Below are 257083 nucleotides of genomic sequence, written 5' to 3'. Positions count from 1 at the left end.
GACAATGGTTCATCTTGCCTCACTATAAACACACTGGCATAGAGCCCTTTGCACTTCCTTCTCCTCCCTTAAACCAGTGCAAAAACACAATGTGTACTATTCAAAGAGGTGGTTTGGCCATTCCCTCCAAAAGAAACAATAATTCATATGAATCTTAACAAAAAGATATTTACAAAATGTTTTCTTACTACTTCTACTTTTAACATACATCAGGCACTTCAGAACATCTAGAAAGACTAGATATTTTAAGTACTTAACACTGTCAACTATATACACAGTAATGAGGAATAAAATGCATACACACAACAATGGTTATAACATGAAAACGTCTTCTAAATATGACCGGTCTGGCACAAAACCTTTTCGTCCTCCTCAAGGTCATTCACTCCATGTCCTCTAACCCACTGAACAAACGTGGACGTGTGTCGCTCCTGACGTCGGTCTAACAATTCCATTTCAAAAAGTCATTTCCAGAAGACATTTCTTTTCTACGACTTTTTGAACAACAAACGGGCATTTACAAGACGTGTGATTTTCTAACTCTACTTTATCATACGTCGGCAACCTCTTTACATCTAGGGCGCCTAGATGTGGCACAAGTTTTCTTTTCAAGGGTCGAGGGGAACGTTGAGAGCAGCTTTTTCATATTATATACACAGGCCTTCCGTAAACGACCAGTAAATCTTCCCAAACGGTGGTGGTCACTTCTTATCGGCCAAACGTGGTCTGTTTTTCTACCATTTCTATCTCCCGAGGTCCAGGTCCGATAGAACGAAGGCCACCCGCCCGACGGCCCGCTAACCGCTCCACCCGTTATCGACCGGGGCTCCGCGCACCTTCAGGGCCCGTGAAGGCCTTTGTCCGTCGTTGTCCGGACGAGGGGAAATCTCGTCCAACTGGGACAGAGCGGTCGCCCCACGTCCCGGATCTGCGCGGCTCCGAGGCCTAAGTCTGCGTCCACGCAGAGCCGCCTTCTCGGGCCCCGAGGGCCCTAACGGCCCTCCTCGGCGTTCGAGCGGCCGCCATTCTTCTCGCCCCGCCACGCCCGACGCCCAGCAGCACCGCGTCCTCGGCGGCTTGGCGCGGGCTTCGCCGAAGCCCCGCAAGGTTGGGCCAGGAGACCGGGCGGTCGGCAGAGTCCGGGGTCGGAGAGGCCGCCGCCATTAGGTCGCCGAGGTGGGGGTGGGGCGAGTGGGTCGCTGCCGCTTCAAGGTCGGGGCCCGGCCGGCGGGCAGCCGCGGCGAAGCCTCTGAGTCTCTGCAGGACAGAACCCGCGGCCTGTCCCCGGGCCCCCCAGCTCACCCACCGGCCCGAGGCCGGAGGGCCTGGAGGGCCCCGGGGGAGAAGCCCGCGCTCCGCTTCTGACCGCGCTCTCTGCCGGAACTGACTTGGCAATTCTCTTCGCTGGCGAGAGAGGAGGGGCACCGGAAGTGCCCTCGCACCGAGACCCGTGAGCCAAGGTTCCGGGACTGAAACGTTCCGGCGGGGCGGGAGGGGAGGGGAGGGGAGGGAGCCGTCACGTGGGATCAGGACGCCCTCCTGGCTTGCCCTTCGCAAGGGTAGTTGTTACCGGCCTCAAAATTTCCCGGGCATGCGTATTTCTCTCTTCCCTCACTTCCCGGCTGTTGGACAAGGAGGCTCTTCCCAATCTTTCATTCATTCACTCTTTCACCATTGAGCACCTACAGCGTGCCGCGTAAGCAGTGGCGAATGCAGCAGAGAAGAAAAAAAAAACCGCACGAATATTTCTGCCTTCTTGAAATTTACATTCCAGTAGGGAAATCAGACAATCTTTAAAACACACAAAAAGGCATAGAGCGGAAGTGCTATGGAAAAATAAAAAGTAGGGAAGGGGAATATGAAGTGTGAGTGTGGAATGTTTTAGAAGGTGGGCACGTGACTTTTGAGCAGCCGTCTGAAGGAGGCGAGGGAATGAGCCATAGGTGGGGATGTCAGGGAGAAGAACCTTCCCGGCAGAGGGGAGCAGCCCGCGCACAGGCCCTAAAGCTGAAGCATACGCCTGGCTTGTTCCAGGAACAGCGAAGAGGCTGGAGCAGAGTGGGCAGGCGCGAGTGTAGAGGTTAGACCAAGTCATGGAGTGTGAAGGAAGGAAAAAGGAATTTGGTGTTTTGTTTCTGAAAGAAATGGAAGCCACTGGAGGGCTTTGACCTGCAGCGTGGAGAAGAGCTGAAGTGGGGTGGGGCCAGAGGCAAGAGCAGGGAGACCTGCTAGTAGGCTCTTGCAGTCCACCGGGCGAAATGGGATAGTGGCTTGTACCAGGATGATGGCAGCAAAGTTGGCAAAAAGTGGTTGAATTCAGGATAAATATAAGATGGAGGCTGCAGGATTTGCTGATAGACCAGATGTGAAGTGTGGAAGAGAGGAATCGAGGATGACTCCAAGGCTTTTGGCCTGAACAAATGAAGGAGGAAATTGCTATTAACTGAGACTGGAGAGACTATGGGAGGAGCAAGTTTTGGGGGAATATCAGGAGTTCAGTTTTGGATATGGAGGTTTGCGATACCTGTTTGACATTCGTGTGGCGATGTCAAGTAGATGGTTGGATTATGAGTGTGGCATTCGGGGGAGAGTCTGAGCTGGGTATATACATTTAGGAGTCATTAGAATATAGATGTCTTTGAAGCTATGAGGCTGCATGAGAAAACAAGAGAGAACAAAGAGAGAGAGATCTGAGGCCTTAGCCCTGAGGCACTGTCATCCTGAGAAGGAACCAGCAAAAGAGACTGAGGAGTGACCAGAGTGCTAGGAGAATAGCCGCAAGAGTATAGTGTCCTGGAAGTAAATGAAGAAAGTGTTTCAAGGGAGTGTTATCAGCAAGGTCAAACATTGCTAATAGAATTATGCTTCTAATTTTTATAATTAATGTTGTGATGAACATTCTTGTGACTTTTCAAACTTTGTGGAGGCTTCAGATTCCCTTTGGATACAATTCTAGAAATGTAAAGAAAGATCAAGAGATTGGCCCAGGCTTAAGACTCTTGATGCAGACCCAGACAGGATTCCCAGGAGAAAAATTCCGCAATCAGAAAGACCCCTCTGCTGGAAGGTGGAAAGAAGTGGTGAGAAGGCCAGGGGCTCTGGGCACTGGGACTGAGACGACAAAGGCCTGAGCCATCGAGTGGCTACAGGAGTAGGAAACAGGTGAGGTGAGGGTTTCTAGCTTTGCAAACGAAGAAGCCACTGGGCTCAATACCTGGAGAGAAGAGAGAGGAGGGGAAGGAGGAGCCACAGATCACACAAGGGTTTCAAACACTAGGGCTTGCTGGCTAGGTGGGTTGTTGGCACATTAACCAAGACAAGGAGAAGGAAAGTCTCAGTTCCTGGTGCCCTTTCTGAGATCCCCACCTCCTAAGCAGCCAACGGGCTGGTACTCCTGGAACCTAAAGATGACGATGATAACAAACATGTATACATTCTGCTTTCTACTTGATATCTCTACTTTAATGTTCCAACAGTATCTTAAACTCCTCTTGTGCAAAAAAAAACTCTTGATATCTCCCCAGAGCCTGTTTTTCCCCCAAATCAGTAAATGGTAGTATCATCTGCCCAGTTCCCAAATAAAAAGCTAGGCATCTTCCTTGATTCCACTCTTTCTCTCACTCCCCATTCTCCAACCATCACAAGTCCTGTCTTCCTCCTAAATATATTTAAAATACAGCCAATTTTCTGTGCTGTCCAATAAAGTAGCCACCAGCTACATGAGGCTATTTACATTTTAATTAAACTGACATAAAATTAAAAATTCAGTTCCTCAGCTGCACTAGCCACACTCCAAGTGTTCAAGAGCCATAGGTGGCTAGTAGCTACTGTATGAGCACAGATATGGAACATTTCCACCATCTCAGAAAGTCATAGGACAGTGCTCTTCTATAACCTCATCTAAACCAGCAACATCTCTGATCTGGATGACTCTAATAGCCTCTTAATTATTGTTCTGACTGTTTCTACTACTCTTCTCTTCTAATCCATTCTCTCTACAGAAGCCAGAATTAACTTTTAATCAGAAATAAGATCTTGTTACTCTCTTGTTTAAGCCTTCAATGGCTTTTCATCATACTTTGAACAAAATCCAAACTTCTTACCATGGCCTACCGCCTTCTCTCATTAAATCCCAGCCACACTGGCCTCCTTGCTATACCCTCCACTCTCCAAGCTCTTCTTAACTTCAGTACCTTTACACATGCTGTTCCCTCTGCCTGGAAGGCGCTTCACCTGGCTCTTGGCAAGGCTAAGTTTGTCCGCATCTTATAGGTCTCAGTTCCAATGTTATGTCTTTAGACAGCCTTTCCTGACCTCCCTGTCTCAAGGAGGTTTCTTCCAATTATCATCACATCACCCTACTTATTTCCTTCATTCATTCATCACAATATCTCATTATTTTATTAATAATAGTGAACATTTCTGTGTCTTTATGTGCAAAGGACTTAGCTTTATATACGTCACCTTACTTATGAATTTACTAGTTGATTTTCTTTTCCTCTTGTTTTCCCCTATGTCCTCAGCATCTGGTACAGTGGCTGGCATACAGTAGACATTAATAATTGTTAAATGAACAAATTTATTGAGCACTTACTATGGGCCAGGCACTGTGCTAAGCACTTTGCATATATTGTCTGATTTAATTTTCACAGTGATTCTGTGAAGTAGGTACTATTACTATCTTCCTTTTATAGATGAAAGGCTCTGTAACTTGTCTAGTTCTCAGGAAGAACTAGGATCCTAACCCAGGTCATCTGACTCCAGAGCTCCCTGGGAAGACACTATAGAGAGATTAGAGGCCTGAGCACACACCAGCCTGCAGCCACTCACAGCTCAGACTAGAAGCAAGAAAATGAAAAGACTTCATTTTTTTTTTTTTTGTGAGGAAGATCAGCTCTGAGCTAACATTAGCATCCATGCCAATCCTCCTCTTTTTTTGCCGAGGAAGACCAGCCCTGGGCTAACATCCGTGCCCATCTTCCTCCACTTTATATGGGACACTGCCACAGCATGGCCTGACAAGAGGTGCTTGGGTGCGCGCCCTGGATCTGAACCCACGGAGCACACACACTTAACCGCTACGCCATGGGACTGGCTCCAAAGACTTCTTTCTTGAAGTGCTTTCTATTTCAGATCAGGCCAGAGATTCTGGGGTGTCACTGCTCAGCCGGGAGGAAGATTCAGGGCCTGGGTCAGGGCTCAGGATTGTGCAGAGTAGGGCTAGCTAAATGCTCTAATTCAATTCTGAACATCTTCAGTGCGGCTGGGGAGCTGGTCCAGAGACCCGAGACAAGACTCTGAGCCCGATGTGCACCCAGTCTGACTGCTGACTCTGCCGTGTCTTTCTGCCTGCTTCCGATCAAGGATGAGACAAGGGAAAAAAAATAAAAATGGCAAGCCTCCCTAGCACTTCTTGGGAAACATCACATGTCAGGCCTGTGACACAGATCGTATTTGTTAGGCCAAAGGCTCAAAGCTCATTAGCAGAAATGGTGCTGAGCTGCAAGCCACCTACGCAGCTGGTTGAGAAACAAACACAGTGTAACATCCATCCCTCCGGGGCCTGGGCACGCACAGTTCCACCGTTATCAACATCAGCATGCATCTGCACTGAAGCAGGACTGGTTGGCCCTGGAAATGGATTGTGTGTAGGTGTGTCCCAGAGAGGCTGCTCATAATCCTTATCATCATTGCTTGAATATGGGACTTTGTTTTGCCCAAGTAGAGTTTCTCAAATTTGAATCATTCCCTAATCAGCTTAATGACTTCCTCCATACCTATGTACCAGCAATAGCAGTTTTCACTTAATACCTCTCTGTGAATTGACTCACTTAGCACAACCATCACTACATTAGCCTTGTCCTCAGCAGTATTTGTGAAATCACCAATTTGACCTGCTAGTTTGTTTTCCTAACATCTATTAAATATACAACTCTTAAACAAATGTTCATCTGGGGGCTGGCCCAGTGGCGTAGTGGTTAAGTTAGGTGCGTTCTGCTTCAGCAGCCTGGGTTTATGGGTTCGGATCCAGGCATGGACCCACACCACTCATCAAGCTATGCTGTGGCAGCGACCCGCATACAAAATAGAGGAAGATTGGCACAGATGTTAGCTCAGGGCCCATCTTCCTCAAGCCAAAAGAGGAAGACTGGCAACAGATGTTAGCTCAGGGCCAATCTTCCTCACCAAAAACAATGTTCATCTGAGTTCCACTTGAAATCATCTTGGTGCAACCAAGATGCAAAACAATTGGTGTCAAAGGGACACAAGAGACAACCTGAAAGAGCTCCCAATGACCAAAGTAAGAACAATTTGAGCAACAAAAGAAATAACATAGTACTGGATTCTAGCCCAAAGTGTAAACTAAATATCCGTGAGTCCATACTGGTATAAGTAAATGATTAAATAAATAAATAAACCAACGGAAGAGGAGAAAAATCTTCCTTGTAGAAAAATTCTGAATAATTTATCCCCTCTAGGATATGGAGCTTAATTCCCCCTTTGAGTGTGGGGTGCATTTAGTGACTTACCTCCAAAGAGCAGAAAGAGAGGAAAAACCAGTAACTTCACAGGGGAGAAATTTAGTAAACACGACCTTGGCCAGCTACTCAAGGTGATCAAGTCATGTTGATAACATGTACCTTTGACATTATGTCACCAGAGGGGCACTTTACCTTTGTGGTATCCTTCACCAAAACCCATAACCCCAGTCTAACCATGAAAAAAACATCAGAGAAACCCAAATTGAGGGACATTTTATAAAATATCTGACCAGTACTCCTCAAAACTGTCAAGGCCGTGACAAACAAGGAAAGTCTGAGAAACTGTCCCAGGCCAGAGGAGATGAAGAAGACATGATGACTAAATGTAATGCAATATCTAGATGGGACCCTGGAACAGAAAATGGATGTTAGTGGAAAAGCTAATGAAATCCAAATAAAGTGAAGAGTTTAGTTAATAGGAAGTTATGAAGGTTGGTTTCCTAGTTGTGACAAATGCACGATAGTCATGTAAGATGTTAACACTATGGGAAACTGGGGGAGGGGTATACGGGAATTCTTTGTCATGGGAAATCTTTGTATTCTGTAAAGGAAAGATTTACATTTATTTTCTGTAAATATAAAATTATTTAAAAATAAGTTTATTTTAAAAAACGAGGGGGGTGCCGGCCCGGTGGCGTAGCGGTTAACTGCGCGAACTCCACTTTGGTGGCCCGGGGTTCGCAGGTTCAGATCCTGGGTGCGCACCCATGCACCGCTTGTCAAGTCATGCTGTGGCAGTGTCCCATATAAAGTAGAGGAAGATGGGCACGGAAGTTAGCCCAGGGCCAATCTTCCTCCGCAAAAAAAAGAGGATTGGCATCGGATGTTAGCTCAGGGCTGATCTTCCTCACAGAAAAAAAAAAAGAGGGGGGGGTTATGTGTACTAGTGGTTCGGAGCATGAATTTTGAAGTCATGTAATCCTGTGTATTTGTTTCCTGTGGCTGCTGTCACAAATTACCTCAAAACTGGTAGCTTAAAACAACAGAAATTTATTCTCTCATGGTTCTAGAGGCCAGAAGTTCAACATTAGTTTTACTTGCTGAAATCAAGGTGTTGGGAGGGCCATGCTCCCTCCAGAGACTCTAAGGAAGAATCCCTCTGTGCCTCTTACAACTTCTGGTGGCTGCTGGCATTCCTTGGCTTGTGGCCACATCACTCCAATCTCTGCCTCCTCCTGCTCTCTGTGTGTCTGTCTAATCTTCCTCTGCCTCTCGTAAGAATATTTGTGATGACATTTAGTGCCCACTCGGATAATGTTGGATGATCTCCTCCTCTCAACATCCTTAACTTAATCACATCTGCAAAGATCCTTTGCCCAGATAAGGCAACATCTACAGGTTCCAGGCATTAGGTCTCTGTATCTTTAGGTGGCAATTATTCAGCCTACTACAGCCTGGCTGTGTGAAATTTAGGACTCTGTAGTATCAATAAGCCTCCTCTAAAATGGAAAATAACAAAAACTATATAACTATTTAAAAAATGTTCATCTGGGTTCCACCTGAAATTATCTTTGTGAGACTAGTGGGACCCAAGCCACACTTTGCAAAACAATTGGTGCAAAAGAGTGATCTTAAAAGTCAGACAGACCTAAATTCTAAATCTGGCTCCATCACACACAAGCTTGTAATCTTGGGTAAGTCAGCACACTCCTTGAAGGGCATTCTCATCTTCTGTACCAGAGGGACATTACACCCCTCAGACAGAGGAATGCTGTTGGAACTTGTACACTGTGTAGCAGATGTACACCAATGTTCAGTCAACCTCCTCTTTGCTCTCCCTCCACTTTACAGAGTATGTTACAGCTCACAAAATATTTTCTACATACGAAAACACGTTTGATCTCCGTAAAATTCCTCCCTGTGAGATAAAGCCAAATTTTCCTTCCCATTATGTGGATGGAGCAACTGAGACTCGATGTTAACTGACTTAGCCGACGTCACCCAACTAGAAGACTAGAGGTGTCTGAGAACACAACGGGCAGGAGCTGAGAGGCAGTGCCCCCTTTAGATGGGGCGAGTTTGCCAATCTGGTCACTTGACTTGTTTTCATGACTTTCGTTACCTTTCTGGCCCCCGTGGGCATTTGAGTTTATGACCCATGATGTGTTTCTAACTCCTGGCTCACATTGCTGGAATTTGATCAAAGATCTTTGGACTTGAAGTGGTGAAGCCATGCTCTTGGGGTTCCCTAGCAACAGCTTTCAGTGGCCTCTTGGCCCTGGCTTCTCTGATCTCACAGGCTTCCCCTTCTCAGAACTCTGTGAGACAGACCCATAGTTTGTCCACCACTTTGGCCATGTTCCTGGTTTTGATAGCTCCTTATTCTGAGTCCTTGAAGCAGAGACTCAGACAGGACCCTCATGCTGCAGGACCCTCATCATAGGGCTGGATGTCCTGAAGCAGACCAGGGAGGCCCTGAAGGGGATTCATGCTGGAGGTCACAAGGCGAGGGCCAGAGGGTGTGTTGAGGGCCCAGGAGCCAGTGTCAGGAGTTAGACTGCCTGGCTTCCAATCCTGGTTCCCCAACTTCACAGCCCCCTGACCCTGGTCAGGTCACCAAACACTTCTGTGCTCCGGTTTCCTCATATGTAAAAAGGAAATCATCAGAGAACTTCAAAGGAAAATTGTGAGGCTCAAGTGAATTACTGTACGTGAAGCTGTTGTTACAGTGCTTGGTATAAGGTGTGTTCACCCTAGTCGTTATTAAGCTCAGAGAATCCTAAACACATCACTGCATGGGCTGTTCTCTCTTCTTGATACGCCGCCTCTGCCTAGAGAAATTTGATTCTCCCTGGGGAGCAGTGCAGGGTTGTGGCGAGGAGCACGGGATCCGGAGGTTCTGGGTCTCTGTCACTGTGTAGCTGTGTAGCCTGACGTGAGTCATTCCCAGTCTCTCAATCACTCCCATCTGTACAACTGGATGACAAAAGCGCCGAGCCCCCAGCGGGGACTCTGCTGCTGTGCGGAGCTCGGCGCGCGGAACCCTCTGGCCGCTCCACTACAGAGCTGGGACCTCACTCCGCAGGCGCGGGGAGCCGCGGGGCAGGGAAGGAGCGACCGGGGTCAGATCCTCAGCAGCCGTGGCAACGCCCAGAGGCTGCCGGGAGGGGAGAGGCGGGGCTGGCCGCGGGCCCAGGCCAAGATCCAGGCCCCGCCCAGAAGTATGGCCCGCCCCCGGCACGAGCCTCCGGCCTAGGCCGAGGCCCCGCCCCCAATCAAGGCTCCGCCCAGAACGGGGTCCCGGGCCTCAGTCCCGGGTTTTCGCGGCAACTGTGGCGCTGTGACTTGATTCCTCCAGTGCCTGACAGGCTGCATCTGACCAACCGACTGTGTCTGACTGATCACAGGCGCCATCGTTGCCTGATAATCCGAGTCTGTCTGGCTGTGTCTGACTGAACACAGATTTCATGGGTGTCTGACGGACCAAGACCGCGTGATCTGCCTGCCTGACCACAGTTGACTGACTGACGGTAGCTGGCCGATGGCATCTGGGCCTGACAGGACGTATCTGACTGAGTCGATCTAACTGCATCTGACTGGCCAGACTCCATCTGTGCTCAACGAGCTGTATCTGACTGACCAACTGTGTCTGACTGACCGGTTTACTGACTGATTCCTCTGTGCCAACCACTGGACCACATCTCTGCTGAATGGGCTAAGCTCACTGAGACTGACCGGCTGATTCTGACTACGCCTGGGCCTGAGCACATCTGCCTGAGTCCCCTGACTGCTTGGCTGACAGAATCCGGCTGGCTTCTGGAGACTTGCTGACTAGCCTGGCTGAGCTGGCCTCACTACAGCCTCTGTGCCTGGTAGGGTCCACCTGCCTGGGCATCTGAAAGGATGGAAGGGCCAGCCTGATGTGTGTCTTGACTACATCTGCCAGACTCTATGGCTGAGTTGGCGTGGCTGGCTGGTTCTGGGTGACCATCTGAGTCTAACTATCTCAGGGACTGGGTTTCTGAATGACTGAGTCTGCCTGACCATCCCTGCTTGACCACCTGTCTGACTCAGCTTGACCGATAGCGCCTGTGTCTGACTACACCTGCCACTGCCTGACCGCCGTGATGGTGATCTCCTCTGCATTCAGTAACTGTTGGTTGCATCAGATTGTCTGCCTGAAGTGCAGCTGACCAACTGAATCTGGCTGACTTGGCCCTGAAATTCTCTCCCCGACTAATGGCCTCTTTCACTCCAGCTGCCCAACAGATGGCTTCTAAGGTTTTGCTTGTCCAGGGGCCTGGACTTGGACATCTTCAGCTACAAGTCTGGGCCTTGGGGGGTCCAAAGCAAGGACACCAACAGGGAAAAGAGCCCAGGACAGGGGCCTGTGGGTGAGGTAGGCAGCAGGACAAGGACTCGAGGTCAGGTGGGGAGCAGCCAGAAGAGCCTGCGAGGGTCCTCAAGGCCCCTGAGCTCAGGGATCTAATTCTGTAACAAAGTCAGCACCTTGAGGAGTTGGGCGGGTATGTAGGTGCCTCAGGACAACAATGCATGACCCTGAAAACTATGTCACTCCATGTTTGTGGGATATCTCCATCAGTGCCTTGCTGCTCTGCAGAAGGGGCATCCCACACACCTCAGATCTCCTCCTGAATTTAAATCTCTCCCATAGTTTATGAGTGTGTGTGTGTGTGTGTGTGTGTGTGTGTGTGTGTATACCAGCTACATTAACGGCATGAAATGGAAAGAGAGACTATGTACCAGAATGAGAGGAAAGGAAATACAGGGAATTAGATTAGAGGGAATTAAAAAAAAGGTAGGCATGTCAATTGCATGGGTGTGCTGTGAATTATAGCTATTGCTATTAGTAATTATAAATGAGAGCATTGGACTAGCTTATCTCAGTCGAGCTCTAGCATTCTGAGATGCTGTCTTTCCATTAATAACAGAGGCCTGGCTGCCTCATTGATTTCATTATAAGCCAAGGGCGGAATGGGAGGAAATAAACAGCTCTGTTCCCAAGGGCTCTGTCTTAGTCAGCTTGGGCTGCTATAACCAAATACCATAGACTGGGAGGCTTAAACAACAGACATTTATTTCTCATAGTTTTGGAGGTTAGAAAGTCCAAGATCAAGGTGCAGGATGATTTGGTTCTTGGTAAGCCCCTTTCCTGGCCTGCAGACAGCCGCCTTCTTGCTGTGTCCTCACATGGTGGAGAAAGACAGAGCTCTAGTCTCTTCCTCTTCTTGTAAGGCCACCAATCCCATCATAGGGGCTCTACCCTCAGAACCTCCTCTAAACCTAATTACATCCCAAAGGCTCCACCTCCGAATACCATCACATTGGGGGTTAGGTGTTCAACATATGAATTTTGGGAGGACACAAACATTCAGTCCATAGCAGTCTCTCACAACATGAAGTTGGATCTCAGTCACTGAGGGCAATGGGGCCTCCCTAGGGCAGGGGCTCCCGGGGGCTGCGAAAAGAGGCAGCAGCAAGTTGCAGAGAGCACTTGTACCTCATTTATTTATTCATTCATTCAAGAAGTATGTATTGAGTACCGTGTGCCAGCCACTGTGCTGAGTTCTCACCTTGCCCTCCTGAAGCTTAGATTTATGGGCTCCAGGAAGCCTTTCCTGTGCCTCTCAACTCTGGTCCTGTCAGGGCCAGGTGATGAGTACCAACTGCTTTGTTTTTGGACAGCCTGCTCAGCTGAAGTTGGGAGAGCTAGTAGGGTGCAGTGGTTCTCAAAGCGTAATCACCTGGGAACTTCTTAGAAATGCAAATTCTTGGGCCCTACCATAGATGAACTGAATCAGAAACTCTTATGGTAGGGCACAGGAATCTATGTTTTAACAACATCACCTCTAGGTGATGTTGTTATGTGCTAAAGTTTGAGAACCACCACTGGCATGATTGAGTGTGTTGGCTCTGGTGTCATATTGGAATCTCAACTCTACTACTTAAGAGCTGTATGACTTTGAGCAAGTCAATGAATGTTTCTGTGCCTCGATTTTCTTATTTGCATAATCAGTATCATTACGATCGGTTTGAAGTATTGTTGTATTATATCATATAAAGAGCTTAGCACATAATCACAGTTCTAGGAATGTATGCTGTGGACTTAGTCCAGCAGATGCTGAATGATATATGTTCAGGATATATGAACAAATGCTCATTGGAGCATTGTTTATAGTAGAAAAGAAATACCCTAAATATCTATCCGTAGAGGACTGGTTTAATAAATCATGGTCCTGCCATACAAAGAATGAGGCAGCTCTTTTTATACTCATATGAAAAGATCTCGAGAATTTCCAAGTTAAAAAACAAGGAGCAGAACAGTGTGTCTAGTATGCTTCTATTTGTGTAAAGAAAAAGAATGTAGAATCTTTATATATGCGTAGGTTATCTCTGAAAGGATACTCAGGAAACTGGCTAACTGGTGGGAAAAGAAATTAGTGGCAGGAAATAGGAGAAGGAGGGAAACTTATTTTTACCATAAATGTATATTTTTATGACTTAAAATTTGCAGTATGTGTATGCATTTCCGATTCACAAAAATGAAATTTAAAAAAAGGGGGGAATACTTAGCATAGTGCCTGGCAGCAGCCATGGTGATGGTGATGGTCATTCCACAGCTCTAAGCAGATGAGTCATTGCAGAAAGGCAGCCCAGAGATATCCGTGTGGCCACAGCCTCTCCTCTCCTCCCTACGTTCTATATGGTCCATGTTGCCCTATCAGTGAATCCTTGCATTTTTGAGATAGAAAGGGGCTTCAAGATTCTCTGGTGTAACACTTCTATTCTAAAGGTGAAGAAACCAAGCCCCAGAGAGAGCATATAACCAGCCCAAGGTTATCCAGATGATTGGGGCTCAATCTAGGGTCTCTTTCATAACATCATAAGACTAAGTTTTCTAAAATCCTACTTTTACACTATCACTGCTCTGCTCAGAAACTGTAATGACTCCTCAACCTGGCTGTTAAGACTAGTTGTGGTTTAAATCCCCACCAAACTTTCCAGCCTTATTTTCCACCTTCTCTTATGTGAATTCTCTACCCTAGCAAGATAGGTCTCTTCTTTGACCCCAAATCCTCCTGCTTTCCAGATGCCACAACTTGTCAGTGCTGTGCTCTCTGTCTGAAATGCCTGTCTCCTTCCTGGTCATTTATGGAGTTTGCCTACTCATGGAGGCAGAATCACACCTAAATCACACATCCTCAAGGAAGTCTTTCCTGATTACTCAAGCTCACAGAGCTCTCTCCTTCCTCTGAATGAATTAAAACATTTCTTGTTGGGGCCAGACCGGTGGTGTAGTGGTTAAGTTCATACGCTCCGCTTTGGTGGCCCGGAGTTCGCGGGTTCGGGTCCCGGGTGCGGACCTAGCACTGCTTGTCCAGCCATGCTGTGGCGGCATCCTGCATACAAAAAATAGAGGATTGGTACAGATGTTAGCTCAAGGCGAATCTTCCTCACCAAAAAAAAAAAATTTCTTGTCAAACTGTATTGTAAACTTGTAAAATTTCTGTAAACTTCTGCCTCTTAAGAGAATAGGATGGTTCTCTGCTCCTTGAGCGATGGAAAGTGGGCTAGGATAGAGCCAGTTCCTCATCCTGACTCTCCATTTCTGGAGAAAATTGGGCAAATGAACTTGGCTCTCTTTATTGTCTTGGGGAAGTCCTGGGTGAGGATGCCATTGAGCCTGCCTAGAGCCAGGAGCCTGTCTGCAGGAACTGCTGGGCCTATTCCTACCCTGATGTTTACTTGGCCTGGAGGCCCAGCGTGCTGAAACCTGGCTCTGTTGCTGAGCACCTTGGGAGGCCTCCCTCCAGGGTCCCTCTGTGCTCAGACAGTAGCCCTTTGTGGAGCAGAGGAGCAGGACTGAAAGTGGAGCCACTGGAAACCCTTCCCTCCTCCCGCCTCCGGAGCTTCCACCGGTAGTGGTGGACCATCCTGAGCCTGGGTGGCCTCTGTTTTAAGTCCAGGACTGGCGGGCAGCTCATGGAGTGAGGTAGGACCTCCAGGCAGCCAGCTAGGGAGGGTGAGGAGGGGTCCTGCCAGGATGTCCTGCTGAAAGAGTGTCCTTTAACTCAATAGAGGCTGCTTATAATGAAGCTCTCCAAAGAGGAGACTGGTCCCCCTACAGGCCAGTTTGACACTTTCAACAACCTTGCCACCACCAAATACACCCCTAGGATTTAGGGCTGGACCTGCTGATGTGGTTTGTCCCTTCTGCCCCTATTTCATGGACCCTACACTCACTTGGAGGGAGGGGGGAGATTGGAAATCCTTAGATGTAATACCAAGCCTGGTTGGGTAGGAATCAGGGGGTGGGACTAGTGACCAAAGGAAGGAAGGTAGTGAGGTGTAGGTGAAAGGGCGCTCACTGATCTGAGGGGGAGGAAGCCTAGGACTCCAGTTCCTCTTGAGCCACTAACTTGCTGGATGTCATTAGCTAGTTGCTTCCCTTTTCTGTGCCTGTGTTTCCCTAGCTGTGTCTCACTTTCCCAGCTGCAAAATTACAGAGGCAGAGTAGATGAATGAGAAGGATTTTTGCAGTTCTGATTTTTCATAATTCTGCAATCACAGGGAGGAAAGGGAAGAGCTGGGGGTGGGTTGGAGGTAGATAACTGACGCAATGCTCTCCGTTGCTTCACCAGCGGTCGCTAGGCAGCCCCTTCTCTGCCTCCAGCATCCCCTCCCCCCTCCGTTTCTCCCCCTCTCCTTTCCATCCCACTTTGAGGACTTCCTGTGATGAGATCTAGAAGCTGTTTGATTTAGGTTTGTCTTTTCCCACATTTTGCTCTCAGTGGGAAGGGACTGCTCACAGAGCAGGAAGGAGCTCAGGAAATAAAAGAGAGAGGAAAATTAAGAGGTAAGGGTGGGATGGAGGGAAGTGTCAAAAGAAAGACAGCTTAGGGAGAGCTAAGAGGAAGGAAAAGGGAAAGGGAGATGGCGAAAGAGAGTAGAAGGGAGAGGAGGAAAAAGTGATGGTAAAATGAGATGGGGAAGGAGGAAAGTATGAATGAAAGAGAAAAACAGGAAGAGAGACTGTGGGAGAAGGCCACAGCCTGGACAAACACACAGTTGGGGACATCTCAGGGTATTCTAGGACAGCAAACAGTTCAGTTTGGCTGGAGGTAAGAGTGTGTGTAGGGGAGACAAAATTAGAACCCGGTTGTAGAAGGTCTTAAATGCCAGGCTAACAAATTTGGACTTTATGTCTACTATTTTCTGCTGCTCAAATCCCCTGTGATAAGCCGGGTGAGGCCTAGAGGAGCATTTTCATTCATCCATCCATTCAACAAGGGACTTATCCCACTCCACATCCCCAGAGCATAACAGAATGTCTGCACGTAACAGGCAGTCAGGAAATGCCTGGCAAAATTGAGCACTTGGAAAAAAAGCAGAACACTTGGAGAAAGCAGGGGCCGACACAGTCTCACAGAGAATATAAGAATAACCATAGTACAAGCAGAGGTCCAGATAACAGTTATGGGAGATCAGAGGAAAGAGAGACAGCCCTCCCTGCTACCTAGAGTAGGAAAGTCCCAGAGAAGATTGTAATGGGGTCAGCTTAGGTCACATACCCAACTTTGAGTTAATCTATGTGGCCAGGAAGATAGATCCCATGGGAGGATACAGGGTTCTGTGTACAGATGAAGAGCAAAGAATTCTCCAAAGAAAAGGGGGGGGGTTATTATCAGAGAAGGGAAATTAGAAACAAATGTGGCTGTCACAGTCCACTATAGTGGAAAAAGGTGAGGCACATACAGGGAGCAGTGGGTAGGGTAGAGATCTGTGTAAGATTGGTAGGAGTTGGAAATAGAAATAGAGAGGCACCACAGAGGGCCTCAAATACCACGCTAAGGAGTTTGGATTTGTCTCTTGAGCTGTAGAGGGCCTTTGTTGGAGCGGTGCTTTGGGAGAATTAATCAGGCCACTGAGGTATAGAGTGGACTGGAGGCCAGAAGACCAGGCACTGATGGAAAATTACTCCAGCATGTTCTTGTAAAGTGTTCAATCTTTGAAGATTGGTGGGAGTTTCTAGCCAAACTTCTGGATAGTGGCAGTCTCAGCCTCCCCCAGACATAACCACGGGAAAAGCAGCTCCAAGGGATCTTAAGAGGTGGCTTCAGGCTCCTGCTTTTGAGCAGGGTGTGGCTCAGGCCTGTAGCCCAGAGTAAGCTCTCTCTTTGCCCCAAATATCTCAACAAAGGAAGACTCCATAGCATGGCCTAGTAGGGAGCATACGACTCTGGAGTCAGACATCCCTGGCCTTGGTTCTCAGCTGTGCTACCTCCTAGCTCTGGGACTTTGAATAAGTTATGTAAGTTATCTGAGCCCTTATTTCTTTGTCTGAAAATAGGGGTCGTAATACCAACCACATACAGTTGTTGTGAAGGTTGAATAAGCTAATGCTAAAAAGCACTTGGAGCAGGACCACACAGGCCACGGGCACTGGGCAAATGTGAATTCCTATTCATTTTTTAGTAACAGAGCTATGTACTCTTAGAGCTGGAGGGGTCTTAGAAATTACTAATTCAATCCTCTCATTCTACAGTGGTGAGAGGATTCCTGATATCTAATCTAAGTCTCTCCTGCTGCAATATCTGCTGATTCTGTCCATATTAGAAGCAGAGAACTAATGTCCCTCCTCTGCTCTAAGCCACATAAATCCTATATGAGTTCTAAACCTGTCTATAAAAGGATATTTTGACTTCTCCATTTTTTCCCTAAGAACATTTGTCCATCATTTGCTCTTTGTTCTGCCAAAGATGTGAACAGTTAGTGTACCATGCTCAACGTGATCAGGAATATGTGGGAGGATTGTAGGCGAATCCTAAACAAATTCAGTAATCCTGGAATATCTGAAGGAAATTGGTCATAATTGTTCTTGGCTAAGCTAAGAAAGAAATACAATTATCCATTTCTTTTACTCTGCTTAGTTTTTTTTAGGAATATAAATTGTTATTTTGATCGTGGCAAAATATCCATAACAAAATTTACACCATTTTTAGGTGTACAATTCAGTGGCATTAAGTACGTTCACAACGTTGTGTAACCAGCACTACTATTTCCAGAACTTTTTCATCATCCCAAACAGAAATTCTGTACCCATTAAACAGTAACCACCTCCCTCCCAGTCCCTGGTAACCTCTGGTCTACTTTTTGTCTCTATTAATTTGCCTATTCTAGAGACCTTATATAAGTGGAATCATACAATGTTTATCCTTTTGTATCTGTTTTTGTCACTTAGCGCAACATTTTCAAGATTCATCATATTGTAGCCTGTATCAGAATTTCATTCCTTCTTAGGGCTGAATGATATTCCATTGTATGGATATACCACATGTTGTTTACCCATTCCTCTATTGATGGACACTCAGGTTGTTTCCACCTTTCGCCTATTGTGAGTAATGCTGCTAAGGACATTAGAGTACAAATAACTATCAGTATTTTATCCAATCTATAGTGCCTTCCCCTCTCCCCAAGATATCAGGTCCTAATTTCTGGAATCTGTTAATTTTTGCAGATGTGATTAAATTAAGGATTTTGAGATGCAGACATTATCCTGGATTATGAGGGTGGGCCCTAAATGCAATCCTTATAAAAGGGAGACAGAAAGAGATTTGACTATCACAAAAGAGGAGAAGGGTATGGAATGGAGGCAGAGATCAGAGTGATGCAGTCACAAGCCAAGGCTGGCCAACAGCTGCCAGAAGCTAGAAGAGGCAAGGGACAGATTGTCCCCCACAGCCTCTGGGGAAGCACGGCCCAATGATGCTGATTTAGGATTTCAGGCCCACAGAAATGCAAGAGAACAAATGTGTGTAGTTTTAAGCCACCAAGTTTGTGGTAATTTGTTACTACAGCCACAGGTCTCTCTAAAAGGTATGCCAAGTTACAGTTCCACAGTCAGGGAATGAGGGAGTCCAGTTTCCTACATCTTCACCAATACTTGGTATTGTAAGACATTTTCTTTGCCAAACTGAACTGCAATTTTAATTTGTGTTTCCCTAATTACTAGTGAGGTGGAGCATTTTCGTATGTTTATTGGCCATTCATATTTCTTCTGTGAATTTCTTGTTCATATTCTTTGTCCATTTTTCCAATATAGGTTGTTGTGAATTCTGTGTATATTTTGAATTCTCATACTTTGTCAGCCAAAAGCATTGCAGAGAATCTTCTCTCAGTGAGTGTCTTGTCTTTTCCCTGTCTTCATGGCATTTTTTGATGCACAGAAGTTCTACATTTAATGTAATTGACTATATCAGTTCTTTTCATTTTTTAATTTGTGTAATGGTTAATTTTATGCATCAGTCTGACTGGGCCGTGGAGTGCCCAGATATTTGTTTAAACATTATTCTAGGTGTGTTTGTGAGAGTGTTTCTGGATTAGATTAACATTTGAATTGGTAGATTGAGTAAAGCAAATTGCCCTCCCCAATGCGAGCGGGCCTCATTCAGTCCATTGGAGGCCTGAATGGAACAAAAAAAACAGAGTAAAGGAGAATTTGCTCTCTCTGCCTGACTGTCTTCCAGCTGGGACATCACATTGGTCTTCTCCCACCTGCAGACTCAGACTTGGACTGGCACTTAACACCTTCGGCTCTCCTGGGTCTCCAGCTTGCCAACTGCAGATCTTGGAACTTCTCAGCTTCCATAGCTACGTGAGCCAATTCCTTATAATAAATCTATCTATTGATTTATTGATATAGATATAGATATTGACGTGGATCCAGATATGATCTTATTGGTTCAGTTTCTCTGGAGAACCCAGACTAGTACAATTTGTGATTTTTGTGTCTTGTTAGAGGAATCCTTCCATACCCTAAGGGCCTAAAGATGATCTTCTTTAGTTACTTCTAAAGATTTTAGAGTTTGGCTTTTTGAATTTAGGTCCTTAATCCAACTGCAAGTTATTTTTGTGTATGCTATGAGGTATTCATTTCCAAATGAGTAACCAATTGTTCAGTATCATTTTTAAAGTAATCCATCTGTATTAATTTCCTAGGGCTGTCATAACAAATCACCACAAACCAGGTGGCTTAAAACAACAGAAGTTTATTCTTGCACAGTTCAGGAGGCCAGAAGTCCAAAATCAAGATGTTGGCAGAATAGGTTCCTTCTGGAGACTCAGAGAGAAAACATCCCATGCCTCTCTCCTGGCTTCTGTGGTCGTCAGCAATCCTTGGTGTTCTCGGTTTGTAGACACATCAGTCTAGTCTCTGCCTCCATCTTCACATCACCTTCTTCTCTGTGTCTCTGTGTCTCTTCTCCTTTTCTTACAGGGACACCAGTCATCGGATGTAGGGTCCACTCTAAGTCCAGGATGAGTTCATCTTGAGATCCTTCACTAATTACATCTGCAAAGACCCCATGTCCAAATAAGGTCATGTTCTATGGTTCTAGGTAGACACGAATTTTTTGGGGGGGACACTATTCAACCTACTACATTTTTTTTTGCCATTGTCATTTCTGTCATATATCAAATTTCCACATATGTGTGGGCAGAGTGATCATTTTATAATGCAAATCCCTGATGAAGGTCATACGTTTTTCATGAGACAATCTTATTTAATCCCACAACAGTTCTATGAAGTAGGTATTACTGAAATGACTAAATTATGCTAAGTTATGATGTGATAACAAACAATCCCCAAATCTCAGTGGCTTATAACAACAAAGTGCTCTCCCTCATGTTACACATCAATAGCTGTGGGACAGCTGTGGGTTGGCTGCAGCTCTGCTCTATGCGTCTTTTCACTCCAGGATCCAGGCTGAAGGCACAGCCCCTAACCATGACACACCATTCCAGTGGCAGAGATAAAAGAGTATGATGTTAGACTGAAACATACAATGGCTCTTCAAGTTTCTGCTAAGAACTGGCATATATCTCTCCGGCTCAAATTTCATTGGCCAAAGTAAGTCATGTGGTCAGGCCTGACACTAGGCTGCGGAAGTGTCACTCCTTCCTCTGGAGGGTCATCAAGTCACATGGCAACTAGCTAGAATGTATAATCTTACTGGGAAGAGGGAGAGCAAATAATAGAGAATAATAATATCTCTACCACAGAGGTTAAGTAACTTGCCCAAGGTCAAATAGCTGAGAAGGGACAGAGCCAGGATTCAAACTCAGTCAGTCTTTCTCCAAAGCCATAGTACATGGCTCCCTATTGCCTGCCAGATGGAGTGCAAATATACTTAAGCTTTAGGGTTTCTGGGTGTGCATTCCTGCAGCCTAGGGTGCCCCTCTATTGCTTCTGCATGTTCAACTGACTCTTTAAGACTCCACTCCCATCTCAACTCCTTCGTGAACTTCTCTCCTCGGATTTAATCACCACGTGTCCCCATCACTCTTTATAAGTATATATTACTTTGTACTCACTGTCTTATCCCCTCTAAAGGGTGGGGACACACTCTTATTTGTCATGTGTCCCCTCTGCCCCCAAAACCTTGCACAGTATTCCCTAAATGTTTGTGGTATTTTGAGATGAGATGAGTAGGGGGGCATGAGTTGCAGTTGGGCCCTGCTCCTGGGGATGAGAACACTTGGCCTACTTTTCCACCCCTCTAAACTAAGCTTAGCACCCTGTGCTCGGGTGACTGGCAGGTCAGCTCTGCATGACTGCCTCACTCTGTAAGCCCTTAGCACCTCAAGGCCCTGGGCTGGGGTGTGGGTGCGGGAGGTGGTAGGGGAGGAGGTGGGAATTAACTTTTGCCTTTCAGAATCCTTCCCTTCCCCCGCCCCAGGCAAAGGACAAGTAAAAGTCTTGCTCGTGAGTGGGCTGGGCATCAGACCTCGGAGGACTGGGGAGGCCCTGGAAGCTGCAGGCAAAGGAGGAAAGCACTGCTGGGTCACAGGAGAAGAACAGAGAACCGGAAAGAGCACTGAACTGCACTTTACTAACTTGTCCAAGTGATTTAATTTAACCTCTCTGAGCTTCAGTTTCCCCAGCTGTCAACTGGAGACAATACTCATCTTCTCCTCCTCCCTAAGTTGTTGCACGAACACATGGTAAAATGCTGGAAGCCTGGGGAATGCAGCCTTGAAAGCACACAGACTTGTATTGGAATCCCCCTCAAAAGGTATGTGACTGTGGGAAAATTGCATCTCATCATAAGCCATGATGTCCTCGTCTATAAAATGGGGATAATAATAATAGCTACCTCCCAGGGTGAGACAATTATGTAAGTAAAGTACATAGCACATAGTGCTCAGCAATATTCGCTGTTTCTGTATGCAGTGATGATACTTATTATTTAAGGAAAGGATCACACCAGGTGTCATTTGTGAATATTAAAAGGGGGGGGGGGAATTTTTCCTAGATCTGGTTGCTTCCTTTAGCCAAGTATGAGGTGTGGCTCAAAGGAATGAGGAAGCAGTTCATGAGGTGACAGCACACAGAACACTGTTTGTCTTCACGGATCTTGGAGGAGGGGTAGAGGGGTTAGCTGACCCTCCAAAAAGATCAGAGGCCCTTGTCCCCTACTCCCACCCCTACAGATGCAGTCCATTGCTTCCTTGTCCCTTTCTACCAATCTAGTAACCAAGTCCTGAGGAAGCTGCCTTTGTAATAATAATGACAATAGTAATGAGACCAATAATAGTGTTACTTTGAAGCTTATAAAGGCTATCTAATACATTATCCCAGTTATCCTTCATAATCTCTCTCCCATAAACAGAATCCAGATTTAGAAGGGACTTGGAGATTACTCTGCATTTCACAGATGGGGAAACTGAAATCCAGAGAAGAGAAGGGATTTATCCGAGACCACAAATAAGTTAACGGCAGAAGCAGGACTAGAACCTGTAGCTCCTGACTCCCAGCCCAGTGCCAGTGCTCCTGTCACGACATACCTGTCCTTCGCTTTTTCATTCCCACTGCCACCCAGCCTATTCTCTTATCTGCTTGACCACTGCAGTGGTTCCTAACTGCTCCTCCCTGCCTCTGGTCCCTCCACAGCAATTTGTTCTATACATTCAGCCAGATAATTGTCTGGAAGCACGGCCTTGATCCTATCTTTCCTCTCCTAATGAAACATGCCCATTTTTCAACTTGAAGGACCGTCTAGTTCCTGGTTCAGCATCCAGATGAAGACCCAGTCTTTCTTTGAATACATTTATTGGTGGGAAGCTCATCCCTCCAAGGTGGTTCATTCCATTCTGGATAGCTTGGACTGTTAGAGAGTCGTTTATAGGAAGCTGAAATTGTGCTCCTGGATGTCCACCCACTGGAGCTGAGTGGAATTCTTTCACATCCATTCGTCAGCAAATGTGTAGTCAATGTTTAATATGGGCCAGGTCCCGGGCGGACTAGATGCTGAGGGGGACTGAAAGAGGAATTAGACATGGATCCCTCCCTCAGAGTGTGGCTTAGGAGTGCAGAGTTTTTTGTTTTGTTTATTAGACCTAAACAATAAGAAACAAATTTTCTGTATGACAGCCCTTCAGATGTTTGGAGACAGCCACTATATCCCCCTTGTGCTTTCCCTTCTCCAGGCTGTTTAAATCATTCCCCACGCAACATGGCATCCAGGTCCTCAGTGTTCTGGTCTTCTCCTCTAGACTTGCTCCAGTGAGGCAGTGTCCCCCTCAGAATGGGGGGCCCAGAGCTGAGCCCTGTGGTCCAGCTGTGATCTGCCCAGGGCAGCACACAGCCTCTAACAGAGGCTTACCAGAGTGGTTCTGATAGTGGTTAGAACACAGAGTTCTAACCTCTGGTTTTTCTTGATACAGTATATAATGTTTCACTTTTTCCTCTCTTCCTCCCTTTTTTCCTTTCCTCCTTCCCTCCCTTCCTTCCTTCCTTTCTTTTTTGCAGCCACGTTGCATTGCTGAGCTCGAGGTCAACTCAAACCTTTAAGTCATTTTCACCGAAACTGCTCTTAACCTAGATTATTTCTATCCCATATTTTGGGCACTTGGTCCTTTGGAACTGCAGTGTCCAACATGGCAGCCACTAGCCCCATGTGGCAATTTACATTCAAAGTACTTAAAATAAAATGAAATGAAAATTCAACTTCTCAGTTGTACCACATTTCAAGTGCTCAACAGCCTTAGTGGCTAGTGGCTACTGTATCAGAAAATGCAGGTTCAGGACACTTCCATCATCACAGCAAGGTCTATGGGACTGCTCTGGTTTGGACCGAAGGGCAAGAGTTTCCATTTATTCGGTGTGGCACCTCATCTTGTTAGTTCCAGCTCAGCCCCAAGGCTGCTGAGATCTTTTGGAAACTAATTTGGTTTCCAGAGTGTTTGCTGTCCCTCCCAACTTCATGACAGCTGTAGATTTGATTAGCATTTCATGCCTTCCTCTGCTTCATCTAAACCCACTGATAAAAATGCCCAGCAGAGCAGAGAGGGCTGCAACCGAGCCCTGCATGTGGCCCTCGGTGCTGCAGCCTCATGCAGCAGTCACGCAGTAGTTTAACAAATTAGGCCTATATACGAGGCCCTGTGTGCTGGGCACCAGCTACACACAGGGAGACAGAAGACAGCAAGTAAAGAGTCCTGCTGTAGTGGGTGCTCCAGTAGTTCAAATGCCTTTGCCCCGCATTCAGGACTGCTTCTGTCTGGCCTGTGGGAGTTAAAGTACAGGCTTGGGAATCAGCTTCCTGGGTTTGGATCCCGGCTCTGACACTTTACAAGCTGTGTAAAGTCTTTACGTTTCAATTTCCTAATATATAAAGTGGGGATAAGAATAACCTCTTTCCCACAGTGTTATTGCGAGATTAAATGAGTTAGTGCAAATAAAGCTCTTAGAACAGTGTCTAGAATATAGTTCGTGCTCTAAACACATTAGTTCTCATTATTAATTATCATTTTTCCCCCTGGACAAGCCATGCTCAGTCCTGCTTTGAGGACTCAGCACCCTCAGTTCTGCCCTCTATTCGTTTATGGAAGTCCTTCCAGGCCCAGACTAGGCCTTCCCTCCTTGATTTCCTGTGTTCTCAGCTGCTCATTTGGCACTTAGTGTCTTATACTGTAGGGAGGACCCCAGCGAAGAACTTGAAAAATGGGTGGGCTTTATCTTGGCTCTGTGCCACCTGGCGGAGAGACCTAGGACAAGCTTCTCATCTGCAAAATGGGGATAATCACAGCTCCACATAGGACCCTGTTAAGGGGGAAGTGAGACACAGTAGGTGAAAACTCTCGCATTTAGAGGCCTTTGCATATGTCTTGCCTTCTGGCTTCTTCCCCCACGTCTCTGGGCTTTATTTAGTGTCTAAGAAAGGAGGCCAGGCTCATTATTCCCTGCACTTCTGGAGCGCCTGTCCCTGTCCCAGGAACCCTGGGGCAGGAATTCCCTCAGTTTCTTCATCTGTGGAATGGGGACACCTAATCGGTGCCCCACCGTCTCCCCGCTGCGATCCTGGGCTTGCTGAACTTGGGTTCCTTCCTCCCTCCCCGAGTCTCAGTCTATCCTCAAAGTAGGATCCGAAGGAGCACCTATAAGGGCTGTAGTGGTTATAACCCTAATTTAGAAAAGCTTTTTACTTTGAGCGCGCCCGCGCCTGTGGAAGGTGGGCGTCGGGGTCCCAGAGCCAGGGGACAGCCCTAGGACAGCCCCCAGGGGGCCCAGAGGTATTGCTACCTGAGAGGGGGCTGCAACGCCCGGCGCGATCTTCCGCGAGCTCTGGCCGCGGGAACAATGGGAGGGCTGCGGGGAGGCGGGTGGGCGTCGGCCAGGTCCGGACTGAGGTAGAGGAGGCCGGCGAGCTGGGCGCCGGGCCGCGGGGTTAGCCCGGGGCACCGGGCCGAGAGCCGAGGCGTCTGAGCCAGGGAAAACCGAGGTCGGCGCTGGCGGGGACCCGAGAGGAGGCGGGGGCGAGGCCCGAGCCCACCGGGCTGGGACCGGGAGGGCGAGGAGGCCCGGGGTGGGGTCTCCTCCCCCTCGCCCCGCACTCGCTCCCGGCCTTTGAGCTCCGGGGCGGCTCAGGTAGGCGCCGGGCGCGGGGCCCGAGCGCCAGGCTGGCTCGCGGGGCTCAGCCCCCCGCTCCCCGCCCCTTCCCTCCCCCGAGGCCGGCGCGTCTCCTCCCGACGCGCGGCCCCGGCTCCGGCGGCTCCCGCGGCGGCAGCGCTCTCCCGGCTGTTCGCGGCTCGCCGCCGCTGCTCGCTCGCTCGCCAGTGGCTGCCGGGGCGGCCGGGATCGCCGCCGCCTCCTCGGGGGGAGCCGGCCGGGGCGGGGCGGAGGGGGGAGACCGGGCGTGGGGGGCGGGCGGGGAGGGGGCTTGCGCGCTGCGGGAGGGAGAGAGGCAGCGAGCGAGCGAGCGAGCGGGGCATTTCTGCGCAGCTCGAGCGCGCCTCGGAGCCCGCCCGGGCGGCCGGACGCACCGACCGAGGACAGACACTGCCCGGAAGCCGCGCCGCCGCCGCCAGGTTAGCCGCCCGCCTCCGGGCCCCAGGGACCCTGCCGCGTCTGAGCTCATATGTGTGTGTGTGTGTGTGTAAAATCACCGAGGACTCCGGGCTCGGTCCCCCATCCTCGAGCACTGACAGGCCGATGGGCAGGCTCCGGGGCGGGGGGGGGGGACACCACCGGGCGGGGGCCGAGCCAGGAGCCCCGGGCCTTGGTCCGTGCGTTTCAGTACTGGGTATGTGTGTCGGGGTCCACGTCTCCGAGTGTGTGTTGGGTGTGAGCGCGCGTGTGCCCGTGGGCCTGTGCAAGTGGATGCTCGGTGTGTGCGCGCGTGCGTGTGCGCCGGGTGTGCATCTGTGTGTGTGTATGAGGGTGTGTGCTATTTCTTCGCGTGTCTGGACTGGGTGGTGTGCGTGTCTGGGTGAGGGTGTGTGTGTCTGCGTGTGTCTATCCGTGAATGTGTCTATAAGAGGGTGTGTCCGAACGTGTAGCTGAGTGTGTGTACATCTGGACGAAGGTATGTGCCAGGGGCTTCGCTTGTGGCTGGAGCCTGTGGCGGTGTGTGCGTGTGTGTTTGTCGCTGTGTGAGCGCCAGTGTGACTCCCCGTGTGTGCGCGTGAGGCGGGTGTGTACCCGCGTAGCCCCGTGTAGCCCCCGTGTGAGTGTGCGCGGCTTTGTTTCCGCACTGCCGGGAGGAAGGGGTGGGGGCGGCGGCCGAGGCGCTAACATCGCCGGGAGCGGGGCACCTGGCCGGGGCAGTGGGTGGCCGCGGTGGCGGGAGCGTCCCTGGGCGGAGACTCCCTGCTGGCAGGTGGGCGGCCACACCCTGGGGGCCAGAGGGAGCAGGGCTGACAGCGGAGCCCGTCCTGGGCCGAGCTGGAGCGGAGGGCGTGTCCTGCCTGAAGCTCTGGGGTGTGGGTGTGGGTGTGGGTATGAGTGTGGGTGTAGCGTGGTGGCGGTGGCGACAGTGACCCAGTCGATTCAGAGATCCATTTCCTGTCTCGGCGCGGGGACCGTCTCCCAGAGCCAGACCCGGCCTGGCCAGGTCAGCCGCACTCTCACCCTCACCCCTGCCAGCCCCGGGTGGGTCGGGTCGGTAGAGCCGCACCTTAGGTGCACTGAAAGGAGGAGGGAGAGCCACTCTCTTAAAGGGCCAGCTCCTCAACCCCCCCCCCCAGGAATCCCCCCTCAGGAGATCTCTACTTTGAGAGCTGTCTCTGGGTGTGTCTGTACCCCTTTCCCCACGTATTGGTGCAGTGCATGCATTTCTAGATCTGTAGTCTGTGTGCATATGTGTGATCTCTGTGTATTGTGCATTTGGGTGCATAGGTATGTTTTATCAATGAACAGTGTATAATGTATCTCTTGATGTATGTGGTTTTATAAGTTCTGGTTTATTTATTTTTATGTATATATAGCTGTTTGTATATTAGTGAATCTGTGCATGTGGGTTTGCAAGAGACATGTCATTTTGCTGCCAACTGGAATAGGATAGAAAAATTCTGTCCAGTGCCACTCCGTTTTAGAAAAACTAGGTGAAAAGGTGGTTTGGAAATTTAGCCCCTGACTTTGTGGGTTTCAGATGCTATTGAAATAGAGATAGATTGGAGTTAGACTGGATACAAGGATAAAGAAAAACTGAGACTCTTATAGGAGGAAGGAATCGTTCTGGAAGAAGGATATCCAAGTGCAAGAATTCTTCCTCCACTTCCAGTTCTTCCCTTTGACTTCACCTCCCCCTCTGCTGCTGGGCTTGCCAGGATAAAGTGCACAAGATTTGGAGTGTAAAGAGAGGAAGCTGGGAGCGTGAAAGAAAGGAGAGAGGATGGGTGATAGGCTTGGGGGCCAACAGCAGATTTCAGCAATTCTTAAAATGTTTCCCTGCTGAAGGCAGCAGAAGCTGGGGGAAGCTGAGGTTGCTGTCCCCTTCCCCAAATCCCTTTCCCGGGACAGGAAAGGCTCTCATCTGGAGCTCAGGAGCCCTGGAGTCTGGTCCAGGGTCTCCTTTTGACTTTGGTCAAATCCTTTTATGTATTTACCTGTTCCCTCAACACATTTTTCTTGAGCCTCTCTTGTGGGAGAGTCTAAACTCCCTAAGCCTCAGTTTCCCTGGTCAAGTAGCTAGTGGGCTGGATTCTGGGACTTTGAGGCCCCTTCCTTTGCTCAGTGTTACCCAGATTTAGAAATCCATCCTTCTAGCCCCCAAGGATCCTAGCTAGCTGTGGTCCCCACTCATCACTCCACCTAGCCGCCATATACTCTAGTCTAGAGCAGTGGCTCTCAAAGTATGGCCACCCCACCAGCAGCAGCAGGGTCACCTGGGATGTTGTTAGAAATGCAAATTCTTGGGGCTTCAGCTAGACCTACTGAATCAATGACTCTGGGAGTGGGGCCCAGCAGTCTATGTTTTAACAAACACACATGCTTCTGATGCATTCTAGAGCTCAAGAGAGGTGTAGACAGGGAGCGGGAACCTCCTATAGGTTGAAACATCTGGAAAGCATCCCCTGCCCCCTCCCACACACATACCTGAAGTAGCCTGCAGCCCTAGCCTGGCAGGTAGAGGTTCTGGTTTCAAGTTGCAGGTCTTCCTTGTGATCTTGGATAAGTCACTCCTTCACTGAATAGTACAATGACTCATTTACGGTGTCTGCTCTGGGTCAGGTTCTGAGCAAGGGGTTTCCCTGCTCTGCTTAGTTTCTCCACTCCTTATCGTGACCTATAAGACCTGCAGGACTGAGTCCCTGCCCGGCTCTGGAAACCAGCCACTCTGGCTTGCTTTCGGTTCATCCAGGCACCATGAGTGCTTTTGCCTCTGGGATTTTGCACATACCGTTCCCTCTGTCTAGCACACTCTTCCCCTGCTTCTTATCGTGGTTAACTCCCGTTCTTCAGATTTCAGCTCAAGAGTCACTTTCTCAGGGGAGGCCTTTGCCAACTCCCTAGGATAAATCAGTTTTTCCTGTTATGTGTTTCTACAGCTCCCTGTGTTTCATAGCGCTTCTGCGAGTTTGTAATTATACATGAACTTGTTAGTTGTTTGTCTGTCTCCCCTCACTGGATTGCAAATACCATCTGGGTAGGAACTTGCTTATCAGTCTTCCTAGTGCCCCCACATAGTGCCTGGCTTATGATTGGTGTTCAGTAAATTCGTTGAATGGATGACTTTATAAAATGGAAGATGGCACTAACTGATACCAGAGTGTCCTCTCAGGCCCTGACATTATAATATCTAAGCAGACCTCAGATTTTTTTGAAGTACTACAGTCACGAGTTGCTTAATAATGAGGACATCTTCTGAGAAATACACTGTTAGGTGATTTTGTCGTTGTGTAAACATCACGGAGTGTACTTACACAAACCTAGGTGATATAGCCTACTACACACCTAGGCTGTATGGTACTAATCTTATGGGACCACCGTAGCATATGAAGTCCGTCATTGACCAAAACGAGCAGGACTGTAGATTTCCTGCTACTGGCCATAGATTTGACCCCGCACTGTGTGCCTGGGCTCTGCTCTGGGGGAGGCAGGAGAACCCTTCAGGAGACACAGCCTAGCTTGTTTTCTGTGTCCTCTTGGATCAGAATCCTGCAAGAATGAGAAGAGGAAGGGCATTGAATAAGGAATCTAAAGATCTGGGTCCATGCCTTGTTACATGACTGTAGACAAGTCACTTTTCCTTTTTTGCTTGTTTCTTCTTCTGAAAATGAGGCTATTGGGATGGATAGTGTACCTAATCTTGGTTACTAGCACTGGCTCTAGGGTCGTTCGGACTTTACCACATAATAGTTGGGTGGATTTCGGCAAGAGACTTTATCTGTTCATTTCCTTGCCTGTAAAACAGGATTGATAATAGTCTGTCTCATAGGTTTTTTTAAATTGAGGTCACATTGGTTTATAACATTATGTAAATTTCAGATGTACATCATTATATTTCGGCTTCTGTATAGACTACATCGTGTTCACCACCAACAGTCTAGTTTCTATCCGTCACCATACATATGTGCCCCTTTACCCCTTTGGCCCTCACCCCGCCCCCTCCCCTCTGGTGACCACCAATCTGTTCTCATAGGGTTGTTTTGAGAATAAAATGAGGTAACATACATGTTATGCTTTGCACAGTGCTGAGCACATAGTAAACATTTGGTAAATGTTGGCAATTATTACTATTATGGCTACTCCATATTATGGCTACTCCACGATTCAATTCAACATTCTTGAATGCCTTTGTGCCAGGCCCTAAGCCTACAGAAACAGAAATGAATACAACAGTGTTCACAGGCTGGGTGTGGGAGCAGATATGCAAAGATGTACAGTGTACAAGGTGCCAGGGTGTGGCTGTTCACGGAGGAAAAGGCTTCAGGGAGGAGAATGATAGCATTCGGGCTGGATTTTATCTTTCAGGTAGTTGAAGCAGCATGTGCAAAGGCATCGTGGCTTGTTAGGGGAACTCCAAATAGTTCTATGTGGTTGGAGCAGAAGGTGGCCAGTGGTGGTGACAGGTGGGGCAAGTGGCTGGAGATAAGCCTGAGAGGCTGGGGCCAGATCTGGCACAGGCTGAAGATCTTGACCAAGTCCTACAGGTGGTAGGGAGCTATGGAAGAGGATTAAGCCAACCAGGAAGGATCAGATTTGCATTTCAAAAATACAGCTCTCCAGATGGTGGTAGGGGATGGTCTGAGCAGAGGGGGAGGATTGAGACTGGGCTCAGAGGGTGCTTGTTTGCATGATGGAAGGGCCCAGTGGGGCAGATAGAGACCTAGAACATGGAAGAAACACAGTTGATGGACTTCAGGCCAGCCTGGGCTGCTGAGGTGAAGGAGAGATGAGAATGAATTCTCGTGGGCCCCTAGGCCCTCTTTAACCTCCAAGGCTGCCTAATGAGTGGAAATCTGAAAATTGGAATTAAGAGTCTCGGGTTTGCTACTCAATGGACGCACAATATATTAATTTCCTAGGGCTGCTTAACGAAGTACCACAATCTGGGTGGCTTAAAAAAGCAGAAATTAATTCTCTCACATTTCTGGAGCTAGAAGTCAGAAATCAAGGTGTTGGCAAGGTTGGTTCCCTCTGGAGGCTCTGAGGGGGAAGGCTGTTCCATGCCTCTCTCCTAGCTTCTGGTCGTTGCCAGCAATCCCTGGTGTTCCTTGGCGTGCAGCTGCATCTTCCTCTGTCATCACCTGGCTTTCTCCCCTTTCTCCCTGTGTGTCTCCACGTCCTCTCCTCTTCTTATAAGGACACCAGTCATATTGGATTTAGGACCCACCCTAATCCAGTATGACCTCATTTTATTTTAACTAATTACATCTGCAAAGACTCTATTTCCAAATAAGGTCACATTCTGAGGTTCTGGGTAGATAAGAATTTGGGGGGACACTATTCAACTCAGTACATACAGGAAGATGGAAAAGAGTGCAGGGCTTAGAGTCCCACAAGCCCAGGTCCAAATGCAGGCTTTGCAATGGAACGGTGATGAGCCTTAGGGTAGTTACTTTTTCTCAGCCTCAGTTTCCTCTTCTGTGAAATGGGGGCAGTAGCACCCACAATGCTGTTTTGTGGTGGTGAGACTTGGTTAAGATAATAGATATGAGCAAGCCTAGTTAGATGGCACAGCAGGCACCCAGTGATTATTATTTCCTCTTTGGCTCCTCCTTCTTAGCACTTAGGAGCTGGGAAAAGTCACTTTTATCTTGTTTCACTTTCCTCATCTGCCAAATGTGAATAATCATCATCAGCTCTACCCACCTCACTAGATTGTGAATCCCAGGGGATAATGAGAGAGCTCTTTGTAAATTGCTTAAGAGTTTGTTGCTGTGATTTTTAATTATAATCGTCATCTTCATAATAACCCTTGGCCATTGCCACATCCACTGCATTCTCAGCAGAGCCCAGCCTAGCCCACTCTTCTCCTGAGGCATGTCCTTTTTGCCCCTTTGTGCTCAGAAGTATCCTAGGAAGCGTAGCTGCTGTCAGAATTGGGAGAGCCTTAGAGATGGTCCTTGCCCTCTATTGCCCTCATTAGCCAGAGGAGGGAAACATGCTCTGAGAGAAGTGATAACCTGAAGGTTGCACAGCTGGTCAGTGGCAATTGGAACACCTTGTTTGTGTCTCCTGTTTACAGTCTGAATGGTGCTTTTTTCCTAGTTGCAACTTTAGCCCCAGAAGCAGGAGCCTGGGGCAGATAGAAGCCTGGAGAGGGCTCTGCACAGGGCCCGGAGGTGGGGACCCCGCAGAGAAGAGTCTTGCTGAGTCAAGATCAGAATCCCAAGCAAGGGGGTGGGTCCCTGAGACCTGAGTGAGTGGGCAGTGCCTCCGCAGGCTAAATGGGCAGGTTGTTTTGTTCTCAGCCTGGCTCTGGCCATCTCTGCCTGCTCCAGTGGGAGGAAGCCACCATGGGCAGGCAGCAGCAGTGTGGGGAGCCAGAACCTGGAGGTAACCCAAGGCTTCCGTGTCTCTATTGACAGCCAGGGCGGTGCTTCTCAGCAGGCTGTGTCCCTCTAAGTCTTGCCTTGGTGGGCCTAGGAAAGGCTCTGGAAAAGAGAGAAGGCGTATCCTGTCTTGGCAGTTTCCCTGAAGTCATCTTCCTTCCCCCAAGCTAGGGGAGTCAGGCCCCTTCTCACCCCTTGATTGCTATCCTCCTTCCTTTTCTCAGTTTTCTCCCCTCCCTTCTCCTGCCTTTCCCTCCTCCCTCTCCCCATCTTCTCTCCAGATTAAAGGTCTTAAAGATAAAGCTTCCAGACCCAGTTCAGTGGGTGGTTTGGGGTTGCTTGGGGCCACCTAAGAATTAGAAAGCCTGGAGTCTTCCTCATCAGAGCTCCCTGCAGTGACTGATAACTGTGTACCTTATTGGCTCACCATGTGCCAGGCCCCGTGCTAAGCGCCTTATACGCCTATGTCTTTTAATTCTTGCAACTACCCTGCTAGGCAGAGATTACAATCCCCATTTTATTAAAGGAGGCCAAATAACTTGCCCAAGGCCCACCCCATCCTCAGCCAGCAAGTGACACAGCTGGGATTTAAGTTTAGATCTATCCAAAGCCCAGGGGTTCTCTTCAGTCTTTTCTATACTGCTCTGGATGGGCCTTTGAGAACATTTAGGGGTCCACAGAGGGTCACACACTTGCTCAAATTCGGAGAACAAATTCTTGGCTCAGAGAGCAGGGTCTCTAATCCAGGTCTCCTGCCTCCCAGGCCTGGGCTGTCACTCTCTCAGAGACTGACCTTCCTACAGTGTTAGCCCCGAGCTGGCCAAGGCTCTGAGCTGATCTGGTTCTAGGCACTGCCCACTTGTGGGAGAGACCTGCATCAGGGACGAGTGACAGGGCAGGTCTGAAGGCATGTGGCTTTTTTCTTAGATATTGTTTTGTCACTGGCCACCTTAGTTTTCCATTGATTATCTTGAGTCTTCCAGTTAAATAAACTTATCATCCGCAAAGAGTGATAGTTTCATCTTCTTAGATGGGTGCTTGGGGGCTTGGAGATCCTCTGCCAGGCTCAGTGATGGGTGGAGGGGAGGGAGGCAGAGGCTGGAGCCAGGAGACCTGGGTTCAGGAGTACGCTTGTACAAGAAAGGAAAAGGAAGGAAGCCAGAGCTGGTCAAGGGCCAGAGTGCGACAGTCTGGAGAGAGGAATGGAGCCTTTAGGCTGGAGTTGATAGGAAACCTCCTCTTACCCCAAGTTCAGCCCAAGAGTCCAGACTCCTTCCCAGGCAGGGCTGCTGATCTCGAGTGTCACTTCAGAATCCGAGCAGCTGCAGTCGGCTTGCTGGGCCTCCACCCACCCACCCTGTGACCATGGTCAGCTTGAGCAGGTGGCTCAACCAGAAGGGACCTTGATTAATGAGCAGTGGGTTACAACTTCTAGCCACAGTGCCCTCTCTTCATAGGCAAGGAAGCGGAAATTTAATATGTGAAACAGCTAAAAGGAGAGCAGCTTAGCACCCCATCCCTCCCCCACCTCTAAGGGTTCCCTAAGACAGAGCTTCTCAAACTTTGCTCCCCCAAGAGCAGGAAAGGGAAGCTTGCTAAAAGACTCTCTCTTCCAGGGCTCACCCCAGAGATTCAAGCTCAGATGCTCCATGAGAGCGTGGGATCTGTGGTGGTGCCCTGGAATCAGCCTGTTTTAACAGGCTCCCTGTTGAGGTGACTGGGACACAGAGGGTTCTCAGATTGCCTTTGGAGAATGCTGGTCTCAGATGTTCATGAACCTTTGAAACAGCATGCACAATTTTGAGATTACCTTGTCCTCGGGAGAGGATCCATAGGCACCATCTGAGTCTTCGAGTCACGATCCATCAAAGTTTAGAACCGCTGTCTTCAGGGATGTTTTGTAGGGTGGGAGCCTGGGGACTGGAGAAGGGGCACCAGGGAGCTGATGACAGAGTCAGGCATCCAAGGCAGATCTCTCCCACCTCTCAGCACATTGCTGGTTTTGAGTGAAGATGCTGAGAGACTGTGGACCAGTCCCTCCCCCTGTCTGGGACTCAGTTTTTCCAGCTGTGAAATGGAGGTTGGATAGGATAAGCCCAAGGTCCTGTGTAGCTCTGATCTGTGATTCTGGAGGCCAGAACCCAGTTCACATTCTTTTCCCTTTTCCTTGCTGCCTCCTCAGCTTTACTCCCCTCTGGTGACCACTCCCTCCCTTCAGCGATTGCCTACAGAGCCTGGATTCTAGCCTCTCACCCTCCTAGGTGCTCAGTCCTTTCTTTCTTTCCATGCCCACTCATCATAAATGAACCAGGTGCCTGTGAGTCTGGGGACGCTCAAGGTGGCCTCTCTTCAGGGCCGGACACCTAGGGGCAATGCCAAGGAGAGGGGCTTGGAGAATATGTTTCCTGGGGCTCCTGGGACTCGTCCACTGCTTACCTATGCCTTTGCCCCAGCTCCCTGAGTTCCTTCCTGCCAGGAATGCCACGCCCCCTTCCCCAGTCACTATTGAAATCCTGTCTGCCTTTTCAAGGCTCAGCTCAGATGCCAACCTCTGTCCCACAAAGCCTTGTGAGTGCTCCTATCCCCAGCCCCACGATGAGAATTTGTCTCCCCTCCTCTGCATTCCCTTAGCACCTTATCTGTTCCCCTCTAGGGACAAGTTCTGCTTGGTCTTAGCTTTATCTTGGAACATGGCTTGTCTCCATCGCTGGATTGTGAGCACTAGGATGTCTCAGGTATCAGTCTTTGCTCCCCAGCACCTAGCATAGGGTTTTTCACAGAGCAGGTGCTTAATAGAAGGTTATTAAGTTTCATTTTCAGAATTTGCCTTTGGGGCCCCGTGGCTTAGCGGTTAAGTGCGTGCGCTCCGCTGCTGGCGACCCGGGTTCGGATCCCGGGCGCGCACTGACGCACTGCTTCTTTGGCCATGCTGAGGCCACGTCCCACATACAGCAACTAGAAGGATGTGCAGCTGTGACATACAACTATCTACTGGGGCTGTGGGGGAAAAAAATAAATAAATAAAATTTAAAAAAAAAATTAAAAAAAAAAAAGAATTTGCCTTTGGCCCTGGACTAGGCTGGTTTCTCTGGAGCCCCCATGACCCCATCACTGGCAGGCCACAACTTCTCACATATCCCTTCCTTTGTTTGTGGATTGGAGGGAGGCCAAGTAGGGCAGTGGGTAAGAACTTAAATTCCAGTCTTGACTTTGCCATTTCCCAGCTGTGTGACCTTGGGCAAGTCACTTCACCTCTCTGAGCCTCAGTTTCCCCAGCTTAAAACAAAGGGATAGGGATGAGAGTCTATTAGAGGCTTGGGAGATTAACTGAAATGATATATGTAAAAAGCTGAGATCAGAGCATTGTAAAGAATAAATGGTCAATAAACAATCATAATTCATTCTTTTTCAGTTAATGGTTATTATCGTTGTTTCAGCAGACACCTACTGTGTTCTGAGCACTGTGCTGGGGGGCGAGTGTCAGAGACAGAGAAAAATCATTGCAGGAGTTCCATGGTCTGCAGGGTCTTAAGGTCAAGTAGGGGCAGAAAGTCTCTACTATGAGGAGCAGTGTCTGGCAAAGACGTCCCTGAGTGAGCTGAGCAGTGAGTGATCGGTGTACACTCCACGCGGGGGGTAACATTTGAGCTGGATGGGCATGAAGCAGGAGAGGGCAATGGGAGGCAGGGAGACAGATGCTCCTTGTGAAGGTAAAGGAGAGGAGCTCCAGGCTGGAGATGGGTAAGTGGGGCACATACTTGGAGAGTTGCAGGAAGGATGCAGGAAAGAGCAGAGTGAAAGCAGAGCCAGCTCCAGAATCTCCATGTAGGAGGGGCTTAGGGTCAGCACCGCAGATGGAGGGGGAGCTTCAAGCTTTGTTTTGCCAAGAAGAATTTGGGGGAGTGGTGTCTCGTGATGCCACTACTGAGAACAGGAGAGAGAAGACTGGAAGGGTGGGGCAGAAAAGTTAGGACTTGATGGTAGAGGTAGTAGGAACCAGTGAGCACGGAGGGCCTTTGTCCCTCTGCCCAGGCTTGAGCTGAGAATGGTCAGGGGTGGGCTGCAGTCCCAGGCCTCTGCAGGCTCACGTTGGAGTCTGTCCCATAACAGGGCCACCTGTTTACCTGGCCAAGGTCAAAATCTGAACTCTGGTCTGTCTGAAGTTAAAGCGCAAATTGATCCCAGGAATGTCAGAATCTCTAAATATTAGAGCTGGCCAGCAGGAGAAGCTCTCTCTTGGTCCACCCCCCTGACCCCCACATTACACAGATATGAAGCAGAGGCCCAGAGAAGGAGCCTCCATCCAAGAACACTGAGTGAACTGGCCACAGTGAGTTCAGTGCCAGCCCTTGTGGGCTGTGGACCTTGGCCTGTATTAGGGGTTGGGGGAAGAGGGCGAGGAGGGGGCCAGAGAACCCGAGGAGGGGTGTAACTGACAAGCACATGTCAGATTGGGAGCAATCTGTTGCCAAGGTGTGTGTGTGATCCCAGGTGAGTGGGATATGAGTGGGCTGGAGCCGTCATCATTCCAGGCTTTCCTTCCCGGAAAGGAAAAAGGGCCACATAGGTGGGAGCTAGGGGAATATCGGGATGTGGGGGAATTCAGGGGGTGGCCTGAGAAGAGGAGGCTGTTGCCAAGCAGCAAGAGATGGGACTGTATTACAAGAGCACAGAGCATCCCTGCATCTACGGGCCTGGCCCTGTATAGCCCTGTGCATGATACCTTAGTGGTATCACCCCCATTTTATGGGGGGAGAAATGAGGGCACCAAAGGTCACAGCTAGGAAGAGCAGAGCCAGGGGTGGGGGACTTCAAAGCCACGTTCCTTGCATGTCCTGGGTGGCTGCTGTCCCAGTGCTTAGCCCAGCTTGGTCTCAGTGAGGTCAGGGGGATGCCCAGCCCAGGGCAAGCCCCTTTTTGCCTTCCTGCGCATCTCCTCCATCAGTCTGCCCGTCTATCTGGCCTTTTCACCTCATCCCCTTGTTCATTAATTAAAAATATTTATTGGGCACCTACTGTGTGCCAGGTCACAGCCCCTGACCTTTGGGCTTAGCATGAGCTGTCCCACAATGGTGGATGGGATGGGAAGGTGGAGGTGAGGGGGTCCACTAAACACCCTTTCTGCTTTCACGCAGACCTCTTCCCCTTCTATCCCCTTCCAAGTCCCCCTACCTGAGATGAGACTTGGCTGGAACTGCCTCCTGCTGAAGTGGAAACCAATCAGAGTTAATTGTTAAACCAAATAGCTGGTGAGAGTTTCACCCTGCTGGACTGGTGGGAGTGGGCTGAGTGCCAGCTGTGCTCCCCAGCAGAGCGGGCAGAGCCACCCAGGTTTTTCTGGCCTGTACCTGCCACCTTTTCCCTACTCTGGAATCTGCCTCCAGGGCCTGCTCCTCCCCTCCTTCCAGGGGGCGGGCTGCTCCTTGGACTCTTTCCCTTGACTCCAGCTGAGGTGACCCTGGGAGGTGAGTACTGGCTCTGGCCTGAGTCCAAGGCCTCTGGGGGAGTGCTCTTGGGGGAGGTGCGGAGGAGGGCATGGTGCCCAGCCCCAGGGACCCACCCAGAGGGCAGACAGCCAGTGGAACTTGCTGGGTTTGCCTCTTGCTTGGTAGGGTGGGGGTGTGGGGATGGTGCCACAGTGGCCTAAGCTGTGTCCACAGGACCCCCACCCAGTGCAGGTCATGCCATGCCTTTCTCCTGCTCTCCTTGCCTTTTACACTTTTCATTGTGTCCTGTTCTGGGACATTTTCTGCCAGTAGGCTGAGGGAGGAGGGGTCCTTGAGAATAGTGGCAAAGACTTATTTCTTCCTCTAGAAGGCCAAGCCCCAGACTGGGCACCTGTCACACTTTAGGGACAGAGCTCAGGCTTCCAAGTCAGATAGGCCCCGGGGTCAAAGCTGGGTAACCTTGGGCAAGTGGCCCACCTCTCTGAGCCACAGTGTTGTCCTCTGAACAGTGGGTACTCTGATCCCTTTGTCACCATCACTGTGAATATAATAGGCACCAGAGGTAGATATTAATATTAGAATCAGTAGGGGTTTGTTGAACGAATGGATACCATTCTGTTCACATTCAACTTTACCATGGGAGGGCCCTGGAGGTCACCAGCCCTGCCATCTAGGACTTGACTGTCGCTAGCCACCTGTGGCTGTTGAGCTCTTGAAATGTGGCTAATGTCACTGAGGAGCTGAACTTTTAATTTTATTTGATTTGAATTCATTTAAAATTTAGAAAGAATAGTCCATTCAGTTCTTAAAAAATTTCTACGATATGTTTGGGAACTTAAATTCGTGAATTTACTTTTTCAATTATAAAGGCTAAGAGAATCTAAACATCTGATAAAAATTTAGCATCAGAATTGAGATGTGCTCTAAACGTAAGACACACACCGGATTTAGAAGACTTAGTACAAAAAAAAAGAATGTAAAATACCTCAATAATATTTTTTTATATCAATTACATGTTGAAATGGATATATTGGGTTAAATAAGTATATTATTAAAATTAGTTTCACCTATTCCTTTGTACTTTTAAAGTGTGGCTATGGGAAATTTTAAATTAAATGCATTTATTTAAAAATAAATGCAAGCCACATTTAAATTTAATTTAAATGTGGCTTGCATTATATTTCTGGCTAGGACAGCACTGTTCTAGCCAGAGAATTGAGTTGGATATATTTGAATAATAATACAAGACTATAAAGACTGGTTATTTGGGGAGGCTTGGGGGGGATGAAGATCAGATGTTCCCCACTCATTGCCCCCCTGGATCTGGGCCACGCCCCGTGGTGGAATGTGACCCTGGATAACCCTATAGCCTCAAGGATAAGATTAAGACTTCTGAGGTCAAATGAGGAGCCTGCATCTGGGTGGCCATGCCACTCACTTGCTGTGTGTGTGACCTTGGGCAAGTCCCTTCACTTTACTGAACCTTAGTCTATCATTGGTAAATCCAGACTAATGGTGGGATTTACCTCGTTGATTGAGGGGATTACCTGAGATAGAATCCAACTGCGGCACTGAGCACAGTGCCCGGCACTTGTGTTGTCAGGTGTTAGCTGTGGGGGTGGTTGCTACTACTATTAGTCCTGAGGACTGTTGCTACCACTGTTGCATCCGTCTGCTTGGATTCTCTTGTTCCATTTGTCCCAAGGGGACATGGGCCAGAGGGAAAGGAAGAGAAGTTAAAAGAGCTTGAGGGTGGATTTGGGATGGGGCCTGGGGGATACTTTGTTCGTGACCTCAGGAGATTTCTTGCCTTTGAGGTAGCTCCTTGGATCTTCCCATTCTGTAGGTGATGAGACAAAGATATGTGCCCATTTTATAGATGAGGAAGCCGAGGCCTGTTGAGGAGACTTGACCTGGCTATACAGCCAGAACCTGAATGCAGGACTTCCCAGCCCTACTGTGGTAATATTGGAGCCAGTGTTAAGAGCCCACCTTTTGGGGTTGTAGCAGCAGGGCCCGACCAGGAGTCCAGAGCTTGTGAGGAGTGGTTATTATTAGCGTCCTAAAACTGGAAGGGATCTCGACACCATTCAGTACATCCGTCTCATTCTTTTTTTGTGTGTGTGAGGAAGATCGGCCCTGAGCTAACATCCATGCCAATCATCCTCTTTTTGGTGAGGAAGACTGGCCCTGGGCTAACATCCATGCCCGTCTTCCTCCACTTTATATGGAACGCCGCCACAGCATGGCTCGCCAAGCAGTGCATTGGTGCTCGCCCGGGATCCGAACCGGTGAACCCCGGGCCGCCGCAGCGGAGCATGGGCGCTTAACCACTTGCGACGGCCAGCACCCGTCTCATTCTTGAGTCAAAGAAACAGAGAACTGAGTGTGTGTATGTGTATGTGTGAGTGTGAGTGGTCTAGGATCACTCATCAAGTTGGTGGCCAAGCTGGAACTGTTTCTGTTTGTTTAGATCCAGCCCTCAGCTCGGCCCTGGCAGGACGGATGGCCCTGCTTGTCAGCCCCCTCCTCTCCTGCCCAGTCCCGAGAGGGGCTTCTGAGAAAGAGGCTTTTGTTTCACCAGCTCCTTCTGGTTTCCTTTCAAGGTAGCCTTACCGCCCCCCACCCCCCCACCCCCCATCTGCCCAGATTTGCGTTTGTCCCTGTTCCAGGTTTAAAGGGCCCTGAAATCTGAAGCTTCTCCACACACGTCTGCTTTCTGGCTGCCCATGGGGGAGACCATGGGCTTTTTCATCAAGGAGCCCTGGGTCCAAATCCCTCTTCCACCGTTAATTCTCTTTGTGTCCTTGGTCAAGTCACTTGTAATTTTTTAATCCCAACTTCCTCATTTGAGAAGCAGGAGCCAAAATGGTGTGTATGCAACCTGGTGGTTAAGAACCTGGGCTCTGGGTCTCACCCCTGCACTGATTGGCTGTAGTGGTCTTCAGTGCATCATTTCACCTTTCTGGGTCTCAGTTACCATAGCTGTAAATGGAGGCTGCTACCTCTTGGATCGTTGTGATAAGGCGCTTACTGAGCTTTCCACACGTGTCATCTCACTTAATCCTCCAGTTAGCCCTGGAAGCAGACACCATTACAGTACTCCTATTTTCCAAATGAGGAAACCAAGGCTCGGAGAAGTGAAGAGACTTGCCCCAGGCCACAAAGCTAGGGAGTGGTGGAGCCAGAATTCAAACCAGGTCTGTGTAACTACGGAGCCCAGGCTTATAACCACTGTACTGCACTGCCTCCCGGGGTTGGCCTGGGTGCTAGGAAACAGTGGATGGGGAAGTGGATTGCAAGCTGCTGGGTGACTGATGTTACAGCTGCAGTAGCAGTGTGCTGAGGCTCATGCCGGCCTCCAGACCTGGCGCAGAGAGAAGGCGCTTGGGAATACAGCTTTTGCTCCTGCTGGTCCAACCCAGTGACCTTCCTATTGGCCTGATTCTTGTGTTCTATGTGAAGTATCCCCTGCTACTGTTCTGAGTGTGTGAGTCCGGGGGACGTGAGGCTTCTCCTTCCAACAATCCTGCCCCATTGTGTACTAGGCCAGGCCTGCAGTTGGGGCCTAAAGGTGATTGAAAAGGGGCTTAAATACTCTGAGTGAATTAGACCAGAACAGAATATTAATGCTAAAAGGACTTTAGGGACCACTGAGTCCAACCACACTTATTTTACAGGTAGGGAGACTGAGGCAAGGATAGGCCAGGTTGAGAGAGCAATGGGCATGTTTTTTTCTGGGTGCTGGAGACCACGGACCCGACATGGAAGGAAGTGCCTGAGGGATAGGCAGGCCTCTGCTCTCCATCCTTCTGCATTCAGTCTACCACCGCTTAAATAGTATCTCCTGGGGGCCGGCCCGGTGGTGCAGCAGTTAAGTGCACGTGCTCCGCTGTGGTGGCCCGGGATTCGCAGGTTCAGATCCCAGGCGAGCACCGACGCACTGCTTATTAAGCCATGCTGTGGTGGCGTCCCATATAAAGTAGAGGAAGATGGGCATGGATGTTAGCCCAGGGCCAATCTTCCTCAAGAAAAAAGGGGAGGATGGGCATTGGATGTTACCTCAGGGCTAGTCCTCACACACACACACACACACACACAACAGTATCTCTTGAATCCATCCACCTCTTTCAAGCTGTACTGCGACCGCCCCAGTCTGGGCCCTTGTCCTGTGCCCCCTGGACAACCATGACAACCTCTTAACTTGTACACCTAAAGCTACTCTTGCCCCTTTCCAGTCCATCCTCTACCCTACAAATCAATGATTTCCCATTGCTCTTAGAATCAAGACTGAACTCTTTACCTTGGCCTCCAAGGCCCTTCGTGGCCTGGCCCCTGCTGGCTGCCTCAGCTTTGTATTTGTTACTTTCCCTTTTGCTCTCTGCATAGTCACAGGGACCTTTCTTTTTTTTTTTTTTTGGTGAGGAAGATCAGCCCTGAGCCAACATCTATTGCTAATCCTCCTCCTTTTTTTCCCCCCTTTTTCTCCCCAAAGCCTCAGTAGATAGTTGTATGTCATAGTTGCACATCATTCTAGTTGCTGTACGTAGGACGCCGCCTCAGCATGGCCTGACAAGCAGTGCGTCAGTGCGCACCCAGGATCCGAACCTGGGTCGCCTGTAGCAGAGCACGCGCACTTAACCGCTAAGCCATGGGGCCAGCCCCACAGGGGCCTTTCTGTTTAACAGGTTCAGCAACTTCCCTAAGGTTCCTCAGAGAGTCAAATGCCAGCCTCTCATTTCTGGCTCCATGCTGGGCCCATGATCTCAGTTCAGAGGAGCTAACGCTGTTTCCTCCTTCTAGGTGCCTGACTGACGTCTCCCCGCCCCCCCCGCCCCCCCCCCCCCGCCGGGGAGCTGGTGTGAACGGAAGAGGGGTGAGTGTTACAAAGGCACAGCCTAATTCTCCTTCTGCTCAGGTTGGACAAATTGGTCTTCCAGGCCCTCAAGCCCTCTATTTTAATATATTTTACTGCAGGGGAGGGTACGGGTTTTTCTAGGACACAAATTTCTGGTGGGTTTGAAAGGACGGGGGCCAGTGCTGAGGGTCCTCTCTGGTTTTGGCTTATTTTGGGGTAGGGACTGAAATGCACATTAGCACCTCTGAGTCAGACAACGTGCTTTGCCTGTATTGATTATTCATGCCACCATGGCTCGTGACGGGTGACCTTGGACCTGGAAGTTGGATCCACCGACCCTGCAGCCCTTGTTTTGTCTTGTTTAACCACTCCTAGGTTGTAGACTACATTCAGGAGAGGGCCTTTTCATTCTGGTTCTGCCACTGACTACTGAGTGGCCTTGGGCAGCTACCTTCCTTTCTTTTGGCCTCAGGGTCATGTATACATTGTCAGGGCAGCCGGTGAGGGAAGGTGGGGTCAGAGTAAACGAGTTGTTTTCAAACTTTCCAGCAGGAATATTCCCTTTTCAAAAGAACACAAAAGAATCTCAGTGTACAAAACAGCTCAAGAGGTGGTAGCTGTGCTGAAGTTAGAGTAAGCCTGTGGGACTCGAATTGGCTGATTCCTCAGCCCCCAGCAACCCCTAGACAATGACACGGAACCCTTCCTAGGCTCCATGCAAAACACTTTGCAAACCACTGGCCTGGGGCATGTCAAAGCCCCCTTCCAACTTGGAGGTTCTGTGACTCTGGCAGGGTGAGGGCATGGAGAGGGAACCGAGCCAATGAGGTTATACTGACTGGGAAATTGCAAGTAACATGCAAGTGTCATTGTGGGGTTATTAATAAGGCACAACTGCCAGGGCTGTGATGTTGTCATTCTAGAATCCTCTGGTTTTTATTTTTTATTAGATGTGAGGCACCTCTGTACCCCTAGGGGAACTTTCCTGTGTGTGTGTGTGTGTGTGTGTGTGTGTGTCTAGGGAGCAGGGGCTATGGGGGATGGAGTGGGGCTGGGCCAGCCTGGGGCAGGTAGAATAAATGCCCAACAGAACTGGAGTGTGTTGCTCCTGGGGGTGGAGGGGCTAGGGGGTAGCTTTAGTTTCAGTTAAAAGGAGCAATTTGGTTCTTTCCTGCCAGCACATGGGCCCCACGGAGATCTCTGGGCAGGAAGCACTGGGAACAAGGAATCCTCTGTCCACAGCCACAGCACAGCCAGGACAGAGGAGGTGGATTAGGAGTTCCCGGGAGGGGGCCTGCCAGTCTTTCCCTGACATTTGGGCAAACTAAGTTTATGTGTGCATGGAGGGGGTTGTGGTAAGGGGAGATAGAGGTTGGTTCATATACTTATTCCACAAGCTCCTTGAGCTTCCATAAGCCCTCCAAGGAGCCAGGCTCAGAAGCAGTCAACTCTGTAGGGATGAGAACTGAGAAAGATGAGACTTGAGGTATTAATCACCATCAGTTTACTGGAGGAGACAGGAAATGTGAGAGATGATAGAGTTTCACAGGCAGCCTGGTGCAGTGGAAGTCATTTGCCCTGCAAGTCTGGAGCCCTGCATTCAAGTCCTTGCTCTGACACTGACTGACTTTGTGGCCTTGGCCTCATCACTTCCCCTTTCTGGGCCTCAGTTTCTTCTTCTGTGGAATGAGAATGGACAGATCAGCCCTGGCTACTAGTTAATGCCCTTCTGCGTCTCAGTTAGAACAGGGTATTTCAAATCTTTTGGGGCAGCGGAATCCCAATATATAGCATTTGTTAACAGCACAACTGTGATTGAATTCACAGCAGTTTACCCAGAATCTTGCTGTCTTCCTTACTGCTCTTTGTTCCATGGATGTTTTTGGAGGTGTCTCTGCAGAGTCCCAGGATTCCATGAAGCAATGTCTGAAGACCACTGAGTCCGGACGATTCTTGAGAACATGCTTTGTAGACTGTCCCTTGCAGCCCAGGTGATAGGGATTGTGTCGGAAAGCACAGGAGCAGTTATAAAGCTGGCTTCTGCCTGCTTATGGCCAGCACAGACCTTATCTTGGGTAGGGCCTGTATGATTGGGCATGGCTTTTTAGAAACAAGTCACAAAATCTCAACTCAAGGTGGCTTAAACCAGAACAGGACTTCAATGGATCCTGGGGCAGTTCATGGGATTAAAGGATCAGTATTCAAGTGGACTCTCCATTTTCTCTCCCATCACTGCTTGTTTCTCCTCTTTGCCCTTATTAGGAACTGGCTATCTACTGCCCCAGCCTAGCAACCCAATCAGAAAGAGGGAACTATTTTTCTGCTAGGATCTATATATCAGTCGAAGGGAAGGACTCCGATTGGTTCAATCATTGTTGCTGGGGGATAGGGACATTCTCAGTGGCCAGGCCTCGGTCATGTGCCTACATGTAGCTAATAGAGGGGCGGGGCTGTCACCAGAAGAAGGGAGAGTGGAGGGCTGCTGAGCAGACAGAACCCCAAGAGCACACTAGGATGTTAGTGGAATCCTGGGTTATAGGAGAATGAACAGCTCGTGGGCCTACAAATACCAACAGTGATAATAATAGGTAGTGTTTACTGAATTACACTCCCTGTGCTGAACATGTTTGTTGCTTTACATGTATTATTTCGTTTAATCCTCGTGACGATTACTATCCCCATTTTATAGATGGGGAAGCCGAGACACAGCTAGTGAAGGTCACACGTTGAATAAGTGGAGAGGCTGGGATTCAAGGCCAAGGGGTCTGGCTTCAGAGCTCATGCTCTGATCACTACGTCTACTGCCTCTGGTTGGTAGTTCAAGTGGCTGTCCTACATTTGCTGGCATGCTGCTCCATGACATGGAGCTCACAACCTGCAGAGACAGCCCAGGTCCAGGTTACACAGCTCTGCCTGTTGGAAAGGGCTTCCTTATGTTGCACGCGGGTCTGCCTCAATATAAATCCATCCATCCAGTGTGCGGCTTTGTGGTAGGTGTTTTAGGAGATGTAAAGAAAAATCATCCTGAACCTGCCTGAAAGATCACCATAACAGTTAAGTCACATTATGAGCTCTCACTTTGTGCCAGGCTCTGTGCCGAAAACTTAATGTGCATTAATCTCTTTTAATTGCAACAACAACTCTGGAGTAGGTACTATGATTGCCTCCATTTTCCAGAGGAAATGGAGGCTCAGAGAGGATAAGTGTTTACTCATGGGCGGATGGTTAATAAACGGCAAAGCTGGTGTTTGAGTTCAGTTCTGCCTATCTCCAGAGCCTGTGCTAGAAACCACTACAATCACCTGTGTCCACCAGAGGGGAAATAACTGTGTGCAGGCGTGGCTGTGACACAGTCAACAGTGCAAATAGTCATTGGAGAGGGACAGGAAAAGTGAAGCTGACACTCAGAGGAGAGAGCTCAGGGAAAGGGAGGAGCATGGGGCACAGCAGTCAAAATGTGCTTCCTGGAGGAGGGAGCTGCCTGAGAAAAGCCATGGAAGGGAGAAGCAAGAATAGTTCAATTTGGCCAGAACTAAAGAGCTGGAGTAGGGTGAGGGGAGGGTGGCCAGCTATCTTTCAGGCTTCATAGAAGAAGCCCCCTTCTTCCATACTATTCTCTTCAGAGATGTAAAGCTCCCCACATGTGCCCAGTTCCTGTACCTTTTCTCCCAGAGCTGAGGAGGGCAGGCCCCAGATGGTTGGTGGACACAGGGTACCCAGGCACCAACAGGTGTCAGTCCCTCCTTCACCTCCTCCTGGTGGTCCATTGCCCAGGGGTCAGTCCTTCCTCCAGAGGGCACAAAGCTCAACGAGCCAGGGTGGTTTCTAGCAGCCTTGGAGAGGGGTAGGATTCCCCATCTTCTCCCCAGGCAGCAGGCTGAAGCACGTACCTCTAATCCGTGGAACGACCCCCCTCCCATTCCCTACCTCCCCCTGCACACGCAGCTAATCTCATCCACCTCGTCAGAAGATGGGTAATGCCCTCAGAGCCTGGACTGTGTCCTGAAAGTGACTTTGGATTTTTTTTTCAAACAACTCAGATGAAAATTGGGTTAAGAGTATGATGTTAGTGCTGGGAGGCTCCTTGGTTTCAAAAGATGGAAGAATGGCAGTCATATGTATTGAACTGGGCTTACAGTGTGTCAGAGGCTTTATTGCCTCCATTTCACAGATTCTTCAGAGGAGGAAAATGACACAGGTGAAGTTGTCACGTGAAAGGTGGCTGCGTCATTGTCTCTTGCAGGAGGGATGGATGTAAGTGTGAGAGACTCCACAGGGAGACCTGCCCCTCCCCTCTCCTGCTGTTGCCCACCAACTCCTCTTCCTTAGCAGTGGCTCTAAAATGCTGACTCTGGCTACCCTGACTCTCTCCTGCTTGGATACAGATCATTTACCCTGGCTTGCTGCCTACCTGAGAGCCAGAGGGGCTGTCTCTGAGGGGCCTAGGCTTCATGAATGTCATCCAGACAAGGCCCAGATGTCCAGCATTCCTTCTGTGACCACTGTTGTCTCTGGGATCCCTGGATTTCTCTGACCCTTCTCGGAGGGATTCTAGTATTTTTGTAGGAGGAAAAGAGATGGAGAGAGGCAGGGGAATTCTTTCATTGGGGGGTTCTTCATCCCCATGGCCCTTATTACCTTGTCACACCTGGACTGGAATCTAAGTCCCTTATGTTTTTCCTACAAAAGGCTTTTCTATTCATCATCTCATCATATTTCCCCCATAATCCTGAGAGGTAAGGCAGGGAGGATGTAATCATCCTCATCTTGTGGGTGGGTTAACTGAAGCTCAGAGAAGGTAAGTGACTTATCCAAAGTCACACAGCTAATGAGTAGCAGAGCAGAGCTATAAGACAGAAGCCAGTGTCCAGGAATCCTGATCTTTCTTCCCATTGCCCAGTGCTGATGGCTATTAGGACAGCCTCTGGCCCTCCTTCTTTGGTCCAGCCCAGTATGTGGGGGTCATGTCCCTGGTTCAGACCTTTCCAGCCTTCCTAAGGCTTGTAGAATAAAGCTTCACTCACCAGTGAGGGTTCCTCAATCCAGCCCCAACTTACTGCTCCTGCCAATCTTGGCTGACGTAATAAGCTGGGCTTTTTCTTTTGACAAGGTGGATGAGATTAGCCATTTTTTGGGAGGATCCCTCTGTGGGATGTTGGAGGCATGTGTTTCAGCCTGCTGCCCAGGGAGCAGAGGGGGAAACTGAGGCCAGGGTCAGCACAATTGTTGCATTCAGGGCAGCTGGAGAGGCAAGGCTGGGAAAAGGCTTGGGCTCAGGCTGGACTGATATGGCGGGCCCCTTTCCCAGAAAATCCACAACTTTGTTTCACTAAGCGGAACACAGTGTCCACTGAGTGTTTTCATTTTGCTCTACTTCTGCCCCAGAGAAATTCTTCCTATGGGCACCCTGGGCTTTCCCAGAAAAGTGGCATCTGGGCCAAACCAGTGTGATGGTTTGGCCCAGATGCCAACATGGTTGCCAAGTTTTCCTGGGGGCTCAGTTGCCTCATTTGTCAAACAGGGACAACAAAATTAGCCATTGCTACCCACCTAGAGGGTTACTACTGCAAGGGTCAGTGAAGTGACCGTGTCACTTCAGGGCCACATCAGGCTTTGGCAAATGGGGAGTCATTTTGACAAGGTGACATCCTCCCACCCTGGCAGTGGAATGAAGCTGAAAAGAGCTGAGCTCCAGACTCAGACAGACTTGGGTGCAGACCCCTGTTCTATCACCTACTATGTGAATTTGAATGAGATACTTCATTTCTCTATGGCTTAGTTTTACCATCTGTAAAATGGAGATGTAATAGTTCTCACTTCAGAGGTTGTGGACCCCAAATGAGAGCATTCAGGCAATGTGTAGCAGTGTGCCTGGCACACAGTCAAGTGCTTAATAACTGGTAGATGTTACTGTGTTGTTGGTAACCATGATGATGATGATAATCGACATTTAGAGATTGGGATTCTGTGAGGGCCAGTTGGCTAGTGATGGCAATGTTATTGGTATTAATAATCTCTTACATCTGTTTGGCACTTTACAGTTTATGAAGCATGTTCACATCCGTCACTGTATGTGGCCTTCACAGCACTCCAAGCACTCCTTAAGGGAGGCAGGAAGGTGTCACCATCTCCATTTTACAAGGCGTTGAGAGTCTTAAGGGAGGAGAAGTGGCTTGCCCATGATTTCAGCTCTGGTCTTCCAGCTTTGGGAACTCAACTCCTGGCGGAAGGTGCTGTGGGGATCAGCCTCTGGGTGTGGCAGCACTGACAGGAAAGTGGGGGATGATTGTTACCCTGATTTTCACTCCATAAGTTTTGGAGAGTGTGTGAGCAAGTGACTGAATAAATGACAGAGTGACTGGCTTGGTGGCCTTGCCAAGTCACAGAAACACACACACAAGCCTTGAAGTCTGCACCTTCAGGGTGATTAGGGGAAACCTGTCTCTCACTTTTGGGCCCAGGATTTCTGAAGCTTTGGGCCAACAGTGTCCCTGCATGTTCAATATAGCCTGGCAGGGTCCTGGCTCCCCCATCCCAGTGCTTAGAAGTGGATTCTGCCTCCAGTCATTCCTCCATTGAGTCTTGATTTAATCAACCGGTTTTCTCTGAGTTCTTGCCATACACCAGGCACTGTCCCATGTGCTAGGACACGGAGGCACACACAGCAGGTACACACATGATGGGTATTGAGCAGCAGAACTTCATACCAGTCTCTGGCAGCTCCCAAGGGGTGGAGAAGAAGGTGTCTCTTAGTTCCTCTGTGGGGTGCATGATTTTGCATTTGGAAAAACATCTCTGGGGCCGGCGCTGTGGTGTAGTGGTTAAGCTCTCGCGCTCCACTTTGGCGGCTCAGGGTTCGCAGGTTCGAATCCTGGGCATGGACCTATGCACCACTCATCAAGCCATGCTGTGGCAGGCGTCCCACATATAAAACAGAGGAAGATTGGCACAGATGTTAGCTCAGGGCCAATCTTCCTCTCCAAAAAAAAAAAAAAAGCATCTCTGCTGTGGGAGGTTCCAAGTGCTGAAAGCCCTGGGCTGAGAGTTAGGCCTGGGCGGTGGTTTCACCTCTGCCACAGCCTGGCTGTGTGACCTTGGGCTGGTCCCTGCCTCTTTCTGGGCCTCCTCCTCCCTGTCTACCAAAGGAGGGGAGTGGTTGAGATATGAGAATAGTCCCTGACGTTTGTGGGGCACCTGTCTGGCCCACGTGTCCCGTGCTCAGAGGAGCCCAGGCTGATGCCAAGGTCCCTTCCTGCCTACTTGGCTCCTAGATGTTGCAGGCCTTGGGAGTGGATTCTGAACTGGGCTCTGAGCACCAGGAAAAAGTCAGCAGGATCATCAGCTCCCCCATAATCTGGCCTGAGAAGCCTCCTGCTGGCCTGTGTGCCCGGCTTCCCCTGCTGGCACTAGTGCTGACGGAACAGGTTCCAGCAAGGCAGCCCCTGACCCAGGAGCCCGTCCTGTCTAGCCGGGGCCCTGCACACTGGTGGGTGTAACCTCTTATGTTTTCCTTGGGGCAGGAGGTGGTGAGGGATGGGTTGGAGTTCAGGGTACTTCAGGGTACCCTGAAACTGTGGAGTTGACCTAGCCCCTCCACAGGAAGGGCAGTGGAACTGAAGACCTAGAAGGGCAGGTTTTCCCAAGTCTGCACCAAGTGTCACCGAGCTATGTGGGAACACAGGTGTTCTGACCCCCTCTCCCATAATCGCATGTTGTACTCAGCTATTTCCTGGCCCTTGGTCACTGAGGTGGGAGGGGGGCAAGGGGTAGAGCATGTGTGTATCTGACAAGGCAGAGGGTGGCGAACTTCATCCTGGTGGCTGTGGTTGGGAGGGGAGAAGTGTCTGTGTGTCATTTTTGTCACGTTTCCCTGCCTCCTGTCATGTTTCCCAGGTAAGTTCCTGGGTCTCTTGCCTTAGTGGCACTGACAGCTGACATGCTGAGTGTCCAGAGGAGGAGAGGAAGCAGAGGACAGGCCCTTGTGACGGATGGGGATAGGAGGCCTGATGAGTCCTGGCTGTGCCTGATTCTGGGTAATGGAGCGGTTCAGCTGTGAGCGCCTATCCTGGCCCTGGGGCTGTGCCTGTGTGGCCAGGCTGAGGAGGAACCTCTCTGTGTCCTCCTTGGCCCCCAGCTCTTGGTGTCTAGCCTACCCACACCCCTATAGCTCTGGGCCCTGCCACCTACACCCCTGCAGCTCTGGGCTCTGCCACTTGGCCCTGGCATGGGGACTGGTTTGGCAGGTTTTGCCACACCCAGGAGCAGCTAGGAGCTGGGGCAGGGCAGGCCTGAGGAACTGCCCTGTCCTTGCCTCTCTCACCCCCAATCCAGCCTCGCCTCTTCCTCCTTTCCCACCTTTCTCAAGGGAGGCTGCTTGGGGAGTTGGAAAGCAGAGGTCACTCCTAGTCCTGGCTCCACTGCTTCCTCAGCGTGTGACCGTGGTCACGTCCCTTTCCCTTCTTGGGCCTCAGTGTCTTCAGCTATACAATGGAGCTTGGGGCTCAGTAATCCTCAAACAGCCCCGTATAATGATTCCAGTTAGAGCTCTGCCATTTTCTCTCCATCCCTGGGCAAGTCATAGCACATTGAGTGCCTCGCATTCTGAATGGGTAAAATGAGGGCCATGACCCTTGCTTGCTTCCTGGGGATGGTGATAGGATCAGCTAACATCCTAGCAAGTATCCAGTCTCCTTTAGAAGTGTTTTCTTTCTATAGTCTGGCCTGCTGTTATCTGACTCAAGCAGAAGGAGAGCATATACCTAGAGGTGGGGCTTACTCTAGATTCTCCCCTCCCCCCCATCCTGAGCCCATAATTGCCTGAGAACCAGGCTTTCTGAGCATCTCCATGAAGAGGTGGGAGGAGAATGAGGACCCAAGGGGAAGGTCTCAGCACTCACTGCCTCCTCTTCCTCCTGACTTTGAGATCAACCCAGGGTCCAGTTCAGGGGAAAGAGGGGAGGTAGGAAAGTTCCACCACTGCTGCAGCCCCACTGTGTGACTCTGGGCAAGTTGCACCCTCTTTCTGGACACATCTAATAGTAAAGAGTACAAATAATAGGTCCTCAGAGAATTCAAATTCTGGCATGTGTAAATCAGAAGAAGGAATAGCCTGGGGTCGGGGTAGAGAGAGAAGGAGAAGGGAATTAACGTTTATTGAACCAGTGCTATGCTAGTTTCTTCACATGTATTACGTTATGTATGTTATCTATATTCTCAGGTCTGCTTTCCAAGTGGCAGCCAGGGTGATATTTGTAAAACACAAATCAGACCATGTCACTCAGTGTCTTTCCTCTGCTCTTGGAATAAAGTCTAAACTCCTTAGCATGGCCTGCTGGGCCCTGATGGGCTGGTCCCTGCCTCCACCTCTCCAGTCATGTATCTCCCCATTATTCATTTACTTCAGCTATAGGAGTCTTCTCTCTGTTTATTTAACAAATTCTTCCCACCTCAGGACCTTTACATGTGCTTTTCTTTCTGCTTTGAATTCTCTTTCCCTGGCTCTTTGCAGCCTTGGGTCCTTATCCTTATGACTCAGCTTAATTAGACACCGCCCTCTGCTGTCCCCTACACTGGTAATGCTTATCTTAATTTTTAACAATTTGTCTTTTATTTTATTTTTTTTGTGAGGAAAATTAGCTCTGAGCTAACATCCGATGCCAATCCTCCTCCTTTTTTCTGAGGAAGATTGGCCCTGGGCTAACATCCGTGCCCATCTTCCTCTACCCTATGTGGGATGCGGCCACAGCATGGCTTGACAAGCAGGGCATCAGTGCACGCCTGGAATCCAACCCTGTGAACCCCGGGCCGCCGAAGCAGAGGGCACGCACTTAACCACCAGAGGGCCACCACGCTGGCCCCTTGTCTTTTATTTATTTATTTATTTTTTATCTTTTTTTGTGTGTGAGGAAGATCAGCCCTGAGCTAACATCCATGCTAACCCTCCTCTTTTTGCTGAGGAAGACCGGCTCTGAGCTAACATCTGTTGCCAATCCTCCTCCTTTTTTTACCCCAAAGCCCCAGTAGATAGTTGTATGTCATAGTTGCACATCCTTCTAGTTGCTGTATGTGGGACGTGGCCCCAGCATGGCCAGAGAAGCGGTGCATTGGTGTGCGCCCGGGATCTGAACCCGGGCCGCCAGTAGCGGAGTGCAGGCACTTAACCGCTAAGCCACGGGGCCGGCCCCCTTGTCTTTTATTTTTAATGTCATGTTCACCCTTGACTCCACATTGCATGGCACATAGTAGGTAATTCAATAGGTATTTGTTAGATGAATGAAGGAATGAATGAATTGTAGGGAAACGAGAGTGCTAGTTGAGTGCCTGGCTTAGCATGTAGTTCTTAGTAGGTGCTCAGTAAATGGCAGCTTTAGTGAGAACCAACATGGCAGGATGGTAAATACCCGCCAATTGCAGCTAGAACATGCATGTGTTGGGGCAGAGGATGCAGTGAGCAATTTAGGTTGAGAAGATGAGCCAGTACCAGATCCTGGTGGTCCCTGATGCTCGGCCAAAGAGTTTAGACTTCCTGAAAGTGGCTGGAAGTCATTGCTGGGCCACTAATGTAACTATAGAGCTCTGCTTCTGAGGTGTGGGCTCAGACACTTTGTGTACTTGGAGATGCTGTGCTATGTGGTTGGGAAGAGTGCATGGTGGGGGGCAAACTCAGCGAGGAACAGGCTGGGCCCTTTCCAGAGGCGCTCTCTGAGGCATGCGGTTCTGGAAGGCCCGGAAGGAAGGGGTGCTGTTGGGAGCATGCTGTATTTTCTGATTCCACATTACCACTACGCTGTCCTGGGGGGCAAAGGATTGAGGCTACCTGAGAGTCAGATGCTTGGATTTCTATTCTAGCTTCTCCCCTTATCAACCATGTGACTTCTGCCGGGTTCATTCATGTCTCTGATTCCATTTCTTCGTCTGTAAATAGGCTGCGTTTAGTACCTGCCTCAAAGGGTCTCGGTGAAGATAAATGAAGTAGTGCGTGCAAAGGGCTTAGCAGAGAGCCTGGCACATACTGAGCCCTCAGTAAATGTGAGCCGCTATCTTCATTCCACAGTAGGGGGTTCAGAAAGGGCATTCCAGGCAGAGGGAACCACCAATGCAAAGAGAAAAGTGCAGAGGCATGACAAGAGGGTATTTTGGAGTGATGGAGTTTGCTGTGTGTGTTGGAGATGGCAAGAAAAGACAGTGGAGCAGCAAGCAGGCCCAGATCCTGCAGCACGTGTATATTGGGCCAGGACCTGGAACTTTATCAGTGGGGCAATGAGGGCCACTGCAGGGTATTAGGTTGGGAACGATGTGGTCCCATTTCTGGCAGTGGGAGGATGGGTTGGGCGGGCCAGGCTGGAGGCCCAGAGACTGATGGGCAAGCTGTCGGTGTGGCCCAGGTGAGAAGTGATGGGCCTAAACTCTGGTATGTGAAAGTGGAGAAGAGAGAGCAGATCAGAGAGTGGGTGAAGAGGGCAAGTGGACAGAGCGTGGCCTGGTGGGTGCTGGGGATGGAGGGAGAGGGGAAGCAGCTGCATCCTGGATGTCTGCCGGGTTTCTCCGTAGATTGACGGCGGGATTACAGAGCTGAAAGCATGGCGAATGCATGTGGGTTTTGATGTCAATAGTGTGACTTTTCTGGGAATTGAGAAGCTTCCTGAGAAACCTGTCTTTTTGTTCTGACTCCCAGTGTGGAAAATCTTTCTAAAATCTCTGAGTGATTGACTCCTCGCCTAGTGACAAGAGAGCCTGCCGTGGGGACACTGTACACACCTCCTCCCTGCCTGGCTAGCGACTGGATGAGGGAGGGGGTGGTGGCTTGGCCTAACGGTGGCCAAAGCTGGGGATTTTATTTGGGAGCTGTTTTTCAGAGTCCACCAGTTTTCTTGTGATTTTCTTCCTTCTCCTCAAAGTGTGTAGAAAGAGGCAATTCCAGTTAGTGGAATAGGTTGTGTATTCCAAGGCTCTGGCCCAGGGCTAGGCTACCTTTCAAAAGTGGTATAAGGTAAGCTCCTGCTTGTCACCTCTCCTTATTATTGTTTTTGGTGAGTGTGGACTGGGAGCTGTTGTTCCAGAGAACCCTAGGTCTTAGACTTTATGCTTTATAGATGGGGGAAATGAGGCCCCAAGAGAAAGCAGATGAAACTTGCTCAGGTCCAATTATGAATTAATGTCAGAGCTGGGCCTGGGCCAGGCGCCTCCGTTCCAGCTCCAGGCTCTTCTGTGGTTCTGTAGCCGGCACTGCCTCTTGGAGGGGTGTGGGTGTGATGAACTGACGTACATCCACAGAGGCCCCCGTCCCAACTCGAGGCACCTGGTGACAACAGACCCCCACAGACTGGGTAGGACTCAACTATTGTCCTAAGCCCCCAACTCAGAAGCCCATCCATACCCCTCCTTCCCATCTGAGATGGGCCCAGAGGTATGGCTGGAGGTTAGTGGCTAAAACCAGAAGGATTGAGTTGGTTCCCTCCTTATGAGAAAAGGAGAGGAGAACCCCATCTGGGTGAGATGAATACATTCCACATCCCTCTTCCAGCTGATGGCTGTGCTCAGGAGAGGCCTTTGTCTGTGTTGCCAGGGGAACCACAGTTTCTGCCTCCTTCTAGGGCCATGATTGGCTCCTGGTGGAGCTTGAGCTTTGGTGAATAGAGGGACCTCCCTCCTGCCTACATCTTCCAGGGGTTGAGAGACTAGATCGAGGCTGGGGTCCCCATGGAAGCACCGCATTGTTTCTGTGCTTCACCCCCTCAGCTCTAGAGGTGATGAGTCCCCTTGTTCGTTCACTCATTCGTTTATCCCAGGCAGCATCTTCTCCAGGCCCTTTGTTCTTCTAGGTCCAGCAGAGCTAACCTAAGAGTCAGAAGACCATCATTTGAATCCTGGCACAGCCACAGACTCACTCTTTGCCTTGGGTGTGTCTCTTCCCCTCTCTGGGCCTCAGTTTCCCTACCTATAAAAACAAAGGCATTGGGTTAAACTCTCTGGTCCTTCCAGCTTTGACTTCTCTGACCACACAGCCCACATCTTCTCCTTTTTGACCTCCCATCTGGCCTCTTATTGGGCTCTGACCCTGTAATATGCAGGGCAGAATAGGGAGTTGCAACCAGCTCTTAGCATTGTTTCGTTTTGTTTTTTCCTAGGGAAGTTGTGTTCTCTGAAGCCTCTCCTAGAAACCCTAAATCCTGCAGCCCCTCTTGTCTCATCCTTTCCGCCTGGACCCAGACTCAGGGTAATAAGCCAAGGATAGCAAATGATGGATGCCCCATCTCCACTGAGGGCAGGGCTGGGCAGTGTGCAGAGCAGAGCATGGTGGGCTGAGTGGGGCAGTTGGAAGAGCCCAGGAGTACAGCAGTCCTGGGTTCCAGGCCTAACTTAGCCACATCCTGGCTGGGTGACCTTGACAGGACTGCTCAGCTTCAGTTTCTGCATCTATGACACAGGAAGCATAATGCAACCTCATGGGGTTGTTGCCAAGGTTGAAGAAGATGACATGCCTGCCATACAGGAGGCACCAAGTCCCCTTCCCTGGTCTCTCCTCTAAAAAAGTCAGAGAGCTGGGGAAAGTCCAGATTGGGGAGGGCTTGAGGTGGCGAGACCTGTGGTGCCACGTGGCAGACCGTAGATGCTGCTCATTCCTGGCAGTGCCAAAAAGCAGGGAGAAAAGTGTTGCCTTGGGCGGGTGATGTCTGAGTGGAGGAGGCTATGTGTCAGAGCTAATGTTTGAATAATACTTTTAAGATCCTCCAGGGACCTCAAATGAGGATTTTTCAGATGAGCTGAAAATGGAGCAAAGTAATGAGGCTGAGCTCACTGGCGGAAAGAGGGCGGCCTAATTGGTACTGGCCTTGTGTTGGCTTAGCCACACTCATTACCACAGGCTGACCGGGAGGATGGCCCCTACGTTTGGGCTGTGGGCTGAAGGAAGGGATGTCAGTTTTCTTGGAATGGGGGTGTAATAGGAGACAGCTGGTAGTGACTGGGCCCTGCTTCTTGTTGACTCACTAGATGGAGGGTCAGAGGTGGCTTCTTAGGTCATTGGCCTTCACAGCTGGTGTAGCTTCTAGCTCTGTGACCCAGCCTCCCTCCACCTCTGGGCTGTAGAAGCAGCAGCCCAGACTTGGCCACTGCTGGTCATGGGTGTGGTGGAGGCAGGGATGCAACAGTGAAGTTGGACATGAATTGCTGGGGGACCTTCCCTCCTGTGCTCAGGTTTGTCTGGGGTCTGGATGAGGTGGGTGGAGAGAGGGAGGAAGGGGGTTTTTAGGAGAAGAAAGCAGGCTGGCAGTGTGTGTGTGGGGGTGGCATACATGTGAACGAGATGTGACTCTGGGCGTGCTTGTGTGTCTGCTTACATCAAGGAGGCACAGAATCTAAGGGATATGCCTCAAAGAGGCTGAGGAAGAGCCCAAGAAGTGAATGTGTATGTGTGTGTGTGTGTGTGTGCATGTGTGTGTATGCATGTGTGGAATGTGGGTCCATGTAGGAATACAGGTGGTAGAATTGGTGAGTGGTTATGGACCGGGAGAGCCTTGTCCTGAAGATACGAGCAAATCCTGACCAGGCTGTTCTATGTGAGGCGTCCTCTGTTTCCCTTGGGCTGGGATGGGAGTGCATGGCCATGGATGTGGTGCATCACTGTTTCTCCTGGGTGCCTGGTTTGCACTGGAAATGCTCTTCCTGGGGACACTGGTCATGGTGGGGGCACTCTGAGACTCCTCGGTGGGAATGTGTCGGGGTTGATGATTAGAGCCTTCTTAGCGTCTGGGTTGCCTTGTGAATGCAGTTGGAGGCATAGGGGTAAGTGTCAGGTCACCAGCGCCTCCCAGGGATCCCCACTTCCTTCTCTTTCCTTGGTCTCCACAACTCCACACCCTTCTTTCCAGCTCTCCCACCACCTCTCTGGCCTGCTCTCATTCGCCTGTTCCCCCTTCTCTCCTTGTCTGCTCTGTGTGTGGGTTCCTGAGGGCTCCATTGCAGTTATTGTTGTTTTTTAAATAATACTATATATATATATATTTAATTATGAAAGTAATAACACAGTACAGAGGTTTTGGAAAACAGGAAGAAGAAAAAAATGCTGGGTATTGTTGGGATTTTGGCGTGTTGCCTTCCAACTTTTTCCCTCTGCTTTCCCCTTATGTAGCCATAATCCTCCCTAGAGCATCTTCAGTGCTGTCCTGCCTTTTTCACTGGATGGTGTATGCAAAGCCGCCTTTTGTGTTGTTACAGAGGAGTCCATTAAATCATGATCAGTTCACCCCTTTTCCTGTTGATGGACATTCGGGTCGTTTCCAGGTTTTGCTATTAGGAATAACACTGCAATAAACGTGGCATAAAGTGCTTTTTCTGTATTTCAGATGATATCTCTTAGGGTGGGGTCCCAGGAGGGGAGTTCTGGGTCAAAGGCTGTGGATGCCTTTCAGGCACTTAGTAAATCTTGCCCAACTGCTGTGCCACTTTAAAGCCCCAGTGTCCAGGGTGAAGGGGCAGGAACTGTTTTTGGTTCCTCTCAGGTCTGAAGAGCCTGTTCCCTGTGTGTAGGGGCTGCGCCAGACCATCCTTTGTCAAGCCTGTCATTCACTCTAAGCAACCCAAATTCATTACCTTATAGTTCCAAGGCCAGAAGTCTGAAAGTGGGCCTTATGGGGCTAAAATCAAGGTGCTGACAGGGCTGCATTTCTTCTAGAGGCTCCTGGGGACAATTGTACCTTGCCCTTTCCACTTCTAGAGGCTGCCTACGTTCTTGGCTTGTGGCCCTCTTCTAGCAATGATATCACTCCAATCTCTGCTTCTGTTGTCACATCTCTTTCTCTGACTCTCACTCTCTTGCCTCCCTGTCTCACTTATAAGGACATTGTGATTACATTGGGCCCACTTGGATAATCCAGAATAATCTCCCTATCTCAAAATTCTTAGCCTAATCACACTTGCAAAGTCCCTTCTACCATGTGAGGTAACGTATTCACAGATTCTAGGGATTAGGACATGGACATCATTGGAGGGCCATTATTCTACCACAGTGGCCAATACCAGGGGTCTCTCTGAATTAGTGGACCACCAGGTACTGCTGGAATTGTACCACCAACCTCCACGACGGAGGAAGGGCCAGGGGAACCCAGATCTAATTATGCTGTGGTTGGGGAGGCGCATAAGAGATGCATTACCAGATTCTCTGTGATGGAGGGCCCTGAGGGGAAGCAGTATACCCTGTGACACTGTGACAAAGGTGTTCCATGAGGCAAACATCAGAGAAAGTAGCTCCTGGTCTTTTGGGTTAAGTTGGTATGGGCCCCACTGTGAGTCATTGCCACAGGAAGCCAAGCAGGCCTGTCTGTCCACCACCATCACTGCCATGTGTATATGTGTTTGTGTGTGTATTCACTCATCTGCATCTCTGCAGCAACACTCTTGGGAGGGGCCAAGGAACAACTCTTTAGAAAGGCCCTTTCTGTTCTTGTTCTAAGCAAAATAATTACACAAGTGACTAATTTTATCCCTAATCCCGTAATTACTTTATTATGTAGCTGATGAGAGGGCCCCGAGCTGCGCCTATGGTGCCACTTTGGCTGCTGGCCCAGCTGGCCTGGTCTGCCAGCACAGAGCCCCGCCCTGCTTCTGGCCTGGGCCTTCCATGATGGCAAGGTTGCTCTAGTTCTGTTCTGGCTGAAGCCAACTACACTTTGGTATTTGGGGTCTGAAAGTCCATCCTCCTTTCCCCCCATATCCAAGCAAGAACATAGCTGCCTGGAGAGTAAGAGCTTGTGCTTGTGGAATTAAGTCAGTAGGAGTCAAGAGATCTGGGTTCTAGTTCAGCTCTCTCATTAACTTGCTCCACGACCTTGAGCAAATCATTTCCCTCTGGGTCTCTATTCTGTTGTCTGTAAAATGGGGCCCTTGGCAGCTGTAGCACTCCATGATTCCATGAGGGGAGCTGAGAGAGCAAGAGCTCTGAGACTGAGGTAACTTCTTGCTACCTGCTGGCAACGTGCTCCAATCACAGCATTAAAGATAATAGTACTAACAATAGACATTATTTATTGAGTGCTTACTCCATAGCAAGCATTGTACCAGATTCTTTATTTATATTTTTCTCATTCTATACTGAAATGACTATGTGAGGCAGGCTTTACATAAGAGGAAACTGAAGCAGTGATTGGTAAAGTGACTCGCCCGCCAGGAAGTGGCAGAGCTAGGACCGTAACCTATGCTGTTAGCTGCTGCCCTCCATTGTCTTCTTCTAATATATAAATAAGTGAAGGGCCATTCAGTTAGGAACTGGTGGAGCTGAGATTTGAACCCAGGGCTGTCTGTCCTCAAAGTTCTCTTCCATAAGGCCATCCTCCCAGAATTAGGCTTGTAGGAGTGACTAAACCTCTTGAAATTTGAATATGTAAACTTAAATTTGATACAACAAAAAACAGAGATGGCAAAAGCAATCGGAAACTCCAGTAGACCACAGAGTTGGGTGGCCCAGGCTGTGTTCTAGCTTTGCCACTGCTCACAGTGTGACCTTAAGCAGGTCCCCACTTATCTCCAGGCCTCAGTGTTCCCATCTGTATGACGAGGGGTGAATTAGATGGTCTCCTGGTGTTGATACTCTGCGATTGTAGGTGACCTGGTCCTGGAAGGTGCTGTGGAGCGGGAGTCAGCCGGTGGTGGAGGCCAGTGGGTAGGTGAATTGGCAGCCCTGGTGTTTGCATTTTGTTCACCGTGTGAGAACGGAGACTGCTTAGACTGCTTCCTGCTGAGCGTCTGCATAACAACTTTCCCAGGTCATGGAATAGAGAACAGAGAGCGGAGGAGGTCATTTCCAGGATGTTCCTGCTGCTCCTGCAAGGTTATTGCCCAGCCTGGGCTCCTAGTTCTCTCAGGGGTCTGGGTCTGGCCTCTTGCTCCAGAGACTGCACTGGACTCAGCCAGGGACAAGCAATGGCTGCAGCTCTGTCTCTGGGGGGGTGTGTGGGGTGCCTAGAGGCCTAAGCACGATGAATAATAAAAACCACTTAATGTTTCTTAGCATTACTGCATGCAATGCACTTTTCTTGCAATATTACATTTAATTCTCTTAAAACCATAGGACGTAGGTGCTATGGTCATTCCCACTTAACAGATGAGGGAACTGACACTCAGAAGGTTAAGTGATTTTCTCCAGATCACACAGCTAGTGAGGGATAGAGTGAGATTTGAGATTCTTGACTCCAGAGCCCATGTCCTTGGCCGTACGTACTGATATCCCATGGGCTGAGTCAGCTGGTTTTTGAATCCCTACTCGCTGTTTACCATCTGTTTCCTTTGACAAATCACTTTATCTGAATTTTCATTTCTTTCTCCATAAAATGGGTATCTTAATACCTGCCTGTTAGGAATACTTTAAAGATTGCTGAGATCATGATGTGGGACAGTGTCCAGTATATGGTAGGTGGTCAATAAAGGCCTTTCACCATTTGCCCCACTCTCTCTTTCCCACTTCCCTCTACATACCCGAGGCTTCTGCCAACCTGGAGTGTTCCCCGCACAGTGTTCCCCACACCCCCCTCAGGGCCTTTGCACATGCTGCTCTGCCACCTGGAAGTTGCCATCTCTACCTGTTGTTCCTTCCTGCACCGCCTTCTGGAATTTGATCCTTCCCTGTTTCCCTGAGGATTCTGGGAAGGGAAGAGGAGTGAGGCCAGATTCTCCCACAGGCCTGCGCTTCAGAAATTATCAGAACAGCTCCTCAGTGGGGGCAGAACTGAGGGTAGAGAGCAGGCCCTGAGTGCCCTGGAAATGCAAATCCCTGCTGAAAATTTCCTCCATTTGCGCTCGATGCCTTTGAAAGGGTGTGCGTGCGCAGTGTGTGTCTCCCCTTTGGATCCTTCCATTTCCGTCTTACTATGGCCTCCCTTTTCCAGTTCTTCCTATTCTCTAGCTTCATCTCTTAGTCTTTTACTCTCTTTTTTGGTTTTCTGTCAGACACTTTTTTTTTTTAATTGATGTTTTAATAGTTTATAACATTGTGAAATTTTGGGTTGTACATTTTTGTTTGTCCATCACCATATACATGTCTCCCTTCACCCCTCGTGCCCACCCCCCACCCCCATTGCCCCTGGTAACCACAATACAGTTTTCTCTGTCCATGTGTTGGTTTATCTTCCACATATGAGTGAAATCATGCAGTGTTTGTCTTTCTCTTTCTGGCTTATTTCACTTAACATAATACCCTCCAGGCCCATCCATGTTGTTGCAAATGGGACAATTTTGTCTTTTTTATGGCTGAGTAGTATTCCATTGTATATATATATACCACATCTTCTTGATCCAATCATCAGTCAAGGGACATTTAGGTTGCTTCCACTTCTTGGCTATAGTGAATAATGCTGCAATGAACATAGGGGAGCATAAGCCTTTTTGGATCATTAATTTCAGGTTCATTGGATAGATTCCCAGTAGTGGGATAGCTGGATCCTAGGGTATTTCTATTTTTAATTCTTTGAGAACTCTCCATGCCATTTTCCATAGAGGCTGCACCAGTTTGCATTCCCACTAGCTATGTATGAGGGTTCCTGTTTCTCCACATCCTCTCCAACATTTGTTGTTTTTTGTCTTGGTGATTATAGCCATTCTGACGGGCGTGAGGTGATATCTTAGTGTTGTTTTGATTTGCATTTCCCTGATGATTAGTGATGTTGAACATCTTTTCATGTGCCTATTGGCCATCTATATATCTTCTTTGGAGAAGTGTCTGTTCATTTCCTCTGCCCGTTTTTTGATGGGGTTGTTTGTTTTTTTGTTGTTCAGTTGTGTGAGTTCTTTATATATTATGGAGATTAACCCCTTGTCAGATATCTGTTTTGCAGATATTTTCTCCCAGCTGATGGGTTGTCTGTTCATCTTGATTCTGGTTTCGTTTGTCTTGTAGAGAAGCTCTTTAATCTGATAAAGTCCCACTTGCTTATTTTTTCTTTAGTTTCCTTAATCTGGGTGGGCATGTCATCCAAAAAGATTCCTTTATGACCAATGTGTCTGACACTTTTTTTTAATTAAAAAAAATTTTATAATGGTAAAGTATACAAAACATGAAATTTACCATCCTAACTTTTGTGTGTGTATGTGAGGAAGATTGTCCCTGAGCTAACACCTGTTACCAGTTTTCCTCTATTTTGTATGTGGGACGCCACCTCAGCATGGCTTGATGAGCGGTGTGTAGGTCCTCGCCCAGGATCCAAACCTGCGAACCCCGGGCTGCTGAAGCAGAGCATGCGAACTTAACCCCTACACCCCCAGCCGGTCCACCCATCCTAACTATTTTTAAGTTCAGTAGCGTGAAGTGGATTCACATTATTGTGCAACCATCACCACATCCATCTCCAGAGATTTTTTGTCTTGTAAAACTGAAATTCTATACCCATTAAACAATAACTTTCCATTCCCCTCTCCTCCCAGCCCCTGGTAACCACGGTTCTACTTTCTGTCTCTATGAATTTGACTACTCTAGATAACTCATATAAGTGGAATCATACAGTATTTGTCCTTTTGTGACAGGCTTATTTCACTTATGTCCTCAAGATTCATCTATGTTGTAGCGTGTGTCAGAATTTTCTTCCTTTTTAAGATTGAATACTATTTCATTGTATGTATATACCACATTTTGTTTATCTGTTCATCCGTCGTTGGACGCTTGTATTGCTTCTACCTCTTGGCTGTTGTGAATAATGCTATGAACATGGATGTACAAATATCTCTTTAAGACCCTGCTTTCACTTCTTTTGGGTATATACCCAGACGTGGAATTGGATCATATGGTTAACACTTTTTTTTAAGCCACTATTTATTGTGTGCTTACTGTGTGCCAGGCACTGGGTTAAGCACTTGACATATACTGCCTCATTCAATCCCTACATCCACTCTATATCGTAGGAGAATTACCCCCAGTTTGCAGCTGAGAAAATAAAGGCTCAGATAGGTGAAGTTATTTGCTCCAAGTCTCCCATCTAGAAAACGTTAGAGCAGAGATTAGAGCTCTGACCTGCTGCCCAAGTCCTTGACCGTTATGCTGTACTGCCCCCCAGTGGCCTCTCTTTCTCCACTTGTCTATCAAATTTTCTGCCTCTGTTGGATTGTTTTTCTCTCCTTCATGCTCTCATTGTCATTCTCTCTCCCGCCTTGTGTGTGTTCGCCCTCTCTGGAAACCGTGTTCACCCTCTCTGGAAACTTGGAGCAACTTTGAGCAAAGGCCCTCTGACTGCTAGGAAGTTTTCGTGAGTTGGAAACCTACAGAGAGAGAGGCTGTAATTTGCTTTCTAATCATAGTTCTCTGAATTTATAGCTGCCTCTCTCCCAGCGGCTGAGGGGATCTCATTCTGCGTCCTGTGGCTTGTGGATCCACAGAGAGGTTGCCTGATATGGTCAGCTCCCTGGGGGCGGGGGCAGTGTACCCCTCAGCGTGGTAGTGTGGGAAGGGAGAGGGCCCAGCCAGCCAGACTGGGAGTCTCCTGGCTCGCCGGTTTCCTAGCAACAACACAAGCAGAAAATTTTATAGAAAGATGGAGAAAGAAAGACTGCTAAGTGGGTTCCAGTACACTTGCCTTTTCCTGACCTTCCAAACTGTCAGAGCAAAATATCTCTAAGTGTGAGTGATGTTACTGATTTTGTAAGTTCAAGCCAGACTTAAAATTTACATGCTCATCAACTGTCTTTCTGTCATCCTTTTTTCTTTATTCTAACTTTTTTTTTATGGAAAATTTCAAACATGCAGAAAAGTAGAGAGAATAGTATAGTGAACTTCCATGAACTCACTGCTCAGTTTTGCCAGTTATCAATATATGGTCACAGCCCATCTATCCAACAATATTCAGGTTTAAACTTTTTTATCATTCACAGCTCAGTGCATTGCCCCATAGTAGTTGCTCAGTAAATAGATAAATGCTGGCTGATTACAAATCCTTTCCCGTCTCTGGGTCTGAGCTTCCGCATCTATGTGGTAAGGGGGTAGGACCAGATGATTTTGAAGAGATGCAGTGTGGTGCAGTGGTCAGAGCATACACTTTGGTGTCAGACACACTCGTTCAAATCCTTGTGCTGCCATTCGTTCGCCAGGTGTCTTTAGGTAAGTTATGTCTCAGTTTCCTCATCTGTAAGATGGAGACACTAGGTCCTGCTTCTCAGGTGAGCACTGAATAAAGATAAAGTGGCTGTTTTGTTGCTAGTGCTTTTATTATTGCTATTTTTTAATATTAATATTCTGGTGGGAAGATTCCATATATTTCAAAAATGCAAAAGTAAATTGGAATTGACTAGAATTCAAGCCCTAAGATTCAGCTTCTTTTTTTGTCCCAGTCAGCAGATAGAAGCTCAAGAAAAGGATAGCGCAGCCAAAGCCAGTGCCCCAAATGTGGAGCTGGGAGCAGGCCCAGAGTGGGGGCCATGCAGGCCGATTTCCTCTCCTCCCCTCCCTCCCACCACCACATGTGGGTGCTATAACCCCATGAGAGGAGCCTGCTGGCTGCCCCCCCCCCCCCCCCCCCGCCCTCCGTGAGACAGGCCTGAGCTGGAAGAACTGAGAGGTGGAGAAAGTAGTGCTGCAGGATGTCTCGTTGCTAGGAGACCCAAGGAGGCAGCAAGGACCCGTTGCCAGAGCTGGGAGGGAATGATGGGCCGGTGCGGAGATGCAGGACATGCGGCCCCAGGTGGGCTTTTGTGGGGTTCTGGGCAGGGGATGGTGGTGTAGCAACTGTGAGCTCAGCTAGGAGGAGGGGCTCTGTAGAAGATGGCTCTTTAGAACACGGGGTCAGGATAACCTGTTCAGTTCTTCCACTTAACTACTTATCTGTCCAAGTCAGACCTGCATTTGAATCCTGACTCACTGAGTGACCTTTGGCAAGTGTTGTGTTGCTGTACTTGCCAGGCCTCAGCTCAGTTTCCTCATCTGTACGATAAGTATAATAATGCCTGCCTCATTGTGAGGGTTAAGTGAAATGTGTATAATAAAGTGCTCTATAAACAGGAAGACAAAGTATCAATGTGGGTGTTCATTACCACTCTTCTCTTTATTATAGTAATTATTATTTCCCTTACTGTAAAATGAGGGGATTGGACTCTCAGTCTGGATGAGATTCCTGGACAGGAGGCCCTGGAGAAGGGGGCTTTTACTGTGAAGGCCTGTGTCAGGGGACTGTGGGGAATGGCTGCATGGGCCCCCAATTAATGAAACTCCAGGTGGCATCTGAGGAGGGCAGCAAATTTCAAAGCCAGAGGGAGACTCAATAAGAGTGGTGGCTGAAATCTCTGATGAGATTCCAAGAAGGGCTTTGAATGGTTCAGGCCAGAAACTGTGAGCGAGGGGAGGGTAACAGGCCTTTCTTGTTGCTTTTCTTATATAAATAATATACATCCACGCCCATATACACACCAGAAAATAAGCAACGAAACCAAACGAAACCCAAACAAGCACAAAAGAAATAGTTCCACTGTCATAGAACAATCTCTGGGAACACTATTTTTTGTGTATTTCCTACCAGTTTTCTTTTTTCTGTGTGTGCACACACACACATATTTTATAGAAGTTGGATCATATGTTACCTATACTATTTTGCACCTGCTTTTTAAAATTCTGTATTAGGTTATGAGTTTTATTATATAGAATCACATAGATCCACGACATTATGTTTTAACAACAGCATAATACTTCAAGATATGTATGCATCACTATTTATATAATGTAGCCACTATTTTTGGACACTTATATTAATTCCAATTTTCCACTTCACTCTGGCATACAAGACAAGACTCTTGTATACAACAGACAAATGTTCTTATAGCTACATCTTTGTGCCTATCCATTGTTCCCACAGGATAAATTTGTAAAAGAGGAATTTCTGGGTTAAAAGGTGTGCACACTTTTAAGGCTTATTATGCACTTTTCCAGAGTGCCCTCCAGAAAGATGAAACCAGTTGATGGCTACATTGATACTGTCCAAACTACCTGATTTATGGGATGCTCATTGCCTTAATAACCAGACTACAGTGGTATGGGAGGTAGGAGGCTTACTCAGATGGACTGAGGAGGGTGAGAGGCATCAATGGCCACTCTAAAAGGATTTTTGCAGAGAGAGGCCCCTGGGTGGCCTGGTGGTCTGGCGCAGGCTGGTCTGGTCTGGTCTGGGCTGTACTGGTCAGAGGAGGCTGTGCTGGGCGGTGCTGGACTATTGGTCTAGGTCGGCTGCACTGACTCAGACCAAGCGGTCTTGCCCCTGGTGTGATCCTGGGCTCAGCCTGGTGTGATCAATGTGGTCACCAATCCAAGACATTCGTTCTAGAAGCCGGTGCAGCCTCTCTGGCCGTGCTAACAGACGTGTACGTTCACATAGTGGGTTGTGATTCATCAGAGCCGGTGGCGGCAGCAGTAGCTCTGACAGAGTGGAACTGCTCTCACCGTCCTGTCACTTGGCCTCTAAAATAACTCTTGCCTGTTCCAAGTGACCGCACCACCAAGTGTCTGGAGGTGCAGTCCCTTGGCTGTGGCTATGCAAGGGAAGGCATGCGTGTGGGTATTTTGTGTGTGTGTGTGTGTGTGTGTGTGTGTTGGGGGTGGGGGGTGGCATCTGGGAGCCTCTTTAGTGGTTGGCATTTGAGCCAGATATTTGGGATGGTGGAATGAGAGGCAGGCCAAGCTCCTCCTCTTCTACTCTCTCGTGTCTCGGGACAATCTGTCTATTCTTTGGGAAGTGGCAGAGACAGCAGGTGAGGGCAGGTGTGTCTTTCAGGACCATGTGCTCACTCCCTGCTGAATGAGGGGGAGCAAGAAGGGGAGGGAGACTGCAGAGGCAATATGACAGGGTAGAGGGCAGGCTCTGGGAGGGAGGCATAGCATTTAGCCCATCAACAATTGAATCCTACGAAAGCCCATTTCAAATCTCATCTTTTTGGTGAAATTTTTAACATAGAGTGCCTTTAAATTCGATACAAACACAGCTGACTTCTTATAATGGATGATTAAAGACCATCTAACCATGGTTTCTTAACCAAGTGTCCATAGACCCAGGGGGTGACCTATGCATGGGCTTCATGAGGTCTTTTGATCCCTGAAATTATAATAAGGTGTGTATGTGTCTGGACGTCTGCCCATGTGCATTTTTCTGGGGGGAAGCTCTGCAGTTTTCATCATATTTTCAAAGGAAACCATGACCTATCAAAGGTTAAGAACCAAACTAGTCCAACCCCTCACTTTATAGTGAGGCAATTGAATCCAGAGAAGAAAATGACTGTCCAAGATCTCACAGCCAAGATCAAAATCCAGATTTCTTTTTCTTTTTGCTGGGCAAGATTTGCCCTGAGCTAACATCTGCTGTCAATCTTCCTCTTTTTTTCTTTTTTCCTCCCCAAAGCCCCAGTACATAGTTGTATATTCCAGCTGTAAGTCTTTCTAGTTCTTCTGCGTGAGCCACCGCCACAGCATGGTCCATTGCATATGGGAGGAATTCAACTTTGTACCATAGGAGTTTGGATGAAGTGGTACACAAGGATTAACAATGATAATTAGCATTCATTGAGTACTTACCATATGCCAAGCACTCTTCTAAGAAAAGTACATGTATTAACTCCTTTAGTCCTTATAATAACCACATAAGGTTAATCCTTATAGTAACTTCATAGGGTTATTATAAGGAAACTGAGGCACAAAGAGATTAAGCACAGCTAGTAAAGGGCTGAGCCAGGATATGAAGCCATGTCATCTGACTCCAGAGTGTAGAGTCGTTTTTGAACCAGCGTGGGGCTCCTAGCCTCTGTGCTGGCGAATCTCACACGTGAGCATGCCATTTTATCAGAATCATGAGAGGGCTGATAAAAGCACAGGTTGCTGCTCTGAACCCCCCAGTTTCTGATTCATTAGGTCTGGGGTGGGGCCTGAGGATTTGCACACTGAGGAGTTCCCAGATGATGATGCTGTAGGACCACACTTTGAGAACCATTGCTCTCTGCTTCCCTGCTTACTGATAGGAAGAGATGAACAGAAGGAAGAGAAGTTGTCAGTGATCTTGCCTGGATTGTTGCAATGCCTTACCCTGCTTCCAGACCTCTCCTACCTTTTTGTCACCTATTCTTTACCAGGGACAAATTACTCTTCCTAAAGCTCAGCTTGGGTCATGTCATGCCTCTGCTTAGTTTTCTGGATTCTCTGCTATGTGTGCCAGTGCTGTCCAGTAGAACTCTCTGCAGTGATGGAAATGTTCTACATCTGCACTGTCCAATATGGTATCTAACCACACATGGCTATGAATTTCACATTTTTTTCAATTTTAATTAATTTAAATTTAAATAGTCACATGCAGCTAGCTGCTAAGCAGTGCGGGAAACCACTTGGTATGCCATTTGAGGTTCCATTGACAGCATATGCCTTTCCAGCCCTAACCTCAGCCCTCAGCATCCTAGGCTCTGGACCATTCGAGGCCAGGTTCCTGAGTCTGCTCTGTACTTCCCAACCTCATGCCTTGTTTTATGCTATATCCTCTGTCTAGACTGTCTTGCTCTGCCTTTAATGCTCAACCCAAGTGCTACCTCTGCCTAAAAACCTTCTTCGACAGCTGCTCCCCTCTAATCTCTTTCTCCTCTGAACTCCCAAAATACTTCATCCTTTTCTTACAATCTTTAATACTTTTTGCCTTCTATTGCAGTTGGCTTGTGCCAGTGTTGTCTTTCTTTTCCCAAACTCTGAGCTTTCAGAGAGCACGATTGCTTTCTACCAAGCCCTCGCTCCCTAGCACAGGTCCCTCCAGGCACACAGAGGAGTTTGCTAAATCCCACAAACATTTGCCCTGGTGCATTGGGGAAGCAGAGATGGATAATGTGCCCTTCCTGTCCTCAAGCTGCTCACAGGCTCTCACGAGATTCTGATTTATGCCCAGAGAACCATCAAAGCCAATGGTTATTTTGGGCAGGAAGATAAAAGCCACAGAGGGCCCCGTTGGTGAGGGGAGTCCGGCAAGACCCACCTAAGCAGAAGGCTGTGTTTATACACACAGGTGGCTTCCCTGCCCAGCCTGGCCTGCTGCAAGGAGACGGGAACATCCAGACATCACTGCCTGGCCGCCCCGTGAAGTTAGGGATTAACCAGTGATGCAGTGGCTGGTCTGTCCGTCTGGTCCCTGCAGATGGGTGGATGAGGAGAGGGTTACAAAAACTGCAGAGCAGTACCAACTTCTGGAGGCAGAGCGTTGGCTGGGTGGCACCTGGGCTGGGAATGTGAATACAAGAAAATGTTTGTGGTCTGAGCAATGGACAGCAGGTGAAATTCTGCTGGGCCTGGGTGGAGGGTTTACGAGGTCTTCAGAATAGTCCCAGCTGAAATGGAAAGACAGTTGACATGGAAAAAAAAAGAAAAACAGCTTTTTAGCTTCAGACTCTAATACTAGGAGTATTTCACATCTCGAAACTCTCTAGCATATATTCATCTCTAGGACAAAAACATTTTTTAAAAATAAAACTTTATTGAAGTTATAGTCTAAAATGCAGAAAAGTACATAGATCATAAGTTTAACGATACTTGTGTAACTACCCCCAGACAAGAACTAAAACATGGCCAGCATCTGCACAGTAAATTCCTGTTAAACCAAATGTATGCAGGATTAATGATGGAAAAACACAGGCTCTGGAGCCAGGCATTTCTGGGATTGAATCCTGGCCTCCCTACCCACTAGCAATGTGACCTTGGACTAGTGACTTAACTGCTCTGAGCTTGTTTCCTCCTCTGTAAAATCAAGGTGGAATATATAATCTCTGTCTCACAGAGTAGTAAGAAATTAAAAACTGAAAATGTATGCAAATTGCTAGGCACAGCGCCAGCACGTAGTGGGGTCTCAGATGCTCTCTGTGATGATGGTGCCGATTGATGCTGTTGCTGCAGCGTCTGCTGGCACACGGGACCACAGACATACACCTGCAGCTTTTCTCCCGTAGCCTCTCACTGCTCCCGGCCTCTGAATGATACTCTCCAAGGTCTCTTCTGACTGCAAGGAATTCGTGATGCTACGATGATGCAAACCTCAGCTGACACTTCAGGCACCTGATGGGAGGCTGGGTGGACATCTGTATTCAGTGGGAAAGTGGCCAGATCTTCCGTGTTCAGGCCCCAGGAGTGTGGCTCCCAGACCTCCTAAGGGAGGGCTGATTCCCCAGGGGCAGCCGATGCATAGGGAACCATTAAGAAATGTAGCTGAGGTGGAGTTAGGGTCAGCAGAACTCAGCTTCAGGAGTGTGCTGGCATCCTGGGTGGACTCCTAACCCCAGCTTGCTCCCTGGCCTCTGGCTCTGGGAGTGCAGATGTATCCCAAGGGACAAACATTATGCACATATTTTGAACTGGGCACTGAGCTGGGCAATTCACACACCCCAGGGCTGGAGGGCAGAGAGCAGGAGGGAGGGGAGAGGCCAAGAGGTTCCTTCTAGCTAGGAGGGGTTATTGCAAAGAGGAGGGGATCAGGAAAGACTTCCTGGAGGATGGCTGGAAGAGTGACCATGGCACAAGGAAAGAGGGTCTTCCAGGCAGAGGAAAGAACATGTGCAAAAGCAGAGAGGCAGGGCCGTGCTGTGCAGCTGTGCCCTGGGGGCCGGGAATCATCCAGTTTGACAGAGCTCCCCACATGGAGCCTGAGGATGAGGCTCACCAGCCGGGTGAGACCAGGCGAGACCAGGCTGTGGACAATCTGAAGTGTCAGGCTGAGGTGTTTGACTTGCTTTATCAGAGAATGGGGGGTCCACTGAAGGTTCCTCCACTGAGGAAGCAGACTGGGACCAGCTTCTCGAGATTTGCTAAGCGGAGACCAGTATGAGCACAGTCATCCAGACCCACATTGTTTTTGGCCAAAGATGGTGGCCAAATATCCAAGCAACTGGAGTGGGCTGTGAGAGCCTCTGAGATGCCTGGACCTGGGCAGGAAGTGGAGTTGGGGCTCCTGGTTGTGGGTACAGAAGGGGAGGGGGAGGAGGAGAGGTGGAGAGGGGAAGGCAAGGTTCCTATCTTTGAGAAACCGCCATCTTGTTGGAGAAGCCAGAGAGCCTCATGACAACTGAGCCCCATATTCAGAAGTGGAGACAAGAGATGTATGGTCCAGCAGGCCAGAGGAGGGACAGGCTGGGTGGAACATGTGTGGAGGAGGCAGGGAGGGTGAACTGCCTGGAGGGGAGGCAACCTTTGGAGGCTTTGGAGAGACTGAGGGAACCGCAAGGCACGCTAAGCCCTTTGTGGGTATTCTCTCATGTCATCCTCCTCAGAGCTCTAAGAGGTGGTGCTGATATTATCCCCATTCTACAGAGGTGGGAACTGAGGCTCAGAGAGGTAAAGGCCTTGCCCAAGATCACGCAGCTTCTGTACTAATTAATGACTGTCCCCCATCCCTGCCTCTAGCCCCTCCCCAGAGGTAACTGTTACCCTCAGGCTCTTCAACACCACCACCATAGATATGGAAAAGCACTTAGTACTGTGTGACCCGCTGTGCAGCTTTGTCACCATTCCACACTAGAATATGACCTAATGCAGGAGTGTGTGATTCTCACGGTCTGAGCTGGAAGGTCCCTGGGGACTGCAGTGCTTCAGGAGGCTTCCTGGAGGAGACTGAAGGAGAGGGGGTGGGGGCAGCTGGAGGGGAGAGGTCTCTGCCAGGTGGGTGTTGCCTCCTGTCCACCCTGCCTGCTCCCTACACCCGGACACAGCTGCCCTGCAGTGCCTTCCAGAGAGCGCCAAGGATCAGTGAGAACAGCTTGGTCAGGCAAAACTTCCCAGGCCTGTGGGTCACGCTGCTCTGGAAAGTTTGGCTCTGGTAGCTTCCTCCAGAGGCTGGCCCAGCTCTCAGCTGCCTGGGGCTGCAGCTCAGATCACCCAGGGGCCACCCTCTGCGGCTAGAACCAGATGCTCTGTGGCTCTCTTGCCCTGGAATACCCTCCTCCCATGACCTTGCCTTTATCCTAGTTCAGTTTAGGTGTCCCCTCGTCCAGGAAGCATTTTCTGAGCCCCATGGGTTGGGTTAGGACCTCAGAATATCTAAACCTATGCTGACCAAAAGAAATACAGTGTGAGCCACACACATGAGCCACATATGTAATTTTAGATTTTCTAGTAGCCACATGAAAAAAAAAGAAACATGAAATTATTCTAACGATATATTTTATTTAACTCCGTACATCCAAAATATTGTTTAAATTCAAAAATTATTAATGAGATATATTACATTCTTTTTTATTGTCTTAAAACTTCAAAATCTAGTGTGACCTTTATACTTATAGCAGATCTCAATTTGCATGAGCCACATTTCCAGTACTCAGTAGTCACATGTGGCTAGTGGCTACCATAGTGGTCAGCACAGTTCTAGAAGCAGGGAGAAGCGCACAGGGGTTGAAGCTCAGGGACTGGCATGAGACAGACCCGGCAGTCACAGCCTGGCCCTGCTACTTATTTGCTGGGCAACCTTTGGGAAGTTGTTAACACCTCTGAGCCTCAATTACTTCAGCTGCTAAAGAATTTAATAATTTTAATGCCAGAGAATTGCTATAAGGATTAAACCAATGAATGTGTGTCTAGTGCCAGGCACAGAGAAAGTGCTCAGAAAATGGTGGTGATTCATCTCACAGTACCCTCTGACATGCTGGTTTATGTGCCATTCTCCTCCACTGGACTGATTGTGAATTCAAGGACAGAGACTACCCGCTTCCTCTCGCCTTCCCCAGTGCCCAGGGCCTGGCTCAGTGTGAACATCACTGCTTGCCCTGGGCTAGGAGTGCTTGCCACCCCACTCTGCCCACCCAGGAATCAAGGGGCCCCTGGTGGCTGGGAGTCATCAGACCACTGACTACCTGGAGTGACCTTGGCAGAGACCACTGACTATCTGGGGTGACCTTGGCAGGTCGCTGCTTTGCTCAGGTCCTTGGTTTTCTCCTTCAAAAGATAAAAGGGGGCTGGGAGGGGCCCTGCCTGAAGTGTTTGGTTTAGTCTCTGCCCCACCAGTGGCCTTGTGGGACTGTGGCTGACACCCTGCACTTTGCCTTCCCAGCCAATAGAGCGAATCACCTCCGTCCTTCTGGCTTTCCTGTATCCTGGCACTTTTACACCATCAAGTTCTCTCCAGTTAAAATTTAAGAGAAAAGAATTTCTCCTACCTCCTAGGCAGACCAGAAAGGGGATGAGGGGTACTGTCCCTTCTTTTCTGCCAGCGTTTGCTGACCTCCCATCACAGCAACCCAGTAACAGTAGGGTAGGAAGAATTTCTCCCATTTGGTAGGTGAGAAAATGGAGGCTCAGAGAGGTCAAATAATCTGCCTAAGTAACACAGGAAGAAGCGGTGGAGCCAGGGCTGGAAGCAGAATTCAGAACGAAGGGAACTGAAGAGGCTCTCTTCATTGCGTGAAGAGCATTTCATGCTGGCCTCCTAGCATTTCTCCAAGGGGCTTTCATGAGATATGGCCCTGGGTTGAGTCCTGTCCCTGTGCCTCAGTTTCCCTGCCTAGGGAATGAAGGTTTCCAAGTAATTGGAGAAGTAATTTCAACTGATGCCTATAAGGCGCTGTGTGTTCTTCAGAGTGCCCCTAACCAGATTTCTCTGGAAAAGGTTATCACAGGGTAAAGTGCAAAGTGTCTGGTCCAGAGAGCCAGTGTTACTGTGGGAGTGAAACCATGGACAAGTTATCACCACTCTGGCCTCAGTCTGCCTATTTATAAAATGGGGGATGACATTATCTCACAAGATGCTGTGAAGATCGCACACGAAAGTACTTTGCAAACCAGAAAGTGCTAATAGAAATGTTATTCAATAATAATAATAATAATAGAAACAGAAATAATGATAATAGTAGAAGAAGCCCAATTTTCTATGTGGTCCCACTGACCTGAAGGGAATTGAGCCCTCTGGGTATAAATCCAGAATGATGTCTGGGAATGTCCTGCCTTGGTCTTTGGAATGTAGCCTGGATTTTTCTGGGAAAGTGAAAGTCTCCATCTAGCTGAGGATGGTGGGAAAGTGGCCCTGCCCCAGGGAAGGAAAGGGGAGGGCTGCTGCCTGGGGAGGAGGGTCCAGGGAAGGAGAGTTGAATTAGGAGGAACAGAGGGCTTTGCCATGCAGCTCTGTTCTGCCCACAGGAGCCCAGGGTTGGGAAGGCTCATGAGCAGAAGAGGCTGAGTCAATTTGGAATAAAAATACTGGAAGGCAAGAATCTCTTAGCAGACGTGCATGAGAAACAATCAGTTCATCTGGTGTAACTCCTAAGTTTTGCTGATCCTTTTACTCATTCATTTGAATAAATGTGTAGTGAACTGAACTCAAACTGAGCATTTGGAGTGGCAAAGTGACTTGCCCAAGGCCATGCCCCTCAGGGCCTGGGGAGTTCCTGAGAGGAGCTGAATTTGGAAGGCTGGGGAATGAAAAATCCAAAAGCAAAGGAAGAAATCTGTAAGGAAATCTGCCCAGCAGGACTCTGGTCCTTCTGCGAATAGGCTCTGAGCTGATTTGTCCATCTTCCTGTCTCCTGTCTGGAGGGAGGACGTGTTCTCTGGGACTAGGAGGAGTGGCTTCCTTCTGCTCTCTGCTGTCTGACCACTCCTGAGCCTAGTGGGTAGCAGGGAGAGTGAAGGGACCGGAAGCTGTGTCTTGGGAACATCTGGTGAAGGAGTCCCTCGTGTTTAAGTTGGAGAAGAGAAGGCTTTGTTTGGGAGTGGGGAGAAGGGACACTGGCTATCTTGGGTTCTCTGAGGGATGCTGGGGAGAGGGTATCACCTCGTTCCGTGGAGGCCCTAGGGTTGGTACTAGGACCTAGGGTGGAAGGTCACCGTGATGGAGCAGCCACCTTGGGAGGGAGGAGTGGAGGGAGGGAGTGGCCTGTCCCTGGAGTGTGGGAGTAGAGATAGATACTGGGAGTAGAGATGGATACTGGTGAGGGTGATACTGAGGGAACTGCAGCATGGGGTGACGGATGGCTCAGCTCACATCTGTGCTGCTTCCCAGCTTTGGGCCTCTGTGGTTTCCAGTGTGGTGGATTCCGTGGTGCCTAAAATAGTGGCTGGCACATAGTTTGTCCTCACGAATTATTTGAAGAATGAACGAATAGATGTGTATGCCTGAGGGGAGTTAGGGAATAGGGGTCATGTGGACTGCAAACGTGGAGCAGAAATCTTTAGGCAGAAATCTCTGGAGATCATATTGTGGGTTACCCACCATCTTCTCCAGGCCTTCTCCACAAACCGAGACCCCTAGAAATAGGATGTCCAACCCTTTCTTTCACTGTTCCCAAACTGAGGCCCAGAGCAGGAGAGCAACTCTCCCAAATGTACTGGCCGACCCCTGGCAGAGCTGGACTGGAGCCCAGGCCCTCTGCCTCCCAGAGTCCTCTGCCGTTGGAGGTTCTTGCTTGCTGATCAAGTGAGGTGGAGGTGCGATGGTCGGGACCAACCTTTTGAGTTAGTGCTGGAGGGGAGGAAGAGTGCTTGGCTTAGTTTTGAGCAATGACCTCGGTGCCACAGGCCCCTTGCTCCCCACCCCCCACCCCCCACCCCCCACCCTCCACCTCCCACCTCCCACCTTCCACCTTCCTGGAGCCTGGTTGCACACCCAGCATGTGCTCATACACTTCCAGAAGAGAAACACATCTGTACATGGGCCCAGTCCTCACTGTTACACTTATGGTCGTTGTCACTAAAGCACATATGGACAAGTGTACAAATACATACACTCAGAGACACACAGGATCCCAGGAGACATCTGCACATACCTCCTCCCTAATGGGGAAGGAGCCCTGAGTCCCAGGGAGATTCTGCCCTGCGGTGCTGTTGGGGAGGTGAGGGTATGAGCTCGGTGGGCTGGTAGTGGGAGGCCCACTGAGGCTGAGTCACCCCTTCTGAGTCAGAGATCCTCCCCGCTTCTTTTCCCCTCCCCCTCCCTCTCTCCCTGGTGAGCACCCAAGAGGGGGTGGCCCAGGAGGAGGGCCTTGGCTGGCCCGGGCTGGGGTTGGGGCAGACGAGGCGCGAGAGTCTCCTGATGCACAGTCCCGCAGTGGTCCGGGAACTGCCGCTGTGGCAGTGCCTGGGAGGAGGTGGCCTGGGAGCTTGAGAGAGGGAGAGAGGGAGAGGGAGAGGGAGACAGGCAGAGAGGAGGCGGAGGCAGGGGCAGGGCTGCCGCGAGGGAGCAGGCAGGCGCGCGGCGGCCGCCCCTGGGCTGGGCGCGGAGGCCGGACGGGGGCGGGGGCTGGCCGCGCGTCGGGCGCCAGGCCCGGGGCTGTGGGCACGGTGCCCAGCCCCCGGCGCACGCCGAGCCGCCGCCGCCGCCGCCGCCGCTGCTGCAGTCGGCATCCATCAGCGGGCGGGGGTGTCGTGGAACAGGCTGCTCCGCAGAGCCCGCGGCGGCCCCGCGCGCCCGCCCCGCCCCGCGGCCTGCTGGCCGCAGGAGCCGAGGGGGCGCCCCCCGCCAAGCCTGCCCGAGATGGGGACCCTCAGGCCCAGGTAGGCATGTGGGGGTGATCAGATGGCGCGGCGGGCTGGGGGCTTGGTACATATAGACCCATCCCCCAGCTCTAGGGGAGGACTGGGGTGGAGACCGGGAGGTACTGAGTTTGCAGGCTGTTGGCCCCCTGGCCAGTGTGGAGGAGGTCCTTGGTGTTCCTCCCTACCCCCCAGGTCTGCAGCCTCCCCAAGGCCTGGAGAGAGAGGTGGTCAGGCGATGGGCTGGTGCTTGCCTTAGGGATGAAGGGTTGCTGGGTGCTGGGCTCCCTGGGCTGGTCCACTCTGTTCTCTGAGACCACTCCTGCTGCCTCCAAGGAGGCTGGGGGCTCTCTGGATCTCTCTGTCCAGGCTTCAGATGCTGCAGGACAGTCTCTTGGCTGGAAGCTGGGATGCTGCGGGGCTCCTGCCCTCACCCTCACCCTCTGGTTACAGACCTTTTCCCACTCTGGGCTCACTTGGTATCCCACCTCCCTTCCAAGTCTCTCAAAGCTGGGGCAATGGACCTTAGCCCTAGGACCTCTTTGGTTCTGGCCTGGTGTTGTCCTGGCCAGAGGCTGCCCCCACTGATTAGAGGGAGAGGACTTGCAGGTCCCAGTTGTGTCTGGCACCTTCACACTTGGAGATGTCCAAGAGCTCAAGAGGACAGGCATAGGGGGTCAAGTGACTACCAGGGTACTTACCGGGTGCTGAGGCCACTGCCTGGTAGAGCTATGGCCCGGGGTGGTGTGTGGGGATCTTGAGGGGCTGGACAAAGACTAGGAGGGAATTCTTAGGATACCAGTGTCCTTCTTAGCTGCCAGCCATGGCCCTTGCTTTTCCCCCCAGAGCTCTGAGGATGCATTGGTGGGAGAGAGACACTACCACGTGTTCCCACCTTCACTTCTGGATCTGCATATCACCTCCTCTGCACCCAAAGGTGGGAGTGTAAGAAGGCTGGATTTAGGACCTTTCTGGGGCCGTGTGGGGTCCAGCTGCTCCATTTCTCCCCCACTTCCCAGCATTTAGAGTCTTCCAGAATCAGCAGCAGTTGGGCCAGGTTGAGAGCTGGGGTTGGGAATGGTGCCCTCAGAAGCTCCTGGAAGGCTTGATGCTGCCTGTCCTGGGCAAGGGTGTGGAGAATAGAGGCTGCTGTGTGGCCCGCCTGCCCACCCATTCCTCCAGATGGAGCTTGCAGCAGAGGCAGCCTGTGCCAGCCTCCTCTCTCAGCCACTGTGGCCCAGGAAGGCTCTGCCAGTTCGGTGCGGGGATGAAGCTAGCTTCTGCTGGCCAGCCTGAGGTCATGCCTGACCAGCGACCCCATGCACAGTATTTGTGGTGTGCAGAGCATGGTCCCTTGTGGGGCACCTCAAGGCAGTCCTGGAGAAGATAAGTGCAGGGGGCATTATTCCTATTAAAACCCCTCCTGGGCCACGTGGCGGTTCTCTGTGCCCAGCTCTGTGAGCTTCATGGAGGGTTGCTTCCACAGAACCTGCATGAGAACAGTGCTTGATCCTGTCGTCCTCACTCAGTAAGTATTGAAAGGCTAAATGAGGCCTAGAGAGGAAGAATGACTTGTCCAAGGTCACATAGCAGCTGAGTTGTAGAGCCAGCACTCATGTAGGTTTCTGTCTCTTGGTATGGGATTCTTGCAGCCCAAATGCCTGCTTCCCTGTTGCTGTGGATGTTCCATACACAGGACTCTGACAGGGGCTGAGCATTATAGCCTGGAGCCTGAGGCTACCCCTCAGGAGGGGCCTTACATTGGCCTCCCAGCCCTTGCCCCCAAAAGGTGAGGAGGAAAGGCCAGGCAGCCTCACAGATAATGGGCCAGGGCTGAGGCAGCGGGCAGCTGGTAGCTGTGGACCCTCTTGGGAGTATACAGAGCCAAGAGGATGCTGGATGCCCGGGATGTTCTGGGCCTGAGCCTCTGGGGGCAGTGGAGAGGGTCTCCTGACTAGACCTGCCGAGATGGGAAGTGCCTCTGTGTTAGCTCCAGCGTGGATTTTGCTGTGGGCCTCTCTGGGCTTCTGTGTCCTCATTTATTAAAAGGGGATAATAATCTCTACCTGGAGTAATACCAATGATTACACAATCAGAGTGATGGCATTGATTGAGCACTTACTGTATGCCATGCACTGGGGTGATAAGTGCTTTGCATTATCTCACAGCGACCCTGTCAGGCAGGTGCTATTATTATCCACTTTTTACAGATGAGAAGCTGAGGCTCCGAGAGGTTGTAGCACCTGCCTGAGGTTACACAACTGGGAAGTGTGGGGCTCTCTGAGTCCACATCCCCTCTCTCTACCGTGACATTATACCTGGGGCAGTGATGGGAGTACCAGGTTGGTGTCCAGCAGAACCAGATGACTGGGCTGGTCCAGGTAGAGAGGTCTGTGTTTTGGGTCTGGTGAGGCAAGGGTGGTTCTTTGGCCCGAGTGCTCCTGTTGTCCTGAGGGGTAGGGGCAGAGCGGTACTGGCTGGGAGCCCTGAGAGAGGGGTCGGCCTTGGCCTTCTGCTTCCTGGCAGGATTCCCTAGAAGTGGGAATGCTCTGGACTCCCTGCCAGCATTGGCTAGCAGGGAAGACTGGTTGGCTCTAAGACTAGATGGCCCTGATACTCGACCCCTGCCACATTTGATGGGACCCTAATGACAGAAAGCAGAAGAGTGGGAATGCAGGGGCTCCAGCTGGGACTATGAAGAGGAGGCCCTGTAGGGAGGGGACCTGAGCCTGGGCTGATGAGTGGGGGTGGGAGCAGGTTGGCACTGCTTCCTTTGTGGGCGGGAGGCTTGTGGATAAGAATAGTAACAACTGACATTTATTGAGCACTTATTATATACCAGGTGCTGTTTTAAGGGCTTACCTGTACAACTCATACAATCGTCACAAAACCCTGTGAGGTGGGAATTCTTCTTCTTCCCGTGTTACAGATTGAGGGAACTGAGGCTTAGAGAGAGAAAGACAGTTGCTCAAGGTCACAAAGCTAGGTCGTGGGGAGCCAGGATTCAAATCCAGGCAGCGTGGGTCAGAGCCACGTTCCTGATGGCCATGCCAGGCAGCCTACAGTTCCTTTTCAGAGTCATACTCAGTTTTGTTCAATTTGAAAAATATTCCCGGAGTACCTCCTGCCTGCCAGGCCCTGTGTGACCTCTGAGGAAACATACCCCTCAAGGACCGGCAGTCCAGCTGGGAGGCACGAAGGCAACACAGGGAAGGTAGAGGGTTAGCTGTTGGCATCTGCTAAGCGTGGATTCCTATTTGGGTGATCAGGGGATTGGGGCCTTTGCGCTGGGCATCAAAGGCCAAGAGGAATTTTGATAGTTGGGGGGCAGGGGTACCCACTCCCCTGGGGCAGAGAGGAAGGAAATAGGGATGCTTTTGAAGAAGAGCAGGTGGTCTGGTGTGCATGGAGCAGATGGTGCAGGGGGCTGGGGGCACTGGGAGGTGACTCAGAAAGTCAGCTCGTGTTTGGGTTTTTGGCAAAGCTCTGGAATCCAGCAGACCTAAACTCTAATCACAGCTCTGCTGTGTACTAGCCACATGCCCTGGTCTGAGCCTCAGTTTCCTTATCTGTAAAATGAGATAAACACAACACACCTATCTCACAGAGACCAAGTTATGGTGGTTGTTATGTAAAGGACCTAGCGCAGTGCTGGCACGTCACAGGAACTCAGTAAACATTACCTCTCTCCTCCTTCCGTCTCTCTTAAATGTCAGCCTCAGGTGTTTCCACTTGACAGGAGCCTGGAGGCTCTGGTAAGTTTTGCAGGTGTTTGGTCTGCATGGGGCGTGTACTGGGGCATGACAGAACTGTGTTTGGGAAGGTCCCTTTGGCGACTGTAAGAACCACAAGGAGGGGGTGGACTGCAGCCTTGCAGGAGAAACATCAGCCCTGTGGTCTTGGAGGGCTGGGGCAAGGAAGGTTGAAGTTGCACTAAGATGTCCCCTGGGGTGGTGGGTTGCTCAGCTGGTTGGGGGAGGAGCAGCTTGGAGTGGGGAAGGCTACAGGGGTCACAAATCTGGTTTGAGGCCTCAAGAGTTTAAGACGAAAGACTCGTCTCCCTTCAGTCATTCCAAAGGTTGCACAGCATCTTTGTGCATCTGGCTTTTTTTTTCTTTTGAATAATTTCCTTTGGATGAATCCCCATCAGAGCTTCTTCTATAATAGCAGCAAATTGGGACTAAGTGCCTGACAATAGGAAGATGATTGAGAACGTTTTGGAACATCCAGTGGATAAAATAATACACAGCCGTGAACAGCCACAGAAATACTTATCCTTGCAGCGTATGGAGCTGTGCACTTGCAAAGCTCTTTTGCATCTTTTATTCATTTCATTTCATTTCATTTCATTTCATGTCCCTGTGACAGAGGTGGGACAGGGGTTAGATCCTTCCTGTGTATGAGGAGATTCAGGCTGAGTTCTAATCTCCTGGAGGGAGATTCAGAGTTCACGTTTTATTCATTGTTCTATCCTCAACATGTAGCTCCATGATTTGCAAACGCTTGTCTGGTGAGAGAATTGGTTGAGTGAGGGGAAGATCAGAGGGGAAGTGACTTGTCCAAGGTCATGCAAGTAGTAAGACCCAGGATCTGGTCTCCTCATCCGTGCTTATCATGTTCTTACTACTACTCAGTTATCTGGGAGGGGAGCAGGGCAGAGAGGTTCCCAGCGAGGACTTGGGAGGCACACGGACCAAGGCTTAAGTCTACTTTCTGTCCTTCCTAGCTGCCAGGCCTTGGAAATTAATCTTTTTAAGCCTCAGTTTCCCCAGCTGCAATGTGGATAGTCCAGGTACCTGCTTTTAGGGTTGTCGTCAAGACTAAATGATTTAAGGTGTGTAAAACTCTTAGCATAGTAGCTAGCACGTAGTAAAACACCTGTGAATTTTAGCTGTGATGATGATGATATAGTAATGTGGAAATATTTCCGATACAATTAATGTTATATGAAAAAAAACCCATAAACTTATGAACACTCAGATTAAAGTGGTGTAAAATTAGGTATGAGCGTAGATACAGATTGGAAGAGAACAAGCGGAGATGGAGTTACAGCAGGTGCTATGGGAAACAAGTACGACTGACCACAACACATCTTTTTTTAATATTATATTTATTTTTTCTTTAGCTTTAATTACAAAAGAAATATGTGAAAAATCCTAATAATTCAGAAGTGTATTCTCTTCTTGGCTCCCCAACCAAAATTCTTCTCTGTAGAAGTAGCCAATGGTAATAGTGTGGTGCGTGTCCTTCCAGGATATTTTGGATATTTTCTATGCCTACATAAGCATACAAACCAGAATGGGACCATAAATTGCATTATTGTTTTACAACTTGCATTTTTTCATTTAACTATATATTGACATCTTTCCATGGCAGTATTTATAAAATCCATCTCAAAAATTTTCACAATAGGTATGTAATACTTTTGTAATTCATCTTTTAATGGATAAATCCTGGTTAATTTGGCCAGCCCCCTACTGATGGACATTTAAAGTCGTTTCTAATTTTACTCTATTTTAAATAATGCTGACGATGAATTCTAATAGTGTTTAAACAGTTAAAGAAAATCAAGTGCGAGAAAGAGTAAGAAGCTGTGAGACCATGCGAGTTGCCCAGGAAGGTCTGCTGCTTCTCCCTTCTTTCTCCTCGTCTCCTCCCTTCTCAGCGAAGCCTCAGGGGGCAAGGACACCGAGGGCTGGCCTGCTGGGAGGAGCCCCTGTCTTTGTCACCCTCAAAGGGTGGGGATGTCCTAGGGAAACCCCTTCTTTCACTCACCCAGTATGGAGCTCACCTGTGAAATTTTCAAATTCTCTTTGGATGCTGTAAGCTGCTGCCTGGGCCAGGCTGCTGTTTACCCCCTGCATGTTCTTGGGCAGTTCTTTACCTTCTCTGGACCTCAGTTTGTCCATCTGTGTGGTTGTGACAGCCTTAGTGATGCCGTTGCTACTACTTACTGAGTGTCTACTATATGGCAAATATGGTGCCAGAGTGAGCTTCACGTGCATTCTCTCATTTAATTCTCACTAAATGCCTTTGAGGAGTCGGGGGTGTTCTTGTCATTTTACTTCCTCAAACTGGCTCTCAGAGAGGTTAAATAACTTGCCCAAGGTCCCCAGGCCAGTGGAGCTAGGATTCAACCTCTGGTCCAAAGGCCGTATTCATAACTGCTGTTCCACACTCCCTCTCACCAACCACTGATCAGTGAGCTCCAAGCAAAGTGATGATTATGAAAGGATCCTTTAAATTGTAAAGCGCCCTGCTCGTGGGAGGGGTTGATACTGCTGTTATTATTTCTACATCCAGAGCAACAGTAGCTTTGGTTACATGGTGACAGCAAGTTGGAGGTCGTGGGATGTAGCAGGATTGAGGGGGAAGAGCACGGCACCATGAGCCAGCAGACCTGGGTCCTAGTCTTAGCTCTACTCAGCTGACTAGCTGTGTGACCTTGGCCAGCCAAGCCTGCCTGGGGTAAGCCCACCTGCTCCGTGTGGCCCTTGTGTAGCTCAAATTAGACAAAGCCCAGAAGACAGCCAGCTTATTGCCCAGCTCTCAGAGGATGCCCCGCTACAGGGAGATCTCCATCTGCCTCTGCAGTCATCAATGTGGTCCAAGCGGAAGGCATTTCTCCTTTCTGATGCCGTTACTCTGCAGGTCTGGGCATGTCATGTGGTCCCCAGCCCACAACTGCACATCAGTCTGTGGCTCTGTGGTGGCACGTGAAACCCTTGGGCAATAAGCCATTGCTGATGGTGGCAGCCTCTTCACGTTGCTTGGTTTTATTTAATGCGGAGCCCATGGGTACTACAAGCCTCTGACAAATTGCCGTCTCCCGCTGCCGTGTACGGACCTGAGCAGCAATAAGGACGACTGTGGGCCCAGCTCCCGTTTCACCCCCTCTGCCTCCATCAGGGGCTCTCTGCCTGACTGGGAGGGTGGCCCGGGTCCCCAGAGGCAGCTCTCTCAGCCTGCACCCCTCCTCTCTCATCGCAAGCAGGCATTTCATTCGCGTCCACCCAGAGATTGTCACTCGAGGAAGTGAACGTTTTGTTCTTGGGAAATCCCAGTGGGAAGTAACATCATCTCCAGAGGGGAAGAATAAATCTTCATAGACTATTTCTCTCCCTGTTTTTCTTTTAATTCTTTTCTTTTTCTTTTGTGATTCAAAAGTAATACATGTTCATAGTAGAAAAATTGTGAAACAGAGAACCACCTATAAAGTCAAAAAAAAAAAAGCCTGTAATTCCTTCTCTAAGAGAATGCTATTGTTAACATTTCAGCCTTTAGACTTAATACTAAAGATGAGAATATCTAATATTTCTTGAGCACTAACTGTGGGTTTTGACGTGTTAAGTGCTTTGTGGGCATGATCTGATTTAATTTTCACAGTAAACCTGTGAAGTGGGCAAGATTATCATGATTTTACAGATGAAGACACTGAGGCACAGAGAGGTTAAGGGACTTGTTCAAGGTCTCCTTGTCTCCCATTTTATCCTTAACCACTAGACCATACTGCCTCTTCCCAACTTCTCCTCCCCTCCCTTTCTGATTCATATATCTATTTAGCGTCAGGAGGTATATCAGTCATGTTCTGGCAGAAAACAGAATTCTCCTCAGATGCTTCAGCTGAAGAGGTGTTATAAAGGGTTAAAGGAACCCACTAGGGGTACCCACAAACTAACAGTGACAGAACCTCCCTTTGGCCTGAATGAGCAGAGGGAGGGAATGGTGTTACTGGAATTTAGTGGTGGCTGGGCCCGTGCAAGGAGCTGTCACAGAGGGGCTCAGCTACTGCCAGAACCACAGGGAGGGAATTTGGGAAGCTATACCCCAACCTCTCTCTCCTTTCACCCTCTCACCTCCTGTCAGCGCCTCCCCTTGGCCAAACCCAACCGGAAGTCAGCAGGCAGGGGAGCTCAAGGGACAGTCCAAGGGGTCACCCTCCCATGTCTTTGAGCAGGGCGTGGATCTGGGGGTGCAGATGAAGACTGACAGCCCAGGGGCATGGTTGTAGGGGGATGGGGGAGATGTGCCCTCTGACTTCCCAAAAAGAGAGGAGTTATCTTGGCAAATGTGATTTTTGAAAACATCTTTCAGAACAGGAGAATCTCACTTTGTGCCTGGCATTCTCTTGGTGTTTTGGTGTCTCCCACACCCTGTCCATTTCTGTCTCTGTCTCCACCCTTCCTACCATTAGTTCCTACCTAGTTCAGATTCCCTGAGAATGCTTGGGCAAAAGTCATCCGTATCCAAGATTTAGAGGAGAGCCTTACTGGCTAGGGAGTAGTTGTTCATGACCATGAACACACGTGGCTGTATGTGCCCTCATGTTGTTCTACTGCTATGCATATGTAAGCAAAGACATGCTTTTGGTATACATGTCATAAACATCTGTAATATACTCTCCTTTGTAGTTAACATGACTTTACCTAGTGTATTTCAAAGTCCTCTTGTTCTCTGTAACATCCTTTATCTGCATGGCCCTGCTCTGAAGTGGGAGGAGAGGGGCTCTCATCCCTGTTTGACAAATAAGGAAACTGATGCTCAGAAAGGGGAAGTGACTTGCCCAAGGCCCAGCAGATAGGAAGTGGCAGAACTGAAATAAGAAACTGGTCGTGGGGGCCGGCCTGGTGGCGCAGCGGTTACGTGTGTGCGCTCCGCTGCGGTGGCCCGAGGTTCACAGGTTCGGATCCTGAGCGGGCACCGACGCACCACTTGTCAAGCCATGCTGTGGTGGCGTCCCACATAAAGTAGAGGAAGATGAGCACAGGTGTTAGCCCAGTGCCAGTCTTCCTCAGCAAAAAGAGGAGGATTGGCGTCGGATGTTGGCTCAGGGCTGATCTTCTTCACACACACAAAAAATAAGAAACCAGTCGTGATTCTGAGTTCAGCTATTGCCAGTGTATTTGCTTTTCAATCTTGGAAAGTTTTTCCTCAGCCATCCTCACCCTTGGGAGAAATTAGTTCAGGATGAACCCCTGGAGGCTGCTGAAATGCTTTGTACTGGAACAGACTTTGGAGTCAGAGAGACTTGGCACAGCTTTATGACCTTGGGCAAATCGGTATGCCTCTTTGGGGCCTGTGTGTCCTCATTAGTAAAATCAGGGTGATAATATCAGGAGTTTGGTTGGAAAGTCAGATGCTTAAGGTCTGGTAAGTCATCGGGAGAGGCTAGCTGGCTGGTAGCCAGAAAAGCTCCCAAGGTAAATGCAGCCCAGGTCTCTGGTCCTCAGTTGAGTAGACTTAAAAATTGTCTCCTTGGTGTTCCACCCACCCATCACCCATATTTTTGTCTGTTTATCCATCTGCCTATCCAGCTGACACCAGACCCCGTGGGTTTGAATTCTGGCACTACCATTTACTAACTGTATGATCTTGGGCAAGTTACTTATCTTCTCAGTGCTTCAGTTTCTTCTTTTGTAAAATGGAGATAATAAGAGTACCTATTATAGGTTATTATGAAGATTAAATGAGTTAATTGATATAAAGTGCTTAGATCAGTACCTGGAAAATAGCAAACTCTATAAATGTTGGCTTTGTTGTTATTTATCAAGAGCTGCGCTAAGCCCTGGGGATAATGGCAAATGAGACAGATAAAGTTCTGTTGTTATGGATTTTATATTCTAGAGGAGGGATAGAAACAAATAAGTAAATCAATAAATAAATGTTTTTCATTTGTGATAGTTACTATGAAAAAAACCCCAAGCCCCAGCATACTTGTTTAGTGGGTAGAGTTTCTGTTTGAGGTGATGAAAAATTTTGGAAATAGATAGTGGTGATTGTGGTATAACATTGTGAATATAATTAATGCTTCTGAATTGTTACACTTAAAAATGGTTAAAATGGTAAAAACGAAGTAACACCAAAAACAAAAAACCAGCATACTGTAACAAAAAAATAATGGGAGGGACCCACCTTAGACAGAGTGGTCAAGGAGCACATAGCTTGAGATCTGAAGGGTGAGAGCTGCCATGCCAAGAGACGGGATGAGCCCACTGTCCACACAGAGGGACCATTAACGGCAAAGCCCCAAGCAGGGGCAAGCCTGGTGTGGTTGAGGAGCAGACAGAAAGCCAGTGTGACAGGCTCACAGCAATGGTGGCAGTAGGGAACGGGCAGTGGTAGGAGCTGATGCAGGGGCCATATGCAGGGACCTGTAGCTTTGATAAGGAGTTTGTGTTTTATTTTGATGGAAAGTCACTGGAGGTTTTAAAGAGGGCATCCAACTGGAGTTTTGAAAAGATCCCTGTGGCTGATCTGTGGAGAATAAACCCTGGGAGGGTCCAAGTGGCCACAGTGAGTCCATAGAGGAGGCTGGGGCAGCCACACAGGCATGAGTTGCGAGTGGCTTGGACCTGGGCAGTGGCTGTGGGGATGGAGAAAAAGAACAAATCCAGGTTACTGGATTCAGAGATGCTGATTCATCCTAACCCTGGTTGAAGGGCCTGATGTATAAACCAGTTGATTCATTTTTAATGAGTGGTACAACTACATGCCAAGTGGATATTGCACTCTCTCCCGGCAGGCCACCCATATGGAAAGCCACAGCGTGTGAAGACTGCTTAGTGCTCCTGTAGGGTGAGCCAGGGGACCCAGCGGTGGTTGCAGTGTTGATGAGCATCAGATGCTGACAGCCTGCTGGGCTAGCCCCGGACCTGGTCAGGCGAGCGTGCTGGGCCTCACAGGGCCCCTCTCCTCCAGATAAGGCTGGCGCGGGCACCGTCAGCGTTTACTTCTCTGGCTGACCTTTCTCTTTTCTAATCCTGTGCATTTGGGTTTTCATATGTTAGTGTCATCAGTCTGGCCTTGCTGGCCTCTGTCTCTTAGAACATCTCTTTCTCCATCCGTTCTGGGCAGCACTTCTGAACTCCTGATTCTCAGACCACTCCCCACTACGGCTTCCTATTCCTGCTTGTAATTGTAGACCCTCTCAGGGTTGTTTTATTGGGTGCATACCATGCTAAATGCTCTGTCTACATTATTTTTCTGAATCTGCATCACTACCCTGAGAGGGAGGGAGGAGAAGATCCGTTTTATAGATGAGGCCACTTGAGGCTCAGGGAAGTGAAGTCATTTGCCCAAGGTCACAGAGCAAGCTAGTGATGAGCCAGGCTTTGAGTCTAAGTCTGCCTGAGCTAGGTCTGCCTCTGGCCCCGCTGCCCTCTGAGGGGTCCGTGAGATGACAGTATGTGAAGTCCCTGACCCTGGGCCTGGCCCCCAGCAGTGCTCACTGACGGGAGTCTTGCCCTTTCCAGCAGAGTGACACTCTGACTCTCACTCTGACTCTGCATCACTCCTGGCTCCTTCACTTCTCCACAGCCCCACCCTGTCCATCCTCACCTTCATAGGCTTCTCGTTCCGGGGTGTCAGGATGTCAAGGCCTCCTGTCTGTCCTCTGCATAGCCCTGCTTGTTCCCATCTCTGGGCGTTTGGCTATGTGCTGACTCAGCCCAAATGCCCTCCCTGCCATCTCCTGTCTAGATTCTCACTTTTCCCAAAACCTACTCCATCTCGTCGTCTGCTCTCTACCCTCTAAGCCTTCTTTGGGCCCTCCAAGCCATGTTCCCAATCGCCGGGTCCCCAGACTCTTCTAGAGGCTGAAATGTACACTGGCAAATCTGAGTCACATGCTGCCCAGTGTTTAACTATTTCCTGTGTGAGCGTCATCCTCCCATGTTGGAGTGAGCTCCACAGGAACCAGCACATGCCCCCCTCAGGTCTCCTACGGTGCCCGGCCAGTCTGGCTGCCCAGCGGGCTTCCTCAGTCCATGCTGACCTGGACCTGGGCAGAACTGTGTCCCTGTGACTGAGTGTGGCAGAAGCCAAGGCCAGTTTCTTGGATCGCTTTTTGTGGCCCAGTGAGAGAACCACACCGTTATCTCTGGACTTGTGAAATAAAGAAGGATCTCATCATGGGTTTAAAAAGTAATGTTATTTTTCTTTTTAATTCATAAAATTTTTTTTAAGTTTAAACAGATTTTATTTATCTCTTTCTCATCCTGTCATAACAAGCCGTGTGCGTTGGAAAAATTTACTTTTTAACTTCTAATTTTTTTTACTCATTCAAGAAATCTCCAAGTATAGTAGAAAAATTGAGAACTACAGTTCAACAAATAGAAGAAAAATAATCTGTACTCCCGCCATCTCAAATCGATCATAGTTAATACTTTGCTGAATTTTCTATATCTGTGTGTCTTCATCAAAATAAGATCAGTCTAGGGCCGGCTCCGTGGCTTGGCGGTTAAGTGCGCGCGCTCTGATGCTGGCGGCCCGGGTTCGGATCCCGGGCGTGCCCCAAGGCACCACTTCTCCGTCCAGCGCGAGGCCGAGTCCCACGTACAGCAACTAGAAGGATGTGAACCTATGACATACAACTATCTGCTGGGGCTTTGGGGGGAAAAAAAATGAATAAATAAAATCTTTAAAAAAAAAAAAATAGGTTCCTTTAAAAAAAAAAAAAAAAAAAAAAATAAGATCAGTCTATACAAACTGTTGTATATCATGCTTTTTCACTCAGATATTTTCCATGATTTTTTATATCATCTTTTTTTACTCTCTAGAGTAGATGAGCCATCATTTATCTAACCAGCCCCTGACCATGGGGTTCACTGGTGACCCATGCCACCTCCTTGGCTTCCAGCCTGGGCCTGAGTGCTTTCTCCTTCTAGGAGATTCTGTGGAGGTTTGCTTGAGGCAGCAAAGTGCAGTGGAAAGAATAATGGCCCCAGAGCTGGGATCTGGGGAGTCAGGAGGCTGGATGGAAAGGAGAATGGGTGGGAGGGACCAGGGAAAACCTGTCTGAGGAAATGACTGTTGCTCAAGTCTCTTTTGCTCCCTGGGTCTCACCTGTGAAAGAAGAGATTGAATCATCTCAGAAGACTTCAGCTCCTCTCATCTGTGGTTCTGCTAGCACCAGGCATTCACCGCCAGCAGGCTCTGCTGGAGACCCTGGCAGCAGAAGACTGTGATATTTATTTAAGATTACTCTCCAGGCTGTTTCCAAGAAGACACAGGCGTGGGGAAGGTTCAGAGATTATGGGCTGAAACCAGACTGAAGCCGAGGGGAGGAGTAGATGCGCCAGAGCCTCTGGGCTTCCTGGGCCTGTGAGGGTCATGTGGATCCTGCTTCTCACAGCAGAAAACATACAGATTAGTCTGTGGATTCTTTTTTTTTTTTGAAGCAAAATTAAGTAGGCATTTATTTTAAGGATTCTTCCCTATAGGCCTTGTCTAGCGTAATGGCTGATATCCTCCAGTGCAGGCTTAGAAGAGATCCAGAGCCAGGCAGACAGGTCTCAGTTTGAGTCCACGAGGCTGTGAGCTCCCCCGGAGCAGCTCTTGTTGCTTTGTGTCCGGGCCTAGAGTCGGCACTTAGTGTCTCTTAAGCGACAGAGAGCCTTTATTTAACTACGGCTTTAAGTTAACCCGTAAAGCCCAGGGTAATGACGTGAGTGGCAAGCATTTCTGAGTGGGGATGAGGCAGTGTGGACCAAGGCCTTCCCTTCCTCCTCGTCTTACTTCTAAACAGCAGCATCAGTAACAGCAAACTCTCTCACTTGTGCTACTGGCTCCAGCTTACAAAGCATTCCACTCATTATCCACTCTGGAGATTGAGGATGCTCATGACCTGTCTGGGGCCCTAGAGCTCTCATGTGGCTGAGTGGGGCATCCCTGACATTCTTTCCAGTGCCCTTTGCTTTGGGCCAGGCTGGTACCCACTGGAATGCAGGGAGGGAAACTGAAGAATAAAAAGGGAGTGTGGGCAGGGGCTTGGAGCATGGGCATAGCCTAGGTGGATCCAGTGTCTGTCTGTCAGTCTGCCCATCAGAGGCCTCCTAAGGTGTATGGGGTCAGGGAGGGACCTGCCAGGTCTAGTCTGGATCTTTCTCATTTAATATGATGGATCTGGAGGAAGGCTCTAGATTCAGGGGTTAGGGTTCCTGCCCATTTTCCTGTTCTCCGGGTTTTAGCTCCAAACCTTTTTTTTTTGAGGATCCACTGATTAAGGTCAGAAATGTCTGCTTTTGCACTCTTAAAAAAACCCAACTTGTAGGTTAAAAAATATATATGTGTATTTAAAATACAAGTAATTCTAAAGTGTATAAAGTAAAAAATGAAGTTCCCCATCTTACCCCGTGGAGCTCTCCTTTTCCTTTATCCACTTCTGAATTATTAACCTCTCTTAACAGTTTGGTGCGTACCCTTTCAGATCTTTTACCATGTGTGCACAAACACAGAGATGTGTTATTGAGGTTATTGTTTTATTTTTTTTAGTATAAAATGGGACCATGCCATTCTCTCTTCTTTTCTCTCTTTGCAGTTTACTTATTTCAGCAGAATAGCTGGGCAATAGGTCCTTGATTCTCTGAAATCTCATTTCCTGCTCCAAGGGGAAAACGATAAGAATAGCCTGTCCCAGACATAATTTCTCTAAGTCTTTCGCTTTTTGGATGAGTCCTAGTGAGATGAAGTGACTGCCCCATATGTGGCAGACCCAGGGCCTGAGCCCAATTCTCCTGACTTTTACGTCATCAGAGCTATGCATTTTTTAAGAGTGCCTTCCTGTCTTTTCCCTCTGGATCCATCCTGACAACATCCCTGTGAAGTCAGCGGGGCAGGAATTATTAAGGCTTGGGACATGAAGAGCCTTGCCCAAAATCAGTGCTGAGAGGGCCTGGAGCCTGGCACTCTTTTGGTTGAGTTCAGTTTATCCAACGTTCATTGAGAGGCTACTGTGTGCCACGTGCTGTGTTGGAGTGACAGCCTGGCCGAGGTCCTGCCTGGAGGTGGTCACTGACTGTCCCTTGTGCTCTTGGCAGAGTGAGCCTCCCTGGGGAGACTCTCATTGTCCCTGAGAAGGGCCTGATTCCAGACCTGGGCCAAGAGATTGGAGTCTCTGAGGAGCTCTATGGACACAAGGGTGGGAGGGGGCCTGTGACCTCGGCTGCTACCACTAACCCCTCACTTCTCATGACTCTCTCCCCATCCCCACTTCCTCTGTCTCTCCCTCCCTCCCTCCTTCCTTTTCTCTGTGGCCCTTTGTCCATGTCTCCATCTGTCTCTCTCCGCATGTGTTTCCTGACCCCCTTGCTTTGTTCTGTCACACCATTGCTGCCCCTCTCCCCTGTCACGTGCGTGCTCTCCTTCATGCCAATGCAGGCGTTCTGGTCACCATGACAACAGAGACAGGCCCTGATTCTGAGGTGAAGAAGGCTCAGGAGGAGGCTCCGCAGCAGCCTGAGGCCGCTGCCACCGCGACCACCCCTGTGACTCCCGCAGGCCACAGCCACCCTGAGGCCAACTCCAATGAGAAGCATCTGCCCCAGCAGGACACTCGGCCTGCTGAACAGGTGTGTGCCTGAGAGCGTGGGCATCCCTCTTCCTGCCCAGCCAGTCCTGCAGGGCCAGTTCTTAGGAGGGAAGAAAGAAGGAAGCTGAGATTTATTACTGACCCGGTACCTGCCGAGCAGTGTGCTGGGGGCATTGTGTTCATTTTTATATTTAATTCTCCCAAATCTGAGAGGATAACTGTTAATTTCACCATTTTACACTTGGAGAAATGGAGGCCCAGCAGGTTGAAGTGAGTTATCCAAAGTCACGTTGCTAGAATGTGACAGAAGTACAAGTCAGATATAGATCTGATTTCGAAAACCCGTGTTCTTTCAACCTTATTTTCCTACTTTCTGAGCCTGTCCATTCTAGCTTAGCAAGCCCAGTGTGACCCCAGAGCAAAATTCATCACTCTAAAGAGACAAGGGATTTGGAGAATCATCTAGCCATTGAATTCACATGTCCCTTAATTCACACAGGTCCACAGAGGGCAGGGACTTGGCCTGGGTCATTGAGGGTGTCAGTGGCAGAGTTAGGACTAGTGGACAGGGGCTGACCTCTCTTCCCTCCATTAGATCAGTCCACAAGTTCCCAGCCTCGTGCTAGATCCAGTGACAGACCGAAAAGGAGGAGACCAGATGGATGCCCTGATAACTCATGCAGTATTCTAGGGAGACAGGACAGCTCTAGCCACCAGGTTTGGTTTTGTGGGATGCTTCCACCTGCAGAGGCTGCCCATGGCAGCAGGAGCCTGTGGGAAAGCAGTGGACCCCTCACATGAACCACCCCATTGCACAGAGAAGCTCTGGCTTTCCTCCTATACACACCCACCGTAGACCCTGGTCACCACGGGGGTCTTGGAGGGCAGTGGCTCTCATTTTGGGGTCCATCTTAGCCCTAACTCCCTCCTTATTGCATCTTATTTGGATGAAAGGCTATGGTGTCAAGCTCACTGACCAAACTCTTCCCTTGGTTGGCCCTACAGAGCCTAGACATGGAGGAGAAGGACTACGGTGAGGCCGATGGCCTGTCAGAGAGGACCACGCCCAGCAAGGCCCAGAAATCGCCCCAGAAGATTGCCAAGAAATACAAGAGTGCTGTCTGCCGAGTTACTCTGCTCGATGCCTCAGAGTATGAGTGTGAGGTGGAGGTAGGGGCACCCAGCAGCGTATACCCCCGTCCTGGCTGGCTGGCCTCAGAGAGGGCAGGCTTCTGTGTGCACTCAACCTGGGCCAAGCTGGAGGGTATCCATTCTTCGTGGAGTCCTGGATTGACCATAGCATCCCAGAGAGATGACCTGGCCAGCCCTCCTTTGTACAGATGGTGGCACTGAGGCCCGGAGAGGGCTGTTGTGTTTGCAAATAGAATTAGACAAGGCACAGGGCTGGTGCCAGGAAAAGGTTTCTCAGGGTGGCTGTACCTTGACAAGGAGCCACCACCTAAGGGCTGATCTGTAGCCCGGTAGGCCTAGGAACTGTGCTCTTTGATCTCACCCAGCAGACACTGATGTTTCAACTAGAATCATTTTTATGTATTTGTTGGGTGGAGAGAGGCATCCTCCCTTGTGAACCCCCCTGTCCAGGGCACCAGGACGAACTGGTCACTTGGTCACCCTTCCATGGTAAGGGTGTCCCCCAGGCATAGGGAGGCAGCCCATTGGAAGGACTCTCTCACCCAGGCCGTGTAGAAACCCTGTGGCATGGTCCTGTTCCACAGTGGGTGGCAGGGCAGACACCTCCTCTCTGGGGTCAGCCCTGCTGGCCCCACATTTAGCGTCTTCCTTTCCTGTATAGGCTAGGACTCCCACCCCAATTCTAAACTCTCACTCGCTCCCTTAGGGGTTCTACCCCAGTCTCGGCACCATTCCTGGCCCTCTCCACATGTATGGAAGAGTCCAGAGGGTGGCCTTACTGTTGATGGTTACAAGAGCCACCTCTGTTTCTTCCCCATGCCCTGGTCTTAAGGGATGTGACTTGCTTCTGAGCCCTGGGAGACTGGGTCCCACTTCTTTAAAGGTTTGGTTTTTTTTTTTAAATGTTTATTTCTATATAAGAAGGGTTTCAGGGTAAACACCTTGCCTACTCCTGGGCAAAAGAGAGGAACATCATCTACCCCTTCTCTCCTACCTACACTGGCCCCAAGATGCTGTTTCAGCCCACCCTAGAAGAGTGTAGAGGGTTTGGCTGAGGCTAGGTCCGCTCTCTCTGAAGGACTCCTCCAGGTTCAGGAATCCTTTGGCTTCCCAAAATTGTTCTCCTCAGTCAGGCCTGGTCCCATTCCTGGTGACCTCGCCAGACCTGCAGGGACCTCACCCTGTGTCTGGAGGCCCCTGCCCCTTTGGGTAATGACTACTTCACACTGCCCCTGCCTTGTGATCCTTTATTGGTGCTCATCTTCACACCTGTGGGTTTGGGGTACCCAGCAGGTTCTGGGCTTTGTCCTTCTGAATCCTCAGGCCCAGATGGTGTTCAGAGAGGTACCGTGGCTTGTTGTATGGGAATGTTGGGAATGGTTGTTGTATGAGAGGGGAAGGTGGCTCGAACAGTACTGCTTCCAGCTGAGGCTGAGTTAGGCCCCGTGAGCCCATAAACCAACTGAGGTTTTAGGCCCCATAAAACCTCAGTTGCTGCACGGGTGGAGTGGGGGCATTCCAGGCTGGCTGCCTGGATTTCACTCAGACTTAGTGTAAGGGGTGGGGCAGGAAGGAAAGTTACTTTGGAACCCTGAGTCCCAGGCCCTCCCCTTCTCCTCTGCCCACTTCTCTCATATTTTAGGTAGCTCTTCTCTTCCTCTCACACCCAAAGATTAGACTTGGTTTTCTGCTGCTTGGGTTCAAGTTAGCCTCCTTCTCTTAATCGCCATAGAGGAAGGAGAAATCAGTCACTCCCCCACCTCCACTCCCTCCAGGGAGGTCTGAGGTCTTGGAGGACCCCACCAGGGCTTGCAAGAAGGCAATTGATGAGTTGGGGGTTAGTGTCACCCCAGGATCCCTTAGGACTCGGAGAGCAGAGCCAGGTGGGTGGCAGGAGTGCTGACATCCTCTCCAGACTCTGGAAGGCCCTTGGGGGTTTTCAAGTTGTCCTGGTGGAGCCTGGGATATCTCCCCGCCCCACCCCAAGGTGTGTCCAGCGTCACAGCAGCTCTGCTCTCCTCTTCAGAAACATGGCCGAGGCCAGGTGCTGTTTGACCTGGTCTGTGAACACCTCAACCTCCTGGAGAAGGACTACTTTGGCCTGACCTTCTGTGATGCCGACAGCCAGAAGGTACCTGGGCTGGGAGGCAGGGCTGGCAGGAAGGCCCGCTGTGGGGGACACCTCTTCCCTTAGGCCCCCATAGTCCTGGCTGCATCCTGCAGCTTCCATCAGTCCTCAGATCTTCATTAGGCACCTTCTGTTTGCATGTCCCCGAGGTTCAGCCAGTGCTATCCGTCCTTGGTTCTCTGTCTCCACCCGCCCCAACCCAGTCCTTTCTTAGGGATCTGCAAGTCACCCCCAGATGGGTATCTGGAGAGCCATGGCATGGCTTCCTGGGGGGACTGAGGCACTCACTCCAGTGCCTCTACCCTACCCTTGGGAGGCTCCTGGCTGAGTCTCCTCCTTCCCACCAGTCTCACCGCAGCTGCATCACCTGCTCTCTGTGCTGCCTCAGGGCAGTGCCAGCCCCAGCGCCTTGGGTCCCAAGCCCTATGGTGAATCCAGGCCTCATTCCCTCACCTCCCAGTCCCGAGGAAAAGGGCCCAGACAGCTCAGCCAGAGAAGGGTGTTCCCTGCCAGGGGCTGTTGAAGGGCATTTCAGGATGCTTCTCTCTCCTAGCCCTATCGGGTCCTCTCCTCCTTCTTCCCTCTAAAGAACTCTATCTTCTCTTGCAGAATTGGCTGGACCCCTCCAAGGAAATCAAGAAGCAGATCCGGAGTGAGTGGCCTGCCGTGATAGGAATGTGATGGAAGGGTGGGCGGGGCCTCCAGGCCACAAGGGCCCCAGTTGTGCTATTTCCAACGACTTTGGGAAGTGCATTCAGACTCATGAGTTCATTTGCCCCACTTGGTAGATCTTGGGGAAGGCAGGGTGGGAATTACTGTTTACCCTTGTATTGTAGATGAGGAGCCTGAGGTTGGCACAAGAGAAATGACTGTCTAGAGTCACACAGCAGGTTAGCAGAGGAATCACAGACGCATTCAGGATGTCAGCCCTCGAAGGGACCTGCAGAGTCATCTATGACAAGGGGACAAACTGATGGCCTGAAAACAGCCACCCTCCTGTCCAGGGCTGGCGTAGGCTTCAGTGATCAGTGACCCTTGGCTCAGCTCAGAATCCTTGCCCACACAGCCCTCCAGAGGCCACTGCCAACTGATAAGAGTTAATGTGTTGGGAAAGCTAGGCCTGTCTCTGATCTTGACCATCTTCTGTGTTTAATGATGGGTGACTGAGGCCCAGGGAGAGGCAGTTATTTACCCAAGGTCACAGAGCAAGGTATTGGCTGAGCCAGGTCTTGAGCCCTGGCCTCCCAACACCATCCTATATTCTCTTCAAGACCTGGGACTAAAACAGATGAGCAGGCCAACAACCTGTCCTTTCTGGCCCAGAGAGAAAAGGCATGTTGGGAGGGGTGGGGCAGCCTTCAAATGGCAGAAGGGGGAGGTAGGTGGCCTTGGCCAGGGGGCATGCAGTAGGCGGAGACCTGGAGCCTAGAGGCAGAGATGCCTCCACTGAGGGCTCCTCCCCCTTGGCTGTGCTTGGGCTCCCTGGTCCCCAGGCTGGAAAGCTGTAGGGAGCCTGTTGCCATGACAGCAGGCAGCTGGGCCCAGGGATGCCAGCTGATTCTGCAGGAGGGGGCTCGAGGAATTCTTCCTGTAGGCTCCTGTCAGTTGGAGGCAAAGAGGCAGGCATACAGACAGAGCATGCTCCTCTGGGGCCAACAGGGTCCTAGGCCTGGGCTTCAGGCTGTCTGTCCCCAGGAGTCCCAGCCCAGCTGGGAGGTCTGCCTCTCATGCCTGAAAGAATTGGAACACATACAAGTGGCTGAGTATGCAGTGTTTGAGAAGGACCAGGAGCTTGGAAAAGAGAAGCGCCCAACAGAATCATTGGTCCTCAGCATCCCTCCCCAGGGCAGGGGGTCGGTCCCCCATCCCCACAGCCCCAGCCAGCACAGCCCAGGTGTGGTGAACAGTCACTCTTTGTGGCCGCCTTACGTCATCAAGGAGCAGTCCTGCCTCCTTCAGTAGAGCTGCAGTCACCATCCCTACGCCTGTAACTCCCACCTGTTCATGCTACTTCTGCCTTCTGGGGTCCCCGTGGTGCAATTTTTTGCCCCCTTTCTTTGTTCGTTACAAGCCCTCAGCATTCTGAAGGTGGCACTACAAGTCCTTGTATCCTAGGCTTCAGAATTGGGTATATTTCCTCCCAAATCTTAGTGCCATCACTGGGGAGCGGGGGCAATTCCTCCACCTCTCTGGGCTTCTGCTTCTCCTTAGCCAGTGGAGTAGTGATTCCTGCCTCACAAGGTGGTGGTGACAGTTAAATGAGGCGTGTATGTACCTGGCATATAGTAGGTGCTTCCCTGAGGCAGTCTGGTGTGATGGTTCTTTTAACCAGACAGACACTGGAGCCAGACTGCCTGGATTTGAATCCTGAATCCATCACTACTTCTTGTGTAATTTAGTTGTTCTGTGCTTGTCTCCTCATCTGTAAAGTGGGGGTAATGATAGTACTTACTGTGGGGTTGTTGTGAGGATTAAATGAGTTATTATGTGGACAACACCTGGAATGGTGCCTGCACACAGCAGCAGCCAGATGTATTAGCCTTTATTATTATTTTTTATTAGCACTTCTGTTATTATTCCTGAGACTGAGGTTGTTTCCCTTTGAGGCTGCTTTTTCCAAGGAGTCACCTGTGGTCAGGAGCCTAGGCTCTGGGTTCAGATGACCAGAGTTTAGATCCCTGTTCCCTACCACTGAGTGCCCCAGGGAAAGTGACTTAACCTCCCAGATTCTTCATCTATAAAAAGGAAAGTCAAGGGGCTGGCCCCGTGGCCTAGTGGTTAAGTTCAGCACACTCCACTTCGGTGGCCTGGGTTCAGTTCCCAGGCATGGACCTATACCACTTGTCAGTGGCCACCACTCATGTGGAGACCCACATACAAAATAGAGGAATATTGGCATAGATGGTAGCTCAGGGTGAATCTTCCTCACCAAAAACAAAAAGGAAAGTCAACCTCAGGATCATTATGAGGATTAAATTCCTATACATGCACATAAAGTTATTAGCAAGCCAAGTGATTGGTGCTTAGTAAGTGTTGGAGACGTGACAGCTATATAGTGAAGATAGTGATGACCACAGGGACAAGGATGGTAGTGATGGCATGGCCTCCAGCCCTTCATGACCATGGCCCTGCCCTGGATGGGCCTCGCTTTCTGACTTTGTCAGAGGCCTTTCTAGAGCATGGAGCCCGAAATGTCCCAGGGGTGGTCTGACCGTTCTTCTGGATTGTAGCCTTTCATCAAGGCCTCCTCTCTCTCTTTTCTGCCTTCCCCCTCCTCCCACCTCTCTCCCTTTCTTAAGTGGGCATCCCTTCTCTTCGTTTGCAGAGCTTATTTCCACCTAAAACCTCAGCCTTTATTTCTCTCTACCTTCCTCTATATGTGTACCACTGATTTTTCATATCCAAATGTGGAGGTTAATATTTATCCCTGTGAAATGTCCTTTGTTACTTTTAGTCCATCATATTTGCCTTTTAGGTCTTGTTTATAATCCAGTTCTGTCATCTGAGATGGAGTCAACATGATATAGGACAGAATTTTCCGAAGTGTGTTCTGAGGATCATTAATCTGGCAGAATGCCCTATGAAAAATGGATACAGCAAGTCAAATAAGTTTTGGAAACACTTGAATGCATGTCTCCTTTAGAGACTTGCAGGTTACATTGGCAGAGTGAGGGCTCTGAGAAGTCCAAAGTTAGGAAACTTGTTCAACATGGTACTTTCTAGACTTGTTTTCTTCCCGTTAACATCCTGTGGCATAGACTTTGGTGTAGAGGAGGGAGCATGGGCTCTGGAGCCAGGTGGCTGGGTCTGAACCCCAGCATTGCCACTTCCTAGCTGGGTGACCTTGGCCTGGCCACTTTACTGCCTGGGCCTCAGTGTCCTCGTTTGCAAAATAGGGATAATCATAGGACTTACTCATAGGGTTGTTGCGAGGTTTAATGAAGCGATGTTTGTAAAGTAATTAACGGTGTGCCTAGCATGCACCATTGGTTTTCTTTCTTTCTACCTTCCCTCCCACTGCTAGTTTATTTATTTATTTATTTATTTTATTTTTTTTTTTTAGAGTAATTTCTTTTTTTTTTTTTTTTTTTTTAATTTTTTGTTTATTGCAGTAACATTGGTTTATAACATTGTAAAAATTTCAGGAGTACATCATTGTACCTCTATTTCTGCATAGATTACATCATGTTCACCACCAAAATACTAAATACAACCCATCAACACACACATGTACCCAATTCTCCCTTTCAACCTCCTCCCTCCCCCTTCGCCTCTGGTAACCACCAATCCAATCTCTGTCCCTATGTGTTTGTTTATTGTTGTTATTATCTACTACTTAATGAAGGAAATCATACGGTATTTGACCTTCTCCCTCTGACTTATTTCACTTTGCATCATGCCCTCAATGTCCATCCATGTTGTCACAAATGGCTGGATTTCATCGTTTCTTATGGCTGAGTAGTATTCCATTGTGTATATATACCACAGCTTTTTTATCCATTCGTCCCTTGATGGGCACTTAGGTTGCTTCCAAGTCTTGGCTATCGTGAATAAGGCTGCAATGAACACAGGGGTGCATGTACCTTTGCAAATTGGTGTTTTCAAGTTCTTTGGATAAATACCCAACAGTGGAATAGCTGGATCATATGGTAGTTCTATCGTTGATTTTTTGAGGAATCTCCATACTGTTTTCCATAGTGGCTGCACCAGTTTGCACTCCCACCAGCAGTGTATGAGAGTTCCCTTCTCTCCACAACCTCTCCAACACATGTTGTTTCCTGTCTTGTTAATTATAGCCATTCTGACGGGCGTGAGGTGATATCCACTGCTAGTTTACAAGTCTCTTAACCTGGGCCTCAGTCTCCTCAGCTGTCAAGTGGGAATAATGTTCCAGACCCCCTGATTGGATTGTCCTGAGATTATAGATATGAAAAGATTTTTAAAAATTGCCCATAGGATGGTGCATCTGGGCCACCCACTCGGGTGATAGGGCCTCTCTGATTTTTCCCCCATCTTCTCCTCTCAGGCAGCCCCTGGAATTTTGCCTTCACAGTCAAGTTCTACCCTCCTGACCCTGCTCAGCTGACCGAAGACATTACAAGGTGAGGGTTGTGGAGAGAGGGGGAAGGCATGCTGGCCATGTGGCTAAGAATGAGGGCACCTGGTCCTGGGAGACACTGGATCATATATGATGACAGTTGCAAAGTCAGATGTCTACTGAGGCCAGGCAGATGGCATCAACAAAGGAAGCTGACTCAGTGCAAGAGAAAGTGATACAAACACAGTGGCCAATGGCAGCTGACCCTTGACTTCAGAGGGGGAAGTGTCACAGGCAGCATTGGGGACCAATGTGAATGCAGAGGACAGACGCCATCTAAAATAGTTACTGTTCAGCTTGGGCAATCACTGCTCTGTGGGAATTGGGCCTGGTTGTTGAAGTGAAGCTAGAGATTTGAGAGTAAAAACCAGTTTTTAAATGTTGGCAACTAATTCAAACTTTTTAGAAACATAGTATGGGCCATCTCTGGGTGGGACAGGCCAAACACATCTAAAAGCTGATGTGCTGGGTGGCCTGCCAGTTTTCCACTTTGGGGATAAGGAAGGAGTGGGGCGCAGATGCCTTTGCACGTGGGAGTCTGGTCCTGCGTGCTGCTCTGTGCACATGTCAGGTATGGGGGCGTCCAGTGAGGCATGTGACCCCCCATGGAGGCAAGCCCGGGCTGCAAGGGTGAACATGGATTGTATGTGCAGTCTCATTGTGCCTCAGGGCCAGTAGATAACGTGCCTTGAAGATTGGATGGGGGTGCAAAGCATCCTTCAAGATCAGAGCTTCTATGGGGCTCATCCTGTCTCTGAAACCAGAACAGGGAGAGGCCTTTGTCTTTATCTATGCCCCTTCCAAAGAAATAGTCTCACTTCCTGATTCTTTCGGCTGTGTCATCCACGTGCTGGGCCCTACAAGCCCACCAACAATAAGATGTGGGCTTGGAGTTATTCCTACAGCAGGAGAGGGGCAACTAAGCCAGCCTCTCTCTCCCACTGGGTCCCTCCTTAATGTTGGCTGCCTGTTTGCCAGGCAACGGGCCAAGGTCAAAATGCCGACTCTGGCCTTGGAGATAAGACAGATGTTCCTGCAATAGATCAGGCCCCAGGCCTTGGCCTCATTAGCCCTGCTCTAAGCCCTGAGGTCGGTTTGGGGCCAAGATTCAGCAGCAGGGTCTGGACTCCATTCCCAAGAGGGCTGAGAGCTTTAGACCAGCTCAGCCCCCTCCCTCTGGTCTTGCCCACTGGTGCCTCTCCTCTTTGTGCCTGTCCCTGGGCATTGGGCTTCCAGGGACACCAGGAGGGAAGTTAGCCCTGCCCAACATGGATGACACCAGGGGATGGGCTGGTAGTAGCAGCTGATTTAGTCAAAAACATTTAGGCCCAAAATACACTGGTCAAAACGACAAATTCATTGAAACGAAATATTGGTCAGAGAGTTTGGCAGTGATTTCTGAATTTTTAGACTTGAACAAAATGCCCACAAGCCCACGCTTGGCGCCCGTGGTGTTTGAGCTGCTGCTGACTCTGAACCTCTGCCTTGGCCCCGAGCACACAGTGAGGCTGCGCGTACTTTTGGCCAGAGCTTCAGTTCAGACTGCAAAATAATGTCATGGAGCAGTAAAAATTACACTAAGTAAAAACCACTTAAGAGGAAAAGAAGTAGGCAATTGAAAAAAATGGTGAAACGTCACACAATGGGCAAGGAGGCATTGCTGGCTGAGAATGAAATGAAACATTTTTTTTAACATGCAATAAATGAAAAAGCAATAAAAAATGGTTTAAAATGGTTCTAAAAATTGTAAAATCATTGAAGTGTGCATAAGAGTTACAAAAAATCATGGCCTAGTGGTTGGAAATGTTTATTTTAAACCAATTTGTTTTTGGACAATTCACTTAGAGCTGGAGGCGAGATAAAAAAGTTTTGATGAAACATTGGCCAACAGGTCCGTCCGGGCTGTGGGATACGGCGCAGAAGTTAAAATGAATGAGGTCGAGTTGCATGGGCTGACCTGGGAAGGGCTCTAAGGCACATAGCTGCGTGTGAAAGAGCAGCCGTAGCATCAGATGTAGCATTTGATAGCACTGGCATGTTCAAAACACCCGTGAATCAGAACCACTTGCATTCCTGCATGTCCATAGAGGAAAAAGGTCTAGAACACCACACGGATAACAGGGGTGACCTCCAGGGGAGAGAATTAGGACCAAGAATGGACATCAAGAGGCAAGTTAGAGTCACCTCTAAAGTTTACATTTTTTCCACAGTAGGAATATATTAACTGTATAATTAAAAATATATGACATCTTCAAAAAATGGCCAGAGCCAGCCCTGATAGCCTAGTGGTTAAAGTTCGGTGTGCGCTGCTTTGGCAGCCTGGGTTTGGTTCCTAGGCACAGAACCACACCACTCATCTGTCTGTAGCCATGCTGTGGCGGCAGCTCACATAGAAGAACTAGAAGGACCTATAGCTAGAATATACAACTATGTACTGGGGCTTTGGGGAGGGAAGAAAAAATGGCCAAACCAGCGAAGCAGTGCTATTTAGCTTGAAAATGCTCCCACAGTAGGAAGAATCTCTCAAACTTAGAAATGAACAAAAATGTTTCAAGTCATGTGAAATGGTGCAGAACCATCTCATAGGACACCCTCAAATTATCAATACGTGAAATGCCAGTGTCTAGGATCATCCCTTTTCTACCGAGCTAAGTGTTGATCAGTTTGGTTCTGGTGGCTCGGTGAGCAGCTGTGCTTGGGGGCATCTGGGGAGGGAGTGGGGCCCCGTACCCATGCCCACTCTCCCCTGTCTCCAGATACTACCTGTGCCTGCAGCTGCGGGCGGACATCATCACAGGCCGGCTGCCCTGCTCCTTCGTCACGCATGCCCTGCTGGGCTCCTACGCCGTGCAGGCTGAGCTGGGCGACTATGATGCCGAAGAGCATGTGGGCAACTATGTCAGCGAGCTCCGCTTCGCCCCCAACCAGACCCGGGAGCTGGAGGAGAGGATCATGGAGCTGCACAAGACGTACAGGTGAGAGGGTCTCCGCCCAGGACCTTCCCTGGCTCCTCAGCCAATTGGCTAGAACCTTCCTCTCTAGGCCTGCACTTGCTGTGCTGTAGTTCCCCACCTGGCTCTGCCCCTAACTTGAGGTGCATCTGAGGGCAAATAATCTCATGAAGTGGGAATGAGAGTAACTAGCTGAGTGACCTGAAATGACCTCTTGGGGACCTCAGGTTCTTAAGCTTCTATATGGATGTGATAATTCCCTGTCCTTGGCCTCTGGGAATCAGTCCGTTATCTGCCAACTGGAGATATTAATAATGATTGTGTGTCCCTGGGTAAGTGTCCTCATGTCTTGATCTTGGCATAAAGTTCACAAGTTTGCACTCTAAAGCCAGACTGTCTGGGTTCACATTCTAGCTCTGCCACTGTCTAACCAGGGGGTCTCAGGCAGGTCATTTCTCTTCCCTGTGCTTTAGTTTCCTCATCTGTTCAATGTGGGTGCTAATAAAAACTGCCTTGTGGGTTGGGAGGACTAAACGCCACGTATTAAAGACACACCCCATGTCAGCTATTATTGTGCTCTCTGTGCTTTGAGGAGTTGACTAGTTGATTGTGCAGTGGAAAGCACCTTGTTCCAGGAGTTATAAGATAACTAACTAGATGTGTGATTGTGGGCTGGCTATTGAACCTGTCAGCCCCATTTTTCACCTGTGCAGTCATGCACCACATAATGACATTTCGGTCAATGACAGACCTAATATGTGATGGTGGTCCCATAAGATTAGGCGTGTAGTAGGCTATACCATCTAGGTTTCTGTAAGTATACTTTATGATGTTCACACAGTGACAATCGCCTAAGGACACATTTCTCAGAACATATCCCTATTTAGGATATGCATGACTATATGACTGTATATGTATGGACTTAGCTTATCAGTGTTTCTCAACTATTGATATTTGGGGTAGGAGAAGTCATCGTGCAGGTTGTTTGGCATCCCTGGGCTCCAGGCAGTAAATGCCCACAACAACCCTTCAGTCACTGTAACAACCAAAATGCACCCCCCCCCCATTTCCAAAATGCCCTCTATGAGGGTGATACCATTCCCTGGGAGGAACCCCTGGAACTAAATGGTCTCTAGAGTCCTTTCAAGCTGGAAGTGCTTTGGGCTCTAAGTCCAGGGTTGTTATGGGAACCTAATGTGATAAATGATGTGAAAGTGCATTATAAACTGTAAAGTGCTGTGCAGATGGGAAGGGGTCTGGTGATATTACCTCATTGCTAACGAGGATGGAGGGAATGAGAAGGGTTGTGTCCTGGGGGCTGCATCTGGGGAGGAGGCCTAGGGCCAGATGTGGAGGGATTGTGTACATGGGGAAGAAAGCTTTCTAGGATGTGATGGAATGCTAGGTCCAGGGTGGCAAAGGTGTCTTTCAGAGACTCTCACACCAACTCTGGTTAGTAATGGCTGCTGTCGTCTTGTCTTGAGTAGGATACAGAAGCCATACAAATGGTTAGCAGTGTCTGCCGGGGCTTAGGAATAGGGAGTGATGGCCTGCCTGCCATCTCTTTGTCATCCCTGTTGTAGGTACCAAGATGTGTTAGCAATGTGCAATAGTCGTAATAATTCAGGGAAAGAAGTTCGGATCATTCTGGGTTGGAGAAATACTAATGGCCATCTCTTTAGCTTTTACATCTTTTTTGACTTAAAGCACATTGACATCTAGTATCCAGGTATCCCACACAGCAGCTCATTGAGGTAGACAAGGCAGAGGAAACTGAGGCCCGGAAGATATGAGACAGATGTAATTGAAGTGGTTGAGAAGGAGCACAAACTCTGGAGCCACATTGTCTGGATTTAAATCCTGACTTGGCTACTTAATAGCTCTGTGACCTTAGGAAAGTTATTCAACCTCTCTGTGCCACAGTTCCCTAATCTACAAAATGGGAATAATGATAATACCCTACCTTATAGAATTGTTATGAGGATTCAGTGAGTTCATACATGTAAAGTGCTTGGAACAGTAACCAGCATGTAGTGCTCAATAAATGTTAGCTGTGATGAAGTGTAAAATGTACAGTTTCCTGGCAGCCAAAGCAAAGAAGGAACTTGATGAATTACGTAACTCTTCTTTGCAGAAAGGAGAGAGTGCACCTGTTCCGCAGGGGAGATTAAGTGGTTTCTGATACAAAATTCTGAGAGAAATATCTTATGTGGGTAATAATTTAGGAGCTCCTGGGTGATTATAATGAACGATGCCTTTCACAATGGTTTCCCAGTCATGGAGAAGCAGAATTTATGGCTCACATTTAACTCAGTGGCAGAATGAGGCAAAAATCCTGACTTCCAGCTCAGCCCTTGAATACTTCCTGGAGGAAACAAGACTGGATCTGAGCTTCAGCAGGAACGGGGGTTCGGTGGACTGAAGTGGGGTCTGGGTGTGCACCATCCTGCACTGAGAGCAGAGGGCAGGGTCTGGGTGAGGCCCAGCCACACGCCCACTCCAGAACGTTTGCCTTCCTAGAATCAGAGGTTCTGACCACGGCCACCTTCAGCCAGCAGGACTCAAGTCTGGGCCTTTCCCATGGCCATGTGTGATTGCTTTCTTTCCCTTAGGGGCATGACCCCAGGAGAAGCAGAAATCCACTTCCTAGAGAATGCCAAGAAGCTTTCCATGTACGGAGTAGACCTGCACCATGCCAAGGTACTGCCAGGTCCCAGGGTCCCCCTAGTGTCTGGGGGAGGCGGGGTGCCCCTGATGCACTAGCAGATCCTTTCAGAGGGTTTAGTGTGCCAGACCCTGTGTTCCCTCCAACCTGAAGCCATTTCTGTTCTCAGTTCTCATTCTTCGAAGTTCCATAACCCTTTATTTTCCCATGATCTTTATCATTTTCTCCTAGTATTATATTTATTTATGAACATGTTTGTGCCACCACTAGATTGGGAGCATCATTAGGGAAAGACATAGGCCTTAATTTATTTCTGTATCCTTAGCACGTAGCACACGGTCTGGCACTGAGCACGTAGCACACGGTCTGGCGCTGAATGTGTACCGCTAAGTGTTTGCTGGGTGAATGAATGATTGAGTGATTGACAGAGAAAATGATCAAACAAGTGACTGGGTGAATAAATGACAGAATGAATGAGTGAATGAGTGAATGATTATGTGCAAGATTGGTCAGGGGACTCCAGCATGGAGGCTCTAACCCTGCTCCTGAGGGCTCATTACAAGCAGAGCTCAGGGAGGGGTGTCTGGGTGGGTGGCAGGCTACCTCCAGGCGAGGACCCCCTGCTTGCCATTCCATGGTCCCTTCTCATGCAGGACTCTGAGGGCATCGACATCATGTTAGGAGTCTGTGCCAATGGCCTACTCATCTACCGAGACCGGCTGAGAATCAACCGCTTCGCCTGGCCCAAGATTCTCAAGATCTCCTACAAGAGGAGTAACTTTTATATCAAGATCCGGCCTGGGGAGGTGAGCCTGCTTTGGGAATGCCTCCTCCTCACTGTAGCTGATTCAAATAGAGAGGACCCTGGCAGCTGGGCCTGGGTCTTTTCCTACCCAGGATACCTGAATGGGGGTGCTGGGGTGCTGGGTAGGGAGAGAGTCATCTTCTGCTAGGGCTCGGTACATAGACTTCACACCTTAGGTATGTGCCTGCATACAGACCCACACACATACACACGAGAGCACACATGTAAAGATAACCACATAGATTCAGGTTACACATATCAATGAATACATGTCCATGTCCATGTATTTGCTTACATGTAGTACTCAAGTATTTACACATACTAAGATACACAGCTCCTTACACACATACAAACATGTGCATGTCCAACCTCCACATCTCATCCATCAAAAAGTCCATTTGTTTCTACTTCTAGAATAAATTGCAAACCCATCTGCTTTGTCCTTCTCCACTTCACCAGCCACCAACAGCCACATCTCTCCCCTACATCTCTACAATGTCCTTTTCACTGGTCTCCCTGCCTCCTTTGTCCCTCCAGGCAATTTTACTCAAAGCTGCTAAAGTGAGCTTAAAAGTCCCTCCCATCAGATCATGTCAAACCCACCCCTCCCTCCTACTCCTCACTTAACGCCTTTCAAGAGTTCCCTTTAGCTCTTGGGCTGAAGTCCAAACTCTGCCTGTGGCCACCTGTCCCACAGATCTCTGCCCCACCGCCCCACATCCATGTGCCCCATTCCCTTTGACCTTCTCTCAGATCCTTGAATAAGCAAGTTCTTTCCTGCCCTCACCCCTTTGCTTTTGATGGTTTCTCTACCTGAAATTCTCTTCTCTGCCTTCTCACATGGCTGGTTCCTTCCCCATCCTCCAGATCTCTCTTCAGAGATCACCTGTTTAGAGGGCATTCCCTCATCACCCTTTCTAAAATAGCACCCGACCTCCGCGCCTGCCCAGTTATTCTGTCACATCACACATCTCTGTCCATTCCCTCTGTATCCTTATCCATATCTGAAATGATCTTGTTCACTTATTTATTATCAGAGTTCCCCCCACCCGAGAATCTTCTTTCTCACTCACTATGGTGTCTCTGTTGCTTTGCACCAGACCTGTCACAGAGTAAGGACTCAATTCACCTTATTATTCACCTTATTGATTAAATGAATGAATAAATGAATGATCAAGCCAGAGTCACACATGCCTAAGAGGTTCAGAAAGGGTGGACTGACAGCAAGAGTGGGCCCAAGCCTTGCTTCTAACCCACCCTTCTTGGTTTTGCAGTATGAGCAGTTTGAGAGCACGATTGGCTTTAAACTCCCAAACCACCGGTCAGCCAAGAGACTGTGGAAGGTGTGCATCGAGCACCACACATTCTTCCGGTGAGCCTGACCCTGGGGTGGGGTAACCAAGGATAAGGCAGAGGCTGTGAGTGTATATGGGCAATGTCTGTGTTTTGTGAGTGAGGAGAACAGGAAGAGGAGCTAGTAGGGACTCTAGGAACCCCCCCCCCCCCGCCCCGCATCTTTTCCTAAGTCTCTCCCCTTCTGGAGCACTTAGAGTTGTCGTAGCTGGTGGGACAATGGGGTGAAAGACCAGCTGTGGTCCAGCCTTGGGCCTGGCGATGGAGATCTAATGCCCTCTCTTCACCTCCATCCCTCCACTGCAGGCTGGTGTCCCCTGAGCCCCCACCGAAAGGCTTCCTGGTGATGGGCTCCAAGTTCCGGTATAGTGGGAGGACCCAGGCACAGACCCGCCAGGCCAGCGCCCTCATCGACCGACCTGCACCCTTCTTTGAGCGTTCCTCCAGCAAACGGTACACCATGTCCCGTAGCCTTGATGGAGGTAAGCCCCAAATTGGAGGTGGGGGAAAGAGTGGTGTTTAGAGGGAAAGAGGGGCATGCCTGGTTCTGCAGAATGAGTGGTGAAGGTGGTAGACACATCACAAGTTGATTTGCACCAGGCATGGTGGCCTGAGAGCACTGCTGTACCTGGGCAACTCTTGCAGCTCTTGGTGGGTTAGCCCAACCTATGGCATCACTCCCACTGGGATGTGACATTGCCACTCTCTGGACTTCCCCCGACTTCTCTGAGTCATGGCCTTTTGGGGTCCCATGTTCAGCCATATGGTTTTCTGGGCCCCTGCCAAAGGTGCTTAGTGATTCACAGGTTGTCATCATACCAGGAGAATGCTGTATTGTGACTGCAGTGTGGAGCTGGTGATGCCTTGCCTGACTAGAAGCTGAGGGGTTGTCCCCGGTCATTCTTCTGGTTCCATTGAACTGATTGACATCTAACCACATGGGACTCTCCACTGCCATTTCTGTTGGGCTGGTAGATGCCCTTAATATCAATGAGAATTGTGTCTACATTGTCCTGTATCAAGCACACCAGGGCTTCTCAAAATGTGGTCTGCAGCCACCTGCATCAGAATCACCTGTAAGCTTGTTAAACATGCAGATTCCCAGGCCCTGGCCCAGAACTACTAAATCATACCCCTTGGGGCCCAGGACTCTCCCCAGGATAGGTACACTAGAGTTTGTAGGAGAGGTTCAGAAGCCACATGGGCACTGGGGAGATTCAGTCGGGCAGTCTGAGTTCAAATCTCAGCCTTGACACTCACCAGCTGCTCTGTGGACACAGGAGGTGGTCCATAAATATCTGAAGGAATGGATGGGAGGCTTTGAGCAGCTTAACTCTCCTGTGCCTATTTCCTCTTCTGCAAAATATATAATACCTTCTTCACTTTGTTATAAGGAGAGCTAAACGAGATAATGCCCCTACAATACCCAAAATAGTTCTGGCACATAGTAGGACCTTAATAAATTATACCCAATAATAAATTAGTGTTTATTGTAGCAATAATAAATTATTATGGCTTTTAGGTTTATAGAGGGCAGCTTAAAGGTAGGAGGTGGGGATTGGGGTGGGGGAACAGTGGATCCTCCCGGAACACATTGGGGCAGGCCTCTAGGCAGGTTAGTTCCACTCAACAAATATTTTTGGAGTGTTAGAATAAGTATGGCCCCTTTCTTTCAGGTGCTCGTAGAATAGTTTGTAAGCATTCAGTGTGATTCAAGCAGTGGGAGAAGTATGTACAGAATACAGAGCAGCCTTGCGGAGAGAGGGATTAACTCTATCTAGGAGGGGCAGAATGGGCTTTGCAGAGAAGGCAACACCTGGGCAGGGTTTTGAAAGATACCTAGAAGTTTTCCAGGTGATTAGGGGAGTCTGATAGTTTTCCTGTAGTATGAGGGTAAGACTTGTCCCAGGACTCCCTGACCATGTTTGGAGGACATGCAGTTTTGCAAGGCTCCTTTTTGGGCTGGAGAAGCTCCTTATTCTCCTTGAGTGGACACAGGGCTGAGAGCTAAGATTTATGCAAAAGGGAAGGAGGGCCTGTACTGTCCCTCTGTCCTCCCCTGCAGCTTCCATTACTGTGCCAGGGCCTAAATGAAGCCCAGATTGTGCAGGAGGCAAAGACTGGCCCAGGCTGGTGAGGCTCATCAAGGGAGGGCCGGAAGCCCGGACTCTAAGTCAGGAGGCCGAGGTCCTTGTCCTGATTCATTGAAAGGTCACTAGTGGGACCTTTCCCCTCAGGGAGTCCCAATTTATCCTCTGTACAATGAGGAGAGTAATTTCCATTCTAGCCATCAGAGTATTTGTGGATCGAATGAAATAATGTGCATAAATTGCAGAGTGAATATATATGAATAGAAGGGATAATTGTTCTCTTTTTAATATAGGCCAATCCCAAGGATAATCTGTGCTCTGGTCATTTTAATTCAGTGTTTTCTAGCCATTTTTTCCACCAGGACACAATCCCAGGGCATAGTCTGGGTTAGGCCCAATGCCTGGTGTCAAGTCTGTAATTCTACCCCTTTCTTTCTTATGCAGAAAAGTACTTTGGAATGCCAGTAAGTGAGAAAGATGTTATTGCAGGGATCCCTTTGAATTTTCCCTAATTTATAAAGAAGCTAAATCATTTGCAAACCTCAGGACTTTAGCTTTCACTAGTAAAAGCTAATCTCACAATATCTGGGTTTTGCTAAATAATGAGGTCAAGTGAGTATTCTGCCACAACCACTACAACAAAACCATCAACATTTGTGGGCCAACATTGATTGAACTGACTCACTCTGTGCCAGCCACTCTTCTAAATACTTACACACATTAGCTTGTTTGTTTCTCTTCTTAGTTGTCTACGGTAGATGCTATTTATAGATGAGGAACTGAGACCCAGAGGGGTTGTGTAACTTAACCAAGGTCACACAGCCAAGAATAGAGAGATTTGAGATTTGAACCAGGCTCTAGTGCCGTAGAAATCAGGAAGGGTCCGGGGGGGCAGCTCTGCCTCTCGCTCACCGTGTAACCTGGGGAGGCTGCTTCACTCCTCTGGATACTGGCTTCTTATCCCCCACATGTTGGGAGTGTGGAACTGTCCACTCCACTTCACTGCAGGCATGATTGGGCAGGTGGCGGGGCTGGCTCCCTGTCCATGCACGTGGGAGATGTCTCACATGGCCGCCTGGCCATCTCTTCTTACTTCAGCAGAGTTCTCCCGCCCAGCCTCGGTCAGTGAGAACCACGACGCAGGACCTGATGGTGACAAGCGGGAGGAGGATGGCGAGTCTGGGGGGCGACGGTCAGAGGCCGAGGAGGGAGAAGTCAGGACCCCCACCAAGATCAAGGAGCTAAAGGTAGGAGCCTGGCTTTCTCGTACCCTCTCACCTGGGATCAGGAGACTGATCCTGGGTCTAGCCTTGGCCTTGGCCTTCAGGTGCCCCCAGCTGTGGGCAGGCACCCTTGCTATGGGGTGCACCATGGACATGGCCTTGCCCTTGGGCCATGCTTAATACCTGGACATCCCTGGGTGGGGAGTATGCTGCCCACCCTGTACCCTTCCCCTCCTTTTGCCCTGCTTTCCTGGAGGGGTGCTCTGTCCCCAAGGGGACTCCGGCCTCCTCTTGCCTGCCCCTAATTTGCCTCTTTGACTATGATCTGGATCTGCACAGCCCCCTTCCTCCCCTGAGAGGTAGGATGCCACTGTGGGCCCTGACAAGGGTGAGGTTGAAGTGCATCCCCTCCTGCTGCCTGCCTGCATCCCACCTGCCTGGGCACCCACTCACAGGTACGCACGGCCTCAGACTTGCACACACTCACTCACAGATGTATACCCCTCACCCACAGGGCTATGCTCAGACTTGCAAACATCATGCATGTGCACAGGCATGTGCACACACGGGTATAGTGTGTTTCCATCATGCAGTCCCATCTTGGGAGCACAGGCCCCTGAACACATGTGCTGACCGCAGGAAGCACGAATACCCAGAACCCTTACCTGCTGAGTGTGACTGCACACTTTGCCTCCCACCCACTTCTTTACCTTCCTCGGGCTGCCTGCTTCGTGCCTTGCATCTTCTCACTACCTCACTACCCCATGGGTGGCCCACCCAGCTTCCCTGGCCTCTGCTGCTGGCGTGAGAGCACTCTGGGCCACTGCTGGACCAGGCCAGTCGCGGTATCTCTAATCTATTTGCTCTACTGACCCTGCTGGTTCCTTTTCCTCCTTCCACGTCCCCCTAGCCGGAGCAGGAAACCACGCCGAGACACAAGCAGGAGGTACTGCATGGGACCTGTCCCTACCTACCCAGACGTTCAAATCCCCAGCTCATTTGTCACCATCCCACAGTCCGTCCCAGGCTCATATCCCAGCACCATCTCTGCTTCAACTTGGCCTCTGCTCCCCGGCCATCCTCCTCCCCCAGCCACCCCCATACCCCCTTGTTAAGCTCATCTCTTCAGCCGTCTGCTCAGATTCCACCCTCTAGCTGTGCTTCCCCCTCCCTCTCTCTACCCAGCTTCACACTCTGCCTCTCCAGGCCACCATATACTTGTCCCTTGCCCCTGCTGACCATCACTCCTGTGTCCCCCAGCTCTTCCACGTCATTCCGTGCTTTCTTTGAGCTCCTCTCCTCCCCCCACCCGAACCCTTAGACTCATCTCCTCCCCACACCACTGTTTGGTCATACCTGCACCTCATCTGTGTCCCCTGTGTCCTCACCTCAAGTCTTTTTTTGTATCTGTTGGCAACCAGATGTGGTGTGGGGGTGGGGTGGGGAGGGAGGAGCTTCGGCACATCTGCCTCTTCTCAGGCTTCAGCCGCAGCTCCCTCCAGTGGGGCCTGCTGCTGCTCCAGCTCGGCCAGGAAAGCCCCCGCTCTTTTTCTCCTCCTCCTTCTCCTCTCCCTCTTCCTGTTGTGGCTTCCCTCAGCTTACTCCTCCTGTGTGAACCACTTCTCCTTTCTTTCACACAGTCTCCAACTTTTCACTTGAACCTAACTGCAAGAGAAGTGGATTTGTTATTGGGCCTGAGGGAAAGGGCCAGAGGCTGGGGCATAAAAAGGGCCTGGCATTGGATTCCCGTGATCTGGGTTTCAGCCCCGATTCTGCCACTGACTCTTTGAGGGTCTTGGGAAAGTCCCGTCAGGCCCCAGGCCCCCATCTGCACGGCAAGACATTTGGACTAGGTTTCTCTAAGGATCTCAGGGTTCCCCTGCACCCTCTAACCTCTGGGAATACTGGATGCCCACAGAGCCAGGGTGATAGGATGGAAGGTCACAGACCACATCTTGGGTCCATTGCAGCCCAGACCCATCCCTCATGCAAACTCTGTCAGGTTTGATCTCCCAGACAGACGTTGTCCTGAAGCAGCTTAGTTCAGGAAGGAATGCCAGAGGCACAGACAGATGTTTGGAGGGAAAGCAGAAGCCTCAGTAGCATCAGTTTTCTTCCTGAGGTGACTTAGGAGTCAATCAATCACAGGAGATCCTCGGATACCAGAGATGAGCCCAGGGGAAGATTCTAGCCTTGTCCAAGGGCAAGCTTACCTTCTAGGTAGTTCCTTCAGAATCACCTGATCTGACTTTGTAATAAGCTGAGATTGTCCGTTTCTTGCCCTGAATTGAGTTCACATGAATCCTCAAATAGCCTTGCAGATAAGGGTCCTTCGGCTGCCAGCCTACATGCTGCCCCCTGAAGGAGACAGACAAGCAGCTTTGGCAGGTCACTGCCGGCTCCTGTGCACAGGCTGGACCTCACTTGACCTAGGGGCACATTACTCTGTTGTGCTGCTCTGGCCCGAGCTCAGACTTGGCAGTTTAATGGGGACACACCCACGACTCCAGCGTGCCCGGCTCAGTTTTGGTGCCCAGCGTTGGGACTCACCTCTCTTCTTCCTGGTCTCTAATTCTCCTAATCCTCCTGAATACCCCACAGCATCCTAGTTTCTCTATCTGACCGTATCTCACCCTGTCTGTTCTTGAGGAGTCAGTACCCGCAGGGTATCTGGAAGGTCCTGGGTAGTTGGGAAAGGTAGTGGCTCAGAGCAGAGAATGCTGAACCCAATCTTTTCTTGGCCCCTGGTCCCGAGTGTAGGAGCAGGGCCTGTTTCTCTGGATGTCCCTGGCCTTAGGAGTCTCTGCACTCCAGGTCCCCACAGGGGCTGAGCAATTGCACATGTTGGGCTAGGAGGGGCCTAGACTGGGGACTCGGCTAAGCACATAGTCCAAGTCTTGGCCACGGGGAGGGACCAGGATCCAGGAGCAGCCCAGTGAAGAGGGTTGGTGAGTTCTTACTGTGCCTTGGTTGTGAGCAGAGGGAAGTCACGTCCATGCCTGACTAAGACCAGGCTCACAGCACCAAAGGGAGCTCACCCAGACCTGTGAGATTTGGGTTGACTTGGGTGTTCCGAGGCTGGGAGCCAGGCAGGGGAGAAGAAAAGGCGGTGGTGACCGGAAGTCTACTCTCATTAATCTTAAGGGCTTTTTGCTCCTCTGTTTAATCCTTAAGTGCTTTGTGCACCTGTTGGGGCTAATTATCCCTGCCCTGCCTGGCTCGTGGGGTGCTGTGAGGGTGCTGTGAGGGTGAGATGGGGTCATGGGTGGGAATAAGCTTGCTGATGAAGGGCAGCAATGGTGACCATTGCCATCTTCAGCGTGCCCTGCATCCCATCTCAGAGCTGTTCCTCTAACGCCCGGCTGCCTCTCCATCCACCCCTAGTTCTTAGACAAGCCAGAGGACGTCTTGCTGAAGCACCAGGCCAGCATCAACGAGCTCAAGAGGACCCTGAAGGAACCCAACAGCAAACTGATCCACCGGGATCGAGATTGGGAGCGGGAGCGTAGGCTGCCCTCCTCGCCTGCCTCCCCCTCTCCCAAGGGCACCCCTGAGAAAGCCAATGAGGTAAGTCTCACCCTGAACTCCTAAATAGGGGCCTTGGGTCAAGAGGGTGGGGAAGGTTGCTATGTACTGACTTACCCTCATCCTCCACACCTGTATACTTCCCCCCAATGGCTGCATAAGGTGATGGTGGGCAGAGGGTGGTGGGTTAGGCTGAGGAAGACAAATACACCAAATCTTGGAATCCTGGACCCCAGGGACCACCTTGAAAAACTCAAAAGACTCACGGTAACTTGGTTTATTCCCCTTCCATCAGCCAGAGTATAATGGGGAAAAGGAGCTTGTTGGAAATACAGGTTCTAGGGCCCCACATCAGACCTACTGAATCAGAATATTTGGAGGTAGAGCCCTGGAATCAGCATTTTAAACAAGTTTCCTAGGCGATTCTCATGCACACTAAACTTTAAGAATCCCGGTAGTTCTATCCAGTAACCAGACCCTTTCATGCATATTGTGAAAACGCAGATAGAGAAGTGTTCCCTCCTGGAAGGCTCCTCAGAGCCCGCTAGAAGGGAGCAGATCCTCCAAGAAAATCAGAGCTGCTCCTGTTGCTTCAGCAAAGGATCCCACATGACCCGCCTTTCAGAGTGGAAAGCATGGGCTGTTTTCTCAATTGAAAAAGAGATAAAGATAGGCTCTTGAGAATTCCTATATTTATAATTCCAAGCTACTATTTTTAGCACCGCAAAGTCTTGGCTATATTTACCCCCATTTATACTTAGGTGTTTTCTCTCTAGTGCTGCTGCTTACTGGGCTCAAACCCAACTGGGGTCTAGACTTACACCATCTGGATTTGAATTCTGGCTTTGCTGCCTGCTAGCTGGATGACTCTGAGCTTGTTGTTAACTTCTCTGAGCTTCCGTTGGGTAGAGATAATAAAAGTACCTACTTCTTGTGAGGATCCAATGAGATAAAGCATGGAGAAGCCAGCAGAGTACCTAGGTGCTCAATATGAGTTGCTTAGTGTTTCATTTTGAGAGTTCTGGGACTTGCACAAAGAAGGTTAACTTCAAATCAGAATCCTTTTTTTTTTTTTTTTTTGAGGAAGATTGGCCCTGAGCTAACATCTGTTGCCAATCTTCCTCTTTTTCTTTTTTTCTCCCCAAAGCCCCAGTACATAGTTGTAGATCATAGTTGTAGAGTTGTAGCTCTTCTACGGGGGATGCCGCCTCAGCATGGCTTAATGAGCAGTGAGTAGGTCCGCGCCTGGGATCCAAACCTGCGAACCCTAGGCCGCCAAAGCGGAACACGCAGACTTCACTGCTACACCACCAGGCTGGCCCCCTAGAATCCTTTTAAAGTTGGAAGGACCCTCAAGACCCACTTGGTTCAAGGTCATCATTTTACAGATGAAGCCCAGAAAGGGGAAAGGGCTTGTTCAGTGTCATCGCTGATAGAAGAGGGGCCAGAATCTGATTTCCGTGTGTCCCAGGCTATGGTATTTGCTATTAAATCACAGCTGCCTGGGAGCAGGACCAAATCACATGAAGACCAGAATAGAGTCAACTGTGTGTCTACTGCCCTCTAATGCTTTGAAAATTGGTGATGCAGCCATGATCTAATAAATGAGCATTTGATTGAATCAGCACTCCCGTGGCCTTGACATGTTGGATAACAGAAGGCCTCATCCAGTGAGGCTGATATGGTAGCTCCCTGACTAGTGATTCACAAAGTTAGGGATGCTTTGGGGGCCTTTAAGGCTGGTGCCATGGAAGGAGGGCTAATCTCTGCATCCACTGAGGGCTTCTGTGGTCACCGTGGTACAATCAAGACCCTGAAGCCCATGGACTGGGCCACGGGGGCTGGTCCAGTGATCCAGTTACATGCCCCCTCCTCCTGCCCTAGAGAGAGATTTGACTGGAGTGGCCTCTATTCAGTCCTGAAGTGGGTGAGGTGAGATGCAGAGGCTTCTGAAAGGGTTATACTCTAGCAGAGAAAGGCAGGATGAGCCCTGGAGAGCAGGACTCTGGTGCATTGGGGTGGCCCAGAGCAGCCTGGCTTGAGGGGGTGCCCCACCTGCTGGTGATAGGTGGAACTGCTACAAGATGGGTCCTCCTTAAAAGGTGGAGTCTGTTCCACTCCCAACTCACCACCGCTGCCCAGAGAAGTGTAGTCCACTGCTGGAAAGGAGTCTGGCCCAGGAGCTCACCTTGGAGCGATGAACCGTTTAACTGGCTTACAGGCCCCACTGAAGATTTGGTTGATGGGGAGGAGCTGTAGTCAAGGACTGGACTGGCTCCTTGGTGAGTGACCTCACCTCTCTGAGCTCACTGCCTAGTCAGTCCATCTAAACAGGGACCAAAATTGCCACTCCATAGGGTTGATGGGAAGGTTGAATGAAATGATGGATGTAAAAGCACTTTATAAACTGGAAAATGCTGAGCAGTCACAGGGCCATCGCTGATCCAAATATGGGCTTGGGGGAGGATATCCTGCAGGGGTGTGTCCTCCAGAGTTCCCAATAGCTTCCTCATACTTTATTGGGCCTCATCTGGGCCAAGGGGAAATCTGTGGGAACCTACACCAAAATAGGGACCCCAAACTACAAAGAAGAGTTCCCATTTGCCAAACCCAGGTTTCCGTTTCAAAGATAACTTTTTAAAAGGGGCTAAGACCCAAACTGCAGGATTGAACCATCACCTAAACCAAAGAGTCCCAGGGAAGACTTGGGATCGAGGCCAAGTGGTATGGCTCCAACAGCTCTTAAATGAGAGCAGGCAGGCGATGAGGAAAGGCCCAAAGCACCGTGCTGGCAACACTGACCCTAGGCCTCCTGCCCCTAAATGGCTCCATGGGCAGTTCCTTTCTGTCTCACCCCACGGCTCCCACAGCGTGGCTCCTTCCTGACCTAATCCACAAACCCTAAGGATGTGGGATTTACAAAGCCAAGCTACTTACGGACTCTGTGTGTGTGTGTGTGTGTGTGTGTGTGTGTGTGTGTCTCCTGCTTTCTCTCTCTCCCTCTCTTCCTGTCTCTTTCTCTCCTTCCCTTCCTCCCTGTTCCCCTTTCCTCCTGCCCTGGGCCTCCCCTGCAGTCCCAGAGGACCCAGGACACCTCTCAGCAGGACTTGGCACCTGAGCCTGGGACGGCCACAGGCTTGGAAGTGTTCACTCAGAAAAGCCTCGCAGCGTCTCCTGAGGTTACTGTCGTCACCTCCCCGCCCACCCAGAACTACCCTAATGGTCTTAAGAAAACCCTTTCTTTGGGGTGAGGGGGGTGGACCAGATTCTCCCATACAATTGGGAGCAGTGGGTAGCCCTTGTTGTCCCCATGCTATGACAAGTGATTGTCCCCATCCCAGGGATCCATAAAGGGCTGGCCCCTCCCTCATCCATTTTTTCTCAGGAAAGACAGGACTGAAACCATTCAGGGAAGACAGAACAACCTGAGTCACCTCTGGCTTCAAAGAGGAGGCTGAAAGGATCTCCTCCTCTTAGGTCCTGCTGAGGCAGGCGACTCCAAAGGCAGGCTCTGACTTCTAAGCTCAGGATCGGGGTTCATGGCACCTAAATACCTTCTGCCCTGAGGTCTTATCTCTGTTCAGAAGCCTGAGTAAGGTCTAGCAGTGGCTAGTTAGGAGGTGGTGTCCTTTCCATCCCCTGCCTCCATCTTCTCTAAACTTCCCTTGCGGTGTGGGTCTGTCGAGGTCTCCAGGCAGGTAAAAGTGGGTGTCTTGCTCCAAGGAGTATCCTTGGGGTTGTAGAGATCTTGCTCAGGCAAGTGTTCTAAATGAGGAGGGCGTTACTTCTGTGCCCAGGATGGCCGCAGGTGGAGGGCTCTTGGAACTTCCTGTGCCCCTGTGTGGCTGCCAAGTGTGGAATCCAGGCCCAGGGAGTGGGGGACTGCATCCTCCCTCTCTGCCAGCACCTCGTAGACTGTCAGGATTGGAAGGTACTGACCGATCATCTGGGCAAAACTTCCTTCTCCCTGATTCTGACCCTCCTCTTTTGGCATATGGTGTGTGAGGGCATATACCTTTCTCAAGTCCTGGAGAAAAATTTGGTAGCTGCTGAAAACATGCTGGAACTGTAAAAGAGACATGAGTCAGCTACCTAAGTGGTAAAACATAAATCATCACAGTTCTGGTCTGAATTTTTCCTCAATGTAAAAATAAAAACAGAACTACCAGCACTCTCTCTTGAGAGAAGTTGGACAGGAGTCAACAGCATCCCAGGGGTAGAGAAATAGTGATGCCCTGGAGCACAGAGATGCTCCTAGAGCAAAGGTGCCCGTAACTGGGGGTGCGGGGGCAACATGCACCCTTCATCAGCATTCCTGAAAATTGTCAGTCCAGCCCTTTCCACAGAGGGGGCTCTTGCTATTCTTAGTGGCAGACCATTTTGTCTTCAGTCATCCATTGGGAAGTTTTCATATTGCATGAAAATCTGCCCTTTTGAATCACTTGCCTGTGGGCCTCGCTCTGCCCCCTGCCGCCCGTAGATCTGCTCTGCATCCTCCTCCAGGATGGCCCTTGAGAGTTGAGAACCTCTTATCCCCCCAATACTCCCACTTTCTTCAACAGTTTCTTCCAGGGCAAGCTTTCTAGAGGGCTCCTCGTCCTGGAATCCTTCCTCTGGGAGTCTCCTGTAAAGAGCAGGGCCCAAAATGTGACCCAGAGCTACAGGTGGGGCCTGAACACCTTGGAATGAGCAGAACTGCCTGGCTGGAGATTTTCTCTTTGTGTGGAAACAGAACTGGCTCTGCTTCTGCTCCCCTTCTGTTTCATGGCCTGTCTTGCTGCAGTGCCTCCAGTTGATAGCAGGGGGCGCTCTGAGCAGGCTCATTGGAAAGAATGGCGGCAGGGCCACCCCGGCTTACCCCATCCTGTAATCAGGTCAGAACACTTTCAGACCAAGCCCTGGGACTGTGCGGCTCCACCAGAGCCTTGGTGCCAGTGAGGTTTTTCTCTTCCTGGTTCAGTCTTTTTTTCTCCTTGGGATTTTCGCTTGTTAGAAGCCAAGCCTCCTCTTCCCTCACTGTTCACTCTGTGATCTGTGCAAGTCACTTCCCCTCTGGGAGCCTCAGTTTCCCCTTCTGAAATAAGAGTAACAATACCTGCTCCTGTGGAGCATTTGGATTAAATTTAATGCCCTAGACAAAAGGCTGACATTGCCTGGCACATAGTAACTAAATATAAGTACATTTCCCTTTTTCTTCCTGCAGAATCTTTCTTTCTACATTGTGCCAACTTCCACCCCACTCAGCCTAATTTCTAGTTTCTAGAAGCTAGTTTTTAGTTAGACTTGGAGCAGGAATGTTCCAGAAGGGGTCTCATTGACCATCTTGGGCCATGATTGACAGGCTGATGATGTCAGTACATCCTGAAATGGGAGCAGCTAAAGGCTCCTGTTTCCGAAGTAGAAGAGAAAAGAGACATGGCTTCTGTAGTCTCTCAAAGCACTTCTCTCAGAGATGGATCAGTGCTATTGTCCTGAAGGCTTAACAACCTGAAGTAGAATGTCAAAAACCTATGCCAGACTTTGTCTGGGCCTTCCCCCTTCCTTTTATCTCTCTTTCCTGTTGGCAAGAGTCCCTTAATACAGTTTGATTCGCTGACAATCATGGGGATTTTGCTAAAATGGAGTGGAAGAAAGAGAGTTTACAATGCTCCCTTGATCCTTCAGAATCCTTCGGGTCTTATGGGATCTGACAGACTCCTCACCAAATTGTAACCTGACATGGAGCCCAAGGTCATATAAACCTTCCCCCTCCAGTTGTTGGGAGCATGTCTTACTGTGGAGGCACTGCACAGAACTTGGAGTCAGAGACCGGGTTCTAGGCCTGCCTTTGCCACTACCTCACTCTCTGACCTTGGGCATGGTGCTGACCTTGTCTAGGCCTCAGTTTCCACATCTGTACCATGAGAAGCTTGATTCAGAGCAGTGATTTCAAAGAGGGGAGGTACCTCAGAGCACTAGGGCAGCCCAGGCCTCCAACTTCAACAGGGCATCCCTGTATTTGTATTACATACTGGACTTTCATGAAGATTTCATGTGGAGCAAGTATTCTGTGGCTGCGAGAAGATTAAAATCCCAATGGCCTTCTTGCTTTTTTAATGGTTCTAGGGGTCCATCATTCCCTCCTTAGCATTGTTCGAAGGATTCTTGAGGGAGGTAGAGGGCTGTTCTGTCAACAGTTCGACAGTGCTACACTGTTTGGTGCTTTTGACCCATGGTGACACTGAGATCTTTAGATCTTTTCCTTCCATGATGTGTTCTGGTCAGTCCTTTTCTACTCTTTCCATGGATTTTGTTAGAATTCTCCAACGATAGGCATGGGTATCTGTTTCTTTGGGAATGAACCCCACAAAGTGCAAGCTGTTTAAGCCATTGTGGTGACTGGCGCTAACGTCTGGACCTGGCCATTTGGTATTTTTCATTCTAATCTCTTTCCTTCCCAGAAGCTCTTGCAGAAAGGTCACATTTCAGGCTGTGGCCTGTGGAACTTAACTCACTTCCCCTCAACTTGACATTAGATTGCAGTTGGGACCCATATTCCACAGGTTGTGAGATAAGTCAGCAAGGAGCTCAGGCATCAAAAATGAGGCAGTCTTTTTCTGACTCTACCATCAGCTAATAGTGACCTTGAGTAAGTCACTGACCTTCTTCCAGGCCTCAGTTTACCCACTTGCACAATGAGGAGATTGGACTGGAGGATGTCTTAGGAGTTCTTTTGGCTCTAATCTTCAAAGATTCCCTGTGACCTAAGCTACTTTGCCCTCTGCCAGTGGTGGTTATATCATTAGAAGAGGAAGAGGAAGAGCCTTGCCCATCTATGGATCTCCATTTCCCCATGGTTAACACGGGGAGGGCATAAGACCCCAATCCATTTCACCAAGTTGGGGTGGTGGTTGAGGGGAGTAAATAATTGCTGGGTGCCTTGATGGGAAAAGTAGCCCTGGTGAGGCTGACTAGCATTGTCATGCCTTCCTCTCCCCAGCCGGTTCTGGGGACATGGTGACCTTTCAGTGGTAGATTGGTCCCTTGAAGAGTGAAAAAGTGACCCATTCTTCAGGTGCCTGATATTTCATGTTAACTCTTCTTGCTCCAATTGAAACACAGGGTTCAGAGCATTGGGTATTTATAGAAAGAAAGTACGCTAGGCCAGAAGAACTCAGTCTCCTAAAAGTGACTACCGCGCAGCAGGACGAAAGGGAGGCAGGCCACACAGATATCCTTGCTGATGGCAGACTCTCCAAGGTGGACGTTCTGGTGGACAAGTTCAAAGTTGAAGTGGCCACAGAAGAAATGGTGGGAGCTGGAAGAGCAGACAGCCAGCCACACGGAAGAATGATCGCGAGCCCTGAAGACTTTGAGTCCATGTGGGAGGAAGGCCCCTGGGTCAGGGAAGGCCCAGGAGGGGCTTCTCTGGCTGCAGGCTGTACACTGGCAGAAAAGCTCCTTGAGAGCTCCCAGTTCCAGGTGGGCACTGGGGCAACCATCAGGAAGCGCCAGGTCTCAGGTGGTCAGCAAGAGGGCCAGGCGGAGCTGAGAAAGGAGCTGGAGGAGTTCCAGGCTGGTGGAAGACCCCCTGCCCCGGGGACCAGGCCAGCAGAGGTGGATGGCCTCTCTCCGAGCTCTGACAAGGGAGGACTGCAGTCGTTTCTGCTGGACCCAGCCCATGTGGAAGCCAGAGCCGACTCGAGTGATGAAACCGATACTTCCTTTGCAGAGAGGAGCTTCTATTTCAACTATGGAGAGAAAGATTCTGAAGACCAAGCCCTCCCTCCACCACTGGAGGAGAGAGAAGAGCATGTGGATGCCTCTCCTCAAGATAAGACCAGGCCAGAGCGCTTGGAGAAGCTCGAAGAGAGCTCTGAGCTAAACTCCTCAGGCCCCCGGGGCTCTGCTACAGTTTCCTGCAGGAACACTGATGAAGAGGGTGAAGTCCACTCAGCTTCCTCAGAGGAAGGGGCGGGTCCTCCCAGGAACCATGGAAGACCGGATGACCTAGAGACCTCTGTTGAGCAGCTCAGTAAGGAAACTTCTCCAGGGCAGATGTTTGCTGAGGCCTGGGAAGAAGCTGGGTGGGGGGTGGAAGGAGAGTTCACTCACCCAGCATCCACGGTAGCCACAGAGGAAGAGGCCCCCAAGAGTGGAGATTTGACAGGAAACGCTGAAAAAAGTCCCCCAGCAGGATGGAAGAACCACTCACCTCACACAGGAGGGGACGTGAGCCCTGACCTCCCAGCCTGTGCCCTGCCATGGGCCATCTCTCCTAACGATGTCAGGAAGCCATCTAAACCAGACAGAGGCAACTTCCTGCGCAAAGACAGGGGACCAGTTCACACCCAAATGGGAGAACCTGCGACGGAGGGCGGCAAGGCCTCAGTGTTTCTTCAGATGGAGGTGATCACCCCCCTCCCAGCCTCCCCTGGTCCCTTTCAGGCTCAGGCAGCTCCAGAGGAAGCTTCTCCAAGCCCAGCCCCTCGTGAGTCAGGAGAGCCTTCACAGCTCGGGGATCCTTTTGGAGAACAGTCCCCTGTGTTTCTCAAACAGGCCCATCCTCCTAGAAGGAGCCCGGAGCCCAAGGACCAAGTAGGGCTATTTGTGACCCTGGACAGAGGTGAGCGCAGGGCGCCTCCCATTGCCAGCAGAAAGCCCAGAGTTGTCCCTGAAGAAGTTGAGGGGGCCATACCCCTGGGATTGGTGTTCCCTTCAGGGAAGCAAAAGGAGATGACCTCTTTCCAGGCTGGGGCGCAAGAGGGCTCCCTGGAAGATATTAGCAAGACCTCAGTGGCCAACAAAATTCGGATCTTTGAGACCCACGGAGCTGAAACTCGCCGAGTGAGTCAAGGTGAAACAAGGGCTTTTCCAAACGAGTTGTCCTCAGAGGCCTCCACAGGTCAGGTGGAGCAGCAGCGGAATAAGCTCTTAGACCTGGGCTTCGTCCAACTCCAGCCCCTGGGGGACTTTGCTGGCCCCAAAGCCACACATTCCTCAGTGATGCAGCTGGCGACCAGACACTTCAGGGAGGGCATTCCTGCCACATCCCCCCAGGAAGGAGGCATGGAACTCCAGCTCGTGTCCCCCGATTCAGGCTGCGAAACTACACTGGAGGAAGTTACTGGGGGAACTGGCCACGTGAGCCCCCACCCCCACTGCTGCCCCCAGCCGGGGGAGCTGACCGCATGCTGCGTAGCTCTTTAGAAGCATGTTTCGGTGGCCCCTCGTCATTATTGCAATCAGAGGCTGCTTGTCCATCCCTATGAGTTCTTTTCCCTAAACGGGCCTGAGTGTAGCCCAGGCGGAATGACAGGTTCATCTGCTTGGCCCATGTTAGCTTAGCCACAAAGACCCTTGGCTTTTGGTGTGACCTGGTGCCCAGAGGGTCACAGCCCAGTGGAGAAGGTGGCACCACTGCCAGCAGACTACACACTTGCTTTGCCTTGCTGCCCCCACCTGCTGGGTTCCTACCTGTTTTGCTTGGCTTGTTCAACGATCTTCTTTCATCCTTTCCCTTCCCTGGTTCTCCTGCCTTGGGAAAGCTGACAGTCCAGAGGTTTCCATCCTTTACTTCTGGTTCCCTCTCGATCCCGGTGCCAAGTTCCTTCTGCCTCCTTAAGACTAACTATCTTCTCTAATCCAGAACAAATCCGGAGATGCGGTCAGGGAAGAGAAGCGCGTCACCGGCTTAGCAGCAAACCCCCCTGGAAAGGGAGGGCGCCTGAGATTCGCCAGCCCCTTGGGCCCTCAGGTCTCTGCAGCCCCTCGGTGCCCTGATGACCCGGTCATCTTCGCCTGGCCAGGGTGCATCGCTGCCTTAGATTCCCACCTGCTCTGGCAGTACCTCCTGTGGCAGCTCAACTCTGGCTTGTCTGGAATGTGTCCTCACACCTCTCAACCTTCCAGAAACGGGCTAAATGGAGGCTCGTTTAGCAAGTGAATCTCTAAGCGCATTGAATCTCAGAAGCCAACTACTTTAAAAATATTTGGTGGGTGTTAGATTGGTCTTAAAAAAGAATGTCATGAAACAGCCAAAAATGTGCGTGTGGTGTTTAATCCCTGACAGGCCAGTTGAGAGGTATGTATGTCGGACAAGAGTTGCTGGCTCCCCTCCAGCATTTCCTTGGCCCGCTGTTGTCAATTACACTGATGGGACCAGAACCTCCACTCTGTGGCCTGCCCGCCGGCCCACTCATGGAGCTCAGGGTTGAACTGATGTAGCACCCAGCTCCCAGGAATTACCCCATATTGTTCCTCCTTCTAGATGATACCAACCCCTCCCACGGATACTCAGTGGAATTGACAAAACCATGTTGGCTTCCTCTTTGTTCCTCAAAGCTCTTGGCTCCAGCCTCTCTGCCTCCCCCTCCTGGGTTTCCCTGATCCCTGGGTCTCCCTCCTTGGTTTCTGTCTCTCGATGTTGGCCTGCACGGATGGGCCTGGGATCCGGGCTCCTATCCCTGCCTTGCGCACAGTGCTGCTTCTGATAAGTTCCCAGATCCAGACCTTGGATGGGGCCTCCTGTCCAGGACCGACTGGCAGGATGTTTGCTTTGTACTTGCTTTTGCCATCAGTAGGAGACCCTGGGAAAGGAGCATCCCCACTCTTGAGAAGTTTTCGTTTTTTTTAAGCTTGTCATGATGTCGAGGAACCTTTCTGGGGTGTCTTTCATTTTCTGACCTGTTCTTCCACTTGGGACGTTGACGTGGCCCCAAGATTTCTTCTGTCATTCACCACCTTGATTTCTCTCTCTTTCTCTCTCTCTCCCCCCGCACCCCGTTCCTTTGATTTTATCTGGCCATAGAGAGCAGGGCTGAGGGAGGGCTCGGAGGAGAAAGTCAAACCGCCACGTCCCAAGGCCCCAGAGAGTGACACAGGAGATGAGGACCAGGACCAGGAGAGGGACGCGGTGTTCCTGAAGGACAACCACCTGGCCATTGAGCGCAAGTGCTCCAGCATCACGGTCAGCTCCACATCCAGCCTGGAGGCTGAGGTCGACTTCACGGTCATTGGCGACTACCATGGCAGCGCCTTCGAAGACTTCTCCCGCAGCCTGCCTGAGCTCGACCGAGACAAAAGCGACTCGGAAACCGAGGGCCTGGTGTTCTCCCGGGATCTCAACAAGGGGGGCCCCAGCCAGGATGACGAGTCTGGGGGCATCGAGGACAGCCCGGATCGAGGGGCCTGCTCCGCCCTGGATATGCCCCAGTTTGAGGTACAGTGGAGCATCGTCAAGACCCGGGCCCACTGGGCACTGCATGTTCAGGGGGCCCTGGGCCGTCTGTGAGAAGACTGAGCCGCCAGCCTGCAGCCCAGAGTCCCTCAGCCTGAAGCTTGGTTTCGTGTTGCATGACTGCCCCTCTGCAGAACAGCATGGTTCTGTGCCCGCATGTTTACCATCTCAGTTTACCCCTAACATGCACTCCTTGGCATTTTAACCCTGTGACCCCAACGCTTGCCTGAGGTCAAGCGATGACCGGCAGTCTGATCTTACTCGACTCCTCCTCTCCCTGCCTGTGTTGCATGGCACCTGCAGAGAGCATGTGCTTATGGACTCGCGGGGGCTCCTGTGGCCTGGTCTGAAAGTCAGATGGTTTTTCCTGATCCTGGCCTAGGCTCCTCTCCCTGGGGCCTGGGCTTCCTGGGGAAGGGGCAGCAGTCTAAATCTGTCTGGCCCTGGGGTCTTGAGGTAGCAGTGGAAACTGCTAGAGAAGAGGAAATGTCGTCACTGAGGGGGACACAGGGATAGACTGTGTCTGGGCCTCTCTGCTTTGTGTCCTCCCATCAGAGGATCTTTGTTCACTTTATCTCTTTGCTCCCTCATCTCTCCCAGCCCCAGCCTCCCTCCTACCACACTCTCCCTTCCCCCATGTTCCAGGCATTGAAATAGGAGCTCATCCACTCTGGGCTTTCTCTCTGTGCTGTACCCTCTGGGTAGAATGTTTTTCCTCCCTTTCTTTCCTTGCAAACTTGTCATGTTCCAGGACTAAGTTCAGATATCACTTCCCTGGCAAACACCTTCCTGACCACCCCAGGTAGAAGTATTGCTCCCTCCATAGTCCCCTTTCTCTGCAACGCTCTGCTCCCAGCATTATCCCAAGCAGTCAGGTTAGTAGCTGACAGGTCTGCTCTCCCACCAGGTGGCAGCTTCTCTAAGCCTGCACATACCAGGCACTAATAGATGATTAATTGAATGAATAGCTAGATCTCAGGGTTACAGCCATCGATAAGAATCCCCCCCCAACCAGATGACAAGCTAGCTTTCATTCATTCATTCAGCTCACATATGTTAATACTCGCTGTGTGTATAGCCATGAACTAGGCTCGATGGAGGACTCAGAAGAAACGGATCATTTAACTGAAGACTTTAGAGGTTGTAAACTGGTAGCCCCAGGCCAGATCTGGCTAGCAGATATGTTTTCTTTGACCTTGATTTAAAAATCAGGGCGTTGAATATAAAACCCAGGGATTTTCTTTATATCATTAAAAAAAGTCAGATGATCCAGTCACTCAGAGGCCATGGCCACGTTGGCCAAACCTGAGTGGAACCCCATGTGCTCTGCAGTTCACCTCAGTCCCCAGCAAGCCCACCTCACTTATTTATATCTTCTGCCCGGCCGCTGTAGGCTGCTAGGTGTATGACTCTTTCTCTAAAGAACAGTCCAAATGGAGCAGCTGGGAGGTGGTGGCATAACCATTGAAGTCATTCAGGATTTAGTGACATTATGTACGTAAGGAAAATACTTAGTGTGGGGCCCGGCACAGAGCATATTAATTGAATAGTAGATGTTTTTTAATGGTATCCTAAAAGACAGCACATAGCCACCATGATGTTCTATGGTTGCAGAGTCATGGGCAGGCCCGTCTGGGTGCTGCGGGTAGTTCTGGCTCCCCCCTCGGGCTGTTTGTCTGTGACATCTCACTGTGCCTCTTTTGCCCTGACCTGCATACCCTTCCAGACTTGGCCATCTGCAGGGGTGGGAGGTAACTCTCTGACCCTACACCACAGTTGCCTGTGAGCAGGAGTCTTGCTGGAGCTTGGTTTATGGAGCGTTCTCCCTCATTTCCCTACAGCCTGTGAAAACAGAAACCATGACTGTCAGCAGCCTCGCCATCAGGAAGAAGATCGAGCCGGAGGCTGTACTGCAGACCAGAGTCACCACTGTGGACACTACCCAGGTAACCTGTGCCTTCCAGTGTACCCTGAGCATAGGTATTGGGCATTTGAGGGTGAGGTCTCCACCATGGCCAAGCCCCTTGGCAACGCTTGCCACTTTGCTCCCCCGGAGCCCCCATTTAACCCTGATGCTCTTCTGAGCTTCATTGTCCTCCTTGAGCTCTGGGAGTGGGCGGTGGAACTGGCTCCTGTCCTGGGCAGACCACACCTCTTAAAGCCTCCATTTCCCCATCTATAAAATGGGGATGATCCTGTCTCCCCCATCCTTCTGAGAGTGTTATTAGGACTAGTGGCTAGTGGATTAGATCATGGCTTTCAGATTGCTTGAAGGAGTTGGAGAGGTTTCTTGAGGTATCCCACAGGCTGCTTCAGGAGAGACAAGGGAGAGATTCCAATCCAGCTTTAGTCAGAATGGCTCACACTGGATCATTTCTTTATGCATGGGGGTTCCACCACAGATTGGCAAAATGAACAAGGTGAAAAAAAGATTAAAATCATTTGTCTTAGCAAGATGAAACATACTTCATACCCTGGAGAAAGCTGTCATAAATAGACACGGGTGCACTACATGTAGTGCATTCCCTGAGTTCCTTTAGTGGTTTTTGAACTTTGCAAGTTGAGATTGTGGGTCTGACAAATGCTGTCTTATTCCTGGCCAGAAGAACTGTAGTCCTGGGGCTTTTGCCCTAGAGACCAATCTTTGTCTCAAGAACTAAAGTAAGACATAAACCAACACAACATGAGCAACTCTGTCGTTTCCAGAATTTTTTTCTCCCACTTTTATAATATTTATAGGGGCTTATGAGGCTGTTAGCACAGCGGTCAAGACTCTTAAGTTCTGATGAGCTGTGTGACCTCAGTCACCTGCTTTCCCTCTCTGGCCTGTTTTGTTTTAATAACATGTGTTTTGTTTTCGTACAGAGAAGTATAAAGAAAACTAAAAATAGCCTGAAATCCCAGAGCCCTGTAATCCTTATTCACATCAAAACAAAACAACAAAAAAATGTTCAAGTTATGAAATTCAAACAGAAAAGAAATTTTTATGCGTATACCATCATGTATACTTATGTTTCTAGATATTTGAAAATTTTACACAAAAGAGATGGTTCTCTTTTACATCTCACCTTTTTTTTTTTTTTTTTTTAAAGATTTTATTTATTTTATTTTTCCCCCCAAAGCCCCAGTGGATAGTTGTGTGTCGTAGCTGCACATACTTCCAGCTGCTGCATGTGGGACTCGGCCCCAGGATGAACGGAGAGGCGGTGCCCCGATGCGCACCCGGGATCTGAACCCGGGCCACCAGCATCGCAGCGCGCGCACTTAACCACCAAGCCACAGGGCCGGCCCACATCTCACCTTTTTGAAATAATTATCTTGGAGATCACTCCTTGTTGGCATATAAGGACCAACCTTACTCTTCTTAGTCCCACTTGGCAGGTGGATCCTAATTTATCTTGCTGTTTCCCACTCATGGACCTGTTATTGTCTTTGTCTTTTGTGGTTAATGATGAGTGCTGCAATAAACTTTCTTGTTTCATACTTCTTGGCGAAGTTTTCAAAGTTTATATCCAAACGGTGCTTTCCTAGCTGTGGCATTGCTAGGTCAAAGAATACATGCGCTGAAGTTTGGACAGAATTTGTTCAGTTGTCTGGGATTATTTTTCCTTTGTCAAATAAGACTGTCGAAATGAAGTGGAGGACCTGAGGCCCCTCTGTAATTCGGTCTGTGTGTGGACACCACCCCCCCCAAAAGTGCATGTTCTTACACAGCCTGTCTGTAACTGGGAATGTCATAGGCTCAGGTGACAGATGCTGCAGGTGTATCTGGCTTGCTCTCTCTCTCTATATTTCTCTCTAACGACTCCTCCTCTGGCCAGCAGGTTGATGGCACTGCCCCAGTGGGGAAGGAGTTCATGACATCTACTCCCTCCATCACCACAGAGACCATATCAACCACCATGGTAAGTAGGACTCAGGAGGCTTCCCTCTCTGACCAGCCCCTCGCCCCCTGAAATGGCCAGATAACAAGTTAACATCACCAGCTGCTTCAGGAAGTCCTCCTCTGCCCTCCCTGCATCAGGCGGGGGACATACAGTTAAACTTTTATCATCTGATATCATAGTTGTCATAGGACATCCAATCAGACCTCAGTTTTCCAAATTAAATAATGTGAGAGGTGGAATCTCTGAGTCTCAGTTATCTGGACCATCTCAGCCACAGCAGGGGTGGAGGGGAGATGGTATATTTGGTTATTGACAACACATGAGGATTGTGCCTAACAGTCCTTCCTGAAGACCCATAATTTTCTCGTGTCTGGGGCCATTTCCTTGCCTTGGTCAGTAGATGGCATGCGGTGAACCTGAGTTGGAAGCTCAGGATTTTGGACAATCTCCCAGGGGACCCTGTGGTTCTGCTGCCTATTTGCTGTCTGACCCATGGAGGAAGGTCCTTGGCCTCAAGTGTCCTCATCTGTAAAATGGGAATAATCTCCATTCTGCCTGGTTCACAGGTTCTTGAGAGAGTCCAGTAACAACAGATCCTTTAAGGATGGCCCAGAGCAGATAGCATTTGGCACACAGGTTTCGGTGCCAGGCAATGTACTGAGAACCTTAAATGGATGATCTCATTGGGTCCTCACAGAAACTGTGAGGTGGATGCTCTTTTTTCCTCCACCTTTTACAGATGAGGAAGCTGAAGTTCAGAGAGGTAAAGTGACTTCCCCAAGGTCACATAAGCAACAAGTGCCAGGTCAAACCCAGGCATTCTGACTCCAGAAGCCCCACTGTCCACTTTGACCACTCTGCTCTGCTCCCTCATCCTGACTATTGTGAACACCGGCTGCCACGTGGGGCTGGGGTTGGGGCTAGGGCTGGGGCAGGGGCACACGTCAGTGCCCAGGAAGAATCTGTCTTGAGCTGTTGGGAAGTTGTTTTCAAATGCTTTCTCTTGCCAAACCCCTGATGTACACATAGGAAGAGAATTACATTAATTTAGACTACCCAGCACCTAGGTTTTGAGTAAACAGAGATTTTAAGATAAATAAACCCAAACCAGTTACCAGCTCACACACTTTTCCCTGGTCGATCAGTTCCTCCTCTCCCCTCAACCCTTTACGACGTGACATCAGGGTGCTTATAGGGCTAAATTTAAATTCATACTATGGTGAGTAGGCAGTTTTGTCATTCATTTATCCATCCATCCATCCATCCATCCATTCGTTTGTTCCAAAACAGATTTGTTAGTCTTTACTATCTGCCCAGTATGGGGATATAGAGTTGAAGAAAGTATACTGCCTGCTAGAATTCATTCATCCAAATAATAATCACGGGCACATTTAATTGTTTAGGTCCTGGGTACACAGTGGTGAACAAGGCCCAGCTCTCCCACTTCCTGGCTAGATGACCCTGGGCAAGTTACCCAAACCTCTCCAAGCCTCAATTTCCACCTGTAAAATGGGGTGAGGGGACAATAATAGCACATCCCTCAAAGGGTTGATGTTAGGATGAACTAAGGTAATTTATGCAAAGCCCTTAGAGGAGGGCCTGGCACATGGTAAGTGGTCTGTAAATGTGAGCTGCTGTTATTTTTTCCTGCCTTCATGGAAGAGTGTAATCATGCTCTCCTTGGGAGCACAGGGAGGAGACTATGGGGTGACCCCCCTGCCAGGAGGAGCCAAGGAAGGCTTTACCTAGGCAGTGACAGCTGAGCTGTGCTTGAAGGATAAATTTAGGTGCAGTCACGGGAGAAGGCATTCTAGGCAGTGGAAACAGCAGGTGCAAAGGCAAGGATGTGAAGGAGCACAGCATTTGGGGAAAGGCAAGTTGTCAGTGAAGCGAGATGTCAAGTGTGTGGAGGAGCAGGGGGAGAAGAGGCTGGAAAGGAAGGCTGGGCCAGGACTTGAAGGGCCTCAGATGTCATGTATGAAGTTCAAACTTCATCCTAGAGACAATGGGGCATCACTTGAATTTTTTAAGTAGGGGCATGATGTCATCAAATATAGTAACATGTATTTTAGAAAGATTACTCTAGCAACCTGTGTGGAACTTGAGTGGAGCAAAAATTCCTTCCCTCCCTCCCTCCCTCCTTCCCTCCCTCCTTCCTTCCTTTGGCAAATATTTATTGAACACCCACGCTGTGTGAAGTAGTGTGCCAGGCACTGTGAATCCAACCCTGAAGGAGACAGACATGCTACTGGGAGAACTAGTTTAGGGGCTGAGGCAGGGCCAGAGTCCGAGGAGGTGGATGCTGAAGAGGGGGACAGGGTTAAGGGATGCCTGGAGGGAGGAAAGTGCAGGATTTGGTCATTGATAGAATGTCCAGGTGACAGAGGGAAAGATGGGCTGGTGACGCTGCTCACTAGCCCAGCCGTTGTCGAAGTGTGGTCCTGGGAACCTGTTAGAAAGACAGATTCTGGGTCCCACCAAAGACCTATTGACTCAGAAACTCTGGGATGGGGCCCAGCCGTCTGTGATTTCACAAGCCTCCAGGTGACGCCCCCCCAAGTCTGAGAAGCACTGATGTAAACGGAGAGCACTGGAGGAGAGTGCTCCTTAGTGGCAGGTGTGTGTCAGGGGCAGGAAGAGGCTGTGAATTCCATTTTGGATCTGATGTGTCTGAGGTGCCTGTGAGACATTTCCAGGGGAAAATGCCAGGAGACAGTGGTTTTAAATGTTTAGGGTTCAGGAAAGATCTGGGCTACAGATAAAGAAGACAGTGGCCTTGATGAGGCAGCAGAAGACTTGAGTGTCTGAGGTGGCCCAGAGAGAGGGTAGCGAGAGAGGAGAGCCTGAGTACATGGGAGGAAGAGTCCAGAGTGGAGATGGTGGCATTGCCTTGGTCAGGAGAGGAGCCGCTCCTCCTTGAGGCAGGAGAGAGGACTGGCAGAAGATACAGCAGAGGCAGGTGGAGCAGATGGCACCTTGTTCTGAACGACCAGTGTCCCCATTAGTGGCCTTTGTTTTCAGTGTGAAGGTGGAGGTGAGGCTTTGCCTGGGAAAGAGGAAGCAGTGGGAGAGGAAGAGGCCTCAGGGGAGAATGGCCTGGAGTGACAGTAGGATTCAAGGGGCTGGTGGCCATTTCCTAAGCTGGAAGAAAGAAAGCATTGGGCCCAGAAAGCTGTCCTTTCAAGGCCTGCTGCTGGGCCACATTCTGGGATTCCATCTGAGAAAGTGCCTTGTGGATGGAGTGCCAGGTAACCAGGTCGCTGACAGCCTTAGCTGGAGGCAGGCATCGGGGGAAGGCGGGGGCAAGGCAGAGGGTTTCTATCCTCACCCATCCCCTGGCAGGCAGAGGTCCAGATCTAGTATCACTCACAGACCAGGACTGGGGTTCAGCCCACTGGGGAGCTGCAGAATGGGCACAGCTTTGGGCCCCTGGACAGACTAGGCTGAGCCCTGAGATGGTACAGAAAGTGGGAGGTAGAGGCAAGCAGCCGGCCCCTTCCCAGATGTGGGCCAGTTAAGTCCTGGGCCAATTCCAGGAATATCTAGCAGTTAGAATCCAAGGTAGGACCAGGAGAGCTGGCTTAGGGGTAAGAATCCCAAGGGCAGAGTTGTATTGCAAGAGCATGTTGGACTTGGAGTCTCACGGACATGGATCTAAATCCAGGCTCTGTCACTGACTTTCTGGGGGACTTGAACAAGCCCCTTAATTTCTCAACTGTAAAAGAGGAATATCAGAAGGATTTCCTGCAGTTGTTCTGAGGATTAAATGAGATAATGCATCCTTAGCATAAAACCTAGCACATAGCAAGTACTCAGAAAACAGTAGTTATTATGATGTTATTAATAGCCAGCCTATACTCCTGTATTTATCCTACAGATTTCCATTTGCAAAGCCCTTTATCCTTTGTTAGCCTCATAAAGTCTCTGTGGGAGTGGGGGAGGGGTCCCCTTTTTAAAAAAAATTGTTTTGAGACTTTATTTTTTTAGAGCAGTTTTAGATTCACAGCAAAATTGAGAGGAAGGTTCAGAGATTTCCTGTATACCCCCTACCCCTGCACACACATAGCCTCCCCCTATTATCAACATCCCCCACCAGAGTGGGACATTTATTACCATTAATGAGCCTGCATTGCAGAGGTCCCTTTCCATAGGTGAATCCATGAGGCCCATAGAGTGGAAGTGGGTCTGCCCCAGGTCATGTGGCTAGAACATGCCAGGGCCAGGATGAGAACCTGAATGTCTCAACTCCTTTGTTATTGCTTCCGGAGAGCAATACTGTGTCTTGTTCACCACAGTGTCCCTAAGGCCAGGTCCTTGGTAAATGTTTGTTGAATGAGTGAGTGTGTGAAGAAGTGTGTAAATATGTGAGTGAGCGAAGTGAGTGAGTGACAAATGAGAGGAGACTGAACTGAATGATGCCTTCAGCTCTCTGCTTCTAATATCACTACTCGACCTTGTGGCCATGAGAGCTCCATGGCTACGTGCTGTGGCCATCCTGGGGGCCCGCCCACCTGAGACCTGGCCATCTGAGCACTGTTGTTTCCCCAGGAGAACAGTCTCAAGTCCGGGAAGGGGGCAGCTGCCATGATCCCAGGCCCACAGACGGTGGCCACGGAAATCCGTTCTCTTTCTCCGGTAAGTGGGCAGGGCCAGCTCAGGCTAGGGGACTCCACGCTGAGATGTGGACATGGGTCCACAGGTGGCCAACAGCAAGTGCAGCATAGAGCCCAGAAGGCTGCCCTTTTAAGTGCAGCACCAGGAAACTGCATCATTTTCAGATGCCCACAGGGCTCCCTGGTGCCCAGCAGAGTCTTGTCCATTGCCCTCCAGCCCCCTCAACACACAAGCAAGGCATTGGCAGTGTGGGGGTGAAGTGGCCCCTTCCCTTGGTGGCACCTGTGATGTGACAGCTCTTTTGCATCTGCTCTCCTCACTGACCAGGAGAAGCAATGGACTAGGAGTCCAGAGGCTTGGATTCTGGACCTGGCTCTGTCGGTGGCTGCCCCATGAGCCTGAGTCTGTTGCTGTGAGGTTTCTTGCAGCTCTCGCATTCTCCACATTTGTCGTTCTCATCATCCAGCCCTGGAGAGAATGTGTTCCTGACTCTGATAGGGTAGGGAATCGGGAGGGCTCTGTTTCCACCTTGGATCCTCTGTTCATTCTTCTAAGATGCCATAATTCTTAAACTCTAGAGTCTTGTTAGGATTCTGGGCCTCAGGAATCTCAGGTTCTAGAAATCTTAGATTCTAAGGTTTGAGAATTTCATGGGTCTAGCATTCTGAAGATTCCAGTATTCCTGAATTCTTAGACTCAGTGGTTCAAAGCATCTTGGCTTCCAAACTTCGCCTTCACGGGATCCCTACTCGTCCCTTGGTTTACCCTACCTTCACCCCTGCAGAGCCCGGTGTCCTCACCTGACCCCCCGGGGTGGGGGGTGGTTATATTCTGCAGATCATCGGGAAAGATGTCCTCACCAGCTCCTACAGCGCCACCGCGGAAACCCTCTCCACCTCCACCACCACCCATGTTACCAAAGTGAGTAGCAGCAGGGCACCCTATGCTCCCAGCCTGGCTGCAGGGCTGGAGAAGGTCATTGCCATTGCTCTGCCTTGTGACACAGACAGAGAAGACCTGTGGTGTTCCCAATTTCTGGAGTTCTGTGTGCTTTGCTCTGTGCTGCAGGTTGTCCTAGGCATGGACCCTGCCCTTCAACATTGACAGCCAGGCTGGGGGAACCATCTCCTAGGAAGTAATTGTGATTCATGATGTTTGTGCCTTATAGACCTTAATTTGCTAGAGAGATTTAGTGGGGGGCAACGTAAGGAAGGCTAAAAGAGTGAGGAGGAGTCTTCTGGAAAAGTGGGGTTTGTGCAGGGTCTTGGAAAGCCAGATAGGACTCGTGAGAGAGGAGAAGACAGATGCAGACGTTCTAAGCAACTCAGAAGGTGGGAGCGGAAACTGTGTGTGTTTGCTTATTCATTCACTGAGCGAGTGTTAGTGAGCGTCAGCCTTATGCTTGCCTCTATGCTAGGGGCCACTGGAGGGACCATAAGCAATGCATGTTGTGGGAAACAGGAGAAGCAGTCTCTGTCAGCAAGCAGCCGCATGCAGGGGACGTAACTGTGGGAAATTAGGTTGGAATAGGGGTAGGGGAAGCAGAATAGAGACATATAAGACAAATCCCAGGACAAATGTGACAGTGGAGGGCCTGAGTCTGAGAGCCATTGGAAAGCTGTCAAGGATTTTTAACTGGGGAGTGGCCCAGTGAAAAGGGGTTAAGGAGAGGAGATTAGGTCCACCAGGTTGTGCAGGTAGATGGGAGAAAGGAGAGAGAGAGTTATGGAGAGGCTAGGGATGGAGGGCTGGACCAGGGTGAGAGTCAGAGCTGGGCAGGAAGAGGCAGGGCCAAAGAAAGGAGGCATTCCTGGCATGTCAGCTGGGACTCAGCCAATGAGGACAGAAGGCTGACAGGCTGAGTGGCCTGAGGGCCTGAGTGGCCTGGAAGAACGCAGGAGGGAGCCCAGGCCAGGGATGGTGGCCTGGAGGAGAGAGGCCAGGGAGCCGGGTTGAGTTGGGGGTTCTGCAGAGCCATCAAAGGAGAAGTCTGGTAGGCAGCACTGCCCCTTTATGCACACGAGCTGTCCCAGTCCTGCCTGCTCCTATGCAGGACTCAGCACCTCTGCACATTCCCCAGAAAGCCCCCACTCTCACCCAAAGTGTTAGTGAGCAACGTTGGCTTCACTGAAAGCTTTATGGGAAGATTTTCCATCACATACCCTACCACATACAGGTCAGATAACTCTTCCTTGCAAAGTCCCTCCTGGTGCTGCCAACTGGGAGCCCCCTCTTCTTTCTGTCCCCTCCTGACTCCAGCAGGGACTTCCCTCAGCACCACCCGCCTTCAATATGCCACGCAATTAGGTCCTGCCCCATCTTTTGCTTCTAAACTTGCACCCAAACTCCGCCCCTTCAGGGAACAGTGGAGGTTATAGTGTCGTCAATGCAATTTTCTCTTGTTTGAAGTCATTTAAGGTAGGACCTTGTCACCATTCACATTTCATTCATGTGTTCATTCAACAAATCCGCATTTAGCACCTGCCCTGGTCAGGTTGGACAGGGGAGTGGGGGAGGAGGGGACCCAGAGATGAACAAAAGACAGCCTCTGCCCTCAAGAGCTCCAGCCTAGTGAGCCAGGCCGTGTCACACACAAGGTCAGCACAGGGCAGAGAGACAAGAACCCTGAGAGGTACGGACTTGGTGTTCCGGGAGTACCGAGGCAGGAGGGCAGAAGGATCTCCAGGGTCAGGGAGACAGTATTTGAGCTGGACTTAGAAGACCTAGAGGGGGCAGGCTGGTAGTTGAGGGAGTGGTGGCAGACAGGCAAGATGTGCAGTCTGAAGTCCCAAAACCAGAAAAGGAAAAAGCTGAGAGAGCCAGGAGAGAAGGTGACTGCTGATTCCAGCCTTGCCCTTGAGGGATACTTTGGATAGGTCCCCTGTCGTGGCTGCTGCCCCAGCAGGCCCCAAGGCTGACCTCACTTCCCTCTCCCTCTGCAGACTGTGAAAGGAGGGTTTTCTGAGACGAGGATCGAGAAGCGAATCATCATTACTGGGGACGAAGATGTTGATCAAGACCAGGTACGGGGATAGGGAACTTTGTTCCCAGTGGCACTGCCCAGTCCCTAATCCTTCCCATATTGGGTTATCTGTGGACAGCTGCCCTTGTGGGCAGATATGATGTCCACTTCCTGCTGACCCTGTCCAGACAAGGAGCCCCCATGGAAAGGGCATTGAATGGGAGCCAGAAGGAGCCAGAAGACCTGAGCTCTAGTCTCTCCCTTTAACTATTTGACCACTGCCCCTCTCTGGGCCTCCGTTTCCCCAGCTGTGCACTAAGGGGCTTGTTGGTCTCCATGGGCTCTCCCCTATTCGATATCTATGGTTCCTCACTTTGCTGTTCTTTTCCACCAGGCCCTGGCTTTGGCCATCAAGGAGGCCAAACTGCAGCATCCTGACATGCTGGTAACCAAAGCTGTCGTATACAGAGAAACAGACCCATCCCCAGAGGAGAGGGACAAGAAGCCACAGGTAAGCCTTCTGAGACTCAGCAGCCATGAGAGGGAGGAGGGAAACAGTGGCAAGATCCTCTGAGGGTCGTTTCCATCTGAGAACCCATCAAGTGGCTTGGTCCCTAGTGCAGCATTGACACCCCCCTACCCCCCCACCATATTCCCGGTTTTGTGGCTCAAAGGAGAGAGGTAGCTCCCCTAGATTCAGTGTATCAGAGTGGGGAGGGGAAGGGAGACTGGTGCCTTGGCTTCTTTGGGTTTCAAGCCCCAGACCCAGAAAAGTAAATCTAGAAGTGGTAAGAAAAGAGGAGAGAGGATTGACAGTGGGTACTGAGGTGGGGCAGATGGAAGCAAGCATAACCTCATTGGCCTTGCCTGTAAGCTGGAAGTCAGAAAAAGTCCTACCAGGCCTAGTGCCACGTTCCTGTCCCTGAGTCTCTGTCTTCATCACAGGTCACTGGATGTTACCAAGGAGGGCTCATCTTGATCCCATCTGTCTTGCTAGATTGCAAACCCTTCTCAGGCCACCTGGGGCCAGAATCTTAAGGGCCTCAGTATTTTCCTCTTTCCTTATGGGCGATTAGTGCCTTGGTGAATAAGAGGAATGAGATGGTACAGCAGCAGATAGGCCTTTCATCAGCCTAAATTGGGGAGGGGTTCTTCTGGCCCCTCTGTAAATTTATGAGTTTTATCAGAGTTATAAAACAAAATCTCACTGACATTGAGTTGAGTGAAATGTCAGACACAAAAGTACACACAATATGAGTCCATTCATTGGAAGTTCAAAAACGGGCAAAACTAATCAATGATGATAAAAGTCAGAATATTGGTTACTCCTGGGATGTGGCCTTGACAGGGAAGAGTCAGAAGGGAACCTTCTGGGGTGCTGGAAATGTCAGCACCCTAAACTGCATGGGTTACATGGGTGTATACATATGTAAAAATGTGTCAAGCTCTACGCTTAGATTTGTGCACTTTACAAAGTTTACATGTTACACTATAATTAAAAAAAATCCATCTCAAAGACCCCACCAACAGCAGGTCTTCCTTTTGCCCTCTTCCCTGCTGAATGAAACCAGTGTCTTCTAGAAAGGTACAAGAATGTCTCTTTCTCTTCCTTTGATTACTACTCCCGTCATGTCAGAAGAAAAAGCACCAAAACATTTTCCTGACACTTTGAAAGGCTGCCAACCCCTGGTCTAGACCAGTGCTGCCAACAGAACTTTCTGCAATGATGGAAATGTTTTCTCTGTGCTGTACAGTGTAGGAGTCCTGGCCACACATGGCTATTGAGCATTGAAATTGGCTAGTCCAAAATGAGATGTGTTTAAGAGTAAAACATGTGCAAGATTTTGAAGATTTGATATGAAGAAAAGAATGTAAAATATCTCAATAATGTTTATATTGATTATATGTGGAAAGGATAATGTTTGATCTATTGGGTTAAGTAAAATATATTATTAAAATTAATTTCACCTATATCTTTTACTGTTTTTAATGTAAATTAAAACTTGAGAGTTTTAATTTACAAGTTAAAAATTTCTATCTAGAAAATTTTAGAAAACTAGAAATACCTAGTAAATTTAGAAAATATTATCTAAAAGATCTGTCATCTAGAAAATTTTTAACTCCATACGTGGCTCGCATTCTATTTCTCTTGGACAGTGCTGGCCTAGAAGTGCAAGCTGGTCACAGGTGGGCCTACTTGCCAGCCTTTCATGCAGATTGTCACTCCTGTCCCCTCAGTTGTCCAGTTATTCTTGCTTTTTGTCCCCCAGATGTCAGAGTGGTAGAGCATAGGTCACTCAAGCTGGTGCTGAGCTGGCAGTATCACCGGGGGAGTACAGATACTAGAGAACCATTGCCATAAAGTCTGATTTAGAAGTGCTAGGCCAGGACCTGGGAATCTTTATTTATACCATGGTCCTTAGGAAGTCTGTGTGCAGCCAGTTGCAGGAGCCACTGATGCAAAGAACTCTGTGCTGGGAATTGGGACCTGGCTCCAGTCCAGCCATTCTACTGACCGGCTGTGTGACCATGGGTCAGTTTCTTCCCTCGTGGGAACTCAGTTTCCTCATTTGCAAAATGAAGAGATGGGGCAAGCCCCCTTCCAGGTATAGTCCTCTGGCTGTTCATTTGCTTTGCTAGAGTGTCTGTCATGAGCTTCTCATATCTTCTCCATTCCCTGTCTCCCTCCTCCTCATCTTTCCCGGGGCATTCGCAGCCAGACCCCCAGGCTTCTGCCTTCCCGTTCTCCCTGGCCATTCCCAGCTCTTACCCCAGCCTCCACATCCTGCCCACCTCTCTACCACGTAGTCTTTCGTGTCTGCCCACCTCACTGCCCCCTTTGCTGTCTCATTCCCTCCTCATTCTTTCTTTGATGCCATTGTTCCATGTACCACTGTGCTCCCTCTCTCTCTCTCAGATCCTTTTGTAAAGGTCACCTTGTTTATGCTGCCCTGGAGAGACAGAAGTTTCTCCCTTGCTTTTCTGCCCACATACTTTACCATTAGTTATTGCCAAGTAGTAACCACCTCTGACTTTTAATATAGTCAGACTCACTAATTCTGGGAGAGAAGTCTTCTCTGAACTAGAAAATTCCTTTTTAAAGTACTTGAAAAATGTTGGTTTAATGGATGGACACATTTTGGTCCCCCCAGGAAGAGCTCTGGGGTCCCACAGACCTGGGTTCAAAGCTCAGCCTTGCCTGTTATTAGCTGTGTGACTTTGAGTAAGTTACTTAACCTTCTTAGACACGTTTCCTCATCAGCCAGATGGCGATGACACTCACAGTAATAACAATTGCTGTAAGTGATGGAAGGGACCATAATTATGCTGTTGCCAGCACCAGGCTGTGCACTCGGCATAAGTACTGTGATCTGCTCATTCATTTTACAGATGAGGAAACTGAGGCTCTGAGACATTAGGTGACTTGCTCACAGTCATGGAGCCGGGAACATGCTGGATTGATTAGAGTCAAACCTCATCTGTCAGACTCCAAAGCCGCCCCTGGTCTTAACCTCCTCACACACTGACTTTCATAGTCTCTATGTCATAGCGTCATTGCGATCATATGTATACAGCAGTCAGCACAGTACCTGGCACATAGTGAGTGCTCAGTAAAGTTAGTTATGACTATTATTACTATTAACTCAAAGTAGGCTCACAAAATGCTGCACGCTGGCCTCTGCTGTCATAAACCGAGAAGGTTAAATTATAATACAGTATTGTTCAGATGTCCCTGGTACTTCTGAAGCGTCTATAGGCTTTTGAAGTCATCCCACACACCCAGAATCTGTTTACATTGACCTATAGGGCTGGCACTTAAAGTGTAGCCTGCCACTATAAAAAATCCTCAAAAGTAGCAAAATTGAGTAGAAAGAACACATTCAGGCTTTGGAGCCAGAAACTTCTTGCTAGCAGTGTGGCCAGAGGAACCTCCCTGGGCCTCAGTTTCCTCATCTACAAAATGGAGTTAATCTATAAATTGGAGCTGCTATAATAATTAAACAACATCTGTGAGTGTCTTAGTTGGGCTGCTATAACAGAATATCATAGTCTGGGTGGCTTAAACAACATACGTTTATTTCTCACAGTTATGGGGGCTGGGAAGTCCAAGATCAAGGTGCCAGGCCCTTGGGTTCCTGGGGAGACCCCCTCTCTGGTTTGCAGACAGCCATCTTCTCTACATGTCCTGACATGGCAGAGGGCAGAGAGAGAGATAATCTCTCTCATATCTCTTCTTATAAGGGCACTAATTCCATTTATGAGCACCTCGTAAAGGCCCCACCTCCAAATACCATCACCTTGAGGATTAGGGCCTCAGCCTGTGAATTCTGGGGGGACACAAACCTTCAGGCCATAGAAGTGATGTACCGGGGTGGTGTCATGCGTACAGAAGGTGCTCAGCAGTGTGGACCTGCTTCCTTGTCTTTCAAGGTTTTGCCGTGTTTAGAAATTGATGAGAGCCCTGAGTAAGTCAGCCCGTAAACTTCCACCACAACAGCCTGGTGCACAAGGCCCTGTTTCCACGTGGGTGTCCATCTTGCTGGTCTTCATCTTCGCTTCCCTCCCTGAATCCTCCAGAAACGTCTGTCCCTGCTCCAGTTGACTCTTGGCCTTCCTTATGGAAGTTTTTCCTCCTTAAAATTCTTGCTGTGAGCATGCCCATCTCACACAGAGTCTTTTCTCTCCCTGCAACTTGCAGGCCAGATGTGTGGCTTCTGCTCCATCTTCTCCCACTGGCCTGCCTCCTTCAGACAGGATGTGTCTCCCAAACACTGGCAGCAAGAGGGCAGCACTCACCAGCTTCCCAGAGCTTACCTTCAAAAATTTAATTAAATGGGAAAAAAAATAATTGCTCTGTTCCAAAGCAGCAGCCTTGGGTTCTAGTCTTGTTTCTGCCGCCAATTTGCTAAGTCGCTGAAGCTTCTGGCCTCAGTTTTCCCATCTATCAAATAAGCCAAGAAGGATCGAGTTTCTACGACTCTGTTAGCACTTGACCTTATGTGAATGGTAAAGGGCAGGAATGATATTCCACCTGTTAAATGGTTTGGGGTAGTTGCTCTGTGCCAGGAACAGTGTTGGGCACTGGAAAGACAGCTCCTGCCCTCAATGAGATCAGAATAGTGCGTGGTTAAATTCACAACAACATAGTAATAAAAATAACTGCCAGTATTTATTCAGCACTTACTATACGTTGACCCTTGTTTTGAGTCCTCCCTATAACTGCATGAGGCAGGATCCATTTTACAGGGGGAGCAACTGAGGTCTAAAGAGTTAGGAAACTCGCTCAAGATTACTGAGCTAGGAGGCCGCGGAATGGGATTTGAACTCAAGCAGCCTGGTTGCAAAGCCCACACCCTTAACCACTACATTCTGGAGTCAAACCGGAGTTTCTTTATTTAAATACTGCTCTCTAGGGTTTAATCCCCAGGACGCAGCAGGCTCATGGAGATCAGAAGGAAAAACAAACAAAAAAAAGAACATCTGCCATCATGACTAAACATCTCTTAGAACTGAGAGAAGACAGAAAGAAAAAGTGAAACAAGTGTGATCTTAGCTATTCAGTGTTAAAAGGAAACTTGGACAAATTTTCAGGCCAAAGTAAAAGATATCACCTCCTTGGAAATAAACAAGCAAACGTACACAGGCTTTGCAGTCAGACAGATGTGGGTTCAGTTCTTAGGTGCCACATATAAGCTGTGTGGCCTGGGACAAGTCACTCTGTCTTCCTGAGCCCTAATAAAGGGCACGCAGTAAAGGTACCTAAAACCACCTCCTGCCTGTATTTAAAGATGAGTGACAAAAAGTGACTAACTTTTCTTGTCCTCCACCTTCCTTTGTGTCCTCGCCCCCCCATGCCTCTGGCTGCAGGAATCCTGACCTCTGTGAAGAGCTGCTGGCGTTTCTGGTCCAACCCAAGCCAGAGAACCGTTAAGAAGGGGCCTTCATTCTGAATTCTCCGACTCAACACCGACGTCCCAGCTGCGACGTACTGTCACTGATGAGAGACTGGGAAAGGAAAAGCATATATATAGAGATATATAGAGATATAGATATATATACACGAAACACCACGTCCTTGCACCGCTGCTGGGGCTGGCCGAGCATTTGGCAGACGGCAACAACCAACATCTGAACACCTACATTTCCTTTGCAGACAAATTGAAGAATTGGTGGGATTTTTCAGGAAAAAAAATTATAATGACAATAATCCTTTGCTCCCCCCTTCAAAGCCCTGCAGAACAACTAGAGCAAGCCGGACCACAATGATTGTAGAAGTACAATTACGACCCTGGTTCTGCACATTGCATTTAGTTGGATGAGCAATCCATTTGTTCTTCTCCAGCGTCTGTTGCCCACTCGAATGCAAAGGAAAACACTTTTGCAGCAAAGCAAGAGAAGTCGCAGCAGTTAAGACACACACCATCAACCGTTCCGAGAAAGAAAGAAAATTCCCCACTTGGAAAGGAGGAGGAGGAACACTGGATTATTATTTTTTGGGTCTTGACACTGGGCTGCAAAATCCACCTTCCTTTCTTCCGCCTCCCCTCCCCCTCACTCTCACATGTCTTGTCATTTTCTGTCTCAGCTCCCTCTTCCCTCTCCCCCACCCCATGCCCCTCACCCTCTGTGTCCTGGCCCTCCTGAGGGCCACTGCAGATGACTCTCATTTGAAACGAGAAAAAGAAAAGAAAACGAGAACAGAAAACCAAGCCACAGGAAGGGAAGTAGACATTGTATGTTTATGGTTCTCATTATGAAGGTGCAGCTTGTAGGAGATTTGTATGGATGTGCTTTTAAGTTATGTATATTACATATAACAGGAAACAAATATTAAAATAAACAGTGCTGGTAAGTATGACGCTGACATTTTAAAATTATAATTATCTGACTGTGATTGATGTATCCCAAGGTTCCTAGATCTCACTGAACCAGCCCAGCCAAGGAGACCTGGACTCTGGCTGTGGGTGGCTCACAGTAGGAGCTGATGGTTCAGTGTAGTAATACAGTGTGTGGTGTTTGTAATTGATTGATTGGTGGGGAGGGGCGGGGATCCCAAATGCAGAGGCAGGGGTTTGGCAAGAAGGAAGCAACACAGATGTAGTCCAAGATGCCTTCTCCCCCTGGGCAGTAGCAACCAGGGCCTGGTCTATGCTCAGGCATGGGGTCCAGAGTTAGGATTCTGCTGCAGAAGTCCCCTGGCTCCGTCCCCCTTCCTCCCTAGGGGGTTTGCCTCATTTTTAGTAGTCTCTTTTTTTGCCACGTTTTGCCTTTCCCTGACTGTATTGTGACAGCTAACTCCCTATCCAAAGGGATGTGACGCCCCTGGCTGCCGCAGAGGATGGTAGCTTTAACTTGGCTGTCTGAAGATGCCCAGCTTAGTCTTATCCTTTACTTCCCATATTCTGTCTGAATCATTCTCTTCTTCCTGGGCCAAAGTAGCCGTGGTAGAGACCATGAACACAGGGCAGGCCCTGATAGGTCAGAACTGTGTTCCCAAAGGCTTTGCCTGCCCCAGAACAAGCTGAGGGTGAAAGGTGGTGTTGCTCACTCTCCATCTATGTGTAAGACCCTAGCTTTGGAGACCTCCCCTTCAGTCAGCATCCGAGCTCTATGCCTGTGCCCTCGGAGTCCCAGAAATTGCCTGGAGACCACAGAAGCCCTTGGAGAAGACCCTGGCAAAAGCTTGGCATTGACCTCTGGCACACATGGGCTTTCCCAGGCTTTCCTGCCACAAGCTGCTTCCCTGAGCTCGATGAGTCCTTTTCTAAGGGAGGATGGCCCCGCTGCACTTCAATTTCTCAGTCCCATCTCACTTGCCCAGTCCTGCTTCTAAAGCAGGCCATAAATTCATTCAACAGATATTTATTGGGTACTCACTTGTGGCAGTCACCATTCTTGGGCTGGAGAGAGGGGGAGGGGAGGGGAGGGACCAGGGAAGCTCCCTGAGCCAGCCTTACATCTCTTGTCACAACTGGCCCCTCTGAGAGCATTTCCTTATTCTCTCCAGTGTATCGGACATTGCCCAGGGATGCCTTCCAGAGGGTCCTGGTTTGCATATCAGTTACCCCGTCACATATATGCTTAGCTGCTTAGCTGGCTGACCTGAGGCAGGACAGGAAACCAGAAGAGTGTTTGCCTCTGTGTGCAAAATGGGATGGAGAGCGGGCAGAGAGAGCCCTGTGGCACAGTCAGCCACATCCTCCCTGGAGCAGGCTGGCAGCCCACTCCAACTCCCGCTGAGTGCCACAGCACACTTTCCATGCACCGGGCTCCTTTTACAGTCCTGGTAGAGAAGCCACAAAACCTTCTTCCTGCCCTTCTTCACTTGAGAGCTCCCATTCTTTCTGGGCCAAGAGCTGAAGTGGATCCAACCTCTCTGGCCCCCCCAAAATTTGTCTCAGGCACCCCTGTCTTTGCAGGAACCAGACATCCTGAGCACACTGGACACACTTCAGAGAGAGAATATTTGTTCTGAGTTCTGCACCTGCCTACAGACCCTGGTTATGTGGCCTCAGGGCAGGGATGCAGTGGCCAGGCTTAGCTTGTGGGGCAGGATTTGTGCAGCTCTCCATCCCACGGGTGCTCTGACCTTCCTTCCACGGAGAGGCAGGCAGTGCCACCAGGGAGGAGGGGAGCTGCAACTGAAATCTAGGGCACTGTTTCCTCCCCATACTCCTCTTCATAGAGAATATAGATGTTTGTCTTATCTGTCTTCAACCTACTTTTCCTTTTTACATTTCTCATCCTTTCTGTGCCGCCTCTCCACCCAGGAGACCATGTAGCATAGTGGAAAAATTCCTGGAGGGCAGTCAGGAATTCTGGGTGGCCATCCTGGCTCAGCCCCTAACACACCATATGACATTAGGCTAGTCCCGTACCCCTTCTGGGCCTCCGTTTCCCCACCTGCAAAATGAACAGGATAAACCGGATGCTCTCCAGGGTCTTTTTTCACTCTGCCATCCTGCAGATCTTCGTTTTCTCTCATTTTGCTTTCTCGGGATCTTTTCCATCTGAGGGTACAGGAAGTGCCAGGACCTGTTTCAGTTTTTGAATCCTGCAAGCACATTCCAAGACTGGTCTGAAATTGCATGAGCAACATCACTCTAAATAATTTTTTTTTCAAAAGCACCTTACCAACCAACTGCGATGCTGTCCTGTTCCTTTTTACTCACCCCCCTCTCTCCTATCTGGTCCCCACACTCCCCCACCTCAGTGCTCCGTGCTGTATGCGTGTGCTCTCTGTTCTTGTATACTCAATAAAAGTGAAATAAATGTGTTTGATGCTGAACCACAAACTGCCTTGGCTTCTCTCTCTGACCTTGGCTACCAGTACAAGTTCGCATTGTGAGAAGAGCTAAAACTGGGGTGGAGAGATCCCACCCTAGAACACTTTTATTCAACAAATATTTGCAGCTCCCGGTGTGGTCCACGTCTTGCGTTAGGCTTTGCAGGTACAACAGCAAATAAGACAAAGTCCTTCCCTGAACTTACAGGCTAATGGAGGAAACAGACAACAAAACAAGCAGGCAGTCAGAGGTAATTCCATGTGATCAGCACCAGAAAGGAAAGGCACAGGGGGAGGGCATGGTCACCGAAGGAGACCACTTTAAATTAGGTGGCGGCTTATGGCCTCCTCGAGGAGGTGATTTTTGAGCTGATGCAGAGAAAGATTCAGTAAGGTGGAGAACTTGGGTGAGAGCATTCTAGGCAGAAGGAACAGTGAGCCTGCAAGCCCCACACAGGAGCTTCGTGTGTGGAGGAACAACATGATCCCTCTTCCTGAAAGGAGAGCACCTACATTGGGGTGTCTTCCTACAGCCCCTCCATGGGAGCCTGGTGGCTAATGTATACAGCAATCCCCAACTTCAGCCTTTGCCTACCACCTTCACATATGTTGCCATATCCCCGTGCATGCCACCTGTCCCATTATTGACTTATCATTTTTCTTTAAATTGACTCTCGGTAAAACAAACTATTTAAAAAGGAAACTACCTTCCACAAATGGAAAACTAGTGTCACTTGCCAAAGAAAGGAGGTCTTCATAAAAATAAATGCAAAAATATTAAAATTAAAAACCCATAATCTACGTAAAACTTAAGCTCATCCCTTGGACTACCTGAGGTGCGTGTACTACACTTTCCTTTTTATTCTACTAAGCAACTCACCTTAGACCACCTTTATTTTTTTTTTTAATTTTTTTTGTGAGGAAGATTAGCCCTGAGCTAACATCCATGCTAATCCTCCTCTTTTTGCTGAGGAAGACCAGCTCTGAGCTAACATCTATTGCCAATCCTCCTCCTTTTTTAACCCCAAAGCCCCAGTAGATAGTTGTATGTCACAGCTGCACATCCTTCCAGTTGCTGTATGTGGGACGCAGCCTCAGCATGGCTGGAGAAGCGGTGCGTCGGTGCGCGCCCGGGATGCGAACCTGGGCCGCCAGTAGCGGAGCGTGTGCACTTAACCGCTAAGTCACAGGGCCGGCCCCTAGACCACCTTTCTTTATTGCCCAAAATCTTACATGTGAGAACCACTGCTAATAATGTGGTGCATTTTCTCCCATTCTTTTTCTACATATGTGTATTTTTTCAGAGGTGAAGTCACCTAGTATGTATCATTCTAAATACTTTTTTAAACTTAAATCCTGAGCGTTTCCCTATAATTTCAAATACTATGTCTTTTCTTTTTAAAGTTAATTCATTAAATGATACAAAATGCCATGCAGTGAAAAGCCATTCTTCAACCCACTCCAGACTCCTGTCCATTGTCAGAGGCAATTGCTTCCTGGAGCTTTGTGATCCTTCCTTGAATTTTCCCTGTAGGTTTCCTTACATTGCGTACCCACACACCCTGGATCTGTATCTCCATCTCCCGTAAATACAGGGTCAGCCTTTGAGCTGTTTGGGAATAACCTAGGGCTGGTTCATCTAGATCAGTGGTTCTCAACTGGAGGATTTTGTCCCCCAGGGAACGTTTAGCAATGTCTGGAGACATTTTTGGTTGTCTCAACTGAGAGGTGCTACTGGCATTTAGCAGGTAGAGGCCAGGGATGCTGCTAAACATCCTACAATGCACAGGGCAGCCCCCTACAACAGAGCATTACCAGGCCTCAAATGTCAATAGTACCAAGGTTGAGAAACCTAATCTGGATGGACATTCCACCCACATGGTAGGGTTCCTGGGCCACTATCTATAGCTTCTGTGCTGTAGTCCCTAGTTTAGTGCCCTAGAGTCTGAGAAGATGGTGAGCCCAGCTGGAACACAGAGTTCTGAAACCAGACCACAGAGCTCAGCGCCTAAGAATGGGGAGGGGCGGAGAGGGAGCTGAGCTTCACGCAGGAAATGGAACTGACACAACAGGCTGAGACTGACACGCATGACTGTGACTAATGGAGGCCATCTCTGGTTAATCCTGCAGCAGCTCACTGTGATTAACCATGACTGCAGGGCCCAGTCTAGTCTGTAACCCACTAAGTGATGAATTTTGACAGAGACAGATTGGCGTGTCCAGCTGTCACTGAGGAAATGTGACAGACAAGCTAAGGAGCAGCAGCACAGGGGCAAGAACAGCCAGTCAGACCTTGGTTTGCATTCCAACTCCACCACTCTCTGCCTGTGTAACCTCACTGAACCTCAGTTTTCTCTTCTGTAGGTTGGGAATACTAATGCCTACTTATGAGGGTTAGTGTAAGGATTAAAAATCATATACCAGTGGCCTGCCCTATGGATTTTGGATTTACCTAGCCAGCACTCACAATCACGTAAGCTAATTCCTTGCAATAAATGTCCTATATATCTCCTGTTGGCTCTGCTTCTTTGGTTGAACCCTGACTAATACAACCCCCCAGCACAGGGCTAGGCCCAAAAATAGAAGCCGTTTATTGATACCAAATTACTGTCATTAATTAAATGCATAATATATACACTGAGCTGAGCCTTTGTGCCTGGCTTTGTGCTAGGTTCCAGGGAAACAGTGGAGAACAAGATAGACTTTCCTCCCTCCGGGTGCATTTGTAGCCTGACTGAGATAGCATACTAGGCCTGGGCTGCCAGAGGACCCTGTGATTATGGCTGGAGGGACCGATGTGGTGACTACTGCTGGTGAGTCTGGTTCTCTCTGGGCTGGGGGCTGGGTTTCAGAGACTCTCCCCTAGGGCTGAGCCAGGACCGGATGATAACAGGCCAGCTGTGATACCGTCACTCCGACAGAGACTGGCTGACCAGGACCATGACTGAAGGTCTGACTGTGGCTACTGGGCAGCCATGACCTTGACCCCAGCTTCAGTGACCATGACTGATTGAAACCAAAGAACCACTGCTGGTGGATGTGTTTCTGGAGGGGGATATAAAATGCATCATTTGATGAAAGTTGTTTTCCACGGTTCAGGAACTAAAACGAATAACTAAAAGTAGCAAAAGGCAACATTTGATGGGGCGGAACCTGCAGGCGCGGACCGTTCCTTCCGCGACCGAGAACTCTGCCGGGCTGCTTTCCTCGTGGCTCCGGTCCGGCGCCTAAGCGGTAGAACTTCCGGTGCGCTTCCGCGGAACCTGAGCGTGGGCAAGACCGAAGTCGGTGAGTGCTGCCTCCTGTCAACTTTTAACTCCTCTTCTTTCGTTGTCTGTGTGGCGCGGCCGCCCCTCTTTCTGCTTCGGGATTACGGAGTGCCTCTGAGCTGGAGCACCTCGCCGGGACGGCCTCCTCCCGGTCTGTGGGCCGGTGCTGGGACCCTGGTGTCTGCAGGCCGTTCTCCTGAGAAACCGTCACCACGGACCGTCGCCGGGACTTCCAGGGGCACCCGGGGTAACTGCGCTTTCCTCCTAACTGTAGAACTTGGGGGCTGGAGACCTTGGCTCCGCCCGCCCTGGTTTTGTCCTACTCTCTGTAACTTCGGGTAAGGTCTTTCGCCGAGCCGAGCCTTTGTTTCTCATCTACAAGATGGATGTCATGCTTTTATTATAGAAATGTTTATCAAGCGTCTAATATGTGCTGGAGATACAAAAGACTCAGTTCTCGTGGAGGTGACAGCCCTCTATTAAACATATGGAAAATCGCAGCCGTGCTGAGTGCAGTGGAAGGTGCAAGGCGCCCTGAGAGTGCGTCACAGGAGGCTTGAGCCAGCCTCAGGTCAAGGGAGCTTTACTGAGGAAGTGAATGTTGAGCTGAGATCGGAAAAATGGTTTGATGCAGAGAGGAGGGAAGAGTTTTCTATCCAGAGCCTCCTGTTTGAGGGTGGGGAAGAGGCCAGTGTGGCTGCAACAGAGCGATTATTGGGGGGGAGCACTGTATGAGACAGGCTGGAGGAGTGGCCAGGGGACAGACCACATAGGCCTTGTAGGTCGTGGGAAGAATTTCGGTTTTCCAAGAGCCACATGGGAAGCCACTCAGAGGGTAATAGGTGCGGGTGGTGACATGCTTAGATTGGCACTTTGAAAAGGTCACTTTGGCTCTTGGAGAAGGGATTGGAGGGGGCAAGCACTCTCTGGCTGAGGGATATGGTAGCTTGGATTAAGGAGGTGGTGGACAGAGGTGGAGGGATGTGACTTTCTGCATTCCAGAGCATCTTCTCTGTGCCAGGCCACGTGCCAGCTGCTGAAGATACACTGAAGAGAATTATAGGCTGGTGGAATTAGAATGAAAGGAATGTCATTATCAAGGAGGAGCACACAGATGCCACAAGAGAAAATAGCTAATTGATGAGCAGTTATTCTAAATGCAATAGCTGTTCATTTAGCAAATATTTATTAAGTACATTCTGAATTCAGAGTTGGAAGTAGGAAGATGATGATATAAATTATTTAGAGCAGTGGCTTTCAGACTTTTTTCACTGTGACCTACAGTAACAAATTTTACATCTTGACCAAGGGTATGTACAAACACACAAAGCTTCAGAAAACAATACTTATCTTTACTATTCATGGTGTACTCTGATTTTTTATAATTCTTTTCTTTTCATTTAAAAAAATTATTGCTGGTTGAGACCCTCTAAATTGATTTCTTAACCCATGAACGAGTTGTGACTTGCAGTTTGAAAAGACAAAATTCTGATTTAGAGTGAGAGTCATTTGTAGTGGTTTTTGGGTTAAGATGATAAAATATGCCCTTAACATTTTTGGAAAAGGATTGGTCTTCCTTTCTTCACTTTTGTTTAGCATAAAAAGAGTAAAAAAGAATTAAACAGGCAGCTGGTTCTTCTGTTTGTGAAATTTGGGGTCTTGTTAGTATGTCTGGTTAGACTGGAAGTGCCTGGAGGGCAGTGACTGTCTTACTCTGGATGTTTCTTTTAGTGCCCGGCAAGGATCCTGGCACAGTGCAGGCACTCAGTGATTATTTGTTGAATTAAATAGGTAGGTGTCTTGGGACTAGAAGGTTAGATAATTGGTTTAAATTAGTTCATGTTGGAACCATTCTTATAAATACACAGAGACAGTGTCTGCCTGCCTACAGAAGTTTTATCAGTATGTCCTCATGGGTAGTTCAGAAGTAGATAAAATAGGTGTTCTAAGCTCTTTCTCTTCTAAATACTGATCCTAGGCCAGCCACGCCACCTGAATCCCTTCTGGGCGAGTGGACCAAAACTGCCACTGACTGTGGGCCCTTTTGGAAGTCGTTTCACTTCCTAGACTTTAGCTTTTTTATAAGTAATAGGATAAAGAGGGTGTTGTAGTTGAATAGCTCAAAACCTTTTGAGCTATTGAATAGCTCAAAATTGAATATTGAATAGCCCAAACCTTTTGTGAATTTTAAGTAGAAAGCACCCACTTTCTACCTTCTGTCTATTTCTGGGCTTTGCCTGAGGCTTGTGAGAAACTGGGTGTGTGCTTGATTGAATCATCTTTCTCAGCTCTTCTGGGACTCTCCAGCAATAGGTTTTAGGCAGAGTTATGGTTTAGAATGGATCATCCAGGCTTTCTCCACCTTCTTCCTCTGTTGTGAGAGAGAGATCTGAGAGTAGATCCTGCGTGGACAGTGGAAAGAACACTGGCCTGGAGGGCCGGGTACTCAGGTTCTAATTTGGGTCCTTCTGTGACCTTGAGCATGTCACTTCTTTAACTGATGTCTTTTTAGCTATGAAGTGAGTGTTCGTGCTCATTAAACCAAAACACAAAAATCCTCTTTTCTTTGAGTTTCAGTTTCCTTATCTGTGAAACAGATGCAAGGTTGTGGTGAGGATTAAGGGAGATAATTATGTCAGGAGTCTAATTCAATATCTGTCGTATAGAGAATGCTCAGCCAGTGAAACATCCTTCCCCAAGTTCTGATTAACTCTGATTTATTTCTTTTTCAGCTGTTTTGGAAGTCAAGAAAAGTTCTCCAAAAGGTCACCCGCCACTGGTCCTATGGCTGCCATGCAGATGGATCCTGAGCTTGCCAAGCGCCTTTTCTTTGAAGGGGCCACTGTGGTCATCCTGAATATGCCCAAGGGGACAGAGTTTGGCATTGACTACAACTCCTGGGAGGTGGGGCCGAAGTTCCGGGGCGTGAAAATGATCCCACCAGGCATCCACTTCCTCCACTACAGCTCTGTGGACAAGGCCAATCCCAGGGAGGTGGGCCCTCGTATGGGTTTCTTCCTTAGCCTGCAGCAGCGGGGGCTGATGGTCCTGCGCTGGAATGCAGTCCGGGAAGAGGTAGACCTATCCCCAGCCCCAGAGGCTGAGGTGGAGGCCATGAGGGCCAACCTCCAGGAGCTGGACCAGTTCCTGGGACCTTACCCATATGCCACGCTCAAGAAGTGGATTTCACTCACCAACTTCATCAGTGAGGCCACAATGGAGAAGCTGCAGCCTGAAAGCCGGCAGATCTGTGCCTTCTCAGAGGTGCTGCCCGTGCTCTCCATGAAGCACACCAAGGATCGGGTGGGGCAGAACCTACCCCGCTGCGGCACTGAGTGCAAAAGTTACCAGGAGGGCCTGGCGCGGCTGCCTGAGATGAAGCCCAGAGCCGGAACAGAGATCCGCTTCTCAGAGCTGCCCACACAGATGTTCCCGGCAGGTGCCACGCCGGCAGAGATAACCAGGCACAGCATGGATCTCAGCTATGCCCTGGAGACTGTGCTCAGCAAGCAGTTCCCCAGCAACCCCCAGGATGTGCTTGGTGAGGAGGAACAAGGCTCTTAGGGAATGGGCCAAGGGAGGGGTAAATAGGAGGCAGCTTTAGAGTAGGGCGTACATCTTCGGTTATCTGGTCCAGTGGCTCCTAAACCTGGCTAGGAGGCAGTCTTGCCCAATCCACTTGTTAAAGAAACAGGTGCCCAGACCTTACCCCTGGAGACTGATTCAGGAGATCTAGGGTGGCGCCCCAGCAGTTTACCTGTCTGTCTGTCTATCTATCTAATAAACGAGCACCCTAGGTGAACCTAATGCAGACAATCCTGTGTTTGGGAACCACTCATGTGGCCCAGCCTGCCATTTTACAGACTGAGGTCCATAGAGGGAAAGGATTTGGCCAACTAAGTGGCCGAGGGAAGAGGGAGGCAACTAAGTGGCCCAGGGCTCCTGGTTCCCAGGCCTCCCAGTGCCTCCTTGGTTTGTTCCCGACTCAAGGTGTTGGTCTCACTACTGGCTTAGACCAGGATGGTGATTTTTTTTTAATTGTTAAAGTTTTTATCATTGTTTTTCCCCTTTATTACAAAAATAATATATGTTCATCATAGAAGAAAGCAAAAATAAAATTCATTTCAATTCCCCCCACCTAGAAATAACCATTTTTTGCATTTTGGTGTATTTACTTTCCATCTTTTATATATGTATGTATGTATTTCATTTCAGTCTTTTCTCTATTATATTTCTATGTATTTCCTTTATGCTTTTTTTTAATTCAGTCATATGTGTTTGTGTGTATATATCGTTTTTGACAAAAACAGGATTACAATATATTATTTTGTAATCTGCTTTAATACAGACATTTTTCCATGTCACTGAAACGCCTGCTCCTCTTTAGTGGCTGCTTATGTTTCATAGTTATTGAACCAGCCCTCTGTCAATGGACCTTTAAGATGTTGCTATCTTCCCTTTTGTAAGTGTCGTCTAATGAACATTCTTGTATGTACTTCTGCATACATTTAGGATTGACTTTGTTGGATCAGAGTGTGCGTGTTACCAGGAGAAGGTTGTGCATCCTTGCCAGCTGGTGGGAGGCTGTTGCCCGTCACCTTTGACATAGTGATTTAGCAAAGGCCTCTTCCAACTGGATGGTTGGAGAATGGCATCTGGTTTCAGTTTATATTTCTTTGATTACTAGTGACAGCAAACATTCATCACATCTTTAGCAGCTATTTTATTTTTTCTTTTAAAAATTGTCCAGGTGTTTGCATATTTTTCTATTGGAAGATCAGTGAGAAATTTGAATATAGGGCTTCCTATATCATTAGCTCAGCTGATAAAAAGGGACATTTTAATGGGTGCATCTTAATGCATCACACAGTATTTTCATTTAATAAGTAACACTTGAAATTCTAGCTTAAAAATGAATAGAAATCCTGCTTTCTACCTCTTAAACATTTCAGTTCTTCAAAGTAATCTTGTGAAAAGGTCTGTTGCAAGGGATAACTTTGTGTCTTCATGACAGCTCTTTGAAATTATTTCTGATCTCATAATTTAATTTTAGACTAGGCCAGAAATGCATGAATTTAAATAAATGCCCTAAATTCAGAGAATAAGCTTATGTTTTCACAAACTAACCAGGTAAAGCCAACTGAAGAAGCAAATCATTAACCTCTATCATACAAAGAAAATCTGACTATATTTTGAAAATATTGGTCAAACATCCAAAATATCTAGACCAGGTAACTATTCACATAAATCACACCCAGTTCCACAGGCCTGGGGACAGGAATCTTATTTTTCCAGATTCTCTGGAGGTGACAGAGATCAAACACCATACATTTAAAGGAGTATTTGTTGTTGAGTGCATCTGTTCTTTTCATGGCCCACTAGTAAGTATACCACAGATGCCCTCACTAAATTTGAAGCCAGAGAGAATGTCTCTGATCAGCAACAGTATATCCTGGCAACCAGAGACCCAGTTGCGTGCTCCAGGACAAAGGCTCCTGGATCATCAGCTCTCTTTGTTTGAGATAGGCATCAGTGGAAATATGGGAATAACAATAACTAACTTTTTTTGAGTGCTGCATTGTGCCAGGCATTCTAAATCTTTACATGTTCTATATTGACTCATTTAATCTCCACTACAGCCCTCAAATAAGGAAATTGAGACGTAAGCAGATTAAGTAACTTGCCCAAGGTCACACGGCTATGACGCGGTGGAGCTGAGATTTGAACTCAGGCAGTTTGGCTCCAGAGCCCATGCTCTTAGCCACCAAGCTCCTCATAGAGTTAAATCACAGAGCCCTGTGGTTAAACAAACAAAAATAATTTGGCTGGCAGGCAACCCTGGAAGAAGTACTCATGAATTTTCCTGTTCTGGGAGGCTTTAGAACTTTTCCCACCCAATAGGAAATGTTTTATCTTTCCATTCTTCACGTTGCCAAGCCTTAGATATGAGACCTTGGCCAAGTCCCTTGACCTCATCTATAAAATGAGGCAAATATCACCTTCCCTGACTACTCTGTGCAGTTGGGCTGAGGATTACATGGAGTAATGCAGCATTCCCCTGACCCTGGAGCAGACTCTGCATCAGAATCACCCGGGGAGCTTGTTAGAGCTACAGATCATCTGTCCTCAACCAGGATCTCTGGGGGTGAGGCTTCAGCAGCTTTATTTTTAACAAGCTCTGCTAGTAATTCTGATGGGCAGCCAAATTTGGGATCCACATGGCATGATGTCCATTGGTCACATTTTGTAAACTTTTTACAGCCAGGCAAATACTAGGTGTACCTCTCTTCTCTACAGTCTGATTTTGCAGAAATCCAAAACCAAAATGTGGTTTCCCGTGGCTTGAGTTTATAACAGTTCAGCAAACTTACTGAGCATCTGCTAGGTGCAGAACCCCGTGCTAGGCTCTGCAGGAGTGACGAGGATAAAAGGCCACCCATTGCTGAGGTCCAGTGGAATTGATGGCCTTGTACAGTCAGCTGGTACTCCTCTCTCTCAGGGTCATTTCTCCTCTCTGCACCTTTCAGGTGAACTCCAGTTTGCCTTTGTATGCTTCCTGCTGGGGAATGTGTACGAGGCATTTGAGCACTGGAAGCAGCTCCTGAACCTCCTGTGCCGGTCAGAAGAAGCCATGGTGAAGCACCACACCCTCTACATCAACCTCATCTCCATCCTGTACCACCAGCTCAGCGAGATCCCTGCTGACTTCTTTGTGGACATTGTCTCCCAGAATAACTTCCTCACCAGCACCTTACAGGTGAGCAGTCTTTTGGCTGACACCCATCTGGGTCAGAATTAAGGCCAGGGTGTGTGAAAGCACCCTGAGGAGGGTCACCTTTCTGTCTTGTTATTCTTTCATGAGCCAAAGTTTTCTTAATTTCAGTTTCCTAATCTTGGGCTGTTTCCTGGTTCTCTGTCTCCTACTGAGTTGTAAGTTCCTTGATGCCAGAGACCCTCTCTCTGTACCACCTTCTCCCTGCCTCGCCCCCAGAGTGCCTAGGCCTGGGGTACTAGGAATTTGAATCAGCTCCACCTCTTTGAGTTACTCAGCTCAGAACAGTTTCTTTCTCCTTGTAGCCGTCAGTTGCTGCAACCCAGTCGGACAGAGTTTTGAAGCTTGTTATTCCCAGGGAAACATCTGCAGCTCCTTAGATCTCATTTAAGCATTAAAGTAACTTTGATTTCCTGTTCAAACAAAATGTGCCAGTTTCTGCTTAGATTCTGACAGAAAAAGTGAAATTTGCTTTTAACTTGGCAATTAAATTTTCATTATGAGTGGTAATTAGGGAAGAAGCTTCAAACAACTTACAATCTTCATCCTGTGCTATTTCCTCCCTTTGCAAATAGATTAGCTTCCTTTATGTTCTTGGGACAGTCTCTCTCACTCACGTTTTGTAACTTTCTCAAGTATAGAAAAGGCAGAAGCTGCAAGCTGTCAGTTTCCGTACTTTCTGTTCCATGAGCTGCTTTCTTCTCCCTGAGTGTGAGACCCCCACAAGGCCTGAGACCCCTACAAGGCCTGCTCCTTACAAGGTTGCTAGTCACTAACCTCCCACTCCCATCCAGGGTAAGGGAAGGCATGAACATTCATTAAATGCCTTTTGGGTGTTAGGCACACTATATGGGTTCCCTCATTTAATCTCTGGAGCGCTATAAGGCAGAAAGATTATTCCCATTTTACAAATGCGGACACTGAGAGTCAGAAAGGTTAAGTTATTTGCCTGAGGTCACACAGCTGGTAAGTGGCAGAGTCAGGGTCAGGATTTGTACCCAGGCCTGAGTCCTGGTTTAGGGCCTATGCTTACGCCTCTATGTACTGAATATGATATAAATCCCCCTAAAAGATTCTTGTTTGATGTTTGTGGAGATACCATCAGGGGCCTGTTTCTCAGAGGTACAGAACACTTTTCTAAAACCAACAAACTGGGGGCTGGCCCGGTGGCGCAAGCGGTTAAGTGCGCGCGCTCCGCTGTGGCTGCCCGGGGTTCGCCAGTTCAAGTCCCGGGCGCGCACTGACGCACTGCTTGTCAGGCCATGCTGCTGTGGCGTCCCATATAAAGTGGAGGAAGATGGGCACGGATGTTAGCCCAGGGCCAGTCTTCCTCAGCAAAAAGAGGAGGATTGGCAGATGTTAGCTCAAGGCTGATCTTCCTTGCAAAAATAAATAAATAAATAAATAAAACCAACAAACTGTTGGAAGAGTCCCTGTGAGCAGTCAGCTGACTTAAAACTCTGGCAGTTGGGGGCCGGCCCCGTGGCTTAGTGGTTAAGTGTGCACGCTCTGCTACTGGCGGCCCGGGTTCGGATCCCAGGCGCACACTGACGCACCGCTGCTCCAGCCATGCTGAGGCGGAGTCCCACATACAGCAACTAGAGGGATGCGCAACTATGACATACAACTATCTACTGGGGCTTTGGGGAGAAAAACCAGGAAAAAAAAAAAAAGGAGGCAATAGATGTTAGCTCAGGGCTGGTCTTCCTCAGCAAAAAGAGGAGGATTGGCGTGGATGTTAGCTCAGGGCTGATCTTCCTCACAAAAAAACAAACAAACAAACAAACTCTGGCAGTTGGAGGACTTGTGCAGACCATGGGGATGAGTCAGTCAAGCTGATGGCTTGAGCCTGGTGTATTCCACTTCAGAAGAGTTATAAAACTGCCCTTTTATTTGCTCTTGATATAACAGAGAAATTAAATCCCTTTATCCTTCCTCTGCAGGGGAAATCCACCCCACAGTTACTGGGTTGTGGGTTGCCGAGCAGTAGGAGGCATCAGCCTGCTATCTTGCCTCTGGCAGTGGCTCTGGCCCACGGGAATATGTGCTACCTTTGTGATGTGTGTTAATTCTGTCACACAGACAGAGGCGGGCCACACTGTGTCGTTGGCTGTCCCGATCATTGTCTGCACAGCCAACAGCTGAGCTCTAATGGCTGAAGCTTTGTTGCCAGCAATGATTTTCAAAGCAAAAAGGGCCCAGCTGGATTGCTAGATGCCCAGGTATATGTGCAAAGCTGATGGTTGGAAGAATTCTATCTTTGGACTTTTTCACCAAGAAAATTTGATGTCATAATTTGGAAAAATCTAGGACACGTGCCTTTAAAAAAATTATATTAGCACATATTTTTGAGCATCCTTTCTTTATACACAGCATTCTCCTGAAAGTATTGAGGAATACATACATATGAGTTAGCCAGGGTTCCTGCCCTCAGGGGGTTTGTTCATTGATTTAGCAGATATTTGCTGAGTACCTGCTGTATACAAGGCTCTGTTCTAGGTCTGGAAATATAGCTGTGAGCAAGACAGACAGAGTCCCTGACTTGGAGTTTATATTTTGGTGGGAAAGTAAACAAATGAATTAACCAAATGACTCTGGATAGTGGTCAGTGTTTTAGAAGGCAATCCTGCCCCTGGTACCGTTCCCCTAACCTGGGCCTTTTGGTCTCATCTACACTGCATCAGAGTTTGTCAGCTTCCAGGCTTACCCTTCAGTCCATCTGTCTCCCACGCTGCCACCTGAGTTGCTGCTCTAAAATGCAGCTCTGATCCGATTTCTCTGCAGCTCCTCATTGCCTGGAAAGTGAAAAGCCCAAACAGGTCACAAGGTCCATTCTGATCTGGTCCTGACCTGTTCTCCAGCTTCTCCTTCCTCCGGCAACTCCAACAAGAGCGGTATCCTTGCACATTCCCAGACATGCTGTGCTGTTTCATACCGCCGCCTTTTTTTTTTTCAATTGTGGTAAAAAACACATAATATAAGATCTACCCTCTTAATGAATTTTTTAGTGTACAGCACAGTGTTGTTAACTATAAGCACAGCAGATGTCTAGAACTTATCATCTGGCATGACTAAAACATTATACCCATGTTTCATGCCTTCTTGACTGAACCTGATTTTCCTCTGCCTGGTATGTATTTGTTCATCCTACAAGGTGCCCTCAAGCATTCCTCTCCGTGAAGCCATCCTTGATCTCTCTCCTTTCAGTACTATTAGCCTACTTTGTGCTTGTCACTATCGTATTGCACAGGCTGTGCTTGCTGAAGTTTATATATTATCTGCCTGACTTCCCCACTGAGCCATGAGCTTTTACCCAAAACCAGTTTTTTCTTCATCTGGTTATTTTCACCCCTTAGTCGAGGCCTAGCACTTATCTTACTTTATGTTATCAGGTGGAGTCATAATTCCTGTGGCAACAAAAATAGACGACATGAATATGATAGGTGTAAACAGTGAAGTCTGATCAAAGGGCATTAGGAGCACCGGGGAGGGATTGGTTAATTCACACTGGGGTTGAGATTTGAGGGGATAGAGGATCAGGAATGGCTTTTTGCAAAGGGGGCCAGTTGACCGTGAGCTTGAATGATGACTGAGATTTCAATAGGCACAATGTGGAAAAGGCTATTACGAAACTTTTTTTTTAATGGGGAATTACATTGATGCCATCTTGGCGCTGAGAATCCAGTCCCCCCACACAGAGGCACTCACTCAGGGTGTTTGTGAGTGAATGAATCAGCCCATGAAAGCCTTCCTCAGCCAGCCACCTGCTCTCCCCCGGGTAGTCAAGTAAGTGGAACTGGCTTTCTTACTTAGGAGCTTAAAGGGCTACTACCCATGGAGAGGGACTGGTATTTGTATGTGTAAGCACTTAAAGACAGCCACATTAGCTTGTGTGAAATTAGCCACGCAATGGCCTCTGCCATTAAAGGCCCTTTTGAATAGATGCCTCTGGTTTTTACAAATCCCATGGATTTAGCTTGAATAAAAATTACTTGTTTTACAAAAATAGATACAGTTTTTTCTTTTATTTAAAGCAACTTGAGTCACCATAATTTGTTTAAAACCAATGAAAGGATAATCTGAATTTAATAGTATGTTAGAAAGTGAGTTATGTAGAAAATAAAGATTCTTATTGCTGATTGCATAGCATTTAGGCATATAGTCACATGACCTGTTTTTTTAATACTTTTAGTCACAATAGGCCGTGTATGCTTTCTTGCCAGCATTCTGAATGCCAGTGTCCATCTTCAACTCTCGAGGGAAAACGTTGGCTCTGACAGTGATGTCTATAGTATTTCTATTGTAACAGCAGCTATGATAAATTTCACCTCCCTATTCCTATACGTCCTGCCATCAGCTATCACTTTTCCACGCTTACTTTACATTATTTCATCTAGCCCTCACAACAATGCTAGATGTTAAGTATATAATCCCATTTTATAGATGAAGAAACACAAACAGAGAAGTCACAAATTTTGCCCAAGATCACCAGATCTAGTGAATGGCAATGCTGAGCTCTGATTCTGTGGTGGGCTCCCATATATGATTAGAGCCCCAGATGAAACATCCCAAATTCTTGAAACTGACCTCAGAAGACATGATTCCTGCTCCTTTTTACCTTCCTGGTAATCATTGTGAAGTGATAGTCTTACTTTTAACACCACTTTCTTCTTCTGCAGGTGGAAATAAAATGTTCTACTTCTGGCTAGTTTCATTCTAAGTTGAATAATCATTTGGGAATTGAAAAAATTAGGAAATTTCATCTTTTTGGTCTAGCCAAAAAATAGGATAAGAGGTGACTCAGCTACCTACCTTGATATTTTGAATTTCTCAAGGTGACCTGACTGAACTCAATTTATTTAACTTGGGATTAAAAGAAAACTTTCACGTTTCTGACTAAAGTAATTTACAATTTTAGAATATGCAGACTTAATGATAAAAGTATTAATACCTTTTTTTACATTTGAAGAAAAATACCCAGTGGGTGTGCTTTTAGTTTTAGATAAATACGGTTGTCTGTGAAAGGTTATTAGCCTATTTCAAAAGTATTTTTAAAATATCCAGGATTAATCTTCCGGTATTAAGATGATTCATTTCTCAGTAATGTTAAAAAGTATGTACTTGATTTCACTTTAGTAAATAAAATAACCAGATCATTACTAAGTTTTCTGAAGGAGGCATAAAATTAATCAAAAAACAAGAGAATCAAAGGAAATTGTTGCTTGAAAACTAGATACTGTCTCAACATTTCCTCTTCTGAATTGTGTGTTTTTAAAATATCAAGTTTGTAAACTATAGGGACAAAAATACGTCAGTGGGTGCCAGGGGCTAGGGATAAGAGAAAGGTTTGATCACTGAGGGGCAGTACAAGAGAGTTTTTTGGAGTGATGGAACTGTTCAGTATCCTGACTGTGATGGTATAAGGGCCTTCATACTCATAGAACTGTATACCAAAAGAAAAAACTATAAACGTATATCTATCTTGATTATATCATATAGTGATTGCATGGGTGTATACGTTTGTCAAAACGAACATTTAAAATGAGTGAATCAGGGTCGGCCCGGTGGCTTAGCGGTTAAGTGCACGCGCTCCGCTGCTGGCGGCCCGGGTTCGGATCCCGGGCGTGCACCGACGCACCGCTTCTCCGGCCATGCTGGGGCCGCGTCCCACATGCAGCAACTGGAGGGATGTGCAGCTATGACATGCAACTATCTGCTGTGGCTTTGGGGGAAAAAATAAATAAATAAAATCTTTAAAAAAAATAAATAAATAAAATAAAATAAAATGAGTGAATTTAATTATATGTAAATTATACCTCAATGAAATTGATTTTTTCAAAAAGTCAACCTGGGCTGTGCCCTGGGTCCTGGAGGCCTGCAGAGGGGACAGTTCCAGAAGCACTGTCCCTTGGCTGTCCCACAGGGCAATGTTGAAAATATCAAGGGTGTATTAAGGCTGTGTCAAGACAAAAAGAAGGTCTTGGTAGGGAAAAAGGATTGAGATTTCCCTACTTGGACTGGATCTTGCTCGACGTTTATCGCTTGCTCAGCATTTATCACTATCCTCATCTGTACAATGGGAATAGTAATTTCCTGTCCTCCCACCTCCCGGGTTTGTAGTAAAGAAGAGATTGACAGGTTCCTTGAAAAGGACAAAGCACTTTTCAAATTAGAAGCCTTATTTTTCAGACCGAAGGCTTCTGTTGTACCTGCCTCTAGTTGATCTTACTTCCAGGCAGTGTTTGAGAAGATGGGTGGGAAGGATGAATGATGAGCATGAGCCCAGCCTCTTCCAACCTCTCACTGTTGGCCATTGCCAAATGCAGGGCGATCCCTTTGTCTCATTATATCCATTCAGTGAGCATCCTGTGGGCCCTAACTCTATGCCAGGCCCTGGGTGATATGCTGTTTGGGACACTTTGATACTTAGGACTCGATCCCTACTGTGATGCGGGCACAGTGTGAGAAATGCCATAAGGGAAGCTCAGGCACAGTGCTAGGAACAGGGGTTAGAGCAGTTCTTTCACTTTGGGCTTTTTTAAGAGGCAAGTCGCAAGGAGATGGCTTGTGAGCCGGTGGCATTCGGGGGCCTGGTAAATAAGTCATCCTCCCCAGGATGAGTCCCTTATTCTCTCCAGCACCATCACATAATTATTGAGCAATTATTTGGTGCCAGGCACTGTGCAAAAGTGAACCAAAAATGGATTTTCATAGAATCTTCATTCTTTTGATCATTAAACATCTAATGCATCCTTTTTTGTGTCAGACTCTGTGCCAGGAGTGTGGAATGCAGATGTGAAAAAGAGTCACTGCTTTGGATTACTCCTCGTCTCTTGGGAGAGCTCAACAGTAAATGGACTTTTACCTAACTGAGATTGAGGCTATGATCAAGATCACCCTAGAAGCTGGGGGAGCAGAGAGGAGCACCTGTTCTGTCCGTGGTCTGGGAAGACATCCTAAAGGAGGTGATGTCTGAGCTGAGCCTGAGTCACGAGTAGAAATTAGCTAGGTGAAGGAAGAGAAAGCAGGGGGTAGAAGGGTGTTGTAAGCAAAGGGAAAAGCATGTGTGCATAGAGGCACAGAAGAGGCAGCAGAGCATCTTGGGCAGGTGCTCAGTGTGGCTGGAGAGGAGGGGCTTTGTAGAGAGTAGTACAATCTACTGTGTAAGGAGGGGGAACAGGAAGAGGCTTTGCTAATTCAGCCAGCAGGCTCCCCAGGACCTCGGGGGACAGACTCATGGGTGTGCAGGGTCTCTGGAGCTAAGGCTATTTGAAACAAGGCTTGTCTGCTCCCCGTTCCAGGCCCCTCCCCAGAGTTCAGCCAGCACTGCATTCGGCACTCCAGGGCAAGCTCCATTAGCTGCCTACAGACTGGCCGCTGGCTTCCCCAGCCCTTGTCACCAAGCTCACATAGCTCCTCTAATTAGTTATTGATCTGGTATTTTGTTGTGGCTGTGCTTCCTGCTCCTGTAGTTAGTTGATTCCCAAGTTAATGAAACCAAATTCTGTAACCTCCCTGTGCCCCTCAGTCACTTCTGTCCCTGCTACCACTACAGCAAAATGGCGCCAAAGATCACTGAAAATGAGTGTCACTCTTCCCACTAATGGAAAAACAGTGGAGAAGCAGGTGGGATGGGTGTTGTCCCTGGAATCAGCTGCAGAGTATGACTGTTGCCTTTGTCAGGTCAAGGCCCCCAGAGCCCAGATTCCTTCCATGGTGGTCTGTGGGCCAGCTATGGCATGAGGGTGGTGTGGATCCAAGAGCTTCTTCCACCCTCATGCTTCTGTGTCTGGGGTGGTCCTGCGGGGAGCCAACGAGTAGTTGGGGAAAAACCACTCCTTCCTTTCTGGATAGTTTTGATCCAGTCATTTAACTCCTCTCAGCCTTCATTTCCATAAAATAGGCATTTTATTGTCTTCCCCGGGCTTTGTGAGGATCCATTGGGATACTCTGTGAAACTTCTTAGAAAACAATAAAATAGTGTAAGGAGTAAAGGGTTTGCTGTTATTCTTAGAAGGAGTTGGGATCCAGAACAATCTGGAATGGAGTTTCAGATGTAGAGAAAGTTGTTGTTCTGCCCCTCTGTGCATGTTTATATTAGATGAAACTGAATTAAAAAGAACATCAAAACAAGTGGTTAATATCCAGAATATATAAAGAACTCTGATAACTCAACAACAACAATTTGATTTACAAAGGACTTGAATAGACCTTTCTCCAAAGAATATATAAAAATGGCCAGTAAGCACATGAAAAGATGCTAAACATCACTAATCATTAGGGAAAGGCAAATCAGACTACAGTGATCATTTCACAATATATGTATATCAAACCATTATGCTGTATACCTTAAACTTATACAGTGATGTATGTGAATTATATCTCAATAAAACTGGGGGAGAAAAACCACAATGGGATACCACTTCATACCCATTAGGATGGCTATTACCAAAAAAATAGAAAATAACAGATGTTGGTGAGGATTTGGAGAAATTGAAATCCTTGTTGATTGCTGGTGGGAATGTAAAATGGCACAGCCACCACTGTGGAAAACAGTCTGGCAGTTCCTCAAAATGTTAACCATAGAATTACCATGTGATCCAAGAATTCCACTCTGGGTATATACCCAAAAGAATTAAAAGCAGGAATACTAAGAGAGATTTTTACACCCATGTTCATAGCAGCATTATTTGTAATAGCCTAGTGGTAGAAACAACCCAAATGGCCATTGACAGATGAATGGAAAACAAAATGTGGTCTCTCCATACAATGGAATGTTATTCATTAAAAAGAAGGAAATTCTGACACATGCCACAACATGGCTGAACCTTGAGGACATTATGGTAAGTGAAATAAGCCAGACTCAAAAGGACAGGTACTGTATGACTCCACTTACATGAGGTGCCTAGAGCAGTCAACTTCATAGAGACGGAAGGTAGAATGGTGGCTGCCCGAGGGTGGGGGAGGGGGAACGGGGAGTTACTGTTTAACTTTTTTAATTTATTTATTTTTTCCCCCCAAAGCCCCAGTAGATAGTTGTATGTCATAGCTGCACATCCTTCTAGTTGCTGTATGTGGGACGCGGCCTCAGCATGGCCGGAGAAGCAGTGCGTCGGTGCGCGCCCGGGATCCAAACCCGGGCCACCAGCAGCGGAGCGCGCGCACCTAACCGCTAAGCCACGGGGCCGGCCCGGGAGTTACTGTTTAATGAGAACAGAGTTTCAGTTGGGGAAGATGAAAAAGTTCTGGAGATAGAAAGTGACAATGGTTGTGCAACAATGTGAATGTACTTAATGCCACTGAATTGTACACTTAAAAATGGTTAAAATGGTAAATATTCTGTTATGTATATTTAACACAATTTTTAAAATTGTAAAATTTTAAATAATTTTTAAAATAATAATGTAAAAAATGGTTAAAATGGTAGATTTTATATTACGTATATATTACCATAATTTTAAAAAAAGAACCTCAAAGACAGCTTTTAGGGGGAATAGAAGCCTCAAACTGACATTCTGGCCCATTTAGATTAGAGCAGCAATTCAGCCACATTGACTTTAGGGCCTGGGACTTCATGGGATCCAGAGGCTTATAAGCTCCCCAAGCCTTTCTTAGTACGACCTGGCGTAGCTACTACCTCTGAGTTACTGCCCAGGTGCCCAGTAGATCCCCCAGGCGGCAGAGCCAGAGTGATGGCCCCACTGGCCTTATTCTCAATGGGGCATCTCTGCCCAAGATAGTAACTTTCCGTTCTAGTCCTGCCCCAGCTTCTCAGCTGGATGTGGACCTTCTTTCTTGGTTTGGGGGGAACATAGCAGGTATCCTGTGCCCATGCCAGCAGCAGCTAATCCACCTGCCCCAGAGAGCTGAGCACCATGAGGAAATTTCCACAGCTTTCCCAGCCCCCTCTGTGTTCTCAGGAGTGACTTATGCTCTGTTCTCTGTAGGTTTTCTTTTCCTCCGCCTGCAGCGTTGCCGTGGATGCCACCCTGCGGCAGAAGGCTGAAAAGTTCCAAACTCACCTGACCAAGAAGTTCCGGTGGGACTTTGCGGCGGAGCCTGAGGACTGTGCCCCGGTGGTGGTGGAGCTCCCTGAGGGTGTGGAGACTGGCTAACTGGGAATGCTCTCAGCCAAGCGAGGCCCCTTCCCACATGGCTGCAGTCCTGGCCTCTCCATTTACCCCTTCCTACTGGGACCTGCCGGGGCATCGGTGCCACCAGGTTCTGCAAAGATGGAGCCGGAATTCCCTCCTTCACCAATAAATAAAGTTCCTTCAGTGTCAGAGAGGCTGTACTCATCCTAAAGACACATTTGTGGGTTCTCTAGCAGCCTGGCCTTGGTGCTAACCTGACTGAATTCTAGGTGGGCTCCTACAGAAGTCAGCAACAACCTACTTCCTTCTGAATGAGAAGAAATTGAACCAAAAGCCCAAGAGGGCCGATTGCTTATTCCATAGGATAGTTAGAAAACAAGAAACCCTGGACTGCTTAGGGGTCTGAGATGTCAGTTAGTGACTTTTTGAAGTTAAACAGAGGGTAACAGGGCGATGACTGAGAATTTCTGCCTGCCCCTTGTTGAGTGGTCATACATCACAGAAATATGGGCATGTGACCGTTCAGGAGCCCCAGACCGGGGAGAACGTACCACAGAAGACATTTGGGTTGAGTGACGAGTAGTCTGCTTTTGCTTTCTCTGTCTAAGTCCCATTCTCATGTCCAGAGGTCCCAGTTGGAAATCTTCCAAGATGGTGTGGCCCTTGACCTCAGGGGCCTTGCTGGTGCCACACCCCTCCCACCTATCTTATTCTAAGACTTCCTACCCAGAAGTTGGACTTGGCAACCCTCCCATATGGCCCCATTCCTCACCAGAGCCACCATGACTGTTTCTGATGACCTGGAGATTCAACCACAAAGAGAAAGGTTCTTGCTCTGGGCAGGCATCTTTGGCCCTGTTGAAGTTCTGTGCCTCTTCTGTAGAGCTCTGGAGAAGACCTGATCAGCCTAGATCTTCCCAGTCTTGCTGTGGAGCTGTCAGCCCCCGGAGTAATGATGCTCCAGTTTTCTGAGAGTCCTGAGGGTGTGCCCATCATGCACACAGGCCCTGCCACCCTGACCTCAAACTGCTGTACTATGATCAGAGTCCCTGCACTGGTCTTTTCCAAGGCTGTGGCTCACACCAGGTTTCTGAATGAGAATCCCTGCTGGTTAAGACTTGTGGTTCCACTTGTTTCCTTGGAGATATTTTCCAAGAGCATAGTGTACATTAAAGTCTTTGAGTTGAGGGCCGGCCCCGTGGCTTAGCGGTTAAGTGCGTGTGCTCTGCTGCTGGCAGCCCGGGTTCGGATCCCAGGCGCTCACCAACGCACCGCTTCTCTGGCCATGCTGAGGCCGCGTGCCACGTGCAGCAACTAGAAGGATGTTGCAACTGTGACGTATGACTCTCTACTGGGGCTTTGGGGAAATAAATAAATAAATAAAATTATTTAAAAAAAAAAAAGTCTTTGAGTTGAGACTAAATCCCCTTGTGTGAGTCTCTGGTGGTTAATCTGCCCAATTCCCAGAGCAGCCCAGCCGCAGTCCACAGGCGCACATCTCCCTGCTGAGCGCCAGGAGACCCTGCCCAACCTCTGCGGTCTCTGGAGGAGGCAAGCGGCCAGCATTGCCTCCCTTTACCAGTGGGGCTTATGAGACAGGCACACCTGAAGGAACAATTGAGGCCTGTCTCTTTATCATAACCACAGGTTTCACCTTGTGGGAATTTGCTATTCTTTTCCTCTGCAAAGTCCACTCTTCACAACTACCCGAGGAACTTGTTAAAAGTGAATATTGCAAAGGAATGAAGTCCTGATCCATGCTACAACATGAACGAACCTTTAAAACGTTGTGTGTTAAGTGAAAGAAGCCAGACACAAAGACCACATGTTGTATGATTCCATTCATATGAATTGTCTAGAATAGGCAAATCTGTAGAGACAGAGATTAGTGGTTGCCAGGGGATGGGAGAGTGGGGAGTGGGGAGTGACTGCTGATGGGTATGGGGCTTCTTTTTGGGGTGATGAAAAGGTTCTGGAATAGTGGTGATGGTTGCACAACCTTATGAACATGCTAAAAACCACTGAAGGTGAAAGTGTACACTTTAAAATGGTGAGTTCTATGGTATGTAAATTATATCACAAGAATTTTTTAAAGTGCAGATTCCCTGGTCCCAGCTGGCAGGGATTCAGAGGCAGTGAACCTGCACATGGTCTGGATTCTGTGGCACCCTCAGTTTTGAGTTACACTACCTAGAAGTAACAGCATTTTGATTAGTGCCTAGATCTCCATTGGGACAGGATTTGTGTCCCACTGGCATTGTCAGGGCAGCACCTGCAAGTTGGATTTTGTGACCCTCTTCTCCAAGCTTTTGGTCTCATTTTCTACACAGACCCTACTGCCACCATGCACACAAATGAGGATTAGGGAAGGGTAGCTACTATTTACTAAGTGCTCTGTTCTGTTGCTTCATTTAATCCTCACAACAATATGTGGTAAGTGCTACTATTGTCCCCATTTTACTGGTATGAAAATGGGCTCAGAGAGCTTCACTCATTTTGCCAGGGTCACACAGCTAGTAAGAATTGAGGACAGGAATCAAGCCCCCACCTGCTGGTGTCCATAGCCCACACTCAGCCCCTGCATTCGCTACTGTGGTTTACTCCTTCCCTGCCCTTGCGTGTCCAGGACAGCCTTCCACTGTCCCTGCTTCCCCAGATCTAGCCTTGGCCTTGTTGACAGCCAGCTGTGTGACCTTGGGCAAGCCAATTATGTTCCCTGGGCCTCAGTGTGCTGATGTGTAAAGTAAGAGAGTTTGCTTGGATTTGGGGTTTCTGATGTAGATTCTCCAGGATCCCTCAGGTATTTGAAAGTGGACCCTTGTGTTATTTTAAATGTTTTCAAAAGGGAAACTACATTTACACAGGGTAATATGGCTGGGCTGATTAAAAAAAAACATTAGGCCTCTTGTTCGGTGCTGGAGTAACATCGACTCTTTATGTCTTTTCCTGCTTGTCCCAGCTGGCAGTCCTCTATATGTCTGATGAATAAAAAATGTGAAAACAAATTAATTATTACTTAATACTTGCAGTATTTTTGGAAGGCAGAAACCTTCCAAACTGAGAACCAGTGGCGTTGCTAATCTCTAAGCTCCCTTCCAGTTCTAACACATCTAAAAGTGAAGCTATTGGCAGGACCTGGCCTGATTTTAAAATCACCTCAAATGCAGGCCTCCTGGGGTCTGGCTCTTATTTGCAAGGCTGCTTTATCCTATTAACAGAATCAGCAGAGGTAGCGACTTTCCAACCCCCCCCCACTGTCCCCGTGACAAACCCTCACTGCCCTGAGCCCCGTTCCATCTAATTTCTCACCACTTGATCAGTGGAGGAGTTCCCCGCCCCTGATTGCCTCTTACCGTCGGTAATTATTTTCCCAACGTCAGTCATCCCCTTGTAAATATTATTTAATATTCCCAGGGCGCTGTGACATGTCCGTCTCTCCAACTAATCAGACTTTGGCTTGAGTGAGACGCCATCCCCTGCTGGAAAAGGCGCTGGAAGTGCAGATTGAATGCCGTGGGAAAGGCCATCACTGAGTCACGTCTACCAGATTTAAAGCAGAACCAGGTGCGGATGCTCACATGAACTACCTGCTAATCCTGGGGGTGGTGTGGTGCTGTGATTGCACAGAACCACTCTTCTCTTCAGTCCCCTGCTGACCACGGCAATTCCTCACCTCAGAGTTCACCACATCTGGCCTAGGCAGGCTTTGTTTTCATTAGAAACCCTTTTAGATCATTCTATCTCCAGAGTATTCAAGGACTCTGGTGCTGGCTCATTCTCCCCCCAGCCCTGGGCTCCTGCTGTGGATTGGCCTCCCTGCTGAGATGGTGGGATGAGAGCCAGAAATCACGTCAGCAGCTCCCTGCTGGGCGGGAGGGGTACACATCATCTTTAATCCGGTGTCCAGCCCCACACCCACCCACCAGGCCCTCTGTCCTGTGTCCTGGATCTGGTGCTTACCTGAGCAGACTCCTTACATTTCTCTGGGAAATAGGGATCCGGAGGCTTGTGGGGCTGTCAGTTAAAATGCTTGGTGTGAGAAAGGTAGGAGAAGTAGGGGGCTCCCCAGTGGAGTGGTCCAATGTCAGGAGGCCTGTGCAAAAGAAACTCCACAGGGCTCTCTTCCTGGGAACTTGGTCTTGCTTCTTCCCTCCCCAAATTTCTGCATTTTCGCTCTGTCCACTTCCAAACATTTTTACCTGGCTCGAGTCTGGACTCTACACTTCCAGGGGGATGCCGACAGATGGAGTTACATCTTGAGGAGAGGGAGCTGGCACGGGAGAAGCAGTTGGAGAAAAATGCAGACCTTCACCAAAGAGCAAGAGGCTGCGAGAGTGGTCTTGAAAGAGGTCTTCGCATCCTTCAGAGTGCAGAGCTGGGACCCACAGGAGACGCTACACAGAGGCAGAGCTCAGCTCGCTCCTTCTCCGTCCAACCAATGCTTTCTGAGAGCCTGCCCCGTGAGCGCACGTTCTAGTTGGAGCAGAAAATAAGCATAATAAGTAGATTATAGAGTGTGTTAGTTGTGAGAAATGCTCTGGAAAAAAATAGAGCAGGATAAGGGAAATTGAGAGTCCTGGTGGGGTGAAGGGAGATGTTGCAATTTAAATGCATTTGAGCAAAGATTTGAAGGAGGTGAGCAAGTGAGCCATATGGGTATCTGGGGGAAGAGTGTTCCAGGCAGAATAAACAATGAATGCAAAGGCCCTGGGGCAGCAGCATGTCTGGTGTGTTGGAGGGGAGGGTCAGTATGGTGGAGGTGGAGTTGTTGAAGGGGAGAGTCGTAGGAGAGGAAATCGGGGAGGTTACAGAGAGATCAGATTGTCTGGGGCTTAGGGGCTGTTGTAAGAACTTTGCATTTTATTCAGTGAAATGGGGACCGAGTCGAGGGTTTTAAGCAGAAGAGTGATGTGATCTGACTTCTGTTTTAACTGGATCACAAGCTTCTGTGTTGGACATAGACTGCACGGGGACGGGTGGAAGCAGGGAGACCAGTGAGGAGGTTAGTGCAATCCTCCAGGTCAGAGATGTGGGTGATTTGGATCAGAGCAGTACCAGGTGTGCACGCTGGGGCTGTATTCAAGACTCAGATGAGGGATGGACTGGATGTCTTTCAAGGGCCCTTCTAGGCTGATAACCCCTACACCTCTGAAGTCTCAGAATCTGGACAGAATACTGAGACGTTGGGTCCCGCCACCCCAAACAGGAGTCCCCTCTCTACTGTCCCATCCTGGGATCTGTCAGCCCTTCCTGTTCCCAATGGCTGTGGTACGTTTGGGTAGGTGGGGCAATGATGAAGGAGTGCTGTCACAGGAATTCTGGGCAGCGGGATGGAGGCGGGTACGCAAGACATCTCAGTTGAGAAGTGGTAAGTGAGTCAGAGCCCCTGATAGGCTGTGGTGGCCCCACCAGCACCCGTGTGGGTGTTCTTGCTGCCAAAGGTGATGATGAGGGTCCCACTTGATGTTCAGGTGTTCCCATGACTAACAGAGCGTTGAGGGCATGTGGAGCCTCTGTTGATACTAATTTGTCCTGATCAAGAATCACATGCACCTGTTTCCGCCACAGAGTTTTCGTGGGCTTCAAGGTGATTAGTATGAGCTAGTATGTAGTGGGGGCCTCTCCTCGCTGCTGGGCACTGTGTTGAGTCCTTTCCTGACCTTATTCAGATGGAGCACCAGGTGTCCAAGGAAGATCTTATCTTTCCTCATGGTAAGGGGCTGTTTCCCCAGATGGGGAAACTGAGGCTCAGAGCGATGAGGCTCAGGCTAGTGAGTCTCAGAGCCCGAATTCAAGCCCCTGTCAGAGTCCAGCACTGCCCTGCCACCACGCAGCGTTCCTTAATAAGGACAGTTATATAATCTGTGATAATTACCAGTGGATCCGAGGCTGCCAGCCTGACAACTGGCAGTGTCAGCCACTTACAAGGGTGGTGGGCAGTTCATTGGCCTCTTGGTTCACAACAGCTTGCTAATGTTTCTGCCCAGATCCTTTGTGTCTGTATCTGGCCTGTGGGTGCACTGGACTGACCAGGCTTGGGTGAGGTGGCACCTGGGTGTGGAGGAGGGGGAGCAGCATCTGATCCAGAAAGAGGCTGCTTTTGTCCCTTATGGGCCAGTGGGGCTACTGAGGGGCAGCTCAGTCTGGGATGCACCTGCTGGAGGACTCGCCCACCCTGTCCTACCAGAATTGCTGTTGAGTTTGTAAAAGGCTTTGGCTTTAGAGAAAGATGCTGCCAGATGTGGGGACTGTGAGGGGCTCATTTAATGCCCAGACATCCTCTGGGAAGGCCTTGGCCTTGGCTACCCCCTCTGTGGATCAATAAGTTGTTTTATGCCAAGTCTAGCAGCCTGAAGGTAGAGAAGGGGATGTAGGGCATTGGGGAGTTCTCCGTGGCACATTTTGAATGAAGAAGGCTACACCATTGTTCATTTCCCTTTTGGAAATTGTCCATTTATGTCCTCTGCTCATTTTTCTGTTGGATCTTTTTTTTTTTTTTTTGGTGAGAAAGATCAACCCTGAGCTAACATCTATTGCCAATCCTCCCCTTTTTTTTTCCCCCTTTTCTCCCCAAAGCCCCAGTAGATAGTTGTACGTCATAGTGGCACATCCTTCTAGTTGCTGTATGTGGGACGCGGCCTCAGCATGACCGGACAAGCGGTGCGTCGGTGCGCGCCCGGGATCCGAACCCCGGGCCGCCAGTAGCGGAGCGTGCGCACTTGACCGCTAAGCCACGGGGCCGGCCCCCTCTGTTGGATCTTCATGGTTTTTTTTTCAATATGCATTTACCTTATCATAATATATCCTAATATTAGAAATAATCCATCCAATTTGCCTTTTTATGTTTTGAAATGTATGCTTTACTTTTTGTGTCATGTCAATATGTTGAGCGTGCTCTTTTTGATTTGATTTTTTCCCATTGCTTTAATGCATAAAAGTCCATTCTCACATCAAGATGAAATATATATTAACCTATATTTTGTTCTAGTCTCTCCCAGTGTTAGTCTTTTTTTTTTCTTTTTTCTTTTTTTTTTTTTTTTGGTGAGGAAGATTAGCCCTGGGCTAACACCTGTTGCCAATCCTTCTCTTTTTGTTGAGGAAGATTGACCCTGGGCTAACATCTGTGCCCATCTTCCTCTACTTTGTATGTGGGACGCCTGCCACAGCATGGCTTGACAAGCAGTGTGTAGGTCCACCCCTCGGATCCAAACCTGTGAACCCTGGGCCACCGAAGTGGAGCACGAGAACTTAACCACTATGCCACATATCCAGCCCCAGTCTTATTGTTTTTTGTTTTGTATTTTGCCACAGCCAAAACCATGTTTCCTCAGCCCCACTTAATCCATCCCCACTCCTACCTTTCGTGCCTCACATCTGTTCTGGATTTTTCCTCTCCAGATTTTAAGTTCTAAGGCACCACATCATGCCTCCATCCTTGTCCTTTCCTCAGCCACCAAGGGCTTCTCACGAGCCTTCCTGATCCCCTGACCACATTGACAGCCAGAACTACACTCCTGGCTGGCCCTGGAATCTCAGTTTGTGGTGTGGAGTGCTTTTCTTGTTGCTTCTCAGGGGCCAGCATCATTTGTCATGGTTCTGTACCACCTTGCTCCAAGCGTGGGCCAAGTGCATAAATGCTTTCTTGATTGGAAGATTCTCCCTCTCTCTCTGAGAAGCCTCTGTCCCTGCACTCCAGGCCCTTAGAATGGCTGGTGGTTGCTGTTATTATAGACGGCACAACCCATTTCTGTTCACCTCGTTTGTGATGTCAGGCCTCCTTTGCTTTGAGGAAGACTTTTTCTACTCCATGTCATCCTTGGTAGGAGTACCAATCATAGTACCTCACCCTCTCCTTCCACACACAGGGATAGACACAAGACTCCAGCTAGGCCAGTTGGCATCTTCCTTGGCATGCTTCCTCTAGGAGGTGCAGAAGGACACCACCTGCTTTTGGAGTTATGGCGCTAGAGGACTGTCAGTTGGACTAATAGGGCTTATCATCCCCATCAAAAGAAATCCCTTGCACCAGAGGTGAGGATGAGGCCAACACAGAAGGAAGCTGAGCTGAGAGATGAGAGTGAACAGAGCCGACAATATCACTGGATCACCTGGATCCAGCCCTCCCTACAGCCCACAGGAAGCCACAGGCTTCCTCCTGTGTGAGCCAAGACAATATCTTTTTTTTATTTTTTAGATTTTACTTTATTGAGGTAAGAACATTTAATATGAGATCTGTGTTGACTATCGGTACAATAGATCTATAGAACTTATTTATCTTGCTTAACTGAAACTTTGTGTCCGTTGATTAGTAACTTCTCATTTGCCCCTCCCCCATTCCCTGGCAACTACCATTCCATTCTTTGATTCTATGAATTTGACTATTTTGGATACCTCATACTATTCACAATAGTCAAAATGTGGAAATAACCTAAATGTCCATCAACAGATGAATAGATAAATAAAAATGTGGTATATACTGGCAACACAAATAATCCACAATCAGTCCATAAATCAAAATTGGGGTGAGTTTATTAGGAGCGAGATCTGAGAACTAGCCCGGGGCCTTCCTTCCCCAAGGAAGGAAGGGCACCAAGGAAGTAGGGTGTACAGAGTGGTTATATACCGTCTTGGAACAGAGCACACATCACAGATGATAGGAATGTCCCTTTTACAGTAGTTATGAGATTGCTTTGCTGGCACAGCAGATCGGTGAACACAGCAGGTCGGTGGTCACAACGTGGGTGGTTACAAGGTCGCAAGCAGGTCAACAATTAACCCTTAGTTTAGGGAAAGATGCTTATCCTAAAGGAAATGCTGATATGGGGGAAGTTACATCCCTATCTTTAAGGGCATCATTCTTGTCTTTGGGACATAGTAAATATTTAAAGCAGATGTATAATGCACGCTCAACAGGCCACATCAGGCCCTTTTGGAAAAACAAGGTCAGACTAAACTAGTTTTAAACCAAATGTCTTCCTCATATCCTCCACTATATCCTATTGCTTTTCATTTATTTATCAATACATAAAATGGAATATTATTCAGCTTTAAAAAAGAAGGAAATTCTGCAATATGTGACAACATAGATGAACCTTGAGAACATTGTACTGAGTGGAATAAGCCAGTCACAGAAAGACAAATACAATACTTTTTTCTTTAAGCCCCTTTGCGACAGGTTTCTGCTCTTGCAGCCCAAAGAATCCTAGTTCACTCCTGCGTTGTGAGGTTGGCCTTCACTGCCTGCCCATCTGCAAAACTCCTAAGATGTCAGAGTTAAGAGGAACCTTAGAGACCACAGGCTCATCCTGCAGTTAGTGAAACCGAGATCCTGGGAGGGAGAAAAAACATGTCCAAGGTCACATGGTGAGTTGTTTCCTGCCCAAAGGAAGAAAGAGCTTGAACTCACTGGCTAGCCGCCTGTACTGTGCCTTGGGCCTCAGTGATGGCGTTGGATCGCTGAGTGGCTATTGATCTGTTGTCTTTGGATATCACCCAAACAGGACTGCCACCGCCCCAGGAGCCTGTGTAGCCGAGAGAGAGCTCCAGGATGGGCCAGAGCCTGGGTGGGGCGACATCGAGTGCTGCTGTTGCTGCTGCTCCTGACTTCTCAGCCTCTGTCAGGAGAGGATGGTGGTCAAGACCACGGCCGCTGTTTACTGAGCGCTCGCGATGTGCCAGGCAGCAGGTAAACCATAGCCATAGCATCACATACATTTGCTCTTTGACATCTTGCAGCATCCACATGAAGGAGATACTGTGGGAATCAGATTTACCAGTGAGGAAATAGGCCCAGAGAATTTAGGGAACTTTCTGATGGTCACACTAAGATCGAACCATCTGCTTGGACTAACTCCGGCTGGCCTGACTTCAGAGCCTAAGGTCTGACCCCTGGCACCAGGGGAGGCAAACTCGGGTACCAGCAGGGGTCAGGCAGGCCACGTGGCTGAGTGGACAGAGAGCATGCCTCTGCCTCCCAGCTCCAGCCCAAGGCGGCCAATTCAAGGCAGACTTGTCAGAGCTTCCAGTTTTTCAAGAGAAGCCAGAAATCTGGATTTTTATGTGAAACTTCTCTATTTTTAAATGTTGGCAACAAATTCAGATTTTTTTAAAACAACACTGTGCAAGCCAACCAAAAGCACATTTGCAAGCCAATGGAGTGCAACTTTTCTGCTTTACGCTACTCTCGTGTGGCTGGAGGATGATGTTCTAATGGGGTCTCTGTCCATCCCCTGGCAAGAGAACTGACCCGCCCCGAGTAGAGGCAGGATGTTGTTGGATCCTGCCCCTACCTTGCCCCCACACTCATTCCTTCTTTAGTGGTCTCAAAAGCAGGCACCAGAGCAGGCAGGGGGGGAGTGGCGAGGGGGTGCCGAGAGAGCAGAGCAGATGGAGACTTACTATCCAGTTTTACAAGTCAGGAAATTGAGACCAAGTGAGGCTGTATAAATGGTCAAATCCCACAGTAACTCAGTGAAAGAGCTGCCGGCACTAGATCTGAGGTCTTTCTGAGCCACAGATGTAGTCCTCTTACCATATTACCTGGCTGATGGCCATTTGGCTAGGAAGAGGAAACACCTGGATTCGGGAATATGACAGACTCCCAGCCTTGCCCAGGATAATGATAATATTAGGGAAGTCACCGAACCTGAGACTCAGTTTCCTCATCTGTAAAATGGGGGTAGTAGCTACCTCTCAGGATAAGAGTGAAGAGCGAACAAAGTACAGAGTGTGAAAAGCGACTGGCACCTGTAGGACAGTGCTCACCTGCTTTTCCCCTCTGTCCAGGCCACAGCCGAGAACCAGGGAGGCGGGGAAAGGCCTCATTCATGCTCTTCCCTCAGTGCGGTCCTCCAAGCCTTCATTCAGACTCTTCACTCTTATTCGGTCCAACGGAACACAAGCTTGGTCATCTGTCGGAAGAGATTAGAGGGGAGGGTGACGCTGGCCAGGCAGCAGGGCTGTGTAACTGAAGGTGGGCTTTAGATTGCAGTCAGCTGGGCTCGGTGGCCTCTGGGGGCAGTGCTGGGTCACAGCGGACGTTGCCCTGGCTGCTCCTCAGAAAGAGGCGTGACGTGTTTCATGCCTCCAGTCCCTCACCCTGGAGAGATGTGACGAATTGATCGCGATGCCCCTTCCTTCTCAGTGCCGTGCCCCAGGCAGCCTTGGCCAACCATGGGAGGCTGGCACATGAGAGAAAACCTGTTTATCTTTCCTGATCCAGTTCCAGCACCCTCGTCTCAGAGTGGTGGGGAGACAGGCCCAGAGATAGCAAAGGCTTTATCTAAGCATGTTCATGTCAGGGCCGGCACCCCAGCTGTCCTGTGTCCGGCCTGGAGGGTGGGCTTTGTGGGAATGAGGCTGCTCCCCCAATGTGGGGAGGGCAGGTGTCCCTGCGGCCTCATCTACCTGCCCCAAGCTCCAGAGCTGCGGGCAGGGCCGGAACAGCTCTCCTGTGTTCCCCAGTGGGAAGCCACAGCTCTGCGAACATGGTGGGAGTCTTGACTCTGCTGGAACCCCTTGGACAACTCCTTTAGCTTCCCTGGGGCCCAGTTGTCCATCTGTAGAACAGCAGTATTGGCTCTGTGAAACCACAGCACCCTGTCCCTGAAGAGTAGGGGCTACATGCTCCCCACCTCCAGGAGCAGAGGACTAAGCCAAAGATACTTGCAGCCCCTCCTGTGTGCTCATCTGGAGCCAGGACCTGTGTGCTGGGCATGCACCGAGTTACAGTGACGTGCCAGAACTGTGTCTGTTCCCCCTCTTGCCTGCTCCTCCCAGGGCAGGGGCTGGGGGGTGGGAGTCGGAGGTGGGGGGGGCGCCTGCTTCATCTCTGGGTCCCCAGCCCTCAGCCCTGGGCCTGCACAGAGCAGGAGAGTGAGTGACTGAGTGAGTGGATGGATGAATAATATCCTAACAGCAGTGCTCGTCAAGCCCTTCTGTGCCAGGCTCCCTGCACACGTCATCCATCATCCTGGTGGCAGTCTTGTGCTTGGGGGACACCCCCTCCCCGTCATCTGTTCACTATGAACGCACACCCTTCTCACCAGGCTGCGGCTCCCCAGTCTCCCCAGAGCCCAGAGCTATCCCCAAGACCCTGACCCGGGCCCAGCCAGGCCAGCAACCCCAAGCTTCCCTCAGGCATTAGCGGCCTCACCCCACATCCTGGGCCTAGGAGGACTTGGGGACTCTCATGTCCCCAGCCATGAGATCGACCCCAGCAGAATGACTATACCTAGGCCTCTCGGTGTCTGTTTAGCTTGGCGTGTCTTTGAGGGTTCTCAACCCTTCACCCAGCCTCAGAAACAGCCTCTCAACCTGAGGGTCCCCACAAGGCCAGGTACCAACTCCACCCCACCTCAGCAGGAACGATTGAGGTTGAGCCTCATGGGCCCCAGAGGGCAGGGCTGAGACCAGTGTGGTGAAGCTACGGGAGGCAGCTCTACAACCTCGTGTGAGGGAGAACTTACAGTCAAAGCTGCCCAGAATGGAATGAGCTCTTTGAAAGTAGTGAGTTCTCCATTCCCAGAGGTATGCAAATAAAACCTAGGCAGCTAGGGCCGGCCCTGTGGCTTAGCGGTTAAGTGCGCGCGCTCCGCTGCCGGAGGCCCGGGTTCGCATCCCGGATGCGGACCGACGCATTGCTTCTCCGGCCATGCTGAGGCCGCGTCCCACATACCGCAACTAGAAGGATGTGCAGCTGTGACATACAACTATCTACTGGGGCTTTGGGGGGAAAAATAAAATAAATAAATAAAATTAAAAACCTAGGCAGCTTAATGGGGCTAACACAGACATCCACCAGGAGAGTAGCTTCACTAAGTGACTGTGAAGTTCCCTTTCAGTTCTTAGACCACAAATCTTTTTTCTAGGACTTTCTCCCCAAGCCACTCCCTAAGACAGACTCAGGCATTAGCAGACCCGATTCAGGGCAGAGGGAAGGGGAGTCCAGAGGCTGAAGGCAAGTTGTTCATGAACATACAGCTGGGCTCAGGACCAGGCACCCGAGAACACAGCTGCTTTTTGCAGGGGCTTCACTGGTCCTCCATGGATCGAGGCCAAGGCTGCTGCAAGACCCTAATCTGGCCCTAGAGGTTCCCGCAATGGTGCTGGGTGGTGGGTGTAGGAGCCACGGAAAGCAACTGTGTGGAAGCTGGGGGCTCTGGGTTCAACATGGTAAAACGCAGGGATACCAGGGGCGGGGGGAGGCAGATTTTGAGGGGCCAAAGGCCATGGAACCCTGAAGGCCTGTACCCCCAACCCTACAAGGTGGGCAGGAGGGAGCAGGCGCCGGAACTCTCCCGCACCCTGCTTCCCTCTCTTGGGCTCCACAGAGCTCACACTCATCTGTCTCTCTCACACGCTCCGGGACAGACACAGCGGCGCCCACATCCAAACCGCTCACACACATCAGACGCGCACACACGTCATGCAGAGGGACACCCACGTAGAGACACAGAGACACACTCTCCCGGAGCCACACAGACACCCACGTGCACGCAGGCATGAACACCGGCCCCAGCCGCTTGTGAAGCTCCGATCAGCCACCCGGCTGGGGAAGGTGGGCAAAGCGGGGTGTGTGCCCTGGGTCCTTGCTCTGGAAGCCCTGATTGTATGGCAGCCATTTCCTGCCTCTCCCCACGGTGGACCCTGCCCGTCGGGGGTCAGTAGGGCTGAGGTCTGCAGGGGGGCGGTGGAGTTCAGCAGGGCTCTCAAGTCAGCTGCTCTAGGTTCAGGTTTCAGCTCTGCCACCTTCTAGCTCTGTGACCCTGGCAAGTCACTGCACTCTGGGCCTCAGCTTCCTTGTCTGGAAAGTGGGCATAAAGACAGTCTCTCTTCAATCCAATAGTCTCTGTAGCCCCCGGGCCTGGCACATGGTAGGGTTTGAGTAAACGGAGACTGTTTAGCTCGGGGCAGGGGCTCAGGTGACAAATGGCCACTCACTTGTTGCAGCCTGGCACACGGTGAGTGCAAGATATTCGTGAGCTATCACTTCCACGTCTACCTCAGGAGGCTACCTGGGGTCTGAACCCACGTGTCTCACTTGCAGGGGCCCAAGACTGTGAGTACTGGTGCCCAGGCTGGTAAGGATGACCCCCAACCTGGGCTCAGCCTGGGGGGCAGGGGCGGGACGTCCCTAGATACAGTCTTTGATATTGAACAGCGAGCAGCCCCTCCGCTAGAACCTGGACAAGAATCTTAGCAATTCCATACCACTGCATTCAAGAACCATGGACTGCAAAATTCAGAGGCTCTTGCCAGCATATTTTAGGTTCTCAAGGATCTCAAAGCACAAATTTCAGAATCCCGGAGCTGTTAAGAGGCCTTGGAGACATCTGGTTCAGCTGCCTCTCTCCTGAGATGGAATCCCAGAAACATAGAGCCTCAGAGTGAGAAGAAAACGTTGAGTCCATTCCAGTCCAATTTGACAGAAGAGGAAACTGATGCCCAGAGAGGGTGAGCGACTGGTACAAGATTGCACAACGAGTTAGTGGAAGTGTTGAGACCAGAACGCTGGTCCCGGCCTCACAGGCTTAGACTTGGCCCCTCTACGGATACCTGGAGGAGATGGGGGAAAATGGAGGAGGAAACAGTTGGACCAAAGCGAGGATTTTCCAGAGAACTGTTTTTTAAAAATCAAACCAAAGAGAAAAGTGAGAACAGGTGCTGGCTTCCCTTTATTTTCCCTTTATTTTTCTGCCTTGTCTTCCTATGGGCACTCACTCTCTGCAGTTCTCAGCCGGCCTCCAGCTCTGCTTGCAAGCTGCTTCCAGCCGCCCACGGGCTTCCTAAAACGGTCTCTGCAAGCTAATTCCAGAGGGTGAATGGCAGAGAGCAGGCCTCGGGGGGAGCCGTTTCCTCAGCTGGCGCTGGCACGGGGAGTCTCCTGTGCGCAGGGCTGGCTGCCCCCAATCCCAGTCGTCTCCCCAGGTGCTTCGGCCCCCGCCTGCCCTGGGGGGGCAGTTGGGGTCTGGCTCCCACCTCTCACTGCCTCCTTCTTGGAATATTATTTTTTTTTCCTTATTTATTTTTCCTTCTTAAAAAATTAATTTTTACAGTTATGTAATAATACATATTTATCGTAAAATCATCAGGAAAGTGTAAAGAAAATTAAGATCACCTGCAATCAATGAAACAATCACCCTCTAAATGAAACTACCATTAACATCTGAATGTTTTATTCTTCCAGACTTTGGACCAAGCACATATTATAGAAAGGGGCTGATTCAGTACATTATGTTCTAAAACCTGTTTTTTTCTTCCAATCATATATTCACAAACATCTGTCCTAGTCCACAATTGCACTTCTACAACACGATTTTTAGTGGCTGCGTGGATCCTGCATGTGACTACAGCATGCTTTATCCCACCAATCCCTGTTGCTGAAAATCGTAGCTTGTGTCTCTTTTTCCCCTATGACAGACAACGCCTCATTTATCCGTGTGGGTAAATCTTTGTGCTCATCCTAATTGTTTCCTTAGGTCAGCTTCCTGGAATCGGAATTACTGGTCAAAGGGTTTACACTTTTTTAAAAATGATAAATGCAAAATTAGAACTCTATTCTCTCTTTCTACAATGAATATGTAATAAAGAAAAATTAGAAAGTACAGATGAGGAAAAAACTGTAAGTTCCCATAATTCTTACCACTGAGACACGGTTAAGAATTTCGCTGTAAAACACCAAGGCTATTTCATATATGCATTTGTGTGTGTTGTGTGTGTGAATATACACACTTACACATATAATGAGATTCCACTGTATGTGCTGTTTTGTAAAATTTTGACTATTTGTTCATGTCAGTAAATTTACTTTCACAGCATCACTTTTATCAGCCATGTAGTATTTCGCTGTATGTGTGTCCCTGGGCACATCCACTCTCCTGTGGTTGGGGAACAGATTTCTGATTTTGCTTCAAGTATGAACAGTTTTGTAATGAACATGCTTTGAGAAGCATCTTTGCTTCATGTCCATGTCCATTCTTAGGCTCGATAGTAGTGGAATTGCTGGGTTGAGGGGCTTTCTGTTGTTGATATTGTATCATTTCTGACCGTAAGTCTAGACACCAGGCTGGCACAGAGGCTCAACCAAGCTCCCCTGGTGTCTGTGGGGAAGGACCCGCAGTCTGTAGACCAGGCAGGGAGCTTATGCTGCATCTCCTGCTTTACAGTCCGATTGCTTAGAGAAAGGTTTAGGCCCTGAAGAGGGATTTGCTCAGGAAGGCTCATCTGTGCTTCCAGCTCCTCCCAGGAAGCCAGGTTCAAAACTAGGCTCATGGAGGTCCTGAGCTCACAAGCCAGTTCCTGCTGGCTCTCCCCAGCCCTCTTCCTGAATATCCCGGACAGGTCCTGCACCCTCCCTGTGCTTCCAAATCCCCACTCGCCTGAGACCATGGACAGCTAGAGAACAAAAATGACATGTTGCCAAAGACGTCATTGTTCTGAGGAAGGGAAAGATCTAGCCAAGATATTGCCAGGGCGGTTGGGGCTTAGAGACCACAGGGCAGGTGTGAGCCGCCGGCCTTGCAGGGCATGGTGAGCCCTGGCTGCAGGCCTGAGAGGTGCACGAAGGGGCTGAGCTCCACCGCAGGCAGAGGGTCAGCCTGGGCAGAGGGGAGAATGGAGGTGACCAATGCAGAAGGCAGGTGACACTGCATAACCGAGGCACTTGGAGCAGGAAGGGCAGGAGACAGCACTGGGCAGTGGGGAAGAATAAGCCCTAAGAGGGAGGGGAAGGCCTGCCCGGAGCTCCCTGGGGTGCTGGCGGCCAGGCTTGCCTGGGGCTGTCTCTCTTCATCCAGGGCCTCTCCATCCATCATGGCACTGCTCTGTTCTCTGGGGTCTCATTCTGTTCAGACTTGGGAGAGGAAAGAGCCATCTGAGAAAAAGGCCAGCTTAGAGCTAACCAGAAACAGAGGGAGAAAGAAGGGGTGGGGAAGAAGGAAGGGAAAGGGAGACGGGGAGAAGGGGAGAAGGAAGGAGGAAGGAGGAGAAAGGAGGGGAGGGAAGGCAGCCACCCAAGAGAGGAGGCCATGCCATCTAGGCTTCTTGATTGACCAGCATAAGGGTCTAAACAAAGACCTTCCCAGCAGTCAGCTCAGAAGCGGTTGCATCAGGCCTTCAAGCTGGGAGAGCCAGTTTTCAGGCAGCTCCAGATCATCCCTTGGGATTACACAGCCTTTTGCAGTTTTCCAAGGGCCCTCTCATTCCTGATCTCACAGGTCGGCCCTCTGAGCTGGCAGAGGTCAGGGACCACCCTGACTCTGGAAGGCACGGCAGGTGCGTTCAACCATGAGGAAGCCAAGCAGAACTGGACACCGGCTGGAGATGAGGAGCCCGCGTCAGGCTCAGGCGTCTCTGTCCCCTTTACTTCTTGCTCCTCACTGAATCCCTATGTTTATTAATCCCCTCTCGAGCACAGTGGAGCCAATCCGTGTAGTGCGATGAGTCAGAACGTTAGCACTGCCCAGTGAGAACACAGTGGAGCATAGAAGCTCGTGCTCCGACACTCCGGGCAGGGAGACATGTCTTTGAGCAGTTACTCTGCTCAGTGCCTCTGCCCCAACTAGGTCTCTTTTTGCCACTTGATTCAAGTGGGGTTCACTTCTCAGGGGCCCCTTTCCTGTCTTTCCGTCCCCACTCTGTGCTGGGGCTCTTAGGAGGGGTGGGTGGGCCATGGTGTGCTTCCCTCGAAAACACTCACCTGTGCCCAAGCCTGCTTGTGGGAGGCAGGGTGGGCAATGACCTGTGAGCCTGTGGGCCACCTCCCTTTCACCCAGGGGGACGGCTTCTGGGAGACTGAAATCCAAGGGGCCTGGAGAAAGGACAGAAGCACCCCCTTGGCCCCTTCCGCTTGGGGTGGGGGCATGGTTAGAGCAGGGCTCTTGCCTCAATGGTCAAATAATAAAATACCAATAGCTAACACGTAAGAGCACTCAATACATGCCTGCACCATCCTGAGTGTTTAAATGTAGAACCTCACTAGTCACAAGAGTTAGGCGCCATTGTCATCCCCACTTTATAGATGGAGAAAGTGAGGAACAGAGAGGTGACAGAACTGGCCCAAGATCTCACAGCCAGCAGGTGGCAGAGCTGGATTTAGAGCCCGTGCTTGTCACATGGAGCCAAACTCTTATCAGGCTTTATACCATCTGAGTTCGCCGAAGCCCTCAAGTCTGTCCTGGGCTTCCCCAAACCTTTCTTTCTCTGGCCTGGACCCTGGAACCTGCTCCCTGTCTGGGCGAGAGAGAGGATGTTTATAAGCCATCCATCTCCATCCAATAGGGGTATGCTCCCTGAAGTCAGCAACTTGTCTGTCCTGCTCCCCGCTGCACCCCCAAGGCCTGCAATAGGTGCTTGCAACATAGTAGCTGCTCAATAAATCTTCTCTGGTGAATGAACAAGATGTGCCCTGTGGAAAGGTGCTGCTATGATGGAGTGGGACCATAACAGGCCTGTGGTGCAGTTAAGAGAGAGACTTGGAGCCAGGCTGCTGGTCCAGTCCCACCTGTGTCATGCTGGAGAAGTCGCTTCACACCTCTGAGCTTCACGTTCCCCACCTGTGAAAGAGAGGTATCGTAGTGCCTTCCCTCCTGGTGAGGCCCTGCACACACGCTTTGTGGCACAAAATGCTTTAGCTGCTGTTAGTATTATACCTATTACCCAAGGACGCCACCAGTATTTGACCCTGGGTCTGGCCCAATGTGGTTCTCTCCCCACACCCCCTCTCTGGATGCTACCAGGGGCCCGAGGGGGTGCTGGGCTGGTCCAGGCCCTCCCCTTCATCCCACGTCAGGAAAGAGACCCCATGGACACCTGCCCTAGCCCCAGCTGCTATTCTTAGTCCCTCCCCATTTCACTCGTCGCCAGGCATTTCCCTCCTAAACTGGCTCTGTGTTTCCATAGGAACCGGGGGAGGGTGGAGATGGGGGGAGGGTCCTCCCCCACGGAAGGGAACTTCATTTGGGGCTGTTTGGGAGCGGCTGGCAGCGCCTGGCGGAGCTTCTCCCACTGCTCCTCTCCCCCCTCCCCAGACCCTTCCCTGAACAGCGTGTTCCTCCCACCGTCATTTTTAATGCATTTATCCCGCCGCTTAATTTATCGCGCATTGTGACCAGATTTAGCCAAGAGCGCTCAGTGCTCAGGGCTGGCTGCATATTCATGAGCTGGTTCATTCATGCCACCTGAGAGGATGAGAGGATGCCAGGTTCCACGGGCAGCCGCCCGGGTCCACTGATCCCGTGGCAAGGGTGACCCAGGGTCAGGGGTCAAGGGCCCTGGCTGGAATCAGGCAGGTGGTAGGGTACAGCACGTGTGGGGTGTCACTGGGTGCAGGCTCTGGAGCCAAGCTGGGTTTAAATCCTTCTCCGCCGTTGCTAACGAAGTCCTTTCACTCTCAATTTACTTATCTGCAAAAGGGACCAGCAGTGGCACTGCAGGGACTGTGAGATAACACAGGTAATGATCACAGTGGGGATGCGAGAGATCAGCGCGTGTCACTGTCATCGTTAGAGTCACTGCTGAGAAGTGTTTCCTCTGGGCTGGCTCCTGGGGGAGAAATAAGGCCGAGGGATGGTACATAGGTCTGTTCTGACAGGGGAAGGATGTGGCCTGTGCCTGCCTGCTGAGAGGAGCTCCCCCGAGCAGGAGAGCCCCAGGGGAGCCGGCCAGCCTCAGAGGAAGGGCCACGGGGGTCACCTGGAGTGTGAGCCCTGCCAGGGGCCGGCAGGGCTGGGCTCTTGACTCCAGGTTCTTCTGGCCCATGGGAATTTCTATGTGGATTCACTCCATTCACTGACTCATTCTGTCAGTTTACTGATGCCCGTCCCATGCTGGGCTCTGGGGACACACTTGTCCTCAAGGAGATCTTGCTCCCTGGGGAGGTGAGCTCAGGGTAGGGAGTGGTCAGGGCCTTCAGATAAGGCCGGATCAACTTCTGTGGAAGTTCAGAAGAGGAGGAAGTCATCCCAGCTGGGGCATCAGGGAAGGCCTCCTGCAGGAGGTGGCATTTGGGCTGAACCTTGAAAATGTGGCTGTAAGGAGGATGGAATGAGAAGGACATTTGATGTCTAAGGGTCAGCAAAGGCAAAGGCATGGCAGTGGGAACTCGGCTTGGGAGGTGTTTGCCAGACGAAGGCTGGGAAAACCAGGTAGAGGGGTCCCGACTTACTTCAGCCGTCCCCTGAGGCAGGGAGCCAGAGGGAGCTCCCCTCTGCCCCTCACACGCATGTGTGCACGCAGGGGTCATGTTCCAGCTCGCTGGAGAAAAGAGGAGCGCTCCCACCCCGGCTCTCTTTGTTAATCGATAATGAAATCAGCACAGACACCATGGAGCCGTGTTGTCATTAGAGAGCCGGTGAGGGTGAACAGTGATTTCTCTGCAAACCAAGAGCCCTACCAGGTGGCTGCAGCCCCGGCCATGCACAGGCAGCCATCAGGGGTGAAGGACAGGCACAGGAGGCCGGAGCTTCAGCCAGGATAGGAAAACTGGCCACTCACGCTTGGCCATTTACAGAGTGTTCCATCAGTATCTTGGTTAATCATGACAATGCCATAAGAGGAGTACTATTATTTGCTCCCATTTTACAGATAGAGAAACTGAGGTGCATAGAGCAAAGGGGTGAGATAACCTGGTTAAGTACACGGGTTTGGAATCAGAAAGTCTTGGGACTGGAATTTCCAGATGTTCCTCTTGCCAGCTGTGTGGACTCAGGCAGATTGCTTACCCTCTCTGTTCCTCAGTTTCTTCATCTGTATATTGAGGACAAAACACTGTCACTTCCAAGTATTGTTGTAAGGACTGAATGAGGCAGTCCAGGCAAAGAATCTCGCGCGATTGTCGCTTAGCTAGTGCTCATTAAATGCTACTACCTCTCATCGCACTTTTCTGTCATTGCTTGTTTCCTGTCCATCTTTCTCACTAGAACGTGGGCTCCATGAGGACAGGGACTCTGTCCATCTTGTTCATCACTGTGACCCCAGCATTGGCACTTGGGAGTGTTTAGTAAATTATATCTGAGATAGCATTTGGTAAGCTACAAAATGGCTAAATAAATATCAAAAAGCATTTTCTCTATCTTCTGACCTGTTCTAAAAAGGATTCAAGGAGACAAGTATTGTTGTTATAGTTATTGTTGTCTTTGTTGTTATCACTGTGTCCCAAGTCTGCTATTCAGAGCTGGTCCTTCCTGAGATGGGTTCAGGAAAAGTCTAGAAATATGCAGGGAGTCTCAATCCACAGGTGGCTGCTGAGAGGTAAGGGAGCAGATTGGAGGAGACCTGGCTTCTGGAGGGGACATCTGGTGACAGCTGCAGAAACCTCTGGGCTACCCAGCGAGCCACAGCCTGGGGGAGCCCTGAAAGACCCCCTTCCTCTGGTCATATGGGGACTTGGGACTTGCAGAGAGATTGGAGGGGCTGGAGCCTGCAGCCCACATAAAGCAGGTCTGATCTAAGGGAATCTGCCTTTGGGGACTCAGAGGGCGTGTTGGGGTGATTATTATCTCTGTCCTGTGGGGCAGTGGTTTCCACCCTCTCCGTTGGGATCTGAGGTTTGTTACACAAATAACTTAAAGTCCTAGATTCTCCAGATGATTTACTTTACATATGATCAATCTGAGCGGACTCAAAGTTACCCCATAATGGTGTCGCCCCCTCACTGCATTCTTGAGTGGAAGATAAAGGAACAGAGTTACCTGGAGCTCCCAGAATCTGAGCCTCTCACTTGTACCTCAAGCCATGAGTAACTGATGTCTGTTAACGGTCACTCACCCGCGACACAAATGCTCGCGTGAATACCGCACTGTGGCGGGGCTTCACGCCCCAGGAGCCACCCTCAACCAAGGTGGGTGCTGGAGAAAGACTTCCTCGCCCCCAGCGGGAGTCACCCACAGTGGTAACTCGAGTATTAGCACTGTTCTTGGCTTTCTTCCCTTTCCTGGCTCATTCCTCTCACCCCAACTAAACTATTGCACCCTGATCCCGGTCCAGGATCTGCATTTGGGGGAACCCAGCCTAAATTGTGTGTGCTTTCCTGATCTACGAAAGTTTTTGAGAGGTGTCAAAGGCCTGTGGATCCCCTTGGGAGTGCACTACATCCCATCGTGTGGGCTGTGGTGACCAATAGGTGGGGGCTGTGGCTCTAGGTGGGGAAGCAGATGGTTCTGGTAAATAGAAGCTGATGGTGAATGGAAAGCCAGGCAGCAGAGAGCTCTGCATCGTGGCAGCTTCGCCTCAAACCCTCATCAGGAGCCCGACGAAGATCCTGGACTGAGGACTCTGTACTGAACCAGGGAGACACTTGATTTGTCTTAGTAGTCACCAATTAAGCACCTACTGTATGCTAAGGATAAAAAAGGTGAATAAGAGCGAGCGTCCTTGCCCCTGGGGAGGTCAGTGTCTATTGGGGAAGAGAGATGTGTCAACATGTGGATAGGGTTAGAGATGAGCTGAGAGGACTTCAAGAAATTCATCCATTCTTTTAAGATACATTTATTGAGCACTTAGGGTATACAAGGCACTGTGTTAGGCCCTGTGGATGGAAGGGAGATGGGTTACAGCCATACACCACTCAGAAATGAGGAAAGGTAACTGACAGTTATTGAGCTTCTACTGTGTGCCAGGCACTGAATAGGGTGCTTTCCATAGTTCATGCCACATCTTCTCACAACAAACCCACAAGGTGGCAGCTGTTGTTATCTCCACTACACAGAAGAGGCCCAGAGAGGCAATGTAACTTACAAGACCACATGGCTGGTAAATAGCAGAGCTGGGATTCAACCTAGATCTGTCTGATTCCCAGCCCCCAATACTATTTTTTCCCTTCAAATCAGACCAAGGTCTGTGGTTTTTGTCTTAAATACCCACTGAGTGAACCAGTTTTAAAAAGAACAAAACCTGGAAGCAAACCAGGCCAGTCTCAGATGGAGCCAGAACAAGCTTTTGCTGGGGTCCAGCTCCTGCTCCGAGGCCCTGCCTCATCAGCAGGGGCCCCAGCCTGGTCTTGACCCCCGTCTGTGGGGAATCCGGGACACCTGGACGCTGGCCTCATTCCACCCTGAAAATTCAGGGAAGGAGAGCTTAGTAGAGGCCCGCTCCCGTGCCCACTGGGTCTCAGATGCAACTGACACAGGATTCAGTGCAGCCCAGGGCTCAGACCCTCCCCCTCATCTCCCCAAGGATAGCCAAGGCAGGATCTGGCTGGTGGGGAGAGGATGTTCCAGTTACTATTACTGCAAAACAAACCACCCTAAAGCCTAGTGGCACAAACTAACCATTTTATTATCCTCACAGACTCTGTAGGTCAAGAATTTAGACAGGACACAGCGGGGACGTGTGCTTCATGATGTCTGGGGCCTCCTCTGGGAAGACTCGATAGCTAGGGGTGACTCAGCAGCTGGAGGCTGGAATCTATCTGGAGTATCTTCACTCACACATCTGGCAGTTGATACTGGCTATCAGCTGGAACCTCAGTGGGCTGTCAGCCAGAACAACCACATGTGGCCTTTCTATGCCGTCTCTCCCTGGACTAGATTGGGCTTCCTCGCAGCATGGCAGCTGGGTTCTAAGAGCAAGCATCCCAAGAGGGCCAAATGGAAGTTGTATCGCCTTTTATGACCAAACCTTGGAAGTCACATAGACTTGCACCACTTCTGCAATAATCACAAGCCCACCCAAATTCAGGGAGAGGGAACACGGACATCACCTCTCAGTGGGACAGCATGTGGAATTGGAGACCTTGTTGTGGCCATCTTTGCCACAGAATTTGCTGCAAACATAATTTGCTATGAACATAATTTGCTACTGAAGGCGGTAGGTGAGTGTTGGCTGTCAAAACTATTAGACCAGTTGGATGAGCAGCTGCCCTGAGTGGAGGTAGAGCTAGCATTGTGAATGCTAGAATAGGGGATAGTCTGAGTGGGCCAGAGAACTAACAGCTTGGATTAATGTTGACTTCTGAGGTCCAGACAACAAGGCTGGAAGTAGTAATGCAGAGATTGAGCTGACACAGAGAAATAGACATTATTTTATTTGTTTATTTACCACCCCTCCATCAGTCCAGCCACCCTCCCATCCATCCATGCGTCCATCCATCCATCCACCCATCCATCCACACATCCATTCATCCATCCATCCATCCATCCATCCATCCATCCATCCATCTATCCTTTATCCATTCATCCAACCATCCCTTCATCCATCCATGTACCTACCCACCTACTCTATGTTTAGGGTAGATAGACAGGAGTGGAGGGAGATGACTCTGGAGAAGTCATTGGGGGCTGGATCCCAAGTGCCTTGAGTACCAGCTGAGGGAGCTTGGACTTTGTTCTGCAGGTGGGATGGGGGGCATGGAAGAGGGTAGGCAGAGGAGTATAAGGGTCAGAGTTGTGTTTTGAATAGATCACTCTGGCTCCTGCATGAAGAATGGACAGGAACATGTGTGTGGTGATGGGTTGTAGTTGGTGTTTTGGTGGTGAACATGATGTAATCTGTGCAGAAGTGGAGGTGTAGTGATGTACACCTGAAATTTTTACAATGTTGTAAACCAATGTTACTGCAATAAACAAAAAATTAAAAAAAAAAAAAAAAAAGAATGGACAGGAGAGGAAGAGTCTGGAAGCAGGGAAAGGGGGAGGCTGAGCCCCACCCAGTTTCCAGTGAGTTGCAGAAGGTGTGGCTGCCACAGGAAAGGTTTCGTAATAAACAGCCCTAGAGAGTGAACTGAGTGAATCCCTTTTCCTGTCAGGTGAAGCCCCAGTTATTGGGCACATTTCCCACTTTGGGTTTGAGAGCTCCAATATACTGCCTTACAAGTGTTCTAAGTCAAAGTGACAAATGACTCCCCTCAGGGGTCAGCTGGAGGGTTTAGGTTCTGGGTCCTGTGAAGCCACCCTGGTGCCGGAAAGGGCTCCTCATTGGCCACATAGTTGTTAAGATCTTCTCGTTGTCTTTGGTGGTCTGCAGTTTGACTATGGTCCATCTAGGCTGTTTTTTTGTTTGTTTGTTTGTTTGTTTGTTTGTTTACATTTATCCTGGGTTTATTGTGACTCATGAATCTGAGGACTCATGTCTTTCATCAGGTCTGGAAAATTCTTCAAATCTCCCTCTCCCTCCTTCTCTCTATTTTCTTTTCTTGGACCTCTAAGTAGACATTTGTTATACCGTCTCAATCTCATATTTTCCTTCTTCTCTCTCCGTCTCCCTCTTCTCTCTCTGCTGTGCTCTGGATAATTTATTCAGATTCCAGGTCATATTTTTTTCTTCATCTGAGGCTAATCTGCTGTTTAACTTTTCTAGGAGTTTTAAAATTCCAGTTATATTGTTCACTTCTGGAAGTTTGACTTTGTTCTCTTTCAAATCTGTTTGTTCTTTTTGGAGAGTCTCTTGCTCCTTATTCATGTTTTCAACTTCCTCTTTTCTTCTCTAAACACATTAAGCATATTTATTTTATATTTTCAATCCTATAAGACAAATATCTGAAATCTTTGAGGATCTGATTTTGTTGTTTGCCATTTCTTCTGTCTTGCTAGGGGTGGCATGTTTCTTGAATGCTTTTAATTTTTTTAATTGTTGGGTGGACTGTGTCTGTGGGATCACTGAAGGCTGGGTGGAGGGTGTTTTCTTTCATGGAGGATTTGATTTTGCTTCTATTGAGCACTTGGGAGTGCACAAAAATAGCTCAAAAATTGATCTATTTCCTATAAAAAGTAATGTCCACAAGACTTTAGAGGGAAACACTATTCTAATTCGTATTATCACTGATTAGTTGTGAAACTTTATACAAATGGAATAATGCAGGATTCCTTATCTTGATGTAGTATTTATGTGATTCATTCATGTTATTGTATGTGGCGATAATTTGTGTAGTATTCTGTTCTTTGAGTATACCACAGTTTATTTATCCATTCTCCTGTTTATGGACATTTGGGTTGTTTCCAGTTTGGTGCTATTATGAATGAAGCTGCTATGAACATTCTTATATATTACTTTTGGTAAACATAAGCACTTGTTTTTATTGGATAAATACCCAGGAGCAAAATTATTGGGTGATGGAATATATGGATGTTTGGCTTTAGTTGGTACTGCCAAACAGTTTTCCAAAATGGTTGTGCCAATTTACTCTCCCACAAGCCACATATGAGAGTTCTAAGTGCTCTGCATCCTCACCAGCACTTAGCATTTTGTATTTTTAATTTTTGCCATTCTGGTGGGGATGTAGTGGTATTTCATTGTGGATTTAATTTGTATTTTCCTGATGATTAATAATGTAGAACACCTTTTATGTTTATTGGCTATATTGATACCCTATTTGATACATGTACAAATCTGTTGCCCCCTTTTTTTGAGCTTAGAATTAATTGGAATTCACTGGAAAAGTAAAATGGTGCATATTCCACATGAACCTAACACCTCCAGCAGAGTGTCGGGCAGTGGTGTGTTGGTAAACTGGCTCTTTGAAATTAAAAAAAAAAAGCCTGATTTGTAGCATTTTCTGATTTCTGTGGTGTAAATACTCCAACCATGGCCAATTTCGAGCTACCAACTGAATGGCTCACAAATTCCTGAATATTTAACAAACAGACCCTGTGAGCCAGCATGGATCAGCTCTGGGACACCACTGAGTCTGGGGTGCACCTCTAACGAAACTAATTGATATTTCTGCAGCAAAATACGTAAACATTCACACTAATTGGTTTAAAACAGCCTCATATCAGTTGAGGTCAGAATTTTGCCTGCAAATGAGTCAACCACCAATTAACTGTAAAAGAAGAACTTTCAGTTTACAGAGCTCTTTGGATTTTCACATTGCATGTAAAGGATCGTGGATCTGTATCTACTTCTAGTCCACTGTTCACAGGTCTGCTGATGCTGTTGGGGCACGTCAGTAAATCCTCTCGAACTTGTGTGCACAGCAGCAAACAATGATTTTGAGCTGACCTCCAAGGTCCCTTCTAGTTCTAGAAGTCTACAGCTAAAAATTCAAGGAATATTCCGCTAATTGTCGCCTTTACTTTATTTCTATTTTAGCACTGCTGTGGAATAGTCTTTCAAAACATGACTGCTGGAGCTAGTGAACCCAGAGATCACATAGCTCTTCCCACAGAAGGTTCTGGAGTCAGGCTGCTTAGGTTAGAATCTTGGCTCCACGACTTACTTTTTCTTTGATTTTGGGCAAGTCACGTTAAATCCCTCTGTGCCTCAGTTTCCTCATCTGATCATGAAAACTGAGGTTACAAAAAGTGGAATTCCCGAGGACCATCTCCAAGCTGCCAGCTGGGGGCTTCCTCATACCTGGGACTCCAGACTGCATCGAGTATCTCGAATCAGCCAGCGTTGGTGAGTGTTGGCAGGACAGTTTGTAGTGGCAACAAGAGGACTTAACATTGCCCACACTTGGTGCCCGGGGTGTTTCCCCATCTTTCCACCTTGATAGTGTGTGCCTGCAGTGGCAGGTTAGGATAGATGCTTGGTCAATGGCGCTGAAACCCAAGGCCAATCCCCTCCTCAGGAAATCCAATGCCTACCTGAGAAACACCCCATCGCAGGCCTCCCGCAATTCTGACAGAAGTTTGAAATCCACCATTGTGTGCTCTCTCAGACCCGGTTTCTTCAGTCTTGTACTTCCTCTGGAGCCTGTCTGGAGCACCCTGATTTAGATCCATCTCTTCTCTCTGAAAGGTGGTGGAAACTGTGACGGAGCTCACGTCCTGTGCTGCCCAGTCCAAGGGGAGCCCTCCTGTCTAGGAGGTGGTGGGGTGGGGATGGCGGCTGAGCCTTTGAGGCATGAGCAGGCCAGTGGCGCCTCTTATCAGGCCCTCATCATTACACTGTTCTGATGCATATTTTTTAAATTGGATTGTCTGTCTTTTTTTTTTTTTTTGTGAGGAAGATCAGCCCTGAGCTAACATCCATGCTAATCCTCCTTTTGCTGAGGAAGACCGGCTCTGAGCTAACATCTATTGCCAATCCTCCTCCCTTTTTTCCCCTTTTTCTCCCCAAAGCCCCAGTAGACAGTTGTATGTCATAGCTGCACATCCTTCTAGTTGCTGTATGTGGGACGCGGCCTCAGCATGGCCAGACAAGTGGTGTGTCGGTGCATGAACCCGGGCCGCCAGTAGCGGAGCGCACGCACTTAATCGCTAAGCCACGGGGCCGGCCCCGTCTGTCTTTTTCTTATAGATTCATAGAATCTTTGTATGTTCTGGATATGAGCCTGTAGTTGAATACAATACATGTATTAAAAACATACCTTCTCCCAGTCTGAGGCTTGTCTTTGACCTCTCCTAAATGAAGAGTTCAATTTTAATGAAGTCTAATTTATCATTTTAAAAAAATCATTGGTGTTTCTTATATCTTTTAAGAAATCTTTGAGAAATGAAGATATTTATCCATATTTTCTTCTGGAACTTTTATTGTTTTAGTTTCCACATCTAGATCTGTAACCCTCCATCTTGAATTAATTTTTGTATATGGTGTGAGGTAAGAGTCAAAATTCTTTTTTCTTTTTCATATGGATATCCTGTTTTGACAGAACTACTTATTGAAAATAGAAAAATACAAAATAAATATTCTTTTTCGTAAATATGTTTTTATTGAAAAATATATATCCTTTTGCCCACTGCATTGCAGGGGCACCTTGTTAGCCAGGTGATCATATATGTGTGATCTGTTTTTGGACTCTATTCTGTACTCCTAACCTATTTGTCTGTCTGTGCACTGATGCCACACTGTCTTATTACTATAGCTTATTTTTTTATTCACTTTTTAAAATTGAGATGTAATTAACACATAAAATTATATTAGTTTCAGGTGTACAACAATGATTCGATATTTGTATATATTGTGAAATAATTAAACTTTTAAGATAATTGTGGATTCCCATACAGTTCTAAGAAATAATACAGAAAGATCCTGTGTGTTCTTTACTCAGTTTCTCCCTATGATAACATCTTGCAAAACTATAGTACAATATCTCAATGAGGATATTGATATGGATACAATCTACAGATCTTATTCAGAATTCCCCAGTTTTACTTGTACTCATTTGTGTGTGTGTGTACTTAGTTCTATACAATTTTATCACATGGGTAGGTTCACGTGTCCACCACCACAGTCAAGATACAGAACCACAAGAATCTCCTGTGTTTCCCTTTTTCAGCCATACCCACCTCCCTCCCACATTCTCTCCTCACCACACCACTCATCCCTAACCCCTAGCAATCACTAATCTGTTCTCCATTTCTATAATTTTGTCATTTCAAAGATGTTATATGAATGAAATCCAATAGTATGTAACCTTTTAGGATTGGCTTCTTTCTTCTCAGCATAAATTCCCTTGAGATTCACCCAAGATGTTACAGCATCAATAGTTTCTTCCTTTTTATTACAGAATAGTATTCCATGGTGTGGATGCACCAGTTTGTTTAACCATTCACCCAGTGAAGGATATCTGAGTTGTTTCCAGTTTCCAGCTATTATTAATAAAATTGCTATGAAAAATTCACACATAGGTTTTTGTGTGAACGTTAAGTTTCTATTTCTCTTGGATCAATGCCCAAGAGTGCAATTTCTGGGTTGTATGATAATAGCGTGTTTAGGTTTTTTTATATATAGACTGTATTTTTTACAGCAGTTTTAGATTCACAGCAAAACTGAGTAGAAAGTACAGAGCATTCCCATATACCCCCTGCCCCCACATTTGCACAGACTCCCCCACTATCAAAATCCCCCACCAGAGTGGTACATTTGTTATAATCTGTGAATCTACATTAACACATCATTATCACCTAAAGTCCATAGTTTACACTAGGATTTGCTCTTGGTGTTGTACATTCTAATGGTTTGGATAAATGTATAATGATATGCATCCACCGTTATAGTGTCATATAGAGTAGTTTCACTGTTGTAAAAATCCTCTGTGCTTTGCCTATTCATCCCTCCCTCCCCCCTAGCCCCTGGCAACCACTGATCCTTTTGCTGTCTCCATAGTTTTGCCTTTTTCAGAATGTCACATAGTTGGAACTATACAGTATGAAGCCTTTTCAGATTGGCTTCTTTCACTTATGCATTTAAGTTTCCTCCATATCTTTTCATGGCTTGATAACTTATTTGTTTTTTGCACAGAATAATATTCCATTGTCTGGGTGTACCACAGTTTATCTATCCATTTACCTACTGAAGGACATTTTGGTTGCTTCCAAGTTTTGGCAGTTATGAATAAAGCAGCTATAGACGTTAGTGTGCAGGTTTTTGTGTTGACCTAAGTTTTCAACTCATTTGGGTAACTACCAAGAAGCACAATTGCTAGATTATATGGTGAGAGTATGTTTAGTTTAGTAAGAAACTGTCTTCCAAACTGGCTGCGCCATTTTGCATCCCCACCAGCAGTGAACGAGAGTTCCTGTTGCTCCACATCTTCGCCAGCATTTGGTGTTTTCAATGTCTTGGATTTTAGCCGTTCTAATAGGTGTGTAGTGGTATCTTGTTGTTTTAATTAGCAACTTCCTAATGACATATGATGTTGAACATCTTTTCATATGCTTACTTGCCATCTGTTTATCATCTTTGGTGAGGTGTCTGTTCAGATCTTTTGCCCATTTTTTTTTTTATTATTGATGTTTCAGTAGTTTTTAACATTGTGAAATTTTGGGTTGTACAGTGTTTGTCTTTCTTTTTCTGGCTTACTTCACTTAACATAATACCCTCCAGGCCCATCCATGTTGTTGCAAATGGGACAATTTTGTCTTTTTTTATGGCTGAGTGGTATTCCATTGTATTTTCTTGATCCAATCGTCAGTCGAGGGACACTTAGGTTGCTTCCACGTCTTGGCTATGGTGAATAATGCTGCAATGAACATAGGGGTGCATAAGCCTCTTTGGATTGTTGATTTCATGTTTGTTGGATAGATTCCCAGTAGTGGGATAGATGGATCATAGGGCATCTCTATTTTTAATTCTTTGAGGAATCTCCATACCGTTTTCCATAGAGGCTGCACCAGTTTGCATTCCCACCAGCTGTGTATGAAAGTTCCTGTTTCTCCACATCCTCTCCAACATTTGTTGTTTTTTGTCTTGGTGATTATAGCCATTCTAATGGGCGTGAGGTGATATCTTAGTGTTGTTTTGATTTGCATTTCCTTGATGATTAGTGATGTTGAACATCTTTTCATGTGCCTGTTGGCCATCTGTATATCTTCTTTGGAGAAGTGTCTGTTCATTTCCTCTGCCCATTTTTTGATCGGGTTGTTTGTTTTTTTGTTGTTCAGTTGTGTGAGTTCTTTATATATTATGGAGATCAACCCCTTGTCAGATGTATGTTTTGCAAATATTTTCTCCCAGCTGGTGGGCCCATTTTTTAATTGGATTGTTAGTTTTCTTATTGTCGAGTTTTAAGAGATCTTTGTATATTTTGGATATGTATATTTGTCAGATATGTCTTTTGCAAATATTTTCTCCCAATCTGTGTCTTGTCTTTTCATTCTCTTGACATTGTCTTTCACAGAGCAAAAGCTTTTTATGTTAATGAAATCTAGCTTATCAATTATTTCTTTCATAGATCGTGCCTTTGGTGTTGTATTTAAGAAGTCGTCACCACACCCAAGGTCATACAGGTTTTCTCCTATGTTGTCTTTTAGGAGTTTTATAGTTTTTCATTTTACATTTACGTCTATGATCCACTTTGAATTAAATTTTTTTTTTTTTTTTTTTTGGTGAGAAAGGTCAGCCCTGAGCTAACATCCATGCCAATCCTCCTCTTTTTGCTGAGGAAGACCGGCCCCGAGCTAACATCTATTGCCAATCCTCCTCCTTTTTTCCCCTTTTTCTCCCCAAAGCCCCAGTAGATAGTTGTATGTCATAGTTGCACATCTTTCTAGTTGCTGTATGTGGGACGCTGCCTCAGCATGGCGGGACAAGCAGTACATTGGTGCATGCCCGGGATCTGAACCCGGGCCACCAGTAGCGGAGCGCGTGCACTTAACCGCTAAGCCACAGGGCCGGCCCCATGAATTAATTTTTGTGAAGGGTGTAAAGTCTGTGTCTAGATTCATTTTTTTTTCTATGTGGATGTCCAGCTGTTCCAGCACCATTTGTTGAAAAGACTGTTTTTGCTCCATTGTCAAAGATCGGTTGACTATATTTATGTGGGTCCATTTCTCAATTCTGTTCCATGGATCTATTTGTCTATTCTTCTGCCAATACCACATTGTCTTGATTACTGTAGCTTTGTAGTAAGTCTTGAAGTTGGGTAGTGTCAGTCCTCTGACTTCGTTCTTTTTCTTCAATATTGAATTGGCTATGCTGGGTCTTTTGCCTCTCCATGTAAACTTTAGAATTAGTTTGTCAATATCCACAAAATAACTTGCTGGGATTTTGGTTTTGATTGTGTTAAATCTATAGATCAGATTGGGAAGAACTGACAGCTTGATAATATTGAGTCTTCCTATCCATGAACATGGAATATCGCTCCATTTATTTAGTTCTTTGATTTCATTTCGTCAGAGTTTTATAGTTTTCCTCATATAGATCTTATACATATTTTTTAGATTTATACCTAAGTATTTCATTTTTGGGGATACTAATGTAAATAACACTGTGTTTTTTAATTTCAAATTCCGCTTGCTCATTGCTGATGTATAGGAAAGCAATTGCCTTTTGTATACTAACCTCGTATCTTGCAATTTTGCTATAATCTCTTATTAGTTCCAGGAGTTCCTGTTTAGTTTTATAAAATATTGTCAAACTGTTTTCCAGAGAAGCCATACCATTTTACATTTCCATCAGCGATGTATGAGTCCTCCAGTTTCTCTGCATCCTTGCCAGCATTTGGTGTTGTCACTACTTTTTACTTCAGCCATTCTTGATAAGTGCGTAGTCATACCTCATTGTGGTTTTAATTTGCATTTCTTTAATGGCAAATAATGTTGAACATCTTCTCATGTGCTTATTTGCCATCTACATGTCTTCTGTGGTAAAACATCTAATTGTGTCTTCTGTCCATTTTCTAGTTGGATTTTTTTTACTATTGAGTTTGAGAGTTCTTTATATATTCTAGATACTAGTCCTCCAAACTATAGTTTTCAATATACCCTGAAATCTAGTAATGTTAGTCCCATAGGTTTATTCTTCTTCAATATAGTTTCTACAATTGAAATGCTTTTGAATTTTTATATAAATTTTAGAATGAGCTTATAAAAACCTTGAGAGGATTTTGATTGGGATTGGGATCTATAGATCCAAGGGGGAGAAGTAACATCCCTCCAATAGTGAGTCTTCCAATCCATGAACCATAGTATACCTCTCCATTTGTTAAGGTCTTAATTTCTCTCTGCAAAGTTTTGTTATTTTCATTGTAGAAATCTTGCACACATCTTTCATTAGAGTTATTCCTTGGTATTTGATAGATTTTGGTGCTATTGTAAATGGTATTGTTTATTCAAATTTTGTTTTTAATTGTTTGCTGTTCATATATGTAAATATAATTAATTTTTGAATATTGACTTTGTATACAGATACCTTGCTAAATTCACTTATTAATTCTAATAGTTTGAGGATTCTTTTGGATTTTCCACATGCACAATATGTCACCTGTGAATAATGATATTTTTTGTTTCTTCTCTTCCAAAATTGTACATTTTTTTCCTGCCTTATTGCACTGGCTAGCCTGTGATGTTGAATAACAATGGTGATAATGGACAGTTAATCTAAAATGAAAAGCCTTCAAATTTTCACCAGTAAGTATGATGTTAGCTGTAGAGTTTTGTAGGTGTAAAGGATTAATGAAGATGCCTTCTATTCCTGATTTGCCAAGAGTTTTTATTATGAATGGGTGTTGAATGTTATCAAATATATTTTCCACATCTTTTGAGATGATCATTAAAAAAAAAATCCATTAGGGCCAGCCCCGTGGCTTAGCGGTTAAGTGCGTGCGCTCCGCTGCTGGCAGCCCGGGTTCGGATCCCGGGCGCGCACCGACGCACCACTTCTCCGGCCGTGCTGAGGCTGCGTCCCACATACAGCAACTAGAAGGATGTGCAACTATGACATACAACTATCTACTGGGGCTTTGGGGGAAAAAAATAAATAAAATAAAATTAAAAATCCGTTAAAGTGGTGAATTATATTGATAGATTTTTGAATGTCAAACCAACTTTGCATTTGTGGAATAAATCACATTTGGTCATGATGTGTAATGCTTTTTGTATACCACTAGATTTGTTATGTCAATATTTTGTTTAGTATTTTTGCATCTACATTCATGGATATATTGGCTTATAATTTTCCTTTCTTGCAATGTCCTTCTCAGAATTTGGTAACAAATTTAGGCTGAAATCATAAACCAAGTCAAGAAATATTCCCTCTTTTTTCTATTCTCTAGAAGAATTTGTAGAATTGTAGGATTTATGTTTTTTATTCTCTAAATGTTTGGAAGAATTCACCAGGGAGATCGTCTGGGCTTAGAGTTTTCTTTAAGGGAAGGTTTTAAATTACAGATTCAATTTCTTTCGTTTTTTTTTCTTTTGGTGAGGAAAACTAGCCCTGAGCTAACATCCATGCCAATCTTCCTCTATTTTGTATGTCGGATGCCTGCCACAACACGGCTTGATAAGCAGTGTGTAGGTCCGCACCCAGGATCCGAACGCACGAACCTCGGGCCACTGAAGCAGAGCAGGTGAACGTAACCACTACGCCACCCAGCCAGCCTACAGATTCAATTTCTTTAATAGATATAGGACTAATCAAAACTTTTATTTCTTCTTGTGTCTGTTTTGATAAGTAACATTTTCTAAGGTATTTGTCCATTTCAATGAAATTGTCCAATTTTTGGCATAAACGTGTTTATAATATTCTCTTTTTACCTTTTAAATGTCTGCAGCATCTGTAGTGATGTCCTTTCTTCATTCCTGATATTGGTAACTTGTGTAATCTAATTTGTGTTACCTCTCTCTCTCTCCCTTTCTCTTGATCTCTTTTCAAAGAACCAACTTTTGCCTCTGTTAACTTTGGAGTCCACTTAAAATTCCAATACTTAAAATTCAGGCCTAAAACCTTTATGAGGGCCCGTCAATGTCCACACCTTCTCAGGGGAGATTTTTCTTTAATCTCACCAGACCCCAGGTGGAGACAGACAATTTTCTCTGCTACCTGCCTCTGTGAGGCAGGATTTTTTTTTAATTCACTCTCTCTTCAGTGGTGTTGCCCTTCCTGAGCCCATAATTTATGCAGGATGATCTCTAACTCATTTGGCTATCTGCACTACATGGGCCATAAGATTTTTGTTACCTGAGCTGTGGATGTCTGCATGGCATCCCCAGCTTCAGTGTAGGTTTATCTCCTTGGTCTCGTGTTCCTTCTTTGTTTCTGGCATGAGAGGATTTCTCTACTTTCTTTAAGACTTATCCATTTCCATATAATTTTTTTAAATCTAGCATTTTTAGATGTTTTGTAGTGGGAAGACTTTAGTATCTCTCACCTTAGGGCCTTTGCACTGGTTGTTCCCTCCATCTGGAATGCTTTTCCCCCAGATATCTGCAGGGAAGTCATGTCTCCACTCTTTTCCTCAAATATTACCATCTCAGTGAGTACTACCTGATTACCCTATTTAAAATTAATAATCTGCACCAACTCTTGCACTCTCTCCTCCTCTTACCCTGATCTACTTTTTTCTTCTTTTTTTCATAGAACTTATAACCACGTAATAAACTGTATCATTTACTTATTAATTATGTTTTTTTTCTTATTGACCAGTTTCCTTTGGTAGACGTAAGCTCTAGGAGGGCCAGATCTTTATCTGTTTTGTTTACTGAAGCCTCGCAAATTCCTAGGACAGTGTCTGGCACATAGCAGGTTCTCAGTAAATATTTCTTGAATTAATTGAATGAATAAAGGAATGCTTCCAGAAGCTAGAGCCCTCTTATTGGACAGAGGGAGAAACAGGGGTCTAGAGAGGGAAAGAGATTTGTCCAAGGTCACCTGGAAAGGTAGTGGCAGAGCCAGGACCAGCTTGGCCTGAGTCCAGCACTCTACAGTTTTGAAGCACACTCATTGTCTCCTTGGAGCACTGCCCCAGTCCCCAGGTGTGGGCAGAGCAGGAAAAATAGTCTTCATTTTATAACACTGTTGGCCACTTTCTCCTTCTGGAAGCATGGTCTTCCCCAGCTCTGTCGCACAGAACTCTCTTGGTTTTCCTTCTGCTTCTTTGCTCACATCCTTTCAGCTTCTTCTAATCAATTCTTGAAGGTTGCTGATTCTCGAGATTCTGCCCAAGTGACTTTCTTGTCTCTCTTGATGCTCTCTCTGTGAATGACTTTGTCCACTCTGTGCCTTCAATCCCTCTGTCTCCAGCCCCAGCCACTCCCCTAATTGCCCATATTCCTGGACATCTTCTTACAAGTCTTGGGATGACGGGGAGGCTCCTTGGGTGCAGGAGAAAAGCCTTGGTCCTGAGGGCAGAATACCCACCTCCATTACCCACTCGGTGAACGCTTGGATCAGTCACCGCCACTCTCTGAGCCTTGAGTTTTCTCCCTGAGAAAAATGGTGTTGACCTCGCAGTGGTGTTGGGAGGTTCCAGGGAGTCTGTGGATTGACAACTCTTTGTAAATTGTAAAACAGGAAGCCCACAGGAGGAGCGGCACCATGTGTCCCATAGATACCTCAGATGATTCCAGTCCCCAGGTGGGCCTCCCTCCCCTTTGCCCTTTGTCCAGACCTGTCATCTCAAGGGCAGCCCCACCAGCCTCTTCCTCTTCCCTCGCTCCACATCAGGATCCATCAGCAACAGCTCTTGGTTCTGCCTCTTTGACTTCTCTCCCAACTCTTCCCTTCATCTCCCTTTCCACAGCTCCACCCTAGTCCAGGCCCACCATCTCTCCCCTGGACAGCCACAGCGGCCTCCTCACTGGCCTCCCTGCTTCGCGTCTCACACTCTCTTGACAGCCACCCTCCACAGTGGCCACCATTAAACAATGTGGGATCGTGTCTCCCTGTGCTCTCAACTCCACGATAGCGCCCCTTTGCCTCCCAGATGGAGGCTGAGCTGTTCGCCTGGCACTCAAGGTGATCAAACCTCTGCTCTGGCCTCAGCTCTCCTCACGCACCTACACTCGGCTGTTTGTTTCTACCTGAATCCCCTGTGTTTCCTTCCTTTTGTTCATGCCAGTCCCTCTACCTAGCATTCCCTCCCCTCTTTCCCTGCCTTCTGTGGGGTTGCCACAGCCCCTGTGGTAAGACCCACACTGCAGAGTGGGAGAATAAAAGGCAGGGCGTAATCTATGCATGCACAGCACACAGGCATTTTGATATGATGGTGATCCCACTTCTGCCAGAAATCTTTGGAAATAGGCTCTCCTCTCCTAGGCTTAGCCATTAGAGGTGAGAGTTGCCTCTAAACCCAAGATTTGGACTTGTGCGGTCAACCCGATGGGCTGCTTGAGTAGGGTCAACCAGAGGACACAAGGCTTAGGGTTGAGCAGACATCCTCTGGGTGAGGCATGTCTATGAGATGCTTTGAGTGGGATTCACTAGATGCTAAGGCAGGTGGGATTCGATTGTCTCTCTGCTTGGGGTGGTGTCAGATACCCTGGTGATGTCAACCTCACAGCTGGCTCGAGAGGTCTGAGGCCAGGAAGGGGATGGACCCATCTGTCCACATCCTTTCATTTCTCACCCCGCCCCCCGGAGGGTCCTTGGGCTCCCAGCCACCCCTCCCTCTCACACCCCACAGCAGCACTTTATGTAGGTCTCTGGGGCGATTCCAGCAAGTCATTTTCTGTGATTTTAGCATAATCTGAGACTTTATCCTGGTTCTACCACTTGCTCCCTGTGTATCCTTGGGTAAGTGAATTTAATTCTTTGGGCCTCAGTTTCCTCTCTGAAAAATAGGACTCCTAAATCCTACCAGCTGGGGTATTAGGAGGATCAGCTGATGGCCCCTCTGAAGACTCTGGTGTATGCGCAGGAAACAGATGGGCCAGTGGCTGCTTTTTATCTGTCCCTCTGCCCCTCACACTCCCCCCACACTCTACTTCAAGGGAGAAGACTTTGTCCTATTCCTGCGTGAGACACTCCCCCTACCCCGTGCCTGGCCCAGGGCCGACATACAACAGGTGCCCATAAGTGTTTTCTGAATTGATCAAGTAAGGGAGAGCAACTTAGGGGATGGGCAGTGCCCCAAATGCACCTCCCCCTCATGTCACACAGGCTTTAGCTTTTGAGTCCTGCAGACCTGGGTTCAAACCCTGACTCTGCTCTTACTTACTCTGAGATATGGGGCACATGACCGCAGGTCTCCAAGCCTCAGTTCCTCATCTAAATAGGGGCAGGGGGGATCCACAGGCCAAAGGGGTGTGATGGGGGTCAAGCCTGACACACAGTAGGTAGTCAGGAAATGAGACCCAACCTGTCCTCCTCCCTCCCTCCCTCCCTCCCTTCCTTTCTCCTATGTGAGAGATGTCTCCAAGGAAACGGAGGAATTATTTTAAGAAAAGAGCTGAAGGCTCCGGTGGGAGCAGATGGTGGCTCGGGCATCTGGGAGGCAGAGGCAGGCAGCTCTGGTCCTTTAAGGAGGCAATGGAACCCAAGTGCCTCCCCATCCCAGAAAGCACTAGGATGGGGCCTGGAGGAAAATCTATATTGAGAGCAAGAGAAAAAACATTTCTGGCCTCACAGAGCAGGGACAGAGCGCTGGACCTAGCTGTACTTTTGACTCGATGACCCTAGAAAAGTCCCCGTCCTCCAGCCTGTTGACTTGTAGGTGGGTAGGAGGCCCTATTGCAAGGGGCAGGGCAAGGAGAAGGTAGGATTAGGGGAGGGGCTGAGTTCCAGGCTTAGACGAGAGTGAGCCAAGGTACCAGGGTGCTCCTGAGCTTGCAGAAGTTCATTCACCCACTTGCTCGCTCGCTCATTCATTCAGTTCATGTCCACTGAGCGCCTTCCTCTGCCAGGCAGCGAGCACACCTCCTCTGAAGTCCTCCTCAGAACACCCTGTTGTGATACTGTTGCCACCCTTGTACAGACGAGCACACCTCCTCTGAAGTCCTCCTCAGAACACCCTGTTGTGATACTGTTGCCACCCTTGTACAGACGAGGAAACCAAACCGAGGTTCTAAGAGGCAAAATGAGTTGCCCTGGTTCACAGAGAAAGTCAAAGGTTCTTTCCCAGTCTTGTCCTCATTTTCCATAGATCCCCATCACCTTCAGTTGAAAATCCTGACTCCTCGGAGGACCTCAAGGTCATCATGATCCAGCTCCTGCTGACCTTTCTGGCTTCACCTTTGAACTCTTGAGGCTTGAGCCCCAACGAGCTGCCATAGTGGCTTGCATGGGCCCAATCTGGCCTCCAGGTCTTTGTGCACACTGACCTTTTCATGCTGGAATGTCCTCTCTGCTCTCCCTTGCTCATGAGGCTAAGTGTTGTACAGCTCGCGTGTCACCTCTTCCCAGAAGCCTTCCTATACTTCCCCTGACACTCGTTTCGGGCCCCTGGGGAATGGTGGGTTTTCTTGGGTCTTCCCCAAAGACAGCAAGCCTCCTGAGGCCAGAGATGTTCATCCTGCAACTCTGCATCCCTAGTGCCCAGCACAGGGCTTGGCCCAAGTGGGTGTCAGTGAACAATGCGTGAATGAATGAGATAAGGAACACACTGGGGTTTCCACTACTAGCTTCATTCATTTTTGTTCTCCAAATATTTCCCAGGCACCTCCTCCAGGCCAGGCCTGATGCCAGCCCCGGGGATGACAACAACTCAGGCTTACAATTCACTTCATGGCTTACAAAGAGTTTGTAAAAGTCACAACCACCCTGTGAAGTAGGTATTCACGCTTGTGTCCATTTTCCAGATGTGGAAACTGAGGCCGGTGAGGTTGGGTGACTTGCCCAGTCACAGCCAGTTTGTGACAGGGTGCATATTAAACCCAGGCCTGCTCACTCCAGAGCCCACATTCCTTCCACACTGTGAAAACAAAGCGAAGGAATATATGAACACTTGGACACTTTGGAAAATACAGGAAAGGAGAAGGAAAGGGAAGAGTCCTACATAGCTCCCTCCTTCGCCCCAGGATATATTTCATTAACAGTCTGGGAACCCCCTACTTATTTTGGCTGAGCCTATGGGTACAAGGAAGTGACCTGGCCAACGTCACACAGATGCACACAGCACAGTCAGGACGCGGACCCAGACTGCCAGACACCACAACTCAAGGTGAATGACTGTGGCCCTGGGCCTCAAGGAGCTATCTCCAGTCTTATGGGAGAGATGGAAGCCAACAGGTGTGTCTTAGTTTGGGTTCCCCCAAAAGCAGTCCCTGAGACAGGACCTGAGTGCAGCTAATTTATTTGGGAGGTGATGCTGGGAAGCAGGAGGGAGACAGTGTGGAGACTGAGACGGGGAGGAGAGAAAGTCAACAAAATGTGCACGAGCGAGCGGCCACTGGGACTCCATCCTGCTGGGGACCTTCTGCGGAACCCAGGAGAACATGCCTCAGAACGTCTCCCTAAAGGAAGAAGTTTGCTCCTGAGGGCGTTAACTCCCCTGCACTTCCAAGGTGTCCTGTGCTCAGCAGAGCAAGCGCTTGTGACTTCTGAAAACAGCGCTGTCAGGCAGAAAAGTGGAGAGACCTGGTGGGTGCCTGCGGGGAGCCAGTGTCTGGGAGCTGTCCAACAGCAGCGGCTGGAATCCAAGGTGGGCGCCGAAAGCATCTGCTATAAGGTGTTTGAGACGTAGAGTGTCTTTGTCATCATAAAGCACTTGGGGAGTCTATAGTTTACAACACTGTACTGTATACTTGAAATTTGCTAAGAGGGTAAATCTTAAGTGTTCTCACCACAAGAAAAAAAGGTAACTATGTGAGGTGATGGATATGTTAATGAACTCGATCGTGGTGATCATTTCTTATTTGTCGATTATACCTCAATAAAGCTGAAGAAAAAACAAATAGCTAAATGCTTGATAATACCAAGGGGAAAAAAAATTAAGTATTTGGAGGTAACAAACTGGGAATGGGGAGTGGGACGTAGAAGTCAGGGAAGGTTTCTCCAGAGCAGGTGACATTTGAGTTGAAAGGTGAGTACTCAATGGAGAAAGAGGCATTCTGGATAGAAGAGCCCGCACAGGCTGAGGTGTGAAACACCTTGTCTTCAAGAGAGACGGCAGAGCCTGTACTCGAGTCCCGGGATTTGACTAGAGTTGAATTAGGAGAGGGTGCAAGGGCTTTGAATACCAGGCTAAGCAGTTCAAACTTTCTCCGCAAGTGCTAGGGAGCCAATGCAGGGCTCTGAGCAGAGGAGGGACACAGATCTGTGTTATAGAAAGATCTCTCTGGGGCTGATGTGGAGGATGGATTGGAAAAGGAGAGACTGGAGCAGGAGCCCTGGGAGGAGGCTGGAGCAGTGGTCCAGTTGGAGATGCAGAGGCAGAGCGATGGGGAGGAGGGGTCAGACCGAAGGGCTGTTGAGGAGAGAGAAAGTTCGGCGAGTGGGGTGGGGTGAGGAGAGGGAGGCCAACCCTCCCTGGCTGCAGCGGCCCTGGGAGGTTCCCCCTCTCCATTTCCCTGAGGGGCTGGCCCAGGCTGACCAGATGCCTGACTGACCTGGAGAATGGTGCTGGGCCAGGCATCCCCAGATCTGGTCTTGACAGATCTGGACATTGCCTGGTTGGACACAAGCCAATTCTCATTATTAGCTAGATGTGGTCACTACCCAGACCTAGTCATGACCAGAACTGGTCATTACCCAGGGCTGGAGTTCACCTGCTGCCAGTGGACTCTCTCCACTAGGAAATTTTCTGATTTCAGTCATTCTGTCCTCTTCCAGGGTCCTTCCTGAGGCCCACAGCTCTGCACTCCCCCACCCACCACCTCCTCACCCCCCACCATCTGAGCCCCGTGGGCTGATGGCAGCAGTTGGGAGAAAATCTGACACCCAAGGTGCCACAGACTTTTCCCCACAACATCGGTTCCCTCCTGGGCTAGGTCAGGTAAACATCCCATAGTCCCCCAACTTCTGCTCCCTTCGGAGCCCTGCTCACTCCAGGCTGTGCTTGTGTTGGACCACCCTTTCCCAAAGGGAGCATGCTTGTCCTCACCCTTCCCATTTCTCTCAGTCTCTCCAACTCTATGAGTTTCTCTCTCTCTTTTTTAAGATACGTCCTGACAGGGGCAGCCCCCACTCAGCCCAGCTGACTGTTGCCATGTAGGAGAGGAGGCCCAGTGGGGTGACATCTCACTTTTTTCAAGCGAAATCAGCAATTCAGAATTTTTTAAATGCAGAATCTCCTGAATTTTAAATTATGGGGTATGCAACTGATTGCTCTGGGCCTTGATGGAGGAACAGAGGTTTGTTGAGTAGAGATGGTGGGAAGGCATGGCAGGCACAGGGAAAGGCAGAGAAGCACTGGACAGACGTTTCTAACATGGGGATGGGGATGTGGGTACGGTGGGCAGGTGGTGGATAAGGCTGGAAAAAGGCTGTGAGGAATCTTGAATGCCGCCCTTTAACACTGTTCTGACTCTGTTTGCATTCAACTGGCATTTTGGGGAGATATGGGAGCCAGGGAGGGTGAGCACATTCATTTGACACCTACTGAATGCCAGGCATCAGCAAGGAGCTTACATCCATTATCTCTTTGGTTCCTCAACCAGAGTTGGGGATACTATACTATGTTGTGCCCATTTTACAGGTGGCACCAGGGGCTCCGAAGGGGCAGTCTCTTGTCTATGATCACAGAGCCCCAGGAGAAGTAGGATGGGTACTTCAGCCCAGGTCCATTGACTCCAGGGATTGTTTTTAACCCCTGTGCTGCCATAGGCGAGAAGGCATCTGGGAGAGGGTTCAGCAGGAAACAGGTCACCAGGAGGGGGCACACGTGCTCAGAGGCAAGAGCCCCAAGTTCGAATCTCAGGGGCCTTCTGACTCGCACGGTGTGACCCGGGCCAGTTTCGTCCTATGTGGGCCTCAGTTTCCCTCCTCCACGGGACCGGCGCTTGTCAACATAGGTTCCTGCTGACCCGCTCTGTACCCTCAGGTTCCAGGTTCCCGCGCTACCGCAGCCCGCGCTGTGTGACCTTGTGCCAGTAGCCTGCTCTCTCTGGACGGCCGACCGCGGATCTCTAAGCGCCCTTCCGGCTCACGACCGAGCGTCGCTGGCCGCGGAGACCCTCCCCAACCCCGCGGGTTGCGGGGGCGTGGGTGGGGGTGGGCGCTGGAAACGGCGCGCCCCTCAACCCCCCCAGCCCCAGGCCGGCGGCCGGATCCGCGCCTGGTTTTGGGCGCAGCCGCGCGGCCCCCTCCCCCGCGCGCATCTCCCCGCCCCCCGCCCCCTCCTCGCCGCTCTCTGGGAGCCGGGGCCGCGCGGCTCCTCCTCCCGCAGCCGCATCTGGGGCGCCGCGCCGGCCGGAGGAGAGGCATGGGGCGCCCGCGGGCCGGGGCCGGGGCCGGGGCCTAGGCGGGCGGACCTGCGTGCGGACCCGAGCGGCGGCGGCGGCGCAGGGCAGCGGCCGAGCGGGCCGGAGGCGGCCGAGGCGCCGGGCGCAGGTGAGGGCGCGGGGGTGGCGCGCGGTGGCCCCGGCCCCCCCTCCCGGGCCGGTGCGCCCCGTCCCTCGGGAAGACCCCCCCCCAATCCGGGTCCTCTCCGGGACAGACCTCCCCGAAACGAGGGGCGGCGCTGGCGCAGAAAAGCCCCCTCCCCCTGCCAGTTCTCTTTTCGGAGCCCCCAATCCGAGGGGGCGGCTCTGTGGCTGGGAAGCCCCCTTCTCTGGGTGGGATCCTCCAATCTGGGTCTTCCCGGACCCTCAAACTGGGGGGCGGCGGCGCTGGGGCCCGGAACCCTCTATTAGGGACCGGACCCCCCATTCCGGCTCTTTCCCCGCGGACTCCCCCATGTCAAGGGGCTGTCAAAGCTGGGAAGCCCCTCCTCTGGCCCTCAATCCGCAGGGCAGCCAGGGGGTCAGGTAGACCCTTCCCTTGCCCACCGGCGTTGGAGCTAAGGAGAGAGAGGGCTCTGCCAGCCGGCCGGGGCATTCCGGCTTTCAACCCCGCTGCCTCCATCCCGCTCAGTAGCCCCGGGAGCCTGCCCAGCCGGCTCCCCCGTTCCCGAGCTCTTTCCCCGGATCTGGCATCTGGGGAGGGGGCGGGGGCGGGGGCAACCCGCCCCCCCCCGCCCCGCGCTGCATAGCGCCCGCCTCTCTGTTTGCATACCGGGAGGGGCCCGACTGACCCGGGCACCTGGGCTGGGGGGGCGCTCACATGGCTACGGGAGGCCCCCACGTGCGGCGCCCCACGGTGAAAGGGGTTCGCGTTCAGAGCGGGTGGCATGTGGACCAGGTGGCCGGAGAGACCATCTGGGTCCAGATGTGCTGGGCCTGCTGGGAGGGGGCATGTGCTACCTGGACATGTGATGGCCCCTGGCCTGTTTTGATCGAACCTACCGCCTCTGATCCCCCTCCATCCTTCCATTCCTCTGTGCCTTCATCCCTCTCCCTCTCCTCTTCTTCCTCCGCGCTGCCTGTGTTGCAGAGGGGCTGCCAAAGACTGTTGATGTTGTGGGGAAAAAATGAAATGGGGGAAGGGGTTATGGGTTGGCAAAGGCCAGTTGTGGGAGTAGGGGTAAGGGAGTGGAGGAGATGCCCTGAGGATGGGAAGCCTCAAGCTTGGAGGGGAGCGCTAATGGGGGGAAGATTCCTGCACCCCCATCTGCCTGGAAGTGGAAATGGTGGAGGGGGAGGGAGCTGCAGTCCCCAGCCCCAGGGGAGGCGGGGCTGACCTGCCTCTACCCCCATTGCACCTCCCCTCCCAGCCCAGTTCCCCCCTGGGGGTCCTGGATCTCCCTGCCTCTGTGCCTTCACTTGTGGGAGGGGGCTGTGTTTTCTGCCAGGCTGGAGGTGGTGGAATGAGGTTGTACAGGACCATCTCAGAGAGTGGCTGTTGGAGGAGGCCAGTTTCTGTCCCACAGAGGGGACTGTGGGCTGCCTGGTCCCAAGGTGGCCTGAGAGGCCTGAGCCAGACTCCTGTGGGCAGCAGGGCTGGGTGGGGCTGCAGAGCTGGGTGGCCGATTGGTGGCTGGAGTGTTGGGAGCCACCACCAGGCCCGGGAGCCGGCTCTTGGCGGCCAGTCAGTGGCGGATGCCGAGTGTGTTCCCAGCAGCTCCTGGAGACACTGGCTGTGCACGTGGGACAGGCGTGTGTGCGTGTGCCTGCACTGTGGCTGGGGTGCACCAGGGCTCCTGGGTTCTCCTGGAGCGGAGAGACAGCCGCTCAACTTCTGCGAGTGTGCCTGTGTGTGGTGTCCATGGCACCTCCCCTCGTTCATCCATCAGCGGCCTGGCTAGGCCCTTGCTGGGTGCTGGGGACATGTGATGGCCTGATGTCCTCATCCTCGAGAAGCCCCTGTTGTGTGGGGGGGACAGTCTATGCTGGGCACTGGGGACGGGGCACAGGGCCTGGACTGGAGAGAAAGTGTAGGGTAGAGCAAGCCTGATGGCTGAGTTACGTGGGACCCAGGGCAGCATCTGGCTGGTGCCAGCCTTGAGATGGAGCCGCAGGTCTGAGGGCTGTACCCTGGGCAGGAGGCTGCTGGCAGCCGAGTTGGTGTTTTTGAAGAGAGACTGTGCAGCACTTGGGAACTGAGGATGGATTGTGTACTTCAGAGCTTTCGGAAGACTCAGTGACGTGTTGGATGTACCAGGGGCACCCACTGGCATCTCGTTAGGTTCTTGTGCAGTTTATGGGCCACTGGCTTCATAAATGCTAGCGTTTCTACATGACTGGGGGCCTCTGAGGAATTGTGTTGGGCATTCTTTGTGACAGGGAGCAGGTGGTCTCTACCCTCCCATGTATCTGTGATTGATTGATAGATTTATTCATTGAAAAATTCATTAAAAATAGCTTTATCTGACTGCAGTGCATTTAAACACTTCCATTTAAACATTCTGAAATGAGAATTAATAAAATCTTTAGTGCAGTTTTTTTTTTAAAGCACACGGTAGGTACTCAGTGAATCCCCACAGTTCCCAGAATGAAGCCCAGCCTCCTCCCCCAACTAGCTACCTCTCTAGTCACATCTTGTACTCCTTCCCCTCCCTCTTTGGCTGCAGTTCCCCTGGCCTGCTTTCAGTTTCTGGAACAGGCCACGTTCCCTCCAGTCTCAGGGTCTTTGCACCTGCTGGTTCCTCTGCCTGAACATCCTGCCTGCCTCTCCCTGCATTTGCCTACTTAACTACTACTCATCGTCCAGGTCTCAACTTAGGCATCACTTCCAGAAAAAAGCCTTCCCTGATGCCCAGGCCAGGTTGTGTCCCTGTCACCACCTTCACAGCCCCGTGGGCCTCGACCTTCGCTGCCTCTGTCATCTTCCTTATTAGTAGATGCCTCTTGGTGTGGTTGGTGTGGGGAGCGGCAGGGTCACGCCTGCCCTCTTCATGCCCTTCCCTAGTGCTGAAGACAGGTCTTGGCTTGTCCTGGGCCCTCAGTCCGCTTCTTTTGGCTGAATGAATGGATGAGCATGGTCTGGGCCATTCTGAGTCAAGGGCTGGGTGGTAGGGCAAGGTGGGCCCCTTGGCCAGGCCCAGTTGCTAAAATGACCGTCCCTATGGGTTCCTGGCCTCCAGCTGGTCTGCAAACCCAGACCCATCTGGCTGGACTTGGTGGGAGTTATAGGCCTGTGGCCTCTAAAATCCCAGTGTGTCTGTGGGACCCCAGAGGCTCTGCAAGAGGGTGAAGGGCCACCTGTGGGCAGGCCCCTGCATCTTCAGGAGGTGTCTGTGCCCATCTGGTTGGGCATTTATTCCTGCATGAGTTCATTTGCTCACATCATCCCCTGTTTACTTATTCGTCCCTTCTCTGATTCACTAGGTCACCAGCTTGTTCGCCTGCCATTTCCTAGTCCTCCATTCCTTCTTTGGGCCACCTGTGCTTCCCGAGGCCTGCTCAGTGCCCAGCCCTGTGCCAGGTGTGGGGACACAGAGCCAGACCCTTGGGGCCCTGCTCTGTAAACTGCGATCATCCTGCCAGGCCACTCTAGTGATGGGGCTGGTGCTGTCTGAGTGCTGGGAAGGGGCCTCTAGTTTGGACCTGTGAGATGTGCTTCCTGGAGGACATGCACTAGATCTGGAGTGGATTTTGGAGGATTAGAGGGATTTGGGTAGATGGAGAATGGCAGGGAAGGGCTCTGCTGGCTGAGAGAACCTCATGGATAAGGGCAGGGAGGCAGCCAAGTGCTGGGCGGGCTTGGGGATGGTGTGGGTCCGTGTCCTTATAGGAAGAGGTGGCCTCCTGAATGGGCTCCAAGGAGGCTGGTCATGGGGTGGGCAGTGTGCCATCATGGTGGGTGCCCAATCTGTGCCAGGAGCCCTGTTGCTGCCTTGCTGTGTGCCCTTGGATGAGGCATGTCCCCTGTCTGGGCTCCCTCGATAAACTTGGACCTGGTGATTTCAGAGGGACCTTCCAGCTTCCCACAGTCTGGAGTCTGTGATCCTGACAGCCCAGGAAGGGAGTCGTCGAGGCCGCTGCCTCTTCTTTGGGCCTGTGGGGGGCTGTCACAGGATGGGGCTTGGTTTGCTCTACAGGCTTTAGAGGGCAGCGTGTGTTAGCGCTGAGCTAGGGGTCCACAGGGGGCTGATGGGGCTCAGCAGTTTCTTCTAACAGACAACCCTGTTGGTTAAGGGAGTGCAGGGGCTGGCTCGGATGGGGCGAAGTGCCCCGTTATGCAGACTCGCACTGCACCCTCTTTGGGAAAGGCTGTCGCTGAGGAGAGGCTTTCTGTGTTGGACCAAAGACAAGCCCACTCCCCACTTTGTCTGATTCTTGTGGGGGTGCCATTTAAGACTCATATGACTGGACTTTCTTTTGTTGTGACCTACTGCTGGGGGGGCCTATTCTGCTCCTACCCCCGCCCCCCCCCGCCCGCCCCGTGTCTCCTGGTGGTTGCTCCAGGCCAGGACTGAGGTCCTTAGGGTGTGTGCAACAATCTGCCTCTGCAGAACACATTTAATCCCCACATCTTCCAGCTACCCAGGGGAAGGAATGAAAAGGGATATTGTCTCCATTTGACAGATGAGGAAACTGAGGCTCCAGGCAGTTGGGTGGCTGCCCAAGGTCACTCAGAAGGTAGGGGTGAACCCACAGCCAGGAGCCTCCTGCTCCTGGGCCCTGGGGGTGCCTGCGCGGCAGCCCTCTTGCTCACTGATCGCGCATCATTTCCTGAGCCGAGGAGTGGGGCCCTGGATCCCTCCGTACTGGGTTTCGCAATGCCGCCTCCTCCCCGCCGAGCTGTCTGACGTGGCCTTTTCAAAAACCCAAAATGAATGGAAGCAAATTTTGTTTGGAGAATTTTGCTACACCCTTCACCAGGGCTGGTTGCAAAACCAGGCTTGGGGATCCCTGCTGATGTTGATGATAATAATAATAACAACAGTATCATTGGCTAACATCCATTCCTTCTACAAAGCGTCACTGACTTCTCCCAGGAGCCAGGCACAGTGCTGGCTTCTCTATCTAGTAAGCACCAGCTCTGAGCACCTTAAATCTGGCCTCTCCTTTAGTCCCATCACAGCCTATTATTATTATCCTCGTTTTACAGATGAGGAAACTGCGGCACAAAGAGCCATAGTAAGTTGTTCAAGCGCTCGCAGCTGATGAAGTGTAGTGCCAGGCTATGAATCCAAGTCGTTAGAGTTTGCAGTCTGGTCTCGGCCCCGTGTCCTGGAGATTCTGAAGTTCCTGTTTGTTCCACAGAAGTGGTGGGTGAGGGTGGAGGGTGGGCATTAGGCAGTGGGAATCAAATCTGGTGGCCCCAGTCCTGGCTGGGGGAACCTGGACACACGCTGGAGGCGGAGGTCAGCCTGGTCTGAGAGAGTGACCTCAGGAGTGCCCAGGGTGGCAGTGGCCACTTGGCAGCGCCTTGCCTCCCAGGTGGACCACGCGGCCTTTAGTCGGCGGAGAGCCGTGGCCTCTCCCAGCTCCTCTCCTCTTCACTATCACAGTTTTGGTGGGCGGCCCATCTCTCAGGCTTCTAGGGGCGTCTGGGAGGTGACATGGGTGCTGAGAAGTGACCGTGACTGCAGAACAGAGGGAAGACAAAATGTGTGGTTCCTGCAACCGTCCAATGAAGGGGCAGACCCCCCCACACCCATACACGTAGCCCCCAGGGCCCAGTTGCAGGGGCACAGACGCTCCTGAGAAGGCAGCAGAGCAAATGTGGCATGTGTGTCCTTTCATGGGAGAAGTCCTGCGCAGGTGATGTTTCTCTAGGAGTTTGCTGCAAAAATGGCTAAAGTGACATCTGATGCGTGAGGGGGTCATCCTAGAAAATACATGACGTAGGCGAGTTCTTTCTTTGATAATATAGAAATGGAGCAGGCATCCGGGCGTATAAATGAAGCACAGGACTGCTTATTGAGCGCCTGCTGTGTACCTAGCACTGTGCCCACGACAGGGGCTCAGAATCATGCCCCGAGGAGGTGCTTGTGATTGTGTGTGTGGTGGTCTCTGTGCCCCCAGGTGCCGAGGCTGGGGGGCCTCTGGATTCAGGTATTTTTCTTTCTGCGGTGACAGATGAGCCTGAGGTGACAGATGTGCGTTCAGGAGGCTATGGCTTTGCAGCTGCCAGAAGATGAGGGTTGGGGTAGGAGTGGTGAGCTGGTTTGCTGCCCTGTGTCCCTGACTGAGTCCCAGCACCTCTCTGGGCCTCGTGGTCTCCATCTGTTTGTTGGGGTGCTGGCGTAGGTCCCTGAGGCTCTCCCAGCTCAGCTCTCTGTGACTCCAGGCTGAAATGAGCTGGGCTTCCCTCTGGGAGGTCTCCGGGAGCCCTCGCTGTCCTCACCCCTGACCCTCTGCCTGGCTTGCCACCTCTCCCTGTCCCCAGCCCCTGCCAGAAGGAGGGAGCCTTTCCTTCCGCCCACTGTGAGCTGACTGCGTGCGGTGACGCAGCAACCGAGGGCTCTGGAGCGCAGCTTGGAAACGGGGATCCGGGTTTGCTAAAGACAGGGGAAAAAAAGGTTCTTCCCACCACCCCCAGCTGCCTGCCTGCCTCCCTCCCTTCCCCGGCTGCCGCCAAGCCCTGGCACCTCCTCGGCTCTGCCAGATCCACTTGGGGGGTGGGAGGCTCAGGAGTCTCAGTATGCCAGGGCCTTGCTGTGTGTCCCTGGCATGGTTGCCTGCCTTTTCTGGGCAGTGTGTACTATGAGGGGTAGGCTTGGGGATTCTGAGGCTGACTGAACAGCTTTGCAGTGATGGTTCTTAGGGGGTCACCTATGACTCAAGAGGAGCTCCTGGCTGGATTGGGCCTGCTGTTTGTGGGGAATAGGGCTGTAGTCCAAAGACACTGCATTAGAGATAGCTCAAGGGTCCTCTGCCACCTGTGTTCTCCATGTGTGTGCCCCACAGTGGAGGGGGCGTTCTCCATGTGTGTGCCCACAGTGGAGGGGGCGTTCTCCGTGTGTGTGCCCCACAGTGGAGGGGGCATTCTCCCGTGTGTGTGCCCCACAGTGGAGGGTGCGTTCTCCGTGTGTGTGCCCCACAGTGGAGGGGGTGTTCTCCGTGTGTGTGCCCCACAGTGGAGGGGGTGTTCTCCGTGTGTGTGCCCACAGTGGAGGGGGTGTTCTCCGTGTGTGTGCCCCACAGTGGAGGGGGCAAGGTGCTGTGATCATCCCCATCTTACCTCCAAGGAAACTGAGGCTGTACAGCTGGTGGGTGGGACAGTGAGGATTTGAACCCAGGTCCGTGTGACTCACGCATCCAAGTGAGAAGGCAGGCCCCAGGCACGAGGCCAATAGGGTGACTGTGAGCTTCCCCATGCCCTCTCTGGGTCTCAGTTGCCCCGTTTGTGCAGTAGGTGTGGGGTGAGGGAGTTGGGGCTGCCCCGACCCATCTCTGGGCCTCCACTTGTCCCTGCTGGGAATTTTCTGAGCCTCCTCGCTGCTCCTGTCCTTGAAGTGGAGGTGTGACAGCAGGCAGGGAGGTGTCAGCATCTCATGCCTCTCCTCCAGGGGACCTGCCACCTTTGGAGTGTGAGAGATTCCTGGAGGCCTGGGCGTGTGCGAGGCCTTCCAGGACCAGCCGGGGCAGGGCAGAGGCTGGGTGGCTCTGGGCAGCCTGGGGTCTTGGCTTACCATGAGGCCAGGCCCTCTGCCTGTCTGTGCATCTGACCCTCTTATTTCTGGTTCACCAGGGGCTCTGGGAGAGTGCAGGCATGGACAGGGAGGTCAGGCTGCCCTGGGGCCCTTTCCTACCCCTGTCCATGTGTGTGTAGGGGGGTGTGTACGTTTTATGTGGTTTGTGTGGTTTGTGTACGTGGTGTGTGTGGTATGTGTATGTAATGTGTGTGGTGTATGTGTGTGTGGTATGTGTGTGTGTATGTGTGTGGTTTGTGTACGTGGTGTGTGTGGTATGTGTATGTAATGTGTGTGGTGTATGTGTGTGTGGTATGTGTATGTGGTGTGTGTGGTTTGTGCACGTGGTGTGTGTGGTATGTGTATGTAATGTGTGTGGTGTATGTGTGTGTGGTATGTGTATGTGGTGTGTGTGGTTTGTGTACGTGGTGTGTGTGGTATGTGTATGTAATGTGTGTGGTGTATGTGTGTTTGGTATGTGTATGTGGTGTGTTTGGTTTGTGTACGTGGTGTGTGTGGTATGTGTATGTAATGTGTGTGGTGTATGTGTGTGTGGTATGTGTGTGTGTATGTGTGTGGTTTGTGTACGTGGTGTGTGTGGTATGTGTATGTAATGTGTGTGGTGTATATGTGTGTGTGGTATGTGTATGTGGTGTGTGTGGTTTGTGTATGTGGTGTGTGTGGTATGTGTGTGTATCTGGGTGTGACATCGCCTCCACTCAGGCCAGGCTTTTTCTATATTGTCAGATCTTCTCAACTCTGCGAGGTAGATATTATCATCCCTCTGGACTAACTTTCCCTACATCTTTCTTCTTCTAAGTATTCATTCAACCAACATGTGATAAGTACGTGCTCTGTGCCCAGAGCAGGTGCTGGGCGTATATCAGTGAACCGAGCTCCTGGTTCCTGCCCTGTGGAGCCCACAGTCCTCTTGGGAAGCCAGCAGTCGTGACACAACCTCCCAGATGAATGTAAGCTCACCTCAGGGACAGGTGTTGCTCCACAGAGAAGTACAGGGAGAGCTGATCTAGCCCAGGGGGTCAGGTGAGACCTGAGAATGAGAAGGACGTAACTGGGTGGAACAGCTGGTGCAAAGGCCCTGTGGTGGGGCAGCATGGGGAGCGTGAAGGTCTAAAGCCTGGAGAGAGTAAGGAAGAGCTTGGTGTGAGGAGGAATCAGGGCCTGGTGGGCCCCAGGGTAGACTGCTGACATATGAGGAAACTGAGGCTTAGAGAGGTGAAGCAGCCTGCTCAGGCAGGGCTGGAAACTTGGCTGGATGTGGATTGAGTCGCTGAGGGGTTCCTGGAGGGTCTGCCCTTGTGTTGCCAGCAGAGCCCTTGGCCATCACTGAGTCTAACTCAGGACATTTGAGCAACTTGCCTGAGGTCCTGCAGCAGGTCAGCGTGGAGCTGGGCCTCCTCTTCCCAGCTTCTCAGCCTCCCCCCGCATGAGTGATTCCTGCTGAAAGAAACTGGGGAGCCACAGAAGGTTCTAGCACAGGGCAGACCCACAGTGCTCTCCTGGCCGGCCACGCCCCAGGTCTTCCCGGCACTGGCACGGAGTGTTGGCCACCAGCCCTCCTGCTGAGGCCGAGGCCAGAGCCAATAGTCGCCACTGCTGACCCAGTGTGTCGCCACTCTCTGCTGATGCTGGACAGGGAAGGGGCAAAGGCAGTGGGCAGCCTGGAGCGGGGCAGTGGTGGGCAGGGGGGCCAACGGCCAGCAGCCCTGAGGCCTCCAGGAACCATTTGCCAGGCTGGGTTTGATAAATGGCAAGGCCGTTCCTGGAGGCCGGCAGGGAGGCAGCCTCATGCCTGGAGTCCTTGGGGTGGGTCTGGGGGTTCAGCTCAAAGCAGAAGTTGGGCTCCTTCCCCACCCCATGTCCCCTTCTCAAGCATCTTTTGGCTCCAGCCTTCATGGCCTGTGGCCGAGATGACTGTCCCAGGCCCCTCCTGGGTCCACTGCCCGTGTACCCTTTGCATGCAGGCAAAGTGATTGATCCAGAACCACAGCCAGCCCCTTACGCCCGTCATGGCCCAGAGCCCTCAGCAATCAGTGCCTCTGTCACCTGCCTCTGTGTACGCTGGCAGCCCCCTCCTGTCCCCATCACGCTGTCCCCTGCAGCTCCGCAGGATAACTTGGGACTCCCAGAGCACACCGCATCCTTTGGCCCCCAGTCTCTGCATTTACTGTTCCCTCTGCCCAGAAAACCCTTCCCCCAAGTCTTTGCTTAGTAACTCTTATTTGTTATTTACGTCTCAGCTCAGGCCTTGCCTTTCCCAGAGACCTACCCTCTTGTCCCACGTGGGTCAATCCTGTCCGCACTCCAGAGGCCTGTGCACTGTGAGGTCACTTATGTGCCTGCCTCCCCCATCAGGCAGGGGCCAGGCTGATGCCTCTTGGTGCCACCAGTAGTGCCTAGCCTGGGGCACATAGTGGGTGCACAGCTTATGAATGTCGGCCGAGCACTGATGAGCTGGGTGGCTGGAGTACAGCCTGTGCCCCAGCCTCCTCTCCCACAGAGGGGCCGGGTCACATGGCAGGTGCCTCAGACAAGAGCCCAGCCTGTGTGTCCCGTTGTGGCCCCTCACTCCTCGCCTCCCCCAGCCCCGGGAGTGGGTGAGATGGCTGCATGGGCCCATCTGGGGTGCTGTGGGGGTGCCCAGAGGCTGAGCAAGGGGCAGTTGGCTGGTTGGTTGCCCTGTTTTAGCTTGTGCCCACCAGGGCTGCTTTTGCCAACCTGGGGAGAAGCCCACCTGTTTGAAAGGAATATATTTCTTGTTCTTTAACCCCTGAAATTTTGGGGTCTGTTTCTTGCTGCAGCCTAGTCTACACTAACTATATGAATATCTACTACATGCAGACGTTTTTCTAGGCACTGGGGATAATAATATTCACCTCCAAAGGGCCGCCGTGAGAATTTAACGACAAGTGAATGTGAAAGACTTTAGCTTTGTGCTGGCATGTAGTAGGCTCTGGGGTTAGATGAGTTATTTCAGATCCATTCTTCTGTCTGTGAACAGTTATAAGGAGCAGCCCACAGGGAAGGCTGAGGTGGCGAGGGAGGCACCTCTGGACAGATGGTGGGCCGTGAGAGTAAGGAGCCCCCGGCCTGCCCAACCCGGGAGCTCAGGAAATCGCGCCCTCTGGAACCAGCTCCTGGCTGCTCTCTTGCCTCTTCTGCCCTATCTCGAGGCTCACTTCTGCGTTAGTTATCTGTCACTGTGTAATTTTGTCACTGTGTAACAAATTACCCCAAAACTTAGTGGCTGAAAACAGTAATAAACACTTATTGTCTCTCTCACACACACAGTCTCTCTCCAGGAGCTGCTTTGAGGGAATCCGGTATAGACTCGTCATCAGTAGGTTTAGCAGGAGTGTCGCTGGCTGTTTGTGGTGGGGCCTGGGCCGGAACTTGACAGCAGCCGTCTCTCCAGTACGCCCGTGACTCTGGGTAGGAGAGGTCGCTGTCCCCTCGCAGGTAGGGAAACAAGGCACGGAGAGGGAGGGTGACACTCAGAAGGTGACCCAGCTGGCAGCTGGTGGAGCTGGGATTTGACCCCAGACTGGCCATCCTCAGGTCCCAGGCCCTTAGCCGCTGCACCATTCTGCCTGGGGGGGAGCGGGCAAGGGCGGGGAGGGCGGCTCCCGCTGTGCGGGGCCTTAGTGCCTGTTTAAAAATGAGCCGTTAATAGCAGCGGGTATTTATGTCCAGCTGTTTTAATGAACAGGTTTCTTCCTGGTTTTGTTTTTAATTGGAAGAGCAAAACTGAGTGGGAAGGTGGTGACTGCCTTAGTCCCGAGGACCCTGGGAAGGCTTTTTGGAGCCGCAGGCTGGGCCTCCCTGGGGTAGCGACCAGCAAGCTTGTCCACCCACGTGAGGAAGTGAGCCCACCGAGAGTTGGCCCGAGTTTATGTCCCGGCTCTGCTCACCAGCTGTGTGACCTTGAGCAGGAAAATCTCTCTGAGCCTCAGTTTCCCCATCTGTCCCCTGTGGGGTAACAGTGTCACTGCCTGCCTTGGAGGCTTGGTGTGAGGGTGAAGTAAGGTCTGTGTGTTCAGGTACCTAGGACAGGGCCCGGCACATAGTAGGTGCTCAAGAAAAAGCAGCCAATGATGTTGTGTTCTTTTGTGACCCCCCACACACACTGGAGCCCTCTAGCACTCCCTCCCCACACCCCAGTCCAGACCAACTCACGGGTCAGCCTGGGCCTCCCAGTGAGACCAGCCTGGGGGAAAGGGTCAAGGAGTGAGCACACCTGTATGCAGAGCGCTTGCACACAGAGGGAGACGTGTTATCCCCATTTTATAGATGGGGGAACTGAGGCCCAGAGATGACTTGCCTGAGGACCTCTGTCGTGGAGAAGAGACTGAATCACAGGCCTCTGGACTCTGAATCTAGTGCTCTTTCTGCTGTCCCACTTTGAAGGATCCTTGGAAGAGCCTCAAGAAGCTGAAGAGAATTCTAGAAATTCTAGGCCTCAGGGTGCCCAGGAGGCCTAGGAGCCGGGATGCTTGGGTCCTCCACCTCTCACTACCTCCACGCTCCTGTGTGACCCTGTTGGAGTTGCCCCCCTCTCTGTGTCTTTGTTGCAAAGTAGTGAGGAGAGCCTGGACTCTCACTCCCCCAGGAGGAGTCCCCGCTCCCCAGGCCCACTCTGTGTCCCCCTCCCCCAGTCTTCACCTCTGTGTCCCCCTCCCCCAGTCCCTACCTCTGTGTCCCCCTCCCCCAGTCCCTGCCTCTGTGTCCCCCTCCACCAGTCCCTGCCTCTGTGTGCCCCTCCTCTAGTCCTCACCTCTGTGTCCCCCTCCCCCACTCCCCACCTCTGTCCCCCTCCCCCAGTCCCCGCCTCTGCATCGCCCTCCCCCATTCCCCGCCTCTATGTCCCCCTCCTCCAGTCCTCACCTCTGTGTCCCCCTCTCCCAGGCCTGCCTCTGTGTCCCTTCCCTCCGCTGCTGGCCTGGTTTGTGGGTGGCCCACATTCAAGGCGGCACCTTTTCAGTGTGAGGTCAGGCAGTGGGAACCCTGCTTGAAGGGGCCCACCCAGGCCCACCCCTGCCCCTGGGCCCCAGGATGGATTCCCTCTGCCAGGGAGGAGGCTGTGGGCCTGTTGGCGAGTACTCCTGGAAAGGTTCCCCCAGCACCGCAGGCCTGCCTCACGCCCCCCACTGCCTCCCTGCGTGTCCTGCGCTGGGGACAGATATATTTAGACAGAATGCGCCGTTCTGTACAGATTCCACATCCGCTGCACCCTCGGGGCCGGGGGAGGCAGGGCCTGTGAACAGCCACACCTGGAACCTGGAGTCTGGGCTGCCTTGGAGCTCCGGGGGCTACTGGCTGGATGAGGGCACGCCTGTCAGACAGGGGGCCCGGCTTCTGCTGACTGTGGACAGGTCTTCCTCTCCACCTCCCGGTCCCCTGTGGCCACCTCTCTCTGACCCTTGGCCTCCAAGTCACAGCCAAACTCAAATCATTTGCTCCCCTCCAGCTCACCTGCCCCCGACTCCCTCTGAGACTCTCAGTCCTCCTCTGCCCTCTCAGCACTCAGAGCACTTTCCCCCTTGTGTAGTCAGTCAGCAAACACAGACTCGTGTCTGCTGTGGGCCAGGCCCTTGCTGGATGCTGGGGACACGGAGATGACCAATGAGAGCCCTCAAGGTGGTCAAGAGAGGACTCACAGGCCACTAAGACAACCTCAAGATACCTGCTGTGATGGCAGAAAGCCCTAGGACAAGGGACACCCAGCTGGGGCCATGATCAGGGAGGATTCTTGGAGGAGGGAGTGGTCTGAGCTGAGACCTGCAGCCTAAGTGGGCGTCAGCCGGCAGCTGGAGGCCCAGCAGGCATTCCTGGCAGAGGGAACAGCATGTGCAAAGGCCAGGAGTTGAGTGAGGACCTGGCTGCCCCTGGGAGAGTGCAGAGCAGGAAGGTGGGCAGGGATGGGATCTCACTGAGCCTTGAGCACCAGCCTGAGGGTCTTGCCCCCTGCCCACCCCCATCCCTGACACTGGAGAGCTGTGGGAGAGTTTTCAGCAGGGCAGTGGCCGGGCCTGGTGTGAGCATGGCAGGGCGCCTGGTCCGTGGTTCCACCCGCTGCCTGCCAGGCTGGCTCAGCTCGTAGGGCAGATGCGCTGTGCCCAGCCGGGTGGGAATCAGAAATAGCTCACACGTGCTCAGCGCTTGGTGAAGCGGCTCCCCCCGCCTCAGCGCATTTCATCTGCACCCGAGTCAAGGACGGCTCAGTGCTCATGAGCTGGGTGACCTTCTCTCTCCGTTTATTAATACACTGCCCCCTGGGGCTGCAGGCAGAGCGGGAAGAATGTGTGCAGGGGGCAGGGACGGGGCAGACGGGTCCCCCAGGAGAGGGAAATGCTGAGGGGTTCTGAAATGATCCCTGCCCACCAGAACACTGTCCAGCCAGATAAACCCCAAAGTACAAAAATGAGTGTAAAAATTCCCTGGAATCTGCCTTCCTGTGGTGACCATCATTAACATTTTGATGTCCGCCTTCCGGATGTCACTCCAAGTTGACCTGCCCTTCATTCATTCATCCATCCATTCATTCATTCATCAAATATTTGTTGAGTGCTCACTCCTGCCAGGCCCTGTGGTGGGCAGAGGGGCTCTGAGTGAAGCAGACACTCCCTCGCTCTTAGGGACTCAAAAAGCAGGTAAAAATAGTGATGAGGCCCACAGGGGAGGGTCATGGGAACCATAGGTGCAAAGGAGAGGTCTCAGCCCAGGCTGAGGGTCCGGAAGGCTGCCTGGAGGAGGTGACACTTTGGCTGAGACCTAACGGGTGAGGAGATGTTGCCCTAGCAAAGAGGAGCTGGGGAAAATCATTTCTGGTGGAGGGAACAACAAACCCTGTGATGTGAAGGCTGTGGTGTTCTCAGGGAAGAGAAAGGAAGATGGCGAGGCTGGAGTGTTGGGGTGAGGAGGGAGGATGAAGTGAAGCGTGAGGGGGGTGGCAAGGACCAGACCATGTGGGGCCTCATGGGCTGTGGGCAGGGTTTGGGGATTTACATAACAGCATGGGCTCTAATGCCACAAGGCCTGGGTTCAGATCTAACTACGCCACTTAGCTGGTTGACTTCAAACAGGTTACCTAACCTCTCTGCCTCAGGCTTCTCATCTGTATAGAGGGGCCAGTAATGGTCTCTACCTCATTAGACTGTTGTGAGGATGAAATGATGTAACAAAGTGCTTAGGACAGCACTTGGCATACAGAAAGTGCTCGTAAATCATAGCTCATATAATTTTGAAGGCGTCTCTAGATAAAGTGCATATGTGTAGATGATTTTGCATAAATAGGGTCATATTATTCCTCTTTGTCTATAGCTACTTTTCCCCTTGGTTATTATATTTAAAATGTTTGTATTGAGGTGTAACATATGTGTTGTAGAGTGCACTAATCTTAAGTGTATAGTATAGTTTGATTTGTGTGTATATATGGATATGTATACATATCTCATATGTCATATATATATATCATACCTGTAACCACCACTCAGATCAAGATATAGGATATTTCCAGCTCCCCCAGAGGCTCTCTGTCATGCCCTTCCCAGTATCCCCATCCCTCACCCCTAGAGGTAACCAATATTCTGACTTCTAAAATCATAGCTTTGTTTTGCCTGTTCTAGACCTTCATGTAAATGGGATCATGCAGGATGTTTTTTTTGTATCTGACTTCTTTTGCTCATCATTTCATCTGTGAGATTCATCCATGTCATTGTGTGGTTTGGTCATTCATTCTTTAACACCACTGCGTAGTATCCCACTGAATGAGTATTTCATACTTTATGCATCCCATTGTTGATAGATGTTTAGATTATTTTCAGGTTTTGACTATATGGATAGTGCTGCTATGGACTTTCTCATACATGTCTTTTGGGGAACTTATAAAGTTATTTCTGTTGGGTATATACCCAGGAGTGGAGTTTCTGGGTCACAGAAGATGAACATGTTCAGCTTTAGTAGATACTGCCAAACAGTCTTGCAAAGTGGTTGTACCAATTTAGGTTCCCACCAGCAGAGTCTGAGCGTTCCAGTTGCTCCACATCCTCACCATCACGCTGGCTACAGATCATTTCTAGTGGCTGCAGGGAACTCTGCTCTGCAGTCAGACCACCTCGAACTGACTCTCAAATGATGGACATTTAGGTTATTGCCAACATTTACATGATTTTTAAAAAAATTAAAAAACAAAGATAGGTCCCGGCCCCATAGCTTAGTGGTTAAGTGCACACGCTCTGCTGCTGGCGGCCCGGGTTTGGATCCCGGGCGGGCACCGACGCACCACTTGTCCGGTCATGCTGAGGCCACGTCCCACATCCAGCAACTAGAAGGATGTGCAGCTGTGACATACAACTATCTGCTGGGGCCTTGGGGAGAAAAAGCGGAAAAAAGGGGGAGGATTGGCAATAGATGTTAGCTCAGAGCCGGTCTTCCTCAGCAAAAAGAGGAGGATTGGCATGGACGTTAGCTCAGGGCTGATCTTCCTCACAAAAACAAACAAACAAACAAACAAAAAGCAAAGATAAAGCAATAAAACAAACATTTAAAAATAAAATAACTGAAGCAACCAAGATGTCCTTCAACAGATGAATGGATAACCAATTGAGGTACATCCATTTAATTCAATATTATTCAACGATAAAAAGAAATGAGCTACCCAGCTGCAAAAAGACATGGAGGAGCTTTAAACACAATTACTAAGTGAAAGAAGCCAGTCTGAAAAGATTACATACTGTCTGATTCCAACTGTATGACATTCTGGAAAAGATAAAACTATAGAGACAATAAAAAGATCAGTGGTTGCCAGGGATCCGGGGGGGAAGGGGACGGCAAGGATGAGTAGGTGGAGCACAGAGGATTTTAGGGCAGTGCGACTTCTGTATGATGCTGAAATGGTGGCTCCATGACATTATGCGTTTGTTAAAAACCGGTAGAACTGTATCACACAAAGAGTGAAGCCTAGTGTGAACGATGGACTTGACTTAATAATAACATATCAATATTGGTTCATCAATTGTAACAAGTGTACCACACTCATGTAAGAGGTTAATAATGGGGGACACTGTGAGAGGGCAGGAGAAGGGATATATGGGAACTCTGTTTTCTGCTCAAGTTTTCTATAAACCTAAAATTGCTCTGAAAAGAAAGTTTATGAATTTGAAAATAAATAAAAATAAAATGTAAAAAAATTAAAAAGGAAAAAGACAAAAACAAAAATCTCTAGAGGTGTCTGCTGCAGGGTTGGAGAGCTTTCTTACTGGTGTTTTCTCTGGGGATGTTTTTCTTTTCCATGGTGGGGATGACATTCCAGGAACACTTTTATGTTTCACTTCTGTTCCCTCCCTTCCTGCTCACACTTACAGTGGAAGCATATCCCCATATTAAAACTTCTCTTAATTTATAGTGGCCCCTAAAGTGGAAGGCGATTTAAATTTTGATGATGGAATAGGAGGCATTGTGTTTGGAGAAAAAAAAAACAAAACGAAATTGATAAAGTGATGGAATCATGGGATCTCAGATTATGGGCATTACATTTTAGGAGAAATGATTTAGAATTATAGCATCTTGGTACCAATGCATCTCAGAATCTCAGTACAGTTATCTTCAAGTGACAGAATGAGGTGTGTTTACATTCTGGAAATAAACGATTATGGATCTTTGGACAGATGAGACTTTACATTTCAAGACTCAAAGAATTTTAGAATCTCTAAGTTGAAAGAACCAGTCAAGGTATTCTAGTTTAATCGTTTTTTCTTTTCCAATATAACTTTGGTTTATTTTCCTTTTTTAAAAGACAACTTCTATTGAGGTATAATTGAAATACAGTAAATCACACATATTTAAAGTGTTCAAATTGATAAGTTTTGACAATTGTATGCACCTGTGAAACCATCACCACAATCAAGATAGTGAACATATCCATCACTCACAAGAGTTTCGTCGTGGTCCTTGGTAATCCCCCTTCTTGTTCTTTTTGCTCGTCTTCCACCCCTTCCCACCCTCCCACTCTGCCCTTGCCCCCCCATCCCCAGCATGCCTTTGGATTTGGATTTGGACTGAATACAAGCATTCATTTGTATTTCCTAGAATTCTATATAAATGGAATCATACGTACTCGTTTTGTTTGGCTTCTTTCATTCAGCATAATTATTTGGAAATTCATCGATGTTGTAGCATGTAATCAGTAGTTCATTCTTTTTTATTGCTGACTAGTATTTCATTGTATGGATATGCCACAATTTATTTATTCATTTACTTATTGATGGACATTTGGGTTTGTTTCCTGTTTGGAACTATTACAAATAAAGCTTCTATGAATGTGTGTGTACAAGTCTTTGTATGAACACGTGCTTTCACTTCTCTTTGGTAAATACCTAGGGGAGGAATGACTGGACAATATGATAGGTGTATGTTTAACTTTTTAAGAAACTGCCAAAGTGTTTTCCAAAGTGGACATACCAATTTTTTTTTCTTTTTTTGCTGAGGAAGATTAGCCCTGAGCTAACATCTGTGTCAGTCTTCCTCCACTTTATATGTGGGTTGCTGCCACAGCATGGCTGACAAGTGTAGGTCTGTGCCCAGGATTCAAAACTGCAAACCTGGGCTGCTGAAGTGGAGCGCACTGAACCCGACCACTCCTCCACCGGGCCAGCCCCGTGGATGTACCATTTTAAATTCCCACCAGCAGTGTATGAAGGTTCCAGTTCCAGCACATCCTCACCTACACTTGACATAGTCAGTCTTTCTAATTTTAAGCATGTTAATAGGTGTGACATCTCATTGTGTTCCTAATTTGCAGTTCCTTAATGACCAGTGATGTTGAGCATCTTTTCATATGCTTATTAGCCATCTGTCTATCTTCTCTGGTCAAGTATCTGTTCAGATCTTTTGCCCATTTTAAAATTGGGTCGTTTGTATTCTTATTAACGAGTTTTGAGGGCTCTTTTTGTATTCTGTATTTGTTGTTAAGTGCCATCAAGTCAATTCCAACTTCTAGTGACCCTGTGTACAGCAGAGTGGAACCCTGCCTGGTTTTTGCACCATCCTCTCACCTTCCGGCGCTATATCAGACAATGCTCAGCTGCTATTCATAGGGTTTTCATGGCCAATTTTTTTGGAAGTAGTGGTCCTTCTTCCTAGTCTGTCTTAGTCTGGAAGCTCCGCTGAAACCTGTCCACTATGGGCGACTCTGCTGGTGTTTGAAATACCGGTGGCATAGCTTTCAGCGTCACAGCCACATGCAGCCACCACAGCATGACAACCGACAGCCAGGTGGTGTGGTTTCCTGACCTTGTATTCTGGATACAAGTCCTATAAAGAATATATGAAGAGAATATTTTTCTTCAGTCTGTGGATTGTCTTTTCCTTTCCTCAAGAGTGTCTTTCAAAGCACAGGCATTTTTAATTTTGATGAAGTCCAATTTATCAATTTGTTCTTTTATGGATTGTGTTTGGTGAGGTCATATCTAAGAAATCTTGACCTAACCCAAGATCATGAAGGTTAAATCTATGTTTTCTTCTCGAAGTTTTATAGTTTTAGGTTTCACGTTCAGAACTATGATCCATTTGAGTTAATTTTTGTATTGTGAGGTGTGGGTTAAATTTCACTTTTTGCTTATAAATATCTGTTCATCCCAGCACCATTTGTGGAAAAAACTCTCCTGGCTCTACTGCGTTGTCTGTTCCTTTGTCAAAAATCAGTGGTTCATATATGTGTGTGGGTCTATTTCTGGACTCTCTCTTCTGTTCCATTAATCTGTTTGTCTGTCTTTATACCAGTATCACACTATTTTGAGATCAGGCCCTCCAACTTTGCTCTTCTTTTTCAAAGTCATTTTGGCTCTTGTAGGTCCTTTGCATTTCCACGCGAATTTTAGAATCAGCTTATCAATTTCTACAAAAATGTCTGTTGAGATTTTGATTGAGATTGATTTGAATATATAGATCAATTTGGGGAGAATGAACGTCTTAATAACATTGAGTCTTCTGACCCATGAGCAAGGTATCTCAATTTATTTAGGTACTTTTTAAAAACTTATCTCAGCAGTAATTTAGTTTTACATATCTAGGTCTTTCACATCTTTTGTCATATTTTTTCATAAGTATTTCATATTTTTGATGCTATTATAAATGGTATTTTAAAATTTTAGTTTCTGATTATTTGTGGTTAGTATATAGAAATAAAATTGATTTTCGTGCATTGATCTTGTATCCTGCACTGCAGTCAACTTACTTATTAGTTATAATAGCTTTTTTTGTGTGTGGAGTCTATTGGATTTTCTCTATAGGTAAGCATGTCATCTGCAAATAAAGATAGTTTTATTTCTTTCTTTCCAACCTGGATGCTGCTCGTTTCATTTTCTTGCCTAATTGTGCTGGCTGGAACCTCCGACGTAATGTTGAATGGAAGTGTCCCGAGTGGGCATCCTTGTCTTGCTCCTGATCTTAGAGGGAAAGCTTTCAGTATTTCACCATTGAGTATGATGTTAGCTGTGGGGTCTTTGTAGATGCCATTATCTAGTTGAGGACGTTCCCTTCTAGTCTTAGTTTGCTGAGAATTTTTTAAATTGGAATGGATGTTGGATTTTGTCAGATGCTTTTTCTGTGTCTTTTGAGAGGATCACATGGTTTTACTCTCTTTGTCTGTTCATGTGGTTAATTACATTGATGGATTTTCAAACGTTAAACTCACCCTGCATTCCTAGGATGAGCCCCATTTGGCCTTTTAATATATTGCCAAATTAGATCGCTAAAATTTTGTTTAGGACTTTGACATCTCTGTTCATGAGGGATCTGTAGTTTTCATTTATGCATTGAATTTGTCTGGTTTTGGTATCAAGGCCTCATAAAATGAAGTGGGAAGTATTTCCTTCTCTTCAATATTTTACAAAAGTTTGTGAAGAATTAGTAGTATTTCTTCCAAATGTTTGGTAGAATCACCAGTGAAGCCGTCTGAGCCATGAGTTTTCTTTGTGGGAAAGTTTTATCTACAAATTCAATTTCTTTAATAAATATAGGACTATTCAGGTTATCTTTATCTTCTTGCATGAGCTTTGATAATTTGTATCTTCAAGGAATTTTCCCATTTCATCTAAGTTCTCAAATTTATTGGCATAAAGTTGTTCATAATACTCCTTTGTTATCCCTTTAAAAAAAATCACAGCTTTATTGAGATATAATTTACATACCATACAATTCACCTATTTAAAGTGTGCAAATCAGTGGTTTTTAATACCATTGTACACAGAAGTATACAACCATCGCCACATCAATTTTAGAACATTTTCATCACCCCCAAAAGAAATTCCATACTTATTAGCAGCCACTCCCCTTTTCCCCCTACCCATTCCCCTACCCTCAGCCCTAGCAACCACTAATCTACTTTCTGTCTCATAGATTTGCATATTCTGGACATTTCATATAAATGGAATCATATAATATATGGCCTTTTGTGACTGGCTTTTTTCACTTAGCATAATGTTTTCAAGATTCATGCAAGTTGTAGCCTGTAACAGTACTTCATTCCCTTTTATTGCTGAATGGTATTCCATTGTATGGATATACCACATTTTATCTGCTTATCAATTTATGGACATTTGTGTTATATCCACTTTTTTACTATTATAAATAATGCTGCTATGAACATTGCTGCCTGTAAGAAATGCACTTCAAATATAAAACACAAATGGTTAAAAGTAAAAGGATAGAAAAATATGGACCATTGTAACAGTAATCAAAAGAAAACTGGAGGGCTATATTAACATCAGAAAAATTATAGGGCCGGCCCCGTGGCTTAGAGGTTAGGTGCTCGCGCTCCACTGCTGGCAGCCCACGTTCGGATCCCGGGCGCGCACCGACGCACCGCTTCTCTGGCCATGCTGAGGCCGCGTCCCACATACAGCAACTAGAAGGATGTGCAACTATGACATACAACTATCTACTGGGGCTTTGGGGGAAAAAATAAATAAATAAAATAAAAGTATTAAAAAAAAGAAAAAGAAAAATTATGTTTCAGAGGGTAAAGAAAGACATTTCATAATGATAAAGAGGTCAATTCCTCAAGAGGAATAATAATCCTAAATACTTATGCTTTTAATAACAAAGCTTCAAAATACGTGAAGCAAAAAGTGGTAGAAATGCAAGGAGTCGTAGACAAATCCCCCATTATAGTTAGAGATTTCTATACCACTCCCTCACTAATTGATACAACAAATCAGTAGAAAATAAATATAAATACAGAAGATTTGAATAAGAAATACATTGTATTTGTCTTTTAGTTGGGGTATGTAGACCATTTACATTTAATGTGATTGTTAATATGGTTAGGTTTAAATCTTTTGTCTTGCTATTTGTTTTCTATTCGTCCTGTATGTTTTTTGTTCCCTTTTTCCTCTTTTTCTGCCTTCTTTAGGATTAATGAAATGTTTTTATGATTCTGTTTCTCCCTTGTTGATTATTAGCTATATCTGTTTTGTTATTTTAGTGATTGCTGTGTAGTTTATAGTATACATCTTTAACTTATCACAGTCTACTTTCAAGTGATATTGTATCACTTCGTGTATAGTATAAAAATATATTTTTGTGCTATTATTATTATGCATTTTACTTTTTATATATGTTATAAACACAATACTACATTGTTATTATTTTTGTCAAAGTAGTCAGTTATCTTTTAAAAAGATTTAAATGATGAGAAAAATAATCCTATATATTTACTCATGTTGTTACCATTTCAAGTGATCTTCATTCCATTTTGTAGATCTGTATTTCTCTCTGATGTCATTTTCTTTTAGCCTGGAAGACTTTAACATTTCATGTAGTGTGGATCTGCTGGTGATGAATTCTTTCAACTTTTCTATGTCTGAATAAGTCTTTATTTTAACCTTCATTTTTGAAAGTTATTTTTGCTGGACATAGAATTCAAAGTTGACAGATTTTTTTTCTTTCAGTACTTTAAGGGTGTTGTTTTCTTCTGGCTAGCATTGTTGTTGACAAGAAATCTGCTGTCATTCTCATCTTTGTTCTCAGTATAGAACGTCTTTTTTTTCTTTTATAGCTGACTGCTTTTAAGATTTTCTCTTTGTCACTGGTTTTGAATAATTTGGTTATGATTTACCTTGTTGTAGTTTTCTTTATGTTTCTTGTCCTGGGATTCATTGAATTTCTTGAATCTGAAAGTTTATAATTTTTCACACAGCAGAGTAAGACTCAGGGACAGGGAGGAAGTATCAGGGCCAGAAGCTTGGTGGAGGCCACTCCTGACTCAGTTTTTTATCTGTCAGTTCAGCTGAGGGATACCTGCATTCCAGGACATTCTGTTTCCCAGGTGAGACTTGCTTCTGAGGTCAAAGTACACAGTGACAGGGTGGCCGGGGTGTCAGGTGGCTGAGTATGACCCTTAACTTGATGATTCAGCTACTAGGTACCTTCTGTACTGAGACGTGGGGCAGCAGGCCCTGGCCAGTCAGACCCCAGATCCACACAGAGGCTAAAGACACACAGTGAAATTAAAGAAATCAGAAACAGTAGTGGTATGTCTTGTTTGTATATCAAATTGGCAAGTTTTTAAAAAATAAAGTTCAGCATGGACAAGAATATGGGGAAGTAGGCCTTCCTAGACTCTATTGGCAAGGGTGTAAATCGGGACCCCCCTTCTTGAGGGCAAGTTGGTACAGAATTATCATAAAGCTTAGAGTTTTGCATATGCTTGACCTGGCAATTCCAGCTCCAGGAAGTTATCAGAAGAAAACAGTGCAGATTATGGAAGCCAGAAGATGTGAGTTTGAACCTGGCTGTACCAGTGACCAGCTGTGTGGCCTTGAACAAGTTACTTTACCTCTCTGAACCTCTGTTTGCTTATCTGTACAATAGGAATTTTAATCTCTATATTATTGTCTGGTTGTAGTGAGGGTGAAATGAGATAATGTGTGGGAGATTGTCAGCACAGGGCCAAGCACAGAGCAAGTCCTGTGCTTTTGGGGGATGTTTTGATAATGACTATATCTAGAAAATAAAGCCTAGAAGGACATGCACCAGAATATCGGAAGTGGTCGTCTCTGAGAGAGGAATAATTTTATTTTCCAAATGCCTTTTTATTTCTTCCAGTTTTCTACAGTGAATATATGTTGCTTTTGTAATAAGAAAAAACTGATGACAATTAAAACACAGTGTGTGTCATTCTTCCAGAGCCAACCTTTGAAGACTATGAGGAACCCGATGGGCAGGGCCAGAGGTGGGGGCCACAGGGTTGGAGAAGGGCCAGTCCCCCACCCCTGAGGCCGAGGAGGGAGGTGGTGGAGAATATAGATTCTAAGGCCAGACCCACTTACTCACCGTGTGACTTCAGCCAAGCCCCTTCACCTCTCTCTGCCTCATCTGTTTCCTCACCTCAGTTTCCTCATCTGTAAAATGGGCATGTAATAGGATCTACTTCATAGGGTTGTTGAGGCTTCAGTGACTTTTTAGTTTTTAGCACAGTGCCCAGTGGACAGTCAATGTTAGCTATTGTCACTGTGATTATTATTCTATTATTATTATTATAGTCATCCATCATTGCCTCCAATGCAGGTGGTAAGGAGAGGGGACTGGCCAGTCCAAAGCGGCACTCCATCTCCCTCACAAGCTGGGGCATGACGTGAGAGAGACAGCTCAGCTCAGCTCAGCTGGGGGCCCTTGGGCAGCCACCCCGGCTCTCTGGGCCTCAGATACCTCCTCTCACCCGTGGCGGCAGTAATTTCCCCCATAATTGCCCCAATAATTGTGGGGGCACAATTATTCTTGTGAAGAGTAAATGGATCCCCATGTCCAACGCCCACACACCAAAGGCACCTAGTGTTTGTTGTCTTCCCTTTGTGGGTGACCCAGGGTGTCAGGGAGCAAAGAGAGTGGGAGAAGCCACGTGGCCAGGCTGGTGTGGGGTCAGATGCCCCAGCCACCCAAAGGCTTGTCCCCCGAAGCCCCAGCTGCCCCTCCTCCAACTCCGCTGCGGCTGCTGAGGGAACAGGAACAACATGGGAACATTAATCCGCCTCGTTAACTCACTTTGCTCCAGCTTTGTAGCAATTAGACCTGCAGCCTGGGCAGCATTAGGAGCGGGGCAGAGGTCACCCAGGCTGCTGGGCCCCTGCCTGCCCAGCCTCTGCCGGGCACTCGCTCTGTCCTGGGCAGAGGGGTTGGAGAAGGGGGTTTCTCTGGCAGCAGAGTCCCTTGGCTTCTGTTCACTTATTTACTCACGGTCACTCACCGATGTTTAACGACCACCTACTCTGTGCCGAGGAGACCATGCCTGCTGTGTTTAGGTGTGGCTGGAAAAGAGGTGGGGGCGAGTAGCGGGAGATGTAGGAAGGACTTGGGCTTTTCCCTGAGTCAAGCCAGAGTCGTTGGAGAACTTGGAGTGAGGAGGTGATGTGATCAGATTTGCATTTCATGAGACTTTTCATCTGGAGAAGGGGTGCTGTGAGGCGGAGACTGGCCTGAGAGGCTTGGGGCTGAGGCACAGACCACGGGCTGCGCAGGGCAAAGGGCTCATCTCCTTCCAGCCTTTGAGCCTCATCTTCTTCTCTGAGAAACAGGCTGATGTTCAAGGCCCGTCTCTTGACAGCCTGCAGCCTTTCCCCTGCTCTGACTGTGCCTCCCCCACCACCTCCTTTCCACCCAGGCCTCCACCCACCCAGGCCTCGGCTACAGGGAGGGGCGGAAGCTGACGTGATCAGGAACTTCAAAGACTAAGAGTTCCTTTGTGTATTAGTTTTGATGAGAGGTCTGCATATTTCTTAGCTCATTTCATCCTCACAGCACCATGACAGGTAAACAGAAGTCTTCCCATTTTACAATGAGGAAACTGAGGCACGAAGATGTGATGTTTCTTGCCCAAGGGTACAGAGCTGGTGGCAAGCAGAGCAAGGATTTGAACCCTGGTCCTATGGTTTGCCAAACCCATCTTTCTCCACTACAGTCCCTCCCAGTCCTGGGGTTCTGTGAAATAAGCACCAGCAAGTATTGGGTGCCTGCTGTGTACCAGGTGCCATGTTGGGTGCATCACTTTGCATGATCTTCTGTCCCTGGCAGCCCCAGGAGGGAGTGTCCCCACTTCACAGGTGAGAAAAGGGAGGCTCAGAGGGGAAAGGGATTGCCCAAGGTCAGAACTGGGCCTCCCGGGGCCCCTGTCTCTCTAGCACCTCCTGTCCCACCCCAGGCCCCCACCAGTCATGGCCCCCTCAAAGCCGATGACCTCAATTCCCCAAGGTAAGGCAGCTTGTTAGCATCTCAAAGAACCCTCTCTGCCAGCCACCATGTATATTCATGGAGCTTCAAAGAGGAAGCTCCAGACAGGAGACTCTTTCTTTCCTTCCAAGAGCAAATTCTCACCCTCTCAGATGCAGGAAATGTAGTCTGGCTGGAGAAAGACTTGATTTCTTTTTCTTTTTTTTACTAGTTAGTAAAAGAAAGTGGCAACCTCTAGCTCTGACGACTGAACAGGGTTGGTTCCGACTCTGCCCGGTTGCTTGGAGAAGGTGGGGGGGCTTCAGAGCTGCTGGCCTTTCAGTGACCTCCCAGGCCATCTGGTGTCACTTTAGAGTCACAGAGAGCAGGGCACGGAGTTCAGAGAGGGCACCGGCGTCAGGCAGCCTACTCACCCTACTTAAAATGCTCCGTGTAAAGGCAGCTCTTCTCCTTGCCTTTGTGTGTTTGAGATTTTTCATAATAAGGAGTTAATAAAGGGGTTTTAAAAAAACACTCTGCAGGCTGGTGTCTTTCCAGGTGAGCGCCGCCCCCTCCTGGGCGTGGCATCCCAGACCCTCATAGTCAAGCTTCTCTAGTGCTGTGGCCGCAGGGAGTGTCTGCTCTCTGCTCCCCCAGCTCCCCCTCCACCCTCTGCACGTGCTTTCCCCTCATGCCTCCTGGACTCTGTTCATTATTCAAGACTTAGTTCCAGTGTCACCTCCTCTCAGAAGCCTTCCCTGATTCCTCCAGGCAGTCACACCTGCCTCTCTCTCTGAGCCCTTGTCCATCTTCCCTCACCAAAAGCCCCCCACCAGTGCACAAACAAATGCTTTGGGCGCTCTGCTCTGTTCTTCACCCAGGTTATGGCTTTGATTCCTTGTGGTCCCATCAGGCAGGATTATCCCACATGTTCCTGAGGAAACTGAGGCTCAGAGGGATGAGGTCACTTGCCCAAGGTGAGCAGTGGGGTGAGGATTCGAATGAGTGTGTGGCCATGTGGTTTATCCCCCAGATGGCTTCCGCCTCTGCCTGCCCATCACACAGCGCTTTGTAGCACAGGTGTCCCTGGCCGGGTCTCCCCTGCTGGGCTGGAAGCCGCCCAAGAATGGGTCCCAAGCCGCGGATCCTGTGTACCCAGCTCAGGACTGGCACCAAGGAAGTACCGACAGGCATTTGCCAAGTGGGTGAAAACCTAGATCTGAAATCTTAGAGACTATTTTCCCAGGTCCTTGCCATTATGGAGTGAGGGCAAAGGCTTGGAGGTCTCATGGGACCTGCCTGTAGCGGCCTTGGGAGCTGGAAACCCAGAGAGACTGAAAGTCACTGTCCCACCGCCGCATCTACCCACAGGGATGACCAGATATTTGGGGAGCAGTGGCTCCTTGGACTGCAGGGAGGTCATGGTTGCTGGATCGTTCAGCAAGTATTGACTGAGCACTTACTGTATGCCAGGCACAGTGCTAGGGGCACAGCCGTGAACAAGCCAGACTCGGTCCCTGCCCTCACAGGGCTGTCATATGAGAGGCAGAGAGTGGACAGACAAGAAATTGACAAAAAAGCTACAATGTGAAGAAGAGTGATGGAAGGGTCCTGGGGGGCAAGTATTGGAGGATTTTTGGAAGGTGTTATCCCTCCCTACCCGGTGAAGGAGAGCCCATCAGGGAGGTGTGGGCTGCAGGGTCTCCCAGGCAGGCTGTGCACAGGCCCTGAGGTGGAGAAAAGTCTGGGCTCACTCAGGGAACAAATGAGAGGGAGGTGTCACCCGAGGGCCAGGGGGAGGGGAGCGTGCCAGATGAGGTGGGGAACCATTGGTGGGATCTGAGAGGGGTGGCAGTGGAGGTGGGATTTGGTTTGAGAGCAGTTTGCAGGGGCCTAGATGAACATGGAGACCCCCATGTAGGAGGCTGCTGTGGTTTTCAGGGGAGAGGAAAGTGGACCCAGTCAGGACAGGGGCTGGGGTCGTGGAGGCGAGGGGCCAATTAGATTTTAGAGGCAGAGCCCACTGGCTTTTGTGCTGGGCTGGAGTGAAGGGAGAGAAGGGAGATCTGGCTGAGCCCTGGAGACGGGGGACAACGGCTGGGACACGCAGCCAAAGCCATCCTTGTAAGGATCCCCAAAGTGGCCTGGAGGTGGCTGGGTCCCTGACGCAGGGTGGTCCCTTTCCCCGAAGCCTGCCCCGCCCAGCCAGTGTCTGGGACTGGCGTGTCTATTGGAGGTGAAAATCCTGCCTCCTGCCTGAGCCCCAAATTGCCCCCTGGGGGTGGCGGAATGCCAGGTGCCCATTTTAATTCTCCAACAGTCGTACTGTTTTATTGTTCCTATTTGGGGTTTTATTATTATTGCTGCTAATGGTTTGAAAAGGCCTTTTAATTAAAGCTGCAAGTTGGAGCTGGCGCCTGGGCCCCTGGGGTGGGTAGGAGGAGGCCTTGCTGAGTACTCACTCCGCCCCTTTCAGAGCTGGGGATTCTGCTCTGGGGTCTGTGGCCCTTCCACAGGGAGACTAGGGAGGAGGTCCTGCCATTGAGACCATGGCAGCAGCCTCTGTCGGGCCTCAGCCCTCCTCTTGTGGTGCAACCAGGAGATTTTCCCAGAACGGGTTGCATGACATTAGTTTCCTGTTCAAAACCTTCTGTGGCTCCCCAGTGCCCTCTTCTGCAGGAGGCTGCGGGCCTGGTGGTGGGAGCTTGTGGGACACATCTGGGTTTGAGTCTTGTCTTTGCGCTGGCTGCAGGGTCTTGGGCAAGTTGCTTAACGTCCCACTGTTTCGGTTTACTCATCTGTAAAATGGGACTGCTGAGGTCTTGCGTCCTAGGGCTGTTAAGAGGAATAAAGAGAAGATCCAAGCTCTGGCCCATCCTGAACACTCTATACATGGGGGTTCCGTTGTTGTGGCTGTCCAGGATGTGAGGATCAAGTGCGATCCCATGGCGGGTGCTTCGTGAACATTCGCTGCCCTTGTTACCTCCCTGCCCTCTCCTTCCCTCCCCCCTCCTCTTGTCCAGGAACATGCAGGAGACTTGACCCCCTCTTTACCTTTGCACAGGCTGTCTCCCCGTCTGTGGTGCCTCCCTTCCCCTTTGCCATCTGGACATCCTTCCAGACCCAGGTGTGGAGGCGCCTCCCCTGGGAAGCCTTCCCCACCTCCTCCCTGGGCCCTGGGTTCTCAGAGCTGCCTGAGGTTTCCTTCCTGGGGGCCTGTCTCCTGCCTTTAATTGCTGATTTACTCCCAGGGGTTGCAAACTCAGGTGCCTCAGGACCCAGCAGATCAGGACAGAGATGAATACTGTGGAGGGAAGGACTGCAGCCCTTTTGTGAGACTGCCTTTTCTAAGAGCTGCTCCCATCCTGTGGCCAGGCTCCCCCCCCACCCCCACCAGCCCCGCCGGTTCCCGTTGGAGGGTTTGCCAATCCAGCCCACATTTATTGAACACCTGTTGTGTGTTGCCTTGAGTTATAGGGCATTTCCTCCACTGACTTCCTCCATTCTCATCTTCATAACCGCCTATGACATCTTTCTGTGCCCATTTGACTGATAAGGAGACAAAGGCTACAGAGCTGAAGTTTCTCATCCCCAAGGTCACCCAGTTGACAACTGTTGACACCTCGTACTATGCTCACTCCCTTGGCCAATGTTGGCAGCTCCATCAATATCACATTTCTGCCACAGGGCCTTTGCACTTGCTGTTCCTTCTGCCTGAAACTTCTGCCCCCAGATACCTACAGAGCTTCCTCCCTCACTTTATTCAGGCCTAAGTTCCAATGTCACCTCCTCAAAGAGCCCCCATCCCACCTCTTATCCTGCTTTATTTTGCGTCGTGACAAGGGTCACACCCTGACATATTATACATTTGTTTGTTGAATTTCTGTCCCTCTTACTCTACTTCACAGTCAGCAACCACATTTGTTTTATTCACCTCCTCTCTCCAGTCCCTAGAATGGTGGCTGGTACACTGCACCAATAGGCGTTGTGGCTGAGTGACTCTCCTGGCTTGCCGACTCTCCTCACATGTGGCATGTGGGTGGGACTGAGGGGAGGAGACATTGGGGTCCAGCAATCCCCGGAGCAGGGTGACCGGAGGACCCTGCTCTGCCCCGAGGGAGGCCCCGCCGTCAGCCTCTCCCCTCTCCTCGGGTTTCTTTTCCTCCCTCGATGTGCCCTGACCTGACTGTGGCCAAGTCCCACCAGGGCATCAGTCCCACTTGGCTTCTGCCTGCTGCTGAAACACCCCCTTCCCCTTCCTGGGCTGCTGGAGCCCAGCAGACCCCACACGGGCCCCCCACCAGCACCCAGTCTCTGTCTCTGCCCTCTTCCTGCTGTTCCCACACCCCCTGCTGCCTCCAAGCTAATCCATTGGAAGCCTTTGGACTTGGGGGAACAAAAGGAAGGGAGCTGGGGAGCTGGGGAAACGGGAAGAGAAGGTGGATGAGGCGCAGCAGCGGCGGCATTTCCCCGTTCTGGATAGGGACACCTAAACCCATTTTGTAAATTAGAAACTGAAGCTCAGAAAGATTCTGTTACTTGCCCGAGGGACAAAGCCCAGATTCAGCCCCAGCATTATGCATACACCCAGGGGAGGTCAGACTTGTTCCAGCCCTGAGGGCAAAGCTAGAACCTACCGAGTATTTTAGGGGTTACTGCCCACTTGCCCAAGAATTCATTCAAGTGACATTACTTGAATGTCCAGCGCCGTGCTGTGTGTGGGGACGGGAGGGCAGCTGTATGGGCCGTGGAGGGGGCTGAGACTGCTGGGGGTGGGCTCCGAGAAGGCAGTCCGGATCTGGGGCTTGAAGAGTGAGCAAGCATCCGTCAGCAGCTGAGGCAGCAGAGAAGGGAAGTCCAAGGAACAGGGAGGCTTAAGCCAGGCAGCCCAGAACAGAGACGCCTATGGGGAGGGCGGATCAGCAGCTACAGGGGGCTGGAGGGTGCGGTTCGGGCCTCAACAGGAGGTAGGGACAGGGCTCCGCTGGCATTTCCTCGTTCTAGGATCGATCCTAACGGTTGATTGCCGCATCAGTGGAAGGAGTTGTAATGATAACACCTCCCCTGTGAAGGAGGGGCTTCCACGCCCAGGATGTTTTAAGCTTGGACTTACCTCCCCCCTGTGTCCCTCTGAGGGCCCCCAGGTCAGGCCCACTTGTCTCCCCGCTGTGCGCTTTTGGCCTCTCCCAGTGGAAGAAGGCCCAGGCTGGTTGTTGCCTGTCACCTGGGCTGGGGAGTGAGGGGAGCCTGTGACCCTGTAGGGCACCAGAGGCCCTGACCCTGCCCAGGCTCCCGTCAGCCTCATCACTGGGCCGGCAGGGAATGGAGATTGGCCTGTTCGAGAATGAAGAAGCTGAGGCCCCGAGAGGGAGGGACTTGGGAGTCTGCAGGCCTGTGTTCCTGCCCTGTACGTGGCCCGCACGGTGTAGGCCAGCAGCTTATGCCCCTGAGCCTCATGGGCCTCGGCTGTCCAGGCAGCAGGAAGGTCAGAGGAGCCAGGGGGAAGCTTCTTAAACCCTGTGACATGCCGGGCATGAGTGGGAAGCGTTGTCTGCTTAGAGCCGGGTGCTGGCAGAGAATCAGCCACGAGTGCAGGGGAGAGTCTGCTGGAACAATAGTAAAAACCACCAATCATTCATTTAGTAAACATTTATTGAGCACCACCTGTGTGCAAGGTCCTGTGTAGACTGTCCTCTGCTCTCAGGGAGCCAGTCCAGAGGGGAACACAGTCATCAAATGACCACAAAAATAAATAAATGCAACTGTGCAATAAAGTGGAGGGTCCCAACCTAGTGGGGGGTGGGGGGGGGAGGTGGGTGGTCATCCCTGGGGAAGTGTCACTTGAGCTAAGCTCTGAAGCATGAGTGACAGCTACCCACGTGACGAGGGAGGGAAGGGCATTCTGGGCAGGAGACCAGTATGGCAAAGGCACTGAGCCTGGAGGGAGCAGGGCAAGTCTGAAGGCCTGGGAAAAGGCTGGGAGGCTGGCCCACAGTGAGCCAGGGGAGTGGGAGTGGGAGGGATGAGGCTGAGTGGGGGAGCCTGTAGCAGCAGCAGAGCTGGAGGCTAGAGCAGGGAAGGCAGAGGAACCTGGAGTAGCCCTTGGTGTCTGATTAGCATATTCATGATCATGACAGCCCTCATGAATATGCTAATCAACCAAGGGAGGGGAGGATGGGGATGATGGGGATGGTGTCTTCCCTCTGTGACAGAAGGAGACCTAAGTTCTCAACACCATCTCCTTCTGGGAATGAAGCCCCAAGTAGGAGTGGGGCAGGGGTCCCCCACATCCCCAATGTCACCTCCTCCCTTCTGGCTGTCTGCCAGTCCCTCCCTCTCTTGGGAAATTCCGGCTGTTCCGGAAGGGGGGATGGTACAGAAGAGGGGTGTCTCTGGGACACTTACACACACACTGAGGGCTGGGCCCCATCTTGTGCTTCGCCTGCACGTGGCTGGCTTCACTGGAGCAGAGGCATCTGAGCAGGACTCCAGTGACTCACCCTCCCAGGGGCACATGGTGGGGTAAGGGGCTCAGGGAGGAAGCCCCATGCCCAGAGTCGCTGGACACAGGGGTCTCCAGTGGTCTCAGGGCACTTTGGTCCCTGTAGTCAAAAATTTGGCCACACCAGAGCAGAGGTGTTGGTTATGCCCCCCCCATCCAGCCCCCTGGCTGTGAGTCCTGGGGAGGGGGCCGGGGCAGGGCTGAGAAATGTGAGAAGAGGGGGAAGAAGCTGCTTCCCAGACAGGGTCTCCCTCCAGCCTCCCATGAGACCCCAGGGGATCCTCCCTGCTAGGCCTGACCCCTCAGGGGACCGTCAGGAGCTGGATGGGTGCCGGGGGGGGGCGGGGGTCAGGACACAAGTGCTCAGATGCAGGTGCTGAGACCCAGCAGGCGGAGGGGGTGGCATAATTAGCTGTCACCGGAGTAGTGAGTCAGGCACCACTTGGAGCTTTGAGTCAGCCCTAGGGTGTGAAGGGGAAGGGGACACGGCCAAGGTCATTTGGGCCCAGCCTCCCTGAGTGCCTCCCACTGCTCCCCTAGGCTCCTGGAGCAAATGGCTGCTCCTGTGGTGGCTCTGAGGAGAGCCTGGAGACACCTCCATCACCCTCCCGGCATACAGAGGGAAACTGAGGCCCAGAGAGGGCACACACTACCCCCTGCTCAGTCCCCCTGCCTCTATAGCTCTTTTCAGGTCCTTGATCACTGTCCCAAGCTGCTCCCTCCCTCAGGGCGCTTGCTCGGCTGGCCGCTCTGCCCAGAACACTTCCCCAGTTCTTATCCATTGAGGTTCTCAGCTTGCTGTCCTTTCCAGAGGGGCCTGCTGTGACCCTGCCTTGGCCCCCTGGTTTTCTCTCCCAGGCCCTTGGGACACTTAACACAATTTATAATTGTTTTACCAATTTCATCTCTCACCCTCCTGGGAGGTGAGCTCAGTGAGCTGAGTCCACCCCCATCTTGTTCAGTGCTCTGACCCAGCACCTGGCATAGAACAACAAAGACAGTAAACATACCTGGCACTTAGTGAGCACGTCCTGTGTGCCAGACACAATGCAGCCACCTTCCTAGGCCTTCGATCCTGCAGTAACCCTTCGAGATGCACAGTTTCCGTCATTCCCATTTTAGAGAAGAGGAAACAGGAGGCTCCTGCAGGGAGGGGGCGGGATTTGATGGGGATCTGCCAGGAGCCTGCACACTCACGTAGGCCACTGGGCTCTCCCCCTCACTCCCGCTACTCTAACGCACATGGGTGCACACAGTAGGTGCTTGGTAAATATTGTTGGGTGAACAGATGGGAGGCCAGGCTTCCCCCATAGCCACCCAGACATGGAGGGAAGAGCTGGCCTGCCGCTTCCACTTCCGTCTTCTGGTTTTCGGATGCTGCTGGGGCATTGTCCTCAGCACGCAGGGGGCACAGCCTCCCGCCTTCCTGCTGGCTGGCAGTACAGGCTCAGCTCCCTGGGGACACCTCATTCGATTTTCTCCTCATTTCTTTGAGCAGATTGAAGAGGGGAACAGAGGCAACCTGTTGGACCTGGGGCGTCAAGGATGAGAAGTTTAATTTCCCAGGAGCCCCTAGAGGCTGGAGCAGACCCTGGAGGTCGGGAGAGGGCTGTGAACACAGGAGCAGCAGCCAGCTGGGGTCTTCCTGGGGTTGGATGGAGCTTGGTGGTGGCTCAGCTCCCCCATATCCTCTCCTTGGGCTGGGCTCTCCCCAGTGAGAGGGGCAAAGACTAGAAGCTTTAGAGCCAGGGGCCTCTACACACTTGCTTTGTGACCTCAGGCAAGCCATTGCCCCTCTCTGTGCCTCAGACTCCTCTTTGATCAAGTAGGGTGCAGAATGGCTCCTGTCTCTTCGTATACTATGAGGACCTGGGAAACTGAGGGGGTTCCTCCAGGGGGAGTAATGGGAGCATTTGTTGACTGAATGGTGGGGGGATAGGCAGAGTAGTTGGGGGTGGCTGGGTGGGGCCCTGTCAGGGCAAGGGGAGTCTGTTAGGGGCTGGGGGCCTCAGCCTGGCAGGTTCCCCAGCCTTGAAGGCCAGGCCCAGCTCCTGCCAGAGCCGCCTTGCGACAGCCTTGGTACTGCCGATGTTGATTAATGGCCACAAAATGCCTGGGCGCCAGCAGCCGCCCCACTCAGTGGAATCAGCTGTGATTTATGGGATTGGGGCCCTCAGGGAGCAACTGTCTGAGCTTGGAGAAGCCTCAGAAAAATGGGTCAATGCAGGGCGGGGCCTGGAAGGAGGCAACCATGGCCAACTGAAAGGGACTCAGAGACTGGCTCCTCTGCCCCATGGTCCTGATGGGGATACTGAGGCCCATGGAGGGCAGGGGACATGCCCAGGGCCACTCAGCAGAGGGATTCCTCAATGTCAGGACTTGTTACTCTGCCACTTGCAACCTGAGAGGCACACCCAAGCTGCCTGACGCACACATTTGTACCCCTGTCATTTGCCAGCAGAGAGGCATCTTCCTCTGACTGGCAACAGAAACCAAAAGCCAGAGCCAGTGTGTAGTACTGGGAGGTACTTTCGACTTCAGGGTGGCTAGACAAGGCCTCTCAGAGGAGGTGACACGTGTGCTAAGCCCTGAAGGATGGAGGGAGCCAGTTGTGTGAATGCTGGAGGAGAGCAAGTCAGGTGGGGGGACCAGCAGAGGCATAAGCTCAGAGGTGGGACAGAGGCTGGTGCGTTCAGGGAAGAGTGAGGAAGGCAGATGGCTGCTGGGGCTGAGGTGGGGGGGGAGGTGATGCTGGTGAAGGGAGCAAGGGCTCATCAGACCCTCAGGGGTCTGCTGGGCCCTAGCCGGGGGTTTGACCCTTCCCAGTGCACGAGCAGCTCTGCTTTACATTTTCCAAAGACCTCTCCTGCTTCTACGTGAAAGAGAACTAGAGGGGCATGTGGGAAGATGGGGAGCCTGGGAAGGTGGCTGCTGCAGACTTCGGGGCAAAGGTAGCCAAGGAGGACCCAACCTTGGAGCTAGGATTTGTCCCTGGGATTCTGCTTTAAGCCTCTCACCCCCCTGTGGGCAGTGACCAAATCTAATGTCTCAAAACCTGTCCCAATCCATGGTCCTCTTCATGCCCCACACCAGGGCCCAGGAACCCCATTCCGTAGAGGCAAGACCACATCAGACCAACTTCATGACTTGCTCAAGGTCACCTAGCTTGGAAGGAGCAGAGCTGGGGTAGGAAGCCAGGTTTCTGGGTTCTACCACTATTTAGTGCCTCACTTGCCCCTTATTCCCTGCCAGAGATCAAGGCTGCACCTTCTCGAGGGGAAAAATTGGGGTTTTGAGGCTGCTAGCAGCCCCCCATTGGGTGGATTTGAACTATATCTGTGTGTGCATGCATGCGTGTGCGCACTCCACTCAGCAAGAAATTTGGGACGGGAGCAGCTTGGGTGCATGTCTGGGCTTCCTCTGCTGGGAAACCAGGCCAGAGCTGGAGGGGCCCCAGCAGCGCTGCCAGCACCCCACCCCCTCCCTGGCACTCAGATGCCTGCTGGCAAGGGCACTGGAGGGCACTGAGTGGCCCCTGTCCCATGGCTGCAGCTGACACACATTGTGTCTGGGCCACTTCACGTTTCTGCCTTTGACAGAGGACCCTCCAGCAGAGCAGAGGGATCACCATAGAGGGAGCCGCCTGCCTGCAGTTCCAGCTGCTGTGGATGTGGAGAGTCCTGTTCACCTTGCTGGGAGGGCAGGGGGAGAGCCTGGCTTGGAGCAGTAGGAAGAGGTCTGCATGGGGAGGTGGGACCCTGGGTTTCCTGGAGACTTGTAGAAAGTCAGGTCCCTCTCTGGTCCTCATCCGTAATTTCCCCATCTGGACAGTGGGAGTAGAGTGGAATAGATTCAGTGATTTCAGAGATTCACTGGTCTGAATCTCTGCTCCCCACTTCACTAACTGTGTGATCTTGGGCAACTAACTTCACCTCTCTGAGCCTCAGAATATTTGTCTGTATTCTTATTCCTATTTTAGTACTTACTTTACAGGCCTTCTGTTAGTAGAAGCAGGTAAAATTCTTGGAAGACCAGGCACACAGCAGGCACCCAGTCCAACTTAGCCTACCAAAATAATAACAAGTATACAATTTAACAGTAATAGCTAGAATTCATTGAGCCCCTCCACGCTCCACATACGGCATCGGCATTCACTCTTATTACAGACCCACGAGGTCAATATGGTTTTGTCCCCATTTTACGTTGAGGGAACTGAGGCATAGAAAGGCAAAGGGCCGGCCTGAGATCACACTGCTGGGAATTGTGGAGCCCGACTGGCCATGGCTCCCTGCCTGTTCCCAGTACTGATCCTTCTTTCTGAATTCCCAACCCCCAGCACAGCCGGCGCCTGGAAGTGTTTGCCAGGGGGGACCCAGTCTTCGGAGCCCGGCTGGGGTTTCAGCACCGCGGACAGCGCTCAGTGGCTGCCGGGCTGAGGGGAGGAGGGAACTGCGTCCCAGCTGTGCCTGGGTGGTGGGACCCTTCAGCTCATTCTCGCCATGTGGAGACAGCAGGGCTCTGAATGAGCCAGCGAAGCCAAGGATCCACGCCTTCCCCTCGTTCAGTGAGTCCACTGGATGCAGAGGCCCTTCCTCCTGGGAGGGGAGGAGCCACGGCGCTACTTCCAGGTCCCAGCATCACCACACCCCCATTCTAGGCTCTGGTGTCACCATGGCAACGGGTGGCGAATGCACTCCCTTGGCTTCAGGAACCCCAGGCTGGCTTGGCCTGGGGAACCCCAGGGGCTGAGTTTGAAGGGTCCTTGGGTCACCACTGGCTCTTCTCGCTCCAGCCCTCTGTACAGATGGGGAGATCAAGGCCCAAAGAAAGGAAGGCTGGATTCCTGGGATGTGCCAGCTGGAAAGGTCCCAGGGATCAGCTGGCCCCACTGCTCCATGATACAGTATAGATGAGAAAGCTGAGGCAAAGGGACCATCCTCAGGGAGATCTGCAATAGGTCCCCCCTGCAGTTGTGTTCTGGAGGAATTGCTTCTTTCCTTTCTCACGTGTGCCATAATTTGAAAGTACGTACGTGTTGTTTGTGTGTGTGGTGTCTCTTCCCTGCTGGCACACAAACTAGGGCCAGGGCCATTTGTTCATGCCCATATCCCAGGGCTGGTACACACCACAGTGGTTGAAGTGTGGACTCTGGGGCCAGCTGGCCTGGGTTCAAATCCCAGCTCTGCCACTTACTGGCTATGAGACCTCAGGCAGGTCACTTCTCTCTGAGCCTCAGTTTCTTCATCTATGAGATGGGGAGAATGATGGCACCAGCTTCATAGGGTTGTTTTGAAGATTTACTCAGATGGTATGAGCACTGAGCCTTGCATGTGATGAGTGGCAACCAGTGTCAGCTGTTGTCTTTGTTACTGGTTAGTGGGCACTAGATAAATTGTGAATGAATGAGCAGAATCCACCCGCCAGCCCAACCATAAGGGTTTTCCTCGGGACTTCAGGGGAGCCACCTCCCAATTCTATACATTTTCTTCATTCCAGCGGATATTTATTCCTCACCTGTCTTGTCAGAGGGCCTTAAATTTAGCAGGCATTGGAATCCCTTGGAGAGACTTGACAATGCAGATTCCTGGCCCCATCAAGACCCCTGGGATCCAAACCTCTGTGGGCAGAGTCCAGGGTCTGCATCATTATGGGCACCCCGTGCTTGTCGTGGGAGGCCGTCGTGGCTGCCTCGAGGGGTTCAGTGATGAACTGTCCCGCAGCCGTGGGGCTGGCGGGCTGATGAGGCAGCCCTGTTCACCCTCAGCAGGACCTCAGGCCTCGCTCCACAGGCACTGGAAGCCTGAGCAAGGTGCTGGGCCCAGGGGAGGGAAGGGTAAACCCCAGAGAAGAAGCATCAGAGAAGGCCTCCTGGAGGCGGTGGTGTTTCAACCAGGCCTTGAATAGTGGGGAGGATGTTGCCCAGCTGAAATTGGCAGATGGCATCACGGATGGGGGAGCAGCACGCACAAAGTGGTGGAGGCAGGAAAAACAGGTTGTGCCTGTTGTGCGGTGCGGGAATGAGCTAGTAGATGATATATTCGGAGAAGGAGGTGGGGTTTCTCTGGATTGTCAAGGGCCTCGAATGCTACGTACAAGCCCCTTTACTTCCTTCTTCTGTTTTCCTTCCATCACTCGAAGGTCTTAGGATCCATCTGTTCCACCCCCGACCCCACTTACCCCCTCCCTAGCCCCAGTTCTTTCCACCCACCTCTCTTCTCTCTAAGCTCATTCATCCCCTGACCTTAAGATCTGTTCCCACGAAATGAGTCCATGTGAAGTCACAGTGGCCAAAATGGATTGATTATGGTGGGGATGAGGTCCTGGGGATGGGGGTCTGTGTCTTGTAACAAGAGTTTTCTGTACCTTAGCCCAAGGCAGGGACTCCAGTGGTGGAAACTCAAGCTTGATGGAGGGCCAGGGAGGAGGCCAGGACAGCTGCAGCACCTTTTCGTGGGTCATTGTGAGGATAAAAAGTGATGATGGTGTGAAGTGTCCAGCGTTCATCCTGGCACACAGTGGGCGTTCCATAAAAAATGTGCCCATGTCACAATTTTCCCAGGTCAGTTCTGAAGTAATTATTAACAGCTTACCTTTCAACCTTATAAGTATCTTGGTTTGGACGATAAAGTATATGGTCATCGCGTCAATAAATAATAGCTATTTCTTGGGAAGTTAAATTCTCCAGGGGTAATTCTGGGAAAGCAGTATCCCCAGCATCCCCAGGAGCTGGGCTGCCTTCCCTGCACCAATGTCTTCCTCACCCCAACCCCACTTTCCTGCCCCTGGAGGAGCAGCCCCATTGGGCACAGCGGTGCTCACGTCAGCCCCTCATCCCCACGGGCTCCCAAGCGAGCGAGTGCACCGGCATCTTACAGTTGCCACATTTTCAGCCTGTGGGTCCCGGGTGTCTGCTTGATTTCCCCAGACTTGTCTCTGGAGGAGGTGCCTGGGGACAGGAACACAATCTGCACAGGGAGGCAGGAAGCTGGCATGTGCCAAGCCTGGTTCGACCCCCTCACTCAGCTTGACCGTGGGCCTGGCTGGCCCCAACCCACTCTTGGCACCAGTTTCTCGTGTGCTGGAAAGACAGTCCGCTCCTGGATGTGGGGGCACAAATGAGGTAGTATGAGTACCTCAGGGGGCTGTGGGAGGTGGGAGCAATGCCTGGGTCGTGGTGAGGGCTGGCCCTCCTGGGCGGGGCAGCGGGGTGGCCTCCTGCAATCTCATCCATCCTCCTGGCCCTGGGGACATTCTCTCCCCATGCCCAGCACCTGCCCCATCCTGACCCTCCCGAGACTCAGGATTCAGCTTCCTCAGATAACTGGATTTACAGGTGCTTGATAAAAACATATGCCTCACTTTCCTGGTCTGTAAAATGGGCCTGATATCACTCACCTGTTATTTCAGTGGGGCGAGTCAGATGCCACGATGGCTGACAAGGGGCTCTCCACTGTGCCAGCAGATGTGGAGGGAGTGGGGACATCAGCACAGGCCTCTGCACACAGTAGGTGATCACTGAGTGCTTCCTGGCAGCAGCTGGCAATGTGGTGGGGGGCTCTGTCTCCCCTTTGCAGAGGCCAGAGGGGGCTACAGTCACTCACTGCCTGACTCGTCCCTCTTTGGGCATGAGGCCTTTGCTGCCCCCACAGGCTGGTTTTGAGTGGGGGGCACTGTCCCTGCCACCGGGGTGACCCTACCCTGCCTGTCACCTGGCAGCACCATGAGCCCCTAACTCAGGAGCCCTGAAGGCCTAAGGGGTCAGATGCCAGGCCAGGGCAGCTAGATTTGGGGAGGGGGCTAACACGCGCTGGCTGTGTGACCTCAGGTGAGTCACTTCACCCCTCGGAGCTTCCTGTTTCCCCTCTGTGAAGTGGAGATGAGAGAAGAGAGTTCTCAGAGCCGCGGGACCCGATTGCCTGGCACAGAGGAGCAAGCAGCACTTGCTGCTGCCTCTGGGATTGCTCCTCTCTTCGTGCCCACTCTGCGGTCGGCAGGACCTGGCGTGTCGTTGTAATGCCGCTGTAGATGGCAGACGCCCTACCAGACAGCAGGGCAGGTGCTGGGTCTCATTCTTTCGTTTGCGCAACAGATATTGAGCACCGACTATGTCTCAGGCGCTGGGCTGGGGGCTGCGGATACATGAGTAGGGAAAAGAGACAGCGTCTTCCCTCCCAGGCTTACTTTATGGATAGGTCATCTACGCCAGCCAGTAGGGATGAAGTACTGCACGGTCAGGTGGCCGTACAGGCTATAAAGCAGGACAAAGGGATAGAGAGTAAGGGCAGGGTTAGACGGGGGGCCTGGGTCCAGGTCCAGGATGGCCTCTCTGAGGAGGTGACATTTGACAGAGACCACAAGGAAATGAGGGGTGCAGGAGCCATGTGGATATCCAGGGAAGAGTCCCCTGGTTGCGGAAACAGCAAGTGCAAAGGGCCTGGGGCAGGAGTGGGTTGTGACGGAAGAACAGCTGGGAACCCTTTGTGGCGGGAACAGAGGGCTTGATGGGGAGAGTGGGGGGAGGCGAGGTCAGAAGGGCACCTGGAGGCCAGACATGTAGGGCCCTGTAAGCTGAGGCAAGGGCTTCGGCTCTCACTCTGAGACATGAGAGCCACCGAGGGCTTTGAGCTGAGACTTATATCTTAACAGGACCCTCTGGCTGCTGTGTGGAGACCAGGCTGAAGGGGTCAAGAGTGGAGGCAGGGAGGCCATGAAGAGGCTATTGCTCAAGTCCAAGGGAGAGATGGTGGTGGCTGGGACCTGGTGGCAGAGGTGGAGGTAGCGAGGGCTGGTGGGATTCTGGAGGTGTTTTGAAGGCAGGGACAAGATTTCCTGATGGATTGACTGTGGGGAGAGAGAGACTGGGAAGGAGGGAGAGAGAAGGAGGGGAAGAGAGAAAGACAAGGAGAGAGGAGTTGGTGTTAAAAGCCATGAGGCTGGAAGAGGTCACCTGCGTTGGCAGAGTCCCTCATGGTCACTTTAGGGAACAATGTTTGGGTGACTGGAAATGTGTCTGGTGAACTGAAAATCAGGATGTGGGTCTCAGTTCTCAACATAACACAAAGACATAAAGAAGAATAAAACCTTTTCTGTCATAAAAACTATTGGAAGGGGCCACGGAAATGAGCTGGGTGGTCAGAAAGCCGAGGTTCCGTGCTGGCTCCCCGTGTCCGCCATGTGGCTTTGCTCCGGCTCCTATCCTCTCTGGGCCTTCAATTCCTTTTGTAAGATCTTGACTCTAACTCGGATGGGCTGTCCTTTGGTGTCTCCCATGGAGGTGCTGGGGTAAGCGTGAGGCTCCAGGGGGCCTGCAGTTGTGGTAGATGGGAAGGAGTGGTCGGCAGGGTCGTGGTGAGCTCAGAGCTGGGGGTGAGGAGAAAGCTGGCCAAAAAGCTGCCTTCCTGGAGGGCTTTGCAGACTCGCAGCCATGCTAAGAAAGAGGGGGGACTTGTGCAGAGGCCACCCTCCCCCTCCCCGCCCCGTGACAGGTCCTGCGGGGATGACTGAGAAGGGGGCGGCTCCTGCGGCAGGCACAGTGACCTCAGGCTGGGCCTTTGTCCCAGCAAAGTGGCTGAGCCAGCATCGGGGCTGGTTTGCTGTGTTTCCCGGGTGCAGCTCCTCCAGGGCCAGCGCGATAGAGGAGGCCCCTCTGCCTTCTCCCCCACACCATGGCCCTTCTCTGCTGCTGACCTTTCCAGGGACGGTTTTTGTCTCCACCAGAGAGGGCAGAAGCATCTCTAGTAAGCACCTGGTCACAGAACTCAGCGTGTGGAAGCCACAGGGGCCTGAGAGCTCCTTGTGCACCTGGGGAAACTGAGGCCTTTTGCGGGGGAGTGACTTGCCCTGGTCACGGGAGCTGGGGCTCAAACCTGGGTCCACCACTTTGCCATTCAGAACTCTGTCCTCCCCATTCCCACCCACCTGCCTTCCTTTTTGGTTTTCTACTCCCTTTGTCAAGTGTTAGTGGAGAAAAGGGAGCAAGCTCTTGAGGCAAGCTGAGCTGGGTGCCAAACCCACTTCTGCCACTCACTTGCTGTGTGAACTTGGGTGAGCCACTTAACCTCTCTGAGTCTCAGTCTGTTTGTCAGCCGGATGGATGTAATGATGGCAACCTGTCAGGGCTGTGGGGAGGAACAAACTGGACTCTGTCTGTAGAATTGGACCAATAGGAGGCCCTTGACAGGTGCCAGTCTCATGCCTGGGGCTGACGGGCATCAGGGTTATCCAGAGGGAGGGGGAGATGCCCAGAGCTTAAGTGAAGGTATTACTGAGAGCATTCCTACCTGATATTTCACACAAAGAAATCACACAAAGCACACATAGAATTTCTTTATCTCAGAGGGTCTGGAGAAAAGGCCAGAACGCCAATGCCTGGGAGACAGAGCCATCCTCTGCTCTATTCACTGCCACCTCCTCCGTGCCCAGCCTGGCCTGGGTTCTAGGACCTTGAGATGCAGCCCCCATCCTGGTCAGTGGACACTGGCCTGGGCGGGTGGGGAGCCAGCCCCAGCAGGAGGGTCTCTCCCCAGTGTGCATAGCGGCTCCCTGGGGTGTGGCACGGTGTCCCGCCGGATTCCAGGAGTGTGATGGAGCTTGGAGTGCTGCGTCTGCCCCTACACGGCTGTGTCTCCTTCTCTTCCCAGCTACACCTGTCAAGAGTGTAGACCGTGCCCACTGCGTCTGTGTGCTCCTGAACCTGTTGCTTTGCTGTGTGTTTCTGCACTGCCCCCAGCTACCCGGCTCCCTCCTCCCCTCCCAGCTGAGCTTCTCCCGGTGTTGATTATGCTCCTCGACTCCATTTATTCCTCACCCCCTGTGGCCAGATCACGACCATCCCTCCATGGTCGTTGTTCTCACCAAGACCACCAGGACCCCCTGTGATTCACCTGGTGACCACGTCTCCGTCCTCACCTCCCCCAGGCTCTGGGCAGCGGCGCAGACCCCTGACTGCCCCCTCCACAGCACGCTGGACCCCTGACAGCCCCCGGCCTCTGCGGCTGCTCCGTCTCGGACCTTTGCCGGCTTCTCTCAGAAACAAATGTTTCTGTTTCTCAGGGCTCTGTCCCTGCTGCCTTCTGTTCTTAGGCCATGCCCTCTCCACGGACTCATTAACTGCCAGCACTTCAGTGTCTCTCTGAACACCCACAATCCCCAGACCCCCAGCTCCATCCCTGGCCTTCCCCGGAGCTCTCCTGGACGGCACTCCCGATGTCCCGAAGCACTTCCCGCTCGGCTAGTCCAAAGTGACCTCCGCCTTTGCCTCAGGACTGCTCCTGCCACTCTGTCCCCTGACTAGGGGGGGCACCATCGTCTTCTGCGTGGACCCTGGTGGCTGTGCCCCAGCATCCCCTTTGCCCTCCATCAGCCTTAAAGAGCTTTATTGAGGTATGGTTTGCAGACCATAAATTTCTCTTATTTTAAGTGTTCATTTCAATGAGTTTTAATAAATTTGCAGAGTGTGCAGCCATCGCCACAATCCAAAGGTTTCCTTGTGCGCATTTGCAGTCAGTCCCCACTCCCGTCCCAGACTCCAGGCAACCATTGATCTGCTTTCTGTCTCTACAGTGTTGCCTTTTTTAGAAAGTTCACATAAATGGAAACATATAGTATGTAATTTTTGTATCTAGCTTCTTCTGCTCAGCATACTGTTGTTGATGTTCATCTTGGTTGTTGCATGTATCAGTCCTTCATTCCTTTTTAGTGCTGAGTAATATTCCATTTTATGGATATATGACATTTTGTTTATCTGTTCACTGGTTGATGGGCATTTGGATTATTGGCTTTTATGACTAATGCTGCTGTGAACATTCACATACAAGTCTTTATGGGGACATATGCTTTTGTTTTTCTTGCATTCCTCTCTTTTTCCCACCATCCCACCAGACCCTGATTTTCATTGGGGAGCCATGTGCTTCCAGGGAAGCTGACTCTACCTCCCCCACTCAGGGATAAAGCACGTGACCCAGGCTAAGCCAATCAGTGTGTTCCATCCCCCAGGCACAATGATTGATGAGCATGTGACATAAGCCAGTCCAATCACAGTGACTCTTAAGGCTTTGACTGGAAGAGTAGTCCTTCCTCATGCCCCTGATGGTGTGAATTGTCTGGAACAGCTGCAGCCATTTTGTGTGCAGGAGGGAAGCCAGCCTTAGGATGGAGCTGACACGTGGTGAAGGACTGAGTTGGGAAAACATCAGCGAAACAGAGTTAAAACCCTGATTGAACTGTGCCTGAAGTCCACAAAATTTTGGATTTTTTCAATTGTATGGGTTAATCAATTCACTTTATTGTTAAAGCCAGCTTGAGGTGGCTTTTGTTGTTGTTGTTGTTGTTATTGTTGTTTATAGCTGAGGGGTCAGCAAACTATGGCCATAGCCAGCCTGTTTTTGTAAAAAATATCTTGTTGGAACACAGCCATGCCCATTTATTTACGTATCGTCTGTGGCTGCTTTGGAGCACTGAATGGCCCACAAGCCTAAAATATTTACCATCGCCCCTTTAAGAAAAAGTTTGCCAACCCCTCTTATAGCCAAAAGGTTAGTGTTCAGTGTATCCCCCAGTCAGGGCAGAAACCTGGGAGTCATCCCTGACTCCTCCTCTGCCTCATCCTCCTCATCTGATCAGCCCCAAGTCTGACTGATTTTTATAGTGTAAATATCTCCTGAATCAGCCTGCCATCCCCCAGCCCCAGAGCCCCTGCCCTGGGTAGACCATGTCAGCTCTTGCCTGGATCACCCCGCCACCTCTGGGCTGCCCCACGGAGCTGCTGGGGGATCTTTCTCCCCCAAACTTGACTAAGCCCTTGGGCTCCCCATTGATCCCGGGTAAAGGCCACAGTCCCTGGACTGGCATTCTGGACCCCCATGATCGAGCCCCCACCTGCGTTTCCAGCCCTGTCTCCCCTCCTCCCCATCTTCCCCAGAGCACACAGACCAGCTCCCCACCTGTGCGGAATTCCTCGATGTTCCACAAACATGGCAGCTTTGTCCTCCTCCTCCTGCCTCCAACACCCTTCCCCACTGTGTCCACCCCGTGGACTCCGGTGCATCCTCCAGGGCCCGGCCAGAGGCTCACCTCCTTTTTGATATTTCTCTAATTCCCCAGGCTGGGCAGGGCTCCCATGGGCCCCTGGGCCTCCTTCCGGGGCAGCTCGCGTCATCCTGGACCGCCGTATCTGTTTACATGTTTGCCACCCCGACTGACTCATGCACCTCCTTGCCCTCGGCTTGGGGCCGTGCACAGAGTAGGGGCTCAAGACGTGTTTGTTTGTGGGGCACAGTGTTCCCTGCCTTCTGCTCCAAAGCCACCGGGAGGGATTGGAGGGGCTCTGGCCAGACCAGGCTTTGAATGAGGGACCATTCGGACTCAGAGTTAGCAAGGTGGGTGGAAGGACTGGAGCTGCCTGGGCCTCCGGGCGGGAGTGCCTTCAGGAGGTGCAGAGAAACGCCTCCCAAGAAGGACAAAATGAACCAACCCTGAGCTGGGAGACAGACTCAGAGGAAGGAAACGTGAGGCAGGTGAGAGCGGGTGGCTCTGAGAGCACAGAATAAAAAGGAAGGGATTACGGGGAAATGTCATTAAAATGAAGATCTTCCATGGCCTCCAGAAGTGAGCGGGCCAAGAGGGGGCCAGATGGCCAGTGAGGGGGCCACTGGATCCTGTCAGAGCTCCCAGAAGGTTTAGGGATTTACAAGACTGCCCTTTGGAGGATTTCGGGAACATCTGATTTCCAAGTGCTGGGCTAAAAACAAATTTGTGCACCAGCTGGCTGGGTCCTGGGTGAACCTTCCTGAGAAGCAGCTGTGCAGGACCAGGGGAGCACTGGCCTGAGAGTCCAAGCCAGCTCTGCCCTCACCCACCATGGG

At 49.6% G+C, this 257083-nt stretch overlaps 2 protein-coding genes across 16 annotated transcripts; both read left to right on the top strand.

Annotated features, from left to right (window-relative positions):
• The first annotated feature begins 25770 nt into the window (after nucleotides 1–25770).
• EPB41L1 (erythrocyte membrane protein band 4.1 like 1) lies at nucleotides 25771–144847 on the top strand. 12 transcript variants are annotated; one of them, XM_087445334.1, is made up of 24 exons: nucleotides 76813–77025; nucleotides 92161–92351; nucleotides 93317–93481; nucleotides 95490–95594; nucleotides 96201–96243; nucleotides 100618–100693; nucleotides 103446–103664; nucleotides 106253–106340; nucleotides 106959–107111; nucleotides 108385–108482; nucleotides 108770–108945; nucleotides 111652–111800; nucleotides 115161–115343; nucleotides 118376–118480; nucleotides 122403–124424; nucleotides 124930–125037; nucleotides 126091–126501; nucleotides 128361–128465; nucleotides 130341–130424; nucleotides 134955–135041; nucleotides 135858–135941; nucleotides 137963–138043; nucleotides 138377–138493; nucleotides 143851–144847. In XM_087445334.1, exons 2-24 carry the CDS (start codon nucleotides 92175–92177, stop codon nucleotides 143857–143859), a joined length of 4845 nt encoding a protein of 1614 aa, XP_087301460.1. In that variant the 5' UTR covers nucleotides 76813–77025; nucleotides 92161–92174; the 3' UTR covers nucleotides 143860–144847. The 12 variants fall into 12 exon arrangements, with proteins under 12 accessions (XP_087301459.1, XP_087301453.1, XP_087301452.1 ...); XM_087445327.1 differs by lacking the exons at nucleotides 76813–77025; nucleotides 118376–118480; nucleotides 122403–124424; nucleotides 124930–125037 and adding exons at nucleotides 25809–25871; nucleotides 42533–42605 and having other exon boundaries at nucleotides 111655–111800; nucleotides 130344–130424; XM_087445326.1 differs by lacking the exons at nucleotides 76813–77025; nucleotides 118376–118480; nucleotides 122403–124424; nucleotides 124930–125037 and adding exons at nucleotides 25809–25871; nucleotides 42533–42605 and having other exon boundaries at nucleotides 111655–111800.
• Nucleotides 144848–150489: 5642 nt separating this feature from the next.
• On the top strand, nucleotides 150490–168810 carry AAR2 (AAR2 splicing factor). Of its 4 annotated transcripts, none has more exons than XM_004430448.3 (4): nucleotides 150490–150556; nucleotides 153270–154078; nucleotides 157065–157294; nucleotides 167257–168810. In XM_004430448.3, exons 2-4 carry the CDS (start codon nucleotides 153322–153324, stop codon nucleotides 167422–167424), a joined length of 1155 nt encoding a protein of 384 aa, XP_004430505.1. In that variant the 5' UTR covers nucleotides 150490–150556; nucleotides 153270–153321; the 3' UTR covers nucleotides 167425–168810. The 4 variants fall into 4 exon arrangements, with proteins under 4 accessions (XP_004430505.1, XP_014642966.1, XP_087301448.1 ...); XM_014787480.2 differs by lacking the exon at nucleotides 150490–150556 and adding an exon at nucleotides 150563–150784; XM_087445322.1 differs by lacking the exons at nucleotides 150490–150556; nucleotides 167257–168810 and adding exons at nucleotides 150563–150784; nucleotides 164076–166286.
• Nucleotides 168811–257083: the final 88273 nt, after the last annotated feature.

The sequence above is a fragment of the Ceratotherium simum genome, chromosome 21, assembly GCF_057802395.1.
Source record: "Ceratotherium simum simum isolate JZ-2026a chromosome 21, ASM5780239v1, whole genome shotgun sequence".
Taxonomy (NCBI): Eukaryota; Metazoa; Chordata; class Mammalia; order Perissodactyla; family Rhinocerotidae; genus Ceratotherium; species Ceratotherium simum.
The sequence above is the reverse complement of the archived record's forward strand: the minus strand, read 5'-3'. Positions and strand labels throughout refer to the sequence as shown.

Bases quoted from the DNA above. Each gene is read 5' to 3' on its own strand.
- AAR2 (XM_004430448.3), top strand. From the start codon at position 153,322: ATGGCTGCCATGCAGATGGATCCTGAGCTTGCCAAGCGCCTTTTCTTT. The intron at 154,079-157,064 runs GTGAGGAGGAAC...TGCACCTTTCAG, and splicing joins CAACCCCCAGGATGTGCTTG to GTGAACTCCAGTTTGCCTTT. The intron at 157,295-167,256 runs GTGAGCAGTCTT...TGTTCTCTGTAG, and splicing joins TCCTCACCAGCACCTTACAG to GTTTTCTTTTCCTCCGCCTG.
- EPB41L1 (XM_087445334.1), top strand. From the start codon at position 92,175: ATGACAACAGAGACAGGCCCTGATTCTGAGGTGAAGAAGGCTCAGGAG. The intron at 100,694-103,445 runs GTGAGGGTTGTG...CCCTGTCTCCAG, and splicing joins CTGACCGAAGACATTACAAG to ATACTACCTGTGCCTGCAGC. The intron at 126,502-128,360 runs GTACAGTGGAGC...ATTTCCCTACAG, and splicing joins TGGATATGCCCCAGTTTGAG to CCTGTGAAAACAGAAACCAT.